The following is a 243,793-nucleotide window of genomic DNA, read 5'->3' on the forward strand; positions in this document are numbered from 1 at the left end:
CAGTGTCTCCTGTAAAGTGAGTTCCAAAGTTTCCCTCTTCCCCCAGCTCAGGTAAAACACCATACATTTTGTAAGTTAAAAACTGTTTAAAATCTTCACCTCCAGGTTGGTTATGGGGTTTAAACTTGGAAGCCCTGTAAAAAGGCATGTCTTTCTCCAGAAGTGTAAGCTGGAAACCTGAACTGTCTGTGTATTCAGGCAAAGGACTAAAAATGCACTGCCTTGGAATAGGGAACAAAGGGTGTCACAGCCTGTACTACCTGATAGGGATGGATGGTGCATTAATCCATTTGTCAGAAAGTCCAGCATTCTGCTATATCACAGTGGCTACCTAGCAGGAGAGAAGTTTCATGCAATTGCTCTCTCAGTGAAACAGAGATCCCCGGGCCTAAATTATGCACCGAATCAGACCAGATTATTTTATCACAGTCCCCAGCAGGGTTGAAAATGCATACGATTCTTCTTTTCATAGTAGCAACGCCATTAATCCATTTCCTGAAATATCCTGTCCTCTCCTGTGACTAGATTTTCGCCCTCTTTGTTGCTTCTCAGAATGATGAGTAAAACTGCTCCAAGAAAAATATACTTCTTAAATTTTCAATGAATTAATAAATCTTTCTTCACCGGTCTTACGCAAATGATTAAACTGTGCAATTTAAAATGTTCAGGCTGACTTGTCCCTTCTGAGTGTAAGTCACTTATTAATATTAGTGTTATTTTGCAAGTGGGAAGAAAATTATTAAAGCCACTTGTCCATTTGGATTTGCTCGTGACAGAAGTAATTTTTGCTAATGATCAGAGCAAAGATTCCGTCTATAAATCTGAGGCTAACTTTTTTTGTGCTCTGGGAAATCAAAGCAATTTGAATGCAGATGCATGAAAGGAAAGGACATACATTTCAGCAGAGGCATATCTCTAAACTTGATCGTGAATCTCTGTCCAGAGACTTGTAGTCACTGATGCTTTATCACAAAGTAAAAATAAATAGATTAATGCCTAATGATATTTCCTCCCAATGATTAGCACTCAGTGAGCACATCAGCAAGAGCAGGCACTTAAGACCTGTGGACAACTTACCGTATTTTTCACTCTATAAGATGCACTTTTTTCCTCCTAAAAAGTAAGGGGAAATGTGTGTGCATCTTATGGAGCGAATGAAGGCTGTGCAGCTTTCGCTGAAGCCAGCAGAGCAAGAGGCCCTCTTGCGCTGCTGGGTTCAGCAGAGCAGCGCAGCACCTCTTCAGCGAAGCGGGAGGAGGAAAGGAAGGGGCTCCGTAAGGGCTCCCTTCCTTTCCTTCTCCCACTTCGCTGAAGAGTGTCGCTTCGTCTCGCCTGCCTTCTCCGATCCCCCCAGCAGGGACAACGCTGCTAGGCGGCCAGCAGATCCAGCTTCCCCAAAGGGGTGGACGGACCGGCAGCTCCTTAGCCTGATCCTCCCTCCTCCTTCCTCTTCCACAACATTTGATTCAGAATTTTTTTCCCCTTGTTTTCCTCCTCTAAAAACTAGGTGTGTCTTATGGAGCGAAAAATATGGTGCTTGCCGCCTCTTACGCTCTTGGTATGATCTGCAAAACTGTTGCTACAATCCTGAAAACCTCAGGTTTTATTTCTTTTAAAGTTCTAGTCCTCATTGTGGGAGAGATATGAACTTGTCAGGACATTTCCAGCATGCTCCTCTGTGCTCCTCCCACCATTCCTAAAAAAGATGGATCATGCTAGGAAATTTGGCAAGATTGCTGGTCTCCCTGGTTAGGTAAATTAGAACTCCATGCTTATTACAAATACTCCTGCAACTATTCAGAGTAAGGTAATGTCTTGGTTGGGAGCACGAGGCTGATGCAGATCCTTAAGGAAGTACAGCCAGGATTCTGCTTTCCTCATATGGTCAGAAAGGTGGCTCAAGAACTGGTCATTTCAGAGTATTTTAGAAGTTACACCTCTTCATGTAAGATGCATCTTGTGGTCCCAAACCCACCTCAGCTTTCATTCATGTAGAGAAGCAAAGCGAAAGTGCAAAGAAAATGAATGAACATGAAAACACAAAAACCACTCCTGTAGATGTGTTGTGCAGACACACATACTGCACTGCTTTACAAGGGGGGCGAGGTGCCTAATGAGAGCCGAGAGAACGGCCCAAGGAGCCCCAAAGCTCTTCCCTGTAATTAAAGAACAAACCTGTTGCCTTCCTGCCATGTGAGTTCAACTGCCTCATTAACATCTCTACTGCGCAGCAAGAAATCTACCCTTTGATCAGGGACCTAATTATTTATTTATGATTTTAAAAGAATAATTAGCATAATGAAAAAGTAGAGAGCTGGCAAGGCGGGGGGCGGGAACAGGACTGAGCATCTGCTCACGCTTCCGGGGCTTAACACATGTGCAAATGGGGAGCAAAGTCTCTGCGTTCTCCAAGCAGTTGGTCTGGACCACGGTCCCTCCGATGTGTGGGTGGGACTGCTCCAGTCAAGCATGTGGGATTCCGCCCCACCTATGATAGGAGTCAGAGCTTTAAATATGTATGCAAATGCCCATGTTTGATAGACAGGGCTGGCCCAGGAAAAACGCCCAGCGTCCCCCTCGCCACAGATGCAGGCGCTACCTGGCCCCATGCACACTGGGTGCATCACAGTGGCCGAGGCACAGAGCAAGAGGCGGCGGTGAGCAGAGAACGTCTTGGATCTGAGTCCGCCACCTGAGGCAGCAGCCTTACTTTGCCTCATGGGCGGACCAGCCCTTCAAAGGGAGATGCCAGCCTGCTTTCCAAATCTAATTCGTTCTATGGGAGAAACAGCTTATGAGGTCCTGAACATGTCTCTGCAGAAAGAAGCCCCATTTAGTTCAGTGGGACTTACTCCCAGGTAAGTGTGCCTGAGTGTATGAATACATCCCCCCCCCCATCATTTTGTCTTTCTCTCTAAACACAAGAGCCCTGCTGGATCCAGTCCAAGGCCTATCTAATCCAGCATCCTGTTTGCCTCTGGGAAGTTCACAAGCAGGATATAAGGGCAGGTCTATACATTTCTACTCAGAAGTGAGTCCCATTGAGCTCAATAAGTGCCTATGAGATTTTGTCAGCCCTATAGACTCCTCATCTCAGTCACTGTGCTGCAGATAACCTGCCCCCTGCCTCCCGCTGGGTTGATTTGATTTATTTGTTAGATTTTATTTCATTAAAATTATATACTGTTTGAATGCATAAAACCACAAAGTGGTTTACATATAAAAGTACAAGGTATAAAGCTGAAAACTGTGCAAGCAATCAAAAGGTTTTGCTGTTTGCTTGCGCAGAAATATGTCTGTGCATGGCTATTCCTTAACTGCCTTTTAACTGCACATCATGTTGACATTTCCAGTTGATGAACCTTACTGAACCTTTTTAAAATATTGTTATGATTGCTGGCTGTCCAGTAGTTTGGTTACATAAATTGCACCAACTCAACATGGGCAGATTGACATATTGCCAATGGGAAATAATTGCTAGGAGATTACTGGAATCCCATCATCATAGAGACAGACAGCAGTTTTCCAGTTTGGTGGGGCAGGGGGAGGGAGAGAGAGAAAGTATTGGGTAAGCAGTGGCGTAGCGTGGGTTGTCAGCACCCGGGGCAAGGCAAGTAATTTGCGCCCCCTAACCCGTGGATTTTAGCAGGGGGCAGAGAGCTGCGAGTGCGAGCGCGCGCCCCCCCCAGATGTTGCGCCCGGTGCGACCGGCCCCCCTGCACCCCCCACGCTACGCCACTGTGGGTAAGCCAAAATCTTACCTTGGGAGTGCAGGGCCCTTCTCTGGGAACCTGCTATAAGGCAGCTTCTTTTCATCTTGTTTATTTACCAAACAGTATATACTATATACTGCCCTTCATATTTATCCTAGGGCTGTGTGTGCACCATACATTTAAGCACCCCCTCCCCGAATTGTATTTTGTTAAGGAGTCTGCCAATTGTGGCTCAGTGAGGGGTAAACTACAGTTCCCAGGATTCTCTGATGGTACTCAGTGGGAAAATGCAGGGCTTGGGGGCCAATGGAAGAGCTGGTTGATAGGGTACTGGCTGCCTTATAGCACTAGTTACTGTTTGCTTCTACATCTGCCCAACTTGCTTATTTGTAACATGCATATTAAAAAGGTGACAAAAAATATAATCCGTCTCCAGTGCTCTCAACCCAGAGAAACCAAGCTCCACTCCCCCAGGAATCCACCACCCAGGATAGGCTAGTGGGGAACAAGCAACGTATTTCAAATACCTTGGGCCTGATTTCCCAGAATATGATTTTGTATGGCCCTTGGCTCTAAACCATCCACCGACCCTAGACCTTGGAAACAAATCCAGCACCAGTGTGGAAACAATTGGTCATTGAACAGACAAATGAGTGGAAGGATGGTTGACAGAGGATTAGGGTGATGGAATGGTGGGTGACACTGGAGTGAGTGATAGGTAAAGAGTGTCTGTTGAGAAGGTCAGGTTGGGAATTATGCAGAGTGTGAGATCAGAGAGCAAAAAGGCTGCTGGTTAGGATACCCGTTGAAGGGAGTCCACCAGAGATCATGTTTCATTTACTTTTATTTATTTGTAGAGCACTTCACAGCGAAAAGTGTAGTGGAGTACAGTAAAATAGAATAAAATACCTTATTTTTCCATGTATTAGATGAGGCTTTCTAACTCAAAAACCATGTCAAAAAACTGGGGTCATCCTATATATGGATAGTGGCATGGGGGGAAAGCTGCACGCTGCCAGCCAGTCGGTTGGCGGGTGCACAATTCCCTCCCATGCCGCTACAGGAAGCGTGCGCTCTAGGGACCGTTTCCCACAGTGGCATGGAGGAGAAGCTGCGCGTGCCAGCCAGCTGGTTGGTGGGTGTGCAACTCCCCCCCCCCCATGCCACTGTGGGAGGCATGTGCTCTAGTCTAGGGAGTGGTTGCCCACTTTGCCAACCTCCAGCAACTGCCCTGCAATTTCCCCTTAAAAAAGCTCAACAACTTTGGGCCTTCTCCCCTCATTTTCTTTAAATTTAGTCCCCCAAAATAGGTGGCATCTTATATATGGGGGCGTCTTATAGACAGAAAAATGTGGTAGAGTGAGTTGAGTGAGTGTGAGTGTGTGTGCGCGCGTGCAATAATGTTATGTTACATTATATTATATTATAAATAGAAGCAATATTTGTCATTCTTTACTAAAAGGTTATTTGTTCCAATTGTTGTTTTACCTAAATAAATATATTTGTGGTTGGCATCCATCTGTCTCAAGAAACAATGGAGTGCACCTCCAGGTGGCTGCAGAAATTGGTAACTCATAACTGCTGCTTCCTACATTGTTTTTGCTGTGGTAGCAGCACCAAAGTGACTCCTCTGGGGCTGGGGCAGTGTTTATGGAGGTCCTGGGCTGCTCTTGACAGGAAGGACTGTATATAGTGATGTCTGCCTGACTGCCATAGTGCTACTAAAGACACAGGAGCCATGTCAGATACAAGTGTGGCAACCCAGGAGTGATAGACATGATTGGTACAGTGTGTCTGGCAAATTATCTAACAGAAGAGCTAAGCATTGCCTAACAGTGTAATGAGATGCCAAATGGCTCACATGATGAGGAACCTTGTAACAGAATGCTGAGAGCCTGTTTGTATAATTTTATCCAGATGCTGCATGCAAATTTTGCCATCCATTATGTAAAAATCCTGTATTAAACACAATTTAGAGACTGTCAGAAATGTCTCCATTGCATAACCCCTTATATAAAGCTTCTCCTTCAAAGAGAATGAGTTTAAGGGTGCTTTGTTAGAATTTGGGCCTCTCAAAAGCTTGATTATGAAATCACTGAATGTGATTGCATGAAAACTCAACCAGGGATTTATCACCTCAAACCTGAAACACAAAGGACTTCTGTGCACAGGCCTGCCCATCATCCATTTACTGCTGTATCAACTGATGACTTGGGTGAGCGAATCTGCCATCACAGGTCAGTCACCAAAAAATAATTTGAAATGTGTGACCGTGATCAGAGGAAGTAAACAGTGAAGTGCAAAAACAGCACCAAAAATGAACTATATGTATCTAGTTTCTTACACAATTTTGGAGAAATCGCACATTCTACTTTCCAGGTAAATCTGCCAATAAAACTGGACAAGATACGAGATTAGGAAGCAGGGGTTTTTGTTTGTTTGTGTAGGTACATTTAGCAGTACGAATATTAAGAGGTTTAGGTGTTATTAGTTGGTTGGCCAGCAGAAAGTGGACAGGGCTCTTGCACCTTTACTTGTTGTGCAGAAGAGAGATTAGCTTGCGACCCCCTCACGCACACAACTACTGTATTAAGCATGATTCTGGAATTCGTTTGCATCTGGCCACCTTCCTTCTAAGCAGGCATGGCCAAACGTGGCCCTCCAGCTGTTTGGGGACTACAATTCCCATCATCCCTGACCACTGGTTCTGTTAGCTAGGGATGATGGGAGTTGTAGTCCCAAAACAGCTGGAGGGCCAACTTTGGCTATGCCTGTAAGGGCTGAAGGGCTCTGCCCAACAGGGGTACTGCTGTCTTCAGAGACTGCTATCCAGAACTGAGAGACATATTTTTGCTGTGGGCTGGATGAAAAACAGAAAACAGCATTCACCAGGGAAAAGGAAGCTGTCCTGTCAGGCCTGCCACCAGTGGTCTTGCACGAGAATAATAGGACTTTAAAATCATGGACCAGCAAAGAGAAGGTATAATATAGCTATAGTGAAATGTCTTTACATCCACATTTTTTTAAAAAAGGAAATGGATCACACACACAAAAGGAGAACACAGATTTGCATATAGTAATGTGTATAGATGCAGAAGCAGTGTACCTGGTGGAGTTAGCTTCCTGGCAGACGGGTCAGTATTGCTTACTGGGCGGGGTGAGGCAATGGGGATGTCAGTGCAGCACAAGCACAGAAGCAGAGCCATTCCAGCCGTTCCTGCCGGTAGAAGATTGTTATTAGGTGACCTATGTGCTTTCTCAGTCTGCTGTACCCATGCATCTAGGATTCTGCATCTTTGGGCCTGGACCAGGCAGCCTTAGATGACTCCTTAAAATAGTTGATCCATGGCCCCCTAAGTCTAAATGGGAAAGAGTCAAGACTATACACATATTTAACTTCCCTGCAGAAACCAGTGGCAAGTCACAATCTGGGCCTAAGCATATTTGCTTAGAAATCCCATTGATTTCTTTCAATTAATATTACAATCGTAAAGATGTTTAAACCTGGCTGGATCATGCCCATTGCACATATTTTATTTTACTTTGTAGGTCTATAAATCTCAGCTGAGATGATTTCTTGCATTAATCCGAGTGCCATAAAGTTAATTGCTAATCTGATAAGATCTCATACCCTTTAAAAAATCTACACCACCAGTCTTCTTTTATTAAACATTGAAATTACCTTCCAAGAGCAGCCCAGCACTCGGCTCATTTTATACAGAGCATAAAACACCATAGCTGTATTTAACTGTCTGAAATAAAACCTCCAGCTTATTATTGAGTAGTATGTGTAACAATTCCGCATGAAAGCACTTTTCAGTTCAACAATCATCCAAGCAGATTCTGTTAAGTGTTGTAATTTAAATGTAAGCACTTTTAATTAGCCATCTGCATTGCTTTTTTGGGGGGAGGGAACTTGCTTACCTCAAATTCTTTAGGTTTACAATTTCTAGATCTCTTAATAGCTGCCAGGAAATGGCATAGACAATGAATGTTGGAAGTGCATGATACACGAGTGCATAATCAGTGTGTGCTTTCCTCCATCACACTATTTCTGCATCCCCCAACATGGTGCCCTCCTGGTGTTTTGGTCTTCCGACTCCTACCAGCTCTAGCTAGCAGAGGGTGATGGAGGTTGTAGTCCAAAATATGGACAGGGCACTTGGTTAGAATCATAGAATCATAGAATCATAGAGTTGGAAGAGACCACAAGGGTCATCGAGTCCAACCCCCTGCCAAGCAGGAAACACCATCAGAGCACTCCTGACATATGGTTGTCAAGCCTCTGCTTAAAGACCTCCAAAGAAGGAGACTCCACCACATTCCTTGGCAGCAAATTCCACTGTCGAACAGCTCTTACTGTCAGGAAGTTCTTCCTAATGTTTAGGTGGAACCCTCTTTCTTGTAGTTTGTATCCATTGCCCCGTGTCCGCTTCTCTGGAGCAGCAGAAAACAACCTTTCTCCCTCCTCTATGTGACATCCTTTTATATATTTGAACATGGCTATCATATCACCCCTTAACCTCCTCTTCTCCAGGCTAAACATGCCCAGCTCCCTTAGCCGTTCCTCATAAGGCATTGTTTCCAGGCCTTTGACCATTTTGGTTGCCCTCCTCTGTACACGTTCCAGTTTGTCAGTGTCCTTCTTGAACTGTGGTGCCCAGAACTGGACACAGTACTCCAGGTGAGGTCTGACCAGAGCAGAATACAGTGGCACTATAACTTCCCTTGATCTAGATGCTATACTCCTATTGATGCAGCCCAGGTTGAGGAAGACTGTTCTATTTTATACATGTTTTTCCTGCTCTTCAGGGATCCGTTGTGTTATTCCTTCAGTTCAATGTTGTTCGCATTAGCACCATTTTCCATGAGTGAGTTCAAAGTTATTTAGCCCATTCCTGCAGCTTGTCATTCAACAGAGGTGGTAGGCATGTATAAAGAACAAAGACCAGTCTGTGTTTCCTATCTTCAGCCGCAAGAGAGCAGCACCATCCAAAAAACCCCATGCTGTATGTTCGACACCTCAAGAAACACCTTTCAGGTGAGAACCAAAGGTTCCTCTTCCTGCGCTTTGGATTTGTTTTTGAATATTTATACCGTGCCTTTCAACTGCATTATTACTAAAGCAACTAACTACAGGTTGTGACAGCCACAGCTTTCCAATACACACATAACCAAGGAGCCCTTAGTTGTGGGGTGAGGAGACCTGTGGCCCTCCAGATGTTGCAGCACTACAGCTCCCCACCTTCCTGAGCACTGACCACTGGCCAGTTTTGGCATGGCTTTTTCAAAGGGGAGTTTCCTGTTGTAGAAGAAAGCACTGGAGACTTATGGAACCTGTGTATATATGTATTTCATGATGTTGAAAGGAGCCTCAAATAGTCCAATCTCCTGCAGGAAACTACAGCATCCCTGATAAAGGACCATGTAGCCTGGGCATTTACATAACATATATTTACAGGTTATGCAGGTAAGCACACACAGGCAGAAAGCACTTGATTTACAGTAGTACCAGCCCCTCAGCCCACCTTCTTGTCTTGGCAATCCTGCCTTATCTTGAAATGATTAAAAATAATATGAATATTAACTTTGTGGCAGTTAATTATCTTGAGAAAAGGCAAAAAATAAAATAAAATTGAATCACAAAGTAGTTGCTACCTATTTGTTGTTGTTGTTTAGTCGTTCAGTCGTGTCCGACTCTTCGTGACCCCATGGACCAGAGCACGCCAGGCACTCCTGTCTTCCACTGCCACCCGCAGTTTGGCCAGATTCATGTTTGTAGCTTCGAGAACACTGTCTAACCATCTCGTCCTCTGTCGTCCCCTTCTCCTTGTGCCCTCCATTTTTCCCAACATCAGGGTCTTTTCCAGGGAGTCTTCTCTTCTCATGAGGTGGCCAAAGTATTGGAGCCTCAACTTCACGATCTGTCCTTCCAGTGAGCACTCAGGGCTGATTTCCTTAAGAATGGATGCGTTTGATCTTCTTGCAGTCCATGGGACTCTCAAGAGTTGCTACCTATTAGAAAATATTTTTCTCTTGTGGGCTTAGACTAAATGATAAATAAAACCACATAAATATATTTTGTATGTGAGACTGGGTGGGAGTGTGTGTGTGTAAATAATAAAATAAAATTTTTTAAAAAGGTAAAGGACCCCCTGGACGGTTAAGTCCAGTCGCACGTCAGGCACTTCAGGCTGAGGGAGCCAGTGTTTGTCCACAGACAGCTTTCTGGGTCATATGGCCAGCATGACTAAACCGCTTCTATCCTAGTCATTGAAAGATTTGTGCCACAATATTTTGCTATCCTAAAATTGCTTTCTTCACATGCATTCTTCACATAGCAGTTGTACTATGGCAGCTACATTCTCAAAATATTAAGCAGTTTAAATAAAAATGAAAATAAAGATAGAATAAAATAAAATAAGGATTTATAACATGACCATAGTGCTTTTATGCCTCCTAGTGGCTGCTTCCAGTCAACTCAGCTGTTTATTTTGTAAGCATGAATGACTTGTACTTTCATAGACACTTTCACAGGCAAACTATCACTTATACTGCTCATCATTTTGACACTTACAAAGCTAATAAAAGCCTCTGTTTCACAGAAGAAGAAGCAGGAGTTACCAGCAGCATAATCTTCCCTTTTGATTTCAGGGAACTGGAAGAAGCCAAATGTATTCCATACCAATTTCCTGCCATAATATTTTATAGAGTAATGTTCCTTGCTTAAAGCACTTCACATGATGAGCTCAGGAATCATTACCCTGTACTGTAGGCCACCCAATTTATTTGTGTATTTAAAAATGGGTGAGCTAAGGTTGAGGGATGAGACAGCACAATCCTATCCCCCAGATCCACTGGCTGAGGGGAGCTTCATGGAGGACCGCAAGGTGCCTCCTTAAGGACAGCTCAATGGAAACAGCTCTATCATGGGTGGTTCTTTAGGCCACAAAATGAAGTTTTCTGAGGGTGGGACAGATGTGGTCCTGGATTGCCCAGATCTTTGTCTTCTTCGTTTCTCAGAATGGCCCCAGGATCAGAATCTCCCACCATCATGCCAGCCTGGAGTTGATATAACTAATCCCCCTCCCCCTCCCCCACAAGAACTGCTGGGGGGGGGGGGATTTAGAGACAGAAAGAACTACCAAGAAAAAAAAGGCAATCCCCACACCCTCCTCTCCTGGCTGGTACAAGCTAGCTGGTGCTAAAGACTAGCAAAATTACTATGGCATAAGACTTTCATGGACTTCATCTGAGAAAGTGTTATCCTCCACTGGCAGGTGGGTGTAGGAAGGGGATGAAATAAACACTGAAGCCAGAAAGAAAGGAAATGTCTGTGACAATGGCATTAATTTGTTGGGAATAATTAACTGTGAAGCCCAAGGTAAGTTTCCCCATATGGTGAGCTGTTTGTGTAGACCAGGGTTCATTCCTGACAGCCTGAGGCTGGACTATAGGGAGAGCGAGCAGGATTTAGGCGAACGTGATCACCTGAGGCTATGAACAGGTACATTCCAAACAACAGGCCAGAGGTACCCAAAAAAGGGCCTGCTGGTGCCAGTGCACACTCCAATGCCTCCTATGGCGTCCATGAAAGGTTTCAGTAAATATTTCCTAAAAAATTCACAATGTGTGAGACTGTTCGCTATTACTATTCTGTTCCTGTTTACACTGTCTCATCCACTCCTGCACCCTCACGAGGCCCACCTTTTGTGTTTTCCCACAGGCTCACGGCAGCCATTTTGTGATGGGCGCTCGACTTCCAAATGCGCCCACTGACCCCAAAAGGTTGGAAAGACCTGTGACAGACTCTTAGTCCTCCAGAAAGATTTTAACAGTTGATCCAAGAAAGGAAAACAGCTTCATATGATCCTGGGATGGCACAAAGCTTAGTTGGCAATGGTCATGGTCAAGACTAAAGAGCTGTGTAAGCAGTCAAAAGTATTGTTATAGCAAGACTTTGGAGAGCCATGCTGTTGAACTACATGAAACTAATATATAATGAGAGGATGATCTAAAATTTGTGACCATGGGAAGTGGGGGGGGGGGACTTTGTTCAAAATGTATATATAAGATGATCATCCAATTAGAGCTTGGCAATCTCAAAATCAAATTAAATAAATGGCAACAAGTTCTCAAGCTGAGATGGTCTGAAAGAATGAAAACCCCAATCTTTTAAACTCAAGATAAATTGCTTTTATGACTTAATTTAAAGCCAGAGGGGGCAGAACCTTTGCCTCCCCCCCCCCCAGCCCTCTCTACCTGGCCCTCAGGACCCCACTGACCGCATTGATGAAAATGTCACATATTGCCATCATTGTTTTAGGGGCCTAACCTGCTAATTAATGGGGTAGCAATATTCCACTGTCTCTCAAGTCATCTCCCCACTTCCTTTCTCTCCCCCGCCCCCCAGGGCAACTACAAACCTGTCCAGACACTTAAGGCTGCCATTCAGCTGAAGAAACCATGGGGAAAGGTAAGGAGCTCCCACAGACCCCATCCTAAACCCTCCTTGGGTGCATTACCCAAAAAGAAAAGTTGTGCATATTACCCAGAGTGCACTGCTCCTTTGTCAGTCATGTGACCCAGCTGGCCTTGCCCCTGCAGCCTTGCCAAGCAGAAATAAAGCAGATAATGTTTTATACAATGACTTTCTCTCTGATTTACCTGCTAAATTTCTGCTTTCCAGACTGCTGGCAAAGGTACAGGAGCGAGGCCCTGTTCATGGCAATGACCTGATAGGCAGAAATTTAGCAAGTGAAGCAGGAGACCTTAAACACCTCTACATGTATTATGGCACAAGCTATCATGGCCTAGGCTTCACCTAAGTAATACATGACAGCTGGCCTAATTTCCATGACCCCTAGGCCTATGGTACATTGCTGTTCTGGAACCATAAATGAAGAAGGGGTTTTGGTCTGCCTCCATAATCATTGCTCTGTTTCTAGAGTGAGGACGACAGGTAATGTTCTGCAAGCACCTAAAAATGTATGCAGTGATCACTTCCATGTTATGGAAACCAGACACACAAAGTTAAAACTGCTTTATTGTGTTAATATATTCCAACCACACTGGATCCAGCACTCTTGCTGCATGTCTTAAAAGTAGACCCAGTCGCTATTGAGGCTGGGTTAACTCACCACAGGCCACCTTGGCTGACATCTATGCCTCGCGTCCAGCAACTCTGCACACTTATTTTTGCTGCTACCATTTCCTTTAGAATTTATCATAGGTTCAACAGATAAGATACATAAGGTAAAACAATAATTAGTTGCCAAGGACGTTAGTCCGATGCCTCTTTCTTCGGTATGGAAACCTTAATGGCCAAAATGCTGAGGTTCCAAATGGGGGTTTTCATGATCAATATATCTTTTCCTCCCAGACACGGGAAGAGAGGAAACAAATGGAAGGAGTGGGGAACAAAAAGTTATACCTGCCAAATAGCTGAGTTTCATCCACAGTGTTTCAGGATGGTGATTGATGCTTTTAACTAGGGAAATACAGTGGTGCCCCGCAAGACGTATGCCTCGCAAGACGGAAAACCCGCTAGACGAAAGGGTTTTCCGTTTTGGAGGTGCTTCGCAAAACGAATTTCCTATGGGCTTGCTTCGCAAGACGAAAATGTCTTGCGAGTTCCTGCGATTTTTTTCCGCTCCCCACCCCCTTTTTCTAAGGCACTAAGCTGCTAATAGCCTTTTAGCAGCTAATCCGCTAATCCCTTAAGCCTTTAATAGCCGCTAATAGCCGCTAAACCGCTAATAGCGCTAATCCGCTAATCCGCTAATGGGGTTGCTTCGCAAGACAAAAAAACCGCTAGATGAAGAGACTCGCGGAACGGATTCTTTTCGTCTTGCGAGGCACCACTGTAATCTAGGTTTAAAAGTAGCTGCCCCCACTGCATAACAAATGGGGAAAGTGCTGCTGATTTCAGGTCCGACTTGCAGACTTCCCACAGACATTTGGTGGGCCACTGTGAGAAAAGGATGCTGGACTAGGTGGGCTACTGGCCTGATCCAGGAGGATTGTTCTTCTGTTCTTATGCTACTAGCTTATTATGACTACACTTAGACACCCTAAGTTTGGGGGGGGGGGAGGTAAAAGGTAAAGGACTCCTGGATGGTTAAGTCTGGTCAAAGGTGATTATGGGGTGTGGCGTTTTCTCGCTTTTCAGGCCGTTTGTCCACAGACAGCTTTCCAGGTCATGTGGTCAGCATGACTAAACCGCTTTTGGCGCAACAGAACACCGTTACAGAAAACAGAGCACACAAAATGCCATTTACCTTCCCACCACAGCAGTACCTATTTATCTACTTGCACTGGTGTGCTTTCGAACTGTTAGGTTGGCAGGAACTGAGACAGAGCAATGGGAGATCACCATCGTCGAGCGGATTCGAACCACTAACCTTTCAAGTGGCAAGCCCTAGAGGCTCAAACCACAAGTATGTATGCCATGTAAGCTGAGAAGGGTGTTTCATGTGTGGCTCACTGCACAATAATGGGTCTAACCCCTTTCCCCAAATTATACAAGGGGAAATGGCAAGCTACGCATGCCTGAATCCTTCACAGCTGTCAATCATGCACAAAAGAGAGTAGGAGGCAGAACTCAAAGATGAAGTATTAGGCATAATTGAATCTCATGACACGCTCTCCCTTACACCCCTTAGCTATAGGAAACAGGCTAAGACTTGAGCAGCATACTAAATCACAGCCATTCCCCATAACCAAGCAAGGAAGATTACAATGATGACATTATGTTTTTCTTAATGCCATTTTATTAATGCCGTTTAAAGGCTTCAGAAACCCTGGTCTCCAACAAGGGTCAGTCAGCTGCCTTGGAAAACAAGATGTCGGGGTAGAAGGGGGTTCCCTAAACCTCTTTCTGGCATGCTAATTTTTTATGTGCATGGATTTTTTTAAAAAAAAGAAAATATGGGACAGCATTCAACCAAACAGTTCCATATCTGCAGTCTGAAATGATACAGTCTAGGAAAAGTCAGACTATGTGATCAGCTATTTTTCAAGAGAGTCGCTCTGGAAACTCAGGTATGGTCCCAGCTGAAGGCCCAACATGGTCAAATCCCTCCCCTAACCTATCCCCCTAGCTGAGCCTTCAAATTCTCTCATTCACCGAAATGTCAACCTCGCTGCTGCTGCTTCTGCAGCTGGTAGTGACAAGGGGGGTAGGTCTCTCCTCCTTCTTTCAGCACATGGCATTGGTGCTGCTATCACTCTGAGCCTGGGGCCAGGCATGCCAGGAATTGTCATATTTTCTCTGCGCTCTCTGAAAACTACATTTCCAAGTCCATTTTTGGGTAGACCAAAGACTCTGGAATCATGTGATAAGCTTGATTTGCTTCTCCTTTGCCATTTATCCCTCACCACACAGCTCCACACAGTCTGTGGTGTAGCTTACAATACTGCAAAAAGTGTTCTTAAAACAACCTTAAAAGACCTGTACATGTGGGATATTGGTTCCATTTTAAATCAGCAATTTTGCCTGGTAAAGTGGGGAGGGAGGTGTAGATAGGGCTGCCATATTCTGAAGAGCAAAAAAGAGGACACATTTGCCGACTTCTACTTGTAACTATGGATCGTTGTGGCGACACTCATTTTACACAGCCATGAAAAAGAGGATGTGTCCTGGAAAAGGAGGACATATGGCAACCATAAGTAGAATGACAATGTAGCAGAATCTATTTGTAAAATATCTCTGATTAGTTCTAACGTCCATGTATTATAGAGAAAGTTTTTACCCTACATAGGCAAAAGGGACAGCCTGGTGCCATGGCAGTAGGTTACTCTAAAAGTAAAGGGAAATAAAAGGCAAAACAATGATTTTTTTTTAAAAGAAGCTGTGAAATTCCTCACTGGCAGGACAATTTAGGGGCAGTTTGCACTAAAAAAATGGTACAGAACAGGCTGTTGAGAACTCTGTAAGCCAGTTTTCCCTTTACTGGGTGTGAACTGTGAATTTAATAACTAACCATTGGTTCTACTCTGTTCTTGAAGATGGTGGGCTCCAGTCTCACTTTCTGTTTCATTGGACAGCGACTTTCAGCTTGACTAGGTAGTGCTGATATCACCCCTTTCTAATGTTTCGGACACCACAGAAACAGCTTATATATCTTAAATCAGAGCAGATCTATCTATCTCAGACCCTTGCTGCCCAAATCATAATCCAAGACAAGACTGCATTACCTCTGTCAGGCCAACACCTCCACCTCCCTTCAGACTGAAACCTCCTGTTTTTCTACAGAACAGGAAGCAACACAGAGATCAACACCTCCCCAGCATATCTAAGGAACAGATGAGCTTCATCTGCATGATTACACCTTTCTGGGCATTCCACAGAGGTGCCTCACAAGGCACTCCCAAAATGAAGAATTCAAAATGAGTGTCCTCATTTGGTCTAGCCAAGGCTTTCCCAAGATGGTGCCCTACAAATGGTTTAGACTACAGCTCCCATCACCCCCAGTCAACATGGCCAAGAGAAGGTGGAAGATATGGCCCAAAACAGATTGAGAAGGGGAGGTCTGGGCTACTCTTTTAGATATTGCTCCTGATGGGTTGTGGCTGGTGACTTGGGCCCCAGAGCAGACCAAAGCAGGGAACAAACCTTGGTTGGCCATCATTCTTCTGGCAATAACCTTCAAAGAAAGGACAGACAGACACCTCCACTGCTCAACATGACCCTACAAACATCCTTGTGTCATGACAGGGCCTCAACTTCAATATTTTACCAATGTGTTAACTGCCTTTCTGTTACTGCCCTGCCACTTGAGGGGGTCTCAGTCTGATGAAGAATCCCCTAAGGGCCATATAAAATATAGATCTGAGAACGTAGGAGATATGCCACGATTCCTCATCTCTGTTACCATCATCATTGCCACATGCACATCCAAAACATTTCAGAAGTGTACCCACAATCCTTTGGGCAGCAGGAGTCCTGTCCCTTCAGTCAGAGGCTAAATGCTGGTGGGCCACCTGGTGGTGGATTTACATTCATCAGTTAACAATCTGTTAATAAATACATCAGTGGTTCTGTAGTGTCTCTGGAGGGGGAGAGCACATTGCTACACTTATGCGCACAAGGCAGGTCGGTTTGGTTATGGAAGCAAGAGGAAACAGGGTAGGCACCCTGCCTATCAAGACAGAGGGATGCATCGGGGGACTGTCCTCTTCAGAGGAAGATTCTGAGCACGAACAGACGCTCCAGAGCTAGACGGCTCCTCAGCCCCAGAATTACATCTTGACAGTCAGCAGATCCTTGAGGGTAAGAAAAAAGGGACCACAACTCCTGGCGTATCCTGTCTGGTTTACTTCCCACTGCGCAGGATATCATAATAACTTGGTTCCTTTGGTCCCTCGAGACTGCTGCCACCATCTTTGGTTGTATGTTACGGGAGAGGTGAGGGCTACAGAAGCCACCCTCTCCTGTCGGGTTCTGTTGCTTCGCACCGAGTTCTGAAGAATGGCAGCTAAGTTGCTATGACGACAGCACCCCCCCTACAAACTACGTATGAAACGGCCGCCAGGAGGATGGAAAGGAAGCCCTCTCCACCAAACCATGGTCCGGCATCCTCTCTCCCACCCCTTTCCCTAAACGCCCACCCTGCTCCCCAGCATAGAGGTTGGTTGTCCAGCTGCACTCCATGCAGGTCACCAGACGTCAGTGCTCCGGGGCCCCCTCTCCGCACGGGGCACTTCGTGTGTTCTCCGGCTGCGGCCTTTCCGCTTGTCCTCCAGGTGCTTCCACTTGTGGCTCTTGGCCTTGACGCTGAGCGGAGGGGGTAGTGGCGGCTTCTTCTTCGGCTGGTGGCTCTTGCGGCTCCACAGCTGCTCACATACCTGGTCCATGGTACTGAGGTTGGGGTGGTCCACCAGCTGCAAGAAATCTTGGTACCAGAGCTTGCGGTGGAAGGGCTGCGCGGGCTCCTCTTCCCGGGAGACGGAGAGCGAGTCGGCTTGCTGGGCATGGATCACTTCAAGCTGGAGGTGCAGCAAACTCTGGGTAAAGCCGTGCTCCGTGGCGTGGCAGTGGTAGAGGCCAGCATCCTTGCGCTGCACGTTGCGCAACAGGATCCCCCGCTCCATCTTGATGACCCGGTCATCCAACAGCACCTGCAGGTTAGAGAAAAGGGATAGCATTGGTGAGAGGTCATCAGTAGGGGTGAGGAATTGAGATGGGACAGGCAGGAATAATGATTCAAGAACCAGAAGGGAGGATGGCCCCATCAACAGTAAGACACACAGATGCTTGCATATTTTAATTGCCTTTAGTGTTAATTCTAACTGTTTTTAAATGTTTGTAATTGTTTCAAAACTCTCTGATAATTAAAATATTTCTTGCAAACCACTTGCAGGCATGGCCAAACTTGGCCCTCCAGATGTTTTGGGACTACAACTCCCATCATCCCTAGCTAACAGGACCAGTGGTCAGGGCTGATGTTTTACTGTGATCCACAGGGATATAATGGGCGTGGGTGGCGCTGTGGGTAAAACCTCAGCGCCTAGGGCTTTCCGATCGCATGGTCGGCGGTTCGAATCCCCGCGGCGGGGTGAGCTCCTGTCTTTCGGTCCCAGCTCCTGCCCACCTAGCAGTTCGAAAGCACCCCTAAGTGCGAGTAGATAAATAAGTACCGCTTTCTAGCAGGAAGATAAACAGCGTTTCCGTGTGTGGCGCTGGTGCTAGCTCGCCTGCGGCAGGTTCGTCACACTGGCCATGTGACCCGGAAGTGTTTCCGGACAGTGCTGGCTCCCGGCCTCTTAAGTGAGATGGGCGCACAACCCTAGAGTCGGACACGACTGGCCCGTACGGGCAGGGGTACCTTTACCTTTACAGGCATATAAATGGTTAAATAAATAAATCCTAGGTATCTGCTTGGAGACAGATCCCTGCTATAAGCAGTGGGGCCTGCACTGAAGGAGGAAGAATCTGCTGAAGGGAATGTGCAGAAGTGGAGGCCAGCGTGCCTGCCTTATTAATTAACTGATTGATTGAATGATTACAGAATTCATAGAATCACAGAGGCAAAAATGATACTTATGATACCAGGAGGTTTAGAACCAAAGGGAGGCTGAGGTAGATTGAGAAAGTAAAACTACTACTACTACTACTAATAATAATAATTTTAATATTTCTACCCCGCCCATCTGGCTGGGTTTCCCCAGCCACTCTAGATTCTGCCAGCTTTGTTTCTCATTCTCTCTTATATTTCTGTATCAGGGGTCACCAACATAGCACCCCCAGGTGCCAGGGTGTTCCTGATGGTACCCTCCTATAATACCCGCGAAAGCTCTCGGTAAAGATCCGCTCAAAATTCCACAATGCATGAGAGGCTGTTTGTTTTTTCCTGCTTAGTTCCTGTTTGCACTGGCTCAGCCACTCCTACGTGGAATACGCCTCTTAAACATGGGCAGGCACCTTTCGTTGGATGCCAGGATAGGACACCCTTCCTTCCACTCTGAACAGAGGAGAAGTACAAAGAGCTTCTCTATGTGATTGTGTGTGGCAGTGGTTGATGTGCATGTCTTTTGCCATCAATGGCAGCAGCTGTTTTGTGACTGGAACCCACGACCAAATTCAAAATGTGCCTACTGGCCTAAAACGTTTGGTGCCCCTGGTCTAGGTGCACACAGCAGCCAAGCTCCTACCTCCTTCCGGGGGGCGCTGCTGCTTTTCTGGTAGGTCCACACAACCTGGGCCTGCAGTGACTTAGGGAGGCACTCCAGGAAAGCGCTGCTGCCTTCCACTCCATATAACTTCTTTTCTGGGACGCTGCTTCGCTGGGGATCTGCACAGAAGTTGTGAGAGCTCAATACGGTCATCTGTTAATCTCAGCACAGAGATATGGGCAGGACAATGAACACACAGGGATGTGCTGAGGGCAGAGCTGAAGCAAGGCATGAAGAAATCTAAACAGAAGTCCAAGCTGGCTACAAAATGGGGTGCGTTTTGAGGGAACAATCTATGGATCCAGGATGCTGTCTTGGCTATATTTAACAGAATCTATTCTTAAGTGAGCAACTAAGCTCTGAAGACAGTTGTAATGAAAGAAAGATTGTATGTGCAGCTGTGCTCAGTGTATTTTGGATAAATGAATGTGCGTGAATTTAGTTTCTTCTAGGGTCCAATTCCCTTTCCATGCAGTAATTTGAAAGTTGAGGAACACTTGCTGCTGAGTGCGCCGTTTCTTTTTCTTTTTTAATCGTGGGGACAGGATAGTAGGGCACTGAGCAGAATTCATGTTTTCTCGGTGCTCCTCTGGTTCTGGCATTCAGTATTGTACGCCAGGTGTGAGAGAAGAGAGTGCATGCGTGAATATGTGCTGAGGGTGGGAAGGCACACGTTCCACTGCATCTAGAACTAATTCAGTGCAGTAGCCTGAGGCCATGCTACGTCTTACATTGTTGGTGATGGTGGACACACCAAATTGGGCATGAATGATGCAGAGTGTAGGGTCCAAGTGCACTCACCTCCAAAGCAGAGCACATTGGGATCCCCATTTCGCACATCCTGACGCCGGAACCGCCTGCAAGAAGAGGGAGAGAGCACAGAAAGGTTGATCAGGATCAAAAGCAGGGTGTGTTGTACCGTATCTTTCGCTCTATAGGACGTACTTTTTCCCCTCCAAAAATTAAGGGGAAATGTGTGTGCATCCTATGGAGCGAATGCAGGCTCCTTGGCTTCAGCGATAGCTCCGGAGGCTTCGCGTTGCTTTCGCTGAAGCCTGGAGAGCGAGAGGGGTCTGTGCGCACCAACCCCTCTCGCTCTCCAGGCTTCAGGGATAGCCGCCTGAAGCCTTTGGAGCGCAGTGGGAACTCGCGCTGTGCTCCGAAGGCTTTGGGTTCCTTTTGCTGAAGCCGGGAGAGCAAGACTCTCCTGGCTTCAGAAGAGGGAGAGCTGCACAGCGCCCCTTCAGTAAAGCGAGAGGAGAAATGAAAGGGGCTCCGTTTCTCCTGCTGCTTCGCTGAAGGGGCGCTGAGCAGAGAAGGGGATAATTTTTTTCCCCTGTTCTCCCCCTCCTATGGCCCGGTGCGTCCTATGGTCCAGTGCGTCCTATAGCGCGAAAAATACAGTTACTTCTGAGGTGGGCTGGGATGTGTGGCTTCTCCTGGAGACAAATGTTCTCAGAGGGGCTGTGTAGCAAGATTGCTCTTGTCCTGCTTGGGTTCTAGTCACAACATCTTAGAACTGACATCCTACAGTGCACATCCTGGGCAACCTGGAGAGTACCGCTCCTGGATAGACAGATCCAGCTGAATGTAGTGGCCGGGAGCTATTTCCTTCCCACATCTTGGTATCAGCAGCATCTGTCCTATGGCCTCAGAGGAGAAGCAGGCTCTTAAGCAGGCAAGAGCGGACAGTGGCCATGCCAAGACTGCATACGGGGATGCTGTCAGGATGTAGGTCTGTGTCCCTTTGGGCACTGCTCGAGGCAAGCCAACAGGAGATGGGGGGCAAATCTCCCACCAAACCAGATCACAGCTGGCTGGCAGCAAGAGGGTAGGTGGCCCAAGAGACAACAGGCAGGCTCCATTATCACTCTCTGCCCCACCCTGCCCTCAAGAAAGCCCCGCAGTCATACCGTACCTTTTGGTGTTGTGCATGTAGCGAGTGCAGGTAGTCCCATCCCAGGCACAGTATGGATCTCTAGCCAGGCAGCATTCAGCACAAGCTTTGCCATAGATCCCACAGCGGTGCAAGGGCAGCTGGGAAACAGAAGTCCTGGAGCCAATGTAGAGCTGTTGCTGTTAGGAGACAAAGCCAAACAGTCCTGTTAAGGCCAAGTCAATGTCTTCTGCTGCTTGCCTTAGTATTACACCTGATTCTGGCCTCTCTGACACCACAGTCCAAAAGAGGTGGGTATGAGGCTTTCCCAGAGAGAAAGAAGCCCAGAGCTCTCATTGGAAAAGCATGAGAACTGCTAGCTTGACCATGGAGAAATCTAGAGTGGCCTGACACTTGGTGATGGAAGGAAGAGAACAGAAATAGAAAAATGGCAGCACTGCTGACATCGGCTGCCATATATCCAGATTTTCCTGGACATTTTATCGATTTCCATCGGGACACTGCTGCCGACTGCAGTATTCCGGATATGTCTGGGAATATCTGGACATGTGGCAACCCTGCTTAAACCAACCACAGGGCAGATGGATGGGACAGGGTGTCTTGAAGGAGGTGGGACAGCCTCATCATCAGAGGACCTCTGATAGACTCTCTTACTTGGAAGCATCTATCTGTATGAATACCAGGCTCTGTTCAGATAATCTCCCACTGCTGAGCTCTCTCCCCAACTGTAATGCAGAAGTCATCTCTGCATTGCCTCCCTGTTCACATTCCCACGCCATGGCTCCCCCAAAGCTCTTCTGCTGCACGACGTACCCGCTTGGAGGAGATCTGCATGCTTGTAACTGGAGAGGAGTCCTGCCAATGAGAAAAAGGAATTGCGGTGTGACTGGGTTGGTGACAGGCAATCAGTATCCCAGTTCTTCTTCTTAAGGATTGCTCCTATGCAATCAGGAATCCAAGCACTTTCCCACGGCACCCAGGTTACTGTCTCTGTTTCTCAAGTGAGGCCCTGAAGACTGTGGCCACCATCAGAGTTTTATACAAGACGGGCATAAGAAGAACCCTATTGGGTCAGAGCAAAGGCCCACCTAGTCCAGCATCCTGTTCTCACAGTGGCCAAACTACAGGAAACCTGCAAGCAGGACATGAGTGCCAAATCACATTCTAAGCTTCTGTAGCATTCAGGGAAAACTCTGAAATGTTTAGGCCAGATGGAGCCCCTGAGTGGACATCACAGTCCTTTCACTGCACAGTTGTGCTTGGCTTCAGCTAAGGCAGCCTTCCCCTTTCGCTCACACTCACCTTAAACACCTGCAGCTCCTCCAGCAGCAGCTCCTCCATGTTTTGCCAGCTCTCCTTGGGCACAGAGACGACCTTCAGGACAGTGCCAATGTCTGCCAGGCAAGTGGGACAATTTAGCACAACAAAAGGGGGGTTCGCAGGCGGGCAGGCAGATGCTTCCCAAGTTCCAAAGGTAGCTCTGTAGAACTATTATTTGCCTCCCCCTGGAAAGATTTCTCAAAGCCACAGAGACGCCATGCAAGAAGAGCTGAAAGCCAGGCAATTTGGTTCATACAAAAGAGATGAGGTCAACAAAATGTGCCAAGTTTCCAAGGATTTGGGGCACTTAAGCTGGTCCCTTTAGGGATCTTGTTTCCAGTCTCCTTTGATCTTATGCTAAATCAAAGCTTTCAGTGCACCAGCTGAAAGCGGGAATGTGGCCAACAGGATTGGGGGAGGCAAAGGCAACAGGACAAGGGGTCTAGCAGAAAGCATATAACGTTTCACTACACACAGTGACTGTGCAATTAGAAACAAGGCGGGAGATCAATGAACAGCATCTCCTCTGTGTGTATGCGCACACATTTTAAAGTTAATAGCAGCCAAAGGAGGCCCTCAATTGAACCATGCCTGTGTAGCCACATCATCTTCTATTGTAAATTATCACCGCTCAAGGATATATTCCAGTCAGGGAAAAGAACTCAAGCAGGGCAAGAAGTAGGCCAGGGAAAAGTCCTGAGGGCTGTGTAGAGATACCTAGAGGGCCTGAGGTGCCCTACTGCTGCCCTACATACACATCTGGAGGGAGTGCTCTACAAGGAGTGAGCTAAGGGTTACCTAGAGTTGGTCGCCAGAATGCACATTTTGACCCTTGAACTGTGGGCATCCTAGCATGCTGTTTAAGAAGCAGAAGGGAACTTGGAAGGCATATCAGAAGGGGAGGCGTGCAGACACACCTGTGCCAATGAAGAGGACGTCATAGTGGCCGTCAGCAGCAGCCACTCGGTCTACTGCGATGCGGGTGAAGGTGTAGCCCACGTTGGTCTGCAGGAAGATGGGTCGCTGGCCGTGTGGCAACACTGAGTTGTACATTAACGGGTGGTTGCGAGCAAACTGAATCACATCATCGGGGAAATCCTTGGTGGAACTAAATGTGCCAAAGGTTTTGCTGGGACACTGAAGGGGAGAGGGAGAGGGAGAGAAAGAGAGAGGGAGACAGAGAAGGGGGGGGGGGAGAGAGAGTTGAAGGCCCAGGCATGTAAAAACCATCTACTCCTAGAAACACCACATCACAGACCTCCATGCACCCCACATAACTCCCTTTCCAGTCCAATCACACCCTACCTTTAATCCCCCGCTACCTTTCCAGGCAGCTCTGGTGATACCCTAATTTCCTTAGTTTTCTGAAGCCCTGAAGTTTCATAGAATTCTGTCAGTACCCCACAATCCTGGCCCAGAAATCCCCATCTTCCCCCAGCCCATTTCCCCATTTCCTCATTTCAGCCCGCTCTTCTCTCCATTAGCCAAGAGCTCCCCAAACATATTGTTCTGGGTGTTCCCACATCTCTACATCAACAAGCAGCCTTGTTATTTTTTTATTATTATCATTACTATTGAATTCTATATACCGCTTGCCTGCCAAATGGTTTCTAAGTAGTTTGAACCTTGCTTCATTTCATCACCCCAAGTCCAAGGCACGTACCATTCCTGGGCGGGGGTAAGGGACCCGGCCTTGGTAGGACACCCACTGATAGTTTGGTCCTTCCTTGTGAGCAAAAGGTCCCAAGAAGGCTCTGCGGATGTCACTCATATGGTAGACACAGACAGCAGAGCCCTTGAAGACGGTGCTGTGGGAGCAGACCACAGAGAAGCATTAGGGTAGGAATAACCAGGTGAATGGTGTCTCCACCCCACACCCTCCAATAGGTCTGGGGGGACATTTCCCAGAAGGTCAGACATTACCTTTACAGCCTCTTGGGAAAAGGAAACCCGGCTGAAAGTGGAGGGAACCACCATTATCCTTACCTGGAGGTGGTGAAAACAGCATACAGCAAAGGGTTGCGCTTGTCTCTGGTTGGCAGCAAAAATACATCATCTGAAGAGAGACCAAGCAGAGGAAGAGAGAGAAGGAGAAAAGGAGTCACTGGCCTGCAGTCTTCCACCTGGAGCATGGCAATCCCTTTCCCAGCCACAGGAGAATACTCTAGCTAGAAAGTGAACCTTTCTCTAACCTCCCCCCACCCCCAATAGGGAGAGATAAATTAAGCCTCCACCACTGCTCTCTGCTGGCACACTGGCAGTGATCAGGCACTAACACCAATTAAACAAAACAGAACAGAATACCGCAATTTGCATGCATGCATGCATGCATAAATACATACATACATACATACATACATACATACATACTATTGTTGTCCTCTAAGGACAGCAGTTCAGATTTGTTTTGTTTATCTATTTGGCCATCACACAATGGAGCTCCCCCAAAAGCCCTTTCTAGTTTGCATTTATGACGCGCTTTGCTCACATTGGCATCAGGGCAGTTCTACATGATTCCGCTTTCAATACCGTTTGCACCTGCAAACATTTCAAGATGGACATTTCCAATGGGTACAGGTACCGGAGCTTCCTGCTAAAATTGGTGGGTGGGGAGTTGTACCGGAGTTCCTACTGAACATGGGTGGGTGGGGAGTTGTCTGGCTTTTGTTGTGCCATAATCGCATTATTGTAACCTGACCTGGGACTAGTGTATTATATACGTTGCAGCATACAACTACAAAGAAACCCAAACCAGTCTGGAGGAGCCCAATGTGGATACATTAAGAACATTCAAAACAATCCATGTGCATTTTTTATCCAAATGTATAAAATATGAAAAACATGTATATAAGGGCACAAGTCCATCAGGTGTTAAAACTTGGGATTTGGCTGCAATGGGTCAAAAAGCAACCTACGCCTAATTCTACAAAGCTGGATTGCAAACTGGCACTTTTCAAATGAAATGATGTTCTTTGGTTGAGATTTGGAAGATATAAATGCATGGGACAAAAAATGTAACTAAAAATGTGGAAATCTGTTTTGCTTTAGAATATGAATGGTTGCTTAGGATTTGAACAACGTAATGTCTTCATAGAAAATATTATAATAATCACAAGCTATTTCTTCAAAGTCATGTGTTTTTAAAACTGTCCATGTTCTGACTGCCTATGTGCATGTATGTGGGTGAATGCATCCCTTTCTACATTCTAGAACATGTAGCTTTTGCACAGTTTTCTCTGTCAAGGTAGATCTCCAGTTTCAGGTAGGAGTCTCTCCCAGTCCCACCTGGAGATGCTGGGGACTGAACCTGGGACCCTCTGCGTGCAAAATGCCTGTGTTCTGCCACTTATCTACGCTGCACACACCCCCCCCCCCCGCCAGACCAGACCTCAATCAGCCACAGTCACTCACGGAGCTGGTCAAAGTACGTATCACTCCCATCGCTGCCGGGCACCGAGCACACCAGCCGGGCCTTCAGAAATGTTGTCCATTTGTTCACCAGGCTCCTCTGCCCACCCATGTCATTCTGCAGAGAGAAGAAGAGAGGCTTATCAGAGAGGTAGCCAGGGACAGCAGTGCACGTAGGACATTTTAGACTCCGGATTTCCCCCATGGTCTTGTGGGTGAGAACCCTCTTAGATTATCATCTATTAGTTCACTTACTTCGAAATGCCTCACTACACTTGCCCCCCTGCTCATTCTGCTGAATGGGGCCCTAGACCTCTGCCCCAAAAACTGCTGCTAGAGCCCCACTCCTGCCATAACAGACTCCTTCCAGCCAGTGTCCCAGTTCAGCTGCCCAGTAGCTGCTGTCCACCTCCACAGAGCAAGATCCACATGGAGAACTGACCTAAGGCTCAGCAAGGGGCTCAATAAGCTGAAGTGCAGGAAGCCCTACGAATGGGGTGGACCCTAATGCTTTACCACAGGGCAGAGGCAGAGCTGAGAGAGCAGCTCTCTCATACAAGCAGGCACATGGATGTACGCTGAAACTGGGCCGCCACTCAGCCCAAGTGTTGGGCTGGCACCCAGATACCTGCTCTAACCTGCCTGACTGGTGGCAACATGACCAGGCCTTGCCCAATCCTTAGCACTGGACTCGAGAAGGCACAGAGCTCTCACCCGGCAAATCTGGCCTATGCGGGTGAAGGTCTGCTTGCCCAGCCCCTGGGCTCCTTCCACTGCTGTCTCCCGGAAGAAAAAGAAGATCTTGTCGTCATCAGGATTCTCACTCTCCGGGATCCAGAAAACATCAATGAACTTGGGCTCTTGGGGACAGACAAGTGGGAGAACATCAATGCCAAAGCAAAGAGGTGGGAAATTGTACATTATGTGAGGGAACATAATGGTCTTCCACTTAAGAAAAAAATGCAAAGAGCGGCACTGTGCTGCTTCATGCAAAGTCAGACCACTGATCTATTGTCACCTCCTCCCTTCTCTTTTTGGCCATATCTTTAACTCCCCCCTCCATCCCATGGTCCAACATTGACAGGTGGATGGATTACCCAGCTGTTACATAGATGAGTCAAAGTTGGCCCATGGGGCAGGGAAGCAAGCCTGCTTTCTGAAGGCTCCAGGTACACAAGTTCCTAAAGGGAACTTCCCTTGCTATGAGCACCCATTTCCCATGGGAGGAGCCAATGCTTGCAGCCAACCCAGCAGAACTGACATCATCAGGCTGACAGGTGGACGTGGTTTAAGTAAAAATGGCTTCCTGGACCAGTCTGGAACCACCAGACTCGCTGGTGGGCAGGAGGTTCTCCATCTCTGCAGATGCTAGGAATTGAATCTGGAACCTTCTGCAGGCGAAAGAATATACTCTGCCCCTTTCCCATGAGTGTAACGGGGAATCTGAGGCATAATGGGGTGGGGGTTGTTAAATCTTCCCCTGCTTTTTTATTGTAATCATCACCACCATCATCCTCTGAAGCTGCTTCTTACTCCCACAGGGTAAAGGAGACAGAAACCCAGACGGACCCTCTCTCTCCCCACTGTCCAGAGAAGACTTTGCCACATGACACATTTAAAGCTCATGACTTCCCCTGGAGAATCCTGGGAAATGGTTGTTTAAGGGTGTTGGGAATTACACCTCTGTGAGGATGACCTACAGTTCTCAAGATGGTACAAATGTGCTTTAAATACATGGTGCAGATGTATTTGGGAGAGGTATTCAGGTCATCAAAGGCCACAAGGGGAAAGGGGTAGAGGTCTTCTCCCAGAGTGCTGCTTTGCAGCCATGTGGGGCTGCTAATTTGTAAAAGAAAACAAAAGATGAAATCCTAAACGCATCTTGTCTACCTTGGTGGTTAGTCAGCAGTGGTCAAGAAGCTGCCAATCAGGCCCTGGCCACTAGATGGCAGTCTCCCTTCATAAGTGACAAAACAGCTGGGGATTGAGACTCTGAAGCAGAACCAACAAGAGTCCTAAGGAACTGTAGTTTTCCTTGGCACTTAAAGGAACATGTTCTCCCACTCCCAACACCAGTGATCCATCAGAGATAGAAAAAGGACAACAGGATGAGTGCAAGGAAATTGCTGTTTATGCAGCCCCAAGCCCGTTTTCCGCATCCCTGGGATGCCCTTGCTCCCTGCCCCCACTGACCGTTGAGCCACCGGGAGTCATGCTGCTCCGTGCGGATAGAGGGTCTTGAGCCAAGGCTGCGGAAGATGGTGAAGTCGCGGCCCATCAGGTCAGTAGCCACCCCAGAATAGAGCTCTTCACCTGGCCACCACAGAATGATAAAAGACAGGGGTTAAAAGGCTTCGTCATGGGATCTGTATACTGGAACATGTCCCAGGTACTCTTTCTCTGGTACCCCGTGCAGGATTCGTCTCCCCTGAAATGTCCTCTGCTCTTTAAAGGCAGGAAAGCTCCTAGGCAGGCAGGCAGGCAGGCTGGGAGGCAGCAGCTGCCATTCCTGGAGCCTTGCTCAGAGGGTGCTTGGAGCCAAAAGAGAACGTGCCGCCAGCCACACCAGCAGTGGCATCCTCAGCACATAGTGCTGGCTGATGGAAGCTGTTCCAACATCAGATGGAGAGCAGTCTCCACTTGGCAAACGCTGGAAGAGCTTTAGGGACTCATGAGTCCTTGGGTGAGACAACGGCTGCAAGCACACCATACATTTAAAGAACTGTAAAGGGTGCTGGGAATTGTAGCTCCATGAGGATTACAGTTCCAACTACAGTTCCAATTATTCTTTTGGTGGAGAGGATGCTCTTTAAATGTATGCTGTGTTGACTGGAAAGTGCTGGCTGTGTTTTTATTGGACATCCCACACAATCACTCTGTTATTCTTATACAGTGGTACCTCAGGTTACATACGCTTCAGGTTACATACGCCTCAGGTTACAGACTCCGCTAACCCAGAAATAGTACCTCAGGTTAAGAACTTTGCTTCAGGATGAGAACAGAAATTGTGCCCACGCTGGAAGAATGGCAAATGAAGCTCATTGACTATATGGAACTTGCAGAAATGACTGGCAGAATCAGAGACCAGGGAGAAGAGACGGTGAAGGAAGACTGGAGGAAATTTAAAGACTATTTACAGAAGCACTATAAAATTATGAACGTGTGAGGTTGTCAGATTGAATGTAAAAGAATGTTATTATAAAAATGACAATGAGAAAGAAAGTACATTTTGTAAGACATAGGGAAACGTAAGGACTATTAAGACAATAATCTTTAATCTGAACCAAAAACACGCCAGAGGGAAAGAGTTTACTACCAGAATATAAGACTTAGAATACAGAGTGGGAAGGCATGGGGAAGTCGCAGACCTAAGTTAATGCTGAAGAATACAATGACACAATATTGGTTTTTAATTCTTTTATTTTTACCTCTTTTTATTCCTTTTTTTGTTCTTGTATAATGTATGTATTGTTTTTCTTTTTCTCTTTTCTTTTTGATCTGTTCGTTGATTTGTACTTTTTGTTTATTGAATGTGGAAAATAAAATATCATTTAAAAAAAAAAAAAGAGAACAGAAATTGTGCTCCAGTGGTGCAGCGGCAGTGGGAGGCCCCATTAGCTAAAGTGGTGCTTCAGGTTAAGAACAGATTCAGGTTAAGAACGGACCTCCGGAATGAATTAAGTACTTAACCCGAGGTACCATTGTATTCTTATTCTTATATTCTAATATAAGAAGAGCCCTGCTGAATCAGGCCAATGGTCCGCCCAGTCCAGCACCCTGCTCTCACAGGAGCCAACCAGATGCCTGTGACAACAGCACTTTCCTCTCCTGTGGTTTCCAGAAAGTGGCATTCATAAGCACTGCTTCCTCCGGCCATCAAATCAGAACATAACCATTGTGGCTGGTAGCCACCAACAGCCCCACCCTCCATGAACTTACCCTCCTCTTTTAAAGCCATCCAAGGTGGAGGGAGGGAGTTATCACTAGATTTTGAGCAGAGGGGCCTGGTCCCTTACCTGCCAGCACTGAAGCGGCCACATGACGTGGGTCGTAGGGGCTTTTGCCTTTGCCATCTTCCAAGTTCTTCAGGTCCAGTTTAAACACAGAGTCCTGGAGAGAGAGGGAGGAGGGACGTGCCAGTAAGAGAGGCCAGAAAGCAGAGCCTGGAGCTTGAGCCGTTCTGCCTGCCTGCACCTTCCCTCACCTCAGTAGAGACCACCCTATGAACCTCCATGCCTGGCTCACCTCTGCACGCTGCCCAACTTCTACGAAGCCACAAATGGGGTGGAAGGCCCCAGTGCCGCAGGCATACAGGTGCGTCCGGTTGAAGAGGTGCAGGATCTTGACGAAGTTCATGCACTCGGCCTGCAAGACAAGAGCGAGGCCAGTTACGGAGTGGGCCCAGGGGGTGCTGCAGAAGACCTGGCCCAGCACCCTGTGCTTCCAGTGACCAACCAGATGCCTGCAGGCTCAAAGGCTTGAGATGCTGCATAAGGAGAGGGATGGGCACAACACAGAGGCACCAGCAGCTATAATAATAATAATAATAATAATAATAATAATAATTTATTACTCTGGGCGGCTTTACCACTCTGGGCGGCTTCCAACAGGGTATTAAAAGCACAATAAAACATCAAACATTAAAAACTTCCCTAAACAGGGCTGCCTTCAGATGTCTTCCTTGACATCTGATGGGAGGGTGTTCCACAGGGTGGGTGCCACTACCGAGAAGGCCCTCTGCCTTGTTCCCTGTAACCTCACTTCTCTCAGTGAGGGAACCACCTGAAGGCCCTCGGAGCTGGACCTCAAAGAAAGGGAGCTGCTAAGGGCTTTGGACGGATGTTAGGAATGTAAAAATGATTCTCGCATCCCTATCTGCAACTTCCCACCCAGATCCTTATTTCAGATGTGCCTCCTCTGCTGCCAGAAAGAATGTCTTGTGGGGCATGGAATGTCTTGTGGGAATGGAGGAGGAGGAGAGGCCTCAGCAAGGTGTGCGCAGGAAGAGCAGCGCATAGGTTTGGCTGGCCTGTGGTTCAGGCATCTGCAGTGTGGGTCCTTCCCTTGCCTCTGGACGGCCTCCCCTGACATTGCTGAGATGCCAGAGCATGTGGGAGCCTCTCTTTCCCTCTGGGACTGTGCAGAATTTCCCACACTGGGCGGGAAGGAATGGGGGTGTCCGTGGTGGACTGGGAGTTTCTGCACATTTCACCTCCCGGCAGAGGGCGCCGTAGGAAGCAGCCGTTCCATCACACTAAGCTTGAGTGGCTTTGTGCCTGTCACCTGCAGACACGAAGACCTCTGCTCATGCCACAGAAGACCCCTGTTTGAGCTGCTGCCTCCCTCCTACAAAGCAAGCCTCCCCAGCAGCCCCTCCCTTTCTGCGCCTGTCAGGAGGGGAACATCTGTTTGACTTGCTGCTGAGCACAATTAGCCACTGACGGATCACTCCTGCCCCTTAGAAAGTGGCTGATTATTTAAATGTCTGGAATAACTCAGGCAGAAGTGATGCTCTCTTGTTATATGAGCCCCAGGGGAGTGTCAAGATATTGGGGGGGGGGGGAGAGGATCCCATCCAGCACCACCAGGCACCTTGCAGGAAAAGACAGACAAACACCGCAGAGACTTCTCTTGAAGGCTAACTGAGAACAAGCCGACCTAAGCAGGCAAGGCAAAATAATAATAATAATAATAAAATGCTAAAAAGAGCCACTCCACAAGTGGCCAAGAGCAGTGGGTGGGGATCAGGGAAGGCTCAGCAAACAAGTAGCAATGGCAGCAAGCAAGGAAACCTACAGGCAAGAGAGGAGGAGGGGAGGAGGAGAAGGGATCACAGAACCAGGGGGGCACAGGAGGCTCCCAGGGGGGCACAGGAGTCAGGCCACTGGCCCATCCAGCTCAGCGTTGCCCACACTGACTGGCAGTGGCTCTCCAGGGTTTCAGGCAGCAGATTGTGCCAGCTCTACATGGAGGAACTAAATTCCAGAGCAATGCTTCATGCAAGGGGAGCAAACATGGTGGCTGCCAGGTGTTCTTGGACTCCAGCTCCCATCAGCCCCAGGCAGCTTGGTCGATGGTCAAGGATGGTGGGAGTCGTAGCAGGCACCACATGAACTGACCCTGGCTGCAAGGACTGCATTGGGATTGAGTGGGCCAGAGTTCAAGCTACAGTCTGATCACTGGCTCTGTGTTCAGCTTTGGAGTTTCAGTGGTTTGCAAACTTCCAAACCAGGAAAGACGAATTGAGGGGTCCTGCAAGATGTGCTTTACAAGAGAGTGGTTGAGTTGTCACTTTCTTTCCCTTTCCCTTCAGTTTACTCCTCATAGTTTCCTGCTTCCCTTCCCCACCCTCCCAACCCCTCTTTCACACACATGCAACATACACACACTCCTCTGGAATTTGGAAGTGTTTGGTTTTATCAACACCACCACCACCATGGAATTGCCTCCATATACCCATCAATAACTTTGATCCAGAAACTCCCCAAATGTGTGAAGTAGGCATATTAGAATAGACAAAATTCTGCAAGATGGAAAACAGCTCCCCGTCAGTGGAAAAGTTTTGGCATTTGTGCAAGGTTAGTTTCAAAAGGAAAGAAGGCAGGGATAAGGAAAGGGGAGATAAGATGGGGCAATGACCATAAAGCAGGATATAGCAAACACCAGACAAATCATGGGAAGATTTCCAGCAGCTCTTCATGCTATTATCAGTGACTGATCAGGTGTAAAAATGAAAGCCAAGGCCAAGCACAGGCTAATTTGCTTGATAAGATTAAATACTGGAAGTAACTGAAATGTCTGCGAGATAATAATTTGGGGGTGGGGGTGACTATAAAAGCAAATGCATGGCATGAAGCTCCAACAGTCATGTACCTAGAACCACAGGATTCAACCAACCTGGCCTGCTAGCAGAAGCCAGTACAGTGCCATGGGGCTCCCCCTCTTCCTCTCGTGAGTCCCCTCAATCTGCTTTGCAGCGCAGAGCAGAACCCCCAGAACAGGAAACAGGGAGAATCATTCTCCCTGGCAAGCAGAAATACTTGCACCAACAGAAGGATCAGAATTCCTCCCACAGACTTTCAGAGTTGGAAAGGCCCTTGGCAGTTATCTCATCCATGGGTGGAGAAGCTCTTGGAACTGTGGCTCTTGGAACTCTTGCTTGCCTACAAGGAGGATGTGGGGCAGTGGCGCACTGAGAAACATCTGTCCTACATTGCTGTAATGCAGCCTGTTGTACAAGGTCACACCTGCTGCTCTGCCTCTCTGCCCCACCCAACACTAGCCCCCAGGTGACTGCCAGGGGTGTACCTGGGGGATGGCTAGGTTGGCCCCCAACAAAGCCCCAGGGGAGGTGCAAAAGATTGAGCCTCTCCACACCAGTACATCTCCTTACAGCGGTGTAGCCAGGATTTTTGTTGGGGGGAGGCAGGTCTTTGGTTAGAGGGGGCATAACCTCAGTTTGCTATGTATTTTATCGATTTTTATTAGTGGGGGGCAGCTGCCCCCCCTTGGCTACACCCATGTCTCCTTGCCAAGGGCACAAGGGAGCCTAGGCACTGACTGCCTAAACCACTGATGAGTGGCCCAATCCAACCCCCGGGGCAAGTCAGGAAAAAACCAAGAGCCTCAAACACAAACTTACCCCCAAATCAACAGGCTCAGTCCCTCCTCACCTCTTGCATACAAAACTCTCCTGTTCACTCACCCAGTTTGTTTGCACCAAGGTGACTGTGGCAGAGTTAAATGCTGGGTAACTGGGGGAACCCTCTGCAATCAACGCTATCCCTGCTTAGGAACACAGGGCACTGACCATTGGAGCATCTCGCTCAGTATTGCCTACACTGATTGGAAGTGGCTCTCCAGGATTTCAGGCAGGTGTCTCTCCCGACCCTACCTGGAGATGCTTGGGTTGAACCTATGGTCTTCTGGTTGCAAGGCAGATGCTTTAGCCCTGAGCTACGGCCCTTCTATAGAGATCTAGCAGTCTGCAGCCGCAAATGGTGGCATCAGTGTGCCACCTTGCACTTGTGCCTTTTCTATGGTCAAAACCTCCCCATCTGGAAAAGCTATCCAGGTGCATGCCTTTCCCCCTGGGGAAGACAACATCCGAGAGCTTGTTTTCTTATTTGGGCCAAGGAAAACTGAAACTTCAGAATAATACTTGATCTATAGAAAGGGTTTGGCCTCCCTTACCCCCTCTGGGCTGTCCAGCTGTGCAGCTAATGGTTAAGGGAAATGAGCCAGATGCAACACGGATGGATCAATGCATCAGTCATGGGCCAGATGTTCCCAGATGTTCCCTGCTTCCCCAACTGCTCTTCCAGAGGCTGGACATGTGCCACTGAGTGTCTGCCCATCTTCTTCAAGCCATCTGTCACAGAGATGACGAGTCCCAGGGAGCAATAATGTGGCAAATGGCCCTTGTGGCATGCAATGGGCATACAAGAAGAGGGTTGGGAAGCAGCAGCGGACTCTCAAAGCCATGAATTCAGCATGAACTGGGTCAGGTTGCAAGTTCGGCTGGTAGCTCAGCACCAGAGCACATGCTTTGCAATCCCATGGCGCCAGGCACAATCCTGAAATGCTGACTCGCTGCTGCCACTCGCTGCAGACGATGCTTAGAAAGAAGGACCAGGGGTTTAACTTGGAAGAAAACTGGTTCTTGAGCAAAAGCCAGCCACTGACAGAGAGTGACTTTGAAACCACTGTGGTAAAAAAGGACACACTGAAAGCACATTACTTCCTCTGGGAATTGTAGCTTCCTCCTTACTGGGCTACATTTCCCAGCACCATCAACAAACTACTGTTCCTGAGATTCTTAGGTGAATGCCATGTGCTTTGTGGTGCGAACACACCCTGTGTCCTTCAACCCCGCCACCCCGCTCTCTCTTAGGGCTCATCCAAACTTCCTTTTGTGCTCTGTTTCTAGGTAGAAATCAATGCTTTAAAGTGCCGTGACCTAGTACTTTTTTTTGGGTCCTGGTGCTGTCTCCACGAAAACCCACTGAGTTACCACTGAGTTGGAGCAAATGGGAAATTGCCATTTGTTCTGGCTCAGCGTTAAAGTGAAGGTTTTCATGGGGGAAAGTGCCAAAAGGACTTAGACATGGCGCTTTAAAACCTAGAAACTGTGGGGCAAAAGGTAAATGTGGGTGAGTCCATAGTGTTGCCAACCTCTTAGCACCTGCTCTGCTTTCCCCGCTTAACTCCTACTTAGATGGAAAGGCAAGAGTGTGATCTCGCAGCTTATGCTCCGTTAATGCTTAACCTAGACTGCGAACGTCAATCCGTAGCACTGAATTTAAATGAACTTCCAACCATAAAGACAGCTAAGCTCCAATGAGCCCTGGACCCTTTCCCAGTCCCATTAAAGCCAGCAAGCTTCTTCTCTGAAGCCTGCGCACCGGACCAAGTCTATTCTTACACATGCTCATTATCACAGCTCAATATATATGGGGATTTTTTTGTGCACTCTGGTGATAATTGCTCTGCCTCTAAAATGATTTGCACAACAAAAGGGGGTGTCTCCCATTATTTACTCCCATTCTCTGAAGATGCCTCCCCCTGTAAGATTTGCTCTCTGCTTGGAATATGCTGCTCCTTTTAAAATGGAGAGAGAGAGGAAAAAAATTGGGTTGGGTCTTCCCACACTTTGCATCTGATTCATTTAATACGAGACTGCCACTGGTTAGGCACATACTCTGCTAAAGGGCACAATCGTGCGTGTGATATTCACACGATTGAAAGCCTGCAAATCTGCCAGCATATAAGAGTAGCTGGAAGTGCTGGGTTTGGTACTTAGTTGTGATGGGGGCTGGGAATGCTCAAAGTCTCCCTTCCCCTCTCACAAACACATGCACACAAATGTCATCTCCAAAGCAGTCCTTGGGGTCTAAACCATTTGCAGAGCATCCTACCCACCCACTGCTGGGCTGGTCTTGAGTAAACAAGCCTGGGGCTCTTACAGCCCCTATCATCACTCTTGAGCAAGCCCAGGAAGAAAAACAACCTTGGGACTTTTTGTTTTCCTGCCCTTTTGCCCTGATGGATAAAGCAGCCTGAATATGGAGAGCTGTTGACAGGGAGAGAAAAGGAGACAGGGAACCATCAGAGAGAGGAGTGGGGAGAGGGAGGGATGGAGAGAGAGAGAGAGAGAGAGAGAGAGAGAGAGAGAGGTGTCTTGCTAATGCCTCTCCTCCTCCCACCAGCTGCTTTTCAGGAAGCCCCACAGCCCACTCTCAGTAGCGCACAGAGGTGCTGATCTCCCCCCTCCCCTCTTCAACAGGGTCAGTGGTGCTTGTGTCCGAAACAAAAGCTGGGGAGGAGTGGCTGAATATAGCACTAAGCCTAGGGGGCTCAGCTCTTGGCTTTGCCGATGCGTCTGTGGTGCTGCTACTGCATTGTCACTCGCTCTTCAGTCACAGTGGTTCTGCAACAAATTGCTTCTGCTTCAAACAAGAGTGATGGGACACAGAGCAGCTCTTGTACAGGCACCGGTCCTGGTTCCCCCACTGCAACATCTTCCTGACTGTGGCCGTGTTGCTGAAAACTCCTAGCTCCATTCACTTTTGGCAAATGAGCCATCTCTCTAGGCCTCTTTCCTCTATGATGAATAAGGGCCATCGTTCAGTGGGAGACCACATGTTTCGCATGCATAAGGTCCCAAGTTCAAGGTCTGTAATGTAGGTTCAGCTGGGATATAGCCCTGTTCTCAAAGCCTGGACAGCCACTGCCAGTCCCTGCAATCCAACGGTGGGTAACCTGTGGTCAGACAGGTGTTACTGGACTCCAACTCAGCCAGCATGGCCAATAATCAGAGATTATGGGGCTGTAGTCTAGTAATACTTGATGGACCACTGGTCCCCTACCCCTGCTGCAGACCGAACTCAGCTAGAGGGACCAATGGTCTGACTCAGGAAGTTGCTAATCCTTCCTTTGCCTTGTTCAGAGAGTTGCTTTCAGTGTCTGTATGCACATGCATAGAACACTTTTGCCTGATTCCACACTAGGCTATTGTCCATCATGCAAATAATTAACCACAGGAATTAGGTCATCATGACCACATCACACTTTTTCATGGCATTCTGCACCAGGTCAAAGTACCAACAGCAATTCATAACAGTGCATAGTGCCGGAGTTCCCTTAAGGATGGCAACTTTCCTATCCCACAGCCCATAACCGGAAGCAAAGGCACGTCTCACTTCCCCTTGTGATCTATGTGATGAATGGAGAAGGCAGTTGCATGAATGACACAGGTCCTATTACTGTCACATCAACCCCATCAGCTGTTGAAATATTTGCATGGATCCTCAACTGTGAGGATCTGAAGGACTGAAACAGCGCATTCAGTGCTCACCCAGCCTTTCTTCTGTGCCACGTTCCAGCCACAGGGCCACGCTTAAAAAAGCTCCATGTTCAAGTGTTTTTGTTTTGTTCTTTTGTCCCAGCACTTTCCCAGGGCAAACCCCCATTTTACCAAATGACAACCTGCGGGGAAACCTAATTGCAGTTTGATCCAATTCTGCAGAAAAACACAGGTTTTCCCTGGGAAAGTGCCAGGACAACCCCCCCCCCCAAAAAAAAACCTGCTTGGTAATGGAACTTTAAAGCACAGAAACATGGCACAAAAGGAAGCCTGGATGAGTCTCCAAAATTACAGTCAGCTGGATGTGCCCAAGGTCTTAGTCCTAAAGCCCACAAACCCTACCTCTCTTTCAACCTTCTTGGGCGAGGGCAAACTTTGCTTACATATGCTGTTTCAGGGCTTAGAGCAGTATTCTGAACAGAGACTGGCAAAATCCAAAGGGGAGAGAGGCTGCCCCTTTGTCCTCTCGTGCCCTTCACTGGAAGCTGCGCCAAACAGCCTCAATGGGAACTTCCAAGTTGACCAGGCAATCCTGAAAGAAAACGGTGACCCAAGACTGCTCTCCAAAGCTAGGGGAGATAAACCCAACAGCTCACAAAGCTCACATTGCTAGGCTTGACACAGCACCGCTCCTTCCATGGACAACCTGTAAGAATTATAGCCAAGGTGACCGAGACCCCTTCATGCTGCTGGCCCAACGTTATCAAGGAGCAAAATCTGGCTGTGTCCTGGTTCATCTCTGCTCCTGCCAAAATGGTGGGAACCCTCCTCTTATCTCCTGGGAGGTCAGGATGGGTCACAGCTAAGCAGGAATCTCTTAAGTGCACCAACCGGTCCCTTCACAGCAACATGACTCCCAAGGCCTCCTGGGGCCTCTATCCAGGGCTGGGGCATGATGGTGCTGTCTGCGAGGCCAGGGAGAGACAGAGAAAACAGCAAGATACTCAATGAAAACAGCAAGATGCAATGAAGGGTCATGGGTGAATTACTGGGAGGGGGAGGCTGCTATCACGTATCAGTTTTTCCTCAGCTCATCGTGGTCGGACAACTCAGAGAAGTCTCCATGCCCTGCTTGATGAGGAGTCAATTGAAATGTTCGCTCTGGAAAGCAAGCGACTCACATCGCGTTTCCTGATGCTCCTTATCCTCCTTTGTTTTATGCCCCAACTCACATAGGGGCTGAGCAAAGGATTTCCCCTCCCCATCCAAATGGGTCACTTACATTGATGTCTTTTCCTGCCCAGTTGCATTCTTCCCTCCATTCCACAGGCGCTGGCCAGTAAATCTGTGAGAACAAAGATAAGGCAAAGATCATTTGCCAAAATATTTTTGTATTTTAAGAAATGGGCTCCTAGCATAGTCATTCATCACACTTGAAGTTAGTCAAATGCTGCTAAAAATGCTGATAGTTTTTTTGTTTTGTTTTTAACCAACCCTTAGTTGTAATGCTCCTGGCTTCCTTTACTCGCTGTCCATCACCTGTCTCCTTGGTATTTGAGACTTGACACAGGCCTCCACCTTTTCTGTGTTTTGAGCATATTGTAAACATTTGCTTGGTTCAAACTACATTATATTAGGAGAGTTTTAAGTGGCATTTTAAATTCCTTTAAACTGCCGCTGTTTTAGGGTATACTTTTGTCGCCAGTGTGTTTTGTTTTGATTTTAAAAAAATAATAATTGTATGGTTTTAATTATCTTTTTAAAGTTGTCTTTGCCTGGAAAGGTGGTGTATTAGGATTTTGAATATATAAACAGAACAAATAAATAAACAGGAGCCATAAGGCCCACCGCTGGCTTTGTACATTTTTCTACGTCCCATTCGGGGGCGGGGGGGGGGGACCTCTGGTGACAAAAGTATACCCTAAAACACCAGCAGTTTAAAGGAATTTAAAATGCCACTTAAAACTCTCTTAATATAATGTAGTTTGAAACAAGCAAGTGTTTACAATATGCTCAAAACACAGAAAAGATGGAGGCCTGCGTACTTCTGGGAGAAAGTCCCAAAGATATTATACCGCTACTGAAAAGGCCCTGTCTCTAGTACCTACCAGTCTGCTGGCTCTTCACAGTGGGCAGGGCCTTAGAGGCTGATTTTAAGGCCTGGGTAGGTTCATGTAAGTGATGAACTGCAAGGTTGATATTCCAGGGCTAAGCTGGGGGATACTTTGCATGCCAGGAGTCACTGCAACCGAATTCCTTGGATCTGTGTGTTCCACTATTCTGGCCCTCATTCTACTGAGTTAAGCTGGAAGTAGTGCTTGCTTCCAGAGCATGTCATGAGCTTTGATCCAATGATCCTTGCAAATGGGAACAATGCCACACCCATATACCATATACTACCCTGTACAGTGGTACCTCGGGTTACAAACGCTTCCGGTTACAAACCCCGCTAACCCGGAAGTAGTACCTTGGGTTGCGAACTTTGCCCCAGGATGAGAACGGAAATTGTGCGCCAGCGGCATGGTGGCAGCAGGAGGCCCTATTAGCGAAAGCGCGCCTCAGGTTAAGAACGGTTTTGGGTTAAGGATGGACCTCCAGAACAAATAAAGTTCATAACCCAAGGTACCACTATAGTAAAGGGAAAGACAGCCTGTAAGTCTTTTGCCATGAAGCTTTTGTCACCAGAGGTCCCCACAAGACCCGTTAGTTCACTGTGTGCAAAGAAAACAGACAGCAGAGCAGACAGCCATTTTGTGTCACTAAGGAATATCAGGAACTATCTTGTTCTGAGTCAGACCATTGAGTCATCTACACTAACTGGTAGTAGCAGCTCTCTAGGATGTTAAGGCAGGTAACCAGTGTTGCCTGTGGATACTAGGGAATGAACCCGGGGCCTTCTGCATGCCAAGCATGTGCTCTGCCAGTGAATTATGCCCCCTCTTTCAGCCATACCGGCAAAAGAAGTGCAAATGCTCCAGGAGCAGAGGGTTGGCGGTGGCTGTATTGTGCTCCCAAAGCGTTTCCCCTGCTGGGCTAGGAATGCGGCTTTCGTCCACAGCCCAGCGGTAAGGGCGTCAGCAGCCTCAACCCACCCTCTTTCCAACTCCATTAACAGGGAAGTTTATTATAGAAGATTTCACGGAGGAGTCTGGAATGCGGGATCCGTTGTCATGACGAGCGAGCGGGGAAATGGCACTACTAAAGGCTGAGGAGCAGAGGAGAGAGTTGAAGAGAGAACATAATAACTCTATTGATTGCATCCAATATTGGTGTCCTACTCAAAGCAGATCCATTGAAAATACTGGACATCATTATCTTCTGCCCATTAATACCAGTGTAAGGTACAACCCAATGTCATCATTTATTTTAAATGGGTGGTATTCAGCTAAGTTTTACTTATTGAAATGAATGAAGGTAACTTAGTAGGTTAATTAACTTCTGAGTAAAGCTTGGTGGAACACCACCCAAAGTTTCCATATTGTCCTTCAGTTCAGAATTTCTGGGGTGGCTTACAATAACAGGTCCGAGTCTGAGAGGGAAAAAGACATGTCCAGATACCCTTGCCCTATTTTTGGTGGGAAGCCCCAGGCAAACAGAGCTAGGCTACCTTCTTGTCCTGCTTGCTGATGTTGTCTAGGCTCAGGGAGGCCAGGTAGTTTTTCCCACCCACGAAGAGCCGTCCCCTCTCTTCATCCAGCAGCAGCGAGTCGTAGCAGCAGGAGCGCTCCAGCTCATAAGTGCGCAGTCCATGGCGCAGTCGCAAATCTGGAGAGGGAAAAGGAGGGAGATGAACCACAATCGCTTGCGTGTTACGCACAACTCCATCTGCATTCGCAAAGTTAGAGAGAATCAGCTGGAGTCAATTGAATACAACATAAGGCACCTAAGCGAAGTGCAAACAATTATCCCTTGATTTCTGCTTTTTAAATTGGCTTTCATTGTTACAACTGCATTCAGGAATTGAAAGGAGAGGCATAAATGCTGAAATAAACAAACAAAGCTGCACTCTGTTAAACGTGGCCATTTCCCTATTCCAGAGGATGTTTATGCAGCTTAAAACAGTTATGGCTTCCCCCAATGCCATATTGGGAGCTGTAGCTTGTTGAGAGTGCTGAGAGTTGTTAGGAGACCCTTGTTCCCCTCACAAAGCTACAATTCCCAGAGTTCCCTGGGAAGAAGGATTGACTTAAGCCACTCTGGGAATCACAGGGGTCTCCTAACAATTATCAGCAACCATAACAAGGGATATGACAACGGTTGTACTGGAGATTTAATAGAATTGGATTAACAGAGAAGTTGCAGGAGGAAAGAAGTTAACATAAGGACCCACAAAAGGGAGGAGGGAAGTCCATGGGAATTTATGGAATTCTCTTTTTGTTTTGGTTGTTTGACAATTGTTTGTAAACTCAAAAATCTGAAAATTAAATTAATTTTTTTTTTAAATTATCAGCACCCTTAACAAACTGCAGTTCCCAGACTTATTTGGGGACTGTTTAAAGTGGCATAATGCTGCTTTAAATACAATGCGTGGATATGGCCTGAGTTTATCTGAAAGATGGCATCCTTAAAAGTCCTCTTCCTGACACTCCCTTGTAATCTGAAGGCCTCTGATAGTCAAGGATACTGGGATATCCGTTCTGCTTATGTGATGACATAGTTATTATGACTGTGCAGCCCATAAAAGCCTGCTATATGTGTGCAGCCAGATAAGGGAGTCCTTCTCCTACTCCAAGAAACTTTCAGTCTGAACAAAGAGAAAGGTGTGAAGAGCTCAGAGGCCTAGAGGGAGGGCCTTGTCTTGGGCAAGATCACATAAAGGTCATCTGTAGAGCCAAGACTTGGAACACTGGTCTCCTGTCAGTTACGCTAGTGTCCCAATTACTCTTGTCTGTGTGGGAGATTTCCACACCCATTGCTTAGATGCCAGAGACCTGTATAGGGTAAATCACAATTAAGCCCCATCTTACTTCTGCATATTTTGGAGGAAATGATAACCATCATTTATCCTTTGAACTTTGTGGCCAAGCAACAACATGGAGCTGCTATTAACAGAGACATGATAATGGACCTTCACCCTTATCACACAGATAAAGATGTGCAGCCAGTAGGAAGCTGTGCCTTGGTTTTTGAACGGTTCCAGGAGTCAAACGGACTCCCAGAACAGATTAAGTTTGACAACCAAGGTACCACTGTACTAGGTGGTGGTGGTGGTGAACAGATCTGAAAATGCAGATCTGCAGCCCCAGTGCTCCAGTAGATGCTGCTGACGTCTGGAAATGCAGGTGATGTCCTGTAGACATTCCCAAGCCTCAAGTTTCTGACGAACCTACTCTGGCTGCGTACCATTCAAGCAGTGAGCAGGGAGTAGGCTGGGTGGTGGTCGGGGGGCTTCTGCCGATTTCGTCTTCCCACCCTACCCCCACCCCGCACCCCGTCTGTGGCCTGTGTCCTCTTACACCCACCTTTCAAGCCCGCTCCCTGATCTGTTCCACCAGCTTTAACAGGTTAGCAGCCTCAACAACAGTGTGACGTTAATCTCCCAGCACAACAGGCATCTGCGCAGAGAAAGGGCCCTTTCTCTCTGCGGAGAGCCTAATCTGCTTTCGGCAGCAGGAACAAATAAGCCATTGTGGAGAAGGGGAAGAAAGTGGCTGGCAGGGGAGCAATCCACCCGCTAATGAGCTGCTACCCATGTCGGGTGCACAGGGTGCGCAGGGTCCAGAGGGAGGTCACGGCCTGATCTGCAACACCCCCCCCTCCACTCCATGTTCCTTGGCTTGAGTCCGCTTGAGATATACATATTCTTCTAGTCCAGCAGCACCAGACAAGCAACATGGCCTTCTCTCCATGCCATCTCCCTCCTCTGTGGCTTGGTATTGACCTCTGGCTGGGCCACAGATGGGCATGGAAAAACCTGAACTGGCCTGGCTTAGCACAACTGCTTCCCCTTCCCTAGTTCTAGTCCTGCATGTTCCTTCCTGGTCTATCTGCTTTAAACACAGAACCTCCAAGTGCACCTATTTTCCAGGGACAGTCCCAGATTTACAGAAGCCATCCCCGTTTCTGATTTGATTCCAGAATGCCCCACTTTTCCTTAGGATGTCCCTATTTCATCAGAGAAATGTTGGAGGGTATGGAGTTATGTGACCCCCCGAGCCAAGGAGATAAGTAACTATACAGCCTTTGGAAGACATCTGAAGGCAGCTCTGAATAGGGAAGTTATTAATGTTCAGTGTTTTATTTAGTTTCTATATAATTTGGAAGCTGCTCAGAGTGGCTGGGGTAACCCAGTCTGATGGGGTATAATATAATAATAATAATAATAATAATAATAATAATAATAATAATAATAATAGAGCAGGGTGCCCCTGTTTTCATCAGATAAATGTTGGAGGGTATGTAAACAACGACTACTCAGAGCCAGAGCACAGAACTGGAAAAGACTTGAACACCTACATATCTCACAATGGCAACACAACGTACGGCCTTATCTGAAAAAATGACAATAAGGGTGCATGCCCTGAATAGCGCATCAGATGTGGACAAAGTTATCATATCAAAATATGGCACCCCTTTGCAAAATATTTGAATGAACACTGGCAGCCACCGACTTCGCATGCAGGCTTACGGCAAAAAACGACACGCTCTTTTGATTGTAGCTTGTTTTGACTGATTTTAATACAGTGGTACCTTGGGTTAAGAACTTAATTCGTTCTGGAGGTCTGTTCTTAACCTGAAACTGTTCTTAACCTGAGGTACCACTTTAGCCAATGTGGCCTCCTGCTGCCGCCGCACGATTTCTGTTCTCATCCTGAAGCAAAGTTCTTAACCCGAGGTACTATTTCTGGGTTAGCGGAGTCTGTAACCTGAAGCGTTTGTAACCCGAGGTACCACTGTATTGTATTTTTACATTGTTGTAGCCTCCCCTGGGGCTTATGCTGAAGGATGGATAAAAAAATCTTACAACAATAACCATGGGTTGCATGTCCCTCCACTGAAATGAATGGGAGTGTCTCTGCCATCCGGGAGTTCCACGTGTGCAATGAAGCCGCAGAGCCCACACCAAAGTGCTGGGTTTGGTAAGAGAAGAAGCTAATGAGCACAGTCTTCACAGGAGCAAAAATCAGGCTACCATGGACTTTTCCTGTTGTTGGTCCTGCTTTGAAAGGAGGCTTCATTCTCATGTCCCTGCATTGCTCATTTAAAGTGAAATCGAAATTGTGGTGAGCTTATTGACTGTGACCTTCAAAATCTACACATCTGCTTCTCTTTGCATAGAAACACAAGGGTCTGCACCTGGCTAGCCAGCAAGGCAGCCAGCCACACACCTGTGTGTTCTACCTGTATGTTTACATTTCACCTCTCCTCCTCATACTCTGCAGAGAAAGGGAATGAGCACACGGAGGAGGAAAGGGAGTGCAGGAGTGTGGCCGGGAGAGACAAGGAAACACTTTATCTAGCACCTTCTTGAAAATTGGTTTTTAATCACATTAATCTCTGGTGAACTGATAAGTTGGCCAGCTTGCTTTCTCTGTCACTCATAGGAAATTCAGTAGAGGCTTTTTATGAAACAATAGGTTGAAAATAAAGATGTCAAAGAGGACGGAAGAAAAAGAACTTTGTCTTGTCTGCTTGGGAAGCAGAAATAGCCTTTTCCACTGTTTGGCATATTTTTAACTGCAGCACATAGTTATTTTCATATTGTTTTGATGCTAAAAATGCCAGTATCCAGATTTAGATATTTTAGGGTGAGGGTGTGAAAATTTATCTGGCTGGTGGGCTGGATCCTCACCTTCCTATCTCACATGGGCCATTTGGACATGTGGCAGGGCCACCCCTCTGACATCAAAGGGGCTTGCTGTCAACAACAATTGTCTATGTGGTGCTGACAGACAGCCTTCGCTTTGTTCATTTGCAGGTGTGATTTGGATTCAAACTGCACCTGAAAATAGACATTTCCCTTTTGCACTCCAACAAAGACGTTCACAAAGCTGGTCTGCGGGTGGAAATTGTTCAGTTGCAGGAGCTGTTTGGATCGAAACCACCTGCAAAACGGACAATTTCAAAGGCAGTCCCTGTCAGAATTCATCAGCGGGGGTCACTGCTGTCTGCCCCACTTGCCAAGGAACAATAAGAAGTGTACTTTAAGCTCCCAATTGCTCCTTTGCAGCTGCATATTTATCTGCCGCACACCGGGCATCACATACGATGGCAGGTGGACACAGTTTGCAGGGAACTGTCTCTTGGGGAAGATTAAGACCCTGGCTGGGCCTAATGAACCCTGTCATCTGGAGGTTCCCCACTGCTGTTTAAGAGGTGAATGGTGCTGGTCAGTGAGTGGTCAATGACAGCAGTTACTGCTGCTTGGGGGCTGAGGGATCAAGGAGGTCAATGTGTCCCCTCTGAGGAGGGTGGTAATGTGAGAATGGGTTTTACCATGGTTTGCTCTCCTGTTTGTCAACTGCCCTCCCCAGGGGGGAAAAAGCCTGGTGTCATTGCTGTCAGTTTTTAGGCATTTCTACACAGAAACTCCCATTTACCAAGGCCTTTGTTTTTTCATTGGGGTCATACCGCAGTATGATTTCCATTTGGTTCGTTGTTTACATTCTTTAATTGGGTGGGTAGGAATGATCTTTTTTATAATACTGTTGCATGAGTGACTTTGTTTTTAGATCAAAGTTGGCTTTTATTGCCTTTCTTGATGCATTGCTTGTAAATGTATTGCTGCTTTGTGTGTATGTTACGAAACGATAAGTTGCTTTGAGGATTTTTGTGTGTGGAAAGCAACACATAAATGAGGATAACATTAATAAGAATAGTAATAAGAATATAGTGGTACCTCGGGTTACATACACTTCAGGTTACATACGCTTCAGGTTACAGACTCTGCTAACCCAGAAATAGTACCTTGGGTTAAGAACTTTGCTTCAGGATGAGAACAGAAATCGTGCGGCGGCAGCAGGAGGCCCCATTAACTAAAGTTGTGTTTCAGGTTAAGAACGGACCTCCGGAACGAATTAAGTACGTAACCAGAGTTACCACTGTAAGAGCAAACACTTCCAGAATGCTCCAAAAGGCGTGCCTGCATAGCACTCCCTCAAAGCAACCCAACCGCTCTCCATTTTTTCCCTGTACCACAAACACTAGGGGTGAGAAATGTGTGGCCCCTTATATATTGCTGCACTACGGCTCCCATTATCCTTGCTCATTAGTCATGCTGGCTGGGGCTGATGGGAGCTGGGAGTCCTACCACTTCTAGATGGCCACATGTTCCCAACCTCTGCCAAACGCGGTGCCCTTCTATTCCCACAAGCAGAACACCCCTTCCCTTTCCTTCACAGTCCATGTGACGCACTGTTGCAAGGACTTGGCCATGAGCATTCAAGGACTGACTCCATAAGGGGTAACTCGGCAATTAAAGCTGCAGCCTAGCAACTTTACAAATCATTCAAAAGATGAGATGTTCCAACATGTCATTAGGTTTGGCCAGCTGCCAAAAGATAAGAAAGCGTGGCCGTGTTTGAGAGAGAGAATAAATTTTGGGGGGAATTTCCCTAAAGATTGCACCTGTGCTAGCAACTCCGACTAGTGCCCCACCAACACTGCTGCCATCAGTGGTAGAAAAATCTGATACTAGTCTAGACTGGCTCTTAATGCATTAGCGCTGCTTTGTCACTGTAAAAGGGTATGCCAAAAAGAACCCTACCAAAGGATAACACTTTGGTAGAATCCATTCATCACCAGAATAAAATGTACCCAGTGTCCATGGTACTGCACCATGACATCTGCTACATCCTAGGAATCTAATGCTTTATTGAAGGAAAACTTGCGTTTGTAAGGAAATGTTTGAAAATTGTGAAGCATGCGGCGTAGGCCCAGAAACTTGCAAAGGTATGATGATTGTACAGCCTCATTACTAGATGTTTCAACAATTTGTCGGATCTGCTTTTCCTTAAAAATCAAGCAAATGAATTGGACAACTTTCTGTGGTCCATTCCAGGGCAACGTTCTATGATATCATCTCTGAGTGCGTGAGAGAATTTCTTCCCCTCTTAGCGAGAGATGCTTTTGTATCTTATTTCACATAAGCACAGAGTCTATTTATCATACTAACGGACTATCTAATAGCTAAAACACTTCCAGTTACTTGAAAAGAAGCATTCTCAAACACTAACAGGGTATTTTAGTCCCTGCTCATCGCTTCCAGCAGACTAATGAATGGGGCATGTTTCACAGAATCATAGAATTGTATAGTTGGAAGGGACCCTGAGGGCCACAGTTGTGTGCACCAGTGTGTGGCAGAAGTTGGACTTTGTCTTCCACCAATAGGTTGCAAGTCCATTTTGCTATTGACTATCTAGTAGTTTTTGCTGCTTGCTGCGATTCTTGCAGACTGCTGATCTATTATTATTACCATATTTTTCCATATACAAGACAACCTTTTTTCTGAATTTTTTTGTGATAAATTGAGGGTCGCCTTATACATGGGTTAATATGCTAAGTAAGTGAGGGCAGGTGCTGCGGCGTAGCATGGAAATGTTGTCTTATAAATGGAGTCGTGTTATACATGGGAAAATACGGTAATATTATTAATTTGTATACCACTTATATGTCCAAATGGCTTCTAAGCGGTTTGCAACTATAGAAAATCCACACATGAAATTAAAATATGCCATAACAATTCCATCAGAGCATTAAACCTTCACTAATTAAAATACGTAATAAAAAAGCCTGTTTCATTCAACTAGGGGCTCTATATGTCTTTAAGCAAGAGTACATGCTCAGGATTGCTTAAAGTTTGATTTATATGCCTTAATGTTAAGAAATCCTGATCATGCTGTCTTACTTCATATATTAAAATCCATCGGTGCACCACAGGGGTTCTAGATAAAAACGCACAGAGAAATAGTCCACTCCTAAGCTATACAATCTGAGTATTTTGGTTAACAGCCTTTTAATATGTTTGTTAGCCAATAATCGGTCTAGTTCTTTATTTTAAAAAATGTACTTGTACTGTTGACCATTATCAAATATTTATCAGATTCTTTCTGGTCATTTAAAACTTGTAAAGTGCTAGCACGGCCACTTAATTTGTGGTGTTATATAGACATGAACAAATGTTCTATTTTGGCTTCCCTCCCCCCAAGTGTTCATAATTAGCCAGTCCTTATGCATCTCTTTCCTAAACTTGAAAGAAACATATCCCCACCACATATGGGATCAGAGACAGACCTCAATGACACCAGCACATGAATCTGAGGCAGTGTTGCAAACTTAAGGAAACAGTCTCCAGCTACACATGAATGTGAAGAGGAAGATGAAGAAGAGGAGGAGGAGGATCCATTTTCATCTCACTATTAAAAGAACAGAACTCTTCCTGATCTGATAGCAACAGAGTGTGCCTTTCTAAATGCCCCACACTTCCTTACTCCTAGTGCGGGCTGGACACTGAGTGCACCAGCTACAATTTGGAGCATCAGGATAATAATACACAGCTCTCCATGACCTTGTGTGTCTCTGTAAATATCACTTGTTATGTTATAGGAGGCAGGTAGAGCCCTGAAGGAGTGGCAAGGTGGGCATCATAAGAAGGAAACGCTCAGAATATAACATATACATAGCTGTCACATCAACCCCTTCCCTCCACAAACATAAACTCTGCTTCTCTGCTTACTACCTCAAAACCTGTCTTTCTAAGATTTGCTCTATGGAAATACATTGTCCATAACATCCTATTGATGGCCCCATCACCTATAGAGGACTGCCCATTCAAAACCCTAGAGATCCCCTGTAACACCCATTCCTGGTTCACACTTCCTCTGAAAATGTTACACGTGCACACACACACACACACACACACACTTCTTATCCATCCTCTCTGTTGGTTTGATGTCCGCCTTACTATGAAAGGAGAGCTTCAGACGCGGATTGGTGCTGGTAGCCGAGGCTCCATTTCCAGCCAGCAACAGGAGCACCAGTGCCTGGATCATAGCAGCAGCTGCCTCTTCTCCTCTGCAGGCGCTGGACTCTGAACCTCTGGCAGCTGAAAGGCGGAGAAGCAAGAGTGAGATTGTCTGCCAGATCGGGTTACAACAGCAGCCCCCCCCCCCAGCCCCTGCAGCATAAGTGGGAGAAGGAGGAGCGGGGGAAATCCTCAGTCTGCCTTGGAAAGGGAAAGACCCATCTAAACAGCACTGATCTCCACCCAGACCCACCTGCTGGCTTTCTGCTTGTCAGGTCACATCCAGAAATGCAGCCAAAGTTCTCCACCATGGTGTAGGCCACTGTAGCACAGTGGTTGGAAGGCTAGACTGTGGCCCTGGAGGCCTGGGTTCTAATCCCCACTCAGCCATGGTGCTACTGGATAACCTTGGGCCAGTTATTATCTCTACGCTTAATCTACCTCACAGGATTGCTATGGGTATAAAACTAGGGGGGGGGGAGGACTTCCACAACTGCTGGCAAAACGTATTTTCCTGTATTTTATTTAGCTACTTTATGCAACTCTCAGCCCAAAGCCCTGGTATGCCCCTTCTAATCATAATTTTCAAGATGCACTTCTGACCTTCTGGTTTCAGATCTGTACTTCTTGGTACCATTAAGTACAGAACTACAAGTCATATTTTGGTGGCGAATCAATGACTTATACAAGGATATGAATGCCAAAACGGCTGCTAAGAAACCGCTTAAAGGCCATTTTGGTATGTGAGTGGTTTATTGATTAGTTAATTCATCAATGTGGCCATGACATGAACAGCACCAGGATTTTACAGACAGTAACTCAGGGCTGGCACTGAATGTGTGAACACTGTCAGTGGCTCAGGGTCAGGGTCATCAATAAAAGAGAGATGGTGTCCTACTTAGATCTCGGTACAGAATACTATTTCCCTGTTTGGGCACTCCATCAAATGGTCAAAGCAGTGATAAGAATGTAGGGAACTACTTTTCCTAGTGGATAGCAGTAAGATGTCCTTGACTTCAAAACAAAACAGAATCTTGTGGTACCTTAAAGGCTATCAAATGTATTACAGTATAAGCTTCCCTGGACTATGATTCACTTTATCAGTTTCCTAGCAAAAACAACAACAGCAACGTTAAACTGCTCCCCCCCCCCCCCGGGCAATTTGTGCTTAGTGCTGCACTGATCTAAGAAGGCACCCAGTGCCTATAAAACTCAATATGTTTCCTTGTTATAAGATGTTTCCCACACCAAGATAACATACGTGAATATGCCACTGGAAAGCGAGATTGGTCATTTGCTGTGAAGAGAAACCTGGATTTTATAACCTTGTCATTCACAGGATTGCAGAGGTGCTGATCACATGGGATGCATAATCTACTCCTATAATAATCTGGTGAGAGGATTCATGTGCAAATGGTTTGGAAAACTGAATGGATTCCGAAAATCTAAGTAATTATCAGCCAGCTGCTAATCTCCCTTTCCTGGGCAAGGTTCTCGAGTAGGTGATCATGGACCAGATCCAGGCGCTCTTGGGGGAAACTGATTTTAAAGGTGCATTTCGGTCAGGGTTTTGGCCCAGTTTTGGCCCAGAAACTGCTTTGGTCGCCCTGTACGATGACCTCTTGTCGGGAGAGAGACAGGGGAAATGTGCCCCTGTTAGTCCTCCTTGACCTCTCAGTGGCTTTTGATACCATCAACCATGGTATTCCTCTGAGAGGATGTCTGAGTTAAGGGTGGGTGGCAGCATTTACAGTGGTTCTGGTCCTACTTGAATGGAGGGGTTCAGAAGGTGTTGTTTGGGGAGTGTTCTTTGGCCCTGTGGAGCCTTCAGTGTGGGGTTCCTCGGGGTTCAATTTTATCCTCTATAATGTTTAACATCTACATGAAGCCGCTGGGTGGGGTTATCAAGAGGTGTGCAGTATGTTGTCAGCAATATGCTGATGACACACATCTTCACTTCTCCTTTGCATCTGCAGGTGAGGCAGTGGATGTGCTGGCCCACTGTCTTGCCCTCGTCATGGACTGGCTGAAAGTCAACCAGGCCTTTTGTTCTTATTTTTATTATGTATTTTGTGTTTTTTATATTGCAATTTTATGTTGTGAACTGCCCTGAGGTCTACAGGTATAGGGCGGTATACAAAATTTAAAAATAAATAAATGTGAATGGGCCTTTAAGTCCTACATTCTAAACTGATACCTGCATTACACCTGCTTTGAGGTTAATGAATGACACCACTCTGAAGAATGTCTCTCTTGAGTTCCATGTGGTTTACTCCAAGATAAGTGAGTACAGGGTCACAGCCTCCAGTCAAACACTAATGAGATTGGAAGTGTGGTCCAATAAATGGCTGCAGCGCACTAAACAACAAGTGCTAAATCCTAAACCCTCTTACCTGGGGGTAAGCCCCATTGAACTGAACGGGACCTACTCCTGAGTAGACCTGTTTAGGGCTGCAGCCTTAAGTCTTCCTTATAGCTCATTAGGGTTGGCAACAGGGGACTAGGAAGAGCAGCTTCTACTGTAATACAGTCACACCATATAAAGAAGTGACCTCATACTTGTGGCTTTGGGAATCTGTTGTGCATTTGCTTAGCACCAGCCATGTCGTCTTTGATTTTTCTTTTACTTTCAGAAACTACAGACATTTAACGTTGTGTTCATAGATGTCCCCTGATGGCCTCTGAAAGGGTGGGAAGATCATCGGCCAGCTCAGCATCCCATGCAGTCCCATCAATACTGCATAAAAGGGTTCTGTGTACAGATTCTATATGAAAGGGGGAAGGGAGCAAGAAAACCATTCCTCATCCCAAACAACAGTGGATGTGGTGACAAAGCAGGAATGAAGAATGAAATGCTCCATTCAGCTTTTCTCTGGGTGCGGAGAGAGGAGAGAAGGGTGAGGCAAAACTACAGGACAGTTGGGCTTCCACTGTGGTAAAGAGGCATATTGTCCTGAGAGGAAAAGAGTATGATTCAGATAAGGAGATGCTATGAACAACTATGATTTGTTTTTGCTAACAAAAGGAAACAACATCTCATATTCCAGCAAACTATGACACCCAGGCGTATAAATGAGATTATGGGCACTTCCAGATGACGTGTTTATGTAACATTCATCCTGATTAGTTTGCTGCAAGGTTAAATGATGTTGCATCAAGCAAGCGTTATCCCACACTTCCCAGTGCATTTCCCTGTCACTTTCTTTATTGCTACAAAAACAAATAAACCAGGTCTTTAGGGGAAACATGTTGTGTTGTGCAAGATTTCCCAATTGCTACAAAAACAAATAAACCAGGTCTTTAGAGGAAATGAGTTGTGTTATGCAAGATCTCCCAATCAATTGCAATTGTGCAGCCTGGATTTTCCAACATGTAACTGAATCCTGCTGAAACTGTGACAGTCTGAATGTCTACTTAACGGCATCTAACTGTATATAAACTCAGTCAATCAATCAATCAATCAATAATCTAAGCAACCAAACACCTATTCGTTTCTTACTAAATAATAAACTTTTTTGTGTTTGCAAAGAGGGCAATTGACCCAGCTTGGGTCTTTATTTGGGATCAATGAACTGTCCAATCCTTTGACCAAGGAGTCTCCCCCACCCCCTCCACCAGAATCTGTACCTCAGTTTTGGGGAAGGCGAAAGTTACTGGCTGCTTTTGTTAACCTGCTTCCAGCTGGAGGGATTGGGCCATTAACATTCTGCCCCAGTTGAAAGTTTAGAGGGGGTGGAGAAACTATTCAGGGCAAGCTGCTCTGAAGGGCATCAACTCCTCCAAGACACTTGATGCCCAAGCATTTGAGCTTCACACAAAGGGCTCTGGCAACCTATTGTGATGAGCAGCTCATAAACCTAGACAAAAAACCTACTCAACTCTCCACCCATCCCTAAGGGTGAATATGGCTTTTCAGCGAAGAAGAGCTATCTGTTGGCATGACAACCAAGGTCAAAGTATCTCAGGGGCTGTTATTCACATTTGAGGCTAACTTTGGTGCATCTCCCCATCTTTTCCCTTCATTTCGCCTCACCTCAAGCAGATGCAACTTGGATGATTACAACTGCATCATCCATCAAAATAGAGCATCCTAACTCAGAAGCAGAAGAACCCTTGGGGCATTTTATGCCTTAAACAAAATTATGCTGCTTTCATTTCGCATGTTAAAAACTGGTGTGGTTCCCTTCTATTAATCAGATTGCATTGCAGAGGGTTGGACTAGATGGCCCCTAGGGTTCCTTCCAACTCTATGAAAAAAGAAGTATGAAAATAATAATGCTAAAAATCTTGATTAGGTTGCTCTTAAATAGGAAGAATAGAGATGAGCAGGGATGCTCTTTGCAACTGGTAGCCCAGGATACCTCTTCCCTTACCATCGATAGGGGTGGGGTAGACCTGGACGCAAACAGCCAAATAAATAAATATGAAAACAAAACCAGATACAAATAAACTGCAATTGCTCCACATCTATCTTAATGTATTAGGAGGAATCACTCTGCCCCCAAATATAGCTAGACATTACAGAAGCAGGAAACCTTCTAAGTGTATAAGCTACAAGTCACAAGAGTTTTCAAATAGCTGTCCTCTCCTTTTGCTCCTATCTGCCTAGTGTCCTTCCGCCCAGACACACAAACCAATGCACACTCCTCTTCTACATCCTATCATGACTTCAGTCTTGTTTTCCCAAATGCCTAATTCCTTCTTCATCCTACCAAGATATACCAAAGAACATTACAGCAGCCTGATCAATGGCCCATCTAGTTCAGCATCCTGTTCTCACATTGGCCACCCAGATGCCTGTGGAAACCAGAAAGCAGGACCCAAGGCTCTGGTATTCAGAAGCATCACTGCCACTGACGCTGAAGGCAGAGCAGAGCCATAATGGTCATTAATGCTTTCCTTCTGAAGTTCAGAAGCCTCAGAGGCAGCCTACCTTGGGCCTGCAGGAAACATTCTGCTGCTGTTGTTCCTTATTCCACCTCCTGGGAGAGACTATAGTGATGGAGCACCCATGTTCTTCATGGATCACAGGTTCAACTGCTGGCACCACATTTTATTTTTTTTAAGGGATCAGGGAAGACTAAAGTCTGAGGCTTTAGATAGCTGCTTCTTATCAGAGCTGACAATACTGAGCTAGATGAACAAATAGCCTGAGCTGATGTTAGGTGGCTTCCTATGGGGGCATGTCAATATATCCTATGTGTGTGTATGTACTGCTGAAGGGTTTCATCAGTGACTGACTTTGGACGCCACACCTTCTTCAGCTCCTCCATATTTGTTCCATCTGCAGAGGGAAGCTCTCTGAACCTGTACCAGCTCTTCATTGCACTCGTGTCTGTCATTTCTTCCTGTGATTTTATGTGCACTAGAGCTGTCTGTGTTCTGAGCTGGGAAAAGCTCTAGTAAACTCTGAGGCTATTGTAGGTCCAGTGCTGGAACAAATTGTTTCAGAGCTGCAATCTAAAGGCGCACCACAAGGCCGGCATTCCTGCCACCTACTTCTCACTGTACAGATGGTCTCACTGTACAGATGGTACAGCAGCCTGTAAGGATCTCCTTTCCCTCTCTAGCAGATACCAAAAGGCAATGCTTAGCACAGACCCCTCACCCATCCACCTCCAACATCTCCATTTGCCAGACCTTGGCAGCTCCATGCATTCTGCATATCAATAGACTGGGAGAAATAAGCCTCACTGGGAGATGTTTCTGTGGCTTATTCTGTATCTAGTATCTCCCTTTGCAGCAACTGTTTCTGATCTGAGAATATTAAGAGATTATGCAGATTCAGTCGCTCTGCATTGTCACTGTCACAGAAGTGGATAGTCCTATAATGCAATGCGTGGGTTGGGAAGAGGAATGTTTTCATAAATACTTTTGGAATGGCTGAGCTGACTGCAGGAATTAAATATCATGCTAATGTGTGGTAGTTACAGAATAATACAAGTATAATGTGCCGTTCAATATACGTCTAACACGTTTAGGGATAATTCAACTATGATGTAAAGCCGAGAGGAGGGTTTTGCGATAGACAGCCTCAGTTTTGCCTAGTGCAGGGGTTTCTGAACTGTGGTCCATGGACCACAAGTGGTCTGCAAGATTTGTTCAGGTGGTCTGCAACTTGTCTGTAAAAATACAGTTAAAAACCATACAGCACCTAGCACAAGGCATTACAATTGCTACAACAGGCAGAAAAATCTACCAAGACCTTCAGCAGTTTTCAAGTGGTCCATGGTGAAGAAAGCTTGGTAGCCTAGTACAGTGGTACCTCGGGTTAGAGACACCTCAGGTTACAGACTCCGCTAACCCAGAAATAGTACCTCGGGTTAAGAACTTTGCTTCAGGATGAGAACAGAAATTGTGCGGCGGCGGCAGCGTGGCAGCAGCAGAAGGCCCCATTAGCTAAAGTGGTACCTCAGGTTAAGAACAGTTTCAGGTTAAGAACGGACCTCCAGAACGAATTAAGTTCTTAACCCAAGGTACCACTGTATATAAAAGCAAGAAAGTGGGATTCTAAAATGGCCTTCAACTAGCCGTGTTACCTGAAGGATCATCTCCTCCAATCTAGACCTGCCTGGACTTTGAGATCATCTGCGACTCTTCTTCAGCAGCACCCACCAAATGAGGTTTGGCAGGTACAAAGGATAGCACCTTTTCAGTGGTGGCACACCCACTGTGGAATGCCCTCCCTAGAGAGGCTTGCCTGGCACCTATGTATATTATGGTCCTTTTAGTACCAGGCAAAGACTTTAACAATATTTCCTAGGTTTTCCAATCTTAAAACCTTTTAGGGGTTTTTAGGTCATAGAATTGTAGAGTTGGAAGGGACCCCAAGGGTCATCTAGTTCAACCCCCAGCAGTGTAGAAATCTCAACTAGATCGTACATGACAAAATAGAATGCTTGGGATATTCTTGGCGTCTAAAAGATTTGTGACATTTTAGTATGCTCTGAGCTTTGTTGCACTGATTTGATTTCCCGATGTTTTCTTTTTCATGCATTTATAATCTTGTTTAATACTTAAAGGTAAAGGTAAAGGTACCCCTGCCCATACGGGCCAGTCTTGACAGACTCTAGGGTTGTGCGCCCATCTCACTCAAGAGGCCGAGGGCCAGCGCTGTCCGGAGACACTTCCGGGTCACGTGGCCAGCGTGACATCGCTGCTCTGGCGAGCCAGAGCCGCACACGGAAACACCGTTTACCTTCCCGCAAGTAAGCGGTCCCTATTTATCTACTTGCACCCGGGAGTGCTTTCGAACTGCTAGGTTGGCAGGCGCTGGGACCAAACAACGGGAGCGCACCCCGCCACGGGGATTCGAACCGCCAACCTTTCGATTGGCAAGCCCTAGGTGCTGAGGCTTTTACCCACAGCGCCACCCGCGTCCCTGTTTAATACTTACTTGCTGTAATTGTTATGGGAAGCTGCCTAGAGAACTTACGTTATTGGTTAGCATTTAAATAGTGTAAACAAAGAAATGCTGTTGCCGCCCCTGCTGCCAGCTTCCTGTGCTACTCAACACATAGAACTAAAGGTTTGCTTTAAACCCACACATTTACCCGACGCCCACTTAAAGCTAGCCACAAAATACTTCCTGAAGCAGCAAGTTCTGACACTACTTCCAAAAATTTAACAGTTGGTCAGTCTAGGATTCTGGTGAGCCTCCAGGAGAAAGGAATCCCACAAAATAGAATATTATCGTAGTGGTTTAAAATAAACTACACCTAGCACAGGTAATTAGACAGCCCTCCCTGAAGCTTGACAATCCTAGTCTTGACTGGGGGGAAATGCCAGACAACAGAGATGACAAGGTGTCCTGCTCCAACCAGGTCAGGACACAGTTTTGGGGCATCGGCTGGTGTAAACCACAATCAGGTCAACAGCAGACTAATGTGAGAAACACAACAGAACAGGTCAGGATCAAAGGGAATTCAATAAGGAGAGCCCAGGTGTAAATGGGCTCAAAGCACATTGAAGCAGACCAGAGGCAAATGCAATCCAGCAAACAGGGTCTTCAAGAAGAAATCCAGAGGTTAGCAGCACAGGAGGTCATTGAATGGTAGAGCGGAACAGATAACATCAGTGATGGGGAACCTCAGGCCCAGGAGCGAAATGTGGTCACGCAGGCCCTGGAATTCTCTCCCTAAACCATGCCCCTCGCTAGGGTCAGCCCCTTCCTATGGGTCCTGCTCTGAGCCCTCCGCAAGAGCTTTCATGTGGTTGGAAGATGCCCCTGGGCTGTGATAATGTCTCTTGCCCACCTGGATGGAGGTAAGTAGACATATAGACATATAGTGGAGAAACCACAGAATTTGGCATAGCTAGAATGTAGCCTTACAGTAGGTAAGAGTCATAACCATTTCACTGCCCACTTTTGCTTTGAGCCTCACCGGCCACTGGCATATGGCCCCCTGACTGTTCCACACAAGGGCCCTCAAGCAGAAACAAGCAAGATGCTCCTCATGAACCTGAGAACCAAAAGACATGCCAGTCACCTAAGGGCTTACACCAGGCACCCCCAAACTTGGCCCTCCAGCTGTTTTGGGACTACAACTCCCATCATGTCTCACTAACAGGACTAGTGGTCAGGGATCATGGGAACTGTAGTCCCAAAACAGCTGGAGGGCCAAGTTTGGGGATGCCTGGCTGACACAGCCTGGCCTCCTAGACCCCACCCAGGACCAACTGCAAGTGCTTAACCCTGCTCTCCAGGAAGAGAAGGGGTTACTGTCAAGTACGGTAGACCATTACTCACAAGTAGTTCCAATATTTGGGGCTTTCAGGCACACATTCTCCTTCTCTGGGTAGGCGCCTGGGATTTCTGGGAGGCACTTCAGCCTCTCCTGCTGACTCAGAAGGGGGCTCTTCCGCTGCAGTTATTGGAGACCCACCTCAAGGTTTCTTCCAGGGCAGCCTCTGGTGACAGGCCTGGTCAGGTTCCCACCTGAATGCTAAGATCTTTCTGATCAGTGCTGGGAGCAGCAGCACTTCTTGGGCTTCCCTTGGGCTATGGATGGTGTTGGGACTTCATGGGAGGAGTCTAGGGGTCAGGCTAGGGCCCAGAATGGCATAATGTGCATGGATGATACATTATGCATAAAGAAGCACTGCTCCTTTGAAAAGCAGAAAATCACTGTTACAAGTTAATGGAATTTTCCGCCTGTGTGCATCTATGTGTACAAATAAAGCGGAGGAACATTTAAGGCAGGAAGGCAAGCAGAGAAACAAATTAAGAGGCCTTTAAAAGGAGAAAAGAAGAGAAGAGTGCAAGAGAGCAAGGAAAAGAATGCCAAATGTAGGGAGGAGGGTTGGGTGGGAAGCGTACAGTGACAAAGAGAAAAGCAAACAATAGGAAGCCAGTAAATGAAATTAATATCCTGGCCTCTTTCACACACTGCTTTGACAGAGCCATACAAAGGTCAGAGGCAGCACTTTGGGTGGAACGGCTGGCTGCTAAAGAAGCAAGAAAAGGCTGTTCTCCCTTGACTCCTGAGAGCCACCTGCAGTCTTCCCCTTCAAGAATAAACTAATCCCTAAGACCTAGCATCCCTCTAGACTGGTGTTTGTCTTTTGTGGGCATATTCTGCAACATGACATGGATGCAGTAAAATTGCTTTAGCGGTTGTGCTGAACCATCTGCACATCATTTCACATTATTTGTTGTTCTGCAATGCTTCCCCCAAGTTACTATATGTTTTGGTTTTTTGGAAGGGCACTCTTGCTCTACAGCGCAACAGGAGTGGGACAAAACAACAGCAACCCAATAACATTTGAGGTATAGAAAGTTACAGGATTTCAGCAGCAAGTTATAGGACATACTCTGATTGGAAATGAAGCAGCACATCTGTCCCAAACCTATTGCACATGCAAACAGTGTTGAAAGTTTGATCGTGTATAACTGCCCTGATGCCCTCTTGAGTGCAAATTGTCAAGAACGCACATGAAAAATTTTGGGTGAGATCTTACACCACCCCTGGTCAGACCAATGGTCAGTCTAGTCCAATAATGCCATAATTCTGTCTAAGAGCAAACTTTGGTGATTGGGTGCCCACCAGATTTGGAGAGAAATGAGGCAACTCCAAGCTAAGACGGTACTTTCTACATACTTGGAGGACTTACCTTACATTAAAAGGTAACTGGAATTTAAAATCCCAACCACCAAAGTGACCAGAACAAGTAAGCTTCCATCTCATAAAGATGGTGGTGTGTCAGCTGAAGGGGGGAACAGTTAAGGAAACTGGGGTTGGAGTGGAGATAATTGGTTTGCTCAAGCCCCCAAGTGCTTTGGGAAAGGACCAATGCTCAGTGGTAGTGCATCCTCTTTACATGCAGAAGATCCTGGGTTCAACCCCTGGTGTCTTTAGGAAGGGCTAGAAGAGGCTGCCTGAATCCCTGGAGAGTTGCTGTTGTTCCGAGTCAACAGTACAATTAGGAGCTAGACATATTCCACAAACTCTTGATTACTGACGTGTCTGGAAACCAGTCTCTGGGCACCACAGTTCAAGAAGGACACTGACAAACTGGAACGTGTCCAGAGGAGGGCAACCAAAATGGTCAAAGGCCTGGAAACGATGCCTTATGAGGAACGGCTAAGGGAGCTGGGCATGTTGAGCCTGGAGAAGAGGAGGTTAAGGGGGGATATGATAGCCATGTTCAAATATATAAAAGGATGTCACATAGAGGAGGGAGAAAGGTTGTTTTCTGCTGCTCCAGAGAAGCGGACACGGAGCAATGGATCCAAACTACAAGAAAGAAGATTCCACCTAAACATTAGGAAGAACTTCCTGACAGTAAGAGCTGTTCGACAGTGGAATTTGCTGCCAAGGAGTGTGGTGGAGTCTCCTTCTTTGGAGGTCTTTAAGCAGAGGCTTGACAACCATATGTCAGGAGTGCTCTGATGGTGTTTCCTGCTTGGCAGGGGGTTGGACTTGATGGCCCTTGTGGTCTCTTCCAACTCTATGATTCTATGATTCTATGATTCTATGATTCTATTCTATGATTCTATGATTCTCTCAGAGTCTTGACAGGGATCTTTCTTGCTTTGTGGTAGTTGATGATTTCACATCACTGAGCCTACTATGTGCAAGGCATGTGCTCTGCTATTGACCTATGAGTGTTAATAGGACACCTATAGAGAGTGCCCTGTCTTCCCCCTGCCTTGCTCTGAGCCCCGCAGTAGATGATCAGGGTTTCCTAGTTGATCAAAGCCAAAGGAAGCTGCTTGTCTAGAGTCTTGGTAGCTGGTATCTGAATTATTGCTCTGAAAGCATTGGCTACATCAGGGGTGGGAAGCCAGTGGTCTTCCAGATGTTGTTGGATTCCAGCTCCCACTGGCCCCAGCCAGCATGGCCACTGGTCAGAAGCATGATGGGAGCTGTAGTCCAACAACACCAGGAGGGTCACAGATTTCCCATCCTTGGGCTATATCTTTTCTAGGCCCTTATTGATTGAAAGGTTGCAAATGTGTTGTTGCTGTTAGGTCTTTGACTTGAACATATGACTCATCAGCACAACATTTGGGCACAATCCATAGACAAGGTCCAGCTTAGCTCTCTTCTTAGGCCAAGCCCAGTCATTGGGATTGCATAGATGTCTCCAAGGTTAATGTAATCCACTGTGTAAAAGCCAAAAGCAAAACTACAGTGCTTTCCTCCCTATGTGAAAAGCAAGGCTGCCAGCCAAGCTCCCAGCAAAGAGAGTGAATTCTGCCCCTTCCCTGCTTTTTCCCATGTCTTTCTATTTACTTCAATCCTTTTTTAACATTTTCCCTGAATGAATCTTCCCCAGCCTGTTCTTTTCATCAAGACACGGCCACCTCTGAGCCCATTTGTCTTCTGCAATTATTCCCCTGCATCTCTGGCAATTAAGTGATGCCAGCTTCCTAAAGCAATTATGGAGATGTCGTTTGAGCCCAGCTGTAAGGCAGGGAGGGCGATTTTCTGGTGACTGCTCCGTGGTTGGTGGGTCAGCTAGTGAACACTGCTCAGACATCAGGTGACATCACAGAGCTCCCTTTCCAGGGAGTTGGTTAAGTTGCATAAGAGAAAGTGGAAAAGAAAAGAAAAAAGCTCCATCCCCTCACAAAGTTGTTTGTTCTACTATGGTTTACCTGGGGTGGGGGGTTGTATTAAAATAGGATCTGGCCGCAGCTCCTGCTGAAACTGCTGTTGGGGAGATTGTCTTGGAGAATATGCAGTGGGCTCTCCAAAGACTTGCACACTCAGGTAGGATTGCCCAGACTGGATTTCTGGGGCCTGGAAGTGAACCATGTCTTTCCTATGAGCAAGAATTCCTTGGAGTCCTAGCCAAAGCCAAAACTTTTCCAAACAGAGCATTCTCACCACCCCAGCAGGGAAGGGCTTTGTTGCAGTGATTGCTGGAGGAGCCAGTCTTCCCTCCCAGCAGATGCCTAATTAGAACATATTAAAGTCACTGCACTGCAGCAAAATAGAAGCAGAGCAAGAAGGGGGGGCACGCCACTCTGTGCCGCTGGGCAAGGGGGCACCTCTTTTTGCTTTGTAGTGAGAATCCCCATATTCACTGGGCTGCAAAAGGCAGCTGCCCTTGAAATGGGAAGGCATGCGTAATTATTCCAGGGAAGAGTCCAAAGCAATAGACTCCTATTATCAGTCTGGAAGACCAGTTAGAATGCTTCTTATAACTGGGGCAGGATCACTGGGCATTTTTCAGTGGCTGCTGGGATTCTTGCAAAAAAGCTAGGTGGACTTACATGCATAAGCAGGTATGCAAAGGATGCTAGTGGCCGCAGCAGGGAACAAGGGAGAAGGGGTTTGGTGTTACAATTAGTGACTCCTTTGCAGCAGTTGAGAGCACCTGATGACACCATATTGCTTTGTAAACTTTAGACATACTGGAGGACCATGGCAATTCTAATTAAACAACAACAACAACAACAACAACAGCATAAACCATACAAGTCAACCCACCTCTGCCTTACAGTATGAGGGCAGGCAAAACATGTTTATGTGCTCAAAAACATTAACCCAGTAGAGACCAAACTGCAAGACTCCTCCGTTTGATTTGGAAATTTGGCACAATGAATCACAACTCAGATCAAACGTATTGCAGAGCTCAATATACATACACCATTTGGTGCAAGTTCTTCTTAGGTACCCAATTCCACATCTTTCCATTAACAGAATAAGCAAGTTAGCAAGCTGGCTGTAAGTTGCTAATGAACCAGGAACTTCACAGCCCATTTCTCTTGGCCACTTTGCAGCAGCTCTGCAGAGCTGCAGATAAAAACTTGAAAGTAATACATTATGTGGGGAAACACCATGAGCCAGATCTGTGGCTAAGGCTGCAATCCAGAGCATACTGAACAGAGCTCCCATGAATGAAGTGGGGTTTGCTTTTGAATAAGCTTGTATAGTGCCTTATGATAGCGTCAGGACATATGGAATCATAGAATTGTAGAGTTGGAAGGGATCCTGAGCATCATCAAGTCCACCCCCCAATGCAAGAACATGAACTAGGTCATACATGACACCATTTCACTCCCTTTTATAAAATAGGCAAAAATCTGCCTAATTTTTATAAATTGCACAGTTTGCTTTTTCTTAGTGGAGAGAATGTGGGTTCTCTTGACACAGAATATTGATGATTTTAGCATGGCTCTGACAATAACAAATCGGTTTTACAGAAGGAGAAAATAACTAATAATATTTACTTCCCTACTTGAACTGAATTCATTTGCTGGTGAAAGAAAGTAAGCAGGAAGGATAAGACCCCTGAGAAACGTTGGTGTTAGCCTTAACAGTCAGCGTCATTCCACTCATTATTAGCAGTAGTAATACCCTGCCCATCTGACTAGGCTTCCAGCGAACTATAAAACCATAGTAAAACATCAAACATTAAAAACTTCCCTAAACAGGGCTGCCTTCAGAGGTCTTCTAAAAGTCACATAGTTGTTAACTCCTTGACATCTTATGGGAGGGCGTTCCACAGGGTGACTGCCACTACTGAGATGGTCCTCTGCCTAGTTCCCTGTAACTTCAGCCTCTGCTTCTAACATGTCCTGTGCCTCATCCTCCATCTCTTGACTACTCAGACTCTTCCTGTTCCTCCAGCCCTGGCTCCTGCCTTGGTGGGTGGCACAAAACCCCATAAATTGCTGATGCCCTTTGCTGGGTCAGCCTCCAGCCTCCTTACCTCTGCCGCACACTCACCAGAGCCCTGCCAGTCCCTGACAATGGATCCAGCTTGCATTGCATTGCATTGCATTGCAGGGGGTTAAACTAGATGACTCTTGGTGCACCCTGCAACCCTACAATTCTATGATTCTGTGGAATTATGCTCCACCCTTCTTCTCCAGTAACCTGTATGTAGCTTTCTTTGTTTCTTTGATGTGAAATTCAGTGAAGCCCAGGCCTGTCATACAAATTTTCCCTTCCTACACATGTTCCTCTCTTCCTCTTCTTTTACTGCAGCTAGAACAAGGGTGGCCATCTCTTTTGCTGGCTTAGCTGTACACATCCATAACAGCCATGTCCCCTATTGGCAGCTGTTTAGTCATGTTTCTGACATCCATCACTGCCCTCTAGAGGCATTCTATTTATCATGATGGCAAAAAATTTGGACACAGTCTATGTCCCTGTTTATCACTGCCTCTGAAGGAAGGATGGGGAACCTCGGACTCTCCAGGTGTTGCTGGAATTCCCTTCTCTAAACCAGATGTTGCTGAACTAGCACTACAGATTCTCCATCCCTGGTCTAGAGAAGGGAATTGTGACTGCTAAGCAGTACAACTATTTCAGACAGACAGACACAGTGCAACATTCTAGGAATAGTGTGTTTTCTTCATATTTACAAGACTTTGACTGGAAGATGTTCTTGGAATAGGGTAGGCTGACATATTTTCTGAACCCTGAAGGCCAAAATATCTACTACAGCTACGTCTCTTCTGTACCAAAAATAAGACACAGTTGCATGCATAAGCAACTCCAGCTTTCAGACTACTGTGATTTGCCCTTCCTTGGACCTTTCTGTGACATTCCTGAGGTCTGTAGAAAGACAGAACTTTGGTATCATTCCCAGTAATATTCTGACAAATTCAACATGTCCTAATTGGCAGATCTTATGCTGATAACAGAACGACCCCTCCAAAGTTATAGTCAAAGGCAAATTTAGGGGAACACGACCTGTTCAGCCACTCTGGGCACAGAGCCTTGGGGGGGTCAGCAGGGGTCGCTACAACTATGATGTAGAATGGAAAGCAAGAGGTCAAGGGTGCCAAATTTTGGCACCACACAAGGCAGCATTGAAATTTGAAACCCTGAGGTTCACCACTGCATTGGCCTGGTTCATAGGACACTGTGAGCCAAACCTTGGCTTAGCAAGACCCTATAGGCTCCTGCAGAGCAGCTTGCTGCAGTTTTGCATTTTCCTGGTCCTCATGGCTAAGCCACAATGTTTTTGGCCTGGTGGGTCTGATCTCTAATTCCCATCACCCCTGCTGGCCAACTGTCAATCATATGACATCATGACACCCACCTGAGCAGCATGGATGGAACAAGAGTCTGCTTTGCCAGTGCAGTCCTCTCAGGGAGCACTCTCAAAACGCAGTGTCCAGCAGCTGGTGAGTGAAGGGTTCAATTCTGCTGGCTGCAGGGGTCTGCAGCATCCAGCAGAATTGAGCCATGCCCCACCAATCAGCTGGCATCACCCAGTGACATAATCTGATGGGCACATGGACATGGTTTGGGGGAAATGGCCTCATGGGCCAGCTAGATCCTCTAGGCGGCTGCAAGTTTCCCACCTCTTAGCCCTGCTCAACGCAGGGAGCAGCAAAGCACCTATGAGTTCCTCCCCCAAATCCTGCAAGCTTGCATAGTCCTGCTAAACCAAGGTTTTGTTTAACATGCCACGCGAAGCAGCCCTATAGTGCCAGGGCTTACATTTCTATCAGTGATGCTTCTTTTCAAATCACCATCACTAATGGGAAGAGAGATTTATTTTCTCTGCAACTCAGTTTGAAATCTACACACTGCTGTTTTAAAAGACTCGATGCTATGATACTGCCAGGGAAGGGAGCAAAGCCAGAGAAACTGCTTGAAGCCTCTAAAAGTTTATTACTGTACATGGACTGGGTGACAAGGAGAACACAAGTCAGCTGGTAAGGCAATGCTCCCGCCTCCATCCTCTCCACAGATAAAAAGGAGGTGCCCTGCAGCAAATCTTGGGAGCAGAACAAACTATGCAGCACCGACTCAGCTTCTGTTATGCAATGCTCTGCATTATAAAGGAGCACCCTGTGGACCCCATGAACTTGCCCATATTAGGCATAAGGAGACTGAACTGGAGTTTGCTAGTGCATGAAGAAATCTTGATGCAAGCAGCCTAAACCCATGCTTAGCCTTTTTATACTAGCTGAAATTAAACATGAGTAGATCCTTTAGCTGTTTAATTCATAAGGGTATAAATTTAAAATGCACAGAAAATTGAAAAAAAAAAATCCAAACACACAGGAAACCAAAACTAACAAAGCAAAGATCAACAGAGACAAATGAGATGTTCTGCATTTGGGCAGAAACGACAGCAACCCTAAACCCAATTCCAGAGGTACTGAACGGGAGATACTTGGCTCAGCAGTAGCATATATGAAAAAGATCTCAGAATTGTAGCTGATTCCAGGAGCTGAACATGTATGCAGTTGCAAATAGAGACTAAGGTGACTGCATTAACAGAGCTATAGCCTCCAAGTCACAAGATGTAATATTTCTGTTACATTCTGCACTAGTAGGACCTCACCTGCAAGAATAAGACCTCACCTGGAGTACTGTGTCCATTTCTAAGAAGAATATAGGCAAACTGGAATGGGTTCAAAGGAGGGCAGTGAAGAGAGTCAGTGGTATGAAAAAATAAGTCCTAGATGGAAAAGTTGAAGGAACCAGGTACATTTAGCATCGAGAAGAAAAGACTGAGGGGTGACAGTGTGTGTGTGTGTGTGTGTCATGGTAGCACTCTTCAAATACTTAAGAGCTCTCAGGCTGTGTATGCACCAGAGTGCATATAGGCCAGACAGATCTGATTCTTTCATGTGCACATTTGTGCACATCTGCCCACACATTTTCAATTGAATCAATGTTCCCCATCCACACTAGTGGGCAGTGCTTGGTGGGATATAGTTGCACTGTGTGCTGCTATCCCTTCGATTAGTACTTCCTCACATTCCCTAATTTCTAGAAACCTGAAGTCCGCTGTGTGCATGACTACAGGTATTTGTTTGCCTGTGCATGCAGCCATTAAAAAAAACGAGATACATGTTTTCTGATAGACCAGACTTGCACAAATAGCAGGTAAAAAAAAGGTGTGTGTGTTGCGCCCCCCACTAGCAGCCCCCAGAGGAGCACCATTGGGAGCAGTTTTGACAATGGAACCAATTACAAAGGCTCAGACAAGCCATCTCATGAGGATGTTCTGAATTTCATATTTGATGAAATTGCTGAATTGCAGGGCGTTGGACTAGATGATCCTTCGTGTCCCTTCCACTTCTACAATTCTAAGTTTCTATGAAGATGATCTGGTTCAGAAGAATGTTGCACTAGATGGTTTGTTTGTTTATTTACATATTTATTATTACATTTATTACTAGCCCTTCACTAGGTGGTCCCAGGGTGGGTTATAATAATTTAAAATTCAGTATTTTAAAAAGTTAAAACAACTTGCAGGAATAGGGTGGGTCCCGACTCAAACGCCCCTCAGACTCAACATATCTGTCTTTTCCCAGTAGCTCTATGCACCAATCACATATGAAAGTTATAACCCAGGAAAGCTACTATAATAACAACTGTAATTGATTTTGACCCAGCAATGCCACATCAGTTTCTAATGCCAGGTCTTCCGAGTTTATAATGATACAGAAAATTAAATATAATGCTAACACAAGGAGAGGAAGGAAGCAAATTCTATATCCCTCCAAACCCCCTTCCCAAAATAATATGCCCGTCTTCTCCCGCAGGGGTCTGGCCTCCTTCCACTGAGGCTGGCTCCAGTGGCTTTGCAGAGAGAAGTGCTGACTCCAGAAATATACAGTCATTCTCCTAAAAAAAGGCTTCTAAGAACTTAGTGCACATTTAGAGCTGCAGTCAGAGACTGATTGCACGAGAATAGAGAGTGTTCAACTTTGCCTTTTCCATCTTTTCTTCCATGTGATGGTAGCCAATGGCTGGTGGTGAGTCACCAGCAGGAGGAGACCTGGTCCTCTTTCTCTCAGCCACAGTGGATACCCAAAAAAATCCCTACTGCTCTTTCAGAAGTAATGCATTAATTTGCAGGGAATATGGCTTTCTAGTTGTACCTTCTACTGTCCCCCTTTCAGGGCTACAAAATTCAAGAGCCCTTGTTTTAATGCCAGCTCCTTCAAACCTTACATGTTGGAAATGTTTTGTCTGGGTGTAAAGGCGAGGACAATGAATGACCTTAACCTTTCTTCCAGTTCACAACTGTGTAGATTCATAATCAGTTTACAAGAGCTGAACTCTCTTCCGGGTCTCATATATTCCTTAGACTCTTCTAAGGAGTCAGAGTCTTCTGCATACACTACCTTACCAAAACCAAACGGGGGCATCCTTTATCACCACCCCTTTGCCTGTGCCATCGAGATGATCATTAAAGAGTTCATCAGAGTGTGGTGTGATTCTGCTGTGACCTAGCGATGCCTGCCAAGGGCAGAAAGAGGGTCAAACGAGGTGCAGTACACACTGTGTGTGTGTACGATTCCTGCAAACTAAACATTTCCTGGCAAGCAACTTGTGGGAACAACTGCCTTTCTCGCCTCCGCTTCTCCTCCATGAGGACTAGGGGGCTGCAGCGAAGATCTTCCGCGAAGCGCAATCTAATGTCACAACACAGGAAAGTCCTCGCTCAAGCTTGGCCCGGATCAGCCCGAACCCGCCTGCAAAGTTGCAAGGGCGCTCTAGTCTAGCGACACATCTCCAACCACAGACGGCGCGGAAGGGAAAACGCAGCGAAACTCACCTGCTTCTCCAGCTCGGGACGACCCTCTCTTTCCTTGCCGCCGCTGCCGCCGAAGGGGGGCGCTCCGAGCCGGGTACTGGGGAGGGGGAAGCGCCTCTCCGGAGTCTCGCCGCCAGTACCGATGGAGGGTAAGATCCGGCTAAATTCTGGGGGTCAGATCCTCGCAGTCCCCCACGGGGTGTCCGTTGCCTGCGGCTGGTGTCTCCCTCTCCCGTGGCTGGCTGAGGAGCGAGGGGCTGCCCGGCTTCTCCTCCCCTCTCTAACTCTCTCCAACCCGCAGCGCCGGCGAGTCAACCCAAAGGGGTGGAGCTGGCTCGAGCGGCGGATCCGAAGTGGCTCCCGCAGGCGTCAAGAGTTGAAGACTCCCTGGGTGGGGCGTCGATCAATGCCGGGAGCCAGCAGAGGAGAAAGGCAGGAGCGGAGCGCGGGGCCCACGCCCAGCAGAAGCCCAAGAAGCAGCAGCAGCCGCGAGTGGGAGAAGCGGGGAAGGGTCAGCCGCCGCCCTCGGCCACGTGCCCGCGCCCACCCGCTTTGCTCTCCACAACCGCGTGGGATTGCCTGTCGCCCCTCTCCACGGGAGCGGGCCCCGGAAAACCGGAAGGACACTCACTCTTTTGGTGGATAGAGCCGGCCATGATACTGGCAGTAACTTCACTGCTCTCCAAGTGAAGTTAGCCAGCCCTTCCATGAGTTGGGGTTGTAGCCTATGCTAGGCCTACTCCAGAGTGGACCCATTGATATTAACGGACAGGACTGAGGTTCATTAATGCCAATGGGTCTACTCTTGAGTCGAACTGAGTTGTCTGCGACCCTGAATGCTTTGACCCCCGTGCAAACCTCATGCTTTTGCAAGCCCTTGAAGAAGCTTCCTTCTTCAAGGGCTTGCAAAAAAAGAAGAGGAGGTATTTAGAATTCAAACCGTACTGCAATAAAACATGTATTATAAGAAATAAAAGCAGCAATAAAAACACAAATGTTAAATCAGTATGAATATTTAATACAGGCACGCCATACACCAGCCAAATGAAGCTTGTGGAGGCACCATGGAGGAGGGATGGGACACACAGGGCACCTGGGGAGTGTTCAGCTCTTCCAGCTTCTGTGGTTGGGATGTTACCCCTTAGGGTTTTGTTTTGTTTTTTGGTCAGGCCGTTTTTATACCGCCACCCCCCCTTGTGATCCTAAGCTCCTGTCTCACACCTGTCCCTATGCTCCACTGCTGGCAGCGGGGGCTGGAGGAGGTGCACACACCCAAGCAATATTGCTCCCAGAAGGGCCTCCTTTTGCTACAGCTCCATGACCCCAGTATTTGCTATTTCTATTGTCCATTCTTGGGCCTCCTTTGCAAGAGCAAGCCGGGTGGAACAGGCTGCAAGGCCCTTTATGACCTTGCAGTCTGCTAACAGAGGCGCAGTCTTTAGCATGGGGTTCTGGGAAAGTTCATGGCTGCTAGCGCAGCCAGCTCTTACTGTAAGGCATTCTCTCTGCCTCCCACTCTTTCTCGGACAGCGGGGTTGCTCACTTCCCCCACTCCCAGCATCTTGTAGAACAGGTTACTGGCTGGCGATTCCCCCCAAGGGCCTGTGGCTTTCCTTTGCTCAGCTACCAGAATGCAACTTTAATGTATTGCACTTTAAAAACTGAAGTCTTTCCCAGCTGCTGGGAATCAAGAGGGCTATAGAGTGTATGCTGGTTTGTTTGTTTATTAATGAATTATTGGGCGGTGTGTGTGTCTATATTTCTGTAGGATCTCTACATATACTCTATATATAGTGAGTGAGTGTATATACTCTATATATACAGATGTGAGTATGTATAACACACTATTATATAGTGTTTCCAGCTATCCTCTTTCATGTAGGGTGGTATATGAGAGAGAGAGAGAGAGAGAGAGAAGGTACTCTCCAATGCATAAGGAGTTAACAAAGCCATGCAATTCTTTAGTGTCACCTTTTGTTTCTGTTGACTACCCCTTCAGCAGTGAGACATGGGGGGGGGGGACGCATTAAAAACCATGCATCTGCTGTAATGCGTACATATGCAGTACATATGCATTGGGAAGCAGCAGATAGTTGTGACTTTGGGGTGTGTGTTTTTAATAAAATAGATGCATATGCAATTCCCAGATGACTCTACATGTGATTTTGACACGGAAGGGGTCTTATGACTATGGCAGACACCACAGATTCAAGCATGTCATTTGGCATCTATAGTCAAAGTTGCAGGTCATATTGCCTTGTAAAATGCCTAACTCGAGCCTGCTAACTGTGTAATGAGAACTCCCTGTAATAGTCAACTCGGGTGGTGAGTACCGATAGAAATGGAGTGAAAACAGGGCCACTGAGAAATGAGGAAGGCATCAGCTTGTACTTGGGGGTTTGTAGAAGCACATTTAAACAAAAAACAAAAAATATTCCCTGGTTACTAGGCATGCTCAGTAACCAAAAATGTTGATTGACGGATGTCAATTGGAAAATAAAAATAGAAAATGGAGCAGGGAGGGAGAGAATGGAATGGCCTCCTGGAGGAGAGCATGGCTGGCAGGTTCATGCTTGGAGATGAGATTACATTGCAGCATTTTATTGCAAGTCTTAGTTGTAAACATATAAAAACAATGATAGTTGGCCTTTCCTAAAGACCTACCCTAAAGACTTGTGATGGGTTGCAACATAGCTTTATCTCACATGCAGCCAAAACTTATGCATGACCCAATGAATTTTATGAATAAATGTGAATAGGAGTGCAGCCTTTATCTATTTATTTAGAAAAAACTTGTATACAGCTTACCACAGAAAACTCCCAAAGCTGTGTACAACATAGAGAAAGACATTGAAGTCATCTTATATTAAAAAGGAATGCCACAGGTGTCATCAAAAATATAGGCGGACTGGAACTAGAACTAATGGGGGAAATGGTTGTGTTTTTAACAAATGTCAGGTGCCCCCTGTGGCTGGTACCTCCAAAATAACCAAGGGTGGGTATTGCAGAGCATTCCAAAGGGTAGGAGCTACCACAAAGAAAGACAGGGGCTTTCAGTTGACATAACCTCCATAGTTCTCACTGACGTTGGAAGAAACAGTTGTTGTTGCAAATTGTGCTTCGTTTGAAATCAAACCTATGGTAGGAATTTAAAGACCTGATGAAGTCAAGAATTTTGCCAAAGGAAGACCTGGCAACTATGCATACTTAAGTGCCTTCCTCAACTGCAATTCATTCTGACATGAGTAATGTTTAATCCATGAGAAAACCAATCCAGATAGCAGCATTACAGATACTCAATTTACATCTGTTTTATTTAAAGAAAAATATGATCAGATTGCTCAAATGTTTTGTTGCTGTTGTTGCTGCATCCCTATCCTCAGTAACGGATGAAACAGGAGGTAGCATATTACCATCATCAAGACTAGTGGTCACTGATATACAGCATGAGTCTGTCTACTCCACTTCTAAAGCCATCTAAGCTACTGGACATCACTACATCTTCTGGCAGTGAAAACCACAATCATTTTGTGAATAAGTGCTTCCTTTTGTCTGTCCTTTATATAAGCAAACAAACGTTGCTTACTGGGAACTTTTCAAGCAGTGAAAAGTTGCCTCATGAAATTAAAACTGCCTCTGCTCAAAAGGGGCTCCAGCTACTAGCATGTTTTAAAATGGGCTAGTTGCATCAGCAGAAAAGTTAAGACTCTCAAATCTAGTCTGTATAGCTCCGGGCTGTGGTTAATTTAACCACAGTTTGTTTGTTTGTTTGTCCAAAACCCCGCCCAGTGGCTATAGTATGTGAATTGCCAACAAACTTTGAACTGAAGGCATGATGTATTGTTGGCTTATGAATCTTGCTTTGTTTAACTATGGCTTGCCAACATGTGTACACCTGGCAACCTTCATTAACCCTGATGTGTTTGGCTGTCCCACCCCAGTCACTCATCAAGGTACAAAAGCATGAGGCAAGAGGAGTTAAAGCCTTAGAGAAACAAACTATGGTTTATTTGATTGTGGGACAGTTCATAGTTAATTCATGGTTTGTTAAACAAACTACAGCTTAGTGTTATGTGCGAAACAGGCCTATGTTAAGAAAGCAGTTAATTGGTGCAGCAGAAAGCAAACTATTCTCATAAAATCTGGTAATAAACACATTCATGGGATTTCTGTAATACTGCACTGGATAGAAATTATGCATTCTTTCACAGTCTGTAAATTGCACAATATGGAGCCAAATTGTGTGCAGGCTTACTCAGAAGTAAGAGTATCTAAACTGAGTAGGACTTGCTCCTAGCTAACTCTGCATAGAATCTTAGCTTTATATATGTATAATTTTTATTTTGTTGCACAACTCTTCACAAATCCTAATTATGGCGACAATGAACTTAATCAGGCTTGAGCACAATCAGTATAATTTGAAGGTGTGCTTCAGAATGGTGTTTAAATTCAGCTACAAATTAGAAAAGGCTACACAGTGAGCAGGATAAAGAAACAGACGCAGTCCAAGTTTATGGGTGAAATGTTAATGTACAAAATTCTTCACTGATTAAAGCGAGATGTCAAAACGACTCTGCCAGAATTGCCAAGTTTACAAAAACTCAGTATTAGAAACCTGGCAAGCAGCAAAACCAACAGAGAATTTTGTGATACCATAAACACTGGCAGATTTATTGTGGCACGAGTGGGTTTCCTTTATTTATAGCTATATCCTATGCTAGCAGCCTTGGCGAGAGCACATGAATCATGTGACATTCCCAACACAAGAACAGCTGACATAAAAAAGAGCTATCAGGTATGAATAAAGTAAAGTAGGTATTATTGTAGTGGGTTGGGAGTACAGCTTTTTTTTTTTTTTTTAACACCAGTAAGCCGTGGCAGTAGAAATGAGGGAAGAATGACCGAGGGTAGTGGTGTAGTGGCTAGAGACTGTTGGGCTCTGGAAACCTAGGTTCAGTTCTCTGCACAGTCATGAAACTCACTGGGTGGCTTTTGGCCAGACACTTTCTCAACTTAACCTACCACAAAGGTTAATAGGGTTGCATTGAGGTATAAAGGGGGCATATATTATATACTGACCAGAGTTCATTGGATAATGATTATGAAGAATATAAGAATGGCCTGCTGGATCAGGCCAGTGACCCGTCCAGTCCATCATCATCATCATCATCATCATCATCACCATTTTATTTGTATACCGCCTTTCCATAGTTAAAACAATGCCCAAGGCGGCTTATAACATGACAAGATTTACATAATTACTAATATAACAAAAGACATTAAAAAAAACTAAAACACATCAAAAGGTACACAACCAAACAGAAAACAATTTCCACAGAAATCATAAAATCTAAAGCTAAAAATACAACTTTAATATCAATTACAATTTAAAATGACATAGGTTAAAAATAAAAGCAATTTTAAAAAGTAGCCCTCTCTGTCAAGCAGCAGCAGCAGCTGTCCTTTATGGAGCCTGCCAGGCCCCAGCCCAAGCCAGGTGGAGAGAGGCAGGGCAGTGGCCTTCAGGCTCCCAGCAGGGAGTCCTGGGCAGCAGCAGCAGCAGCAGCAGCAGTCCTTTATGGACTGCTTGTTCTCACAGTGGCCAACCAGATGCTTGTGGGAAACCAGCAAGCAGTACCAGAACACAAGCAATTTCCCTCCCGTGGTTCCCAGAATCTGGTATTCAGAAGCATTGATGCCTCCTGTGGTGGAGGCACAATGTGGAGGCTAGTAGCCATTGACAGACTTATCCTCTATGTAATATTGTAAATACTGTAAATAATAATTAGAATGGTTGGGAGGGTTGCTGCATCTACAGGTATGTACAGGTGGGAACTGATGCAGTGTGCAGGTCACTAGATGCCCCAAAAAAGGAAAAGAGAGAAAGGGAGATGTTTTGAGGTACAGGAGACAGCACAAGCACACCTTGAAGCTCCAGGCCAAGAGATAGGAAGAGATAGATTGCAACACCTGGAGAAAGCCAGTATGAGATTCATATCTGATAGATAAATAATAAACTGCACAGGTTTCCCTCCACTTACACTCTTCCTCCTCAGCTGCCTCCCAGATGCTTGGCTGCCTCCCAAACAAATGAAAACAAAATTCTTTTGAAGCTTCCAATTTTCCAGCCAGTGCTGCCAAGAATAGCAAGTGCTGTCCAGCTTCAGGCAACTGGTGCTTTGTGCTCTCCACCTTTCTGCCTGTTATCAGCAGAGCCAAGAGGACACCAGGCAACCTCTGCACTGGCCTCACTTCAGCCAACATCCATAATGTGGTGGCGCAAGAGCATATTATACAGCCAGCTCAGCTGATGATGTCACTGTTTATTTGTATTATTCATGTGTATTTGTATTTATTATTTACATCCTATTAATCATAGGTCCTCTGGGCAATAAAATTTCCAAGCAGATTATAAAAGGCAAAAACACAGTGAACATATCATAATTAAATTTAGAAACAGCATAGATTTTTAAAAACCCTACAGCTACGCTCAAAATCTAGTCAAATAGACAGCTAATAAGACGTAAAAAAGTAGAGCTGAGAGCAACACAATCGCAATAAAAGCAGGCAAAAGATCCATATCAGTCTGACATAATGTTAATTCAGAATGAAAGAGTGATAAAATAATGTTAAAAAGACCTGGAAGCAGGAGTGAAACTAGGCTTTAGTTTAACCGGGTCAAAGACCCAGTTTGGGACACCCCCCCCCCCACATTTGTATACACACAGAGAGAGGCTGGGAGCCTCAGTGATGACCCTCTGGAGGCTTTGCCGGGGGCAAAAAACCCAGCAGCCTCCCCTGTAGTTATGGCACTGCTTGGAATAACAGAAGGGCCAGATTCAACTAACTGCAGAAGCCTGAACTAGGACTTCCACTCTACTGCTCCCCTTTTTGGGGGGAGTTGGGAGAAACCCCAGAACACTGTGGGGGGGGTAGAAAAGGGGAGATTGTTCTGTTGGGCAAGCAGAAATGTTTGCACTGATGAGACGTTTGTAACAGGGTGATGTTGAATTTCTCCTGACGTCTTTGCCTGGCACAAAAAAGGCCATCGCTATATGCTTTTTTAAAAAAAAAGTAGTCTTGAGTTTGTTTTTTTGTTTTTAAAGTGATTAATAACAACAGCATAGACACCGGGCAAGCCTCTCTTGGTAGAGATTCCATAAACTGAGGAGAGGGCACCACTGAGAAGGCTCTTCTCAGCTCTTAAATATCAAACTTTAGACTTCTCTCTGTAAACAGCAAAAGTGACTTTCTCAGCTGTTTGAGATAAAGCTGTGGAAGAAGGAAAGTAATGTTATTCTGGGATTTCAAAAGAGAGACTCCCATATCTAAGGTGCTTCCAGATGGATGTTTATTGTGAAATCAGTGCTGCTCGTGCATGTAAGATTTTTTTCATCATCCAAACAACACTGTAATGAATGATCAAATGCTGGCCCCTACTTTTTATATATTTAATCTGGAATTTCCTCTTACCATGGAAAATCTGATGAGTAAAAACAAGCTTGTTATACATTTGCAGTCACTGCTAGCGTGGAAGCTTATTAGCACGGGGGGGGGGGTTGTCACATGTATTGTGACATTTTGGTGGTTGGCTCTAAGGCCACTCCCCTGCTTCCAAGGGCTCACCTAGGAGTACACCTAGCCATTTGTTTCCAGGAGTCCAAAATACATGAATATCCTTATTTTCACCAACTGCTGTGTTCTAGAGGCATGTTTGAACTTTAGCAACCTGGTCAGAAAGAGCTGCTCTCACAAGTCCTTGGTAAGGTATGCATGGGGGATTACTTCAGGGAGTAGGACTGCAGTACGTACAGTGGGACTTAATTTTCGTTAAATTGAAAATACCAAGATGTTGTGCAAGGCCTCTTTATTATTTTTGGGCAAGCCTTGGGAAAAATATCACCTTTGTGCAAAACTGCAGTATTAATATTTATTTTTTTTTAAAAAAGAAAAAAACTAATATTGCCTCCCTGAAAGCATGGGAAACATAAGTACATTTGGTAACATCTGCTCTTGCACTTTTGTGCACTTCCTTATATATATATATATATATATATAAATAAATAAATAAGTGTATGCACTAGTACAGAAATATCTGCATACATGCGTGGCCCAGAAAAAGGCAGTGAAGGACAAAAGAGGAGTGAGTGAGGAGTAGGAGACGCCCCCCCCCCACACCTCTGAACACATTCCGTCAGGCTCCTCCCACTGGTGTGGACAGCAGTCAGCGGAATAACAATGAATATCCAAGACTGAAACACAGAAATGTGTTGAAAGCTAATATGCCAATTGTACATACAGCGAAATCAGAACTGAATGAACCATTTGTGATGTGAGGCTCTCATCTGGAAGCATCCCTGTCCATTGGGAAGCAATCGTACTTAACACTGATTTTATGCTTTCTGGCATGATAAACATAAACAGCACGAACTCTGTTTTCCACCGGCAGTGCTCTGCAAAAAACTTAAGTGGCAACTGGTCCTCGAGACTGAAACTCCCTTCTGATCAATCTCTTTTAGGAGATGAATAAAGATAGCTTATAGGATTTACATCTGCTCTGGGAAGGAAAGAAGAGCCCACTGGAGTAGCCTTCATCCCATTGTTATACTTCAGTATTTATTTCCTACTTGTAAAACAGGAGTAATAACGGCTTTCCACACAATACAGTTGTAGGAACAAAATACGTAACTATTATCCGCTATCATTAGTCTTGGTAGTAATGGGAGCTGTAGTTTGTTAAGGGTGCTGGGAATTGTAGCTTGGTAAGGGGCAAGCTGGTTTCCAGGATTCTTGGGGGGAAGCCATGTGTTTTAAATGTGGTGCGGATGTAACGCCAGAGACACAGCGGGCAAGATGTTTATCTTTACTTAATTTCAGTTGTGTATCCTACCTTTCAGCAGGAAATTCTCAAGGCAGCTTACATTCACTTCATAAAAACCCATAGTTTAAGAGCACATTTGTGAACAAAATAAATGAGCCCTTTTCTAAGCAGCTGAGCCTGTTCTTCAGCTTGGCAGCCTGCCTGGGGGATGGGTTTCCTTCACAGCGGTGATGGTCATCAAATCCACATGCTGGCAGTCAGTCATGTTAGTGGTTTGTTGGGTCATCCTTCCTTGCAGGCCCTGTCATTGGTTGCCTTTGGCAAGCAGCCCGGAGGGATGTTCTTATATGGAAGCTTTTTTTATTATTGTTTGGGCACTTGTGGCAGCATTGAAAAGCTCATGGAAGCTGACAGCACTTGAGGAAAATGTGGACGAGTGGGTGGGGGAAACTCTTGATAGCCAACCTGTTTGTCGTTTCCATTATGAACAATTATTTAAAGCAGCATTTTGGTCTAGTATTCCTGTACCCTTCAAGAAATGCTCTGGTGCCTCATGCACCAGCTTATTTTATCTGAGAGAAGGGTGAGCAACAGCAGCAGTGCCTTATCTCCCGTATTTAGAATAGTTAGTGAGGTCATACTCTCTGGAGCAGGGAGATGTAAACACTTCCCAGCACTTCACCCTCTTGCTGTCTTGGCTCCTGTGTGTTGTTTAGGCTGTGGGTAGCCTGTTCCGGTGTGAAAGTCTCCTGTCTTCTTCTCTGAGCAAAACACACAGCCAAGGTCAGGACCAACTCAAGATAGATAAGTGGAGCTTGGAGAATCTCTCCCCATATAACAGACCTGTGTGCTGATTAGTCCAAACGTAGCATAACCTATGTAGCATAGCCAAATGACATGACAACATCACAAACTTCCCCATGCTGATGTGCATGTTTGTCGTGGTCATTTAAATAATAATAATAATAATAATAATAATAATATGCACAATATGTTGAAGATGGAAAGGATATAGGAACTTCCCGTTTCCTCCATGTTTGTTTATTCCTCACTTTCTTCTCTTGACCTATATCCTTATTCACACAGATAACTTCATGTACCCCCACAGCAGAGCGGACCTTGTTGATCTTCTGTAATATGCCCCCAAATGGATCTTCTCAATTTTGCACCTTCTCAGTTTGGCCCCCTGTGCGGGAGAGCTACCAGCACCACACAAAATCTGGTGCTGCCCATAGGCAACAATTTAACAGAGTCTTATAGGCAACAAGGGATGCGGGTGGTGCTGTGGGTGAAACCACAGAGCCTAGGACTTGCAGATTAGAAGGTTGGTGGTTCAAATCCCTGGAGTGAGCTCCCGTTGCATGGTCCCTGCTCCTGCCAACCTAGCAGTTCGGTAGCACATCAAAGTGCAAGTAGATAAATAGGTACCGCTCCGGCGGGAAGCTAAACGGTGTTTCTGTGCCCTGCTCTGGTTTGCCAGAAGCAGCTTAGTCATGCTGGCCACATGACCCAGAAGCTGTACGCCGGCTCCCTCGGCCAATAAAGTGAGATGAGTGCCGCAACCCCAGAATCAGTCACGACTGGACCTAATGGTCAGGGGTCCCTTTACCTATAGGCAACAAAGGTGTATAGTGTATAGTGAAAGGTTCAGCGGCCGTTGTATGTTTCCATTTCTAAACAGACTTGCAGACAGAATGATTTCTTAGTTCAATGGGGGTTACTCCCAAGTAAGTATCTAGGTGACCTGTTGATTTTATTGCATGCTAGTGGTTAGCTGCTGTGAAACAAGATAAGTTATTACATCACTGTAATAAGCAGGCTCGAGCATTTACATGGTCAGTCTTCCCCAACTTCAAATAGCACAGATGTTGTGTTTCCTTACCACTAACTGCTACAGTTCATGAGTACAAGGCCCTAGAGACAGGATTTGGGCGAGATGGATAATCAGACTGATCCAGCCCAGCAGTTTCCTTTAAACCATGTCCCACTTCAGCCAGCTTTGCCAGTTCCCCCTTGGGGGAGGGAGGGGGGGAAAGCCTCACTAGCCTCCAACCCCTGAATTAAACAATGTATGGTTTCAAAGTATTCCAGATCCTGTTGCGGATCTTCTCTGAGTCTTCAGGGACAGGTCATTTCGTTTATGTACAATTCAAAAAACATATTAGTACACTAAATCTTGTTATGCAGACCACAGTTGTGTATGCTGGCCTCCTCTGTCTGCACAATGCATTCCTGCCCCATGATTATTAGTGTCTCTGTGTGGTGATGAAGGAACAGAGATAGGAGACAGACAGATCTTGCCTCTCTTCTCTCAGAAGAGTAGAAAGAAAAAGCATCCCACATGCATCAGCATGTAAAGAAACCACCTGGAAAGTTTTGTTGTGGGAACTATCATGCTTAGAGTCATTTAGGCACAGATAAAACTCATGCAGAGATAACGCAGGTGAAACAGTTTCACAGACAACTGATGTGAATCCTTTGACGGAGGAATTTCAAGAGGCGGGTCTAAGAGTTCTCCCACAGAAAATTCCCTTGTGCTGGTTTCACCCATGTGGCTCTATGTCCTTCAGCTAGGATGAAGGCAAATACTTGAGATGTTGTGCCTATATGGATCCTGCTTAATTACAGTACAATTCTAGACAAGTCTGTTCAGTAATTTGTCCCTTTGAGTTTAATTGGGCTTACTCCCTGGTAAGTGGGCATAGGATTATCGAAGTCGAAAGAGGTGCATGCTTTTAGGTTGCACGGCCTCATCCAGAACCAAAGCACTGTCAGATATGGGTGAAGTAAGCTTGAAGTGCAGCCACAGTTTAGAACTTCCAAGTCACATTTATTTAAACAGAAGAATTCAGTGCATGCTTATTTGTATCTCTCCCACTGAAACCAATGGGGGCAAGGCTAGATATTAGGACATGTGCTCTGAGGATGATCAGTGAGTGGTAGAAATTGTGATGGTGTTTTTGCACTATTCTAGTTAACTGGTATCCATGCTTTAGAATGCCACATTCAAGTGCTCAGCCCAACAAGGCTAAAAACAGATTCTTTCTGAAACCTGAAATAGCTCCATTCTACAACCCGTATTCCAAAACCACAAAGACTCTTGTGGCACCAGATTTATTGTAGCATAAGCTTTCATGGACGAGTGACCATGCTATTTAGTCCGTGAAAGCTTATGCAACCCAAGACCCTTATCGGTAATGTTTATACGTGGTGCATTTGTGATATTTTTATGGACGTTTTGTATATTTATAATAAAAAACAAGCTTATGATACAATAAATCTGTTACTCTTTAAGGTGCCCACAAGACTTGTTTTGCAGCAACAGGCTAGAAGTTAAAACATTCTGGAAGTTGTTACTATGGCCCATGTCTCCCCAAAACACAGTTCATCCTTCATTACATTCCAGCACCCTGAAACCCACTAGCAGACATTAATTCTTGAGTACATTCCTGCACTCAAGAATCTCTAACACCACCATGAGATGAAATAACAATATTGTACACAGTTAAGCTTAGCTGAGAAACTGCGCCAAGTAGAAAGTTGTAGTTATAAACTACCACTTTAGGTACAAGAAGAAATAACTTTTCTGTTACTGCACAATACTGGCTGGGGAAAGTCCATATTAAAATCCATATTTTTAAAATTCAGAGAACAGGAACAGAAGTTTTCCCACTAACATGTGTGGAAAATTAATTTTTGCCACTTCTGCCAGGCAGGTACTAACACAGTTTATTAGTCTGCGTAATCTGTGAGACCAGATTTGTCATATCCTGTTTGTGTGGAAGCGATAAACAAAAGTTTGCAAACAGGACTACTTTTCAGGGAGCCAGAACTGATCACAGCTCTCTATTGCATATATAAGGTAAAGGTAAAGGGACCCCTGACTGTTAAGTCCAGTCACGGACAACTCTGGGGTTGCAGTGCTCATCTTGTTTTACTGGTTGAGGGAGCTGGTGTTTGTCCGCAGACAGCTTCTGGGTCATGTGGCCATCATGACTAAGCTGCTTCTGGCAAACCAGAGCAGTGCATGGAAACACCGTTTACCTTCCCGCGAAAGCGGTACCTATTTATCTACTTGCACTTTGACATGCTTTCAAACTGCTAGGTTGGCAGGAGCAGGGACCAAGCAATGGGAGCTCACCCCATTGCGGGGATTCGAACCGCTGACCTTCTGATTGGCAAGTCCTAGGCTCTGTGCTTTAGACCACAGTGCCACCCGCATATGTACTCTATGTCAAATCTGGTCTTGTAGAGATTGTGGAAGTAACTGATGGAATAGGAAACAGAAGCACTCAAACATCAATTGTTTCTTAATGTAACATCAGAACAGGGACACCTGAGCCTTGAGAACAGAATTTAATAATTTTTGTAGGCTCTGCGTCATCCTTTTTTAAATCACTAAAATTTGCTCATTACTGTACCTTGAAGCAGTGTTTTTTTTCAGGGGGTACTCAAGAGTACGCAGTACCAGCACCTCTTTTTATTGTTAAAAAGTGTGGCACCTACTGTAACAACTTCATGGTGGGTACCGGCACCTATTTTTCCAAGGAAAAAAGCACTGCCCAGAAGTACATCCAGGATTTCCCTTGCTTCCAGATTAGGATACGTTCCCATCTCACAACTTGGACTGGAACCCAAAGTCCAAGCTTTTTTAAGGGCAATTTGAATTTCATATGCATTGCACAACCTACTTAGAAGCAAATTGCTCCCACTTTCCATCTATACACAAAGCTACAAAGAGCAAACGAGCTCGAAGGCATATCCAGTGTCAGGTGTGAAAACGCTCTTACCTCTCCAAACCAAATCTCATTTATGCACTTTCCTGTTTGGCCTGCTCAGATTTGTTGATTCCAAGTCAGATGGTGTATTTTAGCATTTTCAAAATTCATGGCATACGCAGATCCCTGCAAACTATGTACAGAGAATAGTTTAGCGGTGACATATGCATCTAAAGCTTTCCACACACATATGCCACATCCCAGCAAAGCAAATCAGAAATTAGATCAGCAGAGATTTGGGCTCATTTGCCCTAGACCCACCCACCCTCCATTGCTCTCCTCTCTCCCTTGGGGTCCATTATTGATTTTGCAGGGACAGGCTTCAGTCTTGAGAAAAAGTGGTTTTCTTCAAGCCACCAACCTGACACAGCTCCTATAAAATCCTTGCTGTTTAGCATGTTTGGGCTTCAAGGGTAGAACTAATCAATCAGAGCATCAGAGGACTCAAAGCCTAAAATATGGAGAGTGCAATAATTAAAACTGGCCAACCAAGAGGCAATGAAAAGGGAAGAGAACAAAGGCGGGTGGGCCGAGGCCAGCAAGCCCAGATCTCTGTTGATCTAATTTTTCTTCTGCTGCCTAGGAATGCAAGCTGGCTCCCCCACAAGCTCTGGCCTGTTTCTGTTACTGCCTGAGAAATCCTGGTTTATACATTAACACCAGCTCCTTCTGGGCCCTTCTCTGTTGATCACATGCCTGACCTTATTAAGCAAGGCATTTCCAGTACTTAATTCATAAAATGAGACGTTCTGGGGCTAAAGTCTGTTTGCAAGTCCTAGCCTCTGACTTGGAAAGTCTTTCTCTCAATTCAAGCTTATGTGGGTGCTGATTCTGAATGCCAATCAGAGTAGGCAAAGAATCTCAGGCTGTGCTGAGAGCCACACCTTTCTATTATTCCATAACTTCCAAGGCTCAGGCCTGGCATAAAGTAAAAGTTCTGGGACTACCCTGACAGCACACAACATCTTTGCTCAGAGACCTGCACTGGTTGCTATTTTGCTACTGGGCCAAGATGATGATGATGATGATGATGATAATGACTGATTAAATTTATTTAGCAACATTCACCTGAAGTTCTCAGGACAGTTCACAGCATAAAATAAGGAATAAAGCCACAAAGAACATAATGCTTACACACCTCCAGCTCTCTACCACCTCCCATCCCAAGGCATTCTGCTTCACTGTGGAACAGCCCTGCTACATGTAGTATCTAGATCCTCCTGCTATTGAACCAAAACCCATTTCCCTGCAATTTCCACTTATTTAGTCTGCTCCATCTTCTGCCTCACAAACTTTCAGATAATTCAAACCCGCAATCAAGTCTCTCCTTAATCTTCAATTAATCTTAATGTTCTGCCTTGGTCAGACCACACCTGGAATACTGTGTCCAGTTCTGGGAACCACAATTTAAGAAGGATATTGACAAGCTGGAATGTGTGCAGAGGAGGATAATCAAGATAACCAAGGGTCTGGAAACCAAGGTGGAATCTACACGCATATAAAAAAACACTGTGAAAATGCTTTTTTAAAAAAGTTTTGAAAAAAAAATATTGAATTTGCTATAGCTCTCCATCACCATCTAGTGCCACATGTATATATTGCACTTTATGACACACTTAAAATGTTTATTTGCAGCTGTATAGCCAAGTCCTCAAGCCTTATAACAAAACAATGACTGAGGGAGTTCCAGGCAATGCTTTGCCTGGAAAAGAGGAGACTTGAGAGGAGATAGGATAGCAACAGCCATCTTCAAATATCAAAAGAACTCCAGGCTATATAATTTGAAATATAGTGTCCTGATCAAGGGAAGTCATAAGTCCTGCTCTATTCTGCCTTGGTCAGACCACATCTGGAATACTGGGTCCAGCTCTCGGCACCAGAGTTTAATAAGGATATTGACAAGCTGGAACGTGTGCAGAGATGCTTAGCTTGGCTAGGAGGAGATGGAGAGGAGATGTGATAGCCATCTTCAAATATCTAAAGGGCTGTCACATGGAAGGTGGTGCAAGCTTGTTTTCCTCTGCTCCAGAGGAAAGGACTCACACCAATGGCTCAAGCTGCAATAGAGGAGAGTCCAACTAAACATCAGGAAGCACTTTCTGACAGTAAGAGCTGTTTGACAGCGGAAAGGACTCCCTCACAAGGTAGTGGACCTGGGGTGCCAACTTCAATAAAACATGGCGGGGGGGGGGGAGCTGGTAAGCCCTGCCCTACATAATCGATCAGAAGATGTGTTGTACACACGCTATTTGAATAGCAACGCCCATTAATTTTGGGTGGCTCAAATATATTTACAAATATTCCTATGTGGTGGTGGACTCTCCTTCATTGGAAGTTTTTAAGCAGAGGTTGAATGGCCACCCGTCATGGCTGGACTAGATGAGCCTCGGGGGTCCCTTCCAGCTCCACAATTCTGTGATTCCACAACTAAACATACCCACACTCTTTCCCCGCGGTATCAAATCCAATTCAGGACCGTCCCAGGGCTTTAGGGAACGGGCAACCTGTACGTTGTAAGAAAGCCAAAATCCACGAAGACACGTCCAGACTCTAATGAAGGGGAGAACCGTCTTCACGCGTTACTCCCTCGCCGTTTTCTCCCTCCGCTGCGTCGTCTTCATGAGACGTTCCCGCCTCTGCGAAGGCATCGGCCCAGTGCACATGCGCCTGGGCGACTTTTGCAAACACCTGGCAGTCGGCAGCTGCAACAGGGACTCCTTTTCCCGCTCAGTTTCCCTCCGGACGGAGTTTGCCACATCGGCCGCTCCCCGGCCAGTTTGTGCGTGCTTTCGCGCAGCGGCCGGTGCAGCCAGCTGGCCGGCGAGAGCCAGGCAGGCAGCAGGCCGCCGCGCTGCAGGACACCGAGGCCGAGGGACTGGGGGAGAAAAACAAGCCCATAAACTCTATATGGGAGGAAGGAAATTCCCCGCCTGAGCGAGATTCCAGCCCCCTGAAAAAAAGTAAAATAAAAAAGCCTCGTGCCAGAGAGAAAGAGAGAAAAGAGGGCGGATTAAAGAAAGAGTGCGGGTGGGTTCCCTAGGCGTTGGATGGATAGAATCGAGAGGGTGGGGGGACGTTGCTGTGAGGTCTGCGGCCGTCGTTGGGGGGTCAGACCTCCAGAGCTCAGCCAAGTCCCGGATCCCGAGTACAATACCAGAATCCTGAGGGAAATAAAAGTTAAAAAGAAGGGCACTTTTCACCACTGCCATGGTCCCCGCATGTGGGATTAGGAAGGGCACCTCTGCCAGGTCAGTGGACATGGCCCTCCTCAGAAGTTAGCTTCTTTCCTTATACAGTGGTACCTCGGGTTACATACGCTTCAGGTTACATACGCTTCAGGTTACAGACTCCGCTAACCCAGAAATATTATCTCGGGTTAAGAACTTTGCTTCAAGAACAGAAATCGTGCAGCAGCGGCACAGCAGCAGCGGGATGCCCCATTAGCTAAAGTGGTACCTCAGGTTAAGAACAGTTTCAGGTTAAGAACGGACCTCCAGAACAAATTAATTTCTTAACCCGAGGTACCACTGTATACTTTCCTTCATTATGCACCTTGAGGCGCCAGGCAAAAACGTTCTTCTTCAACCAGGCCTTTGCCTGATAGACATCCAATGTGTTGGGGAGCAGGGTTATTAAGTTGCTTTTGTTCTATTTTTATTATGTATTTTGTGTTTATATATTGTGATTTATACCGTCGCGAGACCTGCAGGTATAGGAAGGTATACTAGTACTACTACTAATAGAATCCTCCTGCCCTCAGCTTGGTGATCCAAACTGCAAACGCTTCTTCCTGGCGCTGACATATATTATGCAACATAAACATCGCCTTTCTCCAGAATTCATCCACAGGTAGGGCTAATCCATTACTTTTGGAAATGTGCATTTCTGAGCAGATGTGTGAAAAGTGGAACGCAGGAGCAGGGAATCTTTGGCCCTCCAGATGCTGCTGAACTACGACTCCCTGCAACTACAGCTCCCATCAGCCCTAGCAAGCACAACCAATAGCCTGGGATGATAGGAAATGTAGTTTGGCAACGTCTGGAGGGCCAAAGGTTTCCCACAGCTGGTGCAGCGGTCCAAGAATGAGACGTTTTGTAGTGCCTTTTCATAAACGGAAGGGCAATGCCATACTGTGCTGGCATAATGTCCTGAGTAGGTTGGCAGCACCACATTACACATTGTGACAATGTACTGACATAGCATTCCCTACTCTTGACCTCTCATGATCACCATCCCAGTCAACATGACCAATGGTCAAGGAGGATAATAATAATAATAATAATAATAATAATAATAATTTATACCCCGCCCACCTGGCTGGGTTTCCCCAGCCACTCTGGGTGGCTTCCAACAAAATATTAAAATACAGTGGTCTGTTAAACATTAAAAGCTTCCCTAAACACCTGCCTTCAGATGTCTTCTAAAAGTCTGGTAATTCTTATCTTTGACACCTGGTGGGAGGGCATTCCACAGGGCGGGTGCCACTACCGAGAAGGCCCTCTGCCTGGTTCCCTGTAACTTGCCTTCTCACAGTGAGGGAACCACCAGAAGGCCCTTGGAGCTCAGTGTCCGGGGAGAAGGATGGGGGTGGAGATACTCCGTCGGGTATACTGGACCGAGGCTGTTTAAAGCTTTAAAGGTCAGCAGCAACACTTTGAATTGTGCTCGGAAACGTACTGTAGCCCCAAAACACCTTGGATGACCACAGTTTAGCTCTCCCAGGGTTGCTAAACAATTGTTTCTGGTGTGACCTTGATCTTTAGAGCACATTCCTTTACATGTTTTTACTCAGTTGTAAGTCTCACCACTGAGTAGCCAGCACAATAGGACATGACCACCCCTAGCAAATGCACTCAGAATTGCAGCCTCAAGGAGCTTCCTGACAAACTGGGGACATAGTACGGAGAAGCTTCCCCCCCCCCCCCCATACTATCAATGCCAGGAAGTCTGCTCCATGTTAAATGTTAAAGGCACAAGAACGCTGACTGGAAAACAAGCCACTAGCCCTCTGTGTCTGAGTTTTAAAACTGTTTTAGGGACTTGAATTCCTTGGGAAGTAAAAAAAGAGATAGAGGAAGAGAGACGGCAATGGATGCAACTTGTCCTGAAGGGCAGCTGGCCCACCAGATGCAGCAGAGGGGTGGGGTTATGGGACACACTCTGTGCAAGATGACAGCCAGGTCTAGCAGGCCAGGCCAGTGCCCTCTATGAACCAAATCAGCACCCTGCAACATAAGTCTGAAATCCTGCCATGCACCAAAATTATGTGGCAGGTGCACAGAGGCTACTCAGCTCAGCAACCTATGTGGAAGACGTTCATGAAAAGAGAAACTTTGCAAACCACAGCTCTCTGTAGGTTTCTCTCTTTGTCTCTCTGCACTTCAGTCCCTCCACCCCTTTGGATCATCTTAAATGTAAGCATTGGCTAGAGTACTTGCCAACCCATGTGTACAATTTTTGTTGGAAAAACACCTGCATTTGAGGAATTAAGGTTGGCTGGCTTTGTTTACATTTTAGAGAACTGCCTTCAGGACAAGCTGCAATTTTCCAGCCCTGGCAGAATGCACAGAAAAGGGAGGAGGTAGTAGTTGAAAGAAGGAAGTGTTCCTGGCCAAGGCCTGGTAGAAAGTGTGCTGTTGCTTTATTTGATGTGACCCTTATCGCACCATTAAGCGAGTAAATGGTCCCAGCTGAGTTTGGCCAATCGGAAATCATTTGCAGGCCTGTTCTGTGTTTGTTATTTTGTGTCTGCATGCAACAGATTTCCAAAGAAAAAGAGGGGCAAGGGCCTTAGACGGAAGTTTTGGGGAGGGTGGAGTACAGAGAACAATGTGTGGGTTCATCCAAAAAGGATTGCCAACTCTCTTGCAACACTGGAATAGCATATCCTTTGCATATAAGCAGATTTACACCAAATTGAATGGACTTGCCATTGGCAGGAGCTCTGTTTTTTGTGTCAAGAAATTATAGGCCTTTCCCCTCTGCCAGAGATTGGGGGCCGGGGGGGGGGGGGAGGAGAAGCAGCGACTTCTTGAACTGTAATAGGACTGGCTAGCCTCTTTCATAGAGATATATGAAAGCCAGTATGGTGTTTATACACTATTGAACCCATGACCTCATACTGAGGTAACAACAGATTTAAATTGCTTCCCAGCCACAGAGTCTACCCAGTAACCTTGGGCTGCATATTCTTGCGACATAACCTACTTTTCAAGATTATTGTGATGTGCATTGCTCTTAGCTTTTTGGGGGAAGAGTGTTATCAACCATAAATAATAATGGAAGAGTGGGGTAGAACTTTTGAGAGGGAAGGCAGGTGTATTCAATATTACTTCCTGTACATTATTCTAAGCAAACGTACTTCTAAGCAAACATGTAGGCTCCAGCTACCTGAGCTTCCTCTGTAAAACTGTCAGTCGAGAATATTCCCTCTCATTGCCTGAGGAGCGGAACGACAAACTAAAGTTCTTACTACTGCCTCTTTCCTTTTGTAGATAAACCCTCTAGCACTACACCTCCTAGAGGCCTTTGGGCATTTTGGCTCTAAGCCCCCAAGTCCTTTGGAAAGCAGGTGATGGCACATGCTTGTCTTCTAAGCCTCGTTCTAGAGAGTACAAGAGCTTGTGTGCCACAACACAGAGTTGTTTATTATTTCCAAGTGAGAATTGAACCTCCAGGCCAGGTGACACAGCTCCAAAGCATTTCCCGGCTGCCACTGCTCATGGCAAGGGCTGTCCAGTGCCAACAATGCAATGGAATTTGGAAGGCAGTGGCCAGCCCACAGTAGCTGGAGCTCATGGGCAGATTTAAAATTTGTGTGTTTTTATTCTTTGATGGAGGGAATATCTAGAATGAAGTGAAGAGGTTGTGGTTTGCTCTCAGGGTTCCTGTTGGGTAAATAGGATTGTCAGTTTTGTTCCTGACATGACTTCTTTGCACTTATCAGCTGTGAACAAAGCTTTTACTGGTGTTGAGAAGCAAAGGGGTGGGGGGAAGTCCCCCTGCAAAAAAATGCAGCATGGCTGGTGTACAAGAAGAGCTCTGTCTCTGCAATTTTTTGCATGAGTGTTCTGAGGGTGACTAGCGAGAAGATAAATGGCAACAATCAAAATAAACCAAGCAGCCAGATAACAAATAAAGCATAACAACTATAAAAAAATTACACACAATATATTTTTAAAACCAGCACTCCTATAGAGATTTGTAGCTTAGGGTGGGCCTTCTTTATCCAACTTCACAGAATGTTTCTTGTGTACAATACTCAGGTGATGACTTCTCTGAACCCAAGAACTTTGTTTTCTCTTTACTTCTCCCTACCCCTTTCCCCAATATGCCCTTCTGTTTCCCGTTCAATGAGTCCTAACTTAACAGTGCAATTTTAACCCTTTGTACTAAGAAACAACCCTCACTGAATCGAATAGGACTTCGTGCTCAGATAAGTACTGTACACTTACTTCAAGGTAAGGGCCATCCACTCAGTGGGACTTGCCTGTTGGTAATCATGGTCAGGACTGAGCTGAATGTTTATTTCCAGTATAAGTTGCCCAGTGCTATTATACTTGTGCAGCAGCTCACTTTGCTTTAAGTCGTTTTCTTTTAAGAATTGGTGGAATCCACATATGCCTTATGTGCTGCTTCAGGATCTGATTTGTTAAAATCTCTTCATGAGCACATCACACAAAGAGAGTTCCCATAATACAGTCCCCAAATATCTCCCTTGGCAGGACGCCTCAGGGCCCTCCTGGACACCACAGCAGTGAACTTCAGTGGCTAACTTAACCCATAAGGGTTCCTTGCCCCTCCATCCTTTAGAGTCTCATTCTCTGACCAGTTGAAGCCAGATCCTATTTAGGGCAAAGTAAAAGATTTATTCAGCATCCAGGATGAGGCAGATTTAGAAAAGGAAGGACACACCGGGGGAGCTGCTGGCCATTCCAGAACTTGGGGCAGTCGCTCCCTGTCTAGTAGCAGATGCAATGTCCCTAATGGCATCAGCTGTAAGGTAGGAGCAGCTCCTGCACTGCCTTTGCTCACATGAGCTTGCCCAGATGTTGGGTCTGCATTAGAGGTCTCTCTCTGAGCCACTGCACCTTTTCAAGTTAGATGAGTTGCAACCAAAGAGAGGACATTTTCAGCATTGTGCTGTCCCGAATAAGGAATGGTTTTTTCTCACCTGGCATCAAAATTGCTATGTTCTGGCACAAAGCAAAGACATTTTGTGTGCTCAGATTTTCCAGGATGTCATCTAACTGGTTTTGTAATTTGGATATTTTTACTGTTCTCTTAGGTGGTTTTTCTTTTTTTAAAAAAAAAATCTGAATTGTTTTTAATGCTCTGCTTTGGCATTTATTATTGCTCTTTGGATTTTGTTTTATCTTTCTCTGAGCTTCTCTGAGGATATTGAAACTGAAGGGTGGCATACAGACATTTAAATCTATAAATATGGTTGCTTTTGACCAATAGAACATGCCTCCATAAGCCATTTACTTAGGGTTTTTAAAGAGGCTAAGGACAGAGGTATTTCAAAAGGTTTTAAAAATCATTCTACCATAGGCAATTGTATTATTTGATTGGAATTCTGAACACTCTGGTGGGCAAAAAGTCAGGTTGTAAATAGGGATATTAGTTGATCAAAGAAATTTTAGTTGAAATTGTATTAGCTTTAATATCAAATCATAATAAATTTTCATAGGAATACAGCAAACCAGAAGAAATAAATATTATTCATTTAATTGTGAACTATTGAGGCAGGTATGGTTCCCTCCCCAGCCACACAGCCACTCATGTGAGAGAAGGGATATTGTCTTTTCTAAGATGGTGTCTACAGTCTGCAATTTTTTTATAAGTATTTATATTAAAATAGTTTTAATTTTAACTGGGGATGTCTTTTTAGTTAATCCAAAGAGCTTAAACAATTAATTTACATAACTGAGCATTGCAAACTGCATATAAATAAAACATTTTTTCCATTTCCCTTTGGATATTCTGAAGACAATGTTTTTGTCTTGCTCCAAAGCCTGAAAAATATGTAGGGTGGCTTGCTGTGGAGAGCAAGAGAGAGTGACTAAAACCAGATCCAAAATAAAGATACTGCCCCAATCTGACCTTAAGCCACTTTCTAAATTATTGCCAATGACAGATCTTATATAAATAGAAAATAATAGATAACTGCATTGCAAAGGTCAAGAGTTTTGCTCTAAATGGGCAGTTTAGATGGTTACTTGGAAGTCAGTGATCATTATTGCATCACGTGAAGTCTTGCAGCGTTATTCACCTTCCACTTAGACATTCATTAGTAGATAACTGACATGCAGTGATGTTATACAGCCCATAGTTCAGAGCTCCAGCAGTGAGGTTTCCTGAGGTCTATACTCCTTTCTCTTGGTTTGTGGAGGGTGCCTGTGTGCTGATAGCGCCATGTTCCATATTGGATCCCGGGACAGATAACTTTGGATGCTGAAGGCATAACTTGAGAATGGTCAGCAGGGAAATCAGGAATGTGGTGTCTTGCAAATACTGATTGCAGTTTCTATGCACATTTTAACATCTCACTCTGCCTGGAGAAATAATCATTGGCAAGGAGGACCACATTTCCATTTCAGAATAACAAGTTCATTACTCCTCCCTGCCAAAATCTGGCAGGTAGTTCTGTAGGGAATAACTTCTGTAAGTGTTTTCTCTCCTTGCCCTTGTTATATACTTCACACCTCTTTATACAGGAGTGGTAGCATGTGTTTGCTCACTTGCAGCCATAATTGCTGTTGTTTGAGTTTGTAATTAGCACTTGTTTATGACCTTGTGTCCCTTGGGATCAAAACCCCCACCATCTTTCTGTAAGCAGTTTATAGCAACAGCAACCTCAGGTAGTAGGTAAGTTTCTTTCCTCCTCAAATTTGTCATAGTTACACTTTTCCATATGTGTTTCTAATGTGTTGAATGTTATGGAGGTAGGGACAGCTGTGCGGTATAGGCCTGGAGAACTCTTTTTTCTGCTTCTGCTTCTGCTTCTGCTTGCATGTGTTTGCATTCTGTTGCTCTGAATTTCACTTCACACCAGGGGCCAGGGCGTTTAGGCGATTAGGGTGAATGGGGCACTGCCCCACCAACCACTTGGCCTTGCCTCCTTTCTTACAACCAGCTGCCTGCTAACTTCCTCCTCCTCCTTAGTTTCAGGGTTGCCTTTGTAGAATTCAGCGGGAACGAGGAAGGGGTGAAACAAAAATCTCATCCATGCTATAAAATATATCACTTTACCCAAAGAATCCTTAGAATTGTAGTTCATTTGGGGTTGCTGGGAATTATGGTGCATTAACTATAGTTCCCAGGATTATTTGGGAGGAAGCATGTGATTTAAATGTATCTTAGATGTATGGGGGCAGGAATCAACTAATCTATCCCATCAGTGGGAGCCCTGTGCAAGGCCCTCTGCTGGTGAAGTGGGGCTTTCCCCCACTGTCCTCTACCTGCGCCTCCCCCAAATCCATGCTGGAGGGTTAGGAGAACCCCCAGAACAGTGTGCAAGGGAAGGAGATGGGAGATCATTGTGTCAGGCAAGCAGAAATGCTTGTGCTGACAGAATGATTTCCTTAGTGAGATGTTGAATTCTACCCTTGGTGTAGAGATGACATTAGGGGGCTCTGGCTACCATTGGTTCTGGTTCTATCTCCAATTAGTTGCCCTGCCTTCCATTTGGCTACTTCCAATAGGCCTCAGCCACCACTGCCAAGTACATTGCTAGGTACTTACAGGGCTACCCACATTATCCTTAAACAACCCTATGAGGTAGGGCAGGCTGAGAGACAGTCAGTGAGCTTCATGGCCAGATCCAGGCCCCCTAACAGCACCCCCTGCTTCATACATTAATGTTTAATTCCATGTAAGGGGGAGAGTGCTTATTTTTCCAGGAGTACCCAATGGAAATAAACTTTCTTGTCACATAACAGTAAGAAAAATAAAAGGCAGTCCTTAAAGACTCCCTAGAAAAAAATCTCTATAAAATATTGCATGAACTATGTCTAGGATGGAAGGTCTTCTAACACCTTGACATATGCCCTCTTTTCCATCTTTGGCTGGTTCCTTGGCTGACTTGCCATGGTGTTTCTTGACAGAAGAATGACAGGTTCCTGGATTTCAGTGCTTTTTGGCTGCTAACACTGCTCATCACTAGAGAAACTGGGATAAAATTAGTGTGGATACCGGAGAAAGTGAACAAAAAGCCATAGGTCAGTTATGCAATGATCCATCTTTCTCCTGTTGTTTTAATACATGTAGAAGGATACACAGGGGCCAAATGGAAAAGGTCTCTGTCTCTCCCATTAACCTTACGGTAAAAGTCCGTTTTTTCAAGGCTAAGCTATACTGGACAGCAATCTGACAATGTCTTCTCAGTTGCGAATCTTACTATGTGTGTATAGTAATGTACTTGGGGCGTGTGTTTATCTACCTACTACCCAAGTTGGCACATAAGTAGTAAAATAGGTCTGGGGGTAGTGCTGCATTCAACTCCATGGCAGGAAGAAAATGCCCTTAACCCTTTCCAGCAAGTATCCTCCGTGGACATTCACAGAACGGATTTTCACTTTATGGATTGTGAAGATGGAGTGCAAAGTGGATTAAAGTGTAGGATTAATGCTTGGCATCATGGTAGAAAGAAGCTGGCAGCTAGCGAATGATGTCCAAGAGGCAATTAGTTCATGTCACAAAACCAAGAGGAGTCAATGTAATGAGCAGTTTCTATGGAGTTGGCTGCTGTGCCTGGAATGCTGTGTTCAGTTCTTGACAGTTACATACTGCGAGAAATATTGGTCTTGTTTTCACTGAACTGATAAACCTGGGTGTGGAATGTGCCATTTCAGCCTGTTGCTGTGTGCAATTATGTTTAAATGTTGCTCCATGCACAATATTCCCTGCAGGTAGAAAGCTAGCATGTCACCAAGGAGGCTTTGCTAGAATCCTTTTTTTGCTGACCTCTAGTTTTGAACAGAGGAACATCCAGCCAAGGGAGCTCCTGCCTGCAGTCTGAAGTAGCACAGCCCAGGCACAAATTCATGACTTCAGTGGGAACTAGACCATTGATGCAACTCAAATAGGGGCACCCCTAATGGTGGGAAAGGAGGACTTATGAATGCATATGAATGCAGCGGAACAGGAGGGCTGGGATGAAATTGAACCATGGATCAATTTGGGGGCAAGCTGCTCTGAATCTGCCTTAAAACAATGAATATTCATAGAAAATGGGGAAGGCTCCTTTATCAAAGCAATTTAAAGCTTGATTGAAGCAGCATTTAAAATGTACCATAACAAACAATCCTGTGCTAACAAAAGACAGGAGATTAGACAGGATTTAACATAGCTTTTCTGCCTTAAACTTTTATGTTCTCCTGGCTGCCAGAGAGGATTAAAGTAACACACCCACACACACCAACCCAGAATGTACAATGAAGACCTCTGGTTTTTCCTTGAAGGTTCTGACTCTGAACTGAAGAGAGCAGCATGGTTTGGAAATGCAGGCCTGAAACAGGAGATCCTGGATTAGGTTTGAGAGCCGCTGAGAAGAATTTGGAGGTGGCATTTCTCTTTAGGCTGGAGTAGACCCATTGTAGTTATGTAGTTAGAAGGATGGTGATGATGAGCATCAGCGGAACTGTGTTTGGGATTTATCCAAAGCCATAAGGGAAAGGTGCAATGGTTTGGTGCCCTGGGTAGTCCAAGGGTAACTCTCAGGCTGTTCTCAGGAATGCAAATTGATTTCCTTGCAATGGGGTTTGTTCACTTTCTCTAGCCAGCGTGGCTGTTTTCAATCCTCACACTAAAGAGCTCCCCCCAAATAGGAAATGGAATCAAAGAAGCCCACACCCAAGAGCTGAGCCCCTGCGTGTGTGGCAGACTGTCGGTCTGGGCTGGGCGGCTGGAAGCATTGGTGTGATTGCCTGGTACCGCACTGAGCGTGGGAATTATTTCTGGCTCACTTCCAGCTCTGCTTAAGGAGAATTTTCCTGATAAATAGTTTTGGAGGCCAGGTACTTTGCAGTGCTTGCATTTAACCCCTCACACGTGCTCATTAATCACATCTAGTTCCTTTCAGAAGTAGGGCCTGATCGACCCACTTTTCCTTTTCCCCTCCCTCCCTCTTTTTTTTTTTTAATTAAAAAAATCATTTCCCTTTTGTTCCCAGTCTTTTGAGGTGTGTGTGCTTGGCTATGGTGTCATTTGTGGGAGCACACTAACTTCAGGTCCCTCCATGAAATGCTGTACCAGAGATCCAGCATGGCAGGTACAGGGTTGGATTTGGAGGTACAAAGCCCTGGTTCAAATCTCCCTAGGGTGTCCTTGGACAAGCCACCACTAGTCATCCTCCTAACATGCACAGGGGATAGTTGTGAGACTAAAATACACTCATGCCAGTGTCAGACTGACTGTAGATCCATGAACTCCATCTGAGTACCCATATCAGAGACAATGGGAAATGTTCCCCTGGCAGCTTCTTGATACAGTGGTACCTCGGGTTACAGATGCTTCGGGTTACATACACTTCAGGTTACAGACTCCACTAACCCAGAAATAGTACCTCGGGTTAAGAACTTTGCTTCAGGATGAGAACAGAAATAGCACAGCAGCGGCGCGGCGGCAGCGGGAGGCCCCATTAGCTAAAGTGGTACCTCAGGTTAAGAACAGTTTCAGGTTAAGAACGGACCTCCAGAACGAATTAAGTTCTTAACCTGAGGTACCACTGTACTGGATGTGATGCCTAAGCCTATAGCTGTTTTGGAGTAATTCATGCCAGTGGAGATTTTCTGCCTTTTGCTTCAGTTAAAAGCAGAGCTTAATTCCTAAAATCATGCGGAGCTCATGTTGGTCTCAAAGTCACGCTGTCTAACACATAGGAAACTGCTTTATGCCGAGACAGACTATTTGAAATATTTCTGACCCGCACTTCACTGAAATCAATCCCAGAGTTTTAGACAAGCACAATAAATACACTTAAAACAATGAATCCCACAATTTCATTCCACAATACAGTATCAGGAGGAGTAAAAACACAATAAGTAACTATAAAACTGCAGAGTGGCATTATCTTTCATTGTAAGTTACCAACAGTTTAAGAACAGCCCTGTTTACGAACTATTCGGTATAAGTACTCCGCAAAACTGGAAGTAGTGTCCTGGTTTGCGAACTTTACCTTGGTCTAAGAACGGAAGCTGAATGGTGGAAGGGCACTGGCAGTGGGAGGCCTCATTAGGGAAAGTGTGCCTCGGTTTAAGAACAGTTTCGGTTTAATAATGGAGTAAGTTCGTAAACTGAGGTACCACTGTAATTTATTGTACTTGGGAGTAAGCCCCCAATAGAATTTCTGAGAGGGGTCAGGAATGTATTCACCCAATGAACGTTACCTGTTTGTACACATCTGGCTTAACTGCGAATGTGGCTTATATTTTCAAATCAGATGGAAGTTGGTTTGAAGGAAAACATATAAAACAGCAGTATTTCTCAGAAAACTGCAGGCTCAATGTAGATTATGGCTAACCTCATGTATGCAGCTTCATGATGGGAGACGACTGAAGCCAAAGTCAATGGTGATGCATATGCAGCCTATATCCACTGTGTTTTTGTGTAAATATATGTATTTATTTATTATTCCATTTTGTGTGCTGCTTTTCCATACAAATATGCCCAAAGCATTTCATAGCACAACCAAATGCAAATTGATACATAATTACAATAACTCTCAAATACAGTGGTTCCTCGGTTTAAGTACAGTCCGGTTTAAGAACGATTTGGTTTACAAACTCTGCAAAACCGGAAATAGTGTCTTTGTTTGCGAACTTTACCACAGTCTAAGAACGGAATCCGAATAGTGGAAGGGTGGCGGGAGGCCTCATTAGGGAAAGCGCGCCTTGGTTTAGGAACGGTTTTGGTTTAAGAATGGACTTCTGGAACAGATTAAGTTCGTAAACCAAGGTACCACTGTACTAGAGCATTTCAAACAAAATATGGCAATCTGAATAATTCATTTTTGATAAGACAAGCATTATAACTTTTTAAATTGGTTTTTATTTTATTTTTATTTAATTAACTATAGCTACAAATGTTTGAGAGATGTGGAAACAAACAATGGCTTGCCTGTTTGACATCATATGGCCCACAACCTAAGAAAGAAAACAATGCAGGCTGGAGAAATGGTTGTTGCAGAGAGAGAAACAAATGCTATGAATAATAAGATCATGGCTCTACAATGGAAGCACAACAGAGCAGTTAATAATATCATTTTAAATTGTTATAAAATTATCAGTCATTAAAATATATTGATGAATATCAATCAAATATAATAAACATTTCTAGTACAACCTCACATTAACAATAACAAAACCAGCAGCTGCTGCATGGCAGTACTATGCCAAATGTATGAAAGTTAAAAAATAAAGTGTATAAGATTTTTACCATCAAGGCTAAATATTAAAGTAGACTCTGTTTCTAGCCGCTTGATCATATATTATAAAACGCAGAGCAATGAATAAATCTATACTGTAAAATCCATAAAGAGGCTAATAATTAAAGTGCACACATTTCATATCAACTTGAGCATAGACTATAGAGTGCTCAAATAAAAGCCTCTCATTAATCCTCAGGAGCTCTACTCTCCTGTCAACAGTCAATTTTTGTGTGAGATATATGTTTTACACATGCCTGCCAATTTCTGTGAAGTGGATTGGTTGACAAGTGGACCTGGTTGACAAAAGCTTATGTCATAGGTTGGCCTGCTTTAAGATTCCTCACCCCACCCCACCCCGCTCTCTCCAGACTAAAACAGCTACCTCTCTAGAAGTTCTTAAGATGGGAGGCGCAAGCTTCCATGACTATCCTTAGAGATACCCGCCCCCCCTTTTAAACACAAAATGAAGGAGACTTGAAGAGTGAGGTGTGAGTACAGTCTTTTGAAATGAGTGGTGACAGGGTCATTTAACACAAGAGCTGACTTGTGCACATGTGGGGGGAAATGGAAATACTGTGCAACCTGTTTTATTATAACACAGAAATCATATCCACACAGGAAAATCATCAGAGGAAATTGGACCTAAGTGGTATTATCTAGTCTTACTAAAATGCATGTAGAACTGTTTGTTAGCATCCCTTGGCAATATGTTCCACAGTTTAATAACAAAACATATTTTCTCCTACAGGCTTCAAAATGTGTCACCCTGGGAATGTTTCAGTGTATAACAAAAGGCTGCTCTTAATAGAAGAAGTTTTTTTGGCTCTTTCTATCCCTTCATTATTTTCTCTCCCTTTCTTATGCCTCCTCTTATTCTTTGCCAAATTAGGCTGACATGCCCTTTTCAGACCATCTTCATATGGATGCCTGCCCTGTCCTCTGAGTTCATGGCCTGCCTCTGGTCTTTCTCTACCAGGCGATATCAGTGGGCTGTTAATTATTTGTAACCTTGCTTTTCAGACGAGGGGCTTTGTTCATTAACAAAATTGAGCTATTGCAATGTCAGAATGCAAGGAAGAAAGGGGCCTTTGTCTTAGTTCAGCAACAAGCTAGCTCATCAGGAAAATAGCTAAAACTGCCACAGACATTTATTTTCCTTCTAATGAGACATTATATTTATGGGGTGAATGAGAATGCTAAGAAAACTCTTTCTTGGTGAAGTCTTGCTTTTATACGTTGGGCCTAAGATATTTGGGCAGATGCAGTTCTGCTCAGATCAGAATTGCTAGTGTTGTTCTTTTCTACTTTTCCTTGAGCTGTGTGGCTTGAGCCATACAGCCTGTTTAATAAAGCATAGTACTTGTTGTTCAGCATGATGTCTAGTGTACCCTGGTCCCTTGGGTTCCATTTATAAATTTGGCAAGTGGGACCTAGAACAAAATGTTGCAGTGTGTTCCAGTTCAGGATAGAATACTCCATTCCATTCTCTCCTATTTTCCACATAAACCCCAATACCCAGGCAGCATCCTCTGAACACTGAGCAAACTTGGTTCTCATTGGGTTGTTTTTGGGTCCCCCCATCCTAGCGCTTTCCCCCTAAGGATTTTTTGTACTTCTGTAAATGTTGTTCAATTTCCTCCAGTCCTTCTGATATGTGTCTCTTGTGTAGGGAGGGTGCTGGTTTGACTATGTGAAGGCTGGTGCTCATTTCGGAACTCCATAAATCAAAGGAATTACTATTATTCCACTATTGGGACTGGCACTCTTAAAACATTAATAAATAATCCAGAGACAGGAATGAATATTGAGGCAGCCAAATTTCAAGATGATACTGAAACACGCAGAATATTTAAATTGAAAGCAGAGTGTGAAAAATCCTAGAATGATCTAACAAAATTAGTTGCTGGGGAGCAAAATAGCAGAGGAGACTCAGTGTAAGTAAGCATAAAGTAAGAGATGCATTGCCAGACTGTGAGCTGCCTGCAACTGCTCAGGCAAGAGCTCATGATGGTGACATCTTTTACCCTTGAGATTAGTTTTGTGTATGGTCTTTGTGAATGCCTTTTAATCATCCACATAAAAATAAGCAAGTTGGGACTGTTCTGGTTCCAGGGATGTCCTGGGATGACGTTTAGTGTGTAAGTACAAGGCTCTTCCATAGATGGAACATCTTTCACACCCTTTTTTGGACAGAGATCAGTGGAGGCAGACAGAGCATATTCTTGCCTGATATTCCCAAAGTGCTGAGTCTTGAGCTTGACACACTTTAGTGGGAAAATGCCACAGTTATCAGATGACAACAAAGTGCTGATCTGGCCCATTGCATGAAGATGACTCTTTGTCCCTGGTCTGTTTTTAATGCTTTTCGGAGTTTTGTTTTAAAATATTATTATTTATATACTACTTACTGAGAGCCAAAAGTGTGCGTCTGTTTTCATATAAAAAAGTTAGCAAAAAATCCATATGAGAATGGCCCCTCCAAATGCACTCCATGCTTTTACAGTTGTGTGCAATTTAGGAACAAACCATGCAGTCCGGTTCTCTGTGCATAAGATTTTATGCATATGGCTGTATTCGGAATGGATCATCCCCCAGATGGTTGGCTTGGAATGGTAGGGATAGTAAGCTGGATCGGCACTTTTAGGTATTGTCCAAACAGGGCCTCTGATAATTCAAGCCAAGCAAACCCATTTGCAGCAAGACAATAGCAGACACTACAGAGACTAGTACAAAAGAAAGGATGGGATGAGTGAGGAAAGGGGCACCTTTTGGGTTGCATCCAATGCTGAACTAGCCTTGTTCTACTAGTGCAGGAGGACATCTACTTCCCATCTTCCTATCTGCTCTGAAAGCTCCACACTCACCCACCCACCCTCTGGAGCTAATTTTGAGGACACATAGGGAGTTGGAGGGAGCAGGAGAGGAAGAGGGAGTTACATTGCACACATGGAAGTCTGATGTGTTAGCGGAGCTGCAGTGGTGGATATCTAGCTCTTTGCCTTTAAGGTTCAAATGACACCTTATGGGCAAACCCTTATCTGGAAATCCTTGGAAAAGGAATATTTCTTTTTTTAATGAAATAAAAGCTTGGGGTGATGCTTGATTGATTGGCGCATTAGGCTAGGGATGGGGAAGAATTTCAATTATGTTTGCACCAAAAGGCAAACGTACCTTATGCACCGTTTCTGAAACAAGGAGAGAACTGAAACACAGTCATCCGTTGAAATTTGCAGTGCCAGGTAATGTGTACAAAAATATAATTACTGGGGTGAGGCGCCTGTAAAAATGTGTATATAAGCGAAAATAACAGAGGAAGCCAGACTTGTCTACAGGGCTAAAAGGGCCCTGTTTGATAGGCCCACTGCAATGTGGGAAATGAGGATATAAGTTAGCCCATGCCACTAATTGCCTCCATTGTTGCTGCTTCAACAGAAAGAAGAAGTGCTTGAAGGAAATATGAAAATGTACTATGATTTCTTAACATACACAGAGCAGCTAATCAGAGGCAGGGGGTCTGCTTTGAGAGTTAATGTTTGAAACGGCCAGGGCTGTTGTCCTAATCCAGTGCTGGTAAATGAGGGTGGTCAGGGGAGTGAATGTTGACCAACATACTAATCAGGAGAGAAGTGGGGGGGAGGGATTACTTGGCAGCAAAGTCTCTTCGCTGGCTTCTATTAGATCCATTAGCACGCTCACTTGCTGGGAACGTCACTGGCTGAGAATAATGGAGTTGGCACATTCCTGAGATTCACTCCTCAACCCCCACATGGTCTCCACCTCCTTGGCATGGTGTCTGTCACCACTCAGCTTTCCATTATGCTGCAGGGGGCAGGGGGATATCTGGGTCCAAGCGGCAGCAAAAAGGGGGCAAAATGGAAGGAACGACCAAGAGTGAGATAGGCGATGGTGGACAAGGCTGAGGTAGATGGACGAAGTGCTTGCTGTACTGGAACGGTGCTTGAGAGCAGGGATGGTGGGCTTTCCTCTTGCAGTGTCTATTCAGTGAGCAGCTTGGTTTAGGTCTGGAGGAAAGCGATATTCAATAAATGCAGAATTTAAAAAAGTATAGAGGTAGGTGAAAGTAAGCAATGGGCATGTGCTGTAGTAATTGGCATTAATAATACTAAACACAAGGTTAAGAGGGAAGGAGCAAAACAAAGAAGATAATTCCTAACAATAAAATGCTAAATCCATGGGCAAGCATGTGAGTTGCACCTCCTGGTGTTGGTTGACATCAATCTGCTTTGCTCCTTTTCAGGTGCCCTCTTCTCAAATTAAGCTTTTAAAGCATTGGTGGGGCAGGAAAAAGCAGCCATCACCACAGGGAGTCATTACTGTTACTACAGTTCTTTGTTTTCAGTTCCATACTCAGTTCCATACAGTTTAATCTTTAACCTGTGGATTCGCAAGCTGGGTAGGAGATAGGTGCTTGCCTTCCTCGGGGAAAATGGGGGGCAAGACACCAGTGGTTTTTTTGTGGCAGGCACAACCTAGAGAAATAATTGGGATGTGTGGTCCTCAAGTCAGTCCCCCTCCCCGTCCACTGTTTAGTTGCCATATAGCTCAGTTCATCCCTGCTATTGTTTCCATTTAATTCAGGGAGAAATTAGGTTGATAGACAGTGGGATGGAACCACACAGACACATGGAAATCTGAAGCCTAACATAGTGATTTAAAGACATCAGGAGAAGGTTGCTTTTGGAAAGACAGACATTTCCATTTTGGTTAGTCTTTTGCAGCAATAACTACCTAGGGTCCTATTAAAGACTAACGCGTTCATTGTGATGAACACAGTGATGAACACAGTTCATCATTAAGAACTGAAGATCACAACCAAGTCTTGCTCAGTTCCCCCAGACTCAGAAAGTGGTTGGAATGGCAGCAAAAAGTGATGGGGTGGGGTGGGGAATGTGATGAGATCTGAATATTGCAGATTGAGACTGTATTTGCAAATAATATGAAGCTGCAGCAGTATCTGACTGCCATAGGTCAGGTCTGACGCCAAATAGGAAACTCTACAGTTCACCTGAGCCCCAGTCCTTATTCTCATATGAATATATTTGACCAGACTTCCAGTGCGGACAGCAGGAAACCATGTTAATTACATACGCACAGTATTCCGTGATAAACTTGGAACTGTCTATAAATACTAGGCAGCAACCAGTAAGAGAAGTCTGTTACCCTCGTCTCCAGGAGCATAATACAAAGACCAAGAATTGTACCCTGCCCTGACTCAAATGAATGAAGATTATAGATGTCTGGAGAGTACAGAAAAAACATCTTCCCTGCTTTCTGTGATGGGAATGTGCGACTTCATTATGACATGTTGGGGACAGAGCAGTGTGCAGACCTTTGCGAAGGGCAAAAGGAGCCAATGTTGTTGTTAGGGTTGACTCAGACCCATCAGAGAGGAGGAAAATCACATTGTTTGCATGCAATAAGACTTGTTGCTGGACATCAGCATCACAGCACCAACAACTGATCAGAACTATGCGGATGTTTTCAGGGGGTCAGGTTACAAGTGACGCAGGAAGAGAGCTGAATGAGGATCCAAGCTTCCATGCAGGGACGTAGGAAAGTCTCTGTAGCCAAGGGGAATGAATAACATTTCACATGAGAAAACAATAGAGTCGCCAAAGGGTGTGTATATATGTGTTGCACAATATACTCCACAACACTGCACAATGAATCAGTAGTTTTCATATGATAAACAGGAACAGCATAATTTTTATTTTTGTCCAAAATTCCAGTGGAATTTGGAAAAATCTGTACTGCCTCTAATTTACCCCTCCACTGTATGTTAGCCAAGATCAAAAAGTCATTATTACATTCATATGTTCATGCCACTAGGGGTTGATGTAAAGCATGCATGTGTCAAGCCAGTAGCCAGACTGAGCAGAACAGGTTCACAGATAATGTCAACTCTTCTGGGTGCCTTTGGGCAAGGATCTATCTACTCAGCTCAGAAATAAACCTTATCCCGGGTAAATGTGAATAGGTTTGCAGCCTTAGCATTTGTACCAGGGAATCCAGGATTTACTACAATGTACCTCTTCTAATGGGGCTAGGATATATTCTAAGGAACAAGAGCTGCCCAAGACTTGGGAGTCTTCTTCAGAACAATAATTCATACCATCATATCCATTGATAGGCAGCAAACAATTTCTATAGGTGTTAAATTAGTCTGTTTCAGCAAAAACATCATACTATCTTGTGGCACATTAACTTTTCTGGACTGAAATCAACTTCAGAAGACACATGAAGTGTAATTCACTAGTGTGCATATGTTAGATACACATACTAGCCTCCTCATAGTTGGTTTTGCTCAGGAACTCAAGAAACCAAGATATCACTGCACTTTTGAGATCAGTGATTAAAATCTTTGAAAGGTTCAGTCTGCTATCTTGATTCAAACTGCCATCAAACTGCACCCCAGCAGAGAGAAAAACCTTCTCCTCCATCTCAGGAGTCATCCAGCAAAATTTGGTTACTGTCCTGCTTCAGATGAAACCAAATCTAGCAGCCCCAAGTCCGCTCTCAGAGGCAATCTGAAAGACAAGGGCTGGTCACTGTCCAAGGTCAAAACACCTTGGCCCATCACCAGCTAGATCGCAAAAATAAATTAATGTGGTTGGCACAATGATGATGTTGATGATGATGTTGCAGCACTACAGGAACTGTAGTTCTTAACCAAGAGGCTACAGAACCTCACCCAGAGCACATTTGTTACCCACCTGGATTGCCTGAGGAATGTAGTGTACTCATGGTGAGCAGCTTCTCATGAGTAGTTCCTTACTCCCTCAGAGTCCTTGGGTATTCTGGAGAAGACACCAGCTCTTCTTCAGCCTTAGTGGTGGCCTTTGACACTGTTCAGCGGCCTTCTGTGTTTTGTAGAGGAGGTTGGGGTGCCATGAATCTTGAGTGTGCATGTAAAATGAAAATGTAAAATGAACATTACAAAGGAGAGTTTGTAAGCTGTCAGGCACACTGCAATGAGCAAGACAGGGCTGGCTGCTGGCACCACTGTAGCTCATGGGTAATAATACTACAGTTTAGTCTGATAACAGGCTCCCTCGGATAACCCTCACTTGGACTTGGCACAAATATTGACTGTGTTGATCAGCCCTTCGGAGGGAGGGTTGTGTATGCAGCAAAAAGAGAACCTGATAGTGCAGGGTGTTGTCCAGATTCAGTACTTTATAGAAGATGTAGGTTGGTCTTGAATCAGTCATGTCACCAAAATGCCCCACCCCTTTAGCACAAAGCATGGAGCTGGAAGTATAGTGCAATCTGATATTATAAACTCTGCTCTGGAAAATCTGGACAAAGCTACGTGAGATGACAGATTCATGGCAGATTTTGCCAACTTGTAAAGTATTTCTTTCCTGCCTTTCCTGGGCAGTATGCATGGCTCTGCATCTCTTACTTTATCTGCGCAATAGACCTGTAATGCACGTTAGACTGAGAGACAATGACTGGCCCCAAGTGACCCAGGGCCCCTCCAGATATCCTTTTTGTTGCACCCTCACAATGATTTGTACTCTGGATGCTCTTGGCCAGGGGTAGGCCCAATCACCTTCTCAATCCGGCCAGCGGATGGTCTGGGAATCAGCATGTTTTTACATGAGTAGAATGTGTCCTTTTATTTAAAATGCATTTCTGGGTTATTTGTGGGGCATAGGAATTCGTCGTCCCCCATATATATATATATATATATATATATATATATATAGTCTGGCCCACCACATGGTCTGAGGGATGGTAGACTGGCCCATGGCTGAAAAATGTTGCTGACCCCTGCTCTTGGGGAAGTCACACATGATCCCACTTTCAACATGACTTGTGCCTGAAAAAGTTATGGCGTGGTCACACTGCTTCACTTCCAATTGGTTTGGATTTGGATTTGATATCCCGCCTTTCACTCCCTTTAAGGAGTCTCAAAGCGGCTAACATTCTCCTTTCCCTCCCCCCCCCCCCACAACAAGCACTCTGTGAGGTGAGTGGGGCTGAGAGACTTTAACGAAGTGTGACTGGCCCAAGGTCATCCAGCAGCTGCATGTGGAGGAGCGGAGACGCGAACCCGGTTCCCCAGATTACGAGACTACCGCTCTTAACTACTACACCACACTGGCTCTCATATCCCATAACTTCCTGCTGAAATCTTGTCACTCATTATACCACAAATGTGCTGGTTTATTTTTGCCCTGCTTTTGTTGTGCTATAGCCCCCCCCCCCATAGCAATAATGTGGTAGCAATGGGGAAAGGTTCACGGAACAAACTAAATGAGATTATATCCACCACTGATGCACTATTATTGTGTTAAGAATGTGTTGCAAAACGCACCTGCAATAAATGCTAGCCAAGAGGGGCCCTGAGTGATCATAATGGCTGAGAAGCAGTATGAACATAGACCTCTCCTGTCCTAGTCCAACAGTTTTACTGCTATACCATTTTGGTTGTTAGTTCCTTTACAGCAGGTGCAAAGGACTCCGTTTTCTTGATTGGTGCAGCACAGGAAGAGGTAACAAACCCTTTCCCTGTGTTGTCTCCCTGATCTAAACTGCCTCTTGAAGATGCTTTGGGGGGGAAAATACAGATACAAGTTTTCTTTAGTGGAGCTAATAGCTCCTGGGGTCACCACTGACTTCAAATGGGGAAACACTGTTCAGCAAAAGGTTAAATGTCCCCTCTTCAGTGCTGCTGCTGCTCATCAAATCTGGAACCCTCATTGCCCATTTTAAAGTTTAAAAAGTTGCAAGTTCCAATTGTGGCTCCCATGTGGTTTGGCTCTTGGATTTTGCTGAATTGGTTTGAGCAATCCTCTGTTCTCCATACCCATTTGTGCTTTTTTTTTTTTTTTTAGGCTCCATTTAGTTTTGGGGGGAAATCTCCTTGAATGCAGTTTCTTTAAACAAGATATATACTTTTAACAGTGAATGCCATGAACCATAATAATAAATTGCCCAGGGGCATGTAACCTTCCAATCAAAATGGACTGTTTTAGCTCAATGTCAAGCTGTTTGACTTGGTATGAGGATGGCCAGCTGGAGTTTACTTCAGAAGCCACACTATGTGGTCAGAATTCCTTGTTGGCCTTTTAACAGAAGTCTGTAGATGTGGTTGTGGCAAATGTTTCACTGCCAATTAACTGGGTTACTTGAGAATTGCATTGCAAAATTCGGAGACATGCGACTTTCGAAGGATGGCTCTGTGTCGGTTTGTGTATTCTTTCAGAAAGTGCAAATTTAAGGAGGTTGGCCTTTAAATGCAAACTGAATCAAATTTCTTCCCTATCCCTACCTGTCTCGTAGCTCTATCAAAGATGCTTTGTACCATCTTGTACTTGAAGCCATTTTTTCCCTTTTTCTAGCCATGATTTAAGGTACCAAACCATGAATTCCAGTTACCCTGGAAGGAAGATAAGCTGTTAAAAACAAAGAGATCATTTGCCATCCATGGCAAATCTGGTTATGGCGTTTCCTGTTGAGCAAGGGGTTGGGAACCGTTTTTTTCTGTTGAGAATCACTCTCTCTCTGAAGCCATTGCATTTTTCTTTTGTGTGTGTGTGTGTGTGTGTGTAGTAAATCTTCGTTCACACAAGCAAGCAAGTACACCCTGGTAGAAATGGTTCAATTTCCTCTGAGTGACAATAGTAGCTTCGTAACACAAAGAGTTGCCCTTTATGCACTGGCAGCAATAATAATAATAATAATAATAATAATAATAATAATTTAAAAAGGGGAAATGAGGTTAGGTAACATCACTATAAGTTGTTTTGGTAATTTGGAGGCTTAATCTGTAAGTTGTTTTGGTAATTTGGAGGCTTAATCTGAAATCAAGTTAGATTTAAGTTTTTTGGTGTTTCTGGTATCTTCTCTCTCTTACATCTTGGATACCAGCTTATATTAACAACGGAGCCTAGCGTGATCCACATTTTCAAGCCAGAAAACTTAAAGTACCGTATTTTGAAAGGTGAACATAGGCAGCTGTCTTATACCAGGTCAAACTATTTATCCATCTAGCCCAGTGCTGTCTGCTCTGACTGGCAGCAGCTCTCCAGGGTCTTGTGCCCATCACCTGCTACCTGATCCTTTTACTTAGAGATGACAGGGGTCTTGCTCTAGCACTGAGCTATGGTTTCTCTTCCTTTAGCTGAACTGCCATCCTCCTTCACCCACTGACATTGCAAATAATGTTTCTCGCAGATGGCAGAGTTTGTTCAATGCTAAAGGCCCTTCATTAATCCCTTCCCAAGATTGATGTTGCTGGTAAATTTCTGAAAATGTAGCCCATTGAGAAACAGTTTGTCACCACAGAGCATGGTAGTCCTGCCAAAACCACGGAGGAAACTGCACTTAAAAGCAATATTGATACTGGAGGAACAAATCCGAAAACCACGATTGGTTCAAATATCTGATAGGAGATCCCCTGAGTGATAACAATGTCCCAGCCAAGCAAAATCCAAACCGGAGAATCAAACTGGAAAGGAATCTATTGTAACAGGGTAAGAATCTTTCCAAGCCTCAAGGAGGCCTTCCCTGGAAAGCCTGCAGTCCATCAGCTACACAAATTTTAAAGGTGCAGGGTCACTGGTGTGCAGTAATTATATGTCCAAATAGTATATCTATTTCCAGATTAACTTGTGGCAATCTGGTCTCTGGAGAAAAGAAAAAATTAACCAGAGCTGGCTCATGCCTCTCCTAATTCACCAGTTCTAAAAGTCAGAGCGGGGGGAAAATACATGAAAGAACTGGATTATAGCTAAGCTTTGAAGCCCTGTCTCTGTCCAATGCAGATATCCTTCCCTCTTTTCCAGGGGAGGGGTAGAAGTGCTCCTTGTAGCTTGCTGGCGGGGAAAAGATGAAACAGGCCGTGGTTTTGCACAGCACGGGCTGTGGTTTCTCTTGGCTAGGCTCCCTTTTCATGGCGAATGCGCTGCAAGTTGTGAATGTGGCTGGGTCACGAGATCCTGCTCCCTATGCTGGAGAGCTGCCATGTTGAGGGAAGAGTGACCAGGAATGACACGATCCCCCAGCTCTGCCCCAAAGGCGGTGGCGGTGGGGAGAGAGAGAGAGAGAGGCATAGTCTGGATTGAATTAGGGCAAGGAAGCAACGCCAACAAGCTTCATGCATCTGATTTTTTAAAACTTTTTTTGTGTTGGGGGGGGGGCTTGGGAAAGTGGGTCAATAAAGGAAACAGCCTGTTCTATTCTTGCTTATGTTGCCAGCATGAGGAATTCTAAATCCTTGAATGTGCTGTGGAAGTGTGTATCCTGAGAGGGAGGAAGAGGAGACATTTGTTTGGCTCTGTTCAGGCAAACGTATCTAGTCTAGAAGCAAGTATAGTGAACAGCAGGCTTGCGGAGAAAAAGGTTAAGCTTGCAAGAATCAAGTGAGATAGTTGAGCAAATACAAGAGATGGGCGGTCTCCATAGTTTTGGAGCGGTTAATGCTTTAGATGCAGAAGCCTACGTTAAGTATGCAAAGAGAAAAAAATAATTAGATCTTCTGCATCTGCAGAGGGCCACGGAAGAACTGCAGAAGCCTCATGCTTTCCATCCAAACTTTCACACGAAGTCTGCAGCTTCCTGCAGTGTGAAGCTGTTGATTTAAGAACAGAAGAAGAGCCCAGCTGGGTCAGACCAAAGACCCTTATGGTCAGTAATTCTCACTGTGGTCAACCAGATGCCCATGGGAAGCCCTTTCCCCAGCTGTAGTTTCCAGCAACTGGTATTCAGAGCATAGACTGCCTCTGACAATGGAGGAAGTACATAGCCACTGTGGCTGGAAGCCATTGATAGCCTTTATCGCCAATGAATTTGACTAGTTCAGGCATAGGCAGACTTGGCCCTCCAGATGTTTTTGGCTACAATTCCCATCATCCCTAGCTAACAGGACCAGTGGTCAGGAATGATGGGAGTTGTAGTCCCAAAACATCTGGAGAGCCGAATTTGCCTATGCCTGGTCTGATTGGTGGGCCATGATGTATCTATTTGCAAACAAATCTATTTGGAAACGGTGTTTCTGTGTGCTCTGGCACTCATCACGGTGTCCTGTTGCACCAGAAGCAGTTTATTCATGCTGGTCACATGACCTGGAAAGCTGTCTGTGGACAAATGCAGCTCCCTCAGCCTGAAGCAAGATGAGCGCTGCAACCCCATAGTCGCCTTTGACTGGACCAGGGGTCCTTTACCTTACTTTTTACCTTACTTTTACCTTTTACATTTATTTGCCCCAGTAATTGTATTCATCCAGCTTCTTGGGGCCATATATGTGTGTGGACAGGCCATTAAGTGCTGAGCTTGAGCCAAAGAGAAAGCAGTGTATATATGGGATGCTGTCAAGTCTCCAGTATCTACAAGCTGAGAACTTCTGTTTGTGAGGCCTGTGAAGGAGGCTTTAAAAAAAAATTAAAAAAATTGTTGTGACACAAAGGGAAAGAACAAGTCAATCAAACACCAAATTATTCATTCAACATTTTTCCACAAGGAAAGCATGCAGGAAAACAACAAACAAACCGCAGTGCTCATTACAATAAACCTCATGAAGTCACCATTAATTAAATTTGCTGTTTGGAGTGATATGTGTGCATCTTTGTAGCCAAAGCAGTGCTGCTCCTAAAGCACAGCAAGAATGGAAATAGATGTAAGTAGCTGCCATAAATCTTCAAGGATGTTCTGGTTGGGCACAAGAGTTTTTCAAGCAAAGACACTGGGAAGGGAGTCAGGATGGTAATGAGCTGTTACGTTTCTGGGAAGCAGGTCCAAGTGAGACTCCAGGCAAACAGCTCCAGCTTGCCGGCTGCGCAGTATATTGTGGAAAAACTGGGGGAAGGGAGGGAAGAGGCTGCAGTGGCATGAGAAAGGTAAGACGAGACGAAGCAGAAGGAGTCTACCCCTGATAGGACCTCTTATTATCCCAACAAAAGGGCTGAATTGTTTCATTGATACCAGGGAAGCCTTTCATGGTGTGCCAATGGATGCAAATGCCATTTATCATTCAATCCCTCTCCATTAGGTGCACCAGAGCATGCTTGCAGCAAGGTTTTCCATGGGAGGGAGCTGAATTAAATCAGCAGTTGACCTTAGGATTGATGCCCCTTACTCTGGGCACTGCTTAGAATTCTTAAACATCCCAATTGCAGCAGGACATAAGGCAGCTGCGTCATGGAGTGTGCAGTTTGCATGCAAGCTGGCAGTTCTGACATGCATTTTGGGATCATTTGACATGGAGACCTGAGCACCTCCTGAATCTATTACTGTACCTCCGTACAGTGTGCCACAAAGTTGTAAGCACCTTACCCTTTCCTTAAATCCAATGTTTTAATATATATATTTATCATCAACCAAAGGGAATCCTCCATATATCTGATGAAGTGGACTCAGGTCTGTGACAGCTTATTCTACACCAGCGCTGGCCCAAAACGTTTTGCTCTATGAACCTCAATGGTGCTTCCCCCTGTTCTTGCACCAGGTCAACATTTTAGAAGTCCTTGTTGTGCCATTCAGTTATCAGTTCCTGCCTTCAGTTTTCTCTTCCCCCACAACCCCACAACTCCCTGGCGTTGCCTGAAGCAGGTTGGTTTTTTCTGCTGCAAGGCAGTCCAGCCTTTCACCACAATATGTTGTTACGGTGCTATAAGGCTCTGTGTCTTTGCTGCAGATGAGCACAACTGCCCCTCCAAAACTGGTCCCTGAAGCGTGTAGCCTCTCTGCTCTCTTCAACCCTTCCAGCTTCCAGCTGGCATACCCCCAAGTTTCAAAAATAGCTCTCCTGTGCCTGTGTCCCACCCTGCCATTGGGCTGCTATTTTTAAGCTGGGTGTGCCCATCACTGGAAATCTTTTGAGGCACTTTTATCTGGTCACACACAGAGAGAAGCTAGGATACGTTATTCTTTCCCCGTTTTGCTTCCCACAGGCAGTTTGCCCTTAACCAGGGACATAGCGGGCCAATGCTTGCATCTACTGCTGCTTTGGATAAAACTCACATGCAGATTATGGAGCTAGTTTGGCCCTTGGCTCCATAATCTCGTTTCATCCCACCCAGAGGGAATAAAGCTGCAGAACTAAGTGTAGCCAACAACGGAAGTTGAACTGAAAGGACCTTTTTTTGTGGAACATCACTAGGGCTGGAGGATGAATTCAGTTCCGTTTGCGGTTTAAGGGTGAACCTATTCGCAATTCACACTTCCTGACATGCAGTCCTCCTTCAAAGCTCTTTTTTCTTTGAATTTTGCAATGCCGTTCTCTAGCCAAGTAATGGGTAAGGTTGGGTATATTTTGCATATACATAGACATATTGCTGAAGAAGGCATTATATTTAGAGAAATTGCTTGCGAAAATGTGTACATTAGACAAATTTGCATACAAACAAGTATATTAGGAAAAAGTTCACACTAAAAGCCTGGTGATTTTTCATGAGATTTCATTTTTGGAAAAAAAACCAAAACGAACGGATGTGGAAAGGTGGAAAGGTGAACTTTATATCTGAAAAAAGAGAGAAACCAAAATGGGCAGATTTGCCAATCCCTGTCTATCCTTGGAGTGTGTGTGTGTGTCCTGGGGCAAATCACATTGTGCCCCCCCATCTGAATTGTCTTCATCTCCCTCCTTGCTCTTCAGCTCCCACCTCTTCCTCCTCATGGCAACAATTTCCCTTCCCACTGCTTCATTTTTGTTGGGGGTGGGGTTTTTGCACCCACCTTAGCAGTGGCCTCTCTCCATGGGTGTAGCCAGAATTTTTGTTTGGGGGGGGGGCAAAACTTCAGATTTGTATTGATTTTTATTGATGGGTGGGGCAGTTGCCCTCCCTGCCCCCCCAGCAACGCCCATGCCTCTCTCCTCTTTTTTGTCTCTTTTGTTGCTGCTTAAGCCATGCCACTAAGATTCTCTGACTCTACCTCAGCTTCCTTCCTCCCACCCTTGTTCTAGGAAGGAAGGAGGTGGCAGGGCCAGGCAGGCAGCAGACCTGCTTGCTGTGAATGCTGGGGCAAGTTTCAGGGCCTCCCAAAGCTATTCCTGTATCCGCCGCCCAAGAGATGATCATGCTTTTGTGAGAAACAAGTAATGGGCCTCCAAGGAGCAAACACCTGCCTCCTCCTGTACTTGTCTCCCTCTCCCCCTGCATGTTCTTCTCCACCCTCTTTTTTTCTCCCCCCCCCCCACCTTCAGAGCACTGGGGCTTCCCTGGGCTGCCCTCAGTCACCTTTGGCAGAGGCAAACATCCTGGACTGGCTAGCCTTTCCTCCATGTACAGAGGCTAGCTGGACTGTCAGGTGAATATTCAGAGATGAGACATACTACTTCAGGGTAAGCCACCTAAAGCCCATGGGCTACAAGAGGGCCACGGGGGTTGTTTAACTAGCCCCCGAGCCGCCCACGAACCGAGCCACCCACGAACCAAGCCACCTGCTCGGTGAGTCCCTGCGCGCTGCACTAAACTGGCGCAGTGCAGCACAGGGACTCACTTCCGCAGTGCCGGAAATCACGTCTGCGCATGCTCAGACTCTGGAAATGGTGTCTGCGCAGATGCCAGAAATCGCGGCTGTGCAGGCTCACGTGCGATCTGGCCCACAGAGGAATCTCTGGTGGAGTGAACCAGCCCAGGCGAGGTAAACCTTGCTGACCCCTGTACTACTTCCTTCATCACCATTTGCTTTAGGCATCTGCCTCCCTCTGCCGAACAACAGGGCTGGATCTAGATGCTGGATGTGGTGACTTTGCAACAGGAGGAACGGATTAAACGCCTTCAACTATAAAAAAATATTGCTATATAATGTTTCAAAATAGTACGTGTCAGGGAACTGCCGTCGGTTCAGGAGGGAGAGAGGAAAAGCCGGATGGATTACAGAGAGCCCCCAAAGATCGTGGAAAGCATCTCCTCCTTGGCGGGGGAGAGTAACCATGCCTCCAGTGGAGAGGAGCTGCAGGGTTCGGAGGAGGCGAGGTGTTGCCAGGACACCTTGCCTGGGCAAAGCGGGGAGGGGAGAGGTCCACCGTTACCCACGCCCTCCTTGCACAGTAAGGTTTCACGCAGAGAGGGGAGGCGCAGACTAGGCATCAAGAAATTACTTTGCTGGGGAAAGTTTAAGCCCCGCCCACTCACGGATTCTGCCAGTGAATGAGTCAGCCACGGGAGAGTGGCGCTCCGGACAGATAAAGTTTATTTTGCATCAAAAGCAAGGCTTCACAGCTGAGCAGGGAGGTACTTGCCTGCTTGCTCTCGAGCAACCCCTTGGAAACCTAACAATATGAGATCTGATCGTGGACCTTCTGGTGTCATCTTGATGGCTCTCCAGCCACCCTTTCTATTGCTCTTTCACGGCTATTTGTGCTCATGCACAATGCCACTTCCATTACTATATGTTTCTGCAAATATTTGGGGTGGCCATAGCACAGCCAGTGCATTTCCTGTAGCTTCCTGCTGAAATCTTGTTACTTTTCATACCACAAATGATCTGGGGATGTTGTTGTTTCTGACCCACTTTTGCTGTACTATAGCCCCTCTGATCAGCAATAATGTGGGGAAGCACCACAGAACAACTAATAAAGCAGAACAAACCCACCACTCATGCACTATTGTTGTTTCAGGAGCAGCAATAAAACCCCAGTCTGGAGGGGCCCCCAGTTGCATTCTTAGGCACACTGACTCAGTGAACCTGCCACCAGCCGGTCTGGCAGGGCTCTTACTCTCCAAGTAGTAACTAAACTGGTTCTGTTTTCTAGATCAAAGCAAGAGGCCTCCCTCCTCGACCTTTGCTCTCCACTTATCCCAAGGTTGGCTCTATCAGTTCTGCTTCGTAATTGGGTGCTCTCTAAAAAGAAAGCAAAAGTTTCTAGCCGAGAAAGGGAAGGCTTCAGAGCTGAGTTCACCCAGGTCTCCTTGTTAGTCAGCCTGTAGAAAAGAACATTCGTTTTTTGCTGCCAGGTCAGCCAAAGCAGCCAGCACTCCCTCCACTGCAAGAACATGAGCAGCCAAATAATTTAAGCCAAATGAAAACAACACTATCATTCTCTGACCTAAACATCCCCTTTGCCAGCAATGCAAGCAAGCAAGCCATCATACTGAACAATTAGGAAATTGCTGGATCAGCAACAAGAACATCCACTAATCATAGCAATAAAAATGAACAGAGATCCTCGCTCAGAACTATTACTCACCCATACAAGCTCTACAGTGAAATACATAAACAAAAAACAGATTCTCACTAGATTTAAGGTGGTGGGGTGGGATTGGTTTCATTTCCTTTTCCTGCATGCTTTTTTGGATATTGAAAAGTAGACAACATTCCTGCTTATAGGTAAATGGGCAAGTGTTCAATCATAGAATTGGAAGGGACCCTTAGAGTCATCTAGTCCTGCTACCTGCAATGCAGGAAGCACAGCTAAAGAATCCCACACATTTGTCTAGTTTGGCTGTGATTTCTGCCAAATAAAGTAAAACAAACAAACAAACAAACAAACAACACAAGAGAGAGCTGTGTGTGATCTGCTTTGCATGGGAGATGAGAAAGAGAGACGTGCTTTTTACTACAACAATCTTATCTGCCCTTCACCATAAGGTCCCAGGGTGATATAAAAATACAACATTAAAATTAATTGAAAACAATTTACAGTTAGGAGACATCACATCAAAAAGCACCCAGGACTCCTGAATGATTACACTAAGGGTGGGTGAGTAATTAATAAATCATAGAGTTGGAAGGGACCCAAGGGTCATCTAGTCCAACCCCCTGCAATGCAGGAATCTCAGCTAAAGCATAACTGAGATTCCTGCATCTCACTGCTTCCCCTCTCCCCAACTAACATGGTGGATAGAGGTGAACATAAAAGCAGGCTGGGTGCACCAGGCCAAAGACCCATCTAGTCCATAATCCTGTTCTCGCAGTGGCCAGATGTGAGAGAGCCCCAGATCTTGTAACCTTTCCCCATATGGGAGTTGCTCCAGCCCTTGATAATATTGGTTGACCTTCTCTGAACCTTTTCCAGCAATATCCCTTTTGATGTGAGGCAGCAGTGACTGCACACATTAAGCCAGGTGTGATCTCACCATAGATTTATATAACAACATTATGATATTGTCAGTGTTCTTTTCAGTCCCTTACCTAATGATTTCCAGCCTGGAATATACCCTTTCCCTAGCTGCCTGCACACTGGGATGACTTTTAGAGTGAGCTCCAAGGTTTTGCTTATGATCAATCACTGCCAGATCTGACCCCGCCCCCCCCCCAAAAGCATACATGTGAAATTGGAGGGTGGGGATAGAATTGCCCCAATGTGCATCACGTTATGCTTACTGTCTCTGAATCACTTTTGCCATTTTCATGTCCGTTCACCCAGTTTGGAGAGATCTTTTTGAAGCTACTCATAATCCCGTTTTGTTTTAACCACCCAGAACAATTTGGTATCAGGTGAAGAGAAATAAGTGTATACCACTTTCCTGGTTAGATGCTGCCTGCTCATAACCACAACATATGACTCTTTTGCTTTTGATGGTAACATTTGATGCTCTTTTTGGGCACACTTCTTCCTTGTCAAGAAAGATTTATTTAAGAGGCCGAGCCAAGTTCAAAGAGCCCCCAGATTGGATTTCTAGACTGCTGACTTAGAATGAACTCCACCTGTAGCCTACCAGAACAGAAAAAAAAGCATATATAGTTTTTCTGTTGCTGGTGGGCATGCTTTTTCTACTGTTAGGAAAAAAACAATTACTGTAGAAAATACTAATAAATAGTGTGATATAGATGTTCGTTTGAGAGAGACTTCATCAAACTCTATCACATATGTACAAAGAACAGTTATAGTAATAATATAGTGTTCTTGGTTATTTTATCCTAAGTCTTAGTATTTATATGCATGTAAACAAGACATATTGTTGTGTCTTATCTTGGAAATATACATTCCAGTAATTCACAGCTGTAGACGCCAGGAGTTCCCAAACACATTCCACCTTTCAGGAAATCTACCTAAAGTGTAGCTCTCCTTACTTCTCTTATAGGATTCAGTCTTGTTAATAGTTCCATTTCTTATACTTTTTTGAATTTGCCTCAAGGTTTTGCAGATTTCCAGTGACTCGCTATGACAATCCTAACAGCAGTTAAAAGAGCTGTTCATAATTCTTAATCCTCTTCATGACTTATTCCTTTCAAATATCCCAAAAGGGGTGCTTTAGGAGTTAATGGTAGGCCATGCCCCACTATTTCTTTTATGATACTCAATATGACCTGCCAGAATATTTTCACTTTTGGGTTGGTTCAGAAGATTGTATGATGTCAGCACCCAAGCTATGGCAACTTTTGTCTCCTAGTAAGTTGTAAACTTGTTTCAAGCACGGCACAGTAAGCCCATTCTTCCTAGCGGCTGATTCCAGAAGGTTTTCCAGCCTACCTGTTCATTTTGTATAGCCTTTAAACCTGTACTTTGTTGTTCTGGTACTGCTTTAAACATCATTTTAGCTGCTTTTGAGGTTGTGTTTGTGGCTCACCTTGGGATGTATATGTGGAAGGTAATTCACAAATCGGTACAAAATAAAACAACAATAATTATCCTTTGCAGCTGGCATGCATTTTAACTCTACTTCTGATGTCCTTCCTCCTCATTCATAGGTCCTTGTGTCTTTACAGGCCTACTTTCGGTAGGGAAAGCAAGACCTCTCTGAACGTTAAAGTGCCTGCACCATAAATCAAAGCCTCGTAACAACATTTTCATTTCTGGCAGCTTAAGTACACATAATGCACTTAAGTCCACCTTGCTTTCTGAAAGTGGGCGACACAACCAGGAGCCTTGTCCACCTCCTTGTTGTCTGAGTTTTGGGACTGAGGCCACTCCAGGGCCATTATTCCTTCCTGTGCTGACGAAAGGCTCCCAAGTAACAATGCTTGTTCTCTTGTGTCGTGTCCCAGCAGGGAACAGGCTAAGGCATTCATCTGAGCCAAGCTGTGATCAAATCTGTCCCTGGGAGCCAGGGAGAATTTACTGCTTGCCTGTGTGAGGGAAACAAAGCTAGGCAGGGGAGGTTTTGTGTGTCTGTGCAAGCAGGGAAGGTGGCGGGAGAGGGGGGTGGCTTCCTTTATCTTTTCGTTCCTTAACAAATACAAGTATCTTGGGGGAATAAAGGAAGGCTGAACTTCACTGGGATGTGGGCTGGAAAGGGGGGGCCCCATAGTGTCTGAAGTACCAGCTCTCAGGCTGAACAAGAATTGCTGTGGGAGGGAGCTTCTTGGCCTTGGCAGCAGGGCAACCACATCATACGGGGTTTTGATCTTGTCTGACTTCACTTGGTAAAGAGGGATGACGCAGGCGGCAGGACAGAATAGCAGGAGAAAAGCAGCAAAGTATCTGTAGGGAATGGTCCTGAGAACAGCATCTTGTTTCCTGTGGACCTGTGTAGTATAGCTGTTATAACGTTGGACCAAGACAACAGCTTAGGTTCATACGCACCCACCCCATCCTCACTCAGTCACAAGGTTGTTGGGTGACCTTGGGCCAGTACCTCAGAATCTAAGCTGCTATTGGGGGATTGGACAAATCAGTCTATTTCTGGTCTGTTTGTCTATTTTGCAATGTTCCCATTCTATTCCATCCTGTTCCATACACCTACTGTATTTTTCGTCCCATAGGGCGCACCGGCCCATAGGACGCACCTAGTTTTTTTTGGGGGGGGGGGAATAAAGGAAATCCCCCCCCTTTATTCCCCCCCCAACCAGGTCGGGGAACAGCCGGATGGCGGCTCTCCGCCTCCCCGCTGTCCCCCAAGCTTATGGGGCTGCGCTGGGGGAAAGCGTGCTTCTCCCCAGCGCCAGCCTCCAAACCAGGTTGGGGAACAGCGGAAAGGCGCGCTGCGCCTCCCCGCTGTCCCCTGAGCTTGTGGGCTGCAGGCTGCTGCCCGCAAGCTTTGCGAGCCCGCTGGTTTTTGCGAGCCCGTTGGTTTTTTTCAGGGTGAGGGCATAGCACAAGAACATAGTGTGAGAGTGCAGTGTGAGAGCACAACATGAGAGTGCATGAGATTGCGGCACCCAGAATGGCCACTGTGATCTTGCTCGAAAATATGGGATGTCCCATTTTTTCTAGGGCATTTGGCAGGTATGCTGTAATGGAGATGCCATACTGGTTTATTGTGTGGGTGAATTTTGTAGATGTTTATGTAACCCAGATTGCTCCCAGCTTATTAGTGCCTACTTCCAGAGCTGCAACAGAACTGATGGGTCTGTTATAGGGACCCACGAGTTCAGTTGGCCAGGGACTGCAGCCATAAAAGGCAGCTTGAGTAGCCATAATATACCAACCCCAGGAGATCCTGTTGGCAGCCCTCCCTGGTAATGTCTCCATCAAATAGAGCATCCTAGCTTCTGGGGGCATAAGAATCTCATGACATTTTCACCCAGATCCACATAGCTGGGAATTTTTTCAGTAGCCCACATGTTAAGAATAATACAGCTATTATCCACATGTCCTGTGAAGCCCAGCTTGCAGCAGACACAATAGGACCTTGTGCGGTGTTATATCGGCCTGAGGATCCGAGGAACAGACATATTTCCCCCTCCTTTCTGAACAGTGATAACTCAAAAGCCAGGGATAGCAGCTGGGAAAAAGGGTCTGCCACATTTAGCTTCCGCTTTATAAAACGATGACATTTATTTAAATAGTAATTAATATATGCTACTTAATAATGTGCTCTGCTGTTGGAAGGAAAGAGACACAAGTTTACCTCTTTTATACACCAGCCAAATGACTGTGACTGTCCGACCTTTATCACATATTCATTTACTTTCTATAGAAAGTCAAGCTTTTAGCATAGTGGCACCAGTACTTTGGAATACTCTTCCTGTTGAAATCAGCAGTCACCTACAAATTTGATATTTTGTCACCTGTTGAAAACATTTGGTTTCCCTTCTTCAAGTGGGAGAGAGCTAGAACACAATAATAAAGCAACTGCTTTGCTTGCAGAAGGTTCTGGGTTCAATCCCCAGCATCTCCTGGTGGGGCTGAGAGAGACCGCCTGCATGTGTCAGGTGGCAGAGGAACCAATCCCCCCGGCAGGTTGCCAGGAATGAATAAGACAAGGAAAAGTCCTTACCATCTGCTTTTTATTCAATATTCACAGAGAGAGGCTTGGGAATGCAGCCTCTTAGAATAATGGCATTGTTCCGAGTGAATCTCCACACCCTCCCCGCCTTCTCTCCCACTTCCTCATTTGTCATCATCATAACCTCCTCTATGGGGGCAGCTAAGTGCCCTCTGCCTTCGAGCTCTTTGCTCTCGCCAGGTTCTGGAAGGTGGCGGGTCTGGAATGCTTTCTAGTGATAACGTGCCAGCCAGCTGCAGCTCCTCTCCCATTATTTTCCATCTCTCCCCCTCATCTTCCTCTGAGCTGTGACCTCTGTCAAAACCCTGTTGTAATTCTGAACTGTCGTCTTCTTCTCTGGGAGGGTCAGGCTGGGGAAGCAGTCTCCACCATTGCTCCTCTGCCCAGTTCCTGACACCATGAAACCTTGGAGATCGGCTGCCAGTTAGTGTAGACAATTCTGAACTAGATGGACCAATGGTCTGATGCTGTATGAGGCAGCTTCCTGTGTTCCTACATTTGACCTTTTTTGCACAGAGAGCACTGTGTGAAAGTAGCCAATTTTTAAATAATATTACTTTGCTATAGACAGTCGACAGATGAGCAAGGAAGCAGCTCCATGCCAAGGAGACAAGGCTGCCCCACCATGCTTCAATGCTATTGAAGGCTTCAATAGGCCTTCTGTCCCATTCTCTGTAAACAGCGGCTGAGTCAGGGCGCAGAGCTTCCCCTAGATGAGACCCAGGGCCACAGAGGCACTGTCACTTCCAAGTTCTTTATTTAACTTTTGCCTGCTGGCTTTGAGGATGCAGCCAGGGCCAGGAGACTTTCCAGTCATGTTTCTCAGGCAGCAGAGCCAAAAGATGGACTTCTTCCAGGGAAATTAATTGCTGACTGACTTCCTCCTTCCCCACCCTGTTAGTGTATCACGGGCGAAAGGAATTCTCTCATCATAGCATAAAAAAGAAGAAAGTGAACCCGCAGCTTTTGGTCCATCTAGCCTAGTACTGTTGACAATGACAGGCAGTGGTTTCAGACAGTAGACATTCCCAGTCTTATCTGGAGATGCCTGGGACCTTGCGCATGCAGAACCAATGCCTCACTGCTGAGTTAGGTTTCTGTAAACTCCCAAGTTCACAGGTGACAGCTCTCAGTGTGTGTGCCTTCTGCAGCTGGATTTATAGAAGGCCTCATGAACCTTTTTATCAGATCCATGCTCTCACTATACCACACCCTCCAACATTTCTCCGATGAAAATAGGGATATCAATAAAAAAATAAAATAAAGTAATAAAATATAATTTCTACACCACTCATCTGACTGGGATGCCCCAGCGACTCTGGGCGGCTTCCAACATATATAAGACATAACAAAACGTTAAATGTTACAAAACTTCCCTTTACAGGGCTGCCTTCAGATGTCTTCTAAATGTTGCCTGGTTACTTATCTCCTTGGCTCGGGGGTCGCATAACTCCCTGCTCTCCAACATTTCTCTGAAGAAAATAGGGACATCTTACCATATTTCTCCAGTATTTCTTTGATGAAAGTAAGGACGTCCTAAGGAAAAGCAGGACATTCTGGGGTCAAATCAGAAGCTGGGATGACTTCTGTAATTCTAGGACTGTCCCTGGAAAATAGGGACACTTGGAGGGTCTGCTGTACATCTTGGTAGGACTGCAGCATTCACTGCATGCCACTCACTTGTTAAAAGGCTACATTTGAGGAAGATGTAGCTCTTGGTGTGTCGTGGCAAGAATCTCCGCACAGCACCTTCTGAAGCAGACTGGCGCCTAAGGCAGGCTGAGACCATGCGATAGTGTGAGGCAGCTGCCGTTTGCATACTATTACAGGGCAGCCAGATATTGGTAGTTGTTTAATGCTGAGGTATATTTGTGAGAGAGGTGGTTCCATTTGGTCCTGGGCTGCACTTGCTGATGCATATCTGTTCCCCATTACATTTCCGCAGATAACGGAGTACTTGTGAGTGCTGTTTGCCAAGCATGTTTGTCCCGAGTATGCCTGATCAACCCAGCACAGTCATTGCTGCCTGAGATGATAAGATTTGTGGTGGAAACTAATCCTGAGAAATGTCCCATCCTCCTCCTCCTCTGTAAACTCCCCTTTCCCCCTCACCCTGGCACTGTACGCAGATGAAGTGCCCTGTCTGACTCAGCTCCCCCCGCCCCCGCCCGCCTGCTGTTGCTGTGACGTAAATGCCAGCAATTAATTGAAATCGGATAGGCCTGCTTCTAACCTCAGTAATTCTATTAATCATTTCCTCTCCTCCTGTCCTCCAAAGCCTTGAAGATGGCAATTCTTGTGAAATAAAGTGAAACCTAAAGTATAATACCAATTAAAATGTTGACAAATATTGTAGACTATTCAGCCCCCCCCCAATAATGCATTAGCCATTGCACTCTGATGAACGCTCATCAGGTCTCCATCCCAAGATGCACATCGTGTTGGGACCTTTTGACCGCTCCTGGCTCTGGGCTCTGCTTTGAGGCAGCAGTTCTCAGGAAGAAAAGACCAACTAGGAATGGGCTATGATACTGCACTGTTCAGATAAACGCAAGGGTCAATCTTCCTATCACAAAGAACCAGGATGGCAAAAGGAGGAAATTTGCAGTTACGTGCCCAGCTCTGCTTTCAACTCACCATTCAGGTTTCATAAAGCTTATCATGATGAACTTGCAGAGGAGCTGCTTTTCAAATGGCTTTTTAAAAACTTAATTCTGAGAACAGTCATACCTCGGGTTACAAACGCTGCGGGTTGCACATTTTCGGGTTGTGGACTGCGCCAAACCTGGAAGTACCGGAACGGATTACTTCCAGGTTTCGGCGCTCGCACATGCGCAGAAGCACAAAATGACATCACGTGCATGCGCCAAAGAGCGCCGAATCGCATCACGCACGTGCGCAGATGCGGCGCTGCGGGTTGTTGCAGATCATGTTCACAACCCGAGGTATGACTGTAACTAGGAAACCATACTGAAGCCAAAAGAGGTTGGAACAAAGGCAAAGCTCAGAGATCCAATTTTCTAATTTTGACAGACGGAAGGGTCATGTTTACTGCCGTGAACTTTTTACACTGATGCCACTGGGGACCTGAGGTTGAGATAGATATACCCAGCCCCTTGCCCCCTGTCATTCCCACCCTCCTTGCTATGATTAATTTCCTCCTCTGCAGCCACTCATCTGCTGCAGGGGTGGATAACCTTTTTCAGGCTGACACATGGCCAGTCCTCTTAGGGTCACATGTAAAAATGTGTGCCATCAGTGTAAAAGTGTAAAAAGAAAAATCTGAGTGGATCACAACAATCTTTTGGCATCATAGAATCACAGCAGGAGACCTGTGGGAACAATCAGTATTTTCTTTAAAAAGAAGTGAGTGGCTACTTCACACCAGATGAATGATAAAATGCATTTGTTCTAAAGATGATCCTGAGGTCAGGAGACCCCTCTGCTGATTATCATCTACTGTGAAATTGGTCCATTTTCTCCTCCATATTGGAAAGAGGATCTGCATTCGTCTCCCATGACTACTAAGTCCACTGTCCACATGTAGATGGGGTGCTGGTCAGTAAATCTTTACCCACAGATGGGTGGGCTGATGTTGGGAAACGAATGATTGCCTAAGACCACCCACACTTCATTTATGACTTAGGTGACTTTTGAATCATGGGTGGTAGCACCCATGTTCAGCAAAGGAAGCCAAATTTAATTTCATAGTTTTCAAACATGTGCAGCTAATTAACATTCTGTTTAAACAAATATTTGGTTTCTATCTTGTTTGAATCAAACATTCCACTTTATTTTGTTTCTCTTTCACTGTTAACAATTAAAAAGAAAGAAAGAAAAACTAATTTCATTGTTTTTGGCTTGTATGTGAGACTTTTGAGGCCAGTTCTTCCATAACCACATGAGTCATTTTAACTAATAACAAGTTTTAATGATTTTGCAACAAATTCTACAACAGAAGAAGAAATAGTGGGTTCTGGTGGGTTCAGAGACTGAGTCTTTATGAAGCAACCTTGAGCTTACAAATTGTCACAAGATTATTGGTGGTGATTTGGAGAATCGCATGTGGATCTTTGTCATAATCTGCTGGTAGTGTAATAACATTAAACAGTGTTGAAATTTCACGGTAAATACATCAACAATGAAAACAAAATCACTCCTATATGTAAAACCAATTAAAGCAATTTAAAATCCACCATATATAACAGACTGGAATAAATATCTCCATTGAAAAGGCTTGTAGAAAAAGGATGGTCTTGATTAGTTACTGAAAAGACAATAGAAAAGACAAATTACTATAAAGTTCTTGTGGATGGCTGTTTATCTAGATGGGTTGGTGGAGGATGTGGATTTAGAAATTGTTATAAAATTGCAAACTGCTGCTAAAGTCGCTATCAAGGCTGGAAGAAGAATACAGCTTTTCCTGTATATCAGAATGATTTCACTAGTCTGGGACATAGCTATACAATAATGTCAAAAAACATAGCAGCCTATTTTTTATTGCATTTTTAGTGATAAATTTGAGGGTGATATATTTTCTCTTCATGTCAAGACTAGTTATTCATTCTATAGGGATTATACTCTGACCAAACTGGGGAGGCAGTGGAAGACAGGAGTGCCTGGCGTGCTCTGGTCCATGGGGTCACGAAGAGTCGGACATGACTAAACTACTAAACAACAACAGGGATTATACCACATTGGTTGTGCTTAATTGTATTTCTAAGATTCCTATAATATTTGTGAATCCTTACTGTATTTGTGATGCGCATAGGGCAGGCACCCCCAAACTCAGCCCTCCAGATGTTTTGGGACTACAGTTCCCATCATCCCTGATGGCTGGTCCTGTTAGCTAGGGATGATGGGAGTTGTAGTCCCAAAACATCTGGAGGGCCGAGTTTGGGGGTGCCTGGCATAGGGTGTGTGTATCTTTGTTTTGGGTAACAAAACCACCTTGTGTTTTGAAGTTGCTGAAACAATCTTGGAGGCTGTTGGTACACCATTACGTGGCAGGATGCTGCCACTTTTGTGCGTAACAGGCAGGAGGCCAAGTATTTAGGAAGCTACAGTTTATAGAAGCGAGGTCTAGCTTCTGAACGCCCATATCTTTGTGGGTCTTGCAGTTCAACATGGGCTTGAGCAGTGGAGTTACACAAGTTCAGAAAAATGCCTGTCGGAGACACCGTGGGTGGAACACTATTTGAACAATTTGGAGACGCTGTCTAATCTCACACAAGCTCTCTCTGTCATTATACCAAGAACTCAGAACCCAGCCCTGTGTCATTTTAAGATTCCATTCACAGGCACAGCCTCGCAGCTCCTGACTCTGGTTGCATAGCTGGATGAGAGGCAACGTTCCACACTCACTGAATGCGGCAATAGCAGTTTGTTTTGTTTGTTTGTTTGTTTGTTTACTCAAAGCGTTTGCATTCTGGTTTTCACAAAAAAATGTGTAAAAAAATTAAATAAAATGAATATATATGGTTAAAGATAGTAAGAGAAGCCATAGCAAAATGCCATAGAAACAATAAAAGCAGAACTGGCACCCAAGGATGGACTAATGGACAGGTGGGTGGCACCCCATAATCAAAATGCCACAACTGAGAAGTCCCTGTCTCCTGTCCTCGCCCACCTTGCTCCTGAAAACGGGGCCACACTGAGTAGCGCCTCTGATGCGGATTGTAATAGTTGGCTGGCTTTGCATAGGAGCAAATGGTTCTTCCAGGAGGCAGATCCCAAGTAATGTCAGGCTTCATAGATCAAAGTTAGCACTTTTGAGTTTTGTTTTGAAACAAGCCAGAAGCCCCTCTGTCACCTTTCTTATCCCATCCTCCTGCTTCACAGCCAATTCACACATGCTGCAGCACCTGGTATAGACACAGTCTTTTTGGGTTCATATTACTTCAGGATGCAAACTGATAATTACAGGTTTGAATAATTCCCCATCAAAAAACCAAACTGAACAAAACTCTCATTGTTTCAAAAAGTAGCATAGCAGAAAGAAGAGTAACCTGCAGGATCAGGCCAATTGCCATCTTGTTCAGCATGCTATTCTCACAATGGCTCAATCTAGAATCTTTGACCTGTTAGCTTTCCGTGGACCAGAAGCTGTTTGGGTGAGCAGGGCAGATTCAAATGTGGTATGTACCAGGGAGCCTATATCGTAAGTTATCCCTTAACTTGTAAATCACATTTAGTGGGGAAAATAGGTACTGTGATGCCATCATGAAAGGATGACCATCCTCAAGAAATGGCTACAGCTCTCCCCATGGCTAGGCTTTATTTATATGTTAATTGACAGCAGCATTTTGATATTATGCAATAGGATGAACATGAGAGGGCTGAACAGCAGTAAACTCTCTGTGGGTGGGGTACAGTTCATGTCTCTCTGAACGAGAAGGCTTACTCAACACTGTGGTTTCCCTCCCTTGATCATAGCTTTCCTTTCTCCAAGACTGTATTCTCTCTCTTGAGAGAGGAAGGAAGCATCCCCTGATAATGATGTATCCTGGCCCTTCTACTGGTTCTCCTCAGCACTACTGGTACCCAGATTTGTTCAGTAGCTTATCCAGAGAGGACTAAGCCTCTTTTGTGTTGTTCTCTAGGCTGTGGTCCAAGAGAAAAAGCATCACAACCCCTGTATCCCATCCTGAGAACTGAACTTGTCCTGTTGGAATCTCCTCATCCTTTGCACAATAAGATTCTTTGTAGGAACTTCTCACAGTCTGGAACACAGCGAGGAGGAAGTCCCTTTCAAATGCCAGCAGGCCGTCTTGCTTGAGTGTTTGTTAGGTGGCTTGTGAGAGGCCTTTGACACAGGCATTGATGGGCCCAAGGCCTTTCCTTCCTGTCTAAATGGGCAGGATAGATTACCTTCCCTCCTCTTGCTTTCATGGTTGCAGGAAGCGGCTTAGAAGTACCTATTCCATTCTCCCCAGCGATGCTCTTGTTAACCTTATCCTCTCTTGCTCTGCCCTCACGCTTGACAGCAGAGCTTTTTCCGGGACCCTGTTGCTCAACAAAAGAAAGGAAGATCTGACCTCTTTTCTCATAGCTCCCAAGTGGCTGGTACATACAAAACAAACACTGGGTAAATATAAAATCACAAAATCCATACAAAAATACAATGCCCACAAGCATTAGTAGTTTGTCAAACAATCTACATAGCAGATAATGCCAATGCAAAAAAAAACTAACACTGACAAGTCCTGTTTACTAATAATTTTTTACCTGTTTACTAAAACTCACAAAGTCATGCTCAAGCAAGGAGGTGTTACTTACAAATGCCTCAGGTTCTGCTTTTTCATAAGTTAATAGCAAGGAAGAGTAGGGGCAGGGTTCTCTTGAGAAGGTGCTATGGCTTTGAGTGGCCAGTGACTTGTGTTTGGGACTAGGACTGGATGGGAGGGGAGAAGTGTGGAAGAGTGAGCTGCCCAAGGCAATCCTACCTGGCAGCAGGGTTGTGACTCTGCTTACAGGAAATCTCTCAAGAGGCCTAGGAACTGTCACAGGATTTGTGTCAGTTGTAGCACTCTATACTGCAGGTGGGGGTGGGAGGCTGGGAAGGAGACAGCTCAGGCCCTCATTCTGCAGCTGGGAGACAAGGCTGAGCTACAGGAAGAGGAGGAAGAAGAACTGGCCACATGTTAACCCCTAACCTCCATTTCTGAAATGAAGGGAAGGAAAATCTAAGGGGACCAAAAGGGGAGCCAGGGCAGAAGCAGCATCTAAGTCTCCCCACCGCAACTGGACTAGCCCCAGAGAATCTAGGTCATCCTGGTTAGATAGCACAGCTTCCAGGGTTCACTGGCAGTAGTCTTGACCATGAATGCCCAGAGCCATTGCTTGCTGTTGTTGGCATCCAAGCATCATGTAGGTATTTTTCCTGACTTTATTGGAGAAGTTTAAATTCAAATCAAGAAGCAAAGCGAGTTGCTTTCTCTGAGATGCATCTTTGTACTTAATTAGCGATGAGGCTCTCCCTGTAATTAGGAATGAGACTGTCCCTGTAATATTCCCTTTTGCCCATCTGGTTTGCAAATTTTCAGGAGAGGGGCCATGAGGCACAGGACTGGAATGTGACTCAAAAGAGACGGCCCACTGGGGAATCACTGGCAGGCAGAGGGCCTTATACCATCGGACGTGTTGAAAGGGGAGGAAAATGGAAAGATTCCTTGGAAGAACATTCTGCTAAAGTCTATTCCCGGTAGGTTCCTAGTGCCTTGTGTGCGTGTTTATAGTTTCAAAATGGGACAGAAATCCCCACCTGTGCTTTGTGCTTATGTCATCAAGCATTCCCAGTTAATTCCGTTTTGCTCTTTTCTTGCAAAGTGTCCCCACTTTGAGAATCCTACATGATAAATATCTCTGTACAGGGGTGGGGGAATGTGGAAAACTCTATGTAGATCATACTTGTAGTAAAATACATGCATGTACAGTTGTCACATATAAACCATCTTCATGCCAGCCTTTCATTTTCTTCATATATGAAAATGCTGAAGCAACAGGAAGAACTCCAGGTTATTCAATTTGAAATATAGTGATCAAGGGAAGTCATAAATTGTGCTCTATTCTGTCTTGGTCAGACCACATCTGGAATACTGGGTCCAGCTCTCAGCACCAGAGTTTAAGAAGGATATTGACAAGCTGGAACGTGTGTAGAGATGTTTAGCCTGGCTAGGAGTAGATGGAGAGGTAGCCATCTTCAAATATCTGAAGGGCTGCCACATGGAGGATGGAGCAAGCTTGTTTTCGCCTGCTCTGGAGGGTAGGATCCGAACCAATATATTCAAAGTACAAAAAAAGAAAAAAAGAAATTCAGAATAAACATCAGGAAGAACTTTCTGACGATAAGAGCTGTTCAACAGTGGAACAGACTCCCTCGGGAAGTCATGGACTCTCTTTCCTTGGAGGTTTTTATGCAGAGGTTGGATGACTATCTGACATGTACGATCTAGTTGAGATTCTTACACTGCAGAGAGTTGGACTAGATGACCCTTGGGGGTCTCTTCCAACTTTATGATTCAATGAGAGTAAAAGTATGTGAAAACCTAGATGTTCCGTAGTTTCTGTCATAGCAGTAAGAAGAGTTTTAAATAAGATTGACTTACACAGGCGAAGTTTACTCATTTTTGCAGCACCAAAACTGTTCTGCTGTACCATCAAACCTTTTCTCCAAGAGGAATATGTGTTTCTTGAAACCCACATGTCTAGATTATAAAATGCTCTTGCAATGAGGTGATCAATAGACCAAAAGGTTAGTTCTTATCTGAGCACAAGTTTGTCCATTTGCTTGGGAGCTCAATGAGTTATTCCCAGGGTGTAGGACTGCAGCCTGAGTCACCTCACAGGGAAGACTCTGCCTCTCAGTCTGCAATATTGGAATAGTACTACAGACCTACGATGTGTGGATAGTGTAATGATTACTGGCAAAGGACATTCGTATATTGAAATGCATCATACTTTTGTCTTAGTCATCATCTAATGATGGGGTTTTGGTGGGGGGGAGGAAGGACAGAGAAAATGTGTTCTATCCAAGGCACAAGGACAGCTACAGCTGATCTTTACAAAGAGATGCAATCATTTCCCAGACAGTGGTTTAGGAAGCATCAGAGATTACTGCCTTTGAAAGGGAGATAGCAATTCGCTGGCCGTCACCCTACTATTGAATTTTACGTGGAACCAAACCCTCCTACAAAGCATTCTACTGCCACCCTGTGGTCAAGATGTGCCATTGCAACTTTGCTTAGAAGCTACTTATTATATATCAAATCGTATCCCTTGATCCAACCAACTCAGTATTGTCCAATTCTTGGCAGCAGCTCTCCAGGGTTTCAGGGAGGGGACATTCTCTGTCCTACCTGGAAATGTTGGGGATTGAACCTGGGCCCTTCCTGCAATGCAAAGCATGTGCTCTTTATCTCCTTAGGCTAAACTGAATGGTGTTACTAATGCCCTTTTCACAGAATCATAGAATTGTAGAGTTGGGAGGGACCACAAGGGTCATCTAGTCCAACCCCCCTATAATTCAGGAATCCTTTTCCCAATGTGAGGCTCGAACCCACAACCCTGAGGGCAAGAGTCTCATGCTCTACCGACTGAGCGATTCCATCTTAAAAATCAACAGAGACGTAATTAGAGCAGAGAAGCAAGAGAGGGTGAGGAGACGTAACCCTTTGCCACCTTCCGTTTCCCCCTCAGAATCTCCCAAGTGGCTCCCCCCCACCACAGCTTGTAAAATTTCAAGTTCACGTTGGCCCTCTCAAACATGAGTTTTAAACTGTGAGGAAAGGGTTAAGCACTCTGCTGCCACTGTTTCCCCATTCTAAATTCCACACTGCTAAAACAGTTTTGACAAGCAAGTATTAGGGCACTGTTACAGATGTTAAGCGTGTTAACTCCTAAGACTCCTGCAGCACATTGCATTTTGAAGGTATATGTACAAGTAAACTTTATGAATCAGTTAGCTATATTTTATAATATGCTTTGTAGCTAACGTGGGTCCCCCAAGCAGTTAAAACCCACTGCATGGCTTTAATGTTAGGAATGCATTGGTGTATATAGAAGTGAGCTGGGGGATAGATATTTGCAGCTCATGGATCTTCCTTCAGGTTTTCTGCTTCTTGAATTCCTGTACTGTTCTCACTGTTGGCTGCTTGTTTATTTCTTACTGATTTGATATCCTGCCTTTCACTCCCTTTAAGGAGTCTCAAAGTGGCTAACAATCTCCTTTCCCTTCCTCCCCCACAACAAACACTCTGTGAGGTGAGTGGGGCTGAGAGACTTCAAAGAAGTGTGACTGGCCCAAGGTCACCCAGCAGCTGCATGTGGAGGAGCGGAGACACCAACCCGGTTCCCCAGATTATGAGACTACTGCTCTTAACCACTACACCACACTGGCTCTTTTTACTGCACCTTTTTAGCTAAAAGCCAGTGTTTAACTTTGCATTAAGTTATAGGTAGGTAGCCATGTTGGTCTGCCGTAGTCGAAACAAAATTAAAAAAAATCCTTCCAGTAGCACCTTGGAGACCAACTAAGTTTGTTATTGGTATGAGCTTTTGTGTGCATGCACACTTCTTCAGATACACTGTTTCAGTGTACCTGTTTCAGTGTATCTGAAGAAGTGTGCATGCACATGAAAGCTCATACCAATAACAAACTTAGTTGATCTCTAAGGTGCTACTGGAAGGAATTTTTTTTCTTCTTCATTAAGTGTACAGGCTTGTATACAACAAAGCCATTAAGTTCATGTAAGGACTCCAACTTGTGCAGAAGAACTTCTCCCTCTCCTCTCCTCATGCTCTCCCCACAGATCTGCCCAGAGGGTTGGGGAAACCCACAGAACAAATTCATACAACCCACAACCAGTATCTGTGATGACTGCACAGCCCTGTGTTTTCAACACAATGATATTTCACTGAGTCTAGCAGAAAATTGAGAAGCTGGTGCGGTTAGTAGATGGGATGTGTGTGTGTAGAGAAGTCCTCATGTGATTTATGTCACTTCTAGGTGACCCACAAGAAAACCAGAATTGCCCCTGTTCTCTGAGTAACATGTATACAATGGCAAATATGGTTTTGCCACCACTGAATATATGAAGTGACCCATTCTGGGAGTACTGAATATTCTTCATTTTCAGTAATGCTGCAGGCACCATATAGCCCATGACATCCATGGAACCATTTCACACTAGCACAATGGATGTGCTAACTCAAGAGGAAATTATAATTTCCCAACGACTGTACATTGAGTACTCAGAAAATGCAGCTTTAATTTTCAGCACAGCAGAGCTTCTACAAGGGCAGTTATCTAGATTCTCCATAGCAACCAAGAAGCAACAACAACAGTGCATCTACCTCTCAAAAACAAAATTGAGTATCAGGAGAAACCCCAAGAGCCTGAACTATTTTGAGCTTAAACATGAACTCTGTCTCAGGGATTAATTTGCTTTATGAAACTAACATGTTCATTTTAGTGTGTGTGCATGTACATGTGTGCTTGTGTGTTCGTGTGCATGAGAGAGAGGGAGAGAAGGAAAGAAGGAAAGAAAGAAAGAAAGAAAGAAAGAAAGAAAGAGACAAGAGTCAGACCTTAGCAGGTCTCTACTAATAAAAAAAACTCCTAAGATTGAGTAAACATGCACAGGATTGTTCTGTTTGAGAAAAATCAGGCTATAGTGATATCAAGATATTCAGCTGTGCTTTATTCGGCTGAAGTGCTCAGCTGTCACTACTTTTTTTTTAACCTTTGGATTTAATGAAGATAATAGAAGATGAGACGTGTAAGAGCTCACATTAAGTAGTTTAAGCTAATAGGCATGTCAGGAGTGTCCTCCTACAAGCCAGATAATGAAAAAGAATGATAACTTGCAATACTTTCTGAATACAGTGGTACCTCAGGTTACATACGCTTCAAGTTACAGACTCCGCTAACCCAAAAATAGTGCTTCAGGTTAAGAACTTTGTGCTCCAGCGGCGCAGCAGCAGCAGGAGGCCCCATTAGCTAAAGTGGTGCTTCAGGTTAAGAACAGTTTCAGGTTAAGTACAGACCTCCGGAATGAATTAAGTACTTAACCTGAGGTACCACTGTAGTATCTCTCTGCTCAAAGCAAACTTCCACGGAGCTACTGTCCAGGGAACGACTGAGGCAACTGTTCTGCTGTTGTTCAGGCACGTGGCCTGGCAGATCTGTCAGTGGAAGTCAGGTCTCTTAATTGAAGCAATGACAAATAAGGAAGTTCTGAAGCGATTAAGAAAGAAATTACTGAGATCTGCTGGAAGCTAGATCTTCTGCTTTCCAGATACCCAGCACAGACTTCCCAAGGGGCTCTATCACAAACCCACGCACTTTCGTAATTAGGTCTGAAATATCTGAAGAGAGAGCTTAGGTGGCATCTCCTACACTAAACTACAACCCAAGGGTTATCAGAGTGTGGTGCTGATAATGCCAAGGTTTCAGGTTTGATCCTGAAGCTGCATATTTCTGCATTGCAGGAGGTTGGACTAGGTGATCCTCAGGGTCCCTTCCAACTCTGCAATTCTATGATCCCATAATATAAGAAGGGACTTTGTTAAGTTGGGGGCAAAACCCAGCTCCCAACCCTGACTCAGTTGCCCCAATGGGGCAAGGGTCTGGTTTGATCCCATAGCTCACCAATCCCACCCACTGCAGATTCTTTACTTTTTCTCCTAACAGTCAAATGTAAGACATTCACTTGAATCAAAGAAACTAAACACCAAGAGACACTTTAATAACAGGGTAATATTGCCAGCCATCCTGTTGTAGATCAGGCCTCTGACTTCTGTGCAGTTAACTGGTTTTTCTTTTCAAAGTTGCTTAATCATCTACTTTTTAACCCGATGATGGCAACTGCCCTTTTGAGATATTGAGTAGAATGTGGTATCTGCAACAATTTTGACTTTTATGTGTTCCCTTTTTACAGAAGTTACTTGTGTTCAAGGAAGCTCACAATATACAGAATGAAAAAGCAGTGACATGAAAAAAATAAACATTTGATTTGATTATTAAATTTCTATACTGCTTAATATATTAAAAATATCACTAAGCGGTATACAGAAAAATGAATCCACAACAGACAACTTGAACAAAATACTACCAAATAAAGTGCTACATTAATACAAAGTTAGTAATTACAAAACCAGATAGTTACATGTAAGTGTGTTACATTAATACAAAGTAACATATATATGTAAGAACCCAGAGGCTGAGAGGAAGAGTGTGTTAGAAGAAGGAATATCTATCTATCTATCTATCTATCTATCTATCTATCTATCTATCTGTATCATTTTCCTTCTAACACACCCTGCCTCTCAGCCTTTGGGTTCTTATCAAGGGTCCAAACAAACTCTCAGCTCACTTACAAAAATATCACAACAGTTCCTGGAAGAGTTCCTGGAAACAGTGGACATCGCCCTAGTCTCTCACTCTAGACTAGCTTTTGGGGGCAGGCCCAAGGTGGATGGCACTTCCTCAGGCTGCCCACAGCTGTGTCCCATTCAGCTGCATTCTCCACACCCAGTTCCCGGTTGAGCAGGTTTGTTGAGTTTCCCAGGGGATCCAAAGGATGGGGGAAAGGCCCCCCTCCACTCAAAGTTCTTTCTTCACCCTCTGTCCTCTCCATCTCCTCCAGCTTCTCCAAACATCAGGTTTGGATTACATTAGCATTAGCATAACATTGCATATCAAGACATACTACCAAATCTAGAAAACCTACTGACTTCTGCAAGTCTGCCGATGGCCATTTTACTTTAGGAAAGCAGTCTCAAATTGGGTGTCGGGGCCTTGCAAGGGTGCGTTCACTTAAGTCAGATCTAATAAACAAAAGAGTTAACTTTAATATTTTCTTACCACCACCACCCCAGTACCCTGTCATAACAACACTCCAGAACATGCAATCGTTACCTTTTAACATTGATAATTAGATGGTGGTGGCTTTGTACTTTGGTAGGGTGGCATTGGCTTACCTTGGCGGAAGTCTACATTGCTACCAGTTCTGGTGTTCATAATTACTATCATCATCATCACCATCCAGTCTCCACCAATGATTTGCTTTGAGACTGTGGTCAAGCTGCTTAGATTGTTTGTTCTTCAATTTTCTTTTTTTCTTAATTCTCCATGATTCTCTGCCAGGTACTTCCAACCAATCTTTCTGTATTAATTACCCCCTTTCCTCTTTATCCCCCTTCCTTTGTGTGCTGTGTTTTATTAGATTATAAACCTGTTTGTAGGGGCCAAGCCTTTCAAAATTTTAATATGGTGCCCAGTGTAGTGATCGGCGTGGTATAAGTAATAAATGATGATGATGATGAGCTCAAAGTGCCAATTAATGTTACCCAAGCGTAAGAACCAGAACAAAAGCAACAGGACCATGTCTGTCCATTTGCCAGTATCAGAGAAAAGATAAACCAATTACCTTTTCCTTGGTACAGTACATTGAATTACATTTGGTCTCCTTTCATTGGAAGATGTTCTGTAACTACACATCTGAAAGCCTTCAGTGCAGATTCAATTTACTGTAGACTTGCTTTAAAGATTGTGCTCTATAAAAAGGAAATGATGAATACTCCTTAAGAGGTTCAACTCATTGAAGAGCTTTGTTATGGAGCACCATGTTTCGGAGAAGGGATAAATGTTAGCATCTTCATTTACACCTTCTTCCGCTTTATTTGCATGAAACTGTTTATCTTCATACAGAAGTGGACTGAAGGTCTTGGCCAAAGTTCATGTGTGAAATTCTCTGCTGGAGTGGAGGAAGGCTAATCCATAGAAATGAGGGAATTCTTTCTTAATTTGTCATGAGAATTATTATTCTCCCATCTCTACTGTTTTCATGTTATCTTGAAAGAAGGGCCACTTCAGAGTTGCAAACTAGATGTGACAATAAAAGCATTTAACATGCACATTTTTTAAAGAAATGCAAACAGCAGCCAGGGGAATAAGAGCTATAGATTGGGATTGCAACAGGGAGAGGGATGCTGGCCTGCTGCAGTTGTGCTATTTTCCTCTCAGTGCTTTGCATGAGTTATGTTTGTCAAGAGCTCATCTTGGGAGGAAAGAGTTCAATGCCCCTTCCTATTACATCCCTCATAATGATGGGGGGGGGGACCATCACAGTTGCTTTGTTTGTGACAAGATGTTTCAGAGCTTTTGAACTCAATGGGGGAGGGAATTATGCCATCTAACTGTAAATGTAGACATAAAAAGATTACACTTCGAATAAAAGTTAGAATTGGTTGGAGAAATAGTCTCAGATAAAGAGTAGTTTGGGCCATGGAAAAATGTTGTACTTTTTTATTAATGTAACTTATAAAGGGAGTTTTAAAATAAATTAAAAATCCAGTTTTGCTAATATCTAATTCCTGTCAGCTAGAAACATGTTTATGTCCTACCTAACAGCTGCTGTTGGAGGTCTCAAGCACCAGATGTGGATATTTCATATATTTCATATATATTGGACTTGGCTGATTATTATTCTTTAATTGAGAAGAATATTTTTGAAGATGAATAACACGACTGGTCATGACTAGTCATCCCCTCAAAATGTACTCTGAGAAATCTCATTTTGGAAGATGACCTGGAATTGATAACCTTTTTGTTGACTTCTGCTAGAATGTACATTGCTTTCATCATCATGGACTAATAGGCTGATATAAACAGTCTTGGACAATTGCACTTTTGATTATTATAGATAAACCAAGGGGAACACACCAACCAACACATAAGTAAAATGTTTCTTCATATTTCATTGGAATGCAAGCTTTCACAATAACATTCAGCCATCTTGTTTATTATCACTTTTGTGATGTTTTCATTGTTTTTAAAAGTTGTTTTACAAATTCCCACATTGCTTCAGGCATTGAAGATGAGTACATTACTCATCATTAGTACTATCCAGTAAGGATCATATTCAACTAAGTTATACTCAGTGCAGGCCCATTGAAATTCAACGGACTAAAGTTAGTCAGGTCCATTGATTTCAATGACTTGGTTAGATACATTCCTAAGAACTTGTGTGAGTCAAAGTAAATGGATATGCACATCAATAGCAGCTATGATGTTTGTCTCACTGGTTGTGAGTTGGGCTTTTCTCAGGTATTGTTTGAAGAGCTAAATCTCCCAAACTAGGTTGACCAAAGACCACAGCTAGCCAGAAAAATGAATTTGCACAGGACAGAAAACAAGAGCTCTGCAATTCCACCTCCAACTCTCTGGGCAGTTTTAGCTCCCAAAAAAGAATCCTGTCAACTATAATTTTATGCAGATGATGAGAATAATATTATAGCTCTCATTATCCCCTCTACAGAACTCTAGTTCTCAGGCTTCCCTAGGGCAAAGGTGCAACTATTAAGCCAGTTTTAGTGTACAGAAACACCCATTAAAAACAATTGGTTGGGTACAACTGCCTTGTATGGGACAAGGAAGAAGATGCCAGCCACCAGGTGGCCTTCTAGGCCTTCAGGAATGAATAAGCGAGAAACAGCAAGCTGTGTGCTACGGAAGTGCTATGAAAAACTCAAGAGAAGCATTACCGGTATGTTTATTTGTGCTCACACTTTTAACATCACAGCTAAAATTACAATTTTCTCAGAAAGAATAACTCAGATGGTCAGCCTTGTTACCGAGGCCTGGGATTTTGACACCTTGGTACTCATACAAGAAGGCTCTTGTTTGCCTTTGAATTTTATAAATGCTTATACAGACATTAAAGCAAGGTTTCCCCTAATCTTGCACAACATATGTACATATGTATGCAAGTAGTGCAGTCACTGCTGAAAAAGCCAGCAGGGACTCAATGGATTGCAACAACTATAACCTGGGAATACTTCCTTCTGGGAAAATATTTGAGAGGGTCATGAGTAAGACTGGTTATCTGGATCTGTGCCAGTCTGGTTCCAGGCCTAGATTTGGGACCAAATCAGCCTTGTTTACTCTGATGGATGACCTTCATGGTGAGAATGGCAAGGGGAGTGCAACCCTGCTCCTTCTTGACCTCTCAGTACCATTGACCGTGGTAACCTTTTGGGCTGACTTTGCAGGATGGGGGGTGGTGGTGGTGTGTTGTGGTTGCTCCATTCCTACCTGCACATTTGTGTCCAGAGGGAATAGGACTGCTCTTGTTTAGACAGGCATTCCTAATATGAGTTTCCCCCCACCAACCAATAGCTACTGGTGCTTTATTGAATTTTTTTTCTTTCTGATTTCATTATATTCTATATGTCATATGTCATTTTTAGGTGACACAGTTCCTCTCTTTGCCACCCTGCCAAAGACTTCATGTGTGTCACTGAATTCAAGCTGAAGTTCAAGGTTAAAATGCTAACCCAGATTCAAAGATCCACCCACCTCATAGAACTCTCTCAACCTTTTCCGTAAAAATCTAATGTCCAGGGAAATGTTTACATAGCCATTAATGAGCTTTCAACAAAGTTCTCTTTCTGGCATTTTATTACCCTTGTTACATAGGCCAAGACACAGGGCAGGCTTGGCAGAATATGTAACTACAGTGCAGTTGTCTTTCACTAGATCAAGCCTGCTTAACTTGTGAGCCACAAAGCTGGTGGACCATAAAGGCCTCAGTTAAGCTTCCTGTCTTGCAGACTGGCTTGCACATACAAAAATTGTGTGCATTGTTTCTTGAGTTTTTAGCCCTCTGTCATACAATCCCTGTAAACCTACTCGGTAAATAGGTGTATAAATAGCAGTAAGGGCACAATGCCCCAGCAAATTGTTTTTAAGGTCAGACTCTCATCTGATCCATATTTAACATTATTTATCACCCAGAAGCTCTACCCCCTGTCCATTTGGTTACCCGCTTTGTGTGTCCGCAGAAATAGTTGTATTCTGTGTTATAAATCAAGCACTGTTAGGAGTTGTTTCTTTTTGTTTCCCAATGCATTTCTTATCAATAAAAAATCTGATGTAGTGTGAGCAAATTTTTGTTCTGAAAGTGTGGCTCAGAGAAAAAAGTTTGAGAACCATTGCCTTTTTCATTTAACTTTGAATCTCATTAGTTTACCTTCAGCCACTGTCCCTTTCTTGACATGCTTCTAATCTATGCAGATGAAAGCTAGGGGAACAAATAAATTAAAAGGAGTGAAATACACATTCCAAAGCTAGACGGTAGTTTCATGAAAAACCTAGGAATATTATTAAAATGTTGCAATTTTCTTTTAAAAATATTTTATAACCAGACTATTTGGTTCTGCAGCTGGGATGAATAATGCAGTGCTAGAAAACTTTGGTCCAGTTTTTGGAGGTGTATGTATGATCAAAGAGACATCACCTTGCCAACAAAGGTCTGTATAGTAAAAGCTATGGTTTTCCCAGCACGCCAGAATTCAGTCTGTCCCTTTCACTGTTCTGGACTTGTAGAAGGGAAAGGAAAGTGCCATTGCTTCTCCCTGAGGAAGTCCAAAGGTGGGAGTCCAGCGAGGCTGCCTCCCTTCCTTCACATTTCACAGCACTCTCCTCCCTCCACCTATTCACATCTTCAGTTTGTTTTATCTTAGCCACACACCAGGGGGCATTGATGAGGCAGGGATGCCTTTACCCTATGCAAAAGTATTCATACCCTGGCTAGAGACAAATTTGGGAGAGCTTAAAGACTGCAAACGGTGTGAAGCTGGTTAGAGAAAATGACACACCCAACAGTCGTATTTTATAATGAAGTACGGGAGACATGTGCTTTTGGGATAATGTTGTTGTGTGAGCACAGATTAAACGCTCAGCACTGGAAATGCAGCGAATGCACAGTAAATGGGAGTGTGAACACAGCGTTAGAGAAGGAAACCTCAGGAGGGGAAACTGCTCTTGTACTCATCTCCATCTTGCTGGTTTCCCACAGCCATCTGGTTTGCCACTGTGCGAACAGGATGCTGGACCAAATGGGCCAGCAGGTTCTTCTTAGGACAGTAGAATGAAGACTAACATGGTTTCTATTGCTCTTGTGGGTTTCAGCTAAACAGCGACAGCTAAAGCCTTGCTTACAATAGAAATAGAAATATGCATTGAATAGTTTCAGCTCCAGAGCAGGGAACAACGAAATACGGTAATAAAAACATAGAGAAAGAAAGATAATGTGCAAAAAAGCACAGAATAATAAAAACAGGTCTAATAAATAAGAAATCAAAAGTTCCACCATAAAGTAAGCAGTGCTATACTGCAGTGAGAACAATTATAACTTCTAGTTTAACCAAATACCTGAGTAAGGCATGCAAGCAACTGAAACAATTAAGGGGCTGTAGCAGAACTTTTTACCCCATCTCTCACCTGGAGTAATGCATTCACCCCCCCCCTTCTCTCACACAGAGAGGGCTCCGCTCTGCATCAATGCAACCTTACCCAATGGCTTCTGATTATCTTAACACATTTCAGTCCCACTATTCAGCCTATCCAGGCTTCCACCTTGAGTAACACAAACCACTGCTCACAACCACCCATACCACACACACAAAACTGTCCCACCCCAATTTCCCCTAATAACAGAGCCAACCTGAACACACATACACATACCACCCTCATAGAAATAGCTCCCAAAGGGGAGCGCAGCAGCAGCAGCAGCACTTCTTAAATACTGATCTCTGGGCTGAAAGTCAGTCCATGAGCCACAGCTGGTATTTCTCTCCTCCTTTTCCCAAGACTCACAGGCTTCAAGGTCAGTAGAGTTGCTAGGGAGGGCTATGCAGGTGCATTTGCTGACCTCTCCCATCTCTGGGCTCCTCGCCAGCTGAGATAAGTCAGGGTCCTCAAGAAAATGCCTGAATCACATTTGCAAAGAAGATTGTTCTCAGTCACTTCATCAAGGATGAGCATTTGTGTCAAGGAGATGGAACAGTAATTAGCTATGCAACTGAATGGATTTAAATGGCGGAAAAAGACTTAATAATCCTGAGTAAATAATCCTGATAGAATAAAATCCTAAAGAGGTTGACAAAAGCATCAACCCATTGACTGTTAAGAATCTTTTACAGTTAATTAGGATGTCAAACCCCTAATCCTAAATAGAGCAATTGCATCCAAAATAATTGCTTTTAACTATTGCATAATAAAGATGGATGGGCTTAAATTGTTACCAGTTAAGGCTGAAGGTATAAATGCAGAATAACTGCTTGAAATGAGTAAGGAACGTGTTTGTACAACACATATAAAAATATCAGGATCTTATTTTAATGATGATGATGATGATGTCACCACAAATAACAGAACTGAGAGACTTCTAATTGCTATCAGGGATAACACAGAATCAAATCTGAAAATCTTCTATGAGTTCCATGTAGCAGATATCCTTTTAATATCTTTATAATATTTAAATAAGTTAGAATTTATTAATGTGGGTAGTCAAAGACCAGAATACAATTTAAATAATTTAATAGAAATAATGAACAAATCCATAACTGGGGAATATGTAATATATGTGCAATTTGTAAGATGGTCCGTATGATAAAGGTTAAAGAAATAAAATCCTTTTAAATGAAGGTAATTCAATCATAAATTTAAATTTTATAATAATGTTAATAAAGACTTCATTTTTAAGAACATCCATCCACCATCAGAATGGACACTATGGTCAGAATGGATCTTCTATCTGCGCACCTTCAAAGTTTATTCTAGGGTTATGGAGCCTTCCTTGAGCAGGGAGCTACAGGGGGAACAAAAATAAAATAATTTACTTCCTATTGCCTGGTGTACACAAAATTTACTTCCTATTGCCTGGTCCCCACAAATTCACCACACTGTTTATAGGTTTTGCACACACCCTTTATGATTTAGAGGGTGGGGTGGGAACAGTGGGAAAGCCTTGCCCCACTTAATATGGCACTGATCATTCTTTCTGGAGGCATCATTTTATATATTTTAATCGCATGATGCCAGGGTGAGGGGCTAAATGAGGGAGATGTTTCTTCCTTGCCTATGACTTGGCTTTGCGAGGCCACTACATTGCCAATGAAATTTAGCTGATTATAAGGTCCGAAGCAAAATCCGACTAAGGATGTGTCTCTTGCCTTTACTGGTGTTAATGTGGTTCAAAAACAGAAGCTTTAAAAATGGCAGCGGTGGGGAACATGATCACTGCCCCACCACCACAACCATAAGCAGGCAACAAGAAGGTGGCCAAAAAGGTGGGGAGAATCTTTTGCAAAACCCTTTCCCCATGCGGGTGGTGCTGTGGGTTAAACCACAGAGCCTAGGACTTGCCGATCAGAAGGCCGGCGGTTCGAATCCCCGCAACGGGGTGAGCTCCCGTTGCTCGGTCCCTGCTCCTGCCAACCTAGCAGTTTGAAAGCACATCAAAGTGCAAGTAGATAAATAGGTACCGCTCCGGCGGGAAGGTAAACGGCGTTTCCGTGCGCTGCTCTGGTTCGCCAGAAGCAGCTTAGTCCTGCTGGCCACATGACCCGGAAGCTGTACGCCAGCTCCCTCGGCCAATAAAGCGAGATGAGCGCCACAACCCCAGAGTCGGTCACGACTGGACATAATGGTCAGGGGCCCCTTTACCTTTACCTTTTCCCCTTAATTGCACTGCTGCAAATCAAATATACCCCCAGGAAAGTCAGTGGAAATATTGGAGGTTTGTGAATATGCTCCCCCCATTTAAGTTACCGGTACTTTACTGTTTTGTGTAAAGGGATCTTTTCCATCTGTTTGCATAATGGGGAGAGAGGAACGGGCCTCAGATGGAGCAAGTTCAGTATCTCCCACTTGCAGATTGGCAGCCAATTGGTAGCTGGTTCCCAGGGGGAGGGTCAAGGTCAGAATCCTGGAGATTTCCATTGATCATTTCCCAAAGCAGCGACTTTTGCAAGGCCTGGCTGGAATCCAGAGAGATGCAGGGAAGCCAGACAGGGCACACTGATAAGAGGAGAACACTGCAGATGGTTGCTTATCTATGTGCTGATCTCTCCCTTTTCTTTTAAAATAATCTACCCCTTCTCGTCACACCTAGCACAAGTGAATTAAGTGTCATCACATTTTGTAATAATTTAGCCTTGCCCTGCAAAAAAATAAAATACAATTGTGATGAAGCAAATGGTTGGCACAATCATTTGCTGTCCCACACATGTATTTCTGCTGTCCAGAGGCTTCTGACATATATAGCTCCTCCTATGTCAATGTTGGTTTCTCTCGGTTTCTCATTTTCCCAGTCTTTAGTTCTTCAAATTTCTGCATCAGTTTGTATTGTTTTTTTAAAGTCCTCATGAAAATCCACTAGCATTTTAATGCTCATAACATGCACTTTTTCGTATGCAATTTTGTCTGCTATACATGTATTTGCAAGCAGTTTCCCCTGACAGAATGCATTTTTATAGGGCATTTTTATAGCTTGTTTTCATTTTTCATTTTGCAATACATTTTTGTCTAAACTATTTTATTGGAAGAACTGCATAACAAAATGCAGAGAGGTGCAAATTTCAAAAGATATCTGTGTTTCAGTTCATATATTGTTTGAGAAAGTGTGAATTAGTTGGGTTCACCTTAAAATCTATAACAAACTGAATTTCACACTCCATCCCTAATCCTCTAGAATCTCTTTCTTTCTTTCTTTCTTTCTTTTGGAAGAACTGACTTAAGTTAGAGTTCAAGCCTAGTTCTCTGTCTCCTGGACAATAATCATATCTGCACTGCATATAATAGTGTTTATTGGGGCTTTAATCCTAAATCTTGCACCTGGGTGAGATACTATGTCTACTATGTACTTTGGGAAATTGTTTGTTTACTGTGCATCTGGACATGTCTTTAGATATTGTGACTAAATTTACATGATGGTTCCTGAGATCAAGGAGCAAGTTTTCATCAGTATTTAGAATTGGACACCATATTGACTGAAGAAGGCAGACTGAACTATTCAAAACTACACTGATTTTAACTACTGAATTTAAAAAACTGCACAGATTTTTTTGGCTTCTTAGAATTCCTGAGCAATTATTTATATTATTATTATTATTATTATTATTATTATTATTATTATTATTATACATTTGTATACTTCCCTATACCCGTAGATATCAGGGAAGTTCACAAAATTAAATGCTGGGTATGAGGCTGCTTGTGCTCATGTAAATCTGTAAATTAACTTGTGGGGGTTTGTGCCACAAGAAAAACAAATAAACAAGGTATGTCATGCCAGTGGTATTAGGGTCAGCCCAACAATTAAGCAGAGTGAGGTAGCCATCTCAGGCAGCTAATTTTGGGTGTTATGAAAGGACACAGAAAATTTCTAGCTTCTTAATGTACTGTTATTTTAGCATTACATCCAGAGTGCAGGGAGGAAGAGAAGCACCTGTGGGATTGTTTGCTTGTTTGTTTATGACCCTCAGTGCCAAAATAACTGTCCTTGAATACCATGCAACTTGACTTGGGTGAGGTGGGAAGGGGGGGGTCCAGCTCTGGCAGCAAAATACCTTGGGTGCACTTGTAAGAGGAATACTGTATTTCTTTCTAAAAAAAATACAGATGGCTGGAGGAAGTGAGCCATGCCATTGTTGAAGAATGTAGCTTTATCTGACTGAAGGGGCCGTCCGTCTTCCTCCCCCGCAAGTAAGTTTATATGTAAAATCTCAGCCCAGAAGCCCAAAGGCATCATTAAGATTTGACAGCAGAAAGTGGTTCAGAGAGAGCTTCACTGCATTTTGCAGGCTTCCTCAAACTTAGAACCTCCAGATGTTTTGAGACTACAGTTCCCATCATCCCTGACCACTGGTCCTGTTAGCTAGGGATCATGGGAGTTGTAGGCCAAAAACATCTGGAGGGCCAAGTTTAAGGAAGCCTGGCATTTCGTCATCAACCAGATCTGGGACTTGGGCTTCAAAGGAAGCCCTGCTCTGAGAAGATGGATGGCACCAGCAGCAGTGAGGAGAAAGCATGCTGGGATTGCCCATCTCCTCCCTAACATTTTGGGCAATGGATGAGATGTGAGATGAGAGCTGAAGATAGAACAGTGGAGGCAGGAGTAATGTTTTGAAAGCACCACCCAATCCACCTTTCCAGTTTGGAAGTGATTGTTCCTCTAGTCTGTTGGATCTGCAGACTTTGCAATGATTGTTACAAACAAGTAAATGAACCTATGAACTCAGCAGGTATGCATGCTAAAGAGCCACAAACTCTTCCTCTTTTTAAAGAAAAAGATGGAAGGAGAGATGATGCCTCCTCTATTGAAATGTTTTTATGTCCACACCTGTCAGATCTGAAATGCTGCCTATATAAGTAAGTTGGAGGCAGAGAGTTCATGCTAAGGGATTACACAACACTATTTTGCTGTATGGGCAAGGTTGCATGGTATTTAAACTGATGTTTAAGAGAGGCATATGAGTCAAAGACGAGAAGTTTATTGAGCATTCAATCCTGTTTGCACAAAGTGTCTGGAGAAGATTTACAATGGACACCATTTATTGAGCATTCGTTTTGATTTGTTTGCAAGGTAATATGATGTCAAATAAAGCAATTGTTATCCCACACTTTCCAGGGTTCTTTTCTGTCACTGTCCTTAATGCAAGAAGTTAAATTCTTTTTGGCGTTGGAAGTGGGTTTGTTTCACAAAAACAGGGAAGTGGATGGTGCTATGGTCTAAATCACTGAGCCTCTTGAGCTTGCTGATTGTAAGGTTAGCAGTTCAAATCCCCACGACGGGGTGAGCTCCCGTTGCTCTGTCCCAGCTCCAGCCAACCTAGCAGTTAGAAAACATGACTGTGTGAGTAGATAAATAGGTACCGCTGTGGCGGGAAGGTAAATGGCATTTCTGTGCACTCTGACTTCCGTCACGGTGTTCCGTTGTGCCAGAAATGGTTTAGTCATGCTGGCCATATGACACGGAAAGCTGTCTGTGGACAAACGCCAGCTCGCTCGGCCTGAAAGTGCAGATGAATGCTGCACCCCATAGTCAAATTTGACTGGACTTAACCATCTGGAGGTCCTTTACCTTTACCTTTACTTACCTGTTTCACAGAAGCACCAAATCTGCTTTAATTGCACAATCAGATATTGCCTGTACATAATTGAATCCCATCCATAAAATAGCATTAGTTTGGAAGCACCCTCAAATTCAATATTCTACCTAGAGATCTTTGAAAACCTTCTGAGAATATTCAAAGGAAGCTTCACTTACCTGTTAGCCACCTGTGAATTTTCTCTCACCCACTGTTTTACATTATTACAATGATTTTCTTTAAAAAAGAAAAACACAAATGGAAAAAGATCCTTCCTCTACTTGCAAACATCCCTCCCAAGTGGAAACACAAATAATAGGGGTGGGAGGTCACCCTCTGGCTTGCCATGGAAGTGCTTTTGGGCTTTTCTAGTGTTCCAATGAATGTTCAGAAAAGCTTTAGCAGTTTTTGAAGCCATCCAAATAACAAGCATATCTGTAACAAGAGCCAAAGATGTCAGGATCATCAGATGCACAAAGGCATAAGGAAGGGACAGCAAAAATAGCTTTAAAGCAAACAACGACAGCTTCCCTATACACTTGTCTTTTGTGGAGGTAGGTGGGCTTTCTTTGTGATGTCACTTGCCCCTAGTTTGTTGTTTTGCTTTTGCTGCAAGGCTCTCATTCCATTTAGATGCATATATTGAAACACAGCCGATCTCTCTCCCCCGCCCCCCCCCCCCGTCTTGTAGAATACAGACAGACCCCTAGGAAATCTTATCAAAACTCCCTTAACTTTCCTTGAAATAATTCACTTAAGAAGGGCCCTCCAGCTTTACTTGAGCTTTCTAAACTTTGACATTTTGGTGGCTATTCTAATTCTAACAAAAAATGCCCAAGCTGTAGTCAACAAAACAAGTGTATCTATCCGGGCATGGTTTTGTGGTTTGATAGAGACAGATGCCATCAGTGCTATCTTGTATCTGAATTAGCACAGTAACGAGCTTTGGCATCCAAGACACAAGCAAAGGAAATAACCTCTATGATATGTGGTAGTGGAATTTGCCTTGTAATTGCTGTGGACCATGTTGACAGTGTGAAGTGGAGGCAGAAAAAAAGATGACCTATCCAAACTAGCTGGAAATAAACAAATTGCTACAGGAATGTTATTAGTCCCTAAATGGTCACGTGCTAACAAAGCAGAAATGGTATAGCCTGCACATGCAGCCCCTAGTATGTACCGTATGTATTTTTGTATGTGTGTGTATATGCGTGCGGGCATGCACACACACACAATTTCCCAGATTGGAATGGTGACCTATTGCAATTGGCCCCCAAAGAAAAATCCAACAGTGTCAGTTATTTGTCACAGTGCTCAAACATTTTCTCAACAGAGAGGTGACAGTGAGCATTGGCTGGGTAAGTGGACTTAGAAAGTAAAAGAGATGGGTTTCGCTATTCGCTCTGACGCTCTGTGTGACCTTGGGTAAGTCACTGACCGACTCTTGGCCTTGCCTTCTCTTACCTCACTGTGTGTATTCAGACTTTTGAGTTCCTAGGGTGGGGAAACTATTTCATGTTAGTGCAGTGATCAGAACCACAGAAGCTCTGAGTTTGCTAGGATTCTTTGAAAGAAGATTAATCCCTGATGGGTATGGACTGAGATTTCCCTGGTGTACAAAATCCATTTGTTCCTCCATACAGTAGTTCCACTAAAACTTGTACTATTTTCATCCCTCTTGTCCCAGTGTGGCAGGAATCAGGAGGAAGGGCTGCTCCATATCTTGTTACTAGCAATGGCCCAGTACTAGCACTTCCAAAAGCTATCCTTCTAGCACATGGATAGGCAAACTAAGGCCCGGGGGCCAAATCCAGCCCAATTGCCTTCTAAATCCGGCCCACGGATTGTCCAGAAATCAGCTTGTTTTTACATGAGTAGAATGTGTCCTTTTCTTTAAAATGCATCTCTGGGTTATTTGTGGGGCATAGGAATTTGTTCATCCCCCCCCCCGAAAAAATATAGTCTGGCCCCCCCCACAAGGTCTGAGGGACAGTGGACTGCCTCCCTACTGAAAAAGTTTGCTGACCCCTGTAATCTAGCAGTTGCTCTAGTCTGCCATTTGGCAGCTACATGTTGCTGGCTCACTGGGATGGAGCGAACTGCAGAGTCGTCACAGGACTCAGCTACATTAGTAAAGAAAAAACATTTAAAATGTGTTATAACACTGACACCAGATGGCACTGTGGAGTTCTGTCTTTCAGCATCGTGATTTCCCATTATGAGGTTTACAACGTGCTTTCCCTGAATTTTTTTTTTGATGTGTCTAGATCTAGCCCCTGTGTGGAAACAATACACATGGAGGGATTCTTATTCTTCTTTATTAAATTTATATACCACTCTTCATCTGACGATCACAGGGCAGTTTGTATTGCTGCAGAGCTGTCCCATTTGTTCATGATTCTCTCATTCATATGTATACACATACGTCTAGTACTCTTCTGTTGGGAGAACAACCTGCTCTCCTTAATAATTGTTAGTACCCATTGTGGTCAAGGCAATGTTGCTTTGCCATGTACATTTATGGAAGGTTCCTGGTCTAGCACCATGACTGCTGTACAGTTGTGATCTTGCTGTGCAGTTGTGATGTCACTACATATTTCATGCTCCTCAGCCCGATGAGTCTTGGGTGCCATGTAATGCATCTTTAAAGCTGGTCACATGAGATGGAAGAATGCTAAAATGTGTGGTCATGTTCTATGAAGCAAATTAGGTATGCAGTGATATGAACAAAACTAGGAAATGAAACATATTGTCAGAAGTAAGCATCTTTTAATACCAGCTTACCTGGCTGCAGTTTGAGATGTTGTCTTTTTAGCACCAGGCAAAGACTTTTCTCTCAGTCCTTTTTGGGGGGGAGGGTAATCTTTTAACATTTTAAAAGATTTCATTTAACTTGGTCCCTATTTAAATTGGATTTATTTTTATTTTTGCTTGTACAGGTGCAGTCTGTAGTTTTGATAATTGTACCAGGTTGTTTTTAATAAGAGCGGTAGACTCGTAATCTGGTGAACTGGGTTCACATCTCTGCTCCTCCACATGCAGCTGCTGGGTGACCTTGGGCCAGTCACACTTCTCTGAAGTCTCTCAGCCCCACTCACCTCACAGAGTGTCTGTTGTGGGGGAGGAAGGGAAAGGAGAATGTTAGCCGCTTTGAGACTCCTTCAGGTAGTGATAAAGCGGGATATCAAATCCAAACTCTTCTTGTTTCATTCATTAGCAGTTTGCATTGGTTGTGCTTTGCGTTTTAATATGTTTTTATTGTACATCACCTAGAAGCTTCCACATGAGGCAACAGGTGAACAGAAACATATCATTCAACCTCTTCTAGCAGGAAAAAGTAAATCTAACCATGGCACATTTTCAAATTCAGGTTATTTAAAGATCTTCAAATTAAATTGATCCATTAAATAACATTTTGGCTAAGCACTGATTTTAAAATTTGGCTTTAAACAGGAGCTGCCCTAGTAGCAATGGGATAGGCTCTGCACCAATCAAATGAACTGGAGTCATGGTTTTCCTCAGTGGTAAATACATGTGGTGATATCTTCCATGTGGAGCTTCTTTGGGATGTAGGTCTAGGAGTTTATAGCTCAGTGATTTCTTCTGTGACTGATACCACAAACACACATAACACCTGTTGAATTAAACATGAAAACAGGAAAAACATCCTGGTCCAGATTTCAGTATAGCTGATAGAATTTTCAGACCAGGATTTTGTACATTATTCAACCCAATTCCCACCTTTTTGTAAGTAACAGATTCAAGTTAGAGCAGTTGGCTGTGATGTATCCTTGTGGATGCTGGGCTCCCTGTGCTTCTCTCAGGACTTCCCTGAGGATTTTCAGGGGAGAACTATAATCCCCCCTAAACTCTATCCTACTCGTACAGAACTAGCCCAAATTACATGGAAAATTACTGCCTAGTTAATCTGCTTGGGACAGGTTCCAGCACATACATCATCTGCTTCTCCACCAAATTGATCTACTTAGGCTTCTGTCATAGTGTGGCTATTAGCTAAATATTAACCAGCTATGTCCGCAGAAACATGGACCAGAGGTCAGAGAATGACATCTCAGCAAGGTTCCTGGATGTAAGCCTGGTTTGTTTGAATTGATGCCAGTGGGCAGAGCTCTTCTGTAGGAGGTTAGAGATGGTGCTGGTCCTTCATTTTTGGTCCAGTGACTCAGTAGGAGGGTGTTGTCTCAATGATGAGTTGAGAGAATCACATTCTGACCCACCACTCAAAAGCCAACAGACACTCACATTGTCTAGATACACTTTTCTCTCCCACTGGTCTAGCAAAATGGGCTACAGAGGAAGATAGATAGATGATAGATGATAGATAGATATAGATAGATAGATAGATAGATAGATAGATAGATGATAGATAGATGATAGATGATAGATAGATAGATAGATAGATAGATAGATAGATAGATAGATATAGATAGATAGATAGATAGATAGATGATAGATTAAAAATGGATCCTTCTTAATGGGGAAATGATTGCTGCTTAAAACTTTCTCATATGGCTGCTCTGACTATCTGGAGAGCTGCTCATCTTTAGACTCAAGCCATGTGTTGAGCCAATCATTGGACAATTAGTACTGCTTGCATCGCCACACTTCTGCAGTCACAGGAAGGGATGTGTTAGCCGATCTCATTGTCATTTCTCCCCTCAAAACTTGTTGTCATGACCTTACAGTGCGTGGCTAATGAGATTGAGGCTACTTTCTTAGGAGGTGAATCACCAGTACCTTGGTGAAGGCCCTCCTAGCTAGAGGACACAAGTCTGCCACCATTATCTCACTCAGAGCTTGAGTTCCATGCCATACCTCTGTCTCCCCAGCCTCACAGAAAGCCACGGACATCAAAATAAGATCAAGGAAGCATCAAGTCAGGAAGTGTGGGGGGACCCATGAGGAATGAGCCAATCAGGAGAGAGCAGTGAGCCATTTCCTAGAAAGCCCTGTTTCATGTGTTCATCTTCACTGTTGCTGCTGTTCTCTGCTATACCCTTTTTCTTTCCCGCTGAAACGTTGTCAAGAAATCATAACAGATGGAAACGGATTTGATGTTTCCCCCTCCTTAATCCTGCTCAGCTGTCCTTTCCAATTTCTTGCAAAGTGCAGGTGCCAGCCACCAGCCACGCTTTGCTCCCAATTACAATCCTTGCTCTTTCTCTGACTTACTTCTGGAATCAAGTCACTTAATGATTATTAACATATTGCATAAAATTCCACCATGCTGCACAAAAATCCAAAGGTTGTGTCTCACCTTCAATTAATTTTAAGCTAAATGTATTCCCTCCCCCCTTAAATTGCAATGTTCCACATGTTTTTTATCCCATAATTGTATAATTAAGTTACCCAATGTATTTACATTGTTGGACGATAGGCCACCTTGCTCATGAGCTCTTTAGACGTTAATTTTTTTATTTGTACATTGGAACATTGTTAAAATAAAAAGTTCTGGAGTGAATTCAGTGTTGTTCTGAAAGAGCTAATCCTGGCTCTTTCTACTAGCTTTATGTTATGGGATCTCTTTGTTTAAACATCCAGAAAGACAGGCGTGCCTTTGTAGATCTTTGAAATCATGGTCTCCTTTTCTTTTTAAGGAGAGCCTCCCCCTCCCTTTGCAATTTCCTATCCAGGCCTCTCTGGGCTTATATAACTACCTCACTCAGTACCCATCCAGTCGACACTGTGCTAGGGAGGCAGAGCAAACTGGTCAATTTTATTATTGTTTCTCATCATGTGATAGATTATCTGAGGCAACATGTGATAGAGCTTGGTCCCCTAGAGGGAACAGGAGTGCAAAGATGACGTGCTGAGGAGCATTTTAGTAGGTTAAGGTTCTTCCAATACAATCCTCCCCTCAAACTCACACATAGCAGTCCATACTGAAGCAGAGCATTGGCCTATCACAATTCCATATTATCTATGGTGACTGGCAGTGGTCCTCTTAACAACCCATCACCCAGGCTGGCCTGGCTATCCCATCAATTGAATCCATGCCGGATCCAGGAGATTTAGAATGGAGCCCAGGCATTCAGTCTAACCCCCCCCCCCCCCAAAAAAAAAACCCTCATAAAATATTTTTAGTCTTTCTCTTCCCTAGGCAGTTCTGACTTGTGCTCATGAATGCGATCTGCTGCCTCCCAGGGGCGCTTGGTGTCATGTTGTCATCGCTGTGAAAAACATCCAAAATGAATGGCCTAGATAAATGCGGGGAAATTATTAATTAAGAGCTTTTATCAGGGTATAGATGGTAGTTGCACCAGATATTCTTGAGCTTCGATCTTCAGATCAAAGAGGGTGATTTTGGTGGAGCAAAAATATTTTGTGGTGTGGGGGTTTACTTTTACCATTTAAAATCTTGTTTGGCACCATTGGCTGTTCCTACATTGGCACCATTTCTTCTCTGGTTGCTTCTTCCTTCATTAGCTACTCAGGTAATTCTTGTCAGTAAAGGATCATACAGTGATTCGTATGATACCATCAGTGAAATGTTTAAAAGTATGGAATAGGATGTCCCTATTTTCTTTGGAGAAACATTGGAGAGTATGCTATGTTACCAATCAGGCCAGCATGGGTTTCTCAAAAATAAGTCATACCAGACAATTATTTTTTTGGGATGGAGTTGCAAACTTGGTGGATCTTCATAGTGTATCTTCATAGTGGAATCTTCATAGTGGAATCTTCATAGTGGATCTTCATAGTGGAAACGATGCCTTATGAGGAACAGCTAAGGGAGCTGGGCATGTTTAGCCTGGAGAAGAGGAGATTAAGGGGTGATATGATGGCCATGTTCAAATACATAAAAGGATGTCATATAGAGGAGGGAGAAAGGTTGTTTTCTGCTGCTCCAGAGAAGCGGGCACGGAGCAATGGATCCAAACTACAAGAAAGAAGATTCCACCTAAACATTAGGAAGAACTTCCTGACAGTAAGAGCTGTTTGACAGTGGAATTTGCTGCCAAGGAATGTGGTGGAGTCTCCTTCTTTGGAGGTCTTTAAGCAGAGGCTTGACAACCATATGTCAGGAGTGCTCTGATGGTGTTTCCTGCTTGGCAGGGGGTTGGACTCGATGGCCCTTGTGGTCTATTCCAACTCTATGATTCTATGATTCTATGATTTCAGTAAGGCTTTTGACGAAGTCTCCCATGATATTCTCTTTAGCTTTCAGGTGGAGCAAATGGCGATAGGGTTTTCTGTGGATTGCTCTTATTTCCAATTTAGATCTAAAGGCAGGGTTTTCCCTGGAAAGGAGCAGGGCAAAGCCCCTAGAAAGTGTGGGTCAAGCAGAAGATTCAGACCCATGCTTTCTAGGCATGGGACAAGAAGACATATGGATAAGCCCCAAGTTGGGGTCAAGCAAAATGACCTTTCTCCAACTGCTCCACTCCACTGATGGCCTTTCACTTATCTTACCAGAATGGGGGAAAACCTGAAGAATTTGAATTGAGAAGAGAGGAAACTGGAATGTATCTGGGTGCTACTGTTGATCCGTATTTTCCTCTGGCTCTACCACAGTTATGTTTTGACCTGTCAGTGTACATCCTTGAACCATTTCCCTGCTGAACTGTAAGCTTGGATATTTTGTCAAAGGTTTTAGAAGGGTCTTCCTAGATACTTTATAGTGCAATAATTGCACAATTGTGTATCCTGAGAGAGAGAGAGAGAGAGAACGAGAGAATGTCTATAGATGTGTTTACAGAATCAGAATGTTATGAACTCATTGTTTGAACTCATTAACCTAATGAGTTTCTGTTGTTCCAGTACTGGGCAAATAGATGCCAAGGTAATCTCTACAATTTTTAACAGGTTTCATCCAGGATGTAAGGTTACCTTTCTCCTTGTTAGCCATGCATGTGACGTACCGTATCTGTAGGGAGGCTTGGTGATGTACTACTCAGATAAAGTGAAACCCTTTCAGGCTGGTTTGTAGCATTTTGCCTCCGGCTTCTGTGAAGCTAATTGATTGAGAACTTCCAGGAATGAATGAGGGGAAAACACACTGTGTGTTCCCTGTACAAGGATCATTCCTTTTTTTATGCACCATTACCATTGCAAACTGTGTTATGAAGTACAAAATATGGTTATTATTATACACACACCCTCACTGCATGGCATTTGGTCACATTTTCAATGTTGCAAATTGTGCTCAAGAGCAAATCCAATCTATGCCTAGCTTGTGCACCAGTGACAACAGCTCCTTCTTCTGCAAGGCAACTGGGCAAACCTCTCTACTGCTAGTCCCTATTTCTTCAGATTATGACATCTTATCGTGCCCCACTGCCATCTTTTTGTATGTGTGACATACTTCATCATGCATGACCAAAGTAACCACTAGTAAATGCTTTAGGAAACATGTCACTTGTAACACAGCTTATGGAACTGTTTTTCTAAACAATATAATAAAAAAAAACAAATATTATATGGTCATCGAGCCGGTAAGAATTGCTTTTCTGTGGAATAATACTGGAAATGGGCTTCAAACATGCACTTGTATGTATTGTTGGAAGCATCATATTTAACAAGACTTGCAGATTTTGATGTAATAGGCCCATCTCAAGCCACCTAACTATGTTTTGTGAGTACATTCAAGGACTAAGTTTTAGTCACCTAATTATTTTATGTCTGTCTAACACTGTATCAAACTAAACACACTGGTTCTGCTGTTATCCAAAATGGTTGACTGGATAATGGGCATATTCAAGCATACACTTTTGAATCAACAGCTGTAGCTCTACCAATCCCAGCATACAGGAGATACAATCCTACTTTGTGCTAGCTTCTAATGTTCAGTGACACAGATGGACAACTGTGACCCACTAGATATTGCTGAACTCCAATTCCCATCATCCCTAACGATGCTGGCTGGTACTGATGGGGGTTGGAGTTCGACAACATCTGGATCCAGTTTCTCTACCCTTGTTCTTAGAGCATACAAGTTTTAAAATGAATGATCAAGGACATTTCAACATCTACAGCAAATTCTGAAATGTAGACGTAGCCTTCACAACATTGGTACCCTTTCTGATGTCCTCTCATGACCTACCTAAAATAGAACAGGTAACATTCTGAATGATACAGGATTCTCCCCACCTTCTGTTCTTTGCTTTGAAGAGAGGTGACAATACAGACATCTGAAAGACTGTGGTTGGCATCTGAGTGATGGAACTAATCAAGTGGTTTACTCTTTGGAGATACGGTTTGAAACACGACATGACAGTGACACATCAATTACATTCACTTTCTATTGGGAAAGGAGAGAATGAAATCATTATCTTTCTGCTCATTTGACAACTAAAGTGATTTCCAATAATGCTCAGCAGAAAACACTTGTCTCTCTAATACTGCACACCTGAGTCTCAGTCAGTCAGTCATGCTACACAGGAAAAGATCGTGTTATTCAGAAATGGGGAGAGAAAGATCTTTATAGACTTAAATGATTTATTTGAAAGTGGTTCACCTATATCAGCTGAACAAATAATGAGAAAAGTTGGAATGCAAAGTGTAAATTGGCTTTCTGTTCTTCAAATAGTGTATTTTATATCAAATTCTGAAGTTAAAGCACATGCTGCAAGACCTTTAACATCATTTGAAAAACTGATTTTGCATACAAATGAAAATACCCTATACTCTATCAAATAATTAATGAGTTAACAATTGGAGGATGTAATTCCGTGAAACAGTAAAAGGAATCTGATCTAGGGATAGAGATTGAGGAAGTAATTGGAATAATTTGTGTGTTAAAAAACTACCAAAACTCTTATCCAAAAAAATACATTTAAATTATTACACCGATGGCATTTGACACCATTACGGTGTAGCTATATTAATAAAACAATCCCAACTTTGTGCTGGAGAGGCTACAATAGTTTAGGTACAACACATCCCATGTGGTGGACGTCAGCTGCTTCACACAGCTTAATGGAATTAGTTTCCCATTTCCTATGCTTCATTTATCTGCCTAATTATGGTACTTAATACTCTCCTATTTGGGCTCTCTGTGTGCTAGCCCCATATTTTTAAATTAGGCACCAGTCATTTTTTGAAACTTTGCTGTCAGCCCTCACACATGGGTCTCTAGAGGATTAAATATAATTCCTATATCCTCTTACCAATTCCCATCAGAAGGGACTCCTGGAAAGAGCCCTCATGTCTTACCTCACAAGCCCACATCAACACCTTGATGTGAAGGAGGGCAAAGTAGGGAAAGCACAGGACCATGGGACGATCCCCTGTGAAGCAGAAATTGCTATATCAGCTTCTAGACAGAAGTTGCTGCTTGCCAAAGGTGAGGACCCAAAGTACAGAGTTTGCAGCAGACCGACAAGGTGACTGCCTGATCATACATACCAGGTGCCATTCCAAATGGCCAATGTCTGGAAAAACAAGACAAAAATCTGCTGCAGTTCCTAGAAACTGTAGCAACAAAGTGCACTGTACTGGTTGTTGTCAGTACTTGCCTCGTCGCCAGCCTTTTAGAATTCTCTGAAAGTGTCAACAAACATCTAGATAGGGATGAGATACATCCCCTGGACTTCAGGAAAGCTTTAGGCAAAGTCCCATGACTAGTCCTCCTGAATAAACTCAGTGGCGCTGCCAGGTTTGGTGAAGGGGTGTCCGGGAAGCATCCACACAACTCCACCACTTTCTTTCCCTCTCCTCATGTTGTCCTGGTACCAAGCAGTGAGAGAATGGGTTCCTTTCTCATTAATCTGAAAGAGAAGGGAGGCAGTTCTCACCCCCTTTAAAAAACTTGCCCTGGCATGGAACAGGAGGAAAATTAAATTAATTCTGCTCACCCCCGTAGCAAATAGGGAGAAGGAGAATGGGTCCCTTTTCCTTTTACTCATCGGAAAGATAGAGGGATCCATTCTCTTCTCCACCTGCCAGGGAAGGGGCTCCTCCCTTTCCGAAACCTTTCTTCAAAAATTCTCGCAGAGATGGTTGCTGCCTCCAGTGCACCCAACCACCTCTATGACAAATTTGGAGCAAAGGTTAGGAAAAGGGAGAGAGGTCCTTCCCCATCTCGCCTGCTTGCTTGGTTGTCCCCTCCCCTCTCTATCTCCCCACCTCCTCTCCCCTCCCCCTCTTGACCAGGTAGTCCCCAGTTTTTAAAGATAACGTTTTTGCAGTGAGCGTGCAGCTGCTGGAACAAAGCAACAGACAGCTGTACGTGCCCCGTTCCATTTCAGAGTGCCTCTGGACCCACATGGATCCAGAGGCACTCTGAGGAATTAAAGATGGTAGGCACAACTGTTTAGAACTAAATCTTTCTAATGACTTACTTTAGAAAAAATAGGTGAGGTGATTGCCATTTGTTGTAGCACCATCGTTGGGGGAACTCCAGGGGCTATGGGGTCCCAGACCTATGCCTGGTAGTTCATCCGTAGCGATGCTGCTGCCTAAACTTATAAGTCATAAGAAGATTAAAAAAGCCCTACTGGGCCAGGCCAATGGTCCATCGAGTCCAGCATCCTCTTCTTACAGCAGCCAACCAGATGCCTGTGGGAATCTCGCAAGCAGGACCTGAGCACCACAGCATTCTACCCACCTGTGATTCACAGCAACTGGTATTCAGAGGCATGCTGAACCCCAGTCATGACCTAAGATGGGTCCTTTTACAGTAGCAGTGGGGAATCTCCAGCCTAGGTTAGGTTGGACTGTTTCAGCCAAACCACATGGGTGTGTCCTCTACATATATGATATCACATGTGCAGGAGTTAAAGAAGGCAGGTCTTAGTTAATGGGGTTTGCAGGCACCATCGATCAGCTGGTGCTGCAAAGCCCTGTGCATCTGTTTCTGCAGTCACCGATGATCAGCTGTACAACATGTAGATTAGTAACTGGTTGAATAATAGGAAGCAGATGCCAGGATTGAATGGACAGTTCTCACAATGGAAGCACGTCAGTAGTGGTCTCCTGAAGGGATCTGTATTGTTGTGATCAGTGCTATTTTAAATATTCAGAAATTAAATGCAACCTGGTCTCAATAATGCACTTCCCAGGAAGGACCCCAGTACTTCCTTTGCTGCACTGCAAGTTTGGCTCTTTACATAACTGGCAATAAATATGAGGTAAAGTAATGGTGTGTCCCCCACCCCAAGTGAGGTGTCAAGTTAGCGTGCTCCTCCTGTTGTGTGTGAAATGTCACCCCCATACTTTGTCTGAGCTCAGCTTTTAGTCACTGGGGACATAAGCATCACCCATTCATTATTCTGAAGTTCTTTCAGGCACAGCCATTGATGTTATGTTGTCACTTTTGGTGTGGTTTATAATAAATGTACCTGGTTTGTCAGGCTTCAGAAGGGACGTGTTTTATTTGTTGAATGCCTGATGAAGAGCCTTTTGAAATTCTGCTGCTGCCTTAAAGAGAATCAAAGCCAATAGTATCCTTTCCGATTGTCATTTGACATGCTAGAGTATCCTGTAATACATGACACCGTTCATAATTAGGGAACTCCTCTATTCATGGCGGCTCTAGCTGTGGTCTCCAAACAGTTAATGTCTCTCTAGCACCTTTGGTTTACTTAAAACTGGGTCTTGCACAACCGATCACAAGCGAGGTCTGTGACTCGGCTGTTAAACTTGCAGCCTACCTTGAACTTGTGAAAAGCTTGGATGAGGCTGATAATCTAGGTATTCTGGATAGTGCCAGTTTGATTGCTGCCACATTGTGCAGTTATTAGGAATTAACAGTTAGTGCACATATTTTGCCAAAGACACACAGTACAAGAGCAGGGGTAACACGAGACAGAGCTAGGGCAGAGGAGCACAGGGACAGATCTTATGACTGCAAGTTACTGAATATTTAACACCTTAAGTCTGGGTGGTATTGAGGAGGAGCCGCCTGTTGCTCCATAGTTATACATTTTTTTTTCTTTTTTAAAGTAAGTATTTCTTTTGCAGTAGCGATGCAGCTCCAAAGGAAGAAAGCAGAACATCCCTGCCAAAACTGCAGCACACTCTTTTGAGCACAGAATGGCTTTTTGGAGAATTTACAAAAAACACATTTATTTGAAGCAAGTCTCATTGATTTCAGTGGGGCACAGTTTCAAATATACAGGAAGGACTGAGCTGCATATCTTGTGTTAAGCTAGCCAAATGCAAATCTAAAATATGGTTTTACATTTAAAAAAAACAAAAACATTTTGTTAGATTTGAGCCGCCTCCTGTTATTTTAAGAATATTTCCTCTAGTAAAAGTAAACAATGTGAACTATGTTCTGTTATGCCAGGTAGTCTTGTGAATCTAAGAACATAAGCAGATCCATAAGCTGGACCAGGCCAATGGCCCATCTAGTCCAACATCCTGTTCTCACTGTGGCCAACCAGGTGCTTATGGAAAACCTGCAAGCAGGATCTGAGCACAATAGCACTTTACCCTCCTATGGTTTCCAGCAAGTAGCATTCAGAAGCATTTCTTTCTCTGACGGCTACTACCTCGTTCTATGCTATGCCATGATAATGCATTTTTGTGGGGCGGGGGAGAATATGCCTCTTCCTTCTATTGTGAATATAGCAAAGTGGCTGACAGATCTTAGGGAATTACTAGTTCACACTAAGGAACCATGAGTATGAATCTCTAATAAAGTGTAATATAGTGGTTATTGTTCATGCAGGCCATATCCAGGTTCTCTTAGTTTTAACTGATTTTCTAGATCCATTTCAACTGGTGTTTAGGCCTAGTTTTGGCATGATCACCCTGTATGATAACCTCTGTCAGAAGAGATACAGGGAGGATCAATCTCCCAGCTGCTGCCTAAGTTGGGATGTGTGTGTCACCTCACTGCAGAGGTTCCAGTCCTACTTGAATGCTCGTTTTCAGAGGTCGGTGCATAGGGAATGTGTTTTGGTCCCATGTATGCCTGAAGGAGCATCGCCACCCCCATCGTTCTGCCCGGACACTGAGGTCCAGCGCTGAGGGCCTTCTGGTGGTTCCCTCATTGCGAGAAGTGAGGTTACAGGGAACCAGACAGAGGGCCTTCTCGGTAGTGGTGCTGCCCTGTGGAACACCCTCCAATCAGATGTCAAAGAAATAAACAACTCTCAGACTTTAAGAAGACATCTGAAGGCAGCCCTGAATCATTGTATTTTAATATTCTTCTGGAAGCCGCCCAGATAGATGGTAATAATAATAATAATAATAATAATAATAATAATAATAATAAATCCTTCTGTGTGAGGTTCCATAGAATTCAGTTTTATCCTCTAAACTGCTCTACATGAAACTGGAGTATGTTGTCACCAGTATGCTGATGACACACAGCTCTGCTTCTCCTTTGCATCTGTAGGTGCAACAGTGGATGCGCTGGATCAGTGCCTTGTCTTCATAGTGGACTGGATGAGAGCCAGTTAACTGAAGCTTAATCTGAACATGACTGAGGCACTGTTTAGTGGGTGGTTCCCTAGACCAGATGTGGCCTGCTCTGGATGGAGTTGCACTCCTTTTGAATAGCTTAGGGATACTTCTGAACCCATAAGTGTTGCTTGGGGCTCAAGTGGCCTCAGTGGTATGGAGTGCCTTCCATCAGCTTCAGCTGGTGCCCAGCTAAATTCTGTTGCCTATGCTCTGGTATTACTGCAATGTGTTATAGGTGGGGCTGCCTTTGAAGACAGTTTGTAAATGTCAGGTTTCGGCAGCCCAAACACCAATTCTGGCTCAACTACACTGGCAGCCAATTAGTCTCCGGGCTCTGTTCAGTGGTGGTTTATACCTATAAAGCTAACTTCCATATCTGAAAATTTAGCCATGCTGGCAGGGGCTGATGGGAACTTGAGTTCAACAATGTCTAGAGGTCCACAGGTTCCCCAACCCTGATTTAAAAGATTTCTTCAGCAAAGCTTCTATGCAGGTTTTTTTTTTGGGGGGGGTGCTGTTTTTTTTAAGAAGTAGAAACATTTGTTTTAAAAATCATTACTTCCCCCCCAAAAAAGTAGCAATACTCGCTCATCGAAAAATTTAATCCCACCAAATAATGAGGCATGAATTTAAAATCAATTGAATGTAAGACAGCCTGCAATATCTCGAGGACTAGGGTGATTTCCAGTTGTAGATTCAGCACTAAATGCAATGAAAAAGCACCATGTGAAAGAGCCACAAGGCATTCTGTTTATCTGAATGCCTCAGAGACACCTCAGATGTTTAGCTAACCCACCAATTGATAAATGGCAGTACATTACTCATTAACTACTTAAGTTTCATGGTCACACTGGGATCTTGACTTTAGATGACAACGATTTTCTGATTAAGGTTCGTTGAAAACCTGGGCTTACCCCATGATATATTGTGTACAATACAAACATCGGTATTTGTATGGGTGACGTGGTAGCTCAATGTAAAAGATTAGTTATATAAGACTATTGTTGCATATAATTTCACCATGTTCACCTGCACAGCTACACTTTACGACATAGGTTGCCCTCATATGGAATTAAAATTAAAGTCAAGTTTTAACTACATTTCAAAAAAAGTTAGAATTATAAATGCACTGTGTTGCCAATGCTGAAAGTTATCACAGTGATCAAATTTGATCAAACCACAAACTATGTTTGCTGGGAATGTGCCTCCTGCTGTTTTGGCTACACTGCAGATTGCTGCATACCAACCACTCATTTGCATTTTTCTTTACAATGAATCGGTAGATTTATCTAGCTTTTTAGACTCTCTACGCATTCCTCTCATGTGTACAGTAAATGTGTTAAGGAGAAGCAGGGCAGTGCCTGCTGAACCAAGTCCCAGTGCTGCTGTACCCCGCAGGCTCCAATCTCATGCTACCTAGAAAGTTATGAAAGGGGTGCACATACAACTGCACATCAACAGGCTCTTCGTGGCCAACCAGAAGCCTTTTGGAAACCCACATGCCAGTCCTGAGCACCAAAGCACTCTGCCTTCTTGTGGTTTCCAGACACTGGTGTTCAGAGGCATAATGCAGAGACACTATGGCTAGTAGTTGAATTTCTCAAATCTTCTTTGAATTTGTCTAATCATCCAAGATGGTGGTCATCATTGCCACTCTTTTACTTGTCCTGAATCCTCCTGTTCTCAGCTTCATTAGATGTCCATGAGTTCTAGTGTCATGGGAGAGGGCTATCCACTTTCTCCATGCCACACATTATAGTTTTATACACTTCCATCATGTCACCCCTTGCCTATCTTTCCTCTAAGCTGAAAACTCCCCCAAACTAACAAATTGTATGAGAGTTGCTCCATTCCCATGATCATCCTTACTGCCCTTGTCTGAACCTTTCCCATCTCTACAATTTCCTTTTTTGAGGTTTGGCGACTAAAATGATACACAGTATTCCAAATGCAGGTCATAGTATTCCAATGATACACAGTATTCCAAATGCAGGTCATACCATAGATTTGTATAATGGTATCTCTGGTATAAATGATGTATACTGTAAATGCATAAGCTCTGTATAAATGGTAGCTCTTTGCTGGGGAAACTACAGTTCATTAAATATGCTTTAAATGTATAGTGTGGATCACATAAGAGCATGAAAGTTAAGTGTATGTAACCATGCATTAGCATGTGGTATTTGCATATATGGGACGCGGGTGGCGCTGTGGGTTAAAGCCTCAGTGCCTAGGGCTTGCCGATCGAAAGGTCGGCGGTTCGAATCCCCGCGGCGCGGTGCGCTCCCGCTGTTCGGTCCCAGCGCCTGCCAACCTAGCAGTTCGAAAGCACCCCTGGGTGCAAGTAGATAAATAGGGACCGCTTATTAGCGGGAAGGTAAGCGGCGTTTCCGTGTGCGGCTCTGGCTCGCCAGAGCAGCGATGTCACGCTGGCCACGTGACCCGGAAGTGTCTTCGGACAGCGCTGGCCCTTGGCCTCTTGAGTGAGATGGGCGCACAACCCTAGAGTCTGTCAAGACTGGCCCGTATGGGCAGGGGTACCTTTACCTTTACCTATTTGCATATAACATCCTATATGGGCTACTCTCAGCAAAACTGGACATATAGAAAGCAATATCCAGAAAAACAAAGGCACAAGGCTGGGGTTTTTTTTAACTCAACATAATAACATAAAAACTCTTGTTTCTCTAATGCTGCAAAGACATTTAGAGTTTGAAACAATAAAAAAGCAAAATAATTCCAGGTGGACTTTAAAATATTTACAGTGTCTTTTGAATCAAATGCCTCTTATTCAAGAGTAGCTTTTTAAAACAGCCAGCTTTCCTGCTTTTTCCTGGCTCCAAACAGGCTATTCTCTAGACTATGCCACCTACACTAACCACACTCCTTCTGTGGTAAGCTATTCGGACTGGCAGGGATCTGCACTTTTCTTCTGTGGCTTATGCAAGTGATGTATTTAACTAGCACACCTGACATCCAAGAACATCCGGAAGAACCCACAGAGTTTGTAAACTGTGAATATGATTCAGACAAACCTAAGCATTTTCCGGTCCCACTGACCAACTGGAGATTTAAAGCAGTCTTGCTGAAATCAACTGGACTTAAAAGTGCTTGTATTTTTAACATGTAACTTTATTATGCATATTTCTTGCAAGCCATATGTATGGGGTGTTAGGGGAGGGGTAGCACCTTTGGTGGGGGACACGTTGTGCTCCTTCTGAGATAGTTTGTCCATCTTTTCTCCCCACCCTGCACTCAGTTCTCACCTGTGGCTCCTAGAAGCTGTCAGCATGCAACAGCAGCCACACCCCGAGAACAGCTGGATAGCCAACGGCTTTCAAACCCTCAGTGAGTTAGGGACTTCCCTCGCATGCAACAACAGGCACCAGTGGATTTAGCATACAATTGTAATAGTGGATAGCAATGGTCAGGAAGGTGGTTTCTGCAAATGTGAGGGGCAGATGGGGCTCGTCAACCTGAGAAGGTAGCCAGCCCATCCAGGAGAAGGAAACTCTGGTCCTAAACCTCCACTGCCTTGCGTCTATACTCATCCAGGAGACACGTCGGGAGTAAACGTCAAGGACAAAATCAGTACCTGCTGCCTTGAGAGACATCTTTGGCAAAAGAAGAGACTAAGGACTAAACCCTACACAAATCCCTAATACAGTTAGATGCCGTTTTGTACGACTCTTTCTGGCAACTCCTGGAGCCAAAAGTATTGCTCAGCAAGGGCAGCCAGGACCTCCATACACACTGCTCAGGCCTGCATCTCGGAGAGCTCACTTCAGTGGTGTTAACACAGCAAAAACAACACATGAGGCAGCAGTTATGAGTGACTGGTCTCTGCAGTCACAGCAGATGCTGTGATTCTGCAGCCGTTTGACTTCATCCCTGAAGACACACACTGTTGTTTCTCAAGACAGACAGATGCCAACAATAACAATATATATTTGGAGACATTTTGTGTCCATTTGTTTTTAACTTTTGATTTTATCAGTATTTTAATGAATATTTTATATTGTTTTATGTAAGCGGCTTAGGTTTCTGGTCAAGTAAGCAGCATATAAATGATGTTTAAAAAACACCCCAAACCAACTTTGGCTGAATCACACATTATATTTTTAGCTTGTGCCAGCATTGTATATACTAAATAGGAAGACAATATGGGGTTTGCATTTCTTTGTATGAATTACTTATGCATGTGGACATTGAAAATGCTTTCTTTGACCTGACTGATATAAGGTGTGTGAGAGAGAAACTCTCTGGTTCTGATATCTTAAATGCACCTCATTAGGTGTGTTTATACTGTTCAGATTATGTCTTAATTGCCATCCATGAGAATAGTATTGAATCCAGAGGAAGCAAATGCCCTTGCAATCTTGCCATCAGAGGGTTGCAATCCTATGTACACAGTGTCCTGGGATTTCAAAGTAAATACGACTACCCTGTTACACAAGTCTATTTATGCAAATCCTTGTTGGCTGGCCTTAGCATGTTTTCTCAACGGCTCTCCTAGATTCAATGGACTTGCATCCCCATTGGGTCCCTTGGATGCACAAAGGCCCTAACCACACACTAGCACATGGCCACCCCAAAGAATCTTGGGAACTGTAGTTTTTTAAGCATGCTGGGACCTATATGTCTGTGTTCCCAGGCCTCTTTGGGGAAGCCATGTAAATGCAGGATAACAGTTGTGCTTTAGATCGCATAAAGCCCCCCCGTGAAGCGCTGCGTTCAGGGATCTGATGTCCAGGTGGTCTGACTGCCAAGGTTGGTGCTTCTAAGATGATTAGAAGACCCAAAATAGGCCAAGGGCATTTAATCTACACTTTTCTTTTTGTCGGGCTTAATGAGCTGCGCCCCTTTAGACTTCGGGGGGTGGTGGTTAGGGTGTCTACACAGCGATTTATTTACACACATAGTATCAGGATTAAAAACGCAGCATTTCGCCACACCGAGGATGAGCTCATTCTCGGAGTTTAAGAGATTCACTCGGAGGTAAACCCCACGCTTTTCAAAGACGCTTCGTGGCGCTGCGATCCTTGACGCGCTCATCTAAAAAATTATGTGTAAGGTTTAGATTGGACTGGGTATAGCGGCCTTTAAAAAATAAGAGAGGACTGGAAAAGTTGAATCTGTGTGGGTTATGCTCGATATAAAACTACGTGCTCCAAGGAAACCTTTGCAACTCGCCCTAGACTGGGCTGAGAACTTCAAACTTTGGTGCTAAACACTCTTCCCTGGATCTGCGTCGAGACGGACCTTTCGGCCAAGAAACCTGTCTCGCAGCGAAGCGCCACCGCCTGCTCCCCAGTGATGGTCCGGAGTGAAAGCCTTCAGGATCGCAGCCGACTTTGGCGAAGTTCTGGCGCCTCCGCGCTCGGCCGAGAGAGGCACGCGGCCCGGCGGGGAAGGAAGCGAGGAGCGCCGTGGCGCGCTGCCCGCCCCTCCCGCCTCGTGCGCCTGTGCCCGGCTCCCTCGGGCGCGCAGGCTCCGGTGGCCCCCCTCGCTCTCTCCCGCCCTCGCCTGTGCCCCGTCCGGGGTGGACGCGGGAGGGGGGCAGCGTGACGCTTCTCCGAAAGCCGCGGAGATTGGAGGCCTCCGTGGGGGCGGTCCTGGTGCCTTTAATCTTCCCCTCCATTGGGGATTATTGAAGACTGTAATCTGCCAGCCGTAGGGACGGACGCGCCGGAGCGACAGCCGCGGGATTGCCGAGCGAGCGCTGCAAACCGACAAGTTTGGCCGGCGCGGGACACGACCCGGACTGCAGGACCGGCACGTAAGTCTCACGGAGCGGATCGGGAGGGACGGGGTGGATCTACAAGCCACGGGTGCCTCACCTTTCTCCCGTTGCTATTTATAAAAGCCGCTATTCGGTGCACCCGGGGGTCGGGTCGGGTGGGCCAGCGCCTCGGCGGTGCGTTTCCAAAGGAACGCTCCAACTTTACGCAGCGGCGCTTTGCGAGCTTCCTCGCCGCTAGTCCCCGGCGGCCCCCGCCAGACCTTCGAGATGTCTTTAAATAGGGTTTCATCTTCGCTTTATTTTACTACAACGGCTAATACTTGCGTGGGTTGGGCTTACCGTGTCTTTGACGTACTCGCAGGAGTTCAGCGACGGAAGGAATCTTTCTGGACCGGACTGCTGGCAGGTATATCGTTGCAACGAGGAGCAAATCTTGCCATCAGCTCGCTCCTTCCCTCCGCCTCGGTTCAGAATAGGGGTTATAGTCTGTGGGGAGCGGATGTCTGGAAGAGCCCCCGCTGGGTCTTCTCTGGTCTCCTTTGGTGACCTTCTGTTGCTCATTGCCGTGCCAAATAGTTATTTTTATTTCTCTGGGTCTTAAAAAAAATGTTTTAGGTATTCAAAAACTGCCTTTCATATGGTATCCCAAGGCGGTGCACAATGGAAAAAAAGTACACTTTCTCTCTACCAAAACTTTTTCTAGTATTACTTTCAGCTTTTCCACCATCTTTTCTCAGCATCACAGACCTGGGCTAAGAAACACCTAACTTTTCTGAGAAAAAGCGACAGTTGTAACTAGCCTCAAACTTAGTTAATAATACAGTTAATATATTTCTGTGGTGTCTAATATATTTTTGAGGTGTTAGATTACAGTAGAAAATGAAGATGGAAAGAGCCATGCTTGTTTCATCTCTAGCATATGAGATTTGACAACCTGGTACTATGACAATGGAAAGGTCCCGAGATCAGAGAGTAACGGTACTTTGTTCTTTGCATCATCTTGAGACAATTCTGCACCCACACCATTCCTCACACAGGGCATGATCGCATCCATCTGCAGCCCAAATCATCAGTGCATCTCTGTTGTGCAGCTTGACCCACAGGCACCATCTGTTTGCACCAGTCCCCCTGTCATCTCCAGGTGGTATAATGCCCTAGGAAGAGAAAAATATCTCAGGGTTCTCAGTTATAAACATGACTACTTAGGCCGCAAACTTTCCAAATTTGTGTTTTCTCTAAGAAATAGAAAACACTCTTGTCCTCTGGGCTCAGAAAGCAGAATGGCCAGTGATGGTTTTGAGGATATTTTCGTGGGTTTTGCCTCTGGTGCCTCTGTAGGAGCAATGGTGGGGGCTTCTCTGCAGTCAGAGGAGGATTGCCATTTTACCTTTTCTGGTAGTACAGTTTTTAGAAGGCTGAAGGGGGAGGCCATAATTTGGCTAAAACTGAAAGGAGTCAGGAGAGAGAATTTCATTAAGGGCCCCCCTACCTCTCTTCCCATTTCATACTGAAGTGACAAGAATTGGACTAGGTTACCTCTGGAGGTTCCTTCCAGGTGTAGCTAAGAGACAGTGCTGGGATATTTTCAGCAACTCTCGCCAGACTGCCTTTGTCTCAGTATCAGAATAATGGTATCAGTCTGCATTACAGGACTGTTGTACGCAGGGCTTTTTTTCCAGCCAGAACTTGGCACGTCTCAGGTGGGCGCCAATGCCATTATAAGAGAACAAGGGAGAAGAATAGCACTGGTTGTAGGGATTACTGAGGTAATGTATGTGGAGCCTTCAGATATTTGGAATACATTATAAGAATGTTGTGTTTATTCTGTAACTGTATTTGGAGAGAAAATATTAAATTCCAACTATTTTGCATATGGAAGGTTTATGATGTATGTTTTATATGCACACACATTTTCCCTCTCATAAAGCCCACTGTAATTTGAATTGTCCCAAGTGGAACAGGACATGCTGATCTCATTACTAAGACTATTTTATTCATATTTGAACATAATTCACTGCTAATGGCAACATCTTGGAAATGCTAAGTATTCAAAGTGGCTGGATTATCCAGGAGGATAAGAACTTGTCTGATGTTTGCTGTGTCCTGTGCATAAAGAAAACCCTCCACTTTTTCCAGCTTTAATTTTTAATTGGGCCGGGGAGTGACATATGTTTCCTAGCTCTGGAAACTGTTGCAGCCTAGATCAAATATCAGGACCTTCTGGTATAGACTTGAGCTGGACCGAGCCATGTGGAACTAGGGTAGTTTGGCATTCCACAGCCCTACGGAGCTTGTGTTTTGTTTGGGAGTATGAAAAGTCTCCGGTTTCAGCTCCTTGTCGTTTGTGGCACAGTTTTACCACTGGCCTGTGAGGCCAGAGCTCTCACTTATGGCTGTAGGCTGTTTGCCGTGCTGTCTGTTTCTAGGAAAGGAGAAGCAGGAGAGCAGTCTGAGTAGAGAGGCTGGCTTTGGTAAGCAGTGGGACATGCCTATAGGAGAGTATTTATAGAGCTTGGCCTATTAGTGCGTTTTTGTGAATGCAGCAAGCACATTGCATTCTCTGGTGGGCTCCTCACTCCCACTCCCCGCTCATTTCTTCACCCGTGCACCCAGAATAAAGGCGTATCTAGATCTCTGTGTGCAGAGTCAACAATTAACCGCTCTGTGTGGTCAGGGAGGGCAGAGAAGGACCACTAAATTTACATCTGCAACAGCGTCACCTCCCAAAGTGACACACGTGGTAGAAAGCAGGCTGTCTTTTCTATCGCATTCTGAATGGCTATAAACTTTGCTTTTCAAATTCAAATCTGCCATTCTCTCAGCTTTGAGTACACGTCAAAATTGTGGGCTGAGGCTTTGATTTGGAACAAAACTGTGTTTTTAGCAAGTGAGCTGTTGCAAAGCTATGCTTCAAGCAGCTTTATACTATACAGTGGTACCTTGGGTTACATACGCTTCAGATTACAGACTCCGCTAACCCAGAAATAGTACCTCTGGTTAAGAACTTTGCTTCAGGATGAGAACAGAAATCGTGTGGCGGCAGCAGGAGGCCCCATTAGCTAAAGTGGTGCTTCAGGTTAAGAACAGTTTCAGGTTAAGAATGGACCTCCGGAATGAATTAAGTACGTAAGCAGAGGGACCACTGTACATACGTGTGTGTGTGTGTGTGTGTGTGTGTAGGTTTTCAAGAGGCTTGGGGCAGCTTCTCCTTCTCTTCTGAACCTGGCATACATGTGCCGTTTGCTTTGCTATTTCTTGGTGCAGAGACTGGGACAGCTAAATTATATGCATAGCTGTCAAATTTCAGATTTGAAAATAAGGGATCAGCAGCCTCGAAAGTAAGGGATCAGCAGCCTCACCTGTCCTGGGGACAATCTACGGGATATCTAACAATCCGGGATAGCAGTGGGAAGCAGCGGGAAACAGTGCTGGAATAAGGGAATTTCCCCCCAAAAAAGGGTTAGTGTGGGGTTGTCACTTCGTTACTTTCAGGTTCCCTTGTGCCATTGACAAATGAACAGTTGGCAGAAATTCTGGTACAGGGGTGAAGTGATAGGGATTCAACTAACCTGTTGAATTTCTGCCTTTCATCCACTTGTTCTGTGTGCACACTATATGTTTAAAGCATATTTACAGCACAAAGAATCTTGGGAGCTAGTTCACCACTTGCAGAGCTGCAATTCCCAGCATGCTTCACAAATGACAGTCACGTGCCTTAATGTGGGGAAGTAATGTGCCTTAGATGTGCAGTAAATTTATGCCACAGGAGCCCTACCAAATCAAATGGTGGCACTCCAAAATAAAAAGGAATCATGTTTTTTGTTTAAAGAAGAAGCTCCATCCACTGACCTACACACTTTCTGGACTGAGGAGATCTCTTTACAACTTCTTTCAAAGAACACCAGTAAGCAGCAGTTTTATATTGGCAAAGCACGCTCCCAGTGCTTCTCCATGCCTTAAGCTGATGGTCTGATGATTGCTGTTAGTGGGAAGCCCTGCATTGCTTCCAACATGGGGCCAAGATGCTCATGGATATTTGTCCACTCTGCACCCAAACAAGGGCAGTGTTCGAAACTCGCATTGTTCCAGGCACATTTTGCAATAAGGAATTTCATTAGCACAAGCACTTTCTGAGCTCTGGGCACAGTACTTCACCTATGATTTCAGATTAAAACTGCAGAGTGGAAGCAAAGGAGGACCCTTTTCTGTCTCCCCTCTTCCAGCTACTCTCTGAAGCAGGCTTCCTCAAACTCAGCCCTCCAGATGTTTTTGGCCTACAACTCCCATGATCCGTAGCTAGCAGGACCAGTGGTCAGAATGAAGGGAATTGTAGTCTCAAAACATCTGGAGGGCTGAGTTTAAGGAAGCTGTCTCTGAAGACTAGAGAAAAGACCCTCTTAAGAGTATTAGGGGGGTGGGCAGGGGAAGGACCAGACCGTATGAAAAATGAACATAATATTTTAGCTGCAGTTCATTCATTTTCAGCTTTGTGTGCTTATTATTAAAAAAAGCACGCCTAGACATTCCGTTATTGGGCCGATAACCTAGGTTTAAGGTGCCATTTAGCTGCTAGCTTTCATATCTCAATTTCTAATACTGAACAAGGGCACAGTTGTTTGCTGTTGGAAACAATCAAAGGTTCATGTTGGAGGATAGGACGGTTATGGGTAATTTCAAGCGGCTCTTCCTGTGGCTTTTGTCATCTGATCGTCTCAAAGAGCCTTGCGTTCATTCATTCCCTCTCACGTCATCCCGTCCGGCAGGCATTGTTCCACATCCCCATTTCACTGGCAGGTACTGTGGTGTGGTGTGACAGGAACAAGCTAGGCAATGGTGCAGGCAGGGTAAGGGACCTAGGCATCCTTGCTGCCTTCAGTGTTGTATTCTTGTAATCACGAGGAGAAAAATGAAGGCCTTTCTCCACAGTTTAGTTTATGGCATAATAAATGGCACATTTGTTTCTCATGAGTTGCACACAGTCCACATGACACCCCTCAAGGTGACGTATGGCTTAGAGAGAATATGCCACAATATTTTGTACCTGAGAAAATGCAGTGCCTCCCTTTTCAGTTAGTGCATTGACTGACGCTGTACTTCATCAAGTATTTTCTGAAGCTGCTTCATTCTATGAACGTTCTCTATGTATTAGGTTAAGTTTTGGAGGCAGTGTGTCTGTTTGTTGTATAACCACAGAACTGTAGCACTTCCCCAGTATTTACAACTCCAGCAGCAAGCATCACCAACAAGTCCATTCCCTCCTCTCCCACTGTTGAAAGTATGACATAATATTTCATAAACCCTTTCTGTGTTTTTAGATGTGATGTGCTTCCCCTCTCTAGCACTAGGGTGCATGTGTAGCCAGGTTGTTTGAGCATGTGTTGCAGCTGGAGGGCGGGGGGGAGAAGCACAACTTTCTCTGATCTATTAAGTGTATAAGTGAGAATTTAAAAAGAACTTTTACCACCATATGATGACTCAAAAGTCATCGGGATTAATTTTTTTCATACATGTACAGTGGTACCTCAGGTTACATACGCTTCAGGTTACAGACTCCGCTAACCCAGAAATAGTACCATGGGTTAAGAACTTTGCTTCAGGATGAGAACAGAAATTGTGCAGCGGCGCTGCAGCAGCAGCAGCAGGAGGCCCCATTAGCTAAAGTGGTGCTTCAGGTTAAGAATGGACCTCCGGAATGAATTAAGTACGTAACCAGAGGTACCACTGTATAACATATTTATATGTGTTTCCTTAAACATCAGGAACAAAATTCTGAGGGTACAAGCTATTCAATCAGTGAAACAGACTTCCTATACCAGTCACAAACTTAGTTGGTCTCTAAGGTGCTCCTGGAAGGATTTTTTTTATTTTGTTTTGACTACGGCAGACAACACGGCTACTTACCTGTAACTAGACTTCCTTGCAGGGAGTGATGGATTATCCTTCCTTTTGAAGTTTGTAAGTGGGGTTTAGATACCCACCTGTTGCAGTAGTGGGTTTCCTGCATTGGAAGGGAGTTGGACTGGATGACCTTTGAGGTCCCTTCCAAACCTGGGGTTCTATATTAGGCTGTTAGATACATTAAAATTAAAAATAAAGAGATGCGGGTTGTTGTGTTTTTTAAAAATTGTGACTGAAGCTTTGACTGTTTTGTGAAAAGGCCCCCTTTTTTACATAACAAAATTTATGTACTGCTTAATTTAAAAACCTCTAGGCAGTTTACATAAAATATTTATAAGAACATACCAATAAAACCAACAGACATAATAAAGTCTAACGTCATAAAGTTAACAAAATATAAAGAAAGCTTAAAATTTAAATGCTATACTACTCAATGAACTCCTCTCCTATTCCGCAGCTTAGCCACAACCGAGGGGCTTGGATATACAGCTTAATGCACTGAAAGTAATTTCACTTTCATCACCTCCAAAGGAATTCAGGACCCAGTTGGCGTTTTACATAGTACTTCAGAGTACCTTCCAAGGGAGCAGCTGATCCTAGGATCCTCTGATGCTGTGCTGATGCACCAGGTCCAGAACTAACACCAGTATAATGTAATTGAAGTAGAAATCACAATAGCTAGAGGCAACCTAGTGATACCAGCAGACCCTCCCGTGGTATCATTCGCAACTCCTCCACATTAAGCCTGCCTAGAAGGAACCTGTCAGCATGTGGCAGGAAATGTTCTGGTGGCAAGACCCTGTTCAGCCCACACCGCTCCTACATACAAGGCCCAAGTCTGCTGTCAAGGTGAGCCCACAGCACTTCCCTTGCCAGCTTTCCATAGAGGTACGTTAGCAACTTCTGTCTGTAGCCACAAGCACTGCAGTGCTCCCGTCAGACCAAGGAGGCAAGGCAACAGCCTGCTAACAGCACCTTTGCCAGGAAAAAGCCTGGGCCAGGCAGGAAAGGAGAGGTTGTCATTCCAGTCACAAGCGTCAGCCAAGCAAGTGGGTAGGAAGAGGCCCAGACATGGAAGCCAGTTGACCACAGGCTTCTCAGGCAAACATTACAAGAGCCCTGATGAGTCAGACCAAAGGTTCATCTAGTCCAGCTTCCCATAGAGGCCAAGCCAATGCCTCTGGTAAACCCTAAGCAGGGCACGAATAGCTCTCTGCCCATTGTCTCTCCCCAGAAACTGTCATTCACTGGCATACCTCTACATACAAAACCAGGAGGTTTTGTTTTTGGTTTTGCCAGAAGTGGCTTAGTCATGCTGGCCACATGACCCGGAAAAACTGTCTGTGGACAAACGCTGGATTGCTCGGCCTATAGAGCGAGATGAGTGCCGCAACCCCAGAGTTGTTCACGACTGGACTTAACTATCAGGGGTCCTTTACCTTTACTTATCTCCTCCTGAAGCTGCTTTTCCCTAGCAGAGGTGACCATCTGGGCTCTTGTTCCATGGACTGACTTATAAGGGAGAAGCCTTTTCTAACCCACTTGCTCTTTTCCCAGCCGTAACTTGCCTTTGAACTTCAAACAGGTCTTCCAATCCCCCATGCTATCTGGGTGAAAAAGGAACAGGTCAGATGGCAACCCTGCTTCCTTCCCTATTGCCCTCCAGTCGATAACTCAGCGCATGATGGCCTTGCATCTTCTGCCTCAGTACCCTGGGAAGCCCTGTCATCCTATCGGGAGGTTTGTTTGTTTTCTTACAGCAGACCCTTGGAAATTGCTTCCCTCGCTGCAAGCACCCGTATAATGCTGGCGCAGAAGTAAACAATGCTTCACTTGCACCACACTTGAGCGGCACCTTTAACGGGAAGGAGTGCGCGTACACTGAGCAGCCACAGCAGCCCTTGAGGGCAAGGGGTGTCCTTGCATGGCAGAAAGGCAAAATCTCATTGCCCGCAGCATGCAGAATACTGCAGCTGGAAGTACATAAGTTGTGGAGCAAACAAACCAGTTCCCGTTTGGACTATTTTCTTTGGCGGATGCATAATAAGTAAACCTCTTAGCTCACAAGATTGGTTTGTTTTCTCGCGGCATTGTTTTCAAAGCTGTATTATGCCTGGCAAGATAGTGAAGCAATGCATTGTACAGAATTGGGTGGCTGTGCGTGCATGTGCCCCCCTCCCTGCTAGCTGTCAATTTTTTACCCAGATATATATTTCCCGTCACCTCCATTTCTTTCACCTCATTTTCTCTGCCAGAGCTCAGTGAGCAATCCAATCAAAGGACATCTTTGGAGAGAACAATAATTTTAAGGCACTTAAAAAAAATATCTTCTTTAGGTTATCATAATGCCCCAAAGTGCAGTGCTCATGTTTTGTTTTTAGCACACGGCTGAATACTTTCTGCAATCTCTGCTCCACTGAGCTCCCCCCATTGGCATGGGGCGCTACACGCACAGGAAGAGCTCATTTTCCAAAGGAGGAGGAGGTACAGTTTTAAAAACATCACCAACTGGGAGGGGATGCTGACACACAGAGGAGCGAACAGGATTTGCAGCAAAACTTTTGTGGATCCAGGACTGGGGTGATAGATTATTTCCATGTTTCGGGTGGAGCTTGGGCCTTCCTGCAGTAGAAAATGTTGTTGTATCATTTGCATTTCGAGGCACAGGTCTGGGCTTTCTAGGTCCATGTCTGAGCGCTTTCCCCACAAAAATCTGATCTTTACTGCTGAAAACCCAAAGTGGCATGTGCTCTGATTCAGCGGTGAAGGTCAGATCTTCCTGGGGGAAGTGGTGGGGAAGGGAGCGCTCAGAGAAAGTGTGGACCTGTGCCTGGAAAGTGAGGAGGCAATAGGTAGGTGTGAGAAAGTTATCCTAAGAAGAGCATGCTGGATCAGGCCAGTGGCCCATCTAGCCCACTACCCTGTTCTCACAGTGGCCAACCAGATTCCTATGGGAAGGCCACAAGCAAGACCTGAGTGCAACAGTTCTCTCCCCACTTGTGATTCCCAGCATTCAGAGACGTACTGCCTCCTGAAGTGGAGGCAGAACATAGCCACTGTGGCTCATAGCCATTGGTTCCTCATTACTCAAGATAAGAGGCTAGAGACAGCCAGCTTCCCAGACTTTAAGGAACTACCTGGCAAATTGTTGTCTCTATTTGTACTGGTGATATAAAGCACAGCAGATACTTCTGTTTGCATGCACGCCATCTTTTATCCCTCCCTGGTTAATAAATGCTGGAGCCATCTTAATGTAGAAGGCATTAAGCTATTTTCTTGGGTGCTCCCACGCTAGGGGTAGGATTCAACTAAGTTGTTGCATGCATGGAACAAGGTCCACTCAACATAATAGGACTCACCTCCCTCCCATGGCCTCTGTGCCCCCTAAATGTGCTCTGGAGGGTTGGGTGGAACTCCCAGAACTATGGTGGAACTAAGGACATCAGTAATTTCAGAAGAGATTTGGAATTAGGGTGCCCCACATTGTAGATCCCTAGTTAAGGGGAGCAGTGTTTTGTGTTCTTTTTTTCTAAAGCCTTGATTTCTGTGCACACCCCAGTTGGTAGATGGCTTGAGCTTTTTCCAAAGGGCAATTTGGGACATGAGGAATGAGTTCCTGTTTCCATCTCGGCTCCCATAACTGGAGATGAACAACTGAATTGGAGCAACGGTCCTGAGCAAAAGACAGGCCCTTCAGTTGACTTGGTATTTCAGTGTGGAAGTCACGCAACGGCACAGAAGAGTCATTAGCAGCAGACGGACGCCACTGTGGAACTGGGAATCGGCAGTGCAGGCCAAGGCCTAATTGCATATTGTTTTCACTGTCAACTGAACATTGAGAATTTGAGTGGGGAAAGAAAGCATTTTGGAATTCTAGTCTTCAGAATAAAACCAGAGAAGGCATGGAAGGATAATGGACATTGAAGGTGGGTGTGGAGGAGACAGTGAAAAATGGCTGGACTCACTATGTGGGAGTTTACGTGACAGGTTCCATTCAAAAACAATAAATTATGACTCCCTTCCACCAGCAGTATTTTCTTAAAGCCTGTGGGTGCATCTGTGTGTCTGTGCCACATACAACTTTATTTGACTTCCTTCCTTGTGGCTAGCTGCATTCATCATTTGTAGCCTTAAGAAAATGAATATTAACAGTTTTAATAAAGCCATAAGAGGCCCTTTGGTTTTCACTGAGTCTTTATGAGCGCAGCTCAAAAATTAATGGGGCTTGTTTCTGATCAAGGCTCCACAGAAATGGTTTTGGATTCTTCTTAGACTAAAGACCCTCTTGTCCTGCCCCTTTTTGTTAATCATTGCTGTTGTCCCTTTTTGTTCCCTCTCTGTGGAGTTCTACGGCCACTGTGGCTCAGGGTGCCAACACACCTCTTCCAAAGACCGCCAGGGGCCTTCTAATAGTTGTGTGCATGACAGGTCCTCATGGCTTCTCCAGTACAACACTTCACTGATGGGAGAAACTACACCTGCCCAAATGCCGCTCCCCAGCCAGTGAGCTCTTAACAGGTCATAAGTAAGACCAAGCATTAGCAGTGCTATTGGGGCATCCTCTACCTGAAATCTCCCTTGAAGCCCATGCAAAGATGCCTGCTGGATCAAACCAGTGGCTCATCTAGTCCTGCCCCCTGTTTCCCACAGTGGCCAATCAGATGCAGAAGCAGGGCAGTGGAATTTGGATGCATTCAGGTCTGTTCCAAATCACCCCATTTAAGGTGCTTCCCGCCCCTTACCCACCTGCCTGCAAACAGGTTTCCAAATGTGTTTTAGCCTCTCCAAAACCAACATTTTAAACTTGGGGATATAAAGGAGTTTAGAAGGTAATTTTAGAGTGGAACGGTAACAGGTGGGGAAATTGTTGAGCGCACACCCTCCCTCTGCCTTTTTTGCTTCGCAATGTACCCTCTTAAAGCTGCTTTCCCCCCCTTTGGCTTTTATGTGCTCATGCATGAGATGTGTAGCCCTGTCTTAAAATGGAGATCTGAAGAGATGCATGCTTTCTTCTTTCATACCTCTCAATGGCTCCATGCGGAGGCAAATCATTATAGCCGCAGCAGGCCAAGTGACCTCTGCTTTGAGATCAGGTGGCTGCCCATAAGTTTGTGTGTTAGGTCACTGAATAAGTCAAGAAAGAAGGAAAATATTGTCTTAATAATTTCCTTATTTGAGAGCAGGCTCTTTCTGCAACCTCTCATCTCTGATTCCCACCTCGCTTCTACTGAAACTCTTTGAAAACATGCCAAGAACCCCGATTTCTGTGTTTCTTTCTTTCTTTCTTGGCGCCTACTGACGTCAGCTTTACGCTTGACAAGCAAAGATTTCTGCACCAAGGCACATGCCATCCAAATCACATTCAGGATGCTGGCAGGCCACAGGAACTTAGCAAGCCATAATGATGGGCCAGCAAGTACCGTATCCCTAGGGCACTGGACTGGAATTCACAACCTTTGATTTCTTTTCTCCCAAAGGTCACTTATTCAGTCTGCATAGATCCCACCCTTTGTATAATAGGGATTATACAACATCTTCTTTCTCGCCAGTGTTTGCTGAGAACTACAAGTCCTTGATGGTCTGGGGACTGACCACCTCACTCTAGTAATTTATTTATCAAGTCACTAGACAGCAATTTTGAGTCTGCCATCGCTGTGGCTGGCAGTAACTCTTCCTTCTGTCTTCCTGATTGTCTGCGCCTTACTGTCAATACCTACCTAGGGGACATCGCATGACTTATTCTAGATTAGCCCATCTGTTTTTCAGTTCTAGGACCCAGTCCTGTAGCACAACAACTGAAGAGAGTGTCCTTGAGCGCACAAAGAGTTATTTTCTCTTGTAAGCCCAGTCAGCCCTCACTTGCTCAGGGTTAGGGAGAAGGGCACCCAGGCCCTGAATGTGTGGTATATTCAGCCAAATCCTAACTTCTTAGAAGAAAACTATAGCCGTTTTCATTGAAGCTTACTACATAGTGAGAAGGCATAGGAATGTAGCTGTAGGCAGGCTAGAGCCAACCCTACCCTGCATCTTGCTTTTTAGAAATTAGACCCACAGGTAATCCACACCATTCCTTTAAAGCATATGGCTTCCCCCAAAGATTCCTGGGAACCGTCATTTGTTGATGATTCTGGGAATTGTAGGTCTGAGAGGGATAAACTACAGTTCCCCTGATTCTTTGGGGGAAGCCATGACTGTTAAAATGCTAGTAAGTGTACTTTAACTGTAAGGTGTGGCTGTGATGCAACACGTAACCATACAAGTCCTGTTTTCCATCTACCACCACTAGGGGTATGGGAATCTTTCCCACAGTTATGGTCCCTTCCAACTCTACGATTCTATGATTCTATTTACATAACTTAAGTCATTAGTTATGCTTGCAAATTATGTATCATTTGCAAACTTAAAAACGATGTATTTGCTTACCTGATTTCTGTTCCTGGCCACAGGTGAACATGCAAACTACAGCAAATGCCGCTTCCCTTTCACAGCAATTCTCTGACATCCCTAATACAGTGGTACGTCAGGTTACATACACTTCTGCTAACCCAGAAATATTACCTCAGGTTAAGAACTTTGCTTCAGGATGAGAACAGAAATTGTGCAGCGGCGGTGCAGCGCCAGCAGGAGGCCCCATTAGCTAAAGTGGTGCTTCAGGTTAAGAACAGTTTCAGGTTAAGAACGGACCTCCAGAACGAATTAAGTTCGTAACTCGAGGTACCACTGTATGGACAAATATTGGGTCCAGAAGGATCTCTCTCTCACACACACATATCTCTGCCCCACCAGTATCTCACCTGCTTTCCCTAAGGCAGAAAACATCACTCCTGAAATTTCCGTCAGTGAAATGTTTCTCTACTCCTTCCATCTACCTCACCACCCATGATTCGACCTTAAGACAATGATAGACTAAGTGCAGGGTACAGCAAGCATACAGCTGGAAGGAAGGACAAAGGGACAGCGTAATTGCAGAGGCTTTGGCAGTGGAGAACTAATCGGTAGGATGTGCCCTGATGACTTGAGGAAGGCACCCACATGGCCACACACTGTGTGAGAAGGAGTTATGCAGCGCTGAGGGGTGATGCCTCCATTCTAGATGCCAGGTTTGGTTGGTTTTAAATGCCCAGAGGGGCTTTCATTCGTAAAGAAATTTGATACATAGCCCAGCGACCAGACGCAGCAGAGTTTGGGGCCTTGGTAGGGGGGAAATAATTAAATAAACATTGAGAAGCATAGAGGGGTCTGACATAGGAATGGAAAAGAATTAGGCAGTCTCAAATATATAGCTACTTCCACTTGCCCATCGTGGTACTAGATAAAAATACAAGAAAAGTCTAAAGTCAAGGAGCCATCAGGTTCCAAGTTGATGGGAGGAGTAAACTTTTGTAGTGGCAAGGTTAGAAATTCAGGGAAATCATCTGTGACCTGGTTTTGCATCTATCCTTAAGGGAACTCCGCTTCCAGTGCAGGAGAAGATCTTGAAACAGCAGCATCTCCTCTTCCTCCAGATGGAACTTTTGTGCTATTCTAGCTATATTTTCTAATGGATTCCAGATTCCACAGATATGACCCTTTTGAGAAGGTATGAGGTTTCTAGGGCTGATTATCTAAATAGCTCCCTGTTGATCTATGTAGTGATGCCAGATACCTGGAGTCGGGGCCGACACAAGAAAAACTTTTATTTCCTTGTAGCAAAAGTTATTTCTGAGACGCTTTGTACACAGGATAAAGGACCAGGCTAAAAACAAATATGGTACACTGGCTCTGGACATGGGATGTTCTGGGTTCAAATCCCTGCTGAACCACAAACTCTATAAAGCACTGTGCCAGACTATAACCCAGAGAATGCACATGCAGCTTACATTTCCCAGTGCCCCAGGAAGAGCTGTCCTCCTACCCATCTTCACCTCAATTCTCTTGCCAACTCTTCTCTCTGCTTGCTGAAATGTACAGGGCTGCAAGAATACTGCACAGCAGGCAGATGACATGGCCAGGGAAGAAATGGATGGGAAAGTCTGCAGCCATCTTTCTCCTCCTGCCCTGGGGGAATTGAAAGAGGTTACATAGATGTAAGTTCTCAGTTTTCAGCCTGTCCACCTTGCTGGTAGTAATGAGTCCACCGCTCTTACAACAGGGTTCCTGTGCTTTTCACAGCTGCATTACAGACAGACAGACATTCAGCAGTTACTGTAGACCTTGCCAGGGAGAGAAAGTGAATTGGAGCGACTTTGTCTGTAGAATACTGGCAATTGCACAGCAGCCTTGAAAGAAAGAAAAGATGTGGCAACTTTCCTTGCAGGTTTCAGGCGAGGCCCAAGTTTTTTGTTGTCCTGGTAGTATCCATGGCTTCAAGAATAAACTTCCCCAGCAGAAATATTGTTAAAAGGTATTTTATTTATCTTAGCCTTCCTTTCAGCATATAAATCCATCTAAGACAGCTTTCAATTAAATTCCATGTTTTGAAAATGCATTGGAAGGTAGGCAAAGATCAACATAAAAACACATCAAGATCCTACCTACATGACAGCTGATGGTGGCTTGTTCCTTGGAGGGGAGGGGAAAGTGCATCTAGACCAGGACTTAAGGTGGTCTTCATCTGCCTGCCTGCCTCTGCCTCCTGAAGTCCATCCCATGGGAGGTTTTTTAGGAGCATTCCCCCTTTTGACTCTGAGGTTTCCCCCAACTTTTGTTTGCGAGAGGCCCCCGTCCCCGGTTCAGCCCCATAGCAGGTAGGGCTTCTATCAAATAGGAAATGTTTGATCAGAAGCCATGATATCACTGTGCATATGTGAATTCCACTCTCTATGCCTTTCTTAGTGTTTAATGGGCCTCTACTAAGGAGGGTAAAATGCCTTCTCTTGCCCATTACAGTCTCTCACATGTCTTCTCCTCTGTGGCCCACTGTAGCACACTCATCAATTTCCTTATGCCCCTGTTTTCACACCCACCCAAATTTCCCTCCCAGACACACATGGTCTCCATACCAGCTTCTGCCTCATTTGCCAACCAACTCCTATGCTTCCCTCCCCTGGTGTCCCCTAGTTAGCCCCCACACCCACCCACCCTCAACATGGCTTCTCTAAGCTTTGCCCAAGACCCTGCGCCACTGCAGAGCTTTCTTCCTGCATTTTCTACCTTAACTGGTCACACTTGGGCAAGGAGACGTGTCTGCCTGTTAATCACTATCAGGCCAATCCAGGCATGCTTAATTCTCTAACAAGCCAGTTGTTAAATACAGTAGTAGAGGCTTTAGCAGCTCAATAGCTGGTCTCTTGGGAAGAGCAGACACATGAAATTCTTTGGGGAGATAGAAGGCAGATTTGTTACATAGGGCAGGTTCTTCCTTGCCCACTGGGCTGGAAGGGAGGAATACAGTCGGATGAATCCACCAACCAGGCCTGAAGTATGAATTGGTGACAACAGGGACGACCTGTCTAATATGGTTGAGAAACAGCACTTTAGAGACAGGGAGCATGTATTTTCTCCTTAAAGGTCTTTGTGGACATGTTTATGATGTTGTTTAGCTCCACAGCCCAGTCTGTTGTGCATCAAATGTGGCAGGTGTTAATATCCAGTTATAGGGAAATTTAGTGACATACTCAAGGTATACCAGGCAGAGAAATGGATGGCAGTTAATAAGAGGTGGGAGAAAAACCAATGTTTTAATTATCCAGTTAGATAATGGCAGGGTGGGCTCTCTCTACACTATCAATAAATGCTTGCGGTCATGCAACCAGAGGTCCACATTGCAGTACACAAATCCTATCCCAGTTGATGTGGAGGGGCTGAGGCAGAGGTGCAAGCCACTGCCTCCATTCTCTGTGCCACCTAGATGGCAACTGGCGTACCTGATTATAAGCACATAGGCAGCAGATGTTGCTGAAGCTGGACTACTGCTGGTTAATTCTTCTTTTGATCTGTGCAACTAGCAGGGATTTTCTCCATGAGATTTGCTGCTACATGAGAAAGGGATGGCCAGTTGTGTCCCTCCACCCACTTCAAGTAGTATTCATTTCAGTGGCAAGTGACCAGGGAACGCTGGATATAGCCGTATGTCCTGGGCCAGATGATCCCCATCTTAAGTTTGATATGGACAAGACTTTTGCTAGTGGCTCCCTTTTAATGAGTCAGTCTGGCAGAAGCTCTCCAGGGTTTGGGGCAGTGTGTGTTCCCAGCCCTACCTGGATATGCTGGGGATTGAACTGGGGCTCTTCTGCATGGAAAGCGCATGCCCTACCACTGAGCTACACCCTTCCCATAGTGTGAGCCAAATTTTGCCTTAGCTGTGAAATCATTTGGTGGCCTGGAGCAAGCTTTTCTCTCTGCCTTTGCCCAGCTCCCTTGCCACCTGCAACACAGGACTGGCCTTCCTTGTACAGCAGCTGCAAAAAAAATACTAGACAACATTCAAAGATATTCCCATGCAGAGCACAGTGTCTGCACTGGGACAATGCAGCTGTAAGGATAGGGCCCTTGGTGACTAGAGACTTAAGGCTCTCGTCGCTTCCCTGAGCTCCTGTTTTTATTTCTAGACACTCAGACTTTCCAAAGCAATGAAATGTTTTAAATTGCACCATTGTACAGAGCCCACCTTTGCTTTTCATCACCAGCAAATCAGTCACTGAAAGGTAAAATAGGTTATAGCTGCCTTTCCTTTCCTCTCCACTCACCCTGCCTCCAGCATCCCACATGAAAGAGTGCGATGCTTTCTTCATTATAATCAGGCACACAGCCACTGGGGTTTGTTTGTTTTGTTAGGTTGCCTGTCAGCAGGCTCTCTCCTTCCTAGTCCAGCATTCAGGAGACACTGGGCGAGAGGGAAGAGCAGGTTCCTATTTCCTTTTGTGTAGCCGAAGGGGAAGACACCAGCTCTTCCTGCCTGCCTGCAGGCTTGGGCTTTGAGTCCCCATTTCTTTGCCAGAACTCCAGGAGAGTGAAGGGTGAGCCAGGAGGCTTTTATCTGGGACCTTTCCTTGTAACTTGAGCTGCTGGGGAACCCTGGAATGAGCATTGCTGGATGAAAACCTAGCTTTGTAGGCCACAGCATATTCTTTTAGGCAACCAAATTCATTTTGCAAAATACCCTTACTGGAAATACTGCAAGGGTGAGATTGGGGGATTTTTATACACACTGACAATTCTTCCCCCTTTTGAGTTCCTTTGCAATTTTTTTGACTTATCTATTGTTTGTATAGCCGAAGTCCTCTTCCTGCAAAATCCCTGTTGCAAGGAATGGGAACTCTGTAATTCCCATTTATTTTGGTTCAATGGTGCTTATGCAAAAGATCTTCTCAGTAGCTTGCATCCTTGGTCTCTTTGGCAGAGTTATTCACAGGTATTCCATGAGCGGTCAGTCAGAAGATTCCCCCTTTTTCTAATTTCTAAGGAACAAATGAAAAGGGACAGCAGTGTTATTGTCATTCATTATTCCAATGTACTATAAATGCCTGTGTACAATCCATTATAGAACAAGTGTGCAAGGCCTGCATGCAGTCTTTTGGCTAAAGGGAACCCTGACCATTAAGTCCAGTCGCAGATGACTCTGGGGTTGCGGCGCTCATCTCGCTTTACTGGCTGAGGGAGCCGGCGTTTGTCTGCAGACAGCTTCTGGGTTATGTGACCAGCATGACTAAGCCACTTCTGGTGAACCAGAGCAGCGCACGGAAACACCATTTACCTTCCCGCCGGAGTGGTACCTATTTATCTACTTGCACTTTGATGTGCTTTCGAACTGCTAAGTTGGCAGGAGCAGGGACCGAGCAATGGGAACTCACTCCGTCGCGGGGATTCGAACTGCCGACCTTCTGATCAGCGAGACTACAGCGCCACCTGTGTCCCTTACAATCTTTTGGCTAGTCAACAGCAATGCGTAAGTCCTGCCATCTATCTACCAAATCAGCTGACCATGGGACAGTCTTTCTCCCCCCCCCCCATATGTCTTCCCTAGGGATTTGTGGAGCCTAGGACAAATCACTGTGCCGCCCCACCCCCCGTTGTCTTGCTCCACCCCCACCCCCACCCCGCTTCTACTGCCTCCTCTCTTCATGGTGATGGTTGTAGTGGCAGCCCCTCTTCCGCTCCTCCCATCACATGAGTTGTTGTGCCTGTCTTCCCTCCCTGACTTACTTTCTTTTTCTTTTTCAGCTACTCTAGTGGCAGCACTGCCAGTGAGGTTCTGTTCCACCACATCCTACCTTTGCCTTTCCCCTGGAAGGGCGGAGGTGGAAAGCCTTGCTGGCTGGGTCGAAGGTGCCAGCTATGGCCACCAGTGCCAGGCATGAGGGCCCCCAAAGTGTGGCAACTCCCCCAGCTATGGCCCTCCACTTCTCCCACCCACCAAAACCTGTTCCAGATGCATACTCATTCTCCCCATCTTCTCACCTTTTTCTCTTCCTTTCCTGTGTTTGTCTCCCTCATGTATGTTCTTTCTAACCCCCTCCCCAGACAGGATATGTTCTGCCTGTGGCAAGGGTTCAGTTCACCATCACAAGGACAATTCAGTATAGATTTTTACGATGGTTTCCCTGCAACCAAAAAAAGGTTTTGTTTTTTTTCCAGGTGAGAAGGCTCACCCATGGAAATAGATTAGGCAACTTCATTCACCAGAGTTTCACAGCAACATCAGGTGTGAAGTGGGGGTCTTAGCATGCCATTAGCTTCCCTAAATGATGTCAACATGTGATCTCAAGCTTCAATATCTCTGGGGGTGGGGAACCTGTGGCTGTTCATTTGTTGTTGGACTCCAGCTGCCATCTTCCCTGATATTTGGCCATGCTGGCTGGGACTGTGATGAGTTGGAGTCCAAGAACACCTGCAGAGCCACAGGTACCCCACCTCTTTATTATGCTTTTGTATCCAGAATGGTGAAGCCATGGCAAATTCATGCAAGGAAACCTGCTTCACTTGGTAAATAATATGGCACCAAACAACTGGAACACAGCAGCTGGTATTTTAGTACAAATAAGAGATTTAAATAACCCTGCTCTGCTGTAATTGCAGGGATGGTTGGCCTGTAGTGTTAGTCATGGCTTACAGATGGAGAAACAAGCACAACAGAGGTTTGCACTGTCTGCGTAGATCTGTTGACATCAGGTCAGAAACCAAGACCCTGGCAGTAGTGAGAGTTTTGCAGTTATTATTATTATTATTATTTGTATACCACCCTTCATCCAAAAATCCCAGGGTGGTTTTATGGTCAACGTCTTTTGTTCTACTAAATTTTGGTAGTGGGTTGTGGGGTTTCCGAATTCCTAAGTAATTATGCAGCTGTTTGTTAGTAAAATACAGCCTTGTAGCAGTTTTCCTTAACGACTGTCTGTGTATGCACGAAAGAGAGAGAGAGAGATGCTGAGATATTTCTGGATCAAAATAATTTTTAGAAAATATAGGAGGCTAACAGCTCAGTCCTAATGTGCCTTGCAAATTTGTTCCTGTAGCCATGGCAAGATAAAATCAATGGTGCTACAGCAGCCGCTGGATTAGTAGATAGGTTGACATTTGCAGGACTGACATTGGTTGAGAATTAATTGCATCTTTTACTCTACTCTTATTCTCTTAATAAAATGAAAATGAACTGCAAGATGGTTCTATTTTCATATTTACTGCTTGCAGTGCTGCTGAGCTATTCCTCATATGCTGTCAGGATTTTGCTAGAGAAAATTGTGGGACCGAATTAACATGACATAATTTGAGCAGTCTACAGTTGAGGTTGCTGTTTATAGGAAGAATTCGGATAGGTGAGTGATGCTTGCTTAACAGTGGAGCTTCCAAAACAGCCTCTGAACCATTTTGGTGGTTATGCTTCCAAATTTGCTTATCATCCAGACCATTTCGGCTGAATTGCATGGCTGATTCAGGGTCTTCAAGGAAATTGACAAAATATTGGCCCACTTGCAGACTACAGTCATACCTTGCAGACTACAGTCATACAGCTTTAGGATAAGTATTTTCGGGTTGCGCACTGCAGCAACCCGGAAGTAATGGTCAAAATGACATCATGCGCAGAAGCGGCGAATCGTGATCCGCACAGATGCTGGTTGTATTCGCTTCTGAATGTGAACGGGGCTCCGGAACGAATCCCGTTCGCATCCAGAGGTACCACTGTATAGCAAATACAGAATCTCCTTCGTTTCTTATGCTGCTTAGGAGCATGGGGTGTAATGTGTGTGTGTTTTCTCAATTGCTCTAGCACCAGACAACACCACATAGCAAAGGGGAGCAGCTCCCATTATTATAGGATTGTAGAGTTAGAAGGGACCCAAAGGGTGGTCTAGTCTTTCCTTCTGTAATGCCTACTTAGCTGCGATTCCTGCATTTAAGGTGGGCTTCACTGTGCTTTCTATTTTCAAACCAAGACTGAGCTCCAGGAACTCTTTCCCTATAATTACTAGCATTCAAAGCCAGATTTAGGCAATTGGAGGCATTAGGAACATCCTAGTCACTTTAGCTCTTTCTTTTGTGGTGTATAATCTCAGCTCTATCCAGATGATCAGTTAATGTCTGCCATAACCTTTTGTGTGATAAGTCCTTTATCTCCATTCAAAGTGTGATATCCCATCTGTGTGTAATGGAGGGAGATGACTCTAGATAGAGACGCTCCACTACTGAACTTAAGAGAGGCCCTTCTTGGACAAAGGAAATTACTGCATTGCAATTTATCAGGAGGTTAGCCTAGAATATTGGTAATAAGTTTTTAATGACACTAAATGTGTTAAATCACTTATCAATGACAGGATCATAGAATCATAGAATCATAGAGTTGGAAGAGACCACAAGGGTCATCGAGTCCAACCCCCTGCCAAGCAGGAAACACCATCAGAGCACTCCTGACATATGGTTGTCAAGCCTCTGCTTAAAGACCTCCAAAGAAGGAGACTCCACCACACTCCTTGGCAGCAAATTCCACTGTTGAACAGCTCTTACTGTCAGGAAGTTCTTCCTAATGTTTAGGTGGAATCTTCTTTCTTGTAGTTTGTATCCATTGCTCCGTGTCCGCTTCTCTGGAGCAGCAGAAAACAACCTTTCTCCCTCCTCTATGTGACATCCTTTTATATATTTGAACATGGCTATCATATCACCCCTTAACCTCCTCTTCTCCAGGCTAAACATGCCCAGCTCCCTTAGCCGATCCTCATAAGGCATTGTTTCCAGGCCTTTGACCATTTTGGTTGCCCTCCTCTGTACACGTTCTAGTTTGTCAGTGTCCTTCTTGAACTGTGGTGCCCAGAACTGGACACAGTACTCCAGGTGAGGTCTGACCAGAGCAGAATACAGTGGCACTATAACTTCCCTTGATCTAGATGCTATACTCCTATTGATGCAGCCCAGAATTGCATTGGCTTTTTTAGCTGCCGCGTCACACTGTTGGCTCATGTTAAGTTTGTGGTCAACCAAGACTCCTAGATCCTTTTCACATGTACTGCTCTCAAGCCAGGTGTCACCCATCTTGTATTTGTGCCTCTCATTTTTTTTGCCCAAGTGCAATACTTTACATTTCTCCCTGTTAAAATTCATCTTGTTTGTTTTGGCCCAGTTCTCTAATCTGTCAAGGTCGTTTTGAAGTGTGATCCTGTCTTCTGGGGTGTTAGCCACCCCTCCCAGTTTGGTGTCATCTGCAAATTTGATCAGGATGCCCTTGAGTCCATCATCCAAGTCGTTGATAAAGATGTTGAATAAGACCGGGCCCAAGACAGAACCCTGTGGCACCCCACTAGTCACTCTTCTCCAGGATGAAGAGGAACCATTGATGAGCACCCTTTGGGTCCGCTCAGTCAGCCAGTTACAAATCCACTGAGTGGTAGCATAGTCAAGACCGCATTTTACCAGCTTCTTTACAAGAATATCATGGGGCACCTTGTCAAATGCCTTGCTGAAATCAAGGTAGACTACATCCACTGCGTTCCCTTCATCTACCAGGCTTGTAATTCTGTCAAAAAATGAGATCAGGTTAGTCTGACATGACTTATTTTTCAGAAATCCATGCTGACTATTGGTGATCACAGCATTCCTTTCTAGGTGCTCACAGATTGTTTGCTTAATGATCTGCTCCAGAATCTTCCCTGGTATTGATGTTAGACTGACTGGGCGGTAATTATTTGGGTCCTCTCTTTTCCCCTTTTTGAAAATAGGGACAACATTTGCCCTCCTCCAGTCTGCCGGGACTTCGCCTGTTCTCCAGGAATTCTCAAAGATGACTGCCAGTGGTTCTGAGATCACATCTGCCAGTTCTTTTAATACTCTTGGATGCAGTTCATCTGGCCCTGGAGACTTGAATACATCTAAACTAGCCAAGTATTCTTGTACTATCTCCTTAGTTATTCTGGGCTGTGTTTCCTCTGCTGAATCATTTCCTCCAAATTCTTCAGGTCGGGCATTGTTTTCTTTATCGGAGAAGACTGAGGCAAAGAAGGCATTGAGGAGTTCAGCCCTTTCTGTGTCCCCTGTTTGCATTTCACCATCTTCTCCTCTGAGTGACCCCACTGTTTCTTTGTTCTTCCTTTTGCTACGAACATACCCATAGAAGCCTTTTTTGTTGCTTTTAACCTCTCTAGCAAGCCTGAGTTCATTCTGTGCTTTAGCTTTTCTGACTTTGTGTCTACATGTGCTGGCTATTTGTTTGAATTCCTCTTTGGTGGTTTCCCCCCTTTTCCATTTTTTGTACACATCCTTTTTTAATCTTAACTCAGTTAAAAGTTCTTTAGATAGCCACCCTGGCTTCTTTAGGCACCTTCCATGTTTCCGTCTCATTGGTATTGCCTGAAGTTGTGCTTTTACTATCTCCCTCTTAACAAACTCCCAGCCATCATGAACTCCCTTTCCTTTTAGTATTACTGTCCATGGGATCTCACCCAGCACTTCCCTAAGTTTTATGAAGTCGGCTTTCTTAAAGTCAAGAAATTGAGTCCTAGTATGCTTGGCTGCTCCTTTCCGTTGTATAGTAAACTTCAGAAGAGCATGATCACTTGCGCCTAATGATCCTTCCACTTCTACCCCATTAACCAGGTCATCTACATTGGTTAGGACCAGATCTAAAATGGCTGTTCCTCTTGTTGCTTCTCCCACTTTCTGGACAATGAAGTTGTCTGCAAGGCCAGTGAGGAATCTGTTTGACCTTATGCTCTTGGCTGAGTTTGACATCCAACAAATATCTGGGTAATTGAAGTCCCCCATTACTACTATCTCCCTTCCTTTTGCATGCTTGGCCATCTGTTCCAGGAAGGCATCATCTATGTCCTCCGTTTGGCTTGGGGATCTATAGTAAACTCCCACAATGAGGTCACTATTATTCTTCTCTCCCTTAATTTTGACCCAAATGCTCTCACTTTGGCTTTGAGGTTCTAAATCTTGGATCTCTTCACAGGTATACACATCCCTGACATATAACGCCACTCCTCCTCCTTTCTTGTCTGGTCTGTTTCTCTGAAATAGATTGTATCCCTCCATTTTTACATTCCAATCATGGGACTTATCCCACCAGGTTTCAGTGATGCCTATTATGTCATATTTAGTTTGCTGTACCAAGAGCTCAAGCTCATCTTGTTTATTTCCCATGCTTTGTGCATTAGTGTACAGACATTGAAGTCCATTAGTCATTCCCCCGTGTCTCTTATTTAAGGATTTTTTCCTCCCACCACTAGGTCTGCTTGCTGTTTGCTCCATTTGGTCTATGACATTTGGATGATCATCTTCATCAATTAATAGACTCCTACCTTCAGGAGCACTGTCTCCCTCCCCCACAGGATGTTTGTTATCACCAGTACTGCTTTGTAAATAGTCACTGTTAATTGTCACTTTTTCCATTCCATTTCCCTCTGACTTCACTTTTTACAATTCCTGCCCCTCAAAGCGCATGCGTGCACACACGCACATACACACCCTGTGTATATTTGTGTGTATATATAATAAATGTGCAGTTGACAACTTAGGATAACACTTAATGCATATGAGACTTGGATGCTAGCCCACAAAAGCTTCTGCCATAATAACCTTTTTAGTCTTTAAGCCTTCTTCTGGCACACAACTGACCCAATCCATCTCACCCCCACTCCCAGGCCCCTGTTGGTTAAAGAAAACCTGTGCATCAGCAAACTATGTGGCAAAAGTCTAGCTTGGCCTGAACAGCAAGATTTAACAGTGCAGTCTTACACATGGCTATTCAAATGTAAGTCCCATTGAGTGGAATTGAAAATAATGCTAAAATCATCTCTGTTTGAGCAGGTGAATTTGTAACTCTGCTTTGAGCACACACTGTAAAATTGATATCATATTATCTGTATTGATCATGTCTGTCCCTGTTTTACATACCCTTTGAGGAGAGAGATGGAGCATTCATGTGCTCTAAAGGGGTCTTACCAACACCATCTTTTTCTCTAGTGTTAAATGCTTAAGACACAATTCACACACACACACACACACACACACACACCCAAATGGAAACCAAGAATTGTGTGTCGCCATCTCTTTGGAATTGTATTTAAGCTGCTAATTGTGTATGTACTGGTAACCGTTGGACATTTAGGAGAAAAACTGGAAAAAAACCTCAGGGGTTGTTTTTGTTATTTAACAAAGAAAAGGTAAGAAAATTGAAGGGCCCTGGAAGGTTCAGAGACCTAGCTCCCTTGAATGTGTCAAATGTGCCTTATTTTACAGGGTTGCTGGCTCCATACCACCACATTCATTGTTTTGTGGCCCTTCTCCCCCTTATACCTCATTGTACTTCACATGCAGATGCAACAGCCCCAGAGTCTTCCTTGCCTGTGTGGTTGCTGCCTGATTTAAAACTTTCTGGAGATGGAAATATTTACAGGAGCAGAAACAGTGGGGGTGTAGGAAGAGAAGAGAGAGATCCTATCCATACCCAGTAGAATAAAGCGAGGGTTTCATTCAGCTCAATTACAGTTAAAATCCTGTTGGATTTATCTGATTGGGAACATGCAGTATGGCTAATTCAGATTCTCTCTGTCCACCAGCATCTGCTCTCGTCTCCCGAGGAAGGACAGGACAAGGGAAAGGGGGAGCAGAGCGAAGGCCTCTCTGCTGGCTAGGGTTGCCGGATTAAATGCTCTCAAAGAACTATGGAGCTCGGGTCTGTTGTGTGGATTTGGAAAAACAGGAATAAAGGAATGTTCCACTGGAAATAACAAACGACCCTTTAAAATAAGGGACCTCTGGCAACAGCAGTGCAATGAGAACAAACAGCAAGAGACCCAAGCACTTGGGTTAATAAGAGTTTAAGCAGCAGGCTACTGGGGATTATCTCCTTGCTACACACCACAACAAACTGTGTGTTCCACAGATCAGCGGTGGTGGGGTGCGGGGGTGGTGGTGGTGAGAGGCAGTCAGGACGCCTGGGTTCTATTTGTGGCTCCAGCTCCGTGTGTGTCCTGGGACCTGCCTCCTAATCCGAGTGATTCAGATACTCCATTTCTAAATAAGGATAATAATGTGGGTCTGTATTGGAGAGAGAGAGAGAGAGAGAGAGAGAGAGAGAGAGAGAGAGAGAGAGAGAGAGAAGCCATGCAGAGTAAAATTCTGCAAAGGTGCATTGAGAGTGCCAGGTGAGAACCACTACTGTAGTGAAATGAGCGAGTATGTGTGCTGTTATTGCCTTCTAAGAGGCGGAGAGAGACTTTCCCCAGCATCTGCTGTTATTGGGGGTGGTCTAACAGTAGAACTGTGGCTCACAGCAAGGTAACTCTGTTGACAGCAAAAGGAATTCCAAAACATTTCAAGCTGCAGACAGCTTTCTTAAAATATAAGTAGTAAAAGGAAAATGGAAGGAAGGGGGAGTACGTATGTACATATGTGTGTGTGTGTATATGTATTTCACACTTTCGTAAAATTATTTCAAGGCAGTATACAGATTATAAGATTATAATAAAATCAATAAGCACATCCATTATGACTGCCTCCAGCCAAGACAGACAAATCTGTCATCAAGAATCTTGTTGACTCATAGTTATTGGTTAAAGCGCCAGACAGCCACGGGATGGTTCATAAGGGCCTGCATGAGCCTATTTCTGTGGTTCCCGTGATTTCAGCCCCTGCCTGTCCCTTCATGCTTCAATGTGTCTCTTCGAAGGCTAAGAGGCATTGCAGGGTACCCAGGCCTGGGCCAAGGTATCCTTAGGAGAGGTAAACATTTTGGGTGGGATTCATGGAATTAATTCCTTCAGCGGAAGCCCTGTGCTTGCACAATAAGGTTCTCACTCTCTCCCTCACTGTGCCCCCACTCCCAAAATTTTGATAGCAGTTGACCAAAGCTTATTTTGAAAACCCAAGTTTCACTTTTCGGTTGCACAATAACAAATTCTTGGATCCTCATATAACTTGTCTCTGATGGCAGTTTCCTCATTTATGTCTAACATCCCACTAGAATCAGGGCAGAACTGATGCCATTTAACTCCAGCTGTTGTGACCAACTCAGAATCCCCTAGTAAAGGTAAAGGAGCCCCTGACCATTATGTCCAGTCGTGACCGACTCTGGGTTTGCGGCGCTCATCTCGCTTTATTGGCCGAGGGAGCCGGCGTACAGCTTCCGGGTCATGTGGCCAGCATGACTAAGCCGCTTCTGGCGAACCAGAGCAGTGCACAGAAACGCCATTTACCTTCCCGCCGGAGCGGTACCTATTTATCTACTTGCACTTTGAGGTGCTTTCAAACTGCTAGGTTGGCAGGAGCAGGGACCGAGCAACAGGAGCTCACCCCGTTGCGGGGATTCGAACTGCCGACCTTCTGATCGGCAAGTCCTAGGCTCTGTGGTTTAACCCACAGCGCCACCCACATCCCATCAGAATCCCATGCTACCTCTGTAAAAAGGGTGGGAGGGCCGGAACGTACCAGCCCCCTGCTCTTTGGTCTCTCCTCCCCTAGTCAAAGAATCAAAACTTACTTTGCCTTGGGAGATTAAGAGGACAGGGAGGGGTTATGTTTACCAAAGCCAGGCATCAGTGGCAGCAGGCCCTGTGAGAATGATGGTGGCCAGAATCTCCCCAGGAACATCCTGTGCTGCTGAAGCAAATGACCCCCAGAACAAATCAGTTGTACTGGGACTAAAAAACATTCTTGTGTACCCTTTAGGCCAAACTAAATGTGACAGGGGGTGGCTATGCTTGTTTATGCATTTGTTGGGCACATTCACATCTACAAATGGGGTGTGAGGTAGGCTGCTTTTTACAACCAAAAATGTGGGTGGGTGAGGGGAACTGAGCCTTTCCCCATCTTACCTCCCCACATTCTAAGAATTCTGCCCTGACCATGCGGAATTAGTTTTGTATCGGAATGTGGCTGGGGAGAAATGTGCCTGCAGTGATGGAAGGTGTACATGCTAGGGGTTCATTTCACCCATTTCAGAAAAAGTAGATCCTACCACCCATCCACTCCCCATTTTAGATGGGGGCCAGGCATGTGAACAGCAAACATGGCTGCTCCCATCATGTCTTGATTTGCCCCTGACTTGCAACACTTGAAGCTACTTCTTGTGACAGCTATCAGCATAAGGGAATTTGATTTGTTGTGTCTTTGGGCCGAAGCTCTAACTACAATAGAGCACTCTACCATAATAATAAAATTGGCTCCAAAATTAAAAATTACCTGGCTTTGACATATGTGTTTGTCCAGCTCGTAATGATCAGCAGTATTATGAATTGAGCACTATTTCCCCCAGGAGTTCCTCCCTGGCTTGGAATATTAAATAGGGCCCTGAGCATGCATGGCCGGTGTTTAGCAGACCATGTGCCCACTGCCTGCTGCTTTAGTAGGTGCATGTACAAAAGTTATTTAATATAAACCTTTTATTCTCAGCAAAGCTCTTATTAATTGCCATAAACTATGTAACTGCCTGGATAACTTTTGTTTGGTGAGAATCTTCTTCTCTGTTTTAGTCCATGATTTTGACTGTTTATTGTAAATGTTTAATGTGGTTGCTGTCTGTCATTTTTAACATGATCCTGAGTGTGTTGGAGAGGATCTCCAGGAGGATTTCCAACACTATGGTTAGTATTATGTGGTGAGTTCTGGGCAGATAAAAGTAGCCCACCACTTCCGGGGGCAATATATAATGGTGTGCACGCAAGCATCACCCTCAGCACACAAGTACCAACATCACAAGCAAGTAGTGAGCTGTCGGAAATCAGATGTCCTCCAGCACACAGTGATGTGCTCCTGAGCACATGCAGTCTATTTAGGCCAGTATTTATCTAGCAGACACCATGCACATTATTGCTTGTGTGCACCCAAGAATAATACATCCACTTGCCCAGATGCCCCCAGAAGTCTCCCTTTACAAGCAAATATAGACACACAGCAGAGAAATGCACAATACATACAGCCACACAGCAGAGAAATGCACAGTACATTTCCATGTAAAAGAAATGCTTACATGCCATACAAACTCTCAGATACTGTAATGAGGCATACGCATACCCCTTTGCACACAAGGTTACTTCTATTTGCTGTTCTGCAAGACCTTATCTCAAAGCAAAGCAAACAGTTTCAGGGAGGGTCTGCCTTCCCATTCTATCGATTTTGTTTAACTCTCCCTATTTCCCGCTGTCAACTCATTAAAATACTTTTCAAATAAGTGTTTAAAAATCATTAGCATCTTGTGCGACCGCCTCATTTCCACATTAATATTGCCAATCAGGTGCCCAGCTGAATTGCATTCTGGGAAGCACGCCAGCTATGGAACAAAATGCTGTTCCTGTCAGACGCTGCCAGCTGTCAGCGGAGGCCTGCTCGATCTGTGGATTTCACACAGAGTCAGGATGGAGGCAGAAACCTTTTCTGTGCATTAAATTAAATAAAGAGCGATGGAAATCAGTCACAGCCATGGCACTTGCCATTCAGAAACAGATTTTCTCAAGTACCTGAGCTGCATAAGGGGGGAAATGCTTATCGCATCACACAATGGTAAGACTTCTGAGCCACAAACCAAGAGGAAGGATTTTCAGTTTCTAGGAGGAAACATATTATGTAGTTTGAATAATACTTGATGATGCCATCTTTTACAGAGGGGTGTGTGTGTGTGATCACTGCTGTCCCATGGAAACAGCCGTCCTCCCCACTGGTTTTAATGAGCATTCTATGTAACCCTTAATCTGACTTACCTGCTATGTTCCTTCTCCATTATCAGAAGCAGCGCGTTCCTGAATAACAAGTGAGGAAGAGTACAGTTCCTGCTTGCAGGCTTCCCATAGGTAGCCGATTGGCCACTGTGAGAACAGGATGCTGGACTATATAGGCTTGATTCAGCAGAACTCTTTTTATGTTTTAACTTATCAGATATGGGAAGTCTTTTGGCACCATTGGTTTATCATGTGCTGAATTCCCAGTAGGGAAACCTCATGGTTCACCCTTCATTATTCATCTGCTAATGGGACAGAACGTGAGGCATGAACTCTTGATCTTATGTAGTAAAGCCTCAGAATGTATGTTGCAGTGAGATCCAGTTCTGTGTCTCAGGAGGAATCTAATCTCTCTCTCTTTCTCTCACCCCTGCCCCACCCCTCTTTTAAGAGGAGATAAGCAAACAAAAACAAGGTTTTGAAGTTCCATCTTGCCACATGAGAACTCGGGAGTGCAACCTGCTGGGAATTTTCATCAGAGTATTTGTGTGCCATAGAATGAAAGGACATGGACTCTGTACTCTTCTGCAAGTCCATGCCAGTCTGAGGTGTTTTTAATGTGTTTATGCCTGCCTTATCATTGCACAATTACTTTTGTGGTGACATTTACTCCTGACATTTACCTGGATCATCACATCTGACCATTTATGGAAATCCAAATTATAATAGATGGGCTTTTATAATTAAAGACCACATAGGATGACATAAGTGAAAAAAACAATTACCTCAAAATTACATGCAATTTCCTAGCGGCATAGCAAACAAGAACTTCTTATCACTGTGGGTGGCAGACTTGCTATCACTTGCAGTTTTCGAAATTACAAGTCACTGTCATTCAAAAAAAATAAATCCTTTGAGCCATCAAGAATCCAGCATACTGTAAATTCAGGAAAGAATTACAATGGTTGTTTCTCACATTAAAATTCCTCAATGACAAACTAGTACTGTCTTGTTTCTTCCAGTTTGTGGGTAGCTTAAACTACAGATTATACTTTGGCACCTTAAAAACACAAAAGGCACCTTAAAAACAAATATATTATGGCATAACAATGTGGCTACAGTCCACTTTCTCAGATGCATGAAGTGTAGTCCTGAGCTATAGGTACATCTTCACAAGACTGTATCACCATGTGGGTGTCTTTCTTCCCCCAAAGCTCTGTCCCTCATGCAAGTGGTCCAGCTGCTTGTTCGGGCATCCTCATCCCTGAAAGAGGAAAAGGTTGGTGGCACAGAAGAAATATTCCAGTGGAACGGTCACATGGCAGATAGCTGGCAGCCCGGAAGTTGGGATTATGCATTTATATGATGCAAGCTTAATGCTAGATAAATAAGATGACTCAGATGACTTGTTTAACAGAGCACTGAAGTCACATGGTGGTCAGTTGTTGTTCCTTGCAAATCACTGAAGCAACATTGAGATTAGAATGGTCGGAATTTCACTTACATTCTTCTAGCTGCATTTCTAGGTTTCAAAGGACAACATTACTTTTCCTCTTTATTTAGAGGTTTGCGTAGCTGAAGATGGAAGGTGGGCTGATTAGAGAGAGCGCATCTTTGAATGATGCTGCTTCCAGGCCCATCTTGTGCATCAGGAAACCTAGGGGAATAGTAATAGGATGTGAGAGATTGCTAATAGCTTCCTTTATGTTTACTTTGGAAATGACTGGGTTTTTTTAAAAGTTGACTGTAGCAGGATGTGAGAGGTTGCCAATAGGTTCCTGTATGTTTACTGGGTGTTTTTTTTAATTGGCTATGGAAGAAATGCTAATGGTGGTTTGCTGGGCTGAAGGCAAGAATTTGCCACAGAGCCTCATGTTGGACTAGGATTGTTTTCTTTGACAGACACAGCCCTACCATTTGGCAGAGAAAGGCAGTGGACATTGGGGTAGGAAGATTTGGGAGGATAAAGTTCTGTGTGTCACAGAGACCACACCTCTTCGGCTGCCCTACCACTCTCAGGTGTGGCAGAGGATGCTGTTCCATCATCAGTGTTGGTAAGATTCAGTTGTACGTTGGAGGAGGATGCAGGTGGCACTTTGTTCTTCAGGCAGCAAAATGTCTTGGGCCAGCCCATATCCTGGAAGTGGTTGCAGGAGGCATTGGAAATGGCCAAGTACATCCCTGTGCTTATCACTCAGTGTAGCATTATGCTCTGCTACACTGCTTTAGAATACTTCACTGTAGTTCCATGCTCCTAAGGTGGCCACTGGAAGTCACTAGCTTCTATTATTTCAGATACCAGGAAATCTGTTGCTCTGCCTTCTGCTCACTTGCCAGAGAGAAGCTGTTCTGAAACATTTTGATGCTACTGAAAAGCAATTTCTTCATCTAAACGCCTGAAAACGCCTGCTTCATAGTAAACAAACAAACAACCCCCCCCCCAAAAAAACCCCACCATAAACAAACAAAGCAGTTATGGAGCCCTTGCGAGAAAACAAAGAATTATTTGCTGCTGTGTACCTTTTATCGTAGAATATATGCGTTTAGAACTCATAAACAGTTGCTGCAATTCGGTAGGAGTTTAAAGAGTACTTATATTTTGTTATTGGAATAGAGTTTTTTTTAATAGAAGAGGAAATGGGACACGTATCCAGATACGCATGAAATTCGGCACGTTTAGTGTTGAGGATTAACCTGCATCTCATTCATAAGTTGCTATAGATGACTGCCCTCAGCTGAGTTTTTTCTTCAGCTGAGAGGTAGAGTTAGACCCCAACACTTGGAGGTATACTGCAAGTGGCAGCAAGACCATAGAGTGGCAGCAGGGAACTTGAGGACCCACAAGTCAGGTGCGGCCCCCAGGACATTCACCAGTCCTGCTCCACAACCTGCTTTGAGTTCTTTTGCCTGTCTTGAACATGTCCTTGAACTGTGATGGCAACTTGTGCTTGCTTGGGTAGAAGAAGGAGTGATATGAGGGTAGGTGTATGTGTGTGTATAGAAACGTCTTGCTTTTGTATGGCTGCAGTATGGCCATACAAAAGGTGAGAGTCAAAGCTGATGGCCCCACCCATTCTTGCTTACGTTTCCCCCCACTCTTTCATCTGGCCTTGCATCCCTCTGGCCATGAGGAAGTGGAAAAGACTCTCCATCCCTGCCTTAGAGTCCCTGAGTCCCCTTTTGCCAGCTGTAGTTTCTACACGCTGTACAAAGCCCAGAAAGGGAGCCAGGGAGAATTCTTGCCTGCGGTGCAGAAGGACTCCGAGCAACCTATCCCTGGTCACGGAGCCTGTGGCAAAGTTTGGGAGCTGAGCTCCAAGTTCTTTTGCACATCAGTCCCAGACATTCACCTCAGTGTCATTATCCTCGTCCTGGCACACAAAGTGGCCCATACGTTGTTCCAATAGCAAGATTGTTTTTAAGGCATCACAGCAAACTTCCAAGAGTTGTGGGTGGCGGAGCGGAAGAAAAAAAAGTCAGGGGCGGGGGGAGTTGGTAAGGAAAAGAGGCTGGAGGGGGCTGTGGGGGGTGCAGCCCTCCTCATTACTTTGGGCATGAACTGCCTATAAAGATGCTCTGTCTCTTGGAGCCGCTTCCCAGCTATCGACCAGCAAGGGCTATGAGCCCAAACAGAAGGCACTTTGTGCTGACTGCCAACATATCCGGCACTCGCTGCTTTCACAGCCTGGCAGGCCTCTTATAGTCTCTCCGGCTCCTCTCAGACTTCAGTGTCCTGACTAGCACGGAAGGCAGTCGCTGCCAGGCCCAGGTGGGCAGAACTTTTGTTCCCCCAGGAATGTGTGGCCAAAGAACAACCAGGGGAAGTATTTGCTGATATTTCCATCTTCTGATGAAGCGGGGTGCATTATTTTCCCACTTAAACCCTCATTTCACTCCCCCCCTTTCTCTGCCTAATTGTCCTCTGTGAGCCGTAAGAACCATATATGAAGCTCCATATAGGACTGGAGGATCTGTTCTTGGGGCAATGCAATTGTTGTCACTGTTTTTGTTAGCAATTTGCAGTGATATACCGTTCTTGAAGAGTGTGAAAACGTTGTCTTCCCATACAAGCGCTTGGATACCAATATCTTGTAACTGGAGTGAGGGGTTGAAGTACATCTGAACTACAGACGTTGGAGAATTTATTCTACTAAGAGGTTTTAAGGACAGGCTGTATAACCCACCATATTTTGGGGGGTGGCGGTTGAGTTCTGATCATCCTTCTGTTAGCAAAAGATTTTTTTGACCTTGTTTTGAGACTTCCCTCCAGTCCTGTAATTCTCTGCATCTCAGAATTCCAAAGAGCTCTCTGCTTGTGTGCTTGAGGGTGATGTATGTATATGTAAACAGAAGACTCTTCCCTAAAGTCTTGCACCAGTACAGTGGTACCTCGGGTTAAGTACTTAATTCGTTCCAGAGGTCTGTTCTTAACCTGAAACTGTTCTTAACCTGAAGCACCACTTTAGCTAATGGGGCCTCCTGCTGCCACTGCGCCGCCAGAGCAAGATTTCTGTTCTCATCCTGAAGCAAAGTTCTTAACCCGAGGTAATATTTCTGGGTTAGCGGAGTCTGTAACCTGAAGCGTATGTAACCTGAGGTACCACTGTATAGAAGACATGAGGGGGTAGGACCCACATCTGGCTCGTCGCTTGTAGATTATGTTTTGTTGCATTCTGTGCTGTGAGACATAAGATGTGACTCAAAAAGAGATGTAACTGCTTATGGCAAAGACCCATCACTTCAGTGGTAGAGCATTTGCTTTGCTTGTAGAAGGCCCCAGCTTCAATCCCTGGCATCTCTAGGTAGGGCTGGGAGAAACCCTGGAGAGCCACTGCCAGTCAATTGTAGGCAATACTGAGGTAGAGGGACCAATTTGCCTGCCTTGGCATAAAACAGCCTCTTCTTGTGTTCCTCAGCCATGCTAAATAATCTCAGAGCAACTGAACCAGCAACTGTGTCTTCATGCTGAGGGAGAACTTACACTGGGTGAGCTTCTCATTCAGCTTTTAAAGGATAGGGTCAGGGACTGGCATCAGCAATCCTCCTTTATATGAGTACCGGGTTATTCCAGGAAGGCAAAACTAAATGCAGCACTTTGTTTGAACCTGCAGTACTAGGGGAAAAACTTCACGAGAATGCATTGGACCCTCTGTTATGGTTTTCTCAAATTTTGTACGAAGAAGCTAATCGTGCCATTTCTCCATCATTAAGGAGGGCCTCTAATTATTGGGGCAAGTGTGTGTGTGCGCTGTGTTTGGATTGCCTGTAGAGATAGGATTTCCTTCCTAATCACTGCCATTTCCTTATTCACTTGCTGCCGCCAATATTCTGCATCCTTTTGCAATAAGTTGAGCCCACAGGCTTCTGCCAACACATTTCTTGTCCTCCTGTCTCCTCCGCCATCACCTTTCCTAGATGTTGAATCCCTCTCTCCTTCCTTTGTGCTTCAGGCGCAGGAGTTGGAGATGCTGCCAGGACATCAGGCCAAGTGCTATTGTCAGTTTTGGATCAGTTGTGACTGTGAACTCACAAGGGCTGAGGCTTGCTCTGCTCACAAGGAGGGATTTCAGGAGCTCAAGTCTGTTAATTAATTTTATAATGAATGATTTTAGAGTGTTGTTTGTGCTGTACTTTTGTACTGTTATATTGTTGTTAGCCGCCCTGAGCCCGGCTTCGGTTGGGGAGGGTGGGATATAAATAAAATTTATTATTATTATTATTATTATTATTATTATTATTATTATGTTTAGCATCTAAAAGGAAGGTTAAGAGGTAACTTGGTTATGGTGAATAAGGAGAAAGCGCTAATGGGCATTGATGGGGAAACTACAATAGCAGCACCAAACATGAAATCTGCACAGGCCCCTCATGAGGCACACAACTCTTAGCAGTGAGCGTGAATTAAGCATTGACACAGATTGCAAGAGGATGGCATCGAGTTTCTGTTGAATGTCCATTGGACACAGGATCCACCTAGGCTTATTGTCTGTACCAGGCATGCAGTGAGGCTAAGCAATCCTACTATGCTCCTCCCTAGATGCAGCTGCACGATCACAACATCTGACAGCTTCTGTGACTGTAGTGTCATGTTCTTTCAACCCACCCCTCCCGGCAATTCCGGTCCCAATTTCCTGTCACTCAAACTCACCAAAGGCACACCAAATGCCTGAGGTTCATATCTGTATCAGAATGATTGCTTGGAAAGTGTGAGGCAGCTGAAAGAAGCCCAGAAAACGTGTGAGTTCCTGAAAATGCTGCACAGAGTTGATGTGTAAATAGGGATGTGTGAGGAATGCTGGGGTCCCAACCCTTGTGGGGGTCATGAGACCTACCTGCGCTCAAAATCCATTGTCACCCACATCAGAGCTAGGAGTTAGGAGTGTGTCCAACCACCTGGAAAAAGAAAGTCTGTCTGTATATCCAGCCAGCAGAGGCATACCTAAGGGTTGTTGAAACCAGTGCCCGCAAAAACCACCTATCAGTCTATGGAGTGTATGATGTATATATGTTTGTGGTGATACGACACCACTGTTGCAACAAGATCGAGCGTGGCAGAAGCTTCCAGTCCTACTCACTGCAGTACAAAGACGTGTGAATCCCCCTCCCTTCCTCACCTGACCCTCACTCTCGATGCTTTGAGTAATGGGGTCATGTAAAAAGGGACTGCAGGTTTGCCTTGGGGTTTTTTCTAACCCTGGCAGTATTGTTGCATAGGAACTGGGAGCAGAAAGTGGGGTGCCCTACAGAGAACGAAGGGCTGTTTCTTGAAAAGCAATGTGAAAGGGCTTATTTCAGTTCTCCCTTCTGCTCAAACTAGGGTGACCAAAAAGCACAAAAGTTGTTTGCGTTTGCCTCGTTGGGGTGGGTATGTGGACATTTTAGGAGTCTATGTCAGTCACAAACAATCACAGTTGAGGTTGGCTTATTGTTACCTGTGGGCAGCCAAACATTTCCCAAGTCTGATCTCTACAGTGACGAAAGTAGATTAGCAGTGCAGTCCCAGACGCGTCTACTCAGAATTAAGCCCTGCTGAGTTCAGTGGGACTTGCTCCTGGGTAAGTGTGTGTGTTGGATTGCAGGCTAGATCTTTGGCATTATACTGATATTCTATTCTGGTGTTCCGGCATGTTTTGCTGCATTTTCTCTCTTTCACTTTCAACCACTGGTTCTCTCATCTCTTTATCAGTTGATTTTGTGCCCTGGAAAAAGTCAAAGGAAGGGATGTGCGTGGGAACTCAAGCTTGTCACCCTACTGGATTCTTAAGTACAATGGATTGAATCACAAACTTGGTTTGTTGGAAAGGATGGGGTTGGTGTTTTGCTGCTTAAACTATTGTTAGCATCTATTTGATATGTTACAAGGAGGTTGCAATTAGGACATCTGAAATGAGTAACCAGCGGTGTTGAATAACAAAATAAGCTCCGATTTAATTATTTATTTTGCTTTCTGTTCCATTGGCAAACAAGACCAGAGTTTGGGATGTTTTTGATCATCAGAAGCTGATCCAAGAGCACTTATCTCCCTTGTCCATTCATGCTTTGTTTCTGCTTTTTTCTGGTACTGACACCCTTAAGCGAGTAAACAGAGAGAGACTGTGGAGCAAGAAATAGAACTATTTAACAGCTTGAGAGAGTTGTGTTTTTGTTTTTTTCCAGAGCTCTTATTGTGCCTCTTGCAGAGTTTTCTCAAATGATACTGATTTTCAAAATTTTAGACTTCCGGAGGCGGCGCGACCGGTAATGGCTGCCTTCTCCGAGTAAGGAGAAGGGAGCTTCGCTGTAAACGGGTCGTCCGCTACGGCGAAGCGGAGACCCATTCAGGAAAACCACAGGTGGCAGAAGCCTGTGGTCTCGGGACCCGGCGGGCGCCAGAAGCAGCCCCCAAAACGCTGAAGGGACCCCGTAAGGGGCTCCGGATCGCGGAGGGGGTAGCGGCGCTGTGGGTCGTTGCGCAAACAGCGAAGTGAAGCCGCGTTGCTGTGGCCGGTCAGCGCTGTCCTTTCTTCCTGCAACTTTTCTGAACTTTGGAAACTACAACCCGTGAGTAAATTTGGACATTGAAAACTTTCTGAAACTTTTGTCAACTTTCTGAAACTTTTTGAGAACTTTCTGAAACTTTTAAAACTTTTTTAAAAAAGTTGAAATCTGGCTGAAAACGGAGTAAGGATAAGCAGGAAGCCCATCTCCCGCTATACTGAACTTTAAGCAAAGAGCAGGAGGAGTGGAGACAAAAAGTTATGCGTTAACTAAATGCTGGCACCCTGTAAAGCAGTTTTCTGAGTGAAAGACTTTGAGCTATTGACTTTTGCTGGTCATATTGGGGGTGCATTGATATCCTTCTTCTGTGGCACCAGTGGATTACAAAATAAATAAGAATCTCTGGTGCTGGAGCTGCCTGGATGAACACCAGTTTGCAACTTTGGATACATTGAATTCAGGTTTTGAAACATTCTGAGTTGGAACTGGATACTTTGAAACTGTTGCAGTCAAGGCACTGTAAGAAACACTGTTTTGCTTTAAGTTTTACTCTGCTAAAAATAATACATTGTGGAGGCGATGGACATGGATTTAAATTTATAAGTTTAACTTGGATTTGATCTTTTCCCTGAAGACGTATTGGATTTGATCTTTTCCCTGAAGACGTATTAAGCTCCCTCTAGAGGATTTTGGATTTACAGCAGTGACTTTGTTTTACTTTCCCTTTCCCGGCCTCTGTTTGACTATTGTATCTGGGACTCTGCTTTCTCATGGGAACAACTTGGATTGACCTTGGATTACAGATAACTTTGGAATGAGTGGCGCAAGGAGAAGAGGAAGGACCAAACAAACAACTCTAACCTTATCTGCAGCCTCACAGCGTAGATCTTCTGTGCCGGCCTTGCCTTCCACTTTGCCTCCAGACATAGAGGCGGCCTCCCTAATACAGGCAGGGGAGGGTGAGACAGAGGAGCTGCACCTGGGAGATATGGCTTCAGGGACAAGTAGCTCTGTCTTGGAGAAAATTTTGGAGAAACTGGAGGCTCTGGACAAGAAGGCTGATTTGCATACAGCTAAAATTGAACAGAACACAGAAAGCTTGAATAAGCTGACTGGACAAGTTGCACAGAATGCCCAGTCTATTGGAGAATTAAAGGAGGCTGTAGGTGAAAATCGTAAACTGGCTGAAGATACTAGTCAAAGACTGGAAGAACTTGAGAAAGAAGTAAGACCACTCAGCAAACAAGTTGGAGAACATCAGATTTACTTTTCGATGACAGAACTGCGAAACAGGGAGACCAACTTGAGGATACGGTCAATACCAGAGGTGGAAGAAGATAATTTTATTGAATTTCTAACTAAGGAATTTGCCAAGTTTTGGAAGTTAGAGGAAAAAGACTTTAAAATCGTATCTGCTTTCAGGCTTGGCAGAGTCAGAAGGACAGAGAAGCCCAGAGATTGTTTGATAACACTGAGATCAAAGGAGGAAAGGGACAAGATTTTGGGCCTGCACTACGAAAAGTCACTAGACATTTTGGGCAAGAGAATTGAAATCTACAAGGACATTCCTAAGCAGTTGCTGGACCTTAGATCTAACTACACGGAATTGGCAAGACTGTTGAGAAGCAACGCAATTATCTTCAGGTGGGAGTTTCCACAAGGATTATCCTTTACCTACAGAGGGAGAAAGATCAAAATCAAAACAGTGGAAGATAGAGACAAGTTTTTGGGAGCACACGGAGAAGACCTCCACAAAGGACTTGGATTGCCAGCGCCAGAACTTCCAGGGGAGCCCGCCCCCTCGGATCCTCAAGGACCGGAGAACAAGGTACCACCCCAGAAAGAATAACCAGACCTATCCAGGATGTCTCTGCAGCTTTTGAGCTGGAACATAAATGGCTGTAACAGTCCTGAAAAAAGGTTTAAAATTTTTCATATTTTAAAAAAGGAACAATTGGACATTATATGCTTACAAGAAACACATGTGATTAGGCTCCATAGAAAGGTGTTAATAAATAAAAGGCTTGGTCAAGAATTTATATCATCGGATACAGTTAAAAAGAGAGGTGTAGTGATCTATGCAAAAGAGAGCCTTTCACCAAAATTTCTTTTTAAAGATGAAAGTGGAAGAATCCTCGCAATAGAAGTACAGTATCAAGGAGAAAAAATTTTGATATTAGGAATTTATGCTCCAAATGAAGGTAAATCGGATTTTTATAAGAAGTTGCACGAGACTATGCTGGATTATCTGGATTACAACAACGTCATCATGATGGGGGACATGAACGGGGTCGCATCAACAAATATGGATAAGTCACAGAACCAGAACATTACTAAAGAGGGAAGACTACCTAAGACCTTTTTTGAAATGACTGACAATATGGACTGGGTTGACATCTGGAGAGTTAGAAACCCCTTGGGAAGAGAAGGAACATTCTTTTCTGAAGCTCAACTGACTTGGACACGAATCGACCAAATATGGATAACTAGAAATCTGGCACCTAAGGTGAGGAAGGTGAAAATCTGCCCTAAAACATGCTCCGACCATAACGCCTTGAGAATGGATATGACATTGATCCCAACCGGCTCCTTTAGATGGAAGATGAATGATGGCCTGTTTAGAGACCAAAGAATTGTAAAGAAGGCCCAAAAAACCTTAAAGGACTATTTTGAGATTAATTTGAACACTACGGTGGAAAAAAGAACTATCTGGGATGCAAGTAAAGCTGTGATGAGAGGGTTCTTGATTCAACAGAATTCTTTAAAGAAAAGACTGCAAAATGAAAAGAAAGATAAAATTCTGGAAAGTATCAAAGAGTTGGAGAAGAAGTTAAGATCTAACCCGAAGTCCCAACCGATTCTGAGAGAAATTAAACTTTATCAGGCACAATATTCCAAACTGATAAATCAGGAAATAGAATGGAAGATTAAAACAATGAAACAAAAAACTTTTGAATCGGCAAATAAATGTGGGAAACTGCTAGCCTGGCAGTTGAAAAGGAGACAAAGACTAAATACAGTAACAAACTTAGAGGTTGAAGGAAGGAACATTCAGAACCCGGGAGAGATTAGAAAGTGCTTCCAGAGGTATTTTAAAAAGTTATACACTCAAGGGCCACAAGATGAAATAGAGATTACACAATTTTTGGAGAGAAATGGATTAGCAAAGCTGTCAGAAGAAAATAGAATAATTTTGAATGGCAAAATAACACGACAAGAGATTGAACAGGCCATCCAGAGTCTGAAACAGGGCAAATCACCAGGGCCAGATGGACTGACCTCTAACTACTATAAGATATTGAAGGATTATCTGATACAACCTTTGTTGGAGGTCAGTAATGAAATAATGGAGGGGAAGAAGGCGCCTGAATCGTGGAAAGAAGCATTTATCACATTGATTCCAAAGTCAGAAACTGAAAAGACACAACTCAAGAACTACCGTCCCATCTCCCTTTTAAATGTGGATTACAAAATATTTGCAGATGTTTTGGCACGAAGATTTAAGAAAGTTTTAAGTGAGATAATCCATAAAGACCAGGCAGGCTTTCTCCCGGGCAGACATATGTTTACTAACACGAGGAACATTATAGACATATTGGAACTTTTACAAACAAACATAAACACTAAAGCAGTTTTAATTTTTATAGACGCGGAGAAAGCCTTCGACAACATATCTTGGAAATTTATGAAGGGGAATTTAAAAGAAATGGGAGTGGGACGGGGGTTTGAGAACGGGATTGAGGCAATATATTCAGAACAAAAGGCTAAACTGATAGTTAACAATGTGGTTACAGAAGAGTTTAAAATTGAAAAAGGTACACGACAAGGCTGCCCGATTTCCCCATTACTGTTTATTTCGGTTCTGGAAGTGCTCCTGAATATGATTAGGGGGGACCGGTTGGTGGAAGGGATTCAGGTCGGAGCGAAACAATATAAACTTAAAGCTTTTGCAGATGACCTAGTTCTGACATTACAGGAGCCGGAGTCTAGTTTGAAAAGAGTACTACAACTGATTCAAAACTTTGGTCGAGTGGCAGGATTTAAGTTAAACAAGCAAAAAACTAAAGTTTTGGGGAAAAACTTGACAGATACTGAGTTGGAACAGCTTCAGAAAGAGACAGAACTAAATGTGGTTAAAAAAGTTAAATACCTAGGGGTAAACATAACAGCAAAAAATCTGAGTTTATTTAAAGATAATTATGAAAAATGTTGGTCAGAGATTAAGAGAGACTTGGATAGTTGGTCAAGACTAAATCTTTCTTTGTTAGGCCGAATAGCTGCCATCAAGATGAATGTATTGCCAAAAATGTTATTTTTGTTTCAGACACTGCAGATTGTAGACAAGACAGAGTGCTTTCGGAAGTGGCAGAAAGATATTTCTAAATTTGTCTGGCAGGGCAAAAAGCCCAGAATCAAATTTAAAATATTAACAGATGCGAAAGAAAGAGGGGGCTTTGCCCTGCCAGATTTAAGGTTGTATTATGAAGCTGCAGCTTTCTGCTGGTTAAAAGATTGGTTACTTCTTGAAGATACGGATGTCTTGGATTTGGAAGGTTTTAATAATGCGTTTGGATGGCATGCATATCTATGGTATGATAAAGCTAAGATAAATAAGGCCTTCAAGAACCATATTGTCAGAAAATCAGTTTTTAATGTCTGGACAAAATATAAAGACTTACTGGAGAATAAAACTCCGAGGTGGCTGTCACCCCTGGAGGCTAAGGCTTGGAAAAGAGCCAATATGGAGGCCAACTGGCCAAAATATTGGGAGATAATAGAAAAGGATGGTGACAACTGGAAATTGCAGAGTTTAGAAAAGATGAGAGACAAAGTGCGAGACTGGTTACAATATGCTCAGATTAAAGAAGTGTTTAAAAATGACAAAAAGCTAGGATTCCAAGTGGAAAAGTCAAAGTTAGAAACTGAACTGTTAGAACCTAAGACTAAGGTACTTTCAAGAATGTATAACTTGCTGCTGAAATGGAACACACATGACGAAATGGTAAAATCAACAATGATAAAATGGGCGCAGGATATTGGGTATAATATTATGTTTGAAGATTGGGAAAGGTTGTGGACCTCTGGGCTGAACTTCACTGCATGTAATGCGTTGAAGGAAAATGTGATGAAAATGATGTATAGATGGTACATGACCCCTGTTAAACTGGCTAAAATATACCATTCGTCTGATAGCAAATGTTGGAAATGTAAGGAAAATGAAGGAACATTTTTTCACCTCTGGTGGACCTGCCCTAGAGTGAAGGCCTTTTGGGAGAAGATATATAATGAATTAAAAAAGGTGTTTAAATACACCTTTACTAAGAAACCAGAGGCCTTTCTCCTGGGTATTGTCGGCCAGAGTGTGTTAAAAAAGGACAGAACATTCTTTATGTACGCAACAACAGCAGCAAGAATATTAATTGCCAAGAATTGGAAAACTCAGGAGCTACCCACTGTGGAAGAATGGCAGATGCAACTGATGGACTATATGCAATTAGCCGAGATGACCGGCAGAATTCGAGACCAGGGAGAAGAAAGGATGGAAGAAGATTGGAGGGAATTTAAGATTTATTTACAAAAATATTGTAATTTGGCTGAGTGTTGAATTGGATGCCAGTGCAGATAATTGTCTACCATTAAATTAGATTTAAGGCTGAATTATATGTCAAACCAAATTAAGATTATTAATTAAGATGAGTTAAATGATAATTTGTTTGAAATTAATTTAATAATGATGTAAGTGTATGCGGGAGGTGTGGGGGAGTCCCATGTAACAATTGAGAGATGTTAAATGGACAATGACAAGTTGTGCTTATCTAATATATGCTTTATTTGAAAACTTCAATAAATATATTATTAAAAAAAAAAAAAAAAAAAAAAAAAAAAAAAAAAAAAAAGATTTTCAAAATTTTATCTTGGTCACCAGGAGATCAGACAAAGATTCCCAGAGTCAAGACACTGGTTTGTCTGCACTCTTAAATGCCCAGTAAAGCAGAAATCAGTTTTGCCCAACAACAACAAAAAGCTTTGCACAATTCTTTCAAAAATCTTTGCAAGTAACTATGTCAGATAAGCATAAGAAGAGCTGGATTCAAATCCCTGCTTAGCCATGAAGCTCACTGAGTGACTTGGGGCCATTCACTGTTTCTCATCCTAAATGTACCCCACAGGGTTGTTGTGACAAAAGGGTAGAGGTGAGAAAGAACCTGAAGTCCTTGGAATAAGAGTGGGAAATGAATGCAAAACACAACACATTGTTGTTTAGTCGTTTAGTCGTGTCCGACTCTTACAATGTCTTGAAAAGAAAAGAATTAGGCTAGCATTTCACAGGAATCATTTGGCAACAGAGGAAAGAAAAATGGAAGACCCTGGGGTGCTGCAGGAAGAGACTGGCAATTAATTTTCAATGAAGAATCACCAAGGACTAGGCCTTTGATCAATTTTAAGAGAACGTTGCAGGCATGTACAGTCTGCTTTTCCTTGATCACTGGTTTAACTACACAGCCCTCAAGTATTTGGGGCTTCAGTGGGCTGGCCAGATCAGGGAGCACGACTTTTGCAACACTAATTTTAAAAATTAAACACTAAGGGGAGTGAGCCAAGTATCTTTTCTGCTCCTGAGCTCGGTCAGATGTATGGCTGCGATTGGAGATGAAGTTGCCAGGAGATTTTCTAAGTGTGACATTTAGAGCTACATTTAACTCTATGGGAAGCTTGCGAAGGGGCCATTTAGACAGGCGGGGGTAAGTCTCATGTAAGGACAAGCACAGTGAGGGGAGGAGCAGGAGTCAAAGCGGCAAGGGAGAGTAAGGCCGGGAACAAACCAAGCTCTGGAAAGGTTGCAAAGACATCATCACCATTATTATTATTATTTATTAAAATTTGTATGCCACCCTTCATCCGAAGATCCCAGAATGGTTCATAAAATACAAAATGAGAATATAGAGTATGTAATAAAACAAAAATAAAAACAAACCAATATTATTATTTATTATAACACTGCAGATGCTTGCAGCTAGGAGGGTTCAAGTAGGAAGAGGATGTTATTGGGAGTGGGTGGGAGCAACGCCTAAAGGGAGGGAATGGACGCAAGACAAACAAGGGCAGTACACACTACAAGCTCCGTGGGGTCCTTCGGCAATATGGCATCACTGCCCGTCTGCTTGCTCTCTCCCTCTGGGCCTGAGCTTCATCAGGCAAATGGAGAGTGGTGCTGCTTCTCCTTGCTTTAGTCACAGCCTTCACTTACTTGGAAGAACAAGAACGAGGAGCAGGGCCAGGGATCTCTGGAGATCAGCAGCAGGCCCCCTGCTGGAATACGGGCCTTGGCAAGTGCCTTATCATGCCGATCTCTGGCGCCTACCCTGAACAAGGGTGTTTGGGCCCAGGAAAGCAGATGGCCTACAAGGAAAATGCAGTGAAAGGCTGCCCCAGGGAAGGAATGACGTTTCTTGTGGACAGGAGGTCCTGACACTCTTACAGTGTCAGGGTACATGCAGTGCAGATTGTATTGCAGTGGGGAATTGTGAGAGCAACGTCACACACATTCTTGGGCTGTTTGGTGCTCACAGCTTTTGAAGCCTTTCTCTTAGCTCTGTGATTGGTGGAAAGAGCCCAAATGAATGATGTCATGGTTGCGATTAGCATCTCCCAAAGCTGAAGATTATTCTCGGGTGTATCTTGAATTTGTTGGTACACTGTGTTCAAAGATAGAAGTAGTAGAATCTCAGTGAGATACACCAGCAGGTGGAAGAGTGAGAAGCTAGCCAGGGCTCTGATGCTCCAAAGCTGGGCTATCCTACAAGGTGGCCTACGGAAGCATAAAGGAAGATTTCCCCACTCACATGTTATCTCTCTCACCAACCGCTTGCTACCCCCAAACCAGCATCAACAGTAGGGAATGCATTCATTTGCTGGTTAGAAAAGAAATTTAAGTGGTTTTCAGCCATTTCTAGCAGGACCGTTCTGGAGTGATCCCAAGTGGACAACATTTGGACAATGGCTGGTTTTTAGGGAGTAATTCTCATTAATAATCTTGTGACTGAGGCTTGTGCAATCTTACACACACGCCTGCCATCCTTCAATGTATACAGAAATGCCTGATTTTCTCTCCCATGCTGGACATGTTCAATTCCTCTGTGCCAAATCTTTAACAGCATTTTTTCATTGGGTCAAATATCTGATTTGATGGGTGTTTCTTTGCAGACACAGCACTGCTAAGGAGACCACAGCCCTGTGCAGATTCCATCTCCACACTGCATAGCCCGCTACTTGTCTGAAAGCTCACTGCCAGGGAAGAAGAGAAGGGGCTCACTTCAGAGGGCAAAGATGAACTCCATGGCTATCCCCATCCAGACGGAGATGGTAGAGCTGGTGCCGAATGGGAAACACTCGTCTTTAAATGCCTCCTCCATCCCCTCCGTGGGGAATGACAGGTGAGCCATAGCAACCTTGGTGTATTAGACTTGAGAGTGAGATTGCTGGGCTGAAGATAATAAAATCTTCCTCAATACAAGTCCACTCTCCTTCCCGTGAAATTAGAGCTCTTTCAGTGAGTACAAAGCACTGCCAATGACTCCTGGCCACCATTCAGTAATCAGTCTAGAGTAGAGTAGACGATAATCTGGAGTGCAGGTGAGTGGGTGATGATAGTGTCGCAAGTGTCGCGTGAAGGACAGTGATTTTGGACCCTGGTACAGCTGAGACTTTGGGCCTTCCCACAGATCAGTTTATAAATTCATACTTTTTTCTTGCATTTTCTTATGTTTTCTTACGTTGTTCTGTGCTTACTTCAAGGCTACAACTGGATGTGAAATTGTCAAGACAGCTCCGGTTATTTGTTAAGAGTTTCTGCTGAACTGTTAGCAGTCCAGATCTAGACAAATTTTTAAAAGGAGGGGTAGGGTAGGGAAGAGAAACTTTGCAGCACATAATTCTTCACTAGAGTTTTATTTATCCAATCACATTTGCAGCTGTTTTCGCAGTGTAGATGGGATATTGCAGTACAGCCAATTGGAGAGGGACAAGGGGGCTTAGGACCCTATCGCTCCTGCTTGCTCTCTTGGTAGCTTCTGTGTCACCTATGTGAGCTGAGGGTACTGTTTTACAGCAGATCCACACCTTCTCATAGAGTTGGTATCAAGGAGTAGCATTGAGTAATTGTGTCTTGCCTCCCTGGTGGTTGGAACGTAGGATGCTGCTACTTTATCTCCAGTGTTATTCAACATACACGCTGGCCCTGCTTTCCAAACGCTTACTAGGCGAAAAATCACTTATCCAAACACAAGGAATTAGTACCCAAACCTTGCTATACACACTGTGGATTCAGATATCTGAAGAGCCAGAGTTTTCCTATGTCCTTACTTGGTAGGCTGCAGTCATTTTAGGAAGAAGCCATAGAGGGAAGGGGGGAGACATTGGACAAATCGCGGATTAGAAATGTTCCCCTAGGAAGTAATGGAAATCATCAGCTCATTGTGCGAAGGCTCACCTAACAAATGATTTCCTGGGAACACATTGTGTTGGGTAAGCAGGACCTGCATGTATAAGGAGATTTGGGGCACAGTGCGATCAGTATGCTGATGATGCCTGTTAGGTTTTTGTTATGCCACTGTGCAGTGCTTGGAGTCACAAGACTCTCTTTACATTCCAGACTGTTGGAAGTCTCACAGGAGATGGGAGACGGATGTTGATGTTACTGGTTTCTTGTTTCTTTGTTCCAGTTCGTTCACTGACTCTCACAGAGAGCAGATGTATAGTATTTTCTGTCCTGCTTAGTTAGAAATAAATGTAGCGATGTAGCTCATATTTCCATCTCTTTCTGCTGTTTGGATACTTTGTGAAATGAGGGAACGTGCCTGAAGCCTCATTAAAGGCTTAGGTTGTTAATCACCGTCGGAGGAGATTCTGAAGACTCGACCGGAGGAGTAGCTCGGTCAAACGGAGTTCCAACAATACCTAGCTCTTTTTCTTTGTAACGTATGAATCGGCAGAGGCTATACATTGACCAACTTCAAGGGAAGACTCTTGAAGATTCTAATATCTGCCCAGTTTGGCTAAGCAAGCAGACAATGGGTATATAAGAGGATACTCTGCAGACCACCATCCCATGTGCCCAAGCTCTTAGTAGGGAAACCTTCAAGAGGAGGGTAATCACTTTAACAAGCATTGTCCTTTCCCACCATCCAGATTTGATGACAACCAGCCAGAGATGGAGGAGTTCCTTCCACACGGTGCTGAAAAGAAACAGACTCATTTCACAGATGTAAGTACAGTACAGTTTCACAATACAGAGGCTCAGGTCTCTTAAATTCGTTTGGTTGGGAGCTAAGGTGTCAAAGCAGTGGGGCATGTGAGGCCGGTATATATTCTGCAAATGGGTTAGATAGCAGCCATGCAACTCCATTCCAGAAAGCCACCTACCATCAATTACCAGCCTTTGGGCTAAATCCAACCTATGGCTCCGTAGTCTTCAACATTTAGTTGGGGGGGGGGGGGTAGAATGGAAGGCAAGAGAATTTGCCTGCAGGAAAGATGGAGAGGAAAAACTAGTTGCAGACCTGAATTCTGGGAACTGCACTAAGACATCATTCTAGGGGGAGCAGGATTCCAGAGCACCCTTCTCAGCATTTCCCAAACTTAGTGTAAGGAACATATGGGGAGGAATAGGCCAAAGAGGGCTGGGGAAGAGGAGAGAAGACAGCAGCCCCAACTCCTTCCCAGCAGACTCTCTTTCTGACTTTCTCTCTGCCTATTCTACTTTCCCTACAGTTTGAAGGAAAGACCTCTTTCGGCATGTCCGTCTTCAACCTCAGCAATGCCATCATGGGCAGTGGGATCCTCGGTCTGGCATATGCCATGGCCAACACTGGTATCCTCCTATTTCTGTAAGTGCCATTTCCAGAAGAGCTATGAATATATGCATACCATCCCCTTATATCTCACTAGTAACTTGGGCAGTCTGCTCTTATCCTGCTCTAAATGCTGTCCTTTTGGATCATTTTGGATTTAGCATTTAAATTGCTTCATCAAACTGGTATTAGTTTTACTGCTGTGGTGTTCCTTCAGTGCTAGGAAGGCCTCCTTTAGATAAAGATTTTGCCAGCCATCCCTTTCCTGTCCTTTTGCCTCCTCTTCTCCATTCTTCTGCTTGAGCTGGCTCTGCACCTGTGGTGGCAGCAGGGAGTCTTTCCTTGCCATGGCTTTGTATGCTTTATCCACCACGTCTCAGGGGATGGTCCAAAAGCACATGAGGCTACCACCTTTCTGAAGCTAAGCAGCTTTGGGTCTGGTCAGTGCCTGGATGAGAGACCTCCAGGGAAACCTGTGTACACCACTTTGTGATCCATGATGGAAGAAAAGGCAAGATATAAATGTAATAAAATAAATGTGGAGAAGCACTACATATGGATTGCTTCAAGCAGCACTCACATGTGACTCATTAACACTCTGCTTAGCCCTTTCAGCTCCATTTTTGAGACTAAAATTCTATCACATAAACATGACTTTTTAAAAAAAGATATATCACATAGCTTTCTTTCTAAATTGATATTTCGGGGATTTGCATAGTACAAAAGTGTGAAAATCTTGATATTTTGGGAACTACAAAAAAGAAAAGAAGACATGCCCAGTGTTTCTAGTGCAGCTTAATGGCTTTGCTATAGTTATACTCGAGAACATTGATTTACGTTTTCCTGGAGATGTGGTAGCATGAGGTAGCATGCTTCCCAGCATGATTAGAAACCGTTGTGCTGAGGACTGGGGTGCAATTGTATGTTTCCCTCATTGAGGTGGTGGGGGGACAGTCTGGACTTATATCCTCTGAATAGAAAAGTTGAGTGTTCCTCCTCTGTTTGGAGCTAAGGTCATTGGCAAGAGTGGTTCCTGAATCAGAAAACAGCTGGGCTTGGGATGGAAGAGACAAAGGAGGCTTGTTAGGCTTATACTGTGTGGGTAGTGGCAGGTGGGTTGGGGCAGGTTGAGGCCTCCTGCCTAGGGGCAAACATGACTATAGCCTATTGATGATTTGAGAAGTGCTGAGGCAGTTGAGTTCCACAACGTGGGCTACTGAAATGGTTCCCATGCCCCTTCCTTCCTCCTTCCTCTGGCTTTTAGAACCAGGAGGGGCTGAGGCCTGGAGAACCACCCAGAATGCACCTCTTCGGAATGGAGAGCCAAGTGAAGCAGTCCCGTCAGTGGGCTTTTCTCTTTTGCACATCACCTAGAAAGCTGTTGGTGTGAAACAAAGATTTTGTTGGCCACAGTCATTTTATGCACATTAAGATGCCCTCCAACGGGAGAAAGGAAGTGCCTGTGAAGTGGAAGGAACAGCAGGCAGAAATGCATAAAAGGCCCCTGTAGGTGGCTTACTCAGCCCTCTGTGGCACTGGGTAGCCCTTCTTTTCAGGGTCCCTAGAGAAAAGGGAAGGCCCTTCTCCTGCCAGAAGGCGGCACATGACAGCACAGCCTAGCTGAGCACTTTTCCTCTGGCGCTCACTTGAAGTTGGTACACGGAGTGCTGCTATCTTGGGCTTGAAAATATAATGTTCCAACTCCTGACCACCCATGGGGCCTCTTGCTAGGTCAACTAAACATTTGAGGGCACTGCAGGTGTTGACTTTCCCCTCATTTGTTACCAATTTCCCTTTGTCCCTCTCTCTGTCTCCCCCTTTCTGGGATATGACCACCACTCACAACTATGCAAACAAAGCAGCAGGCAGAGGCAGCTGCCTTCAGCAGGGGCTGAGAGGAAACTCACTGTCAGTTTGGTTTATAGGCCTTAAGCTGTATCTGGGGCAGGGTGAGGAGGAAGAACCATCCATAGTCAGTAGGAATAAAGAGTGATCAATCTCAATATGCCAATTATCCGGGCATCACCACCCTTGGCAGTCAGCAGGCACAAGCGAGTCATATCTTTGGCCCTGGCACTCTATAACAGAATCCTGGAATCCAAGGAAACGGAGGTGATTTTCTCACAGTATTCATTCATTCATTCATTCATCCCTTTTGAAAGTTTATATACATCCCTTTGACAATAGACCACAGTGCAGTTTACAACATAGAATATAATAAACAATATACATATATTAATACATAATATGCATTCAATACAAAAAATTAAAACAGTTACACAGTAACAAATAATACACAATTGTAAATCATGAATGCATACTAAGCAGGAATGCCAAATTATACACAATAACATCTCATAATAAATTCCACAACTCCTGTAAAATACAGTCTGTTATCTAACGACAGCCTCCTGAAAAATAAGGGAGAGGTAAATCATCAGCAAGATATTGAAAGTGGGGTAACTGTACAAATGCATATACCATATTTTTCCATGTATAAGATGCCCCATGTATAAGACAACCCCTATTTTTTTTAACCTGAAATTAATAAATCAATATTTCTTGAGTTGTTTAGCTTTTTGGTAGAAGGTTGTTGCCACAATCGCTCACCCGCCCGACCCCCTCTGCATTCACTATCCATGTATAAGGTGACCCCCAAATTTTTGCCAATTTTTTTTTAGCAAAAAACTTTAGTCTTATACAGTAATTTTGTCTGTACACAACTAGCTCTTAATTTCCACTCCACAGGAAATACATGTCCTCCTAGCTCTCACCTGGGAGGTTTTCTTTCCCATTCTCCTACCCTGGAAGATCTACATTTCCCTGCCTCTCACTCAGAGTCCTTCTGCCACAGTCTTTGTCCCCTCATGGCACCTCAGAAGGAGAGACACCAAAGGGTAATTCCCTTGTGTCTTATCATTGATGTGACCCCCCCCCCCCAGTGTCAGCCCATCCCTGAGCAGTCCACTGACAGCAGCATGCCTGCCTTCTCAGCAGCAGCTCATCAGCCCTGTCCTGTGTACCAAATTGCTTGCCAATTAGTGCCAAAGGTTGAAGGGTCTTGGAGAGCTGCCTCAGCTATAAAGCGCAAGGAGTGAGCTGTCTGAAGCTGACTCCACTTTTCTTTCCTTGATAACCCAGCTGCCGGCACCTCTGTCGCTGCTGCCAATATCTTTCCTTGTCGCTGCCCGCGGTGTGCCTGGCTTTATCTCTCCCTGTCCCGAAACACACCCTTGGGATGGGTGAGGCCCAGATGGCCAGACTCTGCACAGCGGCAACTAATTAATAGCACAGATTGTTCCAGTTTGATTCTTTCCTGTGCTGCCAGGTAATAGCAACCGTGGTGGTACTGCTATGCCCAAATTTTGGTGGTGGTACAATGCCCAAGTTTAGTCTTGCCACACCTTTCCTCACCTCCATCCATCCAGAATGTGTTCTACCTGCACTGCCCATGGACACACACACACACCCTGTCAAACATGATATCTAATGGAGCTTCCCTGTCTAGAAAAAGTATACTTCTGAGTAACAGCTGCTGGGAACGAGCAACATGGCTTGATCCCTTCTTCTCAGATTCCCATAGGCATTTGCATGATGGGCAATGTGGAGACAGGTGAAGGCCCCAAGACCACAAAGCAAAAGTGAAGTCTGAGCTCCAAACATAGTATCACAACTCAAAACCCTCCCCACAAAAGTTACAGCCAGGTTGACTCAGCATCATGCTCTTCCAGATTCAGAAAGCCTCGTAATAATGCTGCAAACATTGCATCTCCACACAGTGCAATTTTATGTATCAGTGCTCCAAGGTTTGGTGGTGGCCACTAACTTGCATATCTTTAAAGATGTATTTAAAAAGAATTACAGAAACTTGTGGGGGATACATTCTATCGACAGCTCTTAGCCATGTAGCTTCCTGGCTATATGAACCTCCATGTTCAGTGGAAGTATACATCTGATTGTCAGGTGCTGGGGACAATAAACAAGGAAAGGCTTCTGCTTTCATGCCCTGCTTCCACAGACATCTGGCTGGTTAATCTTAGAAACAGGGAGCTAAATGGGATGAACCCTTCCTCTGATTCAGAAGGGCTCTTATTTATGTCCTTAGCTAACCCAGTTACCACTATTCTGCCCAATGCATCATTTTTTAATTTTAATTTTTGCTTCACAACTTCATTTCCTTCCCAAGTCTCCATCCACCTACCCCGAATAATTTCCCCTTTAGTATATACATTTTAGCCCACGTTGTAATATTTGGTTTCTATTTAAAACAAACAAACAAATAAAAATCTTTTTTTCCCTTAAAAAGAAAACAAAGTGGCTTAACCTCAAGCAGCCAGGTCAAGCAGGAAGGCTATAAAACTCTCACAAAAGATGCTCAGACTTGGAATGAGACTTGGTGACTCTCCAGGAGAGAGGAGTTCCACAACGCTGGAACATTCACAGAAAAAAAAATGTCTCCCTACATGCACTTCTGATCTTAACATTATGTAAAGGCAGTGACCCTGTGAACATGTTTTCCCTGTCATTGCAAAGACCTTCTAATGTCTGCCAGTTTCATTTAATGGCAGTGTTGGCTAGTGCCCGTTGGGACTGGTAGGGTGGAAGGCAGGGAGGCTAACAGCAGGGGGAGCCAAGTAATTCTGGTGTTGTCCCCATCCTCCCTGCTGAATTCTACAAAGGCAACTCTGAGACTAAGGAGGAGGAAGCAGAGAGCCAGGACCGCCCCTTGTACTGGTTCTAAGTATAAGGAGGCAGGGTGGTGGCTAGCTGAGGGCAGACTAAGGTTGGTGCTCCATTTACCATAATGAACCTGCGTCCCTGCTTGGTGGCTACAGGAAAGGTCTTGTTCATGTTAATTCCCAGCCGTGTCAGTATATGCATCCACATTTTGGCCACAGCCTCCCTCCCCACCCCGCCCCACGTTCCGATCTAAACCTCAGTCTGTTCCTAGGTAGATTACTTCAAGGAATGTGCTGAAATAAGGGCTTTCCAGCAACTTTAAGGAACCAATATACCAATATTAAGAACAATGCCTCAGGTAAGGAGAATATGAATGTGGCTATTATCCACAGGAGGCCTCAGAAACAGTGCCATCTTCATTTTTGTTTGGAAGGAGACATCCTGTGCCCTGGCTAAAGAAACTGTGGCTTGACAGGCTGAGGAGAGGCAGACTGGATGCCTCAGCACTGTCCCTGGCTGAACCCTGCCGTACGTAGTCAGGCAACGAAACAGAAACTCTCCACAGGGTAGCTGAGCTCCCTAGGCCTTGGGAAGGCTGCGCAAGCCCAGGCTTTGCCCTTACGGCCAAACAGCTCAGGGAGCTCAGTCTGCCAGCCCTAGGCAGTTTCTGAAGCACAAGGCAGATCACTTCAGTGAAAGTACTCCCTCTAAATTGCACCAAGCACAATTCGGTCCTGCCCTTGTGAATACACAAATCAGACAGAGGAGCTTTAAAAAAAACTTAGTAGAGGGTGGAATGGAAGATCAGCACAGTGCAAAATCCAGTGGTCTGGTGTTGAATGGAGCAGCAGATGCAGAATCCCATGAATCTCAAGATTCATATATAACTAAAAAGAAACGCAGTCTAACCCACATTGCACACCTCCTGCACAAATGGAAGGAGGGTTTGTGGAGCCAGTCTTTGGTGCACTCTAGTTTCTTGTTCTTCGTAGATGTTGAGATGCTTGCACATCTACCACAGAACCTTGAACCACAATAGATCCCATATATAAATCTACCCACCCACTCCCTGTGCTCTTAAGATCACCTTAGAGAGCCTTATTCTCACTTTCTCAGGTGAGACAGGTGGCTTCAAGACAAAGCGTCTTCTTGGTGTTTTATTTTAGAATTCGCTTGCTGAGGAAGTGCCAAAGTGTCGTCACTACTGAGCTTTTAGAAGCTGGTTAGGACCCAGTTTTATAAACTGCTTAGTTCTTGCTGCTTAGTTCTGTTTATAAGAATGCTATGGACTGGTTTTTCTGGGCTGTGGCCTATTCCTGGGTTTTATTCCATTTGTTGCAGTTTACTTTATTCGTAAGCCAGCTTTGGGGCAACAAGGCAGGATTGCAGGTTCACAAACGTACATGGGCAGCAAGTGCAAGTAGCATTATGGAAGAACTGGGAGCCTAACGTTCTTAAAGCATATCCAACCATTAACGCTTAAGGTGAGGAAGGAAAGAATCAAAGATATAGGACTCTAAGAAGCTACTGCTATGGGATAACACCACCTAGCAATATTTTTGCACCCAGGAGCCTCTCTAACCTTGGAGATATATATATAGAGAAACTGTAGACTGAATATATATGGATATATATGCAGAAAGTACAGTGGGCAGAGAGAAAAACATGCAGCTAACCAAAATAAAACAGGCAGCTATTCAGTGTGGCTGTGATTCAGACTATGAACTTGGAAACCTTGAAAGGGCAAAAACACACAGCCAACCACAGGCATCACTACAGATTTTCATCAAGAAGAGCTACTTCAACAGAGAGGGAAATTGTCAGGCATGAGCCCAATCTATTATTACAATTAGTGCTCTTGTTGTTGCTGCTGCTGCTGCTGCTGCTGCTCTTGCTGCTGTTACCCGCCCTTCTCTGTAAAATCCCAGGACATTAAAAAATCCCAAGTATTATAGTACAATAAACTAACCCCACCCCAAAATACTACAAAGAGATCACAATAACTGAAGTGACAATGCCTCCTGCCTCTTTCAGAATTTGAATAAAAAAGGTTGTTGCTTCAGATGAGGAAATGCTGGCTTTGGGGCTATATATATTGACATTGGCATCATTTTCTTCTCCGTCGCTCTTTTCAGGGAATGGGTGCAATTCAGTGTAGAGCTACGTAAGTGGGGAGAACAAGGTCTGCTCATGGAATGGGACCTTCCCATCTCTCCCCACCCCACTCTCTGTGTATGCCCTAATCTTGTTCTGGGGGTTCCCTTGGTCTTCCAGAGCAGATTTATGGAGCACAGGAAACTCCTGTTGCATTAGCACACCTTGTTCCATGCATGCCACAGTTTAGCTGAATCCCACCCATTCCTTCTCTGCCCCATCACCTCTATGTGTTGTAAGACTGAAGTGGGGGGAGGTGTCTAACAACAACAACAACCACCGTTTTATTCTTTGTACCCCACCCATCTAACTGGGTTGCTGCAGCCAATCTGGGCATCTATATAATCTGAGAAGCAGGATACTGAAAATTTTAAACACTGAAAAATTAATGTCTGTATTACTGGGAATGGCAGAGATTGTTTAACTTGTTCTCATCTGTGCCGTAAACAAAAGTGCCTGGATGTGATTATTGATTGATTTTGTCAGTCTCATGACCCACCCTTCCTCCAAGGAGCTAAAAGTCCTACATGGCTTGGGACCCAAATGCCTGAAGGAGCCCTTTTTCCTTTAGCATCCTATCCATGCCTTAAGATTTGCTCTTTGACAAGAAAGAATTTGATGTTTTTGATGCTCCATGGTAGGGTTAGGCTCCTGTTCTGAGCAGCAAGATCTGCCACTTCCTAATGAATAATAATAATAATTTTATTATTTATTCCCCGCCCATCTGGCTGAGTTTCCCAGCATGATCCTGCTGTCTCTTTTCGTGTGTGTGTGTGTGTGTACGTGCCCATGTGTGCATACATGCAACAGATCTTGCTCTGAATTCTCCTGGCATCCTGCCCAGTACTTGATCCTCTGGACTGGATTGCTCACCTTTTACAAATGAATTGTTACGTAACGGAATGGCATTACAGCCGCAGCTGCTGATTGACAAGAGCCTCTGTGCATCTTCAGGGGAGCCAATGGAGGATAGTTGCCAGCAGGTTAATGCTCTTATGGAGCTGCGCCTTCAGTCTGCTGCCTCTCTCCACCCCCCACTCTGGGAGCTTAGCATCAGCTAAGGGAGGAAGCAACACTGGCAACTTGTTGTGGGGCTTTTCCATGGGATATTTTTGTGAAACCAATGCATGTTTCTTTCTTTTTTCATTTTGTGCAGCCTAGGCTATGCTTCTGTTGCAGAGATAGGCCACTTTCCAGGCACTGAAAAAAAGAGATGTTTTGTTCCTATGGAAAATACGATTCATTGCAGCTGCAGTTGATATTTTGGACTCTGATGGCACGAGTGTCATGGACACCCACAGCATATTGCTTGGGATGAAATTAACAGCAAGTGGCACAAGTCCCCTGTCCTTAGGACTATTGTCTGTTGATATACTGCTTTCCAGCCCAAAGGCCCCCAAAGCAGCAAGCGGCATGTTAATATAAGAAAGGAAGCAATAAAAGGGCAAGATGCAGTAAATCATCACAACAACAATATGCTGGCACTGTGTTGCGAATCTCTCTCTCTCTCTCTCTCTATATATATATATAAACATCTCACATAAATTTGTAAAAGTTTCAAATGTTACAGGGTCCCTTTATATTTTGAGAGGTGGTCATTCTTCTTCTACCCCATCTCGCCATTTCAAGACAAAGCAAAACATGGCAACATGGATATCCCCTTTCACAAAGCTGTCTTTCCCTTGCCCGCTCCCAAACACACAGGTACCCTCTAATCCATGTGGATGGGATATAGTGCTTTTGGAATTATGGGACTATTACTAAAACGTAGTTGGGATGTGCTTCAGTTATTCCTGAAGAAAGCCCTCAGAAGATAAATCCTCAGGTGCTTCTGGAGCTGTCTAGCATGCGGCAATAGAAGGATTTGAAGTTCCCACTCCAGTCTGCCTTTCTGGATGGACATGCTATTTAGGTGTCTCTGCTTTCCTCTTTTTCTTCTAGATTCCTTTTGACTGCTGTAGCTCTGCTGTCCAGCTACTCTATCCACTTGCTGCTCAAATCCTCAGGGATTGTCGGTAAGTACTACAAACCTGCTGTAAAGCCCACAAAGTGGGCTTACGTTAAGCCCTGTCTCACGCTTGTTACCTTTTCCTTTGTGCTGTGGACCATTCCATCTCTGGCCTTCAGTGAATTTCCAGGGTTTGTGAGTGGAAGAGAGATCCCTGCCTGGAACCCTGGAGAACCACTGCCAGCCAGTGTGGGCCATGCTGGGCTCGATGAACCAGTGTCCTGATTCAGTGCAAGGCAGCCAAAGAGTGCTCTCCATAAATGCCTTCACTGCCTCTCTGCTCAAGCGATGCCTGAATTCAGAGGGAAGGTTGTCAGCGCCAGAAACCTTCACTGGAATGAAAATCTCTCAAGGCAGAAGGATGATGCAAGCAGAGATGTGGACTTTTCAGACTTCTGCCTGTGCTTTTTAAGATATGTAATTTGCATTTGTTTGATTTGTATGTAAAAATAGAGAAGTTTTCACTCCAGTGCTTTCGTTATGGATGGGCAAGGTTGGGGAAGAGGAAAGTATTAGGGTTTATCGAGCTTTAAAGGACACCAAGCAAACAGGGAAGCAAAATGTTATGAAAAGCATACAGGTTGATCATATACAAGTTGTAGAGGAACAGCTTAAATGCTCTGGTGGTCAGCCCTCCCTCTGCTCCCACATCAGATCTCTAGGGAGGCAGCCAGCACCCTCAGTTCCTTACACAGCAAACTCAGCTCTCATTATGTCTCCTAGTCTTTGTCTTTCCTTGGACAGATACTTTTCCATCTACCTAGCTGGGCAGGTGAATTCAGATAAATCATCAACTCTGACCATCATTTGGGCTTCTTGGGCTATCTTAGGTCCCATACAGACATCATCACTCAAAGGTCTCTGGTTAGCAGCACTGTATTGTCAAATCTAGGTACTGTCTTGGGGCAGCCTTCACTGATAGTCACAGATAGGAAATGCAAATAGTTTCCACGGTCCCTTTATACACTATATTATTCAGCAACAGGAATGCTGTAATGATTCCACACCTTCTTGGGGCTAATAATAATAATAATAATAATATGTCCATGCAGACAGTTTGAGTACTTGACTTTTAAAAATAACTCTTAGGTGATCAGTGTAATCCCTGTTACATTGGCCTGAAGTCTCAGTTTGTCCAACAGTTGTGTGTCTTGTGCAGATGTGAGTCATTTTCTCTCTCTCTCTCTCTCTCTCTCTCTCTCGTCTGTTAATTTTTGGTGTTGTCTAGGAATCCGAGCCTACGAACAGCTGGGCTACAGGGCTTTTGGAACTCCAGGAAAATTGGCAGCTGCCGTTGCCATCACACTTCAGAATATTGGAGGTAAGGAAGCCATGGAAAGGAAGCAGGTATGGAGATGGCACAGAGACACACACCAGTTCCCATCCCAGGAAGGCTTTCTGACAGCAAAGTGGGCCACGGCGGTGTTCCCAAGCATCTTTACTCCCCTTCATCTGAATGGGACTCTTTTGCACCCCGTTAACTTCTGTCTCCTTCCCTAGCCATGTCCAGCTACCTGTACATTGTGAAGTCTGAAGTGCCTCTTGTCATCCAGACCTTCCTCAACCTGGAGGAGAAAACAACGTAAGTGTCCTCCCCCTTTGGCTCCTGCCTTTGTCTCTCCTACTTACCTACCCAGACAATTTCTGCAACCACCATGGGCCACATGGCTGTGCTCAGCAGAAGGTGAACAGTTATGGGGTGTCAGTGGCACGAGATGAGGATGAGAGGTGTTGCTCTATCTGCCTTGTTCACTCTCTGCCCTTCTTCCCAATGTCCAATGGAAGAGCCTGACTGATGCTGGCTGTCAGTGGGGAACAACTGGCAAACCCTGTCCCCCATTTTTACTTAAGCCTGATCCAGGTGGCTGCTCCTGGTTCTTTTGTGGGCTTCCCCTATGTCCCTTGCTGCTTCACATGACATGCAGTAGCAAACACTCACATTTCCACCACATCTGTATGTGGCAAGGAGCTGAGTAGCCAAATCCAGTTCTGTGGCGCATATACTGCTATCAGCCTTGCTGCAGGAGAAGGGCTATAACTCAAAGGGAAGGGCACATTCATTGCATGCCAAAGGTCCCAGGACCAGTCCATGGCATCTCCAGGTAAGGCTAGGACTATCCCTTGCCTGAAGCCCTGAAAAGCCGCTGCCAGTCTGTGTAGACAGCACTGAGCTAGGTGCCCTCATCGTTTGACTTGGTATAAGGGGTCAAGTATACCCATCGCCTAACAGAATAGAATTGGGTTTCTGAAACTTGGGTTTCCATCTGTTTTGGGGCTACAACTCCCATCATCCCTAGCTAGCAGGACCAGTGGTCAGGGATGATGTAGTCCCCCAACAGCTGGAAGCCCAAGTTTGGGAAACTGGATCAGACTATAGTCATGAGATTGTGCAGAGGGCGGGAGCCAGGCAGTGGCAGTGCGGAGGCTGCTGAGCAATGAGGCTGCGGTGGCTGCTCAACAGACCTGTCTTGAGCTTTGCTGTGTGGCAAGTTGGTTTGGGGACACATTGTGGTTGTGGCCACAGACAGGCCTACTGGAGAGGCTGGCCAAGAGGCAAACCTGCGAGGCAAACAGGATTCCTTTGGGTTATCAGCCCAGGCTGCCCCTTACCAAGGCTACTTCCTACATACACTTACGCATCTTTTCCTCTCTCGCAGCCATCTTCCCCCTTCCTTTATTCATTCTCCTCCCTCCCTGGTTGTGGCTCAGCTCTAGCTAACATCTCTCGCTCTCATAGCAGAGGGATTTGCCTCCTGCTGAGCAGCCTGTCCCAGGGATTTCACAGCATTAAGCCACTACTATTTTTGATTGACGCCAGCGCTGAATAAACCCTCGGCATGGGATTAGACCAGAGTGAACTTCCAATCCTTGCACGATGCATCACTTCCTCCTCCGCCCCTGCCCTGGATGCAGCAGCCTGAATCGTGATTCTGCTCACAGGCTGAGTGGGCTCCAGAAACCCTTTTGCCATGTGTCACGTTTAGCCTGTGTGCAAGGCACCAACCTTCTCTGGTTGTGAGGGGTTAATGCAGTGAGTTGGTACACCCTAGAGAGTCCTAGGGTGTGATCCGATGGTATGGACGGGGGCCATTTTGTTGAAACTCAGGAGGGCTGGGTCTGGTCAGTGCCTGAATGATGGGAGTCCAATGGATACTATCTTGATTTATTTGATGGAAGAAAGGGTCGGGGATATAAATTTAATAAAGAAATGTGCTGGTTCACCATCAGCCATCAGGGAGTCTCACTCCCAGGTGTCTTTGGTGCTCACCTGAGACATGTCAAGTGCTGAGCCAACAGCATCCTTCCATCCCTTGGTGTGATACGCATTCCACTTAGTTCTCAGGGAGGTTTATGCCGAACTGGCCATGGCTACTGTAGCTGCAGGCTTGTTGTTGTTGTTGTTTAGTCGTGTCCGACTCTTCGTGACCCTATGGACCAGAGCACGCCAGGCACTTCTGCCTTCCACTGCCTCCCGCAGTTTGGTCAGACTCAAGTTTGTAGCTTCGAGAACACTCTCTAACCATCTCGTCCTCTGTCGTCCCCTTCTCCTTGTGCCCTCAATCTTTCCCAACATCAGGGTCTTTTCCAGGGAGTCTTCTCTTCTCATGAGGTGGCCAAAGTATTGGAGCCTCAGCTTCACGATCTGTCCTTCCAGTGAGCCCTCAGGGCTGATTTCCTTAAGAATTGATGCGTTTGATCTTCTTGCAGTCCATGGGGACTCTTAAGAGTCTCCTCCAGCACCATAATTCAAAAGCATCAATTCTTCGGCGATCAACTGCAGGCTAGGAAGGGGCTAACCCAGTCAGTCAGAATAGTAACACAGGTGCCTTGATGATCTAATGGTCATCTTGCTCTGCCTAGTTTCCCCTCTGGCCGCGCCTGTTCAGCCCTGGGAGGTTGCCCATGGGAGACTGTGGCAGAAAAAGCTTCCCCCACCCCCTGTACTAGGCCCTGCTTTATCTGCTGACTTACTATTAGGAGAAGCCCCTTCCTGCTGTCACTGCTGCCCCATATTGGGTACTTTGGACAAGACTGAATGCACTGGAGTTCTGCCCTCGGACTGTACAGTGGGGCAAATAATTGTTTGACCTGGGGGCCCTGTACTTTGAGACTCATAGTGCCTGACAGGAAGCAGAATTTCTTTACCCCATGCCATTTTCAGTAGTTCGCCCTACCACCACTATCACTTCTCTTTTGCTTTCTTCTCTCTCTCTCTCTCTCTCTCTCTCTCTCTTTCTCTCCCCTACCCGCTTTCCTTTAAAGACTCTCCTTTTGCCTTTGTGAATTTCTGTGCTCCAGCCCTTTCCCGCCTTAACCTCCCCACATAGAATAAAATAACCAACACAAACCTCCCTTCCAAAAATCTTAATGCAGATTGGGTAAGCATATTGTTGTACAGATTACCTTGGAAAAGTGTGTTTCGATTGCATGCTTTATATGAGACGGGGCAGAATCCCGAGTTGCCTGCCGAAAACCTCCTCCACCTCACAGAAAGATTTGTGAGACCTTGAAATGCCATGGGGTATGTGGGGTAGTGGGGAGGAGAAGGTCAGCAGTGGGTGGGGAGAGGCAGGGGAGATCAGAGACCCTAACCAGCCTGCCTTGGAACTGAAAGCGAAGCCAGCATGTTGCTTCACTTTAAGCTCATCTGACTTTATACACTCTGACAGGGCAAACAGCTATAGGGCTCTGCCTTTCACAGGGAAAGGGACAAATTCAGCAGGATGAGTGGAAGTCAGTGGGGCAAGCTACATGGCTTAGCCTCATGCGCACAGCACAGCCACAGCTGTCCCCTGCAAAGAGCAGCATTATTCATTCATGAGACAGGGAGGTTTGTGTTGCCTGGGCTGTGCTGAGATACAAGGCAGATCAAAGCTTGACGCCGGCTTTCACATGAACCTCAATGTCCAATGTACAGGGTCATTGCTGCCTGCCCTGCAGGCTCTGTTAGGTTTGGCTTGACCAAACAACATTGCTGTGGCTGGAAGGCTAGGACAACGTTGTAGTATTTTGCTTACATTTACACTGTGTTGCCCCCCTTAGAGCACCCAATTCCATGTCCCATTGATTGTATGCCAACTTAGTTTTATATTTTCTACTGTTTTGGTACTTTTTTTGATAAGCAGTATACAGATTTGAATAAATGAGAAAATAAAATATTGAATCGCCTTTCTGCCAGGGAGCTCAGACCAACATATTAGGGGTTCTCAGGTAGTCCCTCATCCAAGGAATTTTCAGTTCTGAGTCCATTTTCAGGTTTGGGGAGTAAGTTGATGATGATGATGATTTATAGCCAGCCACTCTGGGCGGCTTCCAACAGAATATTCAAAACACAATAAAACATCAAACATTAAAAACTTCCATAAACAGGGCTGCCTTCAGATGTCTTTTAAAAGTAAGATACTGTGGTACCTCAGGTTAAGTACTTAATTCGTTCCGGAGGTCCGTACTTAACCTGAAACTGTTCTTAACCTGAAGCACCACTTTAGCTAATGGGGCCTCCTGCTGCCGCCACGCCGCCGGAGCACGATTTCTGTTCTCATCCTGAAGCAAAGTACCTGAGGTACTGTTTCTGGGTTAGCGGAGTCTGTAACCTGAAGCATCTGTAACCTGAAGCGTATGTAACCTGAGGTACCACTGTAGTTGTTTATTGCCTTGACATCTGATTGGAGGGTGTTCCACAGGGCTGGTGCCTCTGCCTGGTTCCCTGTAACCTTGCTTCTCGCAGTGAAGGAACCACCAGAAGGCCCTCAGAGCTGGACCTCAGTGGGGGTGGCGACGCTCCTTCAGGTATACCAGGCCGAGGCCGATCCCATCTGAGATTTTGCTGCTTAGTTGTCCATTATCCACTTCTAAGTAGAGCTGAAATTCTATTTTAGAATGTTAATTCAAGCGGGTCAAGTTTTATAACCTGCAAAACTGCACCAAAGTTCAAGTTTATGAGGTGATGTCGAAAGAAACTCTCCTGCATCTAACACTGTAGTCAGTGTCAGATACTGCAGAGTTTCTCCTGACATTGCCCCACACAAATTTATGCTTACAGTGTGAACAAAACTTGCCGTGTGGAAAGCTCAGCAGGGTCTGAGGGCACAGGATGCTGTCACCTTGGTGAAGCTAAGCAGGCCTGGGCCTGGTCAGGGCCCGGGTGGAAGCTCCAGGCCTTGCATCACCTGATGATATAAATGTACTATTAAGAATTTTCTCATCCAAAGGCCTGCAGAGGATATAATGTTGACCTTTGTCATTCCAGGGACTGGTACATGAATGGGAACTATCTAGTCATCATGGTCTCTGTCAGTATCATCCTCCCGCTGGCCCTCATGAAACAACTGGGTAAGTCTCCCTGAGCAGCGGATGGGAATGATGAGCATAATCTCAGGAATTTGTCTTACCTGCCATTTATGGAGGGTTACCAGCAGCTGCTTCAGTGGGTTTGTTGTGCAAAAGGGTATGTTGATTACATGGGAGAGATCCACACAATTTTCATATATATGCACATAGCAGCCTGAGATCACACCACAGGGAAATGGCTCCCATGCGACGGGGTGGGTGGGGAAGGAGGCCTTGGTTCTGTCTAGTCCTGCCAGAAAGTACCCAGAACCATTACTCCACAGGTTCCCCATCCAGACCTGAGAGTGACAGAGGGTGATTCATGAACCCAGAAACCCGCCATTTCTCATGGCAGTTTCTGTACCCTGAACAGAGTTGGGGTCTGTAACACCTGAGGAAGTGGAGAATGATCCATTCCAGAAGTATTTCAAGACCCCTGCAACTTTTTGTTTTCTCTCTTCCCAGGTTATCTTGGTTATGCCAGTGGTTTCTCCCTCAGCTGCATGGTGTTCTTCCTTATTTCGGTGAGTCGTTGAATAGGGAGCAGCTGCTTGTATTACTCTCAAGTCCTCTCAGTAATTTTATTTCTTGATAGCACAACCCTGGGCACATCTAATTAGACATAAGCCTCGTTGAGTTCAACAGGGCTTACTTCCAAATAAGTATAAAATGGTGGTCTTGTTATTAACTTATGGCATTTTTATTTTGCCCTGCTACCTCCTAGGAGTTTAGTGCAACATATCTAGCCCACCCCCACCCCTCCGTCCTTGTACCACTTTTATCCTCACAACAATGCTGCGGTGCAGATTTGGCTGAGAGATTGTGAAGGTCAGCCAGTGGGCTTCATGGCTGGGTGGAAATTTGAACTCAAGACCCTTCAATTGTAATGCAGCACTCCACCTGTTACACACCATGTCAGATCAGCAGCCGATTATAGGCCTTTGTGGTCGCTACTGTCAGCTCCCTCATTGGCATTAGTTGCTTGGAGATCTGGTTAAGAGTCTTCGAAGGGAAGTGGAACAACAACAAAAACAACAACAAGCATACTTTTTGTGAAATGTTCATTTCAGAAGAAGAGAGTTTGGTGTAGTAATGAAGTTTTGTACTAGGACCAGGATTCAAATCCCTGCTCAGACATGAAGCTCACTGGGTGGCCTTTGTCCTGTCACCATCTCTCAGCCCATCCCACCTCACAGGGTTGTTGTGAGGGTGAAAGCAGGATAGGGGAAAAGGGAAGTGTGTCTGCTTTCCTGAGCTCCTTGGAGAAAAGCCAAGATGAAAACAAATAAAAATAAGATCCCCACTGGCAGGATTTTACACTTCTGTTCCATGGGAACAGAGCTTCAGAGCCTGGCACTTGTTGTGAAACCATCGTTCTCTTGCTAGTAGCCAGCAGGCTTAACTGAACCTGGTCCTGCCAGAGCCTGAACCTGCTCTTGAAATGCCCCCGCTTCTGGGCTGCATCCACACCAGTAGAGCAGAATTCTGTATCAGTTCCTGCTGCAAAGCTTGGGTGATGACTCCAGTTTTGCAAGTGCTGTTGAACTGTCAGAGTGGATAGTGAGCAACATGCCCCCAGCCATTTCAGCAACAGCCAGCGAGAGTGAAGCGTCACAGCATTCTTGCTTCCTTGTCAGCAACACTGATCTATTTCTGGACAAAGAAGAAGCCTGGTGCCGATGCGCAGGGTGAAGGGAGAAAGCCGAGATCTCAGTGAATGGGGCTGTCCCTGCTCACTCAGTCCCACAGTTCACTGGGAAGGAGATGCAGGCACAGTCAGTGGGGTTTTGTTTCCCTGTTGTCTTTTACACCCTTTTAAGCTGCCATCAGCCTCCCAAGAAAAGCCAAGTCTTAAACCTGAAGAAGTCATTTAATCACACAAAATACTGCTGCTTGAAAAAAGTCGCAGGAGGTATTCATAGCAAATTAAGCCACATCCTTCACTTGGCTTCTCATCAGGACAACTACCCTAAAGGAATCTTGCTTTTTCTAACACCCCAGTTCTCTAAATATGCATAGCTGTGATATCTTGCAGAATATAGCTGCAGCGTGATTCTCACTTGGGCTACTTTGTCCTGCTTGCACTCGCTGTTCTAATGGGTTGCGACCAAACATTAGGCACAAACGGTCGTTCTACATAGCTAGCTAGCATGGTGGTGGCCCAAATGTTTTTAGAATGCCTTAAATGGGAGCCCTCTCCATTCCCATCTCCACGCCATCATTTTTTTCTGTCAGTGGTTGCACCAGCACATGGCCTTTTCTGATGTGGCCCCTTGGTAGTAGAACTCCCTGTCTAAAGCAGTTTGGTTGGCACTCTTTCTAAGGGCTTGTCCATACCTCCATTTGCCTGCCTGCAGGTTACCGCTGAATGGGACCAAACCAATCAGCTTTACCATGGATTTCCATTTGTTCTAATTCAGTAGGTAAGAGTGGGAAAGCTGCAGCCGAAACACAAAACTGCACACGTTTATATACTGCCTTTTTCTCCAAGGAGTTCACGGTGGTGTCCATGGTTCTCCTCCCCATTTCACCCTCACAACAACCCTGTGAGGTAGGTTAGGCTAAGAGGTCATAGTCCAACTTTCTAACCATTACACTACACTGACTCATACAAACACCCACAAACACATTTATTGTCTATTGTTGAGACTGATCCAAGGCAAAATAAGCCCAGGCAATCATTCCTAACAGGGTTTCTTGATCCCATCTCAGGTCATATACAAGAAGTTCAACATTCCCTGTCCTCTTCCTGACCGGGTCAACACCACCGTCAGCCTCAATTACACACCAGTCAGCATGAACAACAATCAGGATGAGCAAGCAGTGGAAGACGGCATCTGCTCTTCGAGCTTGTTCACCCTCAACTCTCAGGTCAGACTAGCAAACAATACATAAATATTCATTAACCTAAGTAACATATCATATCAAATCTGGGAAAACCTGTCTGGCTGAATCTGGTTCTCTGGTTATAGGATCAACACTGAGGCTGAGCACTGTGCAGAGACAGTCTTGCATCCTATACCACTGGCAGACCATGTGATGGAAGTAGAGGGGACTGATAGAGCTATAGAGAGAATGGGTTAGGGTTACCTACAGGGCAGATAAAGGGAAGACAGGTTCAGTGGAAAGACTTGGCTAAACAATCAGGTTTTGAGCCGGGTGTTTGAGGGAGGGAGAGGGAAGGAGGCAGCCTGACAGATAGAAGCAGTGAAGTGGTTTGAAGTGCAAGGAGCAACATGGCCAAAGGACTAAAAGTGGGTCATGGAGGGCAGGATTGCAGAGGAGACTGAGAACTGATGAACCTGCATCAGAAGAGCAAGATGTGAGAAAAGTTCAGTTTGTGCCAATGAGAGATTTCCCCCCCACCAACGTAGGCAAGATCAGGAGCCTGGCTGAGGAGGGAAGGTTGAAGAGTCCTTTTCCCACGTGCTGTGCTTCCAGTGAAAAGTGTAATGTGTAGTTGTACCCCTTACTGGAGGTTGCTACAGGGCTATGGCAGCAAAGGTCTTGGAAATGGGAGCATGCCCAGTGGTCAGCTGACATCCTCTTCTTCTCCCTCTCTCTTCCTTGCAGACAGCCTATACTATCCCCATCATGGCATTCGCTTTTGTGTGTCACCCTGAGGTCCTGCCTATCTACACGGAGCTGAAAGAGTGAGTGTTGGATCCACAGTTGCAGCACGTACATTTTGTGCAGATTGCATGCATGCACTGCGCATCAAGGAAAATTCTCGGTGATTCTCCGTTAGACCGCAGCTCCAAGCCAGCAAATGGCCTGTTTGATTCCATTCAGTAAAGGAGCAAGTGCATCCTTTATAGAACTCCGTTGATCAGGCTTCCCTTTCTTGGGTTTGCCCGAACATCAGCTCCAAGCGCTCAAGGGAACTAGGGCCTGTTTGGGAGATGCTAGGCATGTCATCAGATAAGCTGTAGCCTTGTATAGTTTGCTTTGGCAGGATGAACTGGGGCCATCTCAGATCTTGGGCCTTTCATTCTAGCTGGGTACCTCTTTGTCTTCATGGAGGTGTGTAGAGAAGCAGCTGGGATTAGGAAGGAAGTGCCTTTAAACAGTTAGGAATTCGGTTCTTCTCATGCTGTGTTTCTGCCTGTCGTTTAGCCCAACCAAGAAGAAGATGCAGTGCATCTCCAACATCTCCATCGCTGTCATGTACATCATGTACTTCCTGGCTGCCCTTTTTGGCTACCTCACTTTCTACGGTAAGTCCCTTCCACGGAGTACCCAAGTGGTGGAGGAGAGGTAGGCAGTGGGGTGGTGACAAATGACTTCACTGAGTATATACATACACCTCCCTGGGACCACAGCCTGATCAATAATGGATGTGCTGTTCTTGGTTGTCCCCTGCAGGCCAGGTAGAATCAGAGCTGCTACATACCTACAGCAGAGTAGATCCGTTTGATGTGCTGATCCTGTGTGTCCGGGTGGCTGTGCTGACTGCTGTGACACTGACGGTACCCATTGTTCTCTTCCCGGTGAGTCTCCTTTTCATCAAACCGTGTGTGCCTGTGGTTTCCTACACCACATACCAGAAACCAGTCTAATTGTCTACTGTCCCTTTTTTATACTGCCTGCCCATCCTTGTCTATAATTGGTAACTGAACCAGAGAACAAATAGTTTACGCCAGAAATGTACAATGCCGGCTGTGGCTGAAAGCAGGAATCATAGGATCAATGCAGAGTTAGAAAGGGCAGTAAGCAATATCTAAGCATCTGTAGAAAACCAAGAGAGAGGGGAAAGAGCATTAATGATTGTTGCGGTGTCTCACAATTGCTGTGGGTGGAACCCAAGTATCAGTTTATATCTTACCACAGTGACATGTTTGTTGCTAGGGATCCAGAGAACCTGGGCACCATTCTGCACATTTAGCCCTTTGTATGAAGCAGGGCCCTGTGACTTGGTCCAAATTTAACCACAAAAGTAAAGATCTGAAAATTTGAGATTTCAACTCCGCCTACCTGCATGCTGCTTAACGTAACGCAACAAGCTAAACTCAAAAGGGAGGGATCTGCAGAACAAGTTTCCAACAGCAACCACAATGCTGGGATAAAAGTATTTTTACTGTGGAGCACCCCACCACCACCACCGAACATCAGTCCAAAATCAGAAGAGATCACGTTTATGCCCAGTGGAGCGAGGGGACAAATGGGGAATATGGTGTCAGTGCAAGCCTAAGTTCTTGTGCAGTTAAGAATCGTGAATTATTCCTTAAGAATGGAGTCTGACCATACCTCCCTCCACTCTCCAGGTACGCCGGGCAATTCAGCAGATGCTGTTTCAAGACAAGGAATTCAGCTGGATTCGGCACACGATAATTGCTGTCATACTGCTGACTTCTATCAACTTGCTTGTCATTTTTGCTCCTTCCATCCTGGGCATCTTTGGACTGATTGGTGAGTCCCACTTTCAAGGGTTCTCTTTTTCCTAACCTCAGTCTCTTTGTTTGCCATTGCCACACTCTACCTGCACCTTCCCCTTGGGTGAACCGTGCAAATATGACTTACAATAATATAAATTTTGGAAGTTTTAGGGAAAACTGTTGGAGAGGAGATATGTGTCTTGTGTCCTGAGCAGATCACTTTCTTTCCTTGTGGTTCCTGCGTTCTGGTAGCCTTTAACAAAGAGAGATTAGGGAAGTTTAAAAAGCTGGATACGAGCACTGCATGGATTGCCCTTGCACACTAACACTGTACAGCCAAATGGGAGCCCACTTTTGTCTGTCTTTAAATTATCCTACTTGCTATTGGGACATGGTATTCCCATGATACACTTTGGGCCACAGAGAGGAGGATAGATGAGCTGGTTCTTTGGTCGAAAGAGACTAATTCATACCCTGGAGGAAAGCAGAAAGCTCTTTCAGCTCTTCTTCCTGTCTCCACTGTGGCTAAGCTTCAGAGCACAGGAGGAAAACATAAAATCCTTCATGTAGAAAAAGCAGTCAAGTGACTTTCTCATAACCAATTCCAATATCGTAATTTTTACTTCCCTGTAAAACGGAGTTGCACTCTGACTTGAACTGTATACACAGCATTTAAAGCACACCCGCATGGCTTCCCCCAGAGAATCCTGGGAATTGTAATTTACCCTCGCAGAGCTACATACTTTCCCAGCATTCTTTGGGGGAAGCCATGGGCTTTAAATGTATGCTGTGCATTTGTTGTGGGTATTGGTTTACGGGTAGTACTCCACAGAAGGGCAGTTTTTACACAAAAATCACCCCTCCGATACAGCTCTGATGCTGGAAAAGCAATCCAGTCTTCACAGTGATGAAATAAACTCTTGAGTCAGGATGATGATAGAGACTACTTGGGGGAGAATAATTCCTCTCTGCTGCCTTGAGCACATGGATGCAACTCCACATCTCCGGTCTCCCATTCTGCTGCCCAAAGGCCCCGTTTTTCCAAGGATCAAGGCTACCGCCAGCAACCTGTTTGTTTGCAGTGTGATTTCAAAGGACTTTTTTTTTTTTTCATTCCCAGCTCCCCAACCACTGTTTGAGGAGAGAAAGAAAACACCATTCCTAAGGCAGGAAATCAATAGCTTGTCTGGCCTCTGCCAGGGATGTGGGGCAAGGCCAGGGGCCCGTCAGCACAGCTTGTTTTGCTTTCTCCTAGGAAAAACAAGTGCCGAAGGGTGGGTGGATAGCTTAGTGTTTTCCCTTTCTGGAGGGGTGTGTGTGTGTGTGTCTGTGTGTGTGTGATTGTCACTAGAATTTCTTCTCTTCTGGTCTCTTCCAGGTGCCACGTCGGCCCCCTGCCTGATATTCATCTTCCCAGCAATATTCTACATGCGGATCATGCCCAAGGACAAGGAGCCCACGAAATCCCCTCCCAAGATCCTGGTACGTACTGTTTAGGAACCCAGCTTGGCCTAGAGACCTTTGGGGGTGTCTATAAAGGAGTGGGGTGTGCTGCTGGTTGTGTGAGGTGTAGGCCTCCTGCCCAATGGGCCCTCCTATCTTAGACTGTCCACATGAGGACATCTCCCTGCTGGCACTGCTGTTCTTGAACTGTCCTCTCAGTGAAGGCAGTTGTGGGGATGCTTCTCATCTGGGGAGCTGCTAATTGCTCATGACACCAATAATCTTTTCATCAATCAAGAACGCAAGTCAGGGGTTCAGAGACAATCAGATACCATCATAATTCTGACCGCAGTAACCTCGAGTCCATAGGTTGTAAGGTCAGGAGCACAGAAAATCAGTTGGGCCATCCTTGTAGATATACCTCCATCAGGTTCCATCTCACCTCTTAACAGGAGAAAAATTATGGCTATTTCATATGACCATAAGGCTTTCTCACCTGGGAAGAGATCAATAACTCTAGCTTTGGAAAGCAAAGTTTTTGTCATCGTAAACATTATCAGAGCGATGTACAAGGTTGTGAAGGTTATAACTTGTTGTAGATGAGGGACGACCAACTGCAAGGATCACTCTGTCCTACAGAGAGCGGCCTGGAAGCTAGGGACAAAATTGGCTGCACAAGACACACTCTTTAAGTAAATCTGGCGCTATGTAGCAGCCAGGGTTTCATAGTGTGGAAGTGCATGCTCTTGGCATGCTTGGCGGCTTCATAGATAAAACCCAGGTAAGAAGCGAAACATTGAATTCTTGGATATATATTCTCTCATGCGGCTTCAGGAGACACTTTCTTTCATGACCAGAAAGTCTGCCTGTGCTTTTACTGAACCAAAAATGGGCAGGATTGCCAGGAACCACTTAAAATTCCTTTGAGAGCCAAATCTGGCCTGTGAGTTATGAGCTGGCTATCCTTGATCTAGGCGATGGGGAGGTTAGAGGAGCAGGGCTGAAGACCCGGGCCAAAAAGCCCCTTTCCTTTTCTGTGAGTGACCCTCCTTTTCTCCCCCCCGCAGGCAGCCCTCTTTGCATGCCTTGGCGTGCTCTTCATGATCATGAGCCTCAGCTTCATCATCATCGACTGGGCATCGGGTGGCGGGAAGAGCGGAGGCAGTCACTAGACAAGGCCCGGACCCTCACAACTGTGGATCAACGCCTTGGGAAACTCGGCCAGCTTTGATACATTTCCTGCTCCCCTACCTCTGCTAGTACTGTGCCGTAATTTAGTCCACAGCTCCGCTCTGAGCCAAGGGGGCGCTGTTCCGTTACTCAGTTCCTACACGCGACCCCATTGAGCCAGGGGGGCTGCTGCTGGCTAGACCAAGCCGGAAACCAGTTCCTAAACTTTTTGAGCATTTGTTTTAATCTCACTGTCTGGGATGGGCCAGACCAACGGCGCCTGAGGAACAGGCAAATGAGGGAAATAGGCCAATCCAGAGGGGTGGGAGGGTTGCTGTGGGATGTCTGTCCTTATATGTCCAGTATGTCTAGCCCAGCCTGAGGCAACTGGAGAGTCAAGGGCAGGAACAGGAGGAAATTGGGGGAGGGGACTGTGGCTAAAGAGCCTGAGAGTAGAGCTTTGGCCTGAGGTTCACCACTGACAAGGGAACTGGAGCCAGGCCTTCCTACAGAATTACGGTACTGGGGCCACAAGTTGGAAGTAAATGCTTTCAGACAGGGAGAGAGGGGCAGAATGTTCCTGTTTGGTTTTTAAAGTCTTAATAGCCTCAGCCCCCACCAGCCACAGGGCTTTTGTCCCTCTCAGAAGTTGCTTCCTGAGCCCTTGTTGTTTCTTGGTGGGGGAAGTGGGAGTTCTTCCCTCAGACTTGGTCCTGTTCCCTCTGCTAGGGTGTGAGCCTTACGATGAGCCTCATGATCAACGCTCCTCTCTCAGGGCAAGGGGATGCTCAGGGCAGAGGTCACGGGGGCCTTGCTCTCTCCCATCTTTGCGCAGCTACCTGTACCACACAAAACACATGCAAACAAGTATGACCTCATTGCCATCGCTAAGGTGGCCACAGGTCTTGGAACTGACTGGCTGGCGGATGGGAAGCGATTTGGAGATGTCGGCCTTTCTGAACTGTCGGTTGGGGTGCAGGTTTACGCTGGCTTTCCTTAGCGCATGCCTGAGCTTCGCTTAGGGAGGTGAAGCAGAGATGGCTGGCATTTTGGGCAAACGGTTAGCTGTGAGCAACAGAGCTCTTCCTCCTTCATACAAGGTGGGATGGGAAGCAAGCCTGTGTCAGCGATATCAAACCCCTGTTTCTGTCTCCTCATTCCATTAGGTAATGGCAAGAAGTCATCAGATTGGGTGGAATTCAGTGTTGTGCGATGATGAACGTTCTGCCTGCTCAAATACTTTTGGCTTGCGGGGTGAAATGATCCCCTCTCTCCTCCCCACACGTGCCGTTTCGGGGTTTCTCCCGAACCTCCCCTCCAGTCAGTTTCGGGGAGGGGCAAATCCCAGTTGTGCAAGTAGAAGTCCTTGCACAGGACTTCTGCACATGGGGCTCCCTAAGTGAATCCCACCCAATGTCTTTTAAGACAGTATGGCATTGAGGCCTCTCTGAGGCTCCTGTGTCCTGAAAGGGTCCACCGCCTGAGGCAATGGAAATGGATCTGTCCATCCTAGAGACTGGTCCCTCCCCACTAACACATCACAGTGGCCTCTCTTCCTATCTGCCAGCAGTTGCTTGAACATGTTGGGAAGTGTAGCCCTGCCACCAAGCTGGTCCGCCAGCCTAACTGGTCACTAGGACTTGATTGCTGCTAATTTCGGTAGGCTAGGAGAATTTGCATTCATTTTGTTTTGTACATACTGATGTTGCTTTTCCTCCAATTTGTAGCAGGCATGAGATTCCAATGGAATTGTATTTATATAGCTGCTTTCCCGAATTGGCAAGGATTTGCCCTCCATTGAGTCCCTGCTTTTCCTTCAGTGTAATTTATGTATGATCAGATAGGCATTCAGTGTTCCCCCTGAACTAGGATATGAGGCCTTGTGTAATAGCAGATCAGGAGGAACAAATGGATCTTCCTCATCTTTACTCTCTGATCTTGTCGTTGTCATATTTTATATATATCTAGGAGAAAATATTCATCATGGCTTCTTCCTAAATCAGAGGTGGCCTCCCAAATATGCACTTGTTTGAAATGCTCTGAAATCTTTCATACCTCATCTTACTGTAGTCAGCCTGGGCCTCGCAAGCTCAGAAGAAAAAGGAGGAAAAAAGCCGCTGAGAACATATCAAAAGCCGCAGAAGGCCACCTGAGAAGGCCACTTGAGAAGGGAAACTCAAAAGAGTCCAGTAGTTGCCAACGGGGTAGTCATTTGTCCCATAGGGAGCTGCCTTACACCAGGTCCTTCTAGCCTAGCGAAGCCTACTCCCCAGATGCGAGCCAGTGGCTCTCCTGGGGTTGTTGGACTCCATCAGCCCCAGCCAGCATGGCCAATGGTCAAGTTTGGTGGGAGCTGTAGCCCAACATCATCAGGAAAGTCACATGTTCCCTGTCCCTCTTTTACTCTTGACTGCCCTCCAGGGTCTTCAGCAGAAATCTTTCCTGTCACCTGGTCCTTTTAACTATAGATGTGAAGGGTTGCACTTAGCCAGGGGGGTTGCACTTGGTTCTTTCTGTATGCCAAGCACAGGCTCAGTCATTCAGCCACAGACAGGGGCCTTCAGCTGCCACCCATGTGTAAGAGGAAATGTAGGGTTGATGGAGTCAAAGCAGTGATCTTCAAGCTGCACCAGCTGCAGAGCTCTTTACCACCAATGGGTGTCCTATTGACTTTGCTGATGGTCACGTGTGAGAAATGACCAGGTTGGAAATAACAACTCCAGGTCTAAGTTGGAAAGTGAACCTCCGGAACTGGGAGTATTGCATCTAAGGAAAAGCATATCCCTGTATCTGACCCCCTGGTCCAGTCTTCTAGTGAGTAACACTTGTAGGTCTGCATTTCATGTAGGGTGGGAGACTTTTCAACCCACCTCTGCATTTATATGGCTTTGGCAGCAGCTCAGAGTGTGAAAATTAGCAGAAAGCTTTTCAAAGCCTGGAGGTATGAGTAGGTCATTGTTTAATATCAAGCCCCTGTTGAAGGCTTGGGCTGTAATCTTAACCCTCACTTACCTGGGAGTAAGCCCCATTGAATTCAATAGGACATGGTTAGAAATGTGCTGTAAACTACGGTGGCAGGTTGCAAAATTGAAAACCACGTCTCCCCCCTGGAACACAGGGAACAGTGGACTTCTTTGCTGTGAAGGATTGACTGCTGTCAATAGCTTAGGAAATAAAGGAGTACTTGGACCGGGGTGATGAATACTGGGCCCTTCAGAAGTGGCTGAAGTACAACTCCCATAATCCCTGACTGCCAGGGCTGATGGGAGCTGGAGTCCAACAAGGAACATTGGTTCCCCACCCCTGAAATATAAGATTCATGTGTAATTTGGGGCAAGGAGTTAATGGAGACCTGAAGAGGAGGTTGTGTGTAGAATGAGTGACACAAGTCAAAGGGTAGCATGTCGGACTTCATGGAGCTGAGCTCATTCCAGAATGAGAAAACCATGGGAGACTGTATGGTAAAATTCAGCATCTCTGAACTGCTGCCATGCTCCTATAGCTTGAAGTCTTCCAAGGGTAGGAGAATTCAATGGAGCATTTCTTCCCATTTAATTAATATCTGGTGTGCAGCCCTCCCACAAGGGAATGAAATCTGAAATATGTAATTGGTTCTTTCTTGAGAAGCACAGGATTATGGGGCTAGTTGTTTAATAGCAGGAACCTTTGGTTGTACTAGGGCAGTAGTTTTGACACAGGAAGCCCAAGAAGCTTCTGAGGAACTTTGGTGTCCCCACCAGCACTGAATAATATATTTTCTTTCCATTTATATCATAATTTATTTCCGATTGACCTTTTCCAATTGTTATTATGCAGTGGGAAGCTGATGACACTTGTAAAAAAATTTCCCGCTTTTCTCCCATAATATTGAGGACCCTTTCCCAGACCTTTCAGCATTCATCTGACGAAAGTAGATCCACTGAGTTGTGCAGGAAAGCGAAACAGCTTTTTCTTCGTAAAAGGGGGCAGGTGCTGAGTAAGTGAAATGAACAAGCATCTTCCATAGGACCCTGTGACTGGCACACCAAAACAAAAACATTTGGATACTTCAAAGTGCACTTTCCCTTATGAATAACAAAAGCGTATTTCTGGACTTGGTAACAGCCCTGTAAACTTTTCATTACGTTACGCGGCCAGCACCAAATGCTGGTACCTTCAGTATTTCAGAAGCTATTGTGTACCAACAAAACGGCTCGCATTTGATCCATATTGGAGCAAGAAAAGGCATTCTAGGAGCCATCATGAGTACATTTTCAGAATGCATGTGCTCTCTTAATAGGTATGAATTCAATACTCACTAACAACTTTGATTACACAAGTGCTATAACTATTAAATAGGTACAGGTGGAGCCTGGCCTTCCAGCTATTCAGCATCCTGGCCAGGTGACTCTCCCTCCTATGCATCGTACGTCTGATAAGAAGCAGAGTCATCAGGTGAGCTGATATGATGAACCAGCATATATTCCTGGAAATAAAATCTCAGGCAGGAAAGGAGATGCCTACAATCCTGGAGTTCCTGAGATGAAAAACACTGGATCCCTGCTCTTACCATCCCTATGGTACTCACTTCTGCATTCACAGATGGGCGGCTTTGCTCTGCCCATTCACATGGCACTCTTGCCCATGCACGGCAGCATCCCGTGTAGGTTCTGTGCAGGAAAGGGGAAGCATCAGGGCCTCTCATTTTCCACGCGCAGTGAAATTTGGTGTGCAAAACAGCCATTTTGTGAATGCAGCATACCTGCTGTTTGTACAACTGGATTGCAGGGTGGTACAGCTGTTTATAACAATATTTTTTAAATGTAGCGTTTGGCCAGTTTATGAGATACATGTTGAAGCAGTCTGTAAGCTACTGCCACCATCTGACTTTCCGTTCAGGGTGCTGGGCAGTAGCAGGCACAACACCATGAAGCTACTCTGCCCCCTGCCGTTGTTTGCAATTGTTGCTGCTTCCAGTAATTTGCACCTTAAAAGGCTGCTGTAGTTTTACTCTTGATTCCCCCCCCCCCAATAGTACCTAGTACACATTCTTTTACATGAATTGTGCAGGAGGGAACACATTTAAATAGTCTGAGGAATGTAGCTAAGGAAGTCACACCTCTGCCAATGAGTGACTGCTGGTACTAGTGGTAGAAATGAACTGCTTTTGCACAACCCTGATACCCATTGGATGCTGTCCAATCTCCATTGAACCCATCCCTAGGCAAGTTCCATTGAACTTAATGGCAGTTGCCTAGAACCACTTCCCCATTTAGAAAATAGCAGACACAACATAACATTCTGCATTGGTGCAGTGTTATTTGGGGGGGGGGAGTGGGGGAGCCAATTGATGTAATCTGCCATCCTAAACCATTGTTATTGAAGTAAATTTCCTTTAAATGAATGAGTCTTACTTTCAAGTAAATGGTTTTGGGAATCTGGGCTGAGAAAGGGTGTGAAAATAATCATTCCCTCTATTCATTTGCACAAGATGAGCTAGCCTCCAATAATCTTTTTGCAATCCTTCCCCATTGTTATATCTGCTGTCTTCTCTGCTCGACATCCCCTCTTGCCAAAAGCCATAAGGAAATATTCTTCTTTTCCTTCACTAATAAAATGCACCTTATGAAGTTCAGCACTCAGATGGGGTGGGGAGTGGGGAGTACAGGGCTAGGAAGCAAAACCAAGATGAATATTTTTGCAGCACTGGTGTTACAAAAATAATTTTAAAGTCCACAAGTAATTATTTCTAGGGTTTAATAAATATAATGGACATAAATAAGAGACACGTATTTTTGTACTGGGATGGTGGCTGGTCAATTTGCTTTTTATAAATACTGTATATAAGAGTAGATCTTTTTTAATGTATTTGTTGTTGCGCTCAGTAACTCTGTATAGTGTATATATTTTATGTCCTCAGCAATGAGGGACTGGATACAAGAAGACCTGCCTGAGCTATGGGGAAAACTTACTGCCATCTGTGAAATTCAGGGTAATTGGGCTATTTCTGCAGCCTGGTGTTCAGCTGGAAGAGAAATGGAGAGAGGAGAACACATTTGCCGATAAAAGTTTGGCTTGGGTTATTAAAAATGATCTCACTGGCCCTAGCACGTGGGAGGTCATTTGAGACCTTTCGGCTTATTTCAGGAAGTTAATATCAACCAAGGACTTGATCCAAAACTCAGCTGCATTGCACTGGTGCTTATTGAACCGCTACCATGGGCGACCGAACCCAACCAAACCCAAAACACACATTCGCTGCAGAAACCGCATGGCTCACAGACCACAACATACAACCACCGGAGGTGCTTGCAGTGAGTGAGAGTGATCACAAGAGATCTCACGGGCTTGTGCAGGCTGTGAACTCTTTGTGCCGGCAGTCACCACAAAGTTGTACTGCCTTTGGGTCACAGCCTCTGGCCTCTTAAGGCTAAACTGCTACATGGCCATGCCTTTCAATGCAAGGGTGTTGGTTTGTTTTTTAACAAATACCCAGCATGGAGGGAGGGGAGGAGGCTTTAACCATCTCCCCCCCCCCCCCCCCGTGAGTCTAATCTGGGTTGCCCGTGTAATTTGCAGATTTTAAAAGCTGCTGAAGCCAATGGGAGCTTTCCCCACCCCTCAATGCGAATTGAAACACAGGAAGTTTGGCATGGATCAGGACCACAAGGAGAGGGGGTAAGTGGGTGAGAAGGCTTCCTTACCCACATTACTAGGATCCTGACCAGGAACCTGTCCCCAAAGCTGGCAATTTGCATTAAGAAACACACAGATACATCTGCATTTAAACACAGCTGTGTAGCTAAAGTAATGTGTAGTTGGGCCCCAAGAAGCAGGGATATGTGAGAGAAAGGTCCCTGTGGCTCACAACCTAGGCTCCAAGGCAGGAGAGAAGGTAAAATCAGCACAGCGAACATGTGGCTTGTCAGGTGCAACCTAAAATATTACCTTCCTGGTCCTCTTTTACCCCTTTTAATATTTATTTATTTTCTGTAACGTAGGCTGCAGGCTAGATAGCTGTATCATCCACTTGCTGCACCCAGATGCTGTCTTGGTTGTTTGGGGTGCCTGGCCTGATAGATGATAATTGGGTCTGAGTGGGGTGGTGGGGACATAGAAGTTGAACAAATAAATGCCCAAGGGGCCATGGTGTTGATGGAAAGCAATTGTGCATCATTTCAGGACCAGCTTTGAGCAAGCTTCTCCTCTTTCCTGTTCTTTTCCATGAGGGCACCCTAGTGGGTGACAACTGTCTACCCTTCCTGTTTCCAAACTACAGGTAGGCTGTGCTGCCTAGCTCAAGGCAGGTCAGGTGTCCGTGTCTCCAAACTTTTGTAAGGGAACTCAGCTGGATGTATCATAGGAAGGAATTCTGGAGAAGGAAGTTTTATTACTTTGGGTTTTTCCCACCCCTTCGTGTAGGACCCTTCCACTTTCCCCAAGGGATTCGGGGTGGGGGTGGGGAGGGGTATATGTGCGTGAATCCTTCTCTGTCCGAAATTCTGTCCAGTTTGTTGTCGTGTCCCAAGTCAATCTCTGGAAAGAAGGGAGGAGTCTTGTCTGGAGGAGTTCCTATTTCTGTAACATGTACTAGGGGTCAGTTTTAAATTATATGCTGAAATTAGATCTATATTTGGAAAAGAAAGAAATCTTTTTAAAATAACAATAAAGAAAATGTGAAACTTCACCCAGCACTATGCCTATGTCTCTCTCTCTCTCTCTCTCTCTCTCTCTCTCTGTGTGTGTATGTGTGTGTGTGTGTTTAAGACTGAAAATCCAAGATTTGCAAGCCAGACTGAAATTGGCCAAATGTCGAACAAGGCTTGCTTCTTGGTAACTCTAATTAAGATTGCTGCCAAAACTTCATTGCTGGATCCCTGTAATAAAATTTATAGCAAGCTTTTCTCTCTCTGCCATAGAGCGTGCACTTCAGTTAATTTATATTCA

General features: G+C 44.9%; 2 protein-coding genes across 5 annotated transcripts; one reads left to right on the forward strand and one right to left on the reverse strand.

The window, feature by feature from the left end:
• Positions 1–15,276: 15,276 nt before the first annotated feature.
• Positions 15,277–84,479, reverse strand: SEMA3B (semaphorin 3B). 2 transcript variants are annotated; one of them, XM_083429415.1, is made up of 19 exons: positions 84,289–84,479; positions 81,864–81,984; positions 49,221–49,361; positions 40,926–41,083; positions 38,601–38,663; positions 30,259–30,378; positions 30,030–30,123; positions 28,207–28,326; positions 26,728–26,873; positions 26,017–26,131; positions 24,592–24,661; positions 24,269–24,413; positions 23,523–23,742; positions 22,588–22,679; positions 22,099–22,140; positions 21,307–21,464; positions 20,190–20,245; positions 19,368–19,507; positions 15,277–17,834 (listed from the first exon to the last, which is right to left on the reverse strand). In XM_083429415.1, the coding sequence occupies exons 3-19, from the start codon at positions 49,306–49,308 to the stop codon at positions 17,373–17,375; spliced, it is 2,289 nt and encodes a 762-aa protein (XP_083285541.1). In that variant the 5' UTR covers positions 49,309–49,361; positions 81,864–81,984; positions 84,289–84,479; the 3' UTR covers positions 15,277–17,372. The 2 variants fall into 2 exon arrangements, with proteins under 2 accessions (XP_083285541.1, XP_083285540.1); XM_083429414.1 differs by lacking the exons at positions 81,864–81,984; positions 84,289–84,479 and adding an exon at positions 68,274–69,219.
• A 53-nt stretch (positions 84,480–84,532) lies between these two features.
• Positions 84,533–243,533, forward strand: SLC38A3 (solute carrier family 38 member 3). Of its 3 annotated transcripts, none has more exons than XM_083429451.1 (17): positions 84,533–84,878; positions 85,612–85,700; positions 210,063–210,292; positions 212,046–212,121; positions 212,628–212,743; positions 221,483–221,556; positions 222,778–222,870; positions 223,050–223,131; positions 227,800–227,882; positions 228,345–228,403; positions 230,592–230,750; positions 231,453–231,532; positions 231,996–232,096; positions 232,245–232,369; positions 233,144–233,288; positions 234,633–234,736; positions 235,765–243,533. In XM_083429451.1, the coding sequence occupies exons 3-17, from the start codon at positions 210,186–210,188 to the stop codon at positions 235,867–235,869; spliced, it is 1,509 nt and encodes a 502-aa protein (XP_083285577.1). In that variant the 5' UTR covers positions 84,533–84,878; positions 85,612–85,700; positions 210,063–210,185; the 3' UTR covers positions 235,870–243,533. The 3 variants fall into 3 exon arrangements, with proteins under 3 accessions (XP_083285577.1, XP_083285578.1, XP_083285576.1); XM_083429452.1 differs by having other exon boundaries at positions 84,533–84,811; XM_083429450.1 differs by lacking the exons at positions 84,533–84,878; positions 85,612–85,700 and adding an exon at positions 164,762–164,958.
• The last annotated feature ends 260 nt before the right edge of the window (positions 243,534–243,793 follow it).

Source organism: Podarcis tiliguerta (genome assembly GCF_965153285.1).
Source record: "Podarcis tiliguerta genome assembly, chromosome: 2".
Classification (NCBI taxonomy): Eukaryota; Metazoa; Chordata; class Lepidosauria; order Squamata; family Lacertidae; genus Podarcis; species Podarcis tiliguerta.

Excerpts from the sequence above, each read along its gene's own strand:
- SEMA3B (XM_083429415.1), bottom strand. The coding sequence starts at position 49,308 with ATGATCCAGGCACTGGTGCTCCTGTTGCTGGCTGGAAATGGAGCCTCG. Across the intron at positions 38,664-40,925 it reads TCAGCAAGCAGGACAAGAAG|ATTTACTGGCCAGCGCCTGT; the intron begins GTAGCCTAGCTC and ends TTGTTCTCACAG. Across the intron at positions 30,124-30,258 it reads AAGTTGGGCAGCGTGCAGAG|GACTCTGTGTTTAAACTGGA; the intron begins GTGAGCCAGGCA and ends CTCTCTCTCCAG.
- SLC38A3 (XM_083429451.1), top strand. The coding sequence starts at position 210,186 with ATGAACTCCATGGCTATCCCCATCCAGACGGAGATGGTAGAGCTGGTG. Across the intron at positions 222,871-223,049 it reads CACACTTCAGAATATTGGAG|CCATGTCCAGCTACCTGTAC; the intron begins GTAAGGAAGCCA and ends CTCCTTCCCTAG. Across the intron at positions 230,751-231,452 it reads TGTTCACCCTCAACTCTCAG|ACAGCCTATACTATCCCCAT; the intron begins GTCAGACTAGCA and ends TCTTCCTTGCAG.